The following is a 265,111-nucleotide window of genomic DNA, read 5'->3' as shown; positions in this document are numbered from 1 at the left end:
ACAGATGTCGGCTAATAATAACAACCTGCTGCGCCTTTAAGAGGATGACTGAGGAGGAAACCTAATATCTCTCCATATCCAGCTCAAGTCTTCGACAATTAACTGTTAGAGCGAGAACTGTACGATTTCTGAACAGACCCTCTGCTCGTTTATCAAACTCCACCTGCTTTTTGTTGTTGTTTTTTACTTTGTCACACATAACCCGGATTAAATTACGCATTGCACCTTTAAGAAGCTGTCACCGGGATTAGAGTTACGCGCAGTGAGCCAGGTCGCCCTCCGGAGGGGTTTTACGCACAAGTGAAGGGTCTCCTTCATCGACATTTCTCCCTCTGTCCCTCCTCTTCTTCTTCGCTGGTCCTGACACCGCCGGGGAGCCTCCACGCCGCGCGACATGGCCGAGCCAGGGAAAGGGGTCACCGCCGGGAAACTGGCCATAAACGTCCAGAAGAGGCTGACCAGAGCGCAGGAGAAGGTAAACTTTTCCCTCAGCTGATCAGAGGCTCGCATGGCAGCAGGACACTGTGTCCTACTGTCTCTGTGAAACGAGATCCCTTTAAATTATACTGTCAAACTGCACTTTTTACGTGATAAAACGCGTGTTTACATGATATTTTGATGAATGAATCAATAGATTGTACAATGATAAGGGTAGTTATAGGGGTTTTGAGGGCTTACAGGAACCCTTACTTGAACTTCAAATGTGGGGTCAACCCTGTGACATTTAACAGAGCACAGCTGAATTCACATTTAATACTCTAATATATGGATTATACGGCCAAGGTTAATATTACTGAGTTCTCTTTATAATAAAACGGCTTTCAAGTGTTAAAATTTGAAAATGTTTTCATGCAAAAATGATAATCTGCAGGTTTTAGAGGTAAAGTCCCTTTAGAGTAATAAGTAATCTTAATATAAAAACTGGGATCAACCTGTAACATTGGACAAAAAATGAATTTTGCTCCTAAAATAAGAGAAAGCAAAACTCTTAGATTTACCCTTTCATACCAAATGAGTTAATTATATTCAATAATTTGTGGATTGTAATATACTGAGGTACTTTTAAAGGGGTGTCCTGCATAGTTCAAGCTTTATTAAAGAGGTAAAATCCCCTTAAAATATACCAAGTAACATGAAATCATTCCATTCACTTAAGTTTAAATTTAGGAGAAACCCTTCAAACCCATTTCATCCGCACATACAACACATTAAAACCCTCTGTTTATCCTTTCTTTACATAAGAACATTTTAAGGGTTAATTTTATCTCTTGAAATAACACCTCAAACTAATATTTAGGGTATTTGTAAATTCTACTTGACTCACTTTTTTTAGTTAGGTGAATATCCGTTTGTGTTTCAAGTTGCAATTGTATGAAACATAGCAAATTAATTTAAGGTGTGATGTGTTTTAAAGGGGAGGATTAAGGATTACAAAGAAGTATTTTAAGGGATTCTTGTTTCTTAGTGTGTGCAACTTTAATCAGCACGCTGCTGAAGTTTCCTGGAGCAAGAAACTGAACCCACCACAAGCTGCAGGGCTGCCGTTCTGCAGTAGAGCAAATAGTTTGTGTGATCATATACTTTGATTGAAATGTTATTGGATCAAAGTGAGTTAGGATGATGCATCCACAGTCACATTCTTCTACTTTAACAGAAGAAAAAGTCTTAAAATGTATTAAAATAATCAGGTATAAGTAAATAAGAAGAGGCAGTACATTAGATTTCCAAAGTAAAAGTGCAGACAGATAGTTTAGCTCATCTGTCTTTTAAACATCGTCTGTTTCCTGTTTGGATGATTTGGAAGTTTTCAAATTAACTGGAGAAGCAAAGGAAGAAAAAACTGGAAGTTACAATATGGCTTCTTTTACTAGTTTAATTACCACTGCAACCATAAAAGAAGAAAAATCTCTCAATAACTTAGAAAGACAACAATTCTGTGACTTATTCTTGCATTTAAATTACTCGTAAATAAGTACTCCTGTAGCTCAAAAAATAGGCGGTTGAGTTCAATATTTTTATGCTTTCACATCAGCTCTAATCATAAAGAAAAGTAAATATGTATAGAAATAAGAAAATTCTGTACAAGTCCAGAGCTGAAGTACAACAGCAGCAGTCACTATCCTGTCTTTTTTAAAGCAACATGTTTATTTCCAAACTTATCAGGATCTGCACAGTGAAAACTACAACATGTATTGAATATTAGAAAATAGGAGGAGGTTGTAACAGTGACAGAATGAAACCTGATCGACAGTCTGTGTTCAGCTCTCTCCGAGTTATTATTGTCTGTCCTAATCACTCTTGTTGCTTAAGCCTGCTGAGGTTTTACCCTCTAATCACCTCAGTGCAGTCAGTCAGTCAGTCAGTCCCACACTTTTCACCTTTAAACTACTTATTGTTCTCACTTTGTTTGACTTTATGTGTTTTATAGTTGCTGCTGTTCGTGTTGCCAGTTTAAACCTCTGTAAAAAGCTGTGTGGCTATTGGTGGACGTTATAACTGTGACCCCTCCTTCCTCTCCTTCGAGGAGACCCATTCCTCATGGCAGCTGCACGTTTTTAACTATTTTAAAGACATGTTTGTGTGTAATTTAATTCTTAAAGATATACTTCCTATAAATCTTAGAAATCCCAAGGTTTAGTTAAAGGAATAGTTCTGTGTCAAGGGGAATTATGCTTATTTGCTGTTTTTGATATTTGTTTAATATTACGCTTATGTTTATCTAGAGTATGGGTCAGGAGGTCATTAGCTTAGCTTAGCATAAAGACTGGAAGCACTCTGTTACAAGTAAAAGTACTCATGCAGAATAGCCAATTTTATATTGATTTTATTGAAGTAAAAGATCCGAATTCCTCTAAAATACCAAGCCAGGAAGTGATTAGCCCACGTTAGCATAGTTAGCATTGATAGACTTGCTTTCCTGAAAATTGAAAATTAAAAACAACTTTTACATTTTCAGTTTGTGCACAGATTAAACACACCAGATGCATCATCTTAGTGGGCTTTAGAGATGTTGCACTTTGAACTATGGGCTGCGTCAGGTGAGCCATTTCCCCCTTCTTCCATGCTTTGTGCTAAGCTAAGCTAACTAGGCCCTGACTCCGGCTCTACTGAACACACAGACATTGTCCACCTAGTTTGAGTTTCCTCCTGCTGCCCCCTCAGAGACGATCGATCATTTCAGCAGCTCCTGAATGAACTTTAAATAGCAGCTGCTGAATGAAACAGCATCCGCGCCCCACGTTCCTCCAGTCCTAATGTGAGAGCGTGTTTTAACAGAAGGTTTCTCTCAAATATAGAGTTCAAATAGCAAACTGTATGTATGTTTATGTACAGCTACAAGCCTGAGGTTTATTCTGATAAAAGGCTGCTTTGTTACATATGTGATTAGCAGTCTAGGTCTTTGTAAGTCATCCTTATTTACAGAAGATCTGTTTTTAACATACTAAACTAAGTCATGTGCAGTTCCTAAAGTCAGGACAGTTAATAATGCAGAGTAAATAAGATTTATACTGAAATAAGTGACAGGTGTTCTGCAGATGTGAGAATCAGGGAGTTTGATCTTCCTGTCTGTAGCAAAGATCCGTACATTATATTCATAAATATACCAGAATGAGTTTTTTAGCCAAACAGAAACAATTCAGATTTGGACTCTTAACATTGCAGGCTCTAAATCAGCTCCTTACACACACACTCCGGAGGCCTCCCGTTGGTGCTGCGATGATGTGTGTTGTCATTTAAATGCATTAAATTCAGGGCTGTAGGTTAAGCTCTTAGATACATAAAAATTAAAGTGCAGAGAATTTAGTATTCTCTGTCATCCAGAGTAACTTCTGGGTTCTGTCAGAGGAATTTGGACTTGTGACCTAAATCTCCCTAAAAGCAGAAGAAAAATCAGCGTGCAGGAATTACAAACATACAAATTAACCTTCAATGCAACATAAAAGCAGCTTTTAAACGCAGTCTGTCAGGCTCTGAGGTGAGACTGAGCTCTGAGTTAGAGCTCTGTGAGTAAAGAGGAAGGTCAGAGTATCATCTTCCCTCTGAGGGCCGGCTGGTGGAGGAGGGGAGCGTCGGCTTCAGCTGTCCATCTGCTGGCACGCCGCCTCCCTCCGCCGTCCACCCTCCGCCTCGTCCAGCCCACTTTACTCTCCTGTGTTTCTCCTGTCCTGAGAGGATTCAGGAAGTGGTTGGAAATGTAGTGAATATATCATTACTTATGAACTTTATTCTCATTGCCTGATGGCTTTCTCTTGACTGCTGAAACCTTGTATTAACCTCAGATGAAGTGCGGACTGTCCAGCCTACTCTGGTCATTCCTGAACCCTATAAAATTGAGATTTTTGAAAAGGCTTCTGACCCTGTTTTAGTTTTAAAACACCAGGATTGCATTGTGGTGTATTCAGGCAGAGTAGGTCTGCTTCCTGTTTAAACCAGCATGCACATGCTCAGTGTACATCAACTGCCATGTGATGTGCGTTTTCAGGTGTGTTCGTATGGAGGGAGGTTATTTCTGAAATGTTGCTCATTTGTATGGAGATAATTTTACATTTTAGTGTGGAGATTGCCTAAAACCCCGCCTGCTGCCACACCTCCACACACCTGAGCAATCACTCTGAAGTGGGCTTGAAATCTTCGGAAAAAGCCCGTTCTCCACATCACACCTGTAAGACAATCTGACAAGTTTGGAAGCACTTACACCAAAAAACATTTTTGTGTAGCGAGATTGAGAAATAATTTGAATCAAACTATCTTGGGACCCTCTCATTTGACCATCGTGGTTGTCATATGATGTAATGTCACCCGCTCATGAACTGTTCAGCTGTGCCGCAGAGCATGCTGGGAAAATTCCCCTCAGTGGAATCCGGATGAGTGTGGTGACGGAGGAAGGAGGGAGAAAGGAGAGAGAAGGGAAGGAGGACGGGGGAAGAGGGGAGTGCCCTTTAGGGAGCAGCAGGAGACCCAGTGTGGTGCTGGGAGTCAAAGAGGCAGGACCCCATGACTCTGACCTCACCCCTCCCTGCACCCAAAGGTATTATTATCCAAGAAAGGTGCATTTTAAAAAGCATGAAATCAGCAACTGTTCAGCAAATGATCCAACAATAAGTATTATTATATGCAAAATATGGCAACACTAAAGAATAAACATGTACACATTTAATAAAAGTTGATAACACTGTATAATGTAGCTGTTCACATTTATTATGTGTAAGTAGTAAAACAGCGTCGTAATAAAAATGATCTTATTAGAAGTTATAACGGTCAACAAATACTGTGCATTAATAAACACTCAAATATCTGCTTACAATTACATTATAGTCTGTTTCACAACTGTTATTAAATGTACACTATAAAAACTAAAAAGAAGAATTAAAAGTAAACCCTTTTTCTTTATGCCATTCTTTTATTCTATACGATTGTAAATAAAGTATTATGAGAAGCTTTGTAAAAGTCAGCATGAACACTAGTAGAGGACATATCAGGGAACATTTTATTAACTCTCTATGAACAGTAATGTGAATCCAAAGTTAACAAACCTCGAAGTTGCCCTGCTTGGCCTGCACACCTGTCCCTCCCGTCCTTCCCAGGACTCCCAGCATGCCTCACTGCTGGGGGTGGGGTTCAGATGTGTGTGTGTGAGTGTGTGTGAGTGAGTGAGCGTAAATGTGTCGGGGTATGTATCTATCTATAGCCTGTGTGGGCCTTCTCCTCATCTCTCCTAATACCCCACAAACCTCCTGTGTGTGTGTGTGTGTGTGTGTGTGTGTGTGTGTGTAACCGGATTATTTTTGGGTGGTGAAATCGGACACCGACGGCTGGTGGATTACAGTGAATACACACACATACACAGACACACACACACAACACACAATTACCCACAAAGGTATGTCCTATTCTTCCAGAGTTTACAGCAAAAGTGACGCTTCCCTTCCCTATTTTAATTGACACTTTAATCCAGCATGGTAACATTATATTTCCAGTCTTTTCAAGATTCCCTTGAATGCACCGTGAGACATTTGAGTGCTGCACAATGAGCCGCAGACACTGAGGGCTGTAAAGGATACACCAGGTGTTTGGTCCAAATATAGATCTGGTTTTTAACAGAAACATCTATTAATGAAGAGAACAGGATGATCTGTGTTACAACGCAGTCATATAATTATAGTTTAAATACGTGACATTTTTTTTACTAAGGTAATTAAAAAGGTTGCATTCAGTTACTTGGATTATCTATAGGTTATCTTAAATGATATTGAAAGTGAATTATTTTCCACAGAGAGCAACCTGCAGCTTTGTGTTGATGATAATCCTTTGCGCTGACACTCCGACTCCAACATGAATGTGATGGATGTTCTAGTGAAGAGCTATAAACAGGCTCTGGTTTATAAAGCTATGTGTTAGTGCGCGTGAGCAGGTGTGCGTGTTGCAGCAGTGGGGAAGTCCCGTCTCTGTGTTGCTCGTGGTTTGTGTATCTGTCACAGGATTATGGCGGCAGGTGGTGCTGATGGTGTCGCAGCTCTCAGACAGATCAGATTAGCTGTGACCTTGTGCAGCAACAACAAAACACACGTTTTTCCTCCTGTCCTCCTCTTTCTCTTTATAAACAGTACCAACAGATGTAATGATTCATTCACCTAAGTATCGTATGAGTCTGTTAAACCAGTTTACTGTTTCCTTTTGCTTTTCATATTAAAGAAAGTAATTAAATAAGGGAGCTTTGATTTCAAGATTCAAACATAAATTTAAAAAGTATTAAATAAAATCTAAACAAATAAGACAAATAATCGAAGAAAATAATTCTTCCAAGAAAGAAATTAAAATTTAAAACATTAAAGTATGAAAAATGTATTATAATGATATTTAATAAACATAATGAAATAATCTAAACTACATACTGTAAATAATAAATACAGTAAAAAGATGCTGACAGGATTTACAAGCTTTCACACAGCTTTAAGTATAACATGCTGCTCTATGTGTTAGTGCCTAATACAGGATCACTTAACATGTGTCATCAGGTCACTGAGGCTTTGACCTTTGACCTCCACACTCAGGCTGCCATTAACAAAGACAGGAAGTGGAGGAGTTTAAATGTCAGGTTCTGCATGAAAATAGGATTTCTTACGATTGTGTGCTTTGTGCTTCAAGCTGGATCAAAAATCAGTGTTTGTTCAATCTGGATTGACCAACACACACACACACACACACACACACACACACACACACACACACACACAGCTGGTATGATCCACCGACACAGAGGAGACACATGGCTTTGACAGCCGCCTGTAAATAGACAGAAGCATGCCTCTGCTCAGAATGAAGCAGCAAACTGAAATGAGACACAGACAGGTTGATTGATTGATTAATTGATGGATTCATGTGATGACGGCGTCTCCCTTGCAGGTGTTGCAGAAGCTCGGGAAAGCCGATGAGACCCGGGACGCTGCCTTCGAGGAGATGGTGGCAAACTTCAACAAGCAGATGGTCAGAATAATTTTCACACCTTCATGCGGTTTCTTTTGATGATTGAATGATTCTTCTGATGATTTGAATCTTGAATTTTCCTTAAAGAAAGTTTGAAGGTCTACCAAAAGACTAACTCGATACAACTCCTGAGATATCAGCCTTATGAAGTGATGAACGATTAGAAGAAAACAAAGACATGTTTGTGATGTAGGCGATTCACGTTTAAATATTTTGTTCCTGTAATATCTCAAATACGTTAAAGAAACATTCCACAAAATTGCCATTTTTAATGCATCGAAATAAGTTATATTTTCCCACGTTGTAGACAAATTATCTTATCTCTTTTTTTATTTATCCTGTCAGTTTACTTTTTATTTTCTCCTCTTGTTTTACCTGCTGTGTTTCCTCTCTCAGACTGAAGGCACCAAACTGCAGAAAGACATGAAAGCTTACCTGGTAGCAGTAAAAAGTGAGTGTGTTTTTGAGTATTTGTATCGTGCATATTAAACATAAAGAACATCAGCATCTGCAGCAGATTAATGCAAGTGATCCTCAGTTTGAAGCAACTGTTAAACTCTTTAATGTAACACAAAGGAGGCTCCACAGAGAAGCATGGATTCATGTCATGTTCTCTTGTGTAATCTGTGTTTATGTGGTTTGTGTTGAAGCGATGCACGATGCGTCTCGGCGGCTGCAGGACTGTCTGGCCGAAATGTACGAGCCCGAGTGGTTCGGAAAAGAAGAGATGGATGCGCTGGCAGAGGTGAGAGCAGGGAACAGTTTACCGATAACTGACTGCACACTTTTCCTTTTTTTTTTCTAACCATGACTTCCTCATCCGCTTAACGAGAAATATAAAACATTATTCTTGCATCTGTTGGCACATGAACCCAAGGACATACATTGTGGTGTTTATTCTAGTCACATAATCCAAAAGGTTTCTTATTCTTGCAATAAATATGATTTTACTTGAAATATGGAACATTTGGATCATCAGTTTCTGCCCTGAATATAAGGGCATAAATAGCTGAATAATTATTCTTTTGCTTCAGCTCATACTTCCTGTCTTTCTCCAGTGTCTTCCCCTCTTTCTCTTCCTGCTAACACTCTTTCTTTTCCTAACTGCATGCGTCTCTCATTCTGTCCTCAAGGAGATGATAGAGAAGGAGATGGACAATAACTTGGAGGTAAAACGCAGACAGCATCCAGTGTTTCCCACAAGTTGATTTTACACCGACTGATTACTAAAAGCTATAAAATCTGAACCAAGAAATCAGCAACCAGAGGGACCAAAACTCCATGTGGGAAACACTGGTTCACCCCTGCAGTAGAGGAGGTATTAGTTGGCTTGAGAGCAGCAGGTGTTAAACTTACAGAAATGTGAAATCAGATTATCACACTGTTTTGCTTCCGACATGACCAGGATTTCTTCAAAGCACAGAGCTTCATTATAAGTTACATTTTGAGTATTTCCAGTGATACTAGTTTTAACTTGAACACCAGTTTACACTCAAATATTGTACTTTTTATTTCCCTACGTTAGTTTGACGCCTTAAGTTGCTTTGCAGTTAGGTAAGATTAATAATACAAAATAATATATATTAATAATATATATTATCAATATATGTTATAATAGGTTAAGCTACCAAGCTAGTAGTAAGTATAATTTGATGCAAATAGAGTTAAATGCAGCGCTTTACTGCTCTCAGTATAAATTGGTACATTTAATATATTGGCAGCCATTAAAGACAAAAACTGATGCAATTTAGAAAATAAAAGAGACTAAAAAGAAAATAATGTAGTAACAGAACAGAGTAACAGCTCTCACTTGTCGCCTCCAGAAGAGGACAGAAGTATTAAAAAGCCTGCAGGAGTAGAGAAAAGTTTTTAGAAGACATATTTAAGAGGGGATCTGAATGTTAATATGATGATCTATTTTGTGTTTCAGGACACAGACACTCTGTGGTTAGACTACCATCAGAGCATCACAGATAAATCTTTGGCCTCCATGGACACATACCTGGCTCAGTTTCCTGATATTAAGGTGTGTTTTTGTTGCTTTTTTGTGACCAAGTCCAGGACATCTGATTTGTACCAATACAACATTATTTTTCTGTTTGCTGCAGGCTCGTATAGCAAAGCGTGACAGGAAGATGGTGGACTTTGACAGCGCCCGGCATCACTTCTCCTCCTTACAGAAAGGGAAGAAGAAGGACGAGGCCAAGATTGCTAAGGTAGCCACCTGTGTGTGTGCGTGTGTGTGTGTGTGTGTGTGTGTGTGTGTGTGTGTGCGTGTGTGTGTGTGTGTTTTTGAGTGTGCGTGTGTGTGCTGATGAATTACTTTGGGCCTGTTCTAGTGCTAAATTTTAAAGGATTCGTTTTTAGCTTCAGGTGGTTGTAAGGAGTTGTTAATGTGTGCATGTACATGGACAACTGTGATTTTAATGTGTTGGCTGATTAACCCATGTTTTAATGATAAAACTGACTGATACCCAAATTAATTGAACGCTAATTAACATGTTTGCGTTTGTCTTGAATTGTTCTTGTTTGCTTTTCTTCTTCCCCTCTCTTGTGTTCTCTCTCCCCTCCTCCTCCTCCTTCTCCTCCTCCTCCTCTTCCCCTCTCTTGTTTTCTGTCTCTGCCTCTTTTCTGCTTCCTCTCTTGTGCATGCTGTGTGCGGTTAGCCAGCAGCCCTGTTGGAGATGGCGGCTCCCAGCTGGGCTCAGGGTTTGATATCAGCCCACCAGGTGGCTCAGACTAACCTCTCCTACAACCAGGTGACACTCTGGTTCATCACTGACTCCCCCCTCCTCACCCCAAACCTGTGAGCCTGGTCCTCCCCCTCAGGCTCTCCATACATGAGCAGCAAACTTTGGTGGCTACATGCAATGCCTTTCTGTAAAAAGACACTTCCTGAAGGCATTTTCCATTCAATCAGGCTGCTTTTTATTAGCCACGTTAGCGGCTTAGCTTTCGGCCGGTTACTTGGTCCACTTTGGTTCAGACAAAAAATCTATATGATAAATTTCCATATTTAATTTAAACTTATATTCGTAGTCTCCAGAGGATGAATTAAACTGACTTCAGTGACCCCCTGACCTTTCCTCTAGCGCCACCTGCAAGTTGAAATTTGTGTTTTTAAGTGAAATATCTGAAAAAATAAAACTAACTAACTGATGGAGGGATGGAAATTTGCTTCAGACATGTTCCCCTCAGGATAAAGTGTAATAATGTTGTAGAAGTCTGATTTTTCTTGTAGAACCATCATCCTCATTGTAACCTGTCCAACACTTTGGTTTATGGTCAGATACCTGCAGAAGTAATGACACTCCCAAGAGCTGCAGCTATACATTGTGTTAACCACACAATTTGTTCTGCAGCTACTTCCTGTTGGTACATTGAAGCAATTTATGGCAGTTTTGGGATTTTTTTTTAATTTACTAGTTATGAAATAAAAGATTCAAATTGTTCAAATTTGTTCAAATATGGGGTTTTCTTGTTGTTTTGAAGAATGCCCCTTATATGACTCAAATTTTATCACCTATTAACAAAATAAAGCTGGTAAAAGTCTTGCATAAATGAAGTAATGGTTTAAACAAAATAACACAAACAATGTAACCAATAGGAGCAGCCATAGACCAGAAGCTCCTGTGTTCTGAGAGGTTAAATTACTGTTTTTTTCAATGGAGTCTGGTGTAGAGAGCGATGTAACGGTTGTTTCTGGTAAAAAGAAAAATCTTTAACTTGACTCTGTTGCTGATCATGTGTAGAGAGCCTACTTTAATTTGATCCCTAAACCAAACTAGTGTTTATATTATTTTTGTGTCACAGCTACTGGTACATTTGACAGCCTTTATCATCAGTTGTCATCTGAATGCTCGCAGCATTCACATGTCTATCGTTATTAAACCCTGACTGTGTTTGTGTGCATGTGCGTGTGCTCATGAGAACTTTAATTTAAAAGGTTATATTACAGTGCCACAGATATATTATTATTATGTGTTTGTGTGTGTGTGTGTGTGTGTGTGTGTGTGTGTGTGTGTGTGTGTGTGTGTGTGTGTGTGTCTGCCTGCCCAGGCCGAGGAGGAGCTGGGCAGAGCTCAGAGGATTTTCGAGGAGCTGAACGTTGAGTTACAAGACGAGCTTCCATCACTGTGGGACAAGTGAGGCACTTTTTTCTTCTGCAAAATGCTTAATGATGACCTGTTGCATATGTTTAAAAAATGTGTGTTTGTGTCTGTGTGTGTCTGTGCAGTCGTGTTGGCGTCTATGTTAACACATTCCAGGGTCTGGCAGGTCATCAGGAGAAGTTCCACAGGGAGATGGGAAAGGTGAGGTGATTCGATCAATAGAGGTGATGGTAAACAGCTGATGTATTGATCAGTCAGAGATGTTTATCTGCTCCGCGTTTCTCTTCAGCTCAGCCAGAACCTGAACGACATCATGACCAAACTGGAAGAGCAGCGGCAACTCAAGTAAGTAATTTTCTATCACTTTCAATTGTAATATCAACATGAAGAACAAGTGAAAGTAATGTCTCTCACACCGCCCCTTACTGCAGAAAAGATGGTATTGATTCAGCAAAGACAGGAGACGGTGCCAAGAGGTAAAAATACAGACGGGCTGAGCATGAAACGCTTTGCTTTATTTTAATCTAACAAAGTGTGCTCAGTGTTTGTTTTTGGTTAAAAGTTAACTTAAACTACAGAAACAGAAGAAGATATAAATCACAGAACAGGAAGTGCCACATGTGAAAATACATTTGGGTATTTGAGTTTAAACTCAGAACTCTTACTTTAGTCTCACTTTTCTGACTTTCACTCTAACAATTAAAATCATACGTAAAAATTAAAACAATAAGAATAAAAATATCTGACATTCACTTCTAAACTTGTATTATTTTTTACATTAGGACCTGGTTCTTTTCCCTACTACATCTAATGGATAAGTTGTTATCGCAGGAGAAATAAAGTCATCTCAATAAAATCTTTGAGCAGCTCCTCATGTCAGGGATTTAAACCTTTAACCTGTTGTGCTTCACTAACTCTTCACTACCTGTGTTTTTTTTTATATCTCACAACAACATTTAGCATTTTAATCATGTGTAATCATTTGTAATCAATCTGGATGTCCCAAACCTGCCATGTTTGCTGCAGTTTAACCTGTTGAGCTACAGCTGATGTTTGTTTACAGCTTTTTGTCGCCCTCATGTGGATTGGGCTGAGAATAGCATGTTTGATGAATTTGAAACAGCAAATCCTTTCTTCTTTTCTCTGTTTTCTTTTAACCTGCTGTCTTACTTCCTCTTTGCGTCAAATAATCTCTTTATCTCTCTTTGTCCTTCTTTTTTATTGTCATATCCAACGCCCCTTTACCCTTTTCTTCTTTTCTTTTCCTTCTGTAAGTGAGGAAACCAACCACAGTGAATCAGCCAGCTCAGCACCGAAGGTAAAAACAATCACCACAAACACCGACCCGACCATGTCCACACAAGTGTATAAGCTGTATTATCACCATACCTTATTACCCTTTCACAACATGACAATAATAGGGGGATATATGAGATGAACAGGGGCTTTTTTTTAGCACAATAGCTTCATCATACAAAGTATCCCAGGAACACAGATAAAAGAAGAAGGGAGAAAAAAGGAGAACAAGAAGAAAACAACATCAATCAAGGCCTTTAAGTGTCCAAACATTAAGCCACATAACATGAAAAACCGAACAATGCATCATTGTGAGTGAACTAATCTCTACCGAACTGCTTCTGCATGCTTGCACGCATGTTTTTGTGGTCTTTATTTAACCCTGCTGGTGGTGCAGAGGCCGGGTCCTCCACCCAGCCGGCCCCCACCCAGGCTGACGCCGTCTCCGGACCAGAGGCAGCAGCAAGCTGGCCTGTTAGAGGAGGAGCCCTCGGTGCCTGAAGCTGACACAGACTGCACCGCCACAACGACACAGCAGGTCAGGGTGATTATTCTGCATCCAGGCTACTTTTTAATAGATCCTTCTGAGTGGCTGTATCAACCTGCAGAGGAAAAAAAGACAATGAAGATAGATAAAGTGTCTTAGCTGCATTTTCTCATTTAGTGCTTGGATGGCTGGTTTTATAATGTTAGTTAATTTCTCGCAGACTTTTTTCCGTGCTCTTTTCTAACAACAGAACAGATGTTTATGAATTTTAAAACTCCAGTTTGCTAAATGTCAACCGCATTATTTTCACCAGAAAGTAAAGCCCTGAGCGTATGAATGCGTGTATGTACATTTATTTGTGTATGTGTGAAGCAGTGTGAGCCCTGGTCTGGGGTAAACCTGCTGGATTGGGATGTGGAAGTATTACAGCCCATCACATGTCCAGCTCCCAAGGTGGGTGTGTCTTTGTTAAGGTCAAAGGTCAGCGGAGCTGAGAGACTGTGTTTACATGCATAAACCTGTGTATATTAAATTCAACCCAACTAAACTGAACTCCTCACAAAAAGACAAAGATGGTCGGTGGGAAACTCCACTAACGGGGGAAATTATGCTCATTAAAATTATTTTTCTTTATCATGTCTTTGTCATGGTGCAGAATTTCAAATTCATATTGCATGAATGAATGTGTAGACACATTCTCTGAGTGTGTGTGCGTTGTGTCAGGAATGGCCTTTTATTGTTTTGAACCTTAACTTGAACCAATCTGCTGCATGGCTTTCTTTGTGCATGGCCATTTAGCCTCACGATGCATGCATGTGTTGTTTGTTTTCTGTCTGATCAGGAACTATGGTAATAAGTGCCAGTCAGATGGTCTAATGTATAGCCTTTACATTTCATTGGTTCTGCTTATGATGCCATCAGAATTTATTCGGTTTTTTTTTCAGTTTCATATTACACAAAATAAATAAAAAATGGCAAAGAGAAGAAAAAAATCTACTACAAAATGAATAAGAGTTGAATACTCAATTATTGCATTGGCAGAATCTCATAAGTTGTCTTGTCTCTTGCTTACGGAAGGCGCCATCATGGGACTCATGGGTAAGCATGTGTTCCACAGAAATGTGCTCTTCTATTTATGTTTTCTATAATGGTCAGTAAAAATGTTCATTCAGTCATCAGGAAACTACAACCGTGACTCTTCTTTCTGTTTTTTTCAACAATTGAATAACTCTCCAACTACATCTTTTTTTTACTTTAAAACCTCTTTACTATCCTTTATGATAACCTGTGCAACCCGGGTGGTGACCTTTATCTACCTTTTCAATCCTTTCCAATAAAACTGCTCCTCTGGCTCCGACTTCCTCCATCCTCTTTGTGTCCTTCCACTGACCCTTGCTATTGCTTCCAAACCCGCCACAATGCCCACCCTCTGACCTTTCATAGCGAGAACAGACTCCTGCAGATCAGGAAGAAGACCAAAACAGAGAGGAGGCCCAGGGTGGCTGGGACTACGAAGAAGGAAACACGCAAAGCTACACGCAGCCAAGCTGGGATGATACAGAAGCAGCTCAGGGTCAGGAGAGCTGGAACGATGATGGAGGATATGCTGCTCAATCGTATACAGAACCAAACTGGGATGACGATGGCCCCCAAGTTGGACAGGGTGGCTGGGGCGATGATGGAGAGGTACGCGGAGGGTCGGCTGGTTAGGGAGGCAGGTGTGACCTCAGTGGGGTCTTGAAAAGACCAATGGTTAAAGCCTGGAATTCAAGGAGCCAACAAATTCCCTGGAAAGACACAACCCGCCTCCTCTTTCTAACCTTTTCCCTTCAAATGCTTAAGACTTTCTTCAATACATCTTTCCAATATCATCAACCATTTCTTTGACTTCTTATAAACACATCTGGACCTTTTGTGCTTATGTTTTGATACAGAGTGCAGTGACCAATGGCTCAGATGGAGACCTCCCTCCAGGATTCATCTACAAGGTTAGATAACTCAATGCCTCTATGAAAGGCAGTCATAATTACAGCAGACTGGCTATGTGTGCTTTTGGAAATATTCTGTTTAACTGGGTTTATATACACATTACATATCCAATCAAAACTTTTATTATGGCTTTTGTTTTCCCCCCAGGTAAAAGCGATACATGATTATGCTGCCACTGATGGTGATGAGCTGGAGCTGAAGATGGGAGATGTGGTGCTCGTTATGGCCTTTGACAACCCTGATGAACAGGTCACTGACATATATTTTATTTCACTATCACTACCTTTTTATTAGGTTGTTATTTACAAAAAGTCTGTATAATAACACAAACTTGCCAATCATGGTAGCTCTAGACCAGCAATTCCTGTGTTCTATAAGGTAAAATTACTGTTTTTCTCAGTGGAGTCTGGTAGCTTTGAAGAGAGCGATGTAACGGCTGTTTCTGGTTAAAGAAATCACCTTACTTTTAAACAAAAAGGTCGATCTGTGGAGGGATCCTCCACTTCAAATAACAATCTGAGGATTAGAATGCAGCCATTAAAGCCCATTTTGAAACTTAATTTGTATTCTGTCTTTTTGCAGGACGACGGCTGGCTTTTGGGTGTGAAGGAGTCACACTGGGTGCAGAGCAAAGATATTTCAGCCAAAGGTGTTTTCCCTGAAAACTTTACTCAGAAGGTTTGAGGTGCATGCCACAAAAGATTCTGCCCCCCTCCTGTGCCCCAAACTCCTCCAATATCTCTAACTGGAATCTTCACCAAGTGTCTATTTATACACATAAATGTGTAAGTGCATTATTAGAAATGTGCACTGAACATTTGTACTAGCAATGACACAAAAGGAGAAAATATGAACAAGTTTTACCCCGACCCACCTTCTTGTATTTGTATTTAAACTATACATCCAAAATTACATTATTATTTTTTTGTTTTGATTTCTTATTCCTGCATTATTATTATTATGCAGCATTGCTGCATTATGTTTTTGCTGAGATCAAATAAAATACAAAACATAGTGTTTGCAATATTTAAAAACAGGAGAAATAAGTCATGATGTACTGTATGAATGTCAAACTGTTTTATGTTGTGTATTGTCAACAGCTTTTGAACAATGTATGTTTTGTGAACTTTTCACAGTTCCTTGCATGAAGCATTTTATTGCCTCGTCATTTACTTTGTGACACAACAAACACTGACACCAGGTGGGATTGTTGAAATATACAGGTGTCCTAGAATAGAGCCCTGGGGAACTCCACTGATATAAACAGTATGTGTGCAGGGCTTTGCCTTGCATTATCAAAAACTATTACAGTTTCTTTTCTTGTAGGTTTATCAGAGGGAACAGTAGTTTTTCATGGAAATCATTGGCCATTTGAGGAAGTGTGGCTTCAATTTTCTAATGCCTATATGGTTTTATTTTGGTTTTTGAATGCAAGACCTTATCTTTCAACTCAGCTGCGGATTTTGTTTCCCCAGTTACCACTCTGTATGACTATTTACCACTAGTTTATTTTACTTTGCACCATGGGATGTATGTTCTTTTACTCTTTTTAAACATTGTTTTTATGAATCTGATTTTGGGTCTCTCTGGGAAGGGAATCTGACCGTACTTTCAATATTTTTCTGCATACCAGAAAACACCAGATCACTGCTGTAAATACACATTTTTTTACAGTAGAAAGCTAAATGGGAGGCTGAGGCATAAAACCTTTGTTTGGTTTGAAAGTAGCTCTGACCACATATCTGCAGTATCAAACAAAATCCATGCAAAATGTATTTTTACATTGTGTGAAATTAATCAATAAGTCCAAGTGATAACTAACGCACCATCTGCTGGATTAAATCAGTGTCATTAAAGATGAATGAAACAACAGGTGCTTTGTCATTGTGATATGTGCCTTGCCTTTTTACTCCTGGATCTTGTGATATTTTCCTTATAGAAGGATATCAAGCTCTACAATTCAATTATCAACATTCAGTCTTTTATGGATTCTTTTGTTCGTGGGTGTAAGACAGTTATTGTTAACTCTTGTTACAGTAACTTTTTAGTTTTGTGAAATCACATCCTTCAGGAGCATGTGTGATTTTTATCAGTATTCTATACTTTGTACTTGAGAGGAGTATTACACCTACAATATTATGTGTAAGCAATAATGTAAGTGCTAATTTATTTTATCATATCAGATGTAGCTTTTTTTCCTTTGTAGAGCACTATGTGGCATTTTCAGGATTCAGTTTCTCAGCTTTGCATGTCTGCTGTAAAAAATTATTATGTTTGGATTTTGCGCAGTCTATTCAAAAACTGCTAAATCTGCAACGACAAACTTTTAAGAAAACAATCCTTTTTGTGAAATTGAAGTAGCTGTATTTTTTATCAACTTTACATTGCCTTCATATCGTATAATGTATTTATCCTGAATGGGTTTGTGTATTATGTATTTTAGCAGTAATCAAACCAAGCAGTGCTGACAAACCACATATCAGCCTCGTGTCAGGCCTTGTTGTTATGTTAATCTATGTTACTGCTGACGTTTTGAGCTTCATACCATCGACAGCACTGTGACCTCCAGTGTTTCTATAACAACAGGACACCCAATCATGTGGAAAACACAACAGAGCAGCGCAGCCGGGCCTCATGGGGAGGGGAAGGAGGGTTGGGCTTCTTTTACTCCAACAACAGATCAAACAGCATTGAGGGAGCCGGCCTGGAGGTCTGATCATGAAGAAACACAGAGATTATTTGTTTACATACATGTCCAATTGTGCGTCTGCATCACAGGTTACCTATAAGGACCATACCTGTGTTTTAACATCAACAGTACACTTAATAAATTTGACGATGCATCTACCAGTCACAAACCAAACCAATAGCTCAAAAGCATGCACAACAACACTACGCTCTACAATTTGTAGATCATGAGCTAAATTAAGTTAATTGAACAAAGTTACACATCTTATGGGAAGGATTTATTCAGCATTTGCATTATTCTGCAAATTAATTTTCTGTGATGTCATTGAACCTCTTTGACTGAGTCTGGTAGATCGTCATAGGAACCTTTGCTCCCCTATGGACCCTGGAGTTCATTAATGTCAGTGTGCTCCAAAAATACTCAAACAATTCACTCTTTGCTTTGCAGCCTGTGACTTGAATGAGTTCTACGTGCCTGACATATGCGGGGGCCAGGGTTATTCATTATCTTGGAGCAGGAAGAAGGGTTATTGATGTGTGGTGGAGCATGTTTGCATAATGTGTTCCATAGCTAAATTATTTGCTTTTCCCCTCTACTTAACTCAGTTAACCCTGGTTTGTAGTAACAAAGAGTGTTACCATAGAGTCTGGAGGACCTATAAATACTGGAGACATGAGGACACACCGACAGTAGATTCCCCTAAGCATCAGCAGCAGGAATCTATAGTCATGGTAAGCTAAGTTTCATAGCTTTAAAGTGCATGTTCTTTGCCATCTTGCTTAAGAAAAAAAGCTTCATAAAACACATATTTATCACAATTTGTAATTTTAAGGATGTGAAGGATGTCATCTTATTCAGCACATTCGTATTTAACCCAAAATGGCAGTCCAAGACCTTACTAACTTGACCTCTTTTTTTGTGTTCTTCAAGCGTGAGTGCTTATCTATCCATGTTGGTCAGGCTGGCGTCCAAATGGGCAATGCATGCTGGGAGCTCTACTGCCTAGAGCACGGCATTCAGCCTGACGGTCAGATGCCCAGCGACAAGACCATCGGAGGAGGAGATGACTCCTTCAACACCTTCTTCAGCGAGACTGGAGCTGGCAAACATGTTCCACGAGCTGTCTTTGTGGACCTGGAGCCAACTGTCATCGGTAAGAGCTTTTTTATTTTCTGATACTGTAAGTTGAACAGGAACTATTGATTTTCTCTGTTGACAGATGAGGTCCGAACAGGAACCTACCGCCAGCTGTTCCACCCTGAGCAGCTGATCACAGGTAAGGAGGATGCAGCCAACAATTATGCTCGAGGTCACTACACCATCGGCAAGGAGCTAATTGACCTAGTTCTTGACAGGATTCGTAAACTGGTGAGTTTGCTTCCAAAAAGATTCATATTTAGCTCTGAATGTAAAAAAGTGTTCTGTTGTGGGAATTCTGTTGTTCTGTTTTCTTGCAGACTGACCAGTGCACAGGGCTCCAGGGTTTCCTCATCTTCCACTCCTTTGGAGGAGGAACCGGCTCTGGCTTCACCTCTCTGCTGATGGAACGTCTCTCTGTCGACTACGGCAAAAAGTCCAAGCTGGAGTTTGCTGTTTACCCTGCTCCTCAGGTGTCCACAGCTGTGGTGGAGCCCTACAACTCCATCCTGACCACCCACACCACCCTGGAGCACTCTGACTGCGCCTTCATGGTGGACAACGAGGCCATCTACGATATCTGCCGCAGGAACCTGGACATCGAGCGTCCCACTTACACTAACCTCAACAGGTTGATTGGACAAATTGTCTCCTCCATCACCGCCTCCCTGCGCTTTGACGGTGCCCTGAACGTGGACCTGACAGAGTTCCAGACCAACTTGGTGCCCTACCCTCGTATCCACTTCCCCCTGGCCACCTACGCCCCAGTTATCTCAGCAGAGAAGGCCTATCATGAGCAGTTATCAGTACCAGAGATCACCAACGCCTGTTTTGAGCCAGCCAATCAGATGGTCAAATGTGACCCTCGTCATGGAAAGTATATGGCCTGCTGCCTCCTGTACCGTGGAGATGTGGTGCCAAAGGAGGTGAATACTGCCATCGCCACCATCAAAACAAAACGCACCATCCAGTTTGTGGACTGGTGTCCCACAGGCTTCAAGGTGGGCATCAACTATCAGCCCCCCACTGTGGTTCCTGGAGGAGACCTGGCCAAGGTGCAGAGGGCCGTGTGCATGCTGAGCAACACCACCGCAATCGCTGAGGCCTGGGCTCGACTCGACCACAAGTTCGACCTGATGTACGCCAAGAGGGCTTTCGTCCACTGGTACGTGGGAGAAGGGATGGAGGAGGGGGAGTTTTCAGAGGCCAGAGAGGACATGGCTGCTCTGGAGAAGGATTATGAGGAGGTGGGCACTGATAGCATCGGGGATGAAGGAGAGGAAGAGGGAGGGGAAGAGTACTAACAGCTTAAAAGAAGATGTTTGATTCATCCTAATCCTATACACTACTAAGATGCTGATGTATTTCTATTAACACAATACTGCAATAATAGATGTATTCATTTTTCACTTCAAGGCAAGAATACTACATGGAAAATAAAGCAAAACTTCAGAGCATTTGTGTGTCTGATTTGAGAGAAAATCTGTTGAAAAGGTAAAGTTTCCCCCACTAGCTTGTGTGTACTCAAGCAATGAGAGTGTTGCCATTGATTGCTATGCACACACCTCTGCATCAGCAGTTAAGATCAGCAGCCACCCAAGGGCAAACAAGGCTTTAGAAAAGAGTAACCATGAAAACTATATTGAAGCGTGCTTTGGCAATTCTTACTTGGCAGTTTGTCATTATGTCTCTAAGGGTACCTACGGACGCACAGGTTAAACATATAACCGCCATTTGACCTCAAGCAATAGAGTACACTGATGTTAACACAATAGTTTTGTCACTATAAAGGATCAACTAAAGAGTTTCTCTCTTGTCTTGAAGGAAAGGCTCTGAAGCCTTACCAAGACCATCATTGAACAATAAATCTTGTCATTAAAACAATACTTAAGGAATTATTGAAGGTTAGCAGATCTCAAAAGCACTCTGATTAACACATACCCATTCAGCAAGTCGGTCAAAAACAATACTGGCCTAAATCTGTCTGGGGAAAATGCTTAATCAGAATTAGAAATAATAATTCTTTCTTAATCTCCAGCTTTAAGTATTGCATGCAGCCAGCAAACTCAATACGACCAGCAAACTCATTTTCTCTTTCTGGGGCTCAAAAAAACTTCCTGGAAATATTTAACAGGTCTGTAACCTGATGGAAAAGAAACATTGATCTCAAATGTCAGCTGTCTGTGAGAGAAGTGTGCTCTAATGTTAAGGCAGCTACCTTTGCATTGCAAATGAATCTCTACCAGAGTGGTGGTGCAATGGTGATCTGTAACAAAAGACTATTTAGGTCACTCTGGGGAGATATCTGCTTTCTTTTCTCTACGAGATAAGGACACAGAGGCTCTATAGTTGTCATGTTAACAGGGCCAAGTATTCATTTTATCAGTGCTACATTACAATTTTATGTTTTTATGTGCACCACCTCTTTCTGTCGAGTAACTGAAAGGTCAAAAGTTTGATCCACCAGCAAGCGACAAACTGCCTGTTTAAGCGCCCATGAGCAAGTTTGAACATGTACCTGTTCACTGCAGAGTAACAACAACTAACATGCCTCAAATCAATAACCTGACATTAGAGGAGAGGAGGAACAAATAAGGGTTATATTTCACAGTAGTCTGGTCTTTGTTGGTGGTTACTCATTTGTGTAAGAACAGCCCTTGCCCCTAAGATCTGTGCAGGGGAGCATTCCAGTTGATTTTCTTCCTTGTGCTCCATCCGCCTCATCTTTCATCAAAAGAGATGGTGTTTGCTTCTCCAGCTTCTCCAGTTACCACAACATGCCAGGCTGTTGCCTAGAGATGGAGCACTATAAAGCAGCATCCTGCGCTTGTACTTGACACAACATCCCCAGCCACTCATTTCAGGTGACAAGGGACTGATTCAAGCTACGAAAACATGGTGAGGAAACCTTTATTCTTTAAGTTTTACACATGAGTGACCTTCCATAAATGATCAAAAAACACCTTGATAAGAAATTCTGGAGACCTGTCAGATTTCAGAGCTGTTAACTGACTCTATCATGTCATTCTGGAGTACAATTAGATCCCTTCGAGGGCTAGGTGGCTGTTGGGGGATTTTTTATGTGTCCTTCATACCTTAAGTGAGACACAGTCTTTGGTGCTTTTTTAATATTTTCTGCAACCAATTTTAAGCATGTATGTTCAGTGACTATCACTAATCACTTTCTGTTACTAAGTGACAATAGAGTTAAGTAACACTTTACACCCACACCTTAAAGGTTTAATGAATGATCTTGATTTTCCTAATTGGTTGAAACTGGAGCTGCTGAATAGGATGTACCATTTGGACTTTTAAATTACATTTAAAAAAAACAACAACAAATGTCTGAACCACTTGTTCTTGCAGCGTGAATGTATTTCTGTCCATGTTGGTCAAGCTGGAGCTCAGATAGGCAATGCATGCTGGGAGCTGTACTGCCTGGAGCACGGCATCCAGCCGGACGGTCAGATGCCTAGTGATAAAACCATCGGAGGAGGAGACGACTCCTTCAACACCTTCTTCAGCGAGACAGGAGCTGGCAAACACGTTCCACGAGCTGTCTTTGTGGACCTGGAGCCAACTGTCATCGGTAAAATCATAAAATCATGTCTTGGCAGCAGACACATGAAGGATATATAACAAAGAACTTGATAGTATCTTACATTTTTTCCAATTACAGATGAGGTCCGTACAGGAACCTATCGCCAGCTCTTCCATCCTGAACAGCTGATCACTGGAAAGGAAGATGCAGCCAATAACTATGCCCGCGGTCACTACACCATCGGCAAGGAGAGCATTGACCTAGTTCTTGACAGGATTCGGAAACTGGTGAGTGTGCTTGAATTACTTCATATTTAATTTCAGCCGCATCAATCACAGAGTCATGATTAATAACTTTCCTGCAGGCTGACCAGTGCACAGGGCTCCAGGGTTTCCTCATCTTCCACTCCTTTGGAGGAGGAACCGGCTCTGGCTTCACCTCTCTGCTGATGGAGCGTCTCTCTGTCGACTACGGCAAAAAGTCCAAGCTGGAGTTTGCCATTTATCCGGCTCCCCAAGTGTCCACAGCTGTGGTGGAGCCCTACAACTCCATTCTGACAACCCACACCACCCTGGAGCACTCTGACTGCGCCTTCATGGTGGACAACGAGGCCATCTACGATATCTGCCGCAGGAACCTGGACATCGAGCGTCCCACTTACACTAACCTCAACAGGTTGATTGGACAAATTGTCTCCTCCATCACCGCCTCCCTGCGCTTTGACGGTGCCCTGAACGTGGACCTGACAGAGTTCCAGACCAACTTGGTGCCCTACCCTCGTATCCACTTCCCCCTGGCCACCTACGCCCCAGTTATCTCAGCAGAGAAGGCCTATCATGAGCAGTTATCAGTTGCTGAAATCACCAATGCCTGTTTTGAGCCAGCCAATCAGATGGTCAAATGTGACCCTCGTCATGGAAAATACATGGCCTGCTGCCTGTTATTCCGCGGAGATGTGGTGCCCAAAGATGTCAACTCCGCCATTGCCACCATCAAAACAAAGCGCACCATCCAATTTGTGGACTGGTGTCCCACAGGCTTCAAGGTGGGCATCAACTATCAGCCCCCCACTGTGGTTCCTGGAGGAGACCTGGCCAAGGTGCAGAGGGCCGTGTGCATGCTGAGCAACACCACTGCAATCGCTGAGGCCTGGGCTCGACTCGACCACAAGTTTGATCTGATGTACGCCAAGAGGGCCTTCGTCCACTGGTACGTGGGAGAAGGGATGGAGGAGGGGGAGTTCTCAGAGGCCAGAGAGGACATGGCGGCTCTGGAGAAGGATTATGAGGAGGTGGGCACTGATAGCATCGGGGATGAAGGAGAGGAAGAGGGGGAGGAATACTAAGTTTGAGATAACACTCCCAATTTACAATGATATTCTATATTTGACACATTTTTATGAATAGATTTGAAGCCCTGTATGATCTGCATTCTTGTTGTTTTCAAGATAGATTATGAGGAATTAAGTGTCAAGATATCATCTTTGCTATCTGTTTTTATCCTGAAACAATAAACTGAACATGCTTTAATTGGTGTGCTTTTATTTCAGTGTCTAAACACAGACCTAAATGAATGCATTGCTCAGGCTTTACTCACTTCACTTCTTTCATAACCACTGGACATTGAGCATTGAGAACTCTTTCTCACAGCATATATAATGCCCCTTACATAACACAAATACCTCAGGATTAAATCTGGAGTCATCTTGCAATAGGTTGTACAGTTCAGTCTTCCTTCCTAATGAATAAATGAGAATCAGTTACAGTGTTTTATTTTTTCATAATTATACGCCAAGTGTTTTAAATTATTAGCAAATCTCCCTGTATATTTTCAAGAAAGCATTTGTATTGATGGCTTTTGGCACAAACATTTCAGTTACATGCCTTTAATTAGGTTTATTTAACTAAGTCATAAATTATAATTGAATAAATGGATGTGTTGTTACTGTGTTGTTACTATAAGTGAGACTGAGAGCCTTCATATACAGCACATAGTAGAGTCGCTGTATTTTATGCTGCCTTCAGGGGCCTTTCCTAAATTCACCACCCCAAGCTGAGGGACCACAGATTGTAAGTGGTTTTGTTCACTTTTAGAGTTACACTTAAAATAACAATAAAACAGAGCCTGTGTTGTAAGTTGTTTCTCCAATATTGCATAATTCATTTTCAAATGGCATTATTTACTTTAGGAAAGAAGCATGCCATTTAGAAAAAGTTACCAGTTTTTTTACTGAGTACTTTGTAGCTATACAAATAATGAAACATTGCTTGACCATATCATTGAGAAAACAGAGAGTGTGGTACTGTGTGAAGTGTGTGTTTACTGATTTACCAATTACCAATTATAGCTAACAAATCTCCTTACTTAAACTCTTTTCCCTCTTTTCTTTCTGACCAGAAGGTATGGCTTTATTTTATGTTTGTATGTTTATGTTATGTCTGTATGTTTGCAACCATCTTTATACAGTTATCATTTGCAACCAATGGCGTCTTCTTTTTCACTTTAGAATCCCTTATACTAGTAATCTTAAGGCATCCTTGAATACCTGTCTTGTTCAATATATTTTATCTGAAAAGCATTACTCTTGACAATTGAATGGCATCAATAGTTCCAAAGTCAAAATGTGAAAGTGATTATTTTATATGAGGCACAAATTCAACTGCTTGGCCTCCAAAAAACAGATTATCTTTAAATTTTCTTTCAATGACGCAGCTAAACTGTAGGAATCAGAATATTTCGGACTGCAGTTGAATGCAGCAGCACTAACGTTCGCTACCGCCAGAAAGACATTCAAACCGCCGCTTAGGCTCCACCTCCTTGGAAAAGTATAAATAACCCAAGCGGCACTGACGCTCCTCAGTACTGCCTTCAGGAACCGATTCTTCAACGTCGGCGGGAAGGAAAAACTCAATCAGAAAAAATGGTGAGTATTGAGGCAAAAAATGTATTTCAGGTTTAAAATATGGCCTCTCGCTCTCGGCCGACAATGGTGTTTTTTAAATAGCAAATATTTTATATAAAATTCGTCTCCCATTAAGATATCTAACTTGTATGTTTTATAGGTAATGTTTAGGTATACTGATACATAGAAATCCACGTTCTTCAATCAACTCAACTTGAAATTTGCTGTTCCTCGGTTTTAATCCTCTTTGTATATTGGAGTTACATCACGGGGAGCGTGGTCAAAGTACTGGCGCAGTTAAGATCACAATGGATGGAAAATTAACCGTTAAACCGTCGAACTTTTCCGGCTTTAAATCCTTAACGTACATCTACGCAATAAATTTGTAGTTGCAAGAGTTTGATGGAAACCGTGTACCCTTTAGATTCTTTGTCTCGCATACATGCACGGAGTGAATGTTTAGAGGGACATTATCCCAGTCTGAGAGCTAGAAGACGCCATCAGTTAACGCCCTGTCCGTGAACGTTACACAAAGGTAGGAATTTGCAGTGGCGTGGGGGGCAGGGAGCAGAACCTTTACAGTTCGTCAGGATTTTTTTTACTCTCCTCCCTGTTTGGCGGTTTTTTCTCTTTTTTTCCCCCCTCCCGCTGATCTGATGTGCTACTGCGCAGCCTCCGTTAGGGAGGGGTGGGAGGGCAGATTTAACCCCCTACGGGCCTGCAGTAAGCCACCACGTGACTCCGCAGACATGACTCATCAGAGCGACACAATTTTGTCCCCTAAGGCTAAAGACTGTTAAAAGCTTCCGCTAAAAGAACTCGCTGATGGTAGATGATGACGCTAGGTTGACTAAAACATTAAGATGTTAGTTTATATTTGGTTAACGTTTTTGTCAGCCATTTTCTTTTAAACAAATGAGAATTTTGCTAAGATCCCTTGAGGCTATGATTCTTTCCAAAGTCAATTAATAATTAATCAATAATTTTTTTGTCAGAAAATGGCTGTTGTGCTGTAGCTATCACAATTAAAGAGCCCAGTCCATTTTCAACACCAAATAGGAAAACATTAAAATTTCGATTTTTCACATTTAAAGATTAGTCAGTTAAGATGCCATTAATGTTTGTTTCCATTTTGACAAATCGGAAGGTTTTTCCTGTAGTAGTAGTAGTAGTAGGTGTTTTACATTCTTTTGAGGTATTAGACCAAATTCATTATTGAATTAGAATGCTACATTAGTTTGTTTAGTTTATGTAAACAACCCTTTAATGACTCATTAAGTCATGGAAACCATATATCACTATTTGTTGGCAGTTGAGCACCACACCCCTTCAAAATTATATAGTGATGGTGTTTCTTTTTATAAAAACTAAACCAGGCCATATCATGAGACAAAGCCTCTAGAGAATAGTTGATGTGTGATCTGGGTCAGTCAATGTGCTGCTTAATTGTGCATAGTCATAAACATGATATCAGTTGTTGAAACGATGAAATGTTATTTAAAGACTTAAGAAAATGTTATCTTTTTTCCCCCACAGCGTGAGTGTATTTCTATGCATGTCGGCCAGGCCGGAGCCCAGATGGGCAATGCATGCTGGGAGCTGTATTGCCTGGAGCATGGCATTCAGCCGGATGGTCAGATGCCCAGCGACAAGACCATTGGAGGAGGAGACGACTCCTTCAACACTTTTTTCAGTGAGACAGGAGCTGGCAAACATGTTCCCAGAGCCATCTTTGTGGACCTGGAGCCAACTGTCATTGGTAAACAGATTTTACTAAACAAAGGGAAACTGAATATAACCAACCCAATAATAAGAAATAGAAAAATGTGAAAGCTCTGATTGCAATGGTACAGCGCTGTAAGACGTTATTCTTGTTGCTCCTCAGATGAGGTCCGTACAGGAACTTATCGCCAGCTGTTCCACCCCGAGCAGCTGATCACTGGCAAGGAGGACGCAGCCAACAACTACGCCCGTGGTCACTACACGGTCGGAAAGGAGATCATTGACCTGGTTCTTGACAGGACCCGCAAACTGGTGAGCTCAAATTCTCAAATAATTCTGGATGTGTTGCATAGTGACCATGTTGGGCCATGTGACTTGACAAAAAAATCAAGCCTGCACAATAACTTAATTGCAAAATTTTCAAATCCATGTGACTTGACCACATTTTAAACCCATTTTTGTTTCCCAGGCTGACCAGTGCACAGGGCTCCAGGGTTTCCTCATCTTCCACTCCTTTGGAGGAGGAACTGGCTCTGGCTTCACCTCTCTGCTGATGGAACGTCTCTCTGTCGACTACGGCAAAAAGTCCAAGCTGGAGTTTGCTGTTTACCCTGCTCCTCAGGTGTCCACAGCTGTGGTGGAGCCCTACAACTCCATTCTGACAACACACACCACCCTGGAGCACTCTGACTGCGCCTTCATGGTGGACAACGAGGCCATCTACGATATCTGCCGCAGGAACCTGGACATCGAGCGTCCCACTTACACTAACCTCAACAGGTTGATTGGACAAATTGTCTCCTCCATCACCGCCTCCCTGCGCTTTGACGGTGCCCTGAACGTGGACCTGACAGAGTTCCAGACCAACTTGGTGCCCTACCCTCGTATCCACTTCCCCCTGGCCACCTACGCCCCAGTTATCTCAGCAGAGAAGGCCTATCATGAGCAGCTCTCTGTGGCTGACATCACAAACGCCTGTTTTGAGCCAGCCAATCAGATGGTTAAATGTGACCCTCGTCATGGAAAATACATGGCCTGCTGCCTCCTGTACCGTGGAGATGTGGTGCCCAAAGATGTCAACTCCGCCATTGCCACCATTAAGACCAGGCGCACCATCCAGTTTGTGGACTGGTGTCCCACAGGCTTCAAGGTGGGCATCAACTATCAGCCCCCCACTGTGGTTCCTGGAGGAGACCTGGCCAAGGTGCAGAGGGCCGTGTGCATGCTGAGCAACACCACCGCAATCGCTGAGGCCTGGGCTCGACTCGACCACAAGTTCGATCTGATGTACGCCAAGAGGGCCTTCGTCCACTGGTACGTGGGAGAAGGGATGGAGGAGGGGGAGTTCTCAGAGGCCAGAGAGGACATGGCTGCTCTGGAGAAGGATTATGAGGAGGTTGGCACCGACAGCGTGGGGGAGGAAGATGAAGGAGAAGAGTACTGAGCTCCTAAACGTCTGTAGCTCGCTGTGTTTCCATAGCAGTCCACCTGTTCCATAAAGTTTTCTGTCAATGCTTTGCAGTCCACCTGTTCCAGAAAGTTCCTGTGGTTGTTCAGCAATACTGGACTCATTCCTTTAAGCGTGCACATTCCAGCGAGCTACATGAGTGTCCTGTCTTGTTTTTAATTGTGCAAACTAATAAAAGAACAAAATAAAAGAACAAAGTCAGTCTTTGTCCTGTTTTTTTTTTAAAACAGTTTTTAGGCTTGTTGCTTTTCTAGCACTAAACGAATACCTCCCCATTTTTTTAAATAAAGATTTCATGTCATTTGCTTGATCGGTCAAAAAGTTGGTTCAGTCATGAAAAGAAAAAGACAATTAGAATTTTAGTTTGCATAACTGGTACTAGAATTTTTCCATTGATCAGTTAAACTTTCAATATTTTTATTACTAAGGAATAAAAGTGTTCAATCACCTTTAGCAATAGAAGTGAGGTTTTTGTTCTTTATTTTTAAGATTAAAAATGTATTCAGTGTTGTCCAGTAGAAAAGCTAGTCACAGATCACTCTTTGTAATCCCTGTTCAGTTTGCACTAAAAAGATGCAACACTGTTTCAGAGAATAAATGGTCTTCAGCTGATAAAGGATGGTCTTACACCTGTGACTAAACGTATTAAAACTTGGGCCCACCTGAAACATAAACTGAAGCTTAGAACTTTTCAGATTAAACATCCATTATGGATTTGAGGTTTCTGTGATCTGTACAGTAATCTCTGAGTGGGTTAAATAACATCTGCTGTGGTTAATGTGTCTATTTAGGACCAGGCTAAATCCTGGTGCAGCAGCAGGTTGAATAGTGGGATGTTTAAGTATTTTATTTCTGGATTAGAAGTGGAGGGTCAAACAGACTGAAAAGGGACAAGAATTAATTATGATCTCATGTAATCATCTGTATTGAACCTACAACATTAATTCCCTATTGAAATTAAACCCTTTGAGATTTGCTTAATATACCTGATAACTCCTAGCGTATTGCATATATCCTCAACGTCATTAGGTACATCTAAACAGGACAGTTGGAGTTCACATACTGAGCTCTTATTTTGAAAGTATACTAAAATGGCTGCTGAAAGACAGCAGTAAAATGTTGGAGTACAGAAAGTCACAGAAGTCACAAGTGATTGCAGCACTTAAACACGAAAAGATTTATTTAAGATCTCACAGATACAAAATAGCTTTTCTTCTGTCATAGAATAGCATTTCTTTATTTTTTTGTATTTTTTTTATTCATTTTCTGATTGCATGAGGTATACAACAATATATATTAATCCAGGGACATAAAATGATCTGAATGGCACACAAAGAGGTCGTACGTATGTTTGTGTTTTCTGCAGGAGTTGGCCGTGATGAGAGGACAGGAAGCTACAGGCTGAGCAGGAAGTGGAAACAATCAATGCTCACCACCTTCAAAAACATCTCTTGTGACAAGTGACTTTGCCTTTTAATAAATTGAATTTTCTGGCTTTTTGGAATCTTTTAATTACTTTAAACTCTACTTTTTATAATTTTGCTTCCTCACTGAGACAAACCGATCACGCTGTCCCAACAGCAGCACTATTTCAACAAACTTCAACCACATATAAGAGGAAAAATTAAGTTTCTGCTTTAATCCGAGTTAAATTGGAGAATAGCTACTAAAATATCAGACAGGATTTCTGTACAATCTGATGTCTTAATAGCTTGTGGCGTGTTCACATTCAGTCAGATGGGTCAGAAAATGCACTCAGATTAGGAAAGCACAGATGGATCTGCTGTTTTTAATTTACGATGCTTGACAGTGGTTTTAATGTATTTTATCTATAGACTCATCTTTATTTATATAGAGACAAGCTGAGAAAACCAATTAAAAGAGCTGGACAGTATTTTATTTATGAGTTTAGACCAAATCTTGATTAATATTTCAGTGCTATGCAATAGCTTACATAGACTTTAAATGAAAAAGACAAAATTATTTCCATGTAATCAAAGTGTAATTTTGCTTTATTTCTTACACGTTCATGCTTAATTTGTGTGTTAAAATTGTGAAAATATATTTAAACAGTGTCATAATATTATTCTGATAGGTCCCATGCATGTACTAAACAAAGGGTTAGGGTTAAAAAGAAAAAGAAACAAAATTGACTGGTAAAATGTCTGAGGGGTAAATGGTTAAGGTTTTTAAATCTTTAATTTAAACATATTATATTTTTATATTCCTAGTTTAACTTACCTTCAAATTCGCTTAAAATGCAGCTATTTATTTCCATCTAAATGTCCCTGAACGCATTATATCTTTGCCACAAACCCTTAAAACACCAGATATAGGATACAGGATTCTTCCAGACCTTAAATCATCTGATAGTAAGTTTGATATTTTTTACATTTAACATTATTTATTCTTCAACCTGATAGTCATCATTGTCACCACAGCGAGAGAAGGCAGGTAAGACAGGAGTCAGAGTGGGAGAGTCAAAGCAGACAGGAGGCCGGTCTGGGTCGTACTGGTTTAACTGGGGCAGACAGGAGGCTGGTCTGGGTTGTACTGATTTCACTGGGGCAGAGCTTTGAGGATGGCGTTGACCTCCTCTGCTACGGCGGTCAGAGCAAACTCAAACTGGTCCTGGAAACAATAAGAAAGACAGATTTACAAATGCAGAAATAATTTAATCAATCACCTGCAGCTACTTTTAAGATTTTTTAGTATTTATGTATAAATTGGTTAATTGTTATTGGTTAATTGTTATAATTAATTATTTCATAAAGGGCTGCCCCAGAGTCCACAATTAGTGATCTCGATACGTTTCGGTGAAGGGAAAGACTGAAAAGCTTGGAAACTTGCTGCTCAGGTGTCTGGCCGAGTAGCTCGGTGGCATAGAGGGATGCCCCAGAGCCTGAAGGTCATCAGTTCAATCCTTATCGGTGCCTGGGGGATTTTGAAGCCAGTGTCCAAAGGAAAGACTGAAAAGCTTGGAAACTTGCTGTTCAGGTGTCTGGCGGAGTAGCTCGGTGGCATAGAGGGATGCCTCTGAGCCTGAAGGTCGTGAGTTCAATCCTTATCGGTGCCCAGGGAATTTTGAAGGCCAGTGTCCAAAGGAACGACTGAAAAGCTTGGAAACTTGCTGTTCAGGTGTCTGGCCGAGTAGCTCGGTGGCATAGAGGGATGCCCCAGAACCTGAAGGTTGTCAGTTCAATCCTTATCGGTGCCTGGGGGATTTTGAAGCCAGTGTCCAAAGGAAAGACTGAAAAGCTTGGAAACTTGCTGTTCAGGTGTCGTGCCGAGTAGCTCGGTGGCATAGAGGGATGCCTCTGAGCCTGAAGGTCATGAGTTCAATCCTTATCGGTGCCTGGGGGATTTTGAAGCCAGTGTCCAAAGGAAAGACTGAAAAGCTTGGAAGCTTGCTATTCAGGTGTCTGGCCGAGTAGCTCGGTGGCATAGAGGGATGCCCCAGAGCCTGAAGGTCGTCAGTTCAATCCTTATCGGTGCCTGGGGGATTTTGAAGCCAGTGTCCAAAGGAAAGACTGAAAAGCTTGGAACCTCTGTTCAAGTGTCTGGCCGAGTAGCTCGGTGGCATAGAGGGATGCCCCAGAGACTGAGGATCGTGAGTTCGATCTTATCGGTGCCCAGGGAATTTTGAAGGCCAGTGTCCAAAGGAACGACTGAAAAGCTTGGAAACTTGCTGTTCAGGTGTCTGGCCAAGTAGCTCGGTGGCATAGAGGGATGCCCCAGAGCCTGAAGGTCGTGAGTTCAATCCTTATCGGTGCCTGGGGGATTTTGAAGCCAGTGTCCAAAGGAAAGAGTTAAAGGCGCTAGGAGAAGATGTTCAAGTGTGAAGGGTATCGGTGGCGTGGTGGACTAATTCGTGACCATAAGAGGCACCTGTGGGCAAGTGCCAGGTTCGAATCCCACCCGTGGCTGGCACCTGGAGCGCAAGTGCAAGTCCTGCAGTAGCAGGGTCAGGAGGGGGCCGTGTCTCCTCCCGGAGTTTCGTAGAAGTACAAAGGGGGGGTTATGCAACAAAAACCCAGCAATGGCTGAAATATTGGGGGAGGAGCAGTCGGGGGGGAGGAGCAGTCGGGGGGGAGGAGCAGTGGGAGGAGCAAAAGGATGGGGGGAAAAAAATGTTTAATTTGTAATGAAACAATCACTTGCACTTGTTGTGGTAAGGCCGCATGCAACCGCCATGGGTGCTGGGTCTTGGGGTGCCGTTATATACTCAGTGCTTGTTATATACTTACCTTGGTGCGAACCATTCCGGGCCGCTGGTCTCGAACATGCTCCAGGGTAGCAGCGATGTCAATCTCTTTCACACCTGCAGGAGAACAGAATCACACATGTATTTTGTGATCAATCAGAAAACAACATGATCTGGCCCAAACCAGATTTCTTTCTTCATGATTGAATATGAATAACATAAAAAACTTTACCTTTAGCCATGCGGTTCAGGACCATGTCAATCAGGATGTAAGTCCCAGTGCGGCCTGTGCCATCACTATGGAAAGAACACAAAGCAAACTTGTATTTAGTTATGATATTAAACTGGAGAAATTACAAACACATTTACAGGGTTACAAGACAATACAGTATTTTATTTTTGTCTTTTTCAGAGCCAATATTAGATTTTGTGCTGCCACCAAGTGGATACCTGTGGTACTACAATGAAATGCATGTAATTCTTTGTGTGTAGCTCTGCATGAGAGGAATATTTGATTCTTTTTTTAAGGTGTTGTTATGTGATCCTATTAAAATACCTGCAGTGCACGATGATGGGGCAAGAACGTCCTCGGTAGCACTTATTCACCTTCCTGAAGAGAGATAATGAGAAAAAGAATGTTGTGTTAAAGTAAAACATAACACAGCAGTAAGGGGAAGATATAGGGCATACAAGCAACATTTTTTAGTAAATTTTAAGTAAGTGAAAATAAAACAACATGCACTGAACACATGTGCTAATTTGCATAGAAAGATAGATAGATAGATAGATAGATTGATAGGTTAGGGTGAGGGGTTAAAAAGGGGGTTTCGGCGATGGACCTCCTGCTGCAGCCACATCAGTCCATGATCATTTTTGTGACTATGCAACTGGACCCAGACTACTAGCTGCAAACCACAAGAATGACACAGACAGATATGTTCAAAATAAAGCCGACCTCCATCGCACAGGGGGGAGGAGGGAAGAAAGGGAGGAAGGGAGAGATGGAGGAGAATAATGGTGAACAGACAGGTTCACAGTAATCGCCCTAAACTTAAAAAAAGAACTCAACTGAAATATTTATGAGGACATGCAGAGCCAGAGTAGCAGTACCTGCGGAAGTCCAGCAGGGGGCGTGTGGAGGTGGGGATGCCCTGAGCCGGCCAGCTGAGGAAGTGGAACTGAGTGAGTGTGCGGGTCTCCTGCGTCTGGACGTTTTTCAGGTAGAAGCTCCGCACCAGGAAGTCATTACACCAGATGTGTTCAGACACCAGGTTCACCTGGAAAAATACAGCTGCTGAATGACTCTGCTCCCTCAGACATTTTAACACACACACACACACACACACACACACACACACACACCTCTTACCTCATAGATGTGGTAGAGGGATGAGCCCTCATCAGGCCAGTAGCGGTCACACTGTTTCTCTCCGTCCTCCACCAGAGCTGACATCATCACGATAACAGTGCAGCCGTTCTCCCAAACCATCTATGACATGAGAAAGAAGGTCATTAAACCTCAGTCTGAAACATACACCAGCTGATCCACAAGTACTTGGTGCACAGGAAAAACATTTTTTTTCAATTTTGGGATTTTCCTCGCTGACAGTCTCTTTCACAAACATAAAATATGAATCAACATTTTATTTGACGTCTCACTGACCTGCCAGAAGTCAGAGATGGTGTGCGACAAGGGGCCCTGGGTGGCGATGTAGGCCGGCATCCGGGGGTCGTGCTCAATCTGAAAGGAGGTGAGGGAGGGGGATGAGAGGTTATTCAGGGTCAAGATCAAAGGTCACCTCAGGGGCTTAACACTGATGCTGTGCCAAAATTACCTGGATGGAAATCTCCAATATGCATAGAAACTTTTAAAATGCGAATCTGTTAAACAGCGAGTCAAACATGAGATTAGAGGAGCAGTGTGGAATCCATGGTGACTACCAAACACTTACTATGGTGCTGGCGTTGATGTAGTCAGAGCGTGAAGGGTTGATCTCTGGCTTCAGCTTCACCCTCGAGTGGTCGTCTATAAGGACAACAGTGACATGTAACCCCTCAGAATCCACATCCCCCACCTTTCCCCCTTGAGAAGCTTTAATGTTGTTCATCTTCGTAACATCATATAAAGGTCATTTTGTTTTATATTAATATTCTTGATAATCTACGTATTTCTGCATTATTTCAGTCACAGTTTCCCCCCTTGCTTTGCCTTAAGGTTCACATACAACTTTCTGACTCTTTCTATTGTTAGTGAAGCAGCCGCAGGCACTCACAGGGCACAGAGTCAGGGCAGCGGTTCTTCTTAGCGTTGGCGTCGCTCTGGGCCACAGAGACGGTGCTGGGCTCGGCCTGGTAGGAGCACAGAGCCTCCCACTCCTTCATTAAACGGTCCTTGTTCCTCAGGTGGTCCTCCATGTAGGCCTGAGACAAATATTTGGTATAAAAAAGTTTGAAGTAATGTAAGAGTTTCTTTCAAAAAGTCACAGATGGATGGTAAAGCATGCAGACACATACAGAAATAAAAGAAAGACACTACGAGGAATAGGTGAACTGGCCAGAATTATAATTTAACCTCAGGTAACACCTGAGTGATCACATGATCCACACTGACCAGTATCATGTGACCAGTGGAGATGTCCATGTTGGCCTGCGCCGGCTCCTCGCACCACGACGGTGTGCTGCTGTGCGAGCTCGGACTGGGCTGGGCTCCATCGCTGAACTGGGACGACACGCTGCTGACCCTCGAGTCTGCACTTCCACCTCCTGCTGCTCCTGCTCCTCCTCCGACCACGGCAGCACCTCCTCCGACCGCGGCTGCACCTCCTCCTCCACTTGCTCCTCCCACAGCGCCGAGGGCAGCAGCTTCCAGGCGTCCGAAGGCTCCTTTGGAGGCCATGTGCTGGCGACACAGGTCCTGGTGAGCCAGGTGTGCATGCATTGTGTTGTTATTGACTCTCATTAACACATATTTTATCTGCTTTTATTGTATTCAACTTAAAGTTTCGTATTATATTAATTTTTGATTTGTATAATGACCTTTAAACCTATTATGACGCATTTTAAGCTATTTGGAGGCTCCGTTTTGTCCTCTGCCAACTTCTGAGGAAAGTACCTGGCTCTTTAGCTGCTAAATGTTAGCTTATTGTGTCTATTTTATGTTTGAACACAGTGAGAAACTGGTGCATTCACTTGAGTACAGTACATTTTTGTGAGATATGCATTCTTATCTGTAGACCCCCTCACCTGGTACTCCTGGTGGCTGAAGCTGCCCCCCTCTGGTCCCAGCCCCAGCTTCTTGGCAGCCAGCCGGTGGGCGTGGTGACGCAGGCAGGCGATGGTCATGGCCGCCACCAGGATGCTGCCGAAGCAGGCCATGGCCATCAGTGTGGCGAACACCCAGCGAGAGCCTGGCTGGACTCTGGTCGCCAGGGGCAACGCCTTCCCATCATTCCTCTGAAGAAGCAAAGGTCAAAGAAATATAATCAAATCATCCCTTCACATTAGTTTTACAAACTCACACACGTCTGAGCACAAAGTTAATTCATGAGGTGGCACTAAGAAGCTACAGCTGAATAAAAGGAAGTGTAAAGAAGAGGAGAAGGAGGAGGAGGTATCTCTTTATTTCTTTCTTACTTTTGAACACATTATATTTAATTGTATTTATATTTGCATGTGTATTTTTGTTTGATTAATCAGTTTATCATGTTAAGCAATTTACTGCTAGATCTCTCTTCCTCTTGACACACTACCTCACTTAATTTCTCCTCTTTCCTTCCTCCTTTTCTCTTTGAAAGGTTTCTCTCCCCTCTGACTTTCTCTCCCCGTCCTTTTGAATCTTCCGCTCTCCTCCTCCTCCTGTCCCTGGATGAATTGTCTCTCTTGACCTTTCAGACCTCCTCCTTCCTCTATGTGGGCTCAGGAATGTGAGGCTGTGTGTGTGTGTAGTATATGAAAGACATTACAGTTGAGCTGGGGGGGTGTACAAAGGGTATTTCACCTGCTAGTATAAAGGGGCCCAGAGGGGTTCAGAGTGAAACAGGAGAAAAAAAGACAATGGATGACCGCGCTGCATGTGGTTAAAGGACAAAAGTGGATGTAAGGAGGTTCGCTGCTTTATAATCTCATCACAGCTCAAGTATTCTTCTTCTGTCTTTAATTTATGGCGAAACAAGATGACACAAAGAAACAGCTCATTTATCACTGCTCATAACACAAGATTAATCATTCAAAAAGGGATTTCATATTTTTTCACTAATAAAAGCTAGATACATTAAAAGCCAACCTATATTGGAGCAGGTAAAGATATGCTTATAAAAAACAACATAAAGAAGGAATATGTCACACTCTAAATTATATAAAGAATATCACAGAAATGTCATCTTAAACTGAAAATTCAGAGTACAGGTCACAGTATCATACGGGCATTCAAAGATGATATAGATAATATAATATAATATAAAACGATAAACGTAATTGCTATGAATCAGTTTAAGCTAAAACATGTCACATGAAAACTGACTGACTACTGAGCACAAACACAAGGTCTTTATATTATAAAGAATATTCAAGGAATGTGATCCAAACACTATAACAAAGCACATAAAGGCCAAAACAGGTTCTATTTAGTGTTTAGATACAAGAAGCGTATACAGTAGGAATATTAAACAGAAAACATCAATCTTTAAGGACAAAAGGACACTAAAAACTCATTATTAAATCATCTTTGTAAGAATATCGCACTTGTTCCCACGGGAGACAAGTGATCAACGAGCGAAAGTGTCGTTAATATTTCCTTATAACTTCCGCTTTAACAGTTTAAATATTAAACTCTTGGTGATTAATAATTAAGTATTAATTAGCGGCGGTAGCTGGAGCAGTTAATTCGTGTTTCCACTCACCAAACGCACGATGCAGAGCAACTTTTCCTGACCTCCTGCAACTCTCACATGGATCCAGACCCGAGATAAACAAAGTGTCAAGTTAGACTGAATTCAAACAAACTGGACTTCCTGGGCTGACTTTCAAAATAAAAGTGTATGACTAATAGTAGAATTTCTTATGAAAGATCCTTTTCCAGATCGCGATCTCTTACATTTAGGAATTTATTATGGAAACTAAGTACATTTTATAGAGAAATTCAGTAAATTTTAAGGTCCTTGTATTTCCCTTTAGTATTGGCATTCATAGCACAAACCCAACTGTAATAATTTAGATTAACAATAACAATAACTTTATTGATCCCCAAAGGGAAATTCACTTGTCTGGCATCTCATCTACCATTTACTGAAATGAAACATGGTTGTACTAATTTACTGAATGTGCACAACCTAAACATCTACAGCAATAACATACAACGTGTAAATTAAACAGGAGTAATTTAAATATGAACAACATCAAATGTAATAGTTAAAAGCTGAAAGGGGACAATTTTATGTGCCCTATTTGTCATACTTTAAGTAGGCCTACATATTGGTAATATGGTTTCAATGCGGAGTTTTTTCAAAGTGTGGTATTAGTACCTTTACTTCAGTAAAGGCTTCTGAATACTCCCTCCACCACCCACCTCTCCAACACCGCTCTGCAGCACCTTCAGGCCCGTCTCAGACTCCAGGAAGTTCTTCTCTGCAACTGCACAAACAAAACATCAAAATAATGACGACAATATTTCTGTAAATCTTAAATCTATTACTGATTTATTTAATCTAAGTATTCTAAGTACTACAATCCAGGTGTAGCTGTGTTTACCTGCTTTGTCGGCCACTTCTCCAGCTGTCAGGTTGTTGGAGTTGGGTCTGATCCTGAAGGTGATCGCTGGTCCGACCACGCTGCAGAGCGAGAACACAGGAGCAGATACAAACTTATACACAGTGCAGGAACACAACTTCTGACTTCTTCTCAACACTGTACTTAAATACAAATATAAGGTACTTTACTTCAGTCCTTTCTTTTTAAGCCACTTTGTACACCTACTCCACTTTTTATTCTGTCTGTTATTACTGATCCTTTCTTATTTTAGATGTCTTATTCATCCATTTTATCCTCACATTAATATATCATGTATTTCTGAATACACTTGTGCAGATAATTTGTGTGTTTTAGTGTAATGCAAACCATCCAAGTGGGATGAATAGAGTTTTTGAATCAAAAGTAAAATTGAGACATAATTTAGTTGGGCTTTAAGAAGACTTTTCATCACTTTAAAGTTTCTACAAGGTCTGTTTTCTGCTTTTGGAACTCAGTTTTCACTTTAGGTCGAAGGTCAGGGGTCAATGCCGGGTTGAAAGAGTAGACCCAGCAGGAACAGGGATGATCAGAATAAAAGCAGTGAAGCTCTCAGCTCCAGCAGGTGTTACATCTCATGTGGTGTTCAGGCTCCACAATCAGCTCAGGAAAGATTGAGGTTAATCCCATGAAATAAAAGTCAGCGATCCAGTAAATGAGCTCAGAAAAGGCGGGTCAGGAGGCAGCGGGTCATCAGAGCGGGGATCGAACATGTTTGTGAGCGTTCAGGACCGTCCTCGCTCCTACCTGATGGTGATGAAGGAGGCGGGGGAGAGGCCGCTCCTCTCAGACAGACGCTCCAACAGTCGCACCCCGTCGTTCAGACTGAGGGGGCTGCGGTGACAAAACGCACACATTCACAGACACAGACAAACACAAATAAACAAACACATAATTTCTAATTTTCCTTCTAATTTCATCTTCATATTTTTTCTTCTGTTCTTCTCTCCTTACTTCCTCTATTTCTTCTCTTTCTATCTCTTTGTTATTGTCTTCAGTCTTCCTGGTTTGTTTCCTTACACTGTGTCTCATTTTCCTCTCTATTTACCTCCTTTACTTTTCCTCTTTTACTTCCTTTCCTTCCTTTCTGACATATACTGATTTTTCTTTTCTTTCCACGTGTCTCCTCCTTCTTCTTTGCTATTTGGCAGTAGGTATAGATTTCACAGGACCCTGAATGTTAAGCCCACATGTCCAGCGGCAGAGGACTATTATTTTGATAAACCACAGGCAAATGAGTAATAGGTGCAACAAAGCCTCTGGTAAAGTAGGTGGTGCATTCCTGTGGAGGACACAGAGATCCCCACTTCTCATCCTTTCCTTCCTAACCCTAAAGCATGGAAACTGATTGGGTAAGTCTTAAAGTTGTGCTGCTTTTGTTTCCTTAAGAAATGTAAGTTCTGCTCAGTTACTCACACGCAGTATTAATCTGCCTCACTGTTAGATAATAAAGAAGTCGCCTCCAGGTTTTGTGCGTCAGAGCTGATTCATTGAATTCATCAGCTTCAGTCAAAATTACATTTTGTGTAAAACAATTACATTCATCATTTTGCCACCTTCTTTCTTTTCCTAATGGATTTAAATTTGCTCCTAACTGAACTTTTTTTATTTCCTATTTTTCCACTTTCACTCTCCTTCTTTCCTACTCATCTTTTTTTCACTTCCTCCTCTTCTTACTGTCCTTCCTTTGACTTTCTCTGTTCCTGCTATCCTTCCCTTTGCTCATATCCTGTCCTTCTTTCAGCTGATCTCAGTGCATGAGAATCTTTCTCTCTTAACTTTTTGTAACTGCTGCGGATCAAAACTAAGACTGCAGCACTTGTAACTAATACTGCAGGTTCTACTTCAGGTACTTTCAGGTAAGACTTTTGAGAGCTTCATCTGATCTGTTCCTGTCCACACACATATAAGAACTCAAAGACAACACAAGAACATACAGAACTGGACACCACATTCACTCACACACAGGAAGTCGCTCTGATTGGTTGACACACACAGGGAGGAAATGAAGATATTTACCTCTGATTGGTGACGATGTAGCCGAACTCCTCTGCTTTGGCTGCTGGTTTTTCCTGTTGGGCAGCTGCAGCGGGATGAGGAGAATCTTTCTGGGCTTCCTCTGGTTTGGGGGGCTTGGTGTTGGAGGGTGGAGCCTCAGGGGCAGCCATCTTGTACGCCATCGAACCCTCTGTCATCTGATGGTTGACATTTATTCAAAGGAGTATGTTTATACTTTTAGTTAGTTTTAAAAATCTCTTTAAGGAATCTGTTTTTAACAACAAAGGAATCATAACACAATTAGGAAAAGAGAAATATTAACTGCATTTTGTGACTCTTTCAGGCACAGATGATGTATTTTGTCAGGATTATATAGTTTGATTACCATATATATCTTGCTCTTTGTCATAATGGTGAATTTCTCCTCTTAGCTGACAGAAACGTTCAGATGTTTGTGGTTTAATAAGACCAAAACAGATGTGAGATGCTCACCTTCCTCCCTTTGTCAGCGTTGTTTCCGTATTTATCTGAATAGTGAACACAAACATGATACACTCAGAAATACAGCAGGGCAAAGGGTATTTATATTTGGAGTGTCATTGTGACGACGGCTGCAGATTTTACATCAGGAATGCAATCACATCAGAAACATGCTGAACCTCAGAGCTGACTCACCTTTGGTCTGTTTGTGTCCGTAGGAGCTGTCGAGCTGCAGCTGCTTCATAGCAGCTGGCAGGTTGCCTCTCTGCTCGGGGGACAAATCCTTCATGTCCAGGCCGTAGTGATCGAGCAGCAGAGCCAGCCTCTGCAGAGAGCGCTCTGAAAAACAGATTGATGAGCTCGGAAATACTGATGGTGATCTTTACTGCCACTTTACATTTTGTGAACGGCTTTTTACTCCACAGTTGAAGTTACTGGTTTTATATGATTTAGATTTTACACTTGGAAGAAGACATTTTATTTGAGTAAAAATAGCCAAACCAAAGAAAAGAAAAACTCCTCCTTCACAAGAGAGATTAGAGATTTGAATCAAAATGCACAAAACTTTTCTCTTTCTGCATATCTTTACTTCCTCTCTCACCATCCAGTCCTGACAGGGCATCGTACTCTTCCTGCGCCTTCTTCTCTGCCTGCTCCTGTTGCTTGCTGAGCTGAGAAACCTGGGAAACGTAGTCCTCACCGTAGTCCAGAGGGAAGTCCAGCTCCGGAAAGAAAGAGGAGGAGGATGATGAGGAGGACAGCGGAGAAGGAAATCCTGCCGCAGCGGCTGCTGCTGCTAAAGCCCCTCTTTGGCGAGAGAGGGGCTGCACAGGGGAGGAAGAGGAAGAAGAAGAGGAAGATGAGGAAGAGGAGGAGGAAGGGGAGGTGAGGTAAAAGGACACCAGGTCCTGGAGGAGCTGCCGGTCTCTGTCCAGAGGGTCTCCTCGGGATCTGGAGCGAGAGGGGGAGGCGAGGAGCGGGAAGGCCGGGTTATCGTCCAGAGAATTGAGGGAGCGCTCCTCCTCGTCCTGGTAGCCGTACTGCTGCTGCAAAGACAACAGAGATGTGGTTTTACTGGCCACTCGGGGGCAGAATTACTCCTCAACAGGCTGAAAAACACACACCTGTGATGTATTTTCTCTTTATAGAACAGTTCAGCCTCAAACAGCTGCGTTCTTCATTATTCAACAAATTCAACATTTTGAGACAATAGTCCATATTTGTGCCTGAACACTCTCTCCACCTGGCGGTAGGTGTATGGGTCCAGTAGGGGCGTCTGCATGTGGACGGAGGATCGTGAGGGGTCAAGGATCATGTAGTCCATGTACTGCTGCATCATCTCGGGGTCAGCTGGATCCTCGGGCACCTGAACCCTCCTCTGACTGGGGACCGACAGCCTGGACAACCTGGAAAAGACGTTTTTTTTGTTCATTTCAAAAGCCTCAAAGGCCCTAAACTGTTTGTTCCTGTCTTCTCGCTTGTGTTTTATTAATGATTTATCAAAATGACACAATGTATTGTATGTTTCCTACTGTTTGGGCGATTTCTCATGAAGTCTGGAGGAAGAGCCGACGATAGGAATGTGACTCAGCTCTCGGTTGATGATCGCCTGAGTGATGTCGTCCCTCCAGGTCAGACCTGCAACAGAAATACCAGCCATTACTCCTGTCCTGTCCGACTCTTCCCTCAGACTCCTTACTTGTTACAATAGTGAGCAAAAGTTAAAGCCTAATTCTGCTGAAGACTCAAATGTGACTGTAAAAGAGACTCACCTTGCACCATCAGGTCTTTGAGGACTTCTTGCAGCTTGTGCAGGACGGGCACGGACACCTGGTACTGGACCGGTTCTTGGTGGGGGGCCTGGCACTGACCGAATAAACCGTCTGCACAAGAAGACACAAACAAGGTTTCTTTCTGTCACTTCTGAGAACGGTTTACCAGCATGCATTCATCATCTCATCTGAATGTAAGAAAAGCACCACCAAACAGAGATTTCAAATTGTCACTTCCAGGACTTTACGATTTCGGGAATTTTTCACAGCAACGATAACTTCCTTCTTCGTCTCTGCACTCGCACAGTAAAACAGTAGAATCTGTATAATGTTACACGAACATGCATAAAGATGTTTCATTATTGGGATGGCGTCTGTCTGACTGCATAGCAGCAAAAGTTGAGTTGGTTTCAACTCTTTTTTTCGGCTTATTGATTTGCAATGGCAGAGTTATCTATGCATGCTGCTAGTTCAGGTTTTATCTGCACAGGTTCTGAGATATCTGTTTGTGAAAATTCAACAGAAAAGTACACAAACAAAACCACAGCTACCCACATTGATTGATACCACTAACAGTTGTGCCACATTTAGGAGCTTCAGGAACACGCAATGGCATACATGTTTTCCATATCGGAAAAACGCTTGTTCCCAAGCTAAAAGGTGAGTATGAATTCCTTATCCTTTGGGAGAACTGATCCTTTAAATCCTATGAAAACCCAAAGCAGCTTAACATCCAGTAGAGGCAGGTGGACACAAACAAGCTGTCCTCAGTGCACTGCTCTCCAGAGCACAGACAGAGCAGACAGAGCAGAGGTAAAACAATCAAACATTTACATGTCACTACAACAGAACACACTTCACTCTGTTTTCATATAACCGGGATAATATTTGGAGATGTGATTCTTCTTTCAACCAAAACAGCAGCTCAGTTACTTTCACATTTTAACTGAAGGAAAGAGACTTGCAAATAAACGCACATTTACACAACCACATACACAAGCATACAAGCACACATACACAACACACAGTACAATGAACACATCTACATATCTACAAACACACACTCAACTACACACATGTACACACAAATCACACACACATTGAAGGACTGTGTGTGTGTGTGTGTGTGTGTGTGTGTGTGGGCCGTGGTGAGTCATCACCTCTGTCTCCCTCCATCTCTAATCAAACACACGCACACACACACACACACACACACTCATGAGGGAGACACACGGTCGTCAGGCAAGTGATGTCACTGTTGTCATAGAGACGGCCAGGACAGGCTGCGATTGGCTGAGAGCGGTGACGAGGGAGACCTTGTTTACGTTGCACTCTCGCTCTTCTTCTCGCTCTTGTCTCTCTGTTTCTTTCACTCCGCATCACTTACCTCGCTCTCTCCACCTTTGATGCCCATGTGACGAATCTCATAGAGAAACCAGTCGTTTCTCACACACTCACATTTCAGTACCATCACACACACACACACACACACACACACACACACACACGCAGTTACTCTCGAATGACGACAGAGTAATCACATCACACAATGAGATGTAGTAGTTCAGTCTGCTGGTGTCAAACACTTCAGGTTACAGAATGTTAAATAAACCAAATGGGATGTTTGTTCATTGAAGTCTGGAATGTATTTTTCTTATTAAATCAGACAGATTAGCGATGTGTTATTTCACAAACTAGATGTTTTATCATGTAGTCTTACAAAAAGACTATGAGATGTTTTACGGCACAACATAGGTGGTTTTGTCTGCAGTCAAAATTACAGCGTTTAACACGGATTACAGACATTTGGATTGTTTTAGAGGCAGTCTGGAATTCAGTTTGTTTTACTGAAGCACACCGGAGGTTGAATGTAGATTACATATGTTTAAAGACACAAAATGAGTCCTTTCTTTGCTGACGTCTGGAATTAAATGTAGTTTTTGGCAAATATTACAAATGTTACATCGAACACATGGCAGGTCTTTCTGAAACACAATTTGGAATTTAATAGATTTCACTCAAATATGACGACAGATGTTTAATGATGCAAAATGGCCTGAGGTTTTTTTTATGCAGTCATTGAAATGAATAAATATTCCAGATGAGTAAGGGAATAAAAGTAGTTGTTGAGGTTAACAGATTATAACTCAACCTTTTCCATTCTAACATATTAGATCCTAATCCTAAAGGTTACAGATGTTTTGAGTTATAATGCTTAGGTGTTTGTATTGCAGTCTAAAATGTCACCTGTTATTCTCTCTGCCTTTTTTTACACACATTCTCACCACAAGCACTTCCTCAAAGCATCATCAGACACAAGTGTTAGACCTCAATAAAAACACTGCCCATGGTTCCTAAATGTTCCCGTTTCTGGAAGCAGGGAACATATCGTCCTCGGGCACAGAAACGTATCACCATCAATAATGCAGCTGTCCCTGAAGGCTGAGACATGCAGGTGCACGCTCGCACTCGTGCATGCTCCTGTAATGACACCCTAACCATGTTTGAACAGGAAGCAGGAAACACACTGAGGGATTACAGAGAGGCCGTTTAAAGGCAGGCTGAGTCGTGACGAATAACCAGCTCTGACTGTTTGATGGACAGAAAACACGTCACAGCTTCCTGAAGCATGCCGCTGCAGCTGGAGCCTGCTGGGATTTCACTATCGCTCCATTTACTATTCTCAACTCGCTGCATTCAGGGCACCGTAAATGCCGGCTTCCAACAGGGGAAGAAAGTGAACACGTCACCCTGACAAACCAGGATATCTGAGAAGTTTAACTGAGCTTTATGAATGAAATAGATTACAATAGACGTCACAGTTGTGTTTAAAGGGTCAGTTCAGAAAATAACGTCTCCTACCTTCTTAGTTTGTACTTGTTGAACACAGTTTTCAGGTTGTGTCACATTTCCTGATAGAAAACTAAATCCATTGAGGTCTGCAGATTATGCGGACAACTGGGACATTGACATTGTAAAGGTGATTGTAATGGGGTAGCAACAGAAGTCAAAACTTTGTCCCTGTTTTCTCACAGATCTGAGCATTTTCTTATTCTTGTATATCGTGTCTGTCATTGATTTTGTCCCTGTGCTCTTTCTGTAGCACTGGAATGTGCTGGAGAGGAATAAAGAGGCTGCAATGATATCATAAGTCATTTTCATAGTTTTTAATTTGTTTCATTTTTTTTCCATTTTTACTTTTGTCTGATGATGTGGGGTAGAGATGGTAGAGATGTTAGAGATGTTAGAGATGGTAGAGATGTTAGAGATGGTAGAGATGTTAGAGATGGTAGAGATGGTAGAGATGTTAGAGATGGTAGAGATGGTAGAGATGTTAGAGATGTTAGAGATGGTAGAGATGTGAGAGATGTTAGAGATGTTAGAGATGGTAGAGATGTTAGAGATGTTAGAGATGGTAGAGATGTTAGAGATGGTAGAGATGTTAGAGATGGTAGAGATGGTAGAGATGTTAGAGATGGTAGAGATGGTAGAGATGTTAGAGATGTTAGAGATGTTAGAGATGGTAGAGATGTTAGAGATGGTAGAGATGTTAGAGATGGTAGAGATGTTAGAGATGGTAGAGATGGTAGAGATGTTAGAGATGGTAGAGATGGTAGAGATGTTAGAGATGTTAGAGATGGTAGAGATGTGAGAGATGTTAGAGATGTTAGAGATGGTAGAGATGTTAGAGATGTTAGAGATGGTAGAGATGTTAGAGATGGTAGAGATGTTAGAGATGGTAGAGATGTTAGAGATGGTAGAGATGGTAGAGATGTTAGAGATGTTAGAGATGTTAGAGATGGTAGAGATGGTAGAGATGGTAGAGATGTTAGAGATGGTAGAGATGGTAGAGATGGTAGAGATGTTAGAGATGGTAGAGATGGTAGAGATGTTAGAGATGGTAGAGATGGTAGAGATGTTAGAGATGGTAGAGATGTTAGAGTTGGTAGAGATGGTAGAGATGTTAGAGATGGTAGAGATGGTAGAGATGGTAGAGATGGTAGAGATGGTAGAGGTGTTAGAGATGGTAGAGATGGTAGAGATGTTAGAGATGGTAGAGATGGTAGAGATGTTAGAGTTGGTAGAGATGGTAGAGATGTTAGAGATGGTAGAGATGGTAGAGATGGTAGAGATGGTAGAGATGTTAGAGATGTTAGAGATGGTAGAGATGTTAGAGATGGTAGAGATGGTAGAGATGGTAGAGATGGTAGAGATGTTAGAGTTGGTAGAGATGGTAGAGATGTTAGAGATGGTAGAGATGGTAGAGATGGTAGAGATGTTAGAGATGTTAGAGATGGTAGAGATGTTAGAGATGGTAGAGATGTTAGAGATGGTAGAGATGGTAGAGATGGTAGAGATGTTAGAGATGGTAGAGATGTTAGAGATGTTAGAGATGGTAGAGATGTTAGAGATGGTAGAGATGTTAGAGATGTTAGAGATGGTAGAGATGGTAGAGATGTTAGAGATGGTAGAGATGTTAGAGATGGTAGAGATGTTAGAGATGTTAGAGATGTTAGAGATGGTAGAGATGTTAGAGATGTTAGAGATGGTAGAGATGGTAGAGATGGTAGAGATGTTAGAGATGGTAGAGATGGTAGAGATGGTAGAGATGTTAGAGATGTTAGAGATGGTAGAGATGTTAGAGATGTTAGAGATGGTAGAGATGTTAGAGATGGTAGAGATGGTAGAGATGTTAGAGATGTTAGAGATGGTAGAGATGTTAGAGATGTTAGAGATGGTAGAGATGGTAGAGATGGTAGAGATGTTAGAGTTGGTAGAGATGGTAGAGATGTTAGAGATGGTAGAGATGTTAGAGATGTTAGAGATGGTAGAGATGGTAGAGATGGTAGAGATGTTAGAGTTGGTAGAGATGTTAGAGATGTTAGAGATGGTAGAGATGTTAGAGATGTTAGAGATGGTAGAGATGTTAGAGATGGTAGAGATGGTAGAGATGTTAGAGATGGTAGAGATGGTAGAGATGTTAGAGATGTTAGAGATGGTAGAGATGGTAGAGATGTTAGAGATGGTAGAGATGGTAGAGATGGTAGAGATGTTAGAGATGTTAGAGATGGTAGAGATGGTAGAGATGGTAGAGATGGTAGAGGTGTTAGAGGTGTTAGAGATGGTAGAGATGTTAGAGATGTTAGAGATGGTAGAGATGGTAGAGATGGTAGAGATGTTAGAGTTGGTAGAGATGGTAGAGATGTTAGAGATGGTAGAGATGGTAGAGATGGTAGAGATGTTAGAGTTGGTAGAGATGGTAGAGATGGTAGAGATGTTAGAGATGGTAGAGATGTTAGAGATGGTAGAGATGGTAGAGATGGTAGAGATGTTAGAGATGTTAGAGATGGTAGAGATGGTAGAGATGTTAGAGATGTTAGAGATGGTAGAGATGTTAGAGATGGTAGAGATGGTAGAGATGGTAGAGATGTTAGAGATGGTAGAGATGTTAGAGATGGTAGAGATGGTAGAGATGTTAGAGATGGTAGAGATGGTAGAGATGTTAGAGATGGTAGAGATGGTAGAGATGGTAGAGATGTTAGAGATGGTAGAGATGGTAGAGATGTTAGAGATGTTAGAGATGGTAGAGATGGTAGAGATGTTAGAGATGGTAGAGATGTTAGAGATGTTAGAGATGGTAGAGATGGTAGAGATGTTAGAGATGGTAGAGATGTTAGAGATGTTAGAGATGGTAGAGATGGTAGAGATGGTAGAGATGGTAGAGATGTTAGAGATGGTAGAGATGTTAGAGATGTTAGAGATGGTAGAGATGGTAGAGATGTTAGAGATGGTAGAGATGTTAGAGATGGTAGAGATGGTAGAGATGTTAGAGATGGTAGAGATGGTAGAGATGTTAGAGATGGTAGAGATGTTAGAGATGTTAGAGATGGTAGAGATGGTAGAGATGTTAGAGATGGTAGAGATGGTAGAGATGTTAGAGATGTGAGACGCTGTTTGCTTGCTTTGTGATGGACACTTAAAACTCACCATCGTTGCATAGCTGATCTCTCGGACAGAGCTTCTTTTCAAACAAACAACCTGCAGACACAAAAACAACAAATACACAGAAATGAGTCCATACTCAGAAACATTCAAAAGCAGTGTTCCTAGAAATGTATTGTCATCTCCATCTTTCAACCTTTGATGCCCACATAATGAATCCCACAGACAAAGCAACCACTTTTCACACACGTCACATCCACTCACACACTCCAGCGCTCTGTTAGATATCCAGCACACCAACCAGATATACCTTCCTGTCAGATTAAACTCAGAAACAAATCCCTATATAAGAACTAAATGTCAACCTTACACTGAAACATCAGTCTTTGAAATAACACCTAAATAAAGTTTATATAGGACATTAATACAGACCAGAATATAGCTACAATGGCATTCAATCGTGTGTTGCTAAGTGATGGGAATATATGAGTGTGTGTGTGTGTGTGTGTGTGTGTGTGGGTGTGTGTTACAGTTGACCTTTCCCGGGTCCTAATCTGTAGCGAGGCAGTAGACAGCAGCAGATGTGAAGCGGCTTGCTCTGTTCTGTTTATTTATGCCTGTTTGCGTTGGGTTTTCATTAAGGTTTTATATAATGCTGATGTGTGTTATTCATACATCCTGTGATAGCTAAAGAAAATACACTTTGTCCTGCAGTACAAGATACAACCTGCACAAACACACCACGCACACACCTCCAATCACTTCGACTCCTTCACTGCATGGGTTTAAACAGACTTCACTTCCTTTTTAATCATTGTTTCCAGCCTTGTCTTTATTCTAGAGCATCGCTGCCAGAGTGATAAAAGTCCTCGATACGTGATACTGTGACATCACTAATATGGGCGGGGACAAAAAGTGCTCCAGAGCAAAACATACTTCAGTGAGTATTAAACCGATGTCTTACCAATCTTGATTCCAGTGCAGAAACACGCCTTCTTGTTAATTTAAAGAAAAAAGATACAATATTCTTGTTTGGTTTTTTTTACATGTTTTAAGAATATAAATATTTCTAGGACTCAAATATAGATTACCTGTCTTGTAGGCAATATAAAATGTAAAGATTGCATTTCAGTTACACATTAACACTGTACTTTTACGTTTGAACCACTTCAACAAATAGATTGTGTTTAACTGGATATTACACTTTCTCATGAGCTGCAGGTGATGTATTTATAATCAGAAGTGAGAAAGTAGTTCTGGTTAGCTTTGACACATCCGACATAATGTTGCTAGAGGGCAAACAAACAGGCTGCAGGTTTAACTATTTACATACATGATTTACTGTATAATTCTAGCCACGCCCCTTAAGTGACGACACAGTCTACTGTCTGACATCTGATCTGTCTCCTGCATAAAGATGAGACCGGAAAAAATAACTAAAATGTAATTCTTTGTGAGAAAGCCAGAAGACCCTGCAGATATATCTCTGGGTTTTCTCCTCTTCTACAATCCCGTCTGACGCCTCAGGCCCAACTCAATCTGTCTTTTTCCTTTCACCTGAAATCTATAAGAAGTCAGATGGAGTATCGACTACATGACGACACAAACAAAGTGCCGGCGCTGCAGCTATCAGAAAGGGAATCTCCGTTAAACGAGGGAGCCGAGGTGCTGCTAAACATAGACCCATGGAGAGATTCTCCATCCGCCCGTCGCCTCCTCCGTCCAAACTCCACATGATGACTAATCTGTCCTCTCTCCTCCGCCCACACAGCCCTCCCTCCTTCCCTCCTGTGTTATCTCTCTGTCGCTGTCCTCCTCCCTCCTCCTCTGTGTGTTTCTAGAAGATGATCAGCTTATTTAACTCGTCCTGCAGCCTGTCCATCACTGTCATCAGTCAGATCACAATCAATCACCTCTTTAATCACAATATTACCAACTAATTACAAGAAATGTTGATGTAATTGAGCATCTAATGAGCAGACTGATAGACGCACTGTAAAAAATGATCATCCTGATCAGTAAGTTTAGCCCAGTGGTGCATGATTCAGATCCTGCAAATCCTGGATTCTGATCCTTAGTTTAGTTAAGATAATCTTTGAGAATTCCTTGAAATAAGTTGATTTGCATGTGGAATAATCAGATTGATCAGAATATCCTTTCACTTGTTCTGAGAAGACTTTAAAGCCTCTTTTGTGACTCAGTCAGAGGGAGGTTTTTACAGTGAAGTTGAATCAGCAGCAGTTTGTTACCCAGGGAGTCATAGAAACAGACTCGGCAATAAGCTCTCCTGCTCGATCCAATTTCACCTGAAAAAACAGGAAAATGACTCAACTCAGAGACTGTCCAGCTAGCAGCAGGTCTTTATGTTTCTCAGGGGAAACTCCTCCATCTTTTCTCTCACAACCTCCTTTCTTCAGCTTAAACCAATTAGAAAAAGAGAGCATAGGATCCCTCCATCACATACCAGGTTTCCTCTGTGGTTACAGCTCCATTTTGTTTTCAGTGAAGGTGTGGTTCAGTCTGAGCACGATCGCCGCCAAAACAAATGAAAGCTTAAATATGTTTAACTCCCCTACATCATCACCAAAGAGAGACATTAGGTGCCATTTTGAAGGGTTGCTTCATCACAGGTAATTCCATCACGCATACAGATCATTTTCTAGCACGCTTTGATGTTTTTAAACCTGATTTCAAAACGTGGCCTTTCATAAATTCTTCTGGTCTCCGTTAAACTCTTCTGACCTGGGGAAATAAATCCAACCTAAAGTGGCTTTTTGTTTCTTTCATAATGTATTTGCTGTTGGGGATGAAAGCAGGGAACAGATTTGGCTTTCCGACACTGAACAGCTGAGATAGTTTGGAAAGAATGCAATTTAATGCAGCCCGCAAGCATTAAAAAACAGATCTGTTTGTCTAACAAGTGTTTTACATGGAAAAGTTATAAAGATGTAAAGAAAATCAGGCTGACTCATGTTCAGCTCAATACTGAACTCCATCCTCCCTGCATCATCCTCATCAGTTTCTCTGTGTGTCGCTTTTATCGTCCATTAGCTTCCTGCCAGATTGGATCCAGTGTCACTTTCATAATGGTGCTGCTGGCATTTGTGGCCGTGTGAGCTGGTCCTCTGGTCTGCAGGCTGACAGAGGATATTTAAGGTGGAATGAGTCAGACAGGACGGAGGAGCAGAATAAAACCTGTGTGGTGCGGCTGATTGGCAGCAGAGGCAGTGAGGTTACAACCCTCCTCAGCTCAGCTAACCTTTAAACTTCTAACTTTATGCCATCTCACTCTCGCTCTGTGCCCTGCAGGCAGTATTTTAAAGGAGAAGACTTGTGATTCAATATATTCAATATTTTTTTTCTTGTCCACAAATGACATTAAACAAATAAGACAGTGTGTGTCTTCACTAACAGGTATTGTACGCCTGTTATATCTTCTTCCTCTGTGCCATTGGGCTCCATTATTGTCCAAAATGATTAAAAGTGGGGATGCATCTACCGTGGAAAATAGTCCCCAACAAACACACTGTTTCCTCCTTTTTGTTTCTTAAAAAAGTACAACTGTTTAGGTTATTATTGAGCATTTTTAAATGTGTTTTAAAAGATTTACATCTTTAAAAGGAACCAATGGGCTGAGAGCCACCAACAGGAAGTCAGAAAGTGTTGAGAGACAGTGCTGAATTTGGAACGGACAGGAGAAAAATATAGAACAATGATTTATGGTTGTAAAAAACAATTCCCTGTTTGTGTAAGGCTCTTATTACTCCGCTATATATTTTCCTTATCTTCTACACCAGGACTGTAGTGCTCTAGTATAGTCTCTGTCTCAAGATGCCTTCTCTATCATCCTGTATTTATAAGAGTCCCTGCTGCTGGCCTCCTCTGTTTCAGCCTTTGTCTTCCACACACAGATGCAAAACACTTTGATCTAAATATAAAGCTCCAAGGTAGCTTCTAACAAACAAGCATGCTCATTTCACACCTTATTTTATGCAGAAATGTGTCCAAACATCTCATTACTCTGTGGTTAACCTGCGATTGAGTGCATGAATGTTCTTTTCTTGGTTTTGCAAAGAGATTTAATAATAATGATGCAAAATAAAGGTCAGATTTATTGTGTTTTCTGCTCCTTTTACAATTATTAAAGATTGTAAAAACATCTTACTCGTACTTTGAAACGAAGAATATTAAATTGGTAGTATTTTGGGCCTTTTTTTTGCTTTGGTCTCAAGCTTGACCTCAACCTTCCATTTGGACCCCCATCTATCTCATAAAGGATTCTGATTTGGTTTCGACTTTAGTGGCTTTTTTAAATGTATTTACAGATTAATCAGCTGAGACACTGTGATAAAACATTATGATAAAAAAGGGTTCTGCTGTTCGCTCTCCGTGGTGCTGAAACACTCTGGATGGTCTCTGTCCGTGGTGCTGAAACATTGTACTGTGTTAGGGCAGACAGGAAGCCACTGTAGTAACTGTGAGCAGACGGAGCTGAGGGGTCAGTTATGAGTCATAACCGTAAATACGTCTTCCTATAATGTTGCTATAATACTGCTGCAAGGGTTTATAGTCTGCCTGCAGCACGACATGACCAGAAGTTAATGCACAGTCAAAACATTACATTTGTCCTCTTCGTCTTTTAAATTATATTTATAATATCCGACTGGCTATTGAACACAAAGGCATTTAAATACTGCAACAACAGTTAAAACAGACACTTCAAAGATGCTTTTGGCATGTGTATCTATACCTTAGGGGATAGCTTACATGCAGAAACTGAAACTGTAAATTCTTTAACTGAAGCTATGCCCCTGAAAACAGTGGATTCATGAGGTCCCTGAACTATAGTTTAACACAATGTTCGTCTCAGGGTATTAAGAATTTGTAGTTACCTTTAAAGTCAATTACTGTCTTAATGGCATCGTAATACTCTATAATATCTCTGTAATCCGCCTTATTGGGCTTTAGTCTCTCTGTGGTACCTGACAGTGAAATTATATTGACGTCAATGCCATGGATGAATAAGTGAATTTGTCCCAAGGGTCAAAAGTTCTGTTTGAAGTCACTTTTAGCAGCTGCAGAGTCGCAGATCTCAGTGGAAAGTAGAAACCTAAGATGTGTAAAATTCTATTTATCTCTTTTTAGCACAATTTTACATATTTTAACCACAGTGTGCATTAAAAGTGGCAGAGCACTTTAACTATGTTTTATAGCTTTAAATGAATAAAAACTTGCATCACTGGTTTCTTTTGATGCGGCAGTATTGTGTGTGATATCTCTGGAGTGCAGTTTCACTCTGCTTCACTTCCAGCGTGAAGGAATACTGACTATTACTATTATACATTAGTGAATTATTAAGCCATGTTATAGTTTAGATTTTTACCGTGACACCTTTTACCTGGGACCACATCCAGCATCACTCATGGGTGGGTACCTGAACATCAGGTGGGAAGGTGAAATGCTGGCAAAAACAAGATTTTCAGCTGTTATTAAGTTGCTTTTTAATCTAATTGTTATCTGAAACTTTCATTTATCTCCAGACTTATCTTCTGTCGTTTGTTATCTGCAATATGAATCTGGTAATATTCTTCTGAATTATACACAGATTAATTTAAGTGCATCAGGGAAAGTGAATAATGAATGTATAGTGAGGAGTACTATACCCCAAATGATCACCATAATATATTAATGGAGGGACACAGGGTGTTAGCAGCGAACTAAATTGACTTAATGATCTTTTATTGGCCTGTATAATGTATCTATTAGGATTCATCACAGGTGAGTTATTTAAATGATATTACAAAGCCTAATTGAGTCTGTTATCTCTGTCCTTTCTCACAATACTGCTGCAAAAATATTCTTATAATCTACGTACATGCCTACCTATGTATGTAGAAATTATAACACTTTATGGATTCCTTTCAGTGTCCTGCAGGAGAAATAGAATGACTATTGTGAGTTTTTATTGAGCTTCATGGTACATTTACTTCCTCTGTGAAATTCTTACACCTTTTAAAACATGCTTTTGCTGTGATATTTGTATTGTGGCCAATCAGGGCTGCTGTGGGTTATAAATACATGAATGAAAGATACATGAATTAAATTACTTTCTAATAAGGAATTACATTGGCTCCTTACACTTAACCACAATAAACCTTAGCCTCTCTCGCTCCCTCTCTCTCTCTCTCTCTCTCTCTCTCTCTCTCTCTCTCTCTGTGTGTGTCTGTGTGTGTGTGTTGTTGTCTTTGCAGACTGAACTACAAAATGATTCATTTGGGCAGACAGACATATTCGAGCTGACCCGTGGTCACAGCATCAGTGACGTAATTTATCGCCGGTGTAAACAGACCCGTGACGAGCAGAATATGAATTTCGCCAGGTTAAATTATTCCTACTTTGCTGCACATAAAAGGCTGAATTTACTGCGATGTCTCGCCGAAATAAAAGTAACTACAGGATGATTATAGAATAACATAATCATATGAATTTACCTTATTGTAAGATACAGAACATATTGGAACAACATAAATCCTGCTTTTTTCACAAATCCTGCATTGTGTTTTAGAGAAATCCAACCAAACATCACAGAGGAAACTGTAGATTTTATATTATTCTTAAGAAATGCCACAAGGAAGATAAAAAAGTGTTATAAGGTCACTCCAAACTCGCAGCTAAGTAAAACAGTTACTATTAGAACACGGCAACAGGGACTTGTCATCGGGTAGATCGTGATTTACGCGCCGCCCTGCGCGCCGCCTGGATGCAGTCAGTTCATTAACGGGGAAGTGCATCGGTCTCCGCCAGTGTTGGATCAGATCTGGTGCTTCTTACCGTATCGGGCGGCCGCGCCGAGCCGGCAGGAGGCGGTGAGGAGGAGGCACAGAGCTGCCCAGAGCCGCGGAGACTTCATGGTACATCCAACATCCACCGGAGCGAGGAGGAGGGAGAGCGGCCGCTGCTGCTGCACTTCTACCAGCTCTCCATCTCTGAGGAGAGGCTGCTGCTGCTGCTAGAGCACAGGACTGATGGAGAGGAAGTGTGCGAGTGTGTGTGTGTGAGAGAGAGAGAGAGAGAGAGAGAGAGGAATTGGTTGGAAAGCCAGAGCAAGAGGAGGCACCATGCACACTGTAAGAAATATTGAGGACCAAAGCTAAAAAATCTGAACTTCTTACTACTTCAACAACAAAATGGTCAGAGGTGGAAGAACACAGACTCTTCATGAGAACTAGTTCTGTATATTTTACTGGCATTATTGATCACTTATTGAAACTACCTTATAAACAGTCCTAAGGATGGGGGCCCTCCAAAGGGTCACCAGACATTTCTGAGGGGGTCTCTCTTACACAAATCTAACTTAAATTTTTTCTAATGTTTTCCAAAAGATATATTGAATAATTTGTCCTCTTTGGGCCTTAAACAGTCATGAAAGGGGAAATAAGTAATACAAGCCAACACCATACACAGGTTAATTGTAGGCGTTAACATGTGAACAAGGCTGCGAGACACGGGTTTAATCTTTAAAAAAGTACTCAAATAATTTGTTCATGCACTTACATGTTATTAAATCCTTTTAGAGTTTATTTCATCAACACTCCTGACAGTCTCAACATGAATCCTTTGTTTGTGGTTTAGAATATGTATGAACTGAAGGGTTGTTGAATTTCCAGGATATTTTGTTTTGTCTTTTTAATTCTGCTTGCTTCGTTACATCACTTCTGAAATATACATTTCCCCCCGATAGAAATACGGTGATAAGGTGATAAAACTCAGCCTATGAGATGACTGTGTTAAAACATTCATTTCTTGAAGCGTGGAGCAGGTCCCCCTCTCTCTGCATAATGAAATGGTTCCTGTGGATCAGAAGTTCTCCTCCTTCTGCCAACAAACTGTCCAGACGGTTGGCAGAGATGCACATTTGGCTCCTAACAGGGTTTTATTAAAATAAGTGATGAGATTTAATTCTCACATCAGCTTCTCCTGCAGGATGAAACCTTTCCACGTTCACTATCATTTGTATATCAAACAAACAAAGACAAAACATTTTCATATTTTATTATTTTCTAAAGAATTTTAGTGCATAAGAAAGATCAAGTGCTTGTGTACTGTGATGCGTTTCTTCATTTGTTGTGTAATTACAGCATAGTTGGGTTTTAAATGAAGGAGCACAACAGATAAACCTGTTTTTAAGGAAAGGATTTGTCAGTTTTAGCATGAACATGAGATGTTTCTGCTGTTTGCATCAGTGTTGGATCCTGGATGTGTAAAAGCAACCTGGATGCTGAAAATTACATCCTTCGTTTCCGTCAGTTCTCGTCGACGACCAGCGTGCTCCTCACTGCGGGAAACAACTCGAAGAAACCCTGCAGACAGGAAGTGGGAGCTTGGTTTAAAACACTTAGTAGACATAAAGAGAACCTGGAAAATATCTGTAGGAGATTAAAAAACACAAATCTAAATAAAATTAGGAGTACTTTTTTAGAAGGAAGAGCAGATGACATTTCAACTCTTCTAGTCCTGAAACAATTTAAAAAAAAACATCTCTTTGCTGTTCTGCTGAGAGAGAAGGTACGTTCGTTTCATAGACAAGGTTACCTTGAAGAGGGTGGTGCTCTGCAGGACGCTGGAGGTGCAGCACATCTCTCTGATGGAGTGCATGGAGAGCTGCGGAGCTCCGATGTCCATAACAGGGATTCCCAGGCGAGCGGCCAGGATGGGTCCGATGGTGGTTCCACATGGACTGTCGTTACGGACCATCACATCCTGCAGGAGGAAGGGTCAAAGGTCAAAAAGGTGGAAATTAATTTTTAATTCTAAAAAGATGTTTTCAGAAATGCCTCAGTCTGTCTCCGCATACGCACTAAAAAGTGGCATTTATGTATTTAAGGAAAGGTACATTTGAATTTGATAATTCACAACACGTATCAAATACATTGATTCTATGATTCTATGATACATTTAAATATTTCTTGAGCCCTGTAAGTATAAATATGGTTCTAGTGTTTCCATTCACATTCCTTGTTTTTGTCGTTTCTGTTTTAGTCTTAATTCACATATGAATTATTTTCTTTTCCTCTCAGTGTCGTCCTGGAGCAGCCCGCCATGTTGCCAAGAGATCTGTGTTAGCTACTAAGTAACACAAGACAAACCAATTAGTGAGAAGCTGCTGAGCCTCAGTCTGCAAACAATTAAGATCACATACACACACTAACACACACTAACACACACTAACACACACTAACACACACTAACACACACTAACACACTGTACCTGCAGAGGAACGCCGACCTGGCTGGCGACCTCCCTGACGATGGAGGCGGTGACGGCCGTGGTGGCGTAGCGCTGGTTGCTGTTGAACTTGATCACAGGGCCCTGCAAGGAAAATTATGTGAATGTTAATAAAACATTACTTTATGAAATTAATCTAAAAGTGCTTTACATCACAGAGCTAAGTCAGTTAATGTTCTCAAACCCTTTTAAATCTCATAAATGAGACTCAACCAAGAAACTATTTATGTGTTGATTTCGACTCTATGCTGATTAGGAAACAGTCAAATTTATTGATTATGCTCAAAACAAAAGCCACAACTAAGGTCTTAGAACTATTAATCTAGAGTCACTTGAAACCTAATACCCGAAAAAACTCCATCACATAGTAACAACATTTAAATGTTAAAAAAATTGGTTCCTGTTTTGTGAATAAATAAACGAATACTTTCACCTTGTGGAAAGCTGGTCGATGATTCTCCTCGTGCTTCTCCCTGAGAAGAAGATTAAGAGACAATCAACTCTGTGCTGAAGTTGAAAAGAAATGAGATAATGAACAAATGTTTCCTGGAGAAACTTTCTAGCTGATCATGAAGCCGATTCTAAAGTCTGCTTCCTAAACTGTCATTTTGGATTAAGAGGATGTCCAAGCTGTTCTTGATTATATTTGGATTAAGGTGACTAACCAGTAAGAACCAGTAAGAAGAAAAAGAAATGTCGTTTTTAAAACAAATTTTAATTGTCTAAATGTTTAAAGTCACAATAATAGAGCAATAATCTGTTTTTATCTGCAGCAGCTGTTGTGTGTGTTTGTGTGGACACTGACGAGTAGTTGGGGTGCACAGCGTGAGCCATGTCGGCGCTGATCATGAAGGAGAGCGGTGCTGCCTGTTGAAAGGCGGTCAGGTTGTCGCAAGAGGCAGCGAGGCGAGTGAGGATGAGCTCGGTCAGGTTAGACTGAGCTCCCTGAGCGCTTTCTGATCCCACCTGTAAAACACACACACACATATTCACACACACCCAACACACAGTGAGATGCAGACAGATGTTTAAGTATTTCTACTACATGATTCTTGTCATTGATGAGTAATGTACTGACTGTTTGTCTTACAGAGCGTGAGCCAAGTACCTTTATTATCTATTATTTAGAGTTTTGGCTTTAATACTCATTCACTGTAAGGGAAACGTTGAGCTTCTTACAATGCCTATTCAATTTACTTTAAAGTCTTTTAATGTGAAGCATTTAAAAAATGCACATTAATAATTAATGTAAGTTGATTTAACAGGCTATATGAATGTTTTACAAGTTGTTTTCATCCCAATGATGCCATCACTGGGAGCTCTGCGTTGAATCAGTCGTGTGTGAAACACAGAAAATAACATCTGTTTGGGAGACACTAGACACAGCACACCGAGCATAAACTGTTCCTCTTCAGACAACTCAAACCGGTTCAGTTTCTATCGCACACACCTCTTCGTTGTCGTACAGAGTGATCATGCGGACGTTGGGATCTCTGGCCAGAGAGTCTCCGGAGCAGGACTCCATCAGCCCCTGAGGGACAACAAAAAAAGGGTGAAAGAAGTGAGGTCTTTTGTCTCAAATTTTAATGAAACAGAGGATGAGGTGAAAACAGAAGCAGTAAAGTAAAGTCTGTTTTTCCTTTATGGTGTCTGACCTGCAGGGCACAGTAGCAGCTGTGAAGGTTGTCCAGACGAGGAGAGTAAATGAACTCTTCATACACGCCTCCCAACGCCTGCAGAGAGAAGAGAAGAAGAACGCACAGAAACACAGAAAGTTAACATCTAACAGGGGAAATATGATCACAGAAGATGGTAGAAAGTATTAGGCAGTGATAAGATGGAGCACTTACACCAACCTACAACACCGCGGTGAAAACTTTGAGTAACGTTTGGTTTCATCTTTATTCTGTTTCTGCTGAGAGTCTTATTTTCTTTCTGATCTGATCGATAAAGTCTCAACTTTATCTTAAATAATCATTGTGCACAATTACAAAACATGCTCTGATATACTGATTTCTGTGCTCATTATAATATTATAATGGACTTCTTTTTGCATTTAAAAGACAACAAATGACCTTAACTGTTGAGCAAAACAGAGCCAAAAGATGTTGGTGTAAACATGTTTCAATATTGACCTTCTAATAACTAAAAAGCAGTATTAAAGTCTGCATCTGTTTGTCAGCCATGTTTATACATTACATAAACAGATACTGTGCCATCTTTGCAAGCTCTGCATTATTCATAAAGAGATGGAAATCTGTGGTGTGTCTGAGATCAATCCTGTCTAAGGTGGTTGAGCTGGATGATAACAATTGACAGGAAGTCAATAGTTGACTTGCAGACTCACCGCAGGCTGAGTGTCGGCCAGACACAGCTCAAAGTCCAGCAGAGCTTCAGGCTCGACGCCAAGCTCCGAACACAGCACCTTCACCAGCGCCGTGTGGTGTTTCTCTGCCTGAGGAGGGAGATGCAACATTCTTGTTTCATCCTAAAAACTTGATTTTAAAATATTTGTTGTTGTTTTTAAATGCAAACTGAAACTTTTTAGAGATTAGGACATTTCAGGCTTTTAATGTATAGCAACAAAAAAGCCCAAATGTGATTTCTCTCCCTCTCTAATGTCAAAAAAGCAAAATAGTGGGTGAATCATTCTGGGATCTATGAGGCCATGTGGTGTGTGGGAGGAAGAAGCAGCAAAAACTAAAATGAGTAAAGAAAAGAGGACAAGAAAAACAGCCATTACAGCTCCAGAGACTAGATTCTTGCTGTGCATCACAACTTAAGTGTCCCTAAATGTCACATTGTTAATTAAATTGCAAATACCAGATAAGTGTCACAGTTTGTTTTACCGTGTTGGTGGCACAGGAGGCATCTCCGCAGGGCGCAGAGCCCGTCTCCAGCTCCTCCTGGACGGCGGTGGCGATGATGGGCACACTGAGAAACAAACACAGATCACAACACTGTTCTGGCACTGTTTTCACTTGACTTGATTATTATCATCTCCCATTTTTCTAAAGTATACTATTCTTTAACAAATCCATAAACTGCTGTGTTGTGTCACTGACAGGTGATTCTCCTTGTTGGGGCCGAAGGAGTCGTTGATGTCTCTCTGCAGGTGGATGGCCAGGTGAGGGATCCTGAGCAGAGGCCTGGACACATGAACCAGCCTTTGGAGCAGCCTCCCATCACTCTGTAGGAGGACAAAACATATTGACAAACATAATGAGGATGAGAGGGTGGGAAACATCTGCTTTTACCTCTAAATAATGCTGACGCATACTGCCTGAATAACATCGTGACTGAGAACTGAATGTGCCATTTTTATTTTCGTGTGTAAATGTAGCTTAAGCATTTCCTGTGGCCATTGGAAAAAGAAACAATAGCAACTAAAACAAGATGCTCGAACTGAAAAGGGATTTCTAAAGCCTGTCTTCATCCAATAATAACCAAAGATGCAAAATGCTGCAGCTGCAGAAAAAGCCATGAAAATAATACTCGCTCTACCTTGACCATTACGCGGCCTGCAATGGTGAGGTCACGGTCGAACCAGGTGTTCCAGATGCCGCCGCCGTAGCACTCCACCCCGACCTGCAAAATGCCCTGCTTCGTCCTCTTAGACCTCGGCTTCACCTGAAACACACAATTTACTCATTACTTTTATTACAGTTTTTAATCATTTTGTGTTGTCGTTACAGTGTAAGTGTCACAAACAAATATGTGAAAAACACAGCACAAAATGCTGCGTCAGGAGGATAAACACAAACCCGTAAGCACATCTCTGAAACTGCTTCACTGCTCAGTTTTATGGCAGTTTGGCTGCAGAGGATTTCACATATACTACAAGTACTAGACTGCTTTCTAGGGATGTGAGAAAGGTCAAGAGGCAGACTGTGATCGACAGGAGGAAGTTGGCGGGCTCTCACCCTGAGGCAGGGGCTGTCTGTATGGGCTCCGATCATGGAGAAGCCGTTTCCTGGAAGGTACTGTCCGCCCACAGCGAAGGCTATGAGGCTGGAAAAGTTCCTGGTCACAAAGTACTGAGGAGAGCAGAGGATGGACTTTATATAGGATTTTTTATTGAACAATGTGCAAATATTCACCAATTAAATTATTACACTAGTTGAACATATTTTGTGTCTTGATAAATTCTAGGCAGTTTTTTTATTTCCGTTTTAGCTGGCTGGAAAAAAAACTGTCAAAATGAGAGAGCTAAATCTGAAGAGAGCTCTTTGCCCCCATGAACTCTTTCAGAAGACCATTAACCCTGACTGACCTTCCTGGACGGCTCGATGTTCCACTTCTCTGTCTCCTTCAGCTCGATGAAGCCCGCCGCCAACAGACGCCGCTTGCATTCTTCAACCACTGCAGGGGCAAGAAGAAGAGGGTAAAATGTATGCTGTTTTTTTCTGTCAGCTCCAGTACCTGATTCTAATTTACTGCAAGTTAATTTGTTTACATAATGGACATAAAAGAAAGCTTTTTTTTTTTAATAAAATGCAGCAGTTTAAATATGCTCAAGTTGTAAAATTATGAAACAAAATTAATGTGCTGTCAGGTGCAGGTTCATTCAATTATACAAGATAAAATTCTGAAAATGTTTTCTGTAATATTTCTAATCATGCCTTTCAAGAAATTCATTTATATTCCAGTTTAACATAAATTTAAATTTTGTTGCTTTTGTGCTCATATGCTGCACAATCTGCAGGGTTGCCAGAGGTCAGGGTGCAAAGTTTCATCTGCAGAGAATCTCTCTTATCTCAAGCTCAAAGTCGTCTAACCTGAACCGTGTCTCGACTTGACACCCTCTAAATGCTGACACTTGCGATCTCGATTATATTAGACTTCAGACAGCTGGCAGGTTATTAGTATCTTCCTTATCAAACACAACCTCCTACCTTGTCTGAACTGTTAATGTTATCTTATATAAATAACCAAAAAAAGAGTCTTTAAATGTAAACTTTAAGACAAAGTAAAAAGTGAGCTTTTATGATAAGTGTTCATGGATCTTGTGGGGGGAAAATGACACTACTATATTTACCACTTAGTTTTAAAGGTTTAGGTAAGAGAAGAAGTAATCAAATTCCTGAAATTTAGTGCCCTGTATTTTCGATTCCATCCATTTTTGACATTGGTGTCACCTTTTCTGTTGCGTTTGCATCCAAAATAAAATGCTGTGCATGAATTTACTTTCAAAAGCTAATGATGAAAAAACTACAGCACCCATATAATTGTTTTTTCTGGATGCTGCTTTGTGTGTATAACTGGCACCTATTTGCTGAACTGTCTTAATTTATATCTAAATAAACTTGATGTAACATGTACTTGACACTCAAATACATCTTATGACTCTTGCAAAAAGTGAATTTCGCCCTTTTATACATGTGTACATATAATCTTCTGGTGGTCAGTGTATGTAATCACTGTACATATAAGGAAGTTTTGTTGTTCGGTCTCTACCGTGAAATGGTGACACTCCTCTGTTGACGAACTGCAGAAACTCTTTGGCTGCAGACTGCACGGCCTCTTTGGAGCTCTTCATGATCAAAGACTGACAGAAAAAGAGCAAAAATGTCACAATAAAGCAATTGCACAATGGTTAATTGCACGAGTTCGTTAACATAAGTGAGACAGCAAAGCTAGAAGCTATTAGCTACCAGCGACTACTTTCAACTTCGGACACTTGATGCGATTCTTTCTTTTCCTACTTTTTCACCTGGTAGATATAAATACTATTAAGCCAATGCCATGAATGATCTAAGTAGTGATCTGACAAATTGCTTGCTGATAAACGGTACCATAACACTGAAAATACAGTGTAAAGGGCAGACTTGTCCGATAAAGGACGCAGGTAGTTAGCTAACCTTTGCTAGCTAATCTGGACTGGACAACACGAGCTTTCTGCCTCTTCTTCTTTGGTGCTCTTCCTCCGGTGACCAAAGTCAAAGCAGCTCTCAGTGAGGGAGCAACACCTTCACATACGGCAGCAACAGTAATAAAATTTAAGGCGCTTACCCGCATTAATTGGACTTTCAAACTCTGAACTCCGGAGACAGTAGAAATGAAAGCCAGATAAATAACTGCTGACAGCAATGTATGAAGAAGTAGCTGTAGTGTTCAGACACTGCGCCACAGTGACACCCAGCGGCCAGGCGGTGCAATTACACATTTTACATTGTTCTAATCATTCACATTGTTAATCCAAATAATCCGTCAAAAAATAGCGTTATTGCTCGGAAAATCTCGTATGTGTTTCCCACCAAGTCATAGCCATGATTATAATCTGTTATTTAAATAGAGTCAATACATAAATCTGTAATTTTGTACTCTCTACATTGATCCCTTCTCCACCCATTTCTCTCTAGGGCCTAGGGGTCAACAATATACAACATATACAACACAATATTTGGCAGTTGATTCTTACTTCTTTGTACCTTCCCAGATAACATCTGGGAAGGGTCAAAGGTCAGGAATTCTCTCTGAATCCTCTGAGGTGTGTCATGTCAAATGCTGCAGCGAGATGCAGACCTCTTTTGTACATGCCACTGGTGTATCCAAAAAACAAAAGTGTGATGTTGACATTTTCTTAATATTCTTCTTTCTTTATCTTGAATCCATCTTTCTCTCTGAGTCACTCATATTAGTTCACTCTCCACCCAATGCAGCTATTAATCACTGTATCATCCCCACAGGAACCAACCTTATAAAGTCCTGACCAATGAGGAGGGGGGTTGGGGGGGGGGGTCTGAGAGGACAGGGGAGAAAGTAGAGAGTCTAAAAATGATGAAGAGATGTTTACTTCTGATGTCAGCTCACAGAGTCTCTCCTGCACTTGAGGAAGCCCAGGGTGACACAAGCACGCACACACGCACACACACACACACCTTAACAGACATTAACATTCTGGCTCTATTATTAGGCATGAGAGCAACATGCTGCATTAGAGAAGCAGCAGTGGGAATGTGAACAAAGTGATGTTGGTCTGTAATTAGGCTTTTAATGATGGTACTACAGTACCAACACTGTGGTGCGCTTACATGGGAACCATGACCTTTTATATTTCCTCATAGTACCTGCCAATACAGCCTGCCGAGACCAACATGTACTGCTATATGAATTTAGTTGTGAGGTTTAAACTAAGGTTTCATCATGCACACAGAGAACTCGCTTTCATATGATGGAAAATAAATGATTTATTGGTGCACCTATGCTTCAAAATGGAAAACCCCTGTGCTAAAAATCAGCGGCAGTTGTGACCATGTAAGATTATATTTCTAACTCAATTTGCACTTATATAGAGTGTTTATGACATCTCACCACAAACAGCAACAGCGCTCTTGTAACAAGTCCCAATATATTTACTTTAAATGATTCCTTATATGCATGCGTATATCTTCTTGTGTTAAAATGTATTTTCCCTTTAAACACCTTTTTAAGCCAACTTGATTTTAAGTAAATCATCGTCTGTGTCTGCTGGCCGAGAGAAACCTCACTTTAAATTCACCTTATTGTCACACACTGCGATGATATCGTCATTTATGGCACAAATTGTTTGGGAATGTAGCTTTCTCCTGCTGTGGAAGTGCCTGCAGGGACATGTTGTGCCTCTCTGTCTGCAGGATGGGATAGTTTTCCTTTTTAAGGCAGGTTAGTCAAAGCTCTCCCCCACAGATGCTGTCATTAACAACCTGCACAGCTTCACCATGTGAGGACGACACAGCTCTGACAGACACCAGCCATCCCTGCATCCTTACATCGTTATGTAGTGAGATCACAGGAGCTGGGGGGGAGGACTTTCTCATGACACTGTGTCATACAACAGGTCCTCCAAACTAAACAGGTCTTTTGTCATCACCTTGGTGTTAGTGTTCAATGAATTATGCATGTTTGGGGACAAAAACGTCTTGGCTAAAGTTAAGGAATGGTTATGGTCACGCTTTAAAGTAAATGACTGCTGGAAGGAAGACTTAGTAACATTAAACAGTCCTCTTGGAATGCACTTTAGAATTTGAGGATTCAACAGCATGGCAAGACCAAATCAGGGCCTACTCATTTATTTAAATGGAACCAAAGAGTTGGGATCAGACTCAGAGGGCCGCATCACAGATCATTAAAATTACTTTTCGGCTCTAAATCCAGGTGTTATGATGCTAAACAAGTTTCAAGGAAAACATGAGAAAGTGTTGAGAGACAGAGGGAAGAGGGAGAGATTGAAATTAAATGAAGATAGGCAGAAGGCGAGGGGAGGGGATGGGAGGCAGAGAAGGAAATGGAGAGAGGGGATTAAAGAGAAAATGAGTGATGGAGAGAGGAAGAAGGTAGAGATAGAAAGTTAAAGACTGAAAGAGTGGATGAAGAAGGAGAGGTGGTTAGAAAAGGGAAAAGGGTGATGACTGAAATATGTCAGATAAATCAAAGAAGAGAGAGAAAGAAGAAAAATGATAGCCAAACAGCGTAACAAAGAGAGAGAGGCGCCTTCAGAGACTCAGGGAGGGCAGCTTTCATGGAGGAGGGGGTAAAAAATGAGGGTGGGGATAACTACAAATAGCCAGGGCCAGTAAGTTCTTCTTCAGTGCTCTCCTCTGCTGTTGCCCTCATCTGGCTCTCTGAGTCCTCCAACATGGCCTCTTACAGCTCCTCGGCCCAAACCGCCTCCTCCTACCGCCGACACTTTGGCCATGGCGGCTACGCCTCGCCCTCCCTCAACCGCTCCTCGCTGGGCCACAGTGGGGGTGGTGGAGGCCATGTCTCCTCCAGGGTCTATGAGGTGACCCGGACCAGCTCAACCCCGGCCTACAGGGTCTCCTCCAGCTACTACGGGAAGCCTCCGGCGGCCTCCCGGGTCTCAGTCGGGCGCTCGTACGCCGGTATGGGCGAGACGCTGGACTTCAGCCTGGCGGACGCCCTCAACCAGGAGTTCCTGACCACAAGGACCAACGAGAAGGCGGAGCTGCAGCACCTGAACGACCGCTTCGCCAGCTACATCGAGAAGGTCCGCTTCTTGGAGCAGCAGAACCAGGCAATGGCGGTGGAGGTGGAGCGGCTGCGGGGCCGCGAGCCTACACGCATCTCCGACCTGTACGAGGAGGAGATGAGCGAGCTGAGGAGGCAGGTGGAGATCCTGACCAATCAGAGGTCCCGCATTGAGGTGGAGCGCGACAACCTAGTGGACGACCTGGACAAGCTGAAACTCAGGTGGGAGGGGCAAGCAGCGTGTGTGTCTCTTTAAGAAGGAATCTGTGTGCATGAATGTGTGTGTGTGTGTGTGTGTGTGTGTGTGTGTGTGTGTGTGTGATTTTGATGGAAAGGAAAGAAAAAAAAAATCTGCCTCTGAGGGAGGAAGAATAAATTGATAGAATGCTGATTGAAGCATTTGAGATGCTGACTTATGGGTTGCTTGACATTCAAAGTCCAGTAAATGGAGAGAGTGAGACAGTGCTGACAGAGTGTGAATAAGTCAAGTCATACCTCCATGACGCTCTGCTGATTCACACCGATCACATGAAGGTGGATGAATGGAGGGATGTGATGATACACAGACGTGTGTGATGATATGTGTCTAACATCATGTGTGCTCGATTTAAGCAGCCGCGGGAGATAAATGAGTCTCGGCTGGCAGCATTATCTGCTGTTTGTTGTGGTTACAGGAAATATCTTTATTTCCTTCTTTAGCGTTAGATATTAAAGGTCAAATAAACACGGATATTTGGGATGATAGGTAGACTTTCAGAGGGATTAATCATGACCAGATGTGCATCACACTGTGTTTCAGTCGTAGACGTCATAAAACTTTCATGCATACTGGTCCAGGTTCTTATTCTGAGCTTGAATTCAGTTGTTATGAAGCTACTGAGTGTGCTTTCTACATCAGAGAAAGAGTCACACCTCCCGGCATGTTTGAGTTTCCCTAATGTTCCAGCAAATACAAGAAATATTATAATTACTCTAGAGGTGGAAAATAATGGACGAGACGCAAATAATGGATGGATGACTATTGTGTGTGTTGCTGCCTATGAAAAGAATCTGACATCTGAGTTCATCACTCACACCCTGACACACACACACACACACACACACACACACACACACACACACACACCATGTTTACACCGTGCTCTTCTATAAAAGGAGAGGAAAGCGCTCCCACATATCTGAAGGACCTCTAATGATCTGTCCTTTCTCTTCCTCGGAGGTTTACATCTTGCGTGCCAGTTTTACAATGATTCACAGAGAAGACGGGGCTACTGCAAAAATAAGCCCTGCAAGGTCCTTTATGGGGATTTTACTAAGAGTAAAATCAAATTGGGGCTTTTATCTGAGCTTTTATCTTTTTATCACTACGAGGATTTTGTCTCTTTCTTCTTCATTTCAGTGCATTTAGATCCAAAGATGCTTTCATGGCTAAATGAATCAAACTAGCTTCTGTTCTGTTCTGCAAAAGAGGATTACAATACAATCTGTTTTTTTCGAGAGAGCTTTTGTTACAGCCATAAATGAGTTGTTGACTTTCTCTCTGGCATTTCAGTTCAGATGTTTTCAGCAAACTTTAAATGAACTTTAAACGGAAAGATACTGACAAAACATGTCTTTTGTGTCTTTTTGTGCGGAAGTCTGTTACATTGAAGATGTTACAATTAAGATCCCAGGGTTTTTTGTCTCAGCATGTCAGCAGGTGACCTAAAAACACCCCTTCAAAATAACAACAACATTTCACAGAAAGTTTCCTGGAAACAACTTTGCATTTTGTCAGTAATTAGAGAAGATCGACAATGTTTAGTTTCAAGCTTTGAGATAATTTCCAGATGAATTTCTTTGAAGGAGCAGCTCAATTTAAATAAGAGTTAATAAAATAAATTTAAGCTGCTAACTTATAAGATGAAATATGGACTTTCTTTAAGGTGTCACTGTCTTTCACCTGCTCCAGACTCCAGGAAGAGATTCTCCAGAAAGAAGAAGCAGAAAACAACCTGGCTGCTTTCAGGGCGGTGAGTCACTTACGCATATCTCATGGTACTTTATAGTACGACAGAAGTACTGCAGTATTTACTCCAGTCATACAGAAACAGAAACAAACTACTTGCTTTCCTTACATGAACAGTTTTTAAATCGGCGCTTATTCTCCAACTGTTGCAGGATGTGGATGCTGCCACTCTGGCTCGTCTGGACCTGGAGAGACGCATCGAGACGCTGCAGGAGGAGATCGCCTTCCTGAAGAGGATCCATGAAGAGGTTCTCTCTTTCTTCTTCTTATATTTCCTTCTCTTCTGTCCTTGGGTCCTGCTCTGTTATCAGGATCAAACTTCCACTGCCATTTACTTTACAAAAACTTAGCCTTAAGGTTATTTAGCACACCATGATGGCAGATGGACACAGAATCAGTGCAGATATTGTCAGTTGAGGGAACAAAACAAGTTCAATTCCAGGAAAGGAGCCAAAAATAACTACAAACCGTGTGTTTATTTACTGGTGATACTTTAATAATCCTGAACAGAGCATAATTCCTTCCTGTCTTTGTTTTGATTCTGTGTGTTTGTCTGTCTGTCTCTCTGTTAGCATCTGTTGTAACATCCCTGTGTGTGTGCGTGTGTGTGTGTGTGCGTGTGATGACAAACGAGAGAATAGGTGTTGTTCACTTTCTCACACAAACACACACAGAGCTCGTGCGTTGGCAGTCGGCCTGAACAGAGTCACAGCAGAGCGGGGAAATCTCACGCAGCATGTACGGTTAAAATTACTCTGTGTACCAACACTGCACATCCTCGTCTCTGACAGCAGGGGCTCGTAGGCTTAGATGTGTGTGTGTGTGTGTGTGTGTGTGTGTGTGTGTGCCCCTGTGTGTTGCAGACTTAGCCTACTTTTGGGGACACATTTCAGACTACAGACCAGTTAATTTGGGACAGATGTGGTGTGGTGGGAGAAAGCTGGTTTTTGGCTCGGTGGTTAAGGTTATGGCTAAGGTAAGCCTCCAGGATATTAATGTAAGTCTATTCCATGTCCTCAATTTTGACCTAACTAAACATGTGTGTGTGCTTTCAGCTTGTAGACAGCCAGAAGATACATGAGCCCAAGTGGTTGCTTCAGCATTAGTAGTGTGTTTACAAGTTCTGTCAGGGCTGCTATCAGGTGTTCACCGGGTGATAACACAGCAGAAACCTCCACTGCTGAGTGCTGAATGTTGAAGTGCCCTGAAGCAGCAAGAGGCTGCGTCAAAAATACTTCAGCTGTATGAAAAGTTCAAGTCTGGCTTCATGAAAATCAGAGTTCATGAGCAAAATGTTAAAACCAGGAAAACGTGATTGTGGAGGAAAATGAAATGAATGAATTTGAAGACGATTATTAATTAATTACTTTCACTTTCAACCCCCAGAACATTTTAATACAGAATAAAAGCATTTTAAAGAAATAATAAAGCCCTCCCAGAAGCTAGCAACATAACAAGCTTTCTAGCAGGCTTGTGACCTCATGAATTAAAGACACTTCCTACCAGAACGTCCAGAGCTGAAGGGAGCTTCCTACATTTTGAACCCCTCACCTTTGGCACTACTGGACGAACACACCCATTTGATGTCGTTCTACTTCTCTGTCATTTCCTCTTGAATAATTGTACTGAGCTATTACACATGCTTATGCTGTGACCAGCTGGTTCGTCGGGTGTTATTATTGGTTCAATGATTGTTACTGGTTGCTTGTGACTCCCATGCTGTACACACAACTAATCCCTTTAATCTCGTCTGCGCTCTGGAGACAAATGTCCACACACATAAATCCCTACAAAATCATCCACCGCACGGCCATCACTCCCCATCTAACCTGACCTCCCTCCTCCTCCTCCTCCTTCTCCTCCTCTTCCTCCTCCTGCAGGAGATCCGCGAGCTGCAGACTCAGATGCAGGAGACTCAGGTGCAGATCCAGATGGACATGTCCAAGCCGGATCTGACGGCGGCACTGAGAGACATCAGAGCTCAGTATGAAGGCATCGCCGCCAAGAATATCGCAGAGGCCGAGGACTGGTACAAGTCAAAGGTGAGAGGAGAAGAGATGGTTTATTACAACATGCCAACGATCTTAATCATTTTATCTTTGAGTGTATAACTGTGAATAATATTTCCTTAAGCTTCTGTAACCACAGTGGTGCAAGTAGTAGCGTTGGTAGTAAAATAAAAGCAATGGTGTAGTTCAAGGAATACATGACCTTTGACCTTTGTCTGTCCAGGTGTCTGACCTGAACCAGGCAGTGAGTAAGAACAACGAGGCTCTGAAGCAGGCCCGGCAGGAGACCATGGAGTTCAGACACCAGATCCAGGCTTACACCTGCGAGATCGACTCGCTGAAAGGCACCGTGCGTCTCACACACACACAGAGGTGATGTACAGACCGGCTGTGTGAGAAGTATTTCATTTCATCTATTTCTCTCTGACAAATCCAGAATGAGTCCCTGATGAGGCAGATGAGGGACATGGAGGACCGTCACGGACGTGAGGCCGGTGGCTTCCAGGACAACATCACCCGGCTGGAGGCGGAGATCGCCAACATGAAGGACGAGATGGCGCGCCATCTCCGCGAGTACCAGGACCTGCTCAACATCAAGATGGCACTGGACGTGGAGATCGCCACCTACAGGAAGCTGCTGGAAGGGGAGGAGAGCAGGTGATGCTGGAGTCAGACTGTTAATGTGTCCAATAAAGATAGGAAATAAGATGGTAGATGATCGCTGGGAATTTGTTTTTGATATTAAACAGCTTGTACTTTAAGATTTAACCTGAACAAAAGTTTTTTACCAGCCTTTTATGGTGACTTCATAATTTGTAAAGCCAGTTAAAAATGTTCTGTATCTTTGGATAAAGTGGGATTAACTAAAACTAAACAGAGAGACTAACCTGAAAGCTGCTGACTAGACCAGAATTCATGTAAGAACATAATTCTGTTAATTAATGCCAGAATTATGATTTAGGAATAAATGTTTAATGACTCGTGTTCATCACTTTTCTGTTTGTGCAGGATTACCTTGCCTGTACAGAGCTACTCCACTTTGAGCTTCAGAGGTACGAATACACCTGCTGTTCCCTAAACACACCACTAGAGGACACACTTCTCTCTAAGCAGCACAGGCCCTGCGGTCTGTACTAACCCACAATGCAGTTCATCTACAGATGGACTTATTACACATGATGATCCGTCGTCATTCCAATTGAAGTTGTGACATCCTGAGTACATTATGATTCCTTCAGAAGCAGAACTTCATATGAAAAGAAAGACAAAGTTCGGAAAGGCAGAATGATTGTATGCTGTGAGGTTTCCTTATTTTCTAATTAATCCAAACAGAAGTTCTTTTAAGGTCCCTTACCAAACTATAGTTCATCTTAGATGGAGTTTTGAAATGTTTAAAGTATAAAGACATGTAATATATTCTTGCTATTTTTACACAGAGACCAGCCCCGAGCACCAGCAGCGCTCTTCTGAGATGCATTCAAAGAAAACTGTCCTCATCAAGACCATCGAAACCCGCGATGGAGAGGTAAAGCACGCCCAAATAAACGTTGTTCCTCCCTTTCCATTTTCTCTTCTGTTATCTATGAAGTCAAGGAAATAATCCCCAAAATGACCTCATTACAAACAAATGGACGATTCAATATGGAATGACAGGTCACATGTCAAACGGCTCTATTTTCCTTGATGAGTTTAATCTCCCTAATTTGACCCTAAACTAATGGGCTTACATTCATACTTCTGCCCTAAAAAATATGAATGAAAACCTCACCTCTATACCTCCTCATACAAGTGAATGTGGATGATTCCTTCATGTTTCGCACATAAATGTACAACCTCTGGTGATTTTACAAAGACCTTACATGACCTTTGACCTCAGACAAACAGCTTTTGGAGTCCGATTTCAGTTTTAAAACATATGATACGAACATACACACTGATTATCTTATCATCCAGAAAGCATTCGTGATGTTTCCAAGTAAACACACCTACACATGCAGCGACTAGTTCACACACTGCCAGCCTCCAACCAAACATCCCGTCCCACCCGAGTAGAAACACGCTACACCCCCAGTTTCCTGGGAAAACATGCTTCCCAGACGAGTTGAGACAAGTTTTATTTTCAATAAAAGCTCATTTGCATCGCTGTGTTTTTGGACCTCCAACCTGCCGGGTTCCTCCTGTGAACCCGGCACGTCGCTGCACCACAATCAAGAAAAATTAACCTTTAAAAATTAATTTAAGAAACATTTTGACGTTTATGAAACTTGTTCAGCGTGAACTCACCACAGACCCAAAGATAGAGCATGGAGCTCTCTCACTGTAAAAAAAAGGCATGTATTTAGATGTAGTGTGCTGACTCTCACACAGTGTATTTTCATATCTTTGAACATCTCATGACCACTGTTTTTCTACCCTGCAGGTCGTCAGCGAGTCGACACAGCACCAGCAAGATATCATGTAACCGAGAAGAAGAAACAGAACACACGCCTGTCCTTCCTTAAGTAGGACAGAAAGAACACAAATAAAACTAGTAAAAGTTAAATAACTGTTCCAAATCATTAATATGGACTGTTCTGCTTTTTATGGTTCTTTGATGTGTGAATTTAAAGCAGGGTGGTAAGTTAATTCACCTTATCAGGGTTCATATATCTCTGCTTAGTGGCGCCTTTTAGCTGGATACTAAAAACAACTGTAGCTGCACAAGCTGCAAAACATTTTCCATTTAACACAAACATTTTGTTTTTGATTTACAGATAAAAACTGAAGAAAAGCATACAGAGAAAAATATAAAAGGGACTTTTTACAGATTAAAAATGACTTGATTACTTGGAGATTTTTCTGGGTGTATTTTTAAAATCTTTAAAAAACCAAAGGTTGGAATCTGAGAACGACTACGAAAGGCTGAAAGCATTTCAGACGGCCTCCGAAACAACTGCTAACACTTATGAAGTGTATGTCCTGTTCGTCCAGGTCAGAGTCACCGCTTTCTATATATGGTGATCTGTGTGTGTGTTTGTGCTTATCGATAAAAGGGTCGCAGAGAGGACAGACAAACAGGAGAAGATGGAGGAGAAGACAAAAAGGTGTCTGGAGATGAAGCGAGAGATTAGAGAAGGAGGTTGTGCGAGGTAGAGAGAGAGAGAGAGAGAGAGAGAGAGTGGAGGAGGAAGGGTTTCGGGAGAGGTAATCCCTTGTGACTTTTAAATATTATCTGCTAATAAAAGTGATTTCTTGTTGCAGCGTGTGATGTTTGAATGTCCTTGAGCTAAAAGACGAGTCTGACGCATTGATCATATACAGGCCCATAGGAACACATGCTTTAATAATCATAGTCATAATTCAATCTTAAAGAAAGCATGGAGTTACTGGCCTACAGTGATGACATTGCACTCTCCTTTACAGAACGGCTCGAGAAATAAATAAATAAGCAAATAAATACATCCCACTGGAAAAGAACATGTCTCAATTAAATTAGATGTCTAAGAAATGAAAAAGAGATGAATAAAAATAACAAAATGAGTAAGTGCTGTGTTTTATGTACAAATTTCACATCGATGCACATGAAGGGGTGGAGGGTGCTCGGTGGGGGCCAGAACGAAGCCACGCAGGGCGGATCGGGGCGGGGCGGAGGGGTGAGATCATGCATTTCTGTTTCCCAGAGATGAATTTAAAAAATGTACCATACACCCCCCCTCTCCCTCCCTCCCCCACATTTGATGCTTTTCCTTTAAAAAGGTAAAAGATAACAATGTATTCACATTTTCACTGGTGACAAAAATGTTATACTGTCCCAAATCAAGAAAATCAATGCACATGTTGAAAGGAGTTGTCGGTCTAAGTACAAGTCGGTATGGCCACTATTTTTCTGTCATATTTACGCTGGCACCCGGCATGGTCTCTCGTGTGGAAAGTGCTTTCTGGGACTTTAATATCAGTGAATCCTTTTCCTTGTAATAATGACATTTTGGTTTGCACAAAACTGACCGTCCAATAGAAGACGAAGCAGATTGTTTGACTTGCTGCACAAAAGAGGAAAATATGGAAACAGCTAAACATGTCTTGTGGAGTAAAAATCTGCTTAGCCATGTAAATAATCTTGGTAAGCGTGAACATCTTGCACCGCAGGGATGAAATTCAGGTTGTAAAAATAATTTTCGTTTCCCCCTGAAAATCCTGAAAATCTTTTTCCACCTGTGTTGTGTGAAATCTTAGCTGAGTGCCAGCATAGATATGGCTTTCTTGTTGTCAGCTAAACATAAATCCTCCTCATATATCCAGGCATCTGTGAAGACAACTAGCCAACCTAACTCCAGATTTTTTACCCTGCTTATTGTAGCTTCTTGGCTACCCACTTGAGAAATCCTTCTGTATCACATTTAATGCAAAAACAAGCCATCGATGGGAGATCTGCCAGTAACCCCCCTCCTTTTGCTGAATGGCACAGTCCACGGAGGGGCAAGGCACCCGTTAAAAACAGATTCCCTGGCCAACGGAGAGCAGTTTCATGCTTCAAGAAGTGTATCGTCCAGCACCAAGGATGACAAGGATTTCCCAGCTTTAAAAAGGACATTAAAGACGTCTCTCTCCATTTCAAGGAGGATGTTTGTCGTCCAGATGGCACAGAGAGCACATAAAAAGATCCCGCTTTGCATTTAAGGGCCCTTACTTCCATTTATACATGATATTCATTGGATTCTTAAGATCCCCACAAGCTGATGAACAAGTTGCTTCAGCATCAGTTGAAAAAGGACCACAGCGGTGGAGACACCACGCTGGACGTGGGCGAAGTTGTATTTTTCCAACAATGCCTGTGTTTGAACCTGAGGCGGGTTTGCACTGAAACTGCGATCCCTGATCGGTTTGACTTTACATGGTGACACACAGGTCGGGTACAGCAGGCTGCTCTGGGTTTCCATGTCGACCCTTCAGATTGTAGCTGCTGTTTGTGTTTGTGTTAGTGCATGCATGCATTTGTGCATTTGGTTCTACTCAAAGACCGTGTCACCCAAACCTCTGCACCACACTAATGGCTCCAGCAGGAAGCCACTAGGAGAATAAAATTATATGATCGAAAATATAATTAATAAAGAGTTAAACATATCTTGCATTTTGGGTAAATCCAGCCATAAATACATTTTCATCTTCTGAAGGGCGTGGCTCAACCCAGGAAATGTTTAAACCCAGAATCTTTGCATTGAAACCTAGTGGTGGTTTGTTCTAACACAGGTGAGATTGCACCCTTGCGGGGTCGTGATTGTAGTCATGTGTCTCCCTGTTTAAGGGTGTGTTCAGGCCTCTGGGAGGTGAAGGAGTGGTCAGACCCGTAGTGAAGGTCCCGCAGCTCCAGTGAGAGGGGCTGTAGAGCCGCAGTCATAGCCAACATCCACCACAGTGTGGGGTCCACCCACCAGCCGGCTTGGGAAGGGCTGCCCCTGCACCTGCCGGTCTCTGAAGCTCTGAATGTAGCTCTGGATGGGGCAGAGAACGCGTGTAAAGAGGAGGACAAATTATAATAGAAAAATGTAGAAACAATAAACTAAAAAATAGATACACCATGTATTAAAAGTATAAGGGAAACAGAGGGAGTTGCATTACTATATTTCTAGCAAGAGAAACATGTGTCTGCGTTGGATGAAAAATGTATTTGCTTTGTTTGTATAGTTTCCCTTTTGTTTTGTTCTTATTAGAAAGTAATACATGTATATCCCACACTATGGCTTGGTGAAAAACTTGGTGTAGGTCGAAAACAAAAAGATCAAAGAAAAAACATCAGAATTTCTCCCACAACGAAAGAAAAGAAATGACTGAAACACACTTCAGGAGGCATGACAAAGATGACCGACACAACTTAGAGACAACACAGAAAATGAGACCAAGGGTCCTCACCGGTGAGAGGACGTCTGTGTCGTAGCGTCGGATTGGGTTAGGTTTGCGTCGGTAGGCGGGCTCAGCGTGCAGCTGCTTGGCCTGGTTGTGGGAGGAGGAGGAGGAGCCGTGCTGCTGCTGCTTCTTCTTCTTTTTACGATAGCGGTCATCTCGTTGACGAATCCGCATCACCTGCATCCTCCTCTGCTGCCGGCTGATGATCACTACAGAGGACAGAGGAAGGGCAATGAGGAGGAGCTGATGGCCTTTGCCGTGTTTTGTTCACCTGTAGTATTCCAAGTTAAGGGCTGAAGTTAGCTATGCTACTATGAGATATGTCAATCAAATTTAGCCCAGTTTTAACGAAAGGCGTCGGACAGATTTAACATTCCTCAACCTGAAACAAGAGTGTTCATAGCATTTCAGTTATAATCTTTTGTATTACATCATAAATGTTAGCAGACTTCTTTCCACAAGCTGATTTGTACACATTGTTTAATTTCTCCATCACTGGAGCATACCAGAGCAAAATAACTTTTTCATTGCACGATGAATTAACTCTTATCTCTTATAGAGTAAATGAAGGCAAACCAGGGACACTTATAGTTTATAGTTTAAGGGAGAAGCACATTTTCCTCACCTTTGGTATGGGAGTATCCCTCAGCGGTCACCTTCCACTGGACTATGACACCCAGCAGGGTGAGCGCAGGCCACACCCCGAGCACCACCCATGTTAGCCAGCACACAGGCTTTCCAGGTGCTGCTTTCAGTCGCTCGTACATGTACAGCACAAGGGCAAAGAGCTCCACAAAGTAGTCCACGGCCACAGTGATGACTGCTGCACCAAACACTGATGTGGACAGCGTTGTAAAGAGTCGCTGCCACTGCAGGGTGAGCACAGCAAACAGCATGCCCAGGCCAAGCAGCACGCCCAGGGGCACCCAGACGGAGCGCGGCGGGCTGTCGGACAGCTCCTCCATGCCGACCAGGGTGGCTACGGCCACCAGCAGGCCCAGCAGCAGGCCCACCATAAAGAGGCCCACGCTTCGAACCAGCATGGTGACCAGGCCGCAGAGCGTGCCGATGCCAAGGCCAATGCCCACTGAGGCCTCCACGCTCAGCTGGGTGTCCAGAACGCGCTCCTTGTAGCAGAGCATGAAGATGACGACGGAGCCAAACATCAGGCCCGTCAGGAACATCACCGCTTTGAAGCAGCGATAGCCTGAAGTAAGAAGAACAAACATCATTAACTTAAATGAGTAAATCCACTGCAGCATCCCTGTCTGGTTACACTTTGAGAATAGATTTAAAAGTGCAAACAACCTTCAGACTCACCAAAGAAGCAGTAAATGATGCCGAAGAGACAGCACATGGAGCAGACCACAGAGGGAACCACCTTGTAGCGGTCGCTGGAGTCCCCACAGCCATCCAGTCGCTCCGGGCTCAGCTCCTGGTCGGGATGGGCCAGCAGTGTATCCAGGGTGGTCGTCATGGCGACCAGGATGCGAGAAAAGGAGGGAGAGAGGAGGTAGAGAGGAGAGATGGAAGAGGAGAGGTGATCAGGTGGGAGAGAAGGGACAGTGGAGGCTATGGAGCACCACCCAGCCGCATGGCTTCACCTGTGGAGAGAGGGACGGAGAGAAGAAGAAGAAAGGGTTAGACAAAGCAAAAAGATTATGAGGAGCTAATGAACATCTACTGAATCAAAGACTCAGACCTTCATGATGTTACACAGAAATATAACTGACATCACTTTTGTGACAAAAATATTAATTTCTTATTAGAAAAACGATGACTGTCTGTGCAAACCAACGTACAAAGGAACTAAACCCAGAGGTTGTCCGAGTGGTTTAAAATCAGTCATAAAACTGGTGGTATCATTTGAAACATACTTCTTGCCAGGTCGAGTGATTTAAATCAGATCCGCTTAACCATGATCCAAGGATCAACAGCCCTGCCAGCAACAAAAAATCCCTGTTACCCTGTTAATAATGTGGCTTTCAAATCTGCAGTAGTGTAAAATGATTTTGTTTTAGGTCCACACATACACACAGTTTGGCGTCCCCGACGGTGCAAACGGCGGATAATAATAGCTCAGATAACAGCGGGTGTTGGAGCGGGGCGGACGAGGGCGATCAAAGCCGCTCGCTCTCTCTCTGTTTGATCGAGAGGCATTTAAGGGAACAAGAACTAAAGTCCTTCAGGCCGTCGAACACAAAGCGCAAAGCTTTTTTTTTTTCACCGTTTCATAAATCATTCTGTCATAAGTCCCTAGTCCCTACGTGAGGTTTATCTTATCTAAAATAAAAGATACACGTCTAATAGATGACCTTAAGTGTGGTTCTTTAAAGTCAGAATACTTTCAGACAGCTTTTTCCTTCCCAGGACCTTAAGTTTCCTTACTTCAGCTCTCAGTATAATTTTGTTTGTTTAATTCCCGGCAAGCCAACCTTTCTACAGTTCATACTTCATTTCTATCCATCTAGCCAGCTATCCATACATATATCTGTACCATATTTTCTTTCGGATTTGCTGTCCCTTCTTCCACCACTGTCATAGTAATGTATTTTTTCGTCTGTGCAGCCTTTTTCACCTGAGGTGTCCCTAAACCTTCAGTGTTTGTGTAAATCTTCAATGTAAGACGGCAGTCAAAGCACTCTGTCTCCTTCCTTTCAATATTTCCTAAAGTTGCCTCAGCTCTCACACATCAGCCCTTCATCCTTTTGTTTACTTTCCTGCAACCTCATCTGTATTCCAGTTATGTCCTTAGTTCACACGTGGTACATTTTCTCCTTTCTTTGTGTCTCCCCTCTTTGTTTGTGTAGTTTTTTTCCAACGTCTGCTGCACCTACATTTGTCAGGGCCCTGCAGCAGCACAGCGTCTCCTGACGTGACTGCTCACCTTGTTTCACCTCGTCTCCTTCTGCCTTCATCCTTCAGATCTCTTCGTTACCTCCCTGTCCTCCTTTACATCCTCTCTAACTTTCCGTCTGTTCACTCAGTTCTCCCTTCATACCAAGAACAAAAGGCTTTATGTTTAAATCAAGCGCACTGTATTATATATAGCAATGTAGGCGAACTGCTACTCTAAGAACACCCACATGTGCTGTATACGAAGAGGCAACTTCTACTTCTCCCAAAGACACTGATGTCTGCATGCATAAAGCTGTTGAGAATGATGAATTTCTGTTTACTTTACAGAACAAAACAGGTTATCATTTTGTACATTACACAACATTGTTCAGAAAACATGTGATGTGTTCATGTTTGAAAATATCCAAAAACCCTCAAAGAACCTAAATTTGCTTTTCTTAAATCACAAGTTGTCAAATTACACAAAATGCTAAAAGAGATGCATTTTCATATTTTTCTGTAAAATAATAATATTGTGTTAAAAAGTGCATAAAAAAGAACAATTGCAACAAAGGAGGGGATGCTGATTTTCCACTTTCACCTCCTCCCTTCGGCTGTTTTTGTTCTCTCCATCTCGGGATGACTTCAGTTCAGCCCTACTGTTTGGGGTTTCTGGGTCAAAGTTGCTTATGCAACTCTCGTCTGGGGAACTTTGCTCTGATATTCGCGAGCTCTCCCATCCCTCTCTCCACCTTATCCTCTATTACCTCGCTCCTCTTTTGTTTCCTTCTGTCACACATCCTACTTACTCTTCCAACAGTACCTTGCCTCCTTTGCTCTACTTTTTTCCTTCCTACCTCATGCACTCTCGTCACTCGCTTTCCTCCCTCTGCCTCTTTTTAATTTTCTCCCTGAGGGTTGACTCATAAATGTATGGATAATAATCTGTTTCATGTGTGGAGGCTGAAACTGGTCTGGCATGTTTGACAATTTACGAGGAAAGCAGACAAAGAGCTTGAGTGCCAAATCCTTCCTATTTCTGTGTATGTATGTGACCTTTGACCTCTGAATTTGTGCAAAATAATCTCGAAAAGCTTTGCAACTTTTGTAAACAGACTTTGGTGGATAAATTGCTTCTTCCTAAAGACCGATATTAATCTCCAAATGTGTGTTAACTTCTGAGTAAGGGCTTGTTTAGCTTAGCAAAACAGCTAACCTGGCTCTGTCAAAAAATATGCGTACCAACAACAGTGAAATGTCCTGATTAACATGTTCCATCTTGTTTGTTTAATGACTACACAAGCAGAAATGTAAAGAGGGGAATTTATGAGGGAGACAGAAGGTGTAACTATTGGTTGGCAAAGTCAGCCCGGAGCAGTTATTTCAGGAGTGTCATCCTCGAATGACAACAACATGAAAACTGAAGACGATTTCTTCCCCCATCAGCACTTTCCTTATGTTCCTGGAGCACTGACGCTCTCCCATATCTATTCACATAAGACAAGACATTGTTTTTGCATGCAAGGATATAATTGTTTGGAGCTGCACAGACAATAGAAAGTAAAATGAGCCTATTGGACTTTACTGAAGACAAACGTCTGTGTGTACGGAGCACTAAGGAAACTGCACAGTGTGAGTGAAGCCTTGCATTTGAATAGAGCCATAATGGAAACAGTCAGAAGGACGAAGCTGATAAAAAACTTCAATAAAGCTGAAAAATGTCTTTACACACACACACACACACACACACACACACACACACACACACACACACACACACACACACACACACACACACACACACACACACACACACACACACACACACACTGAACACAAATTCTTTCCACATTTTTATCCCCATTTTCATCCAAACATGTCGTATTAATAATCATCTTTTAGAGCAGGATTAACAGGTCGTGGCCGAGTGATCCCGTGTGTCTGTGTGTGTGTGTGTGTGTTTGTGTGTTTGTGTGTGTGTGTGTGTGTGTGTGTGTGTGTGTGTGTGTAGAGGCATTAAGCCATTTTGTACGGCACATCAAAACGTGCAGTTTCCATGTTTGCAGACAGCTCGTCCTCTGAAAAAAAAAACACAAAGAGAAAATGAAACGACGGAGGAGCTTCTTCTTCTGCTTTCCTAATCAGCTGCAGCAGCAACAACAACAACAACGACTACGAGTCTCTCCTCCTCTCGACCTGCTTCCTGTCTGTTGCCATGACGACAAAGAGATGCTGACAGACAGCCGGCAGTTGGCCCTGGTCCAAAGCCTGACCAATGAAGGAGGAGCTTTAACTCCCATAGCAACAGCATGCGAGCCAATCAGTGGCCTCGTCTGTTTCCTCTGAATGTGTTCATATACAGCAGTCTGTGTGTGTGTGTGTGTGTGTGTGTGTGTGTGTGTGTGTGTGTGTGTGTGTGTGTGTGTGTGTGTGTGTTATAAAGCAGGTCCTTCTCCTATAGAAAGCATCCATTCAATTAGAAATGACATTTAAATGCTGAGACCTTTGTTGCATGTTGTTCCTCCTCTCTCTCCCTTCATTTCTTCTCATCTCTCCATCATTGGCTATCAAATAAAATGATCCGTCTGATAATCAAAACCTGAGGCTATACATTGAAACAACAAAACAAAAGAGTGTGAGTTTTAATGATTAGTTTTAACCTTTATAAAAGCGTGGTGGGTTTGTGGTCAGGTGTTCGCCTGGTTGTAAAAATGACTGAGCTCATATGTAGGTGAGAAAAAAGGTGAAAAGCACGCTGAGAATTTAACAGCTGACAGGTGGCTGTAAACTTTCACAAACATTTAATTAACTGCCCCTGAGAACCAACGCCTCAGCGTCTGTGTCAAGTGAAGATGGCATCCCTGAGAAGAATCCACCAGTTGATGTTAATTTACCATCTGCCAAACAAATGAACACATTGTTGGAGTAAATAAAAAAAATCAAACTACATGAAAATTCAGTCCAGATTGTAAAATGTGCCGAGCTCTCCTCCTCTGCAGTGTCTGTCTGTCAGCCTAAAATCAAAGTCAGATTTAGTCTCAAGGCTTCTGATGATCTGAATCTTGTTGTCTCCATAAAAACATGTTTTTCTTTAACCTTCAGGTGTGAGCGAGCAGACAGATGGATCAGCTGTGCTCAGAGACAATGAAGTGAAAAAAAACCCCCATCTAAAATCTCTTCTACACATTGTCTCACAAACAATAAAGTCCCACAAACACAGCCATCGATGTGGTTGAAAGTTACATTTGACCATGGTTCAAACTGTTGTGGATCAGTCAGACAAGGACACACTGACACAGACGTGCAGCCGTTTCCACTGATGACATCATCAGTCTGAACTCAGCGATGGAGGCGGCTGAAAACAAGACGAAGCCTTTTCATGAATAAAGAAACGACGTCTATTAATACCCAGACTGAAGGAGAACCACATGCTGCATCAGGTCTGACCTACATGTAAAGTCCACAACACAGCTCTGCTCTTTTGTTTATAGAATCATGCCTCTGCATGAATCAAGCAAACCATGTTATTAATGCACGTTGCATAACAACCGAGCGGTTCTAAAAGCTCAGAAATATCTTAAATATAAAGATTTACTGTGCAGAACTTCATCGCCTTCGTCTTGTGTCTTTGTAAAGATGTGGACTGCAGGGAGGTGCTGAAATATAAACGAGGGCGATGTGTTCAAGTGCTTGCATGAAGTTATGAAATTGGAGATTTATGAGCCGGGTGCAGTGATGCATTCATGATCTATGCTGTGTTACAATCACATCAGTTAAAATCAAGTTACGTCACTGTCCTGCAGCTCAGAGCTGATGCCGGCTGCGAAGTAGCAGAACTGTCCGGACAAAAGTGGTCAGACGGCTAACTGACCGACCAACACCGTCATCTTTTGAGGCAAGGGTTTGTCATCTGTATGATTGGATGTCGTAAACTCAGCTTGTCAGGCTCAAATCTTTATCATAAGACTTCATCAGTCTAACCTGGACTTGCTTTGAGCAGAATGCTAACATGCTAACATGCTAACAGGACTAACTAATTTCTGCTTCTGTGTTCAGGTCTCACAAGATTCTAAAAGACTTTTGTTTCTCTACACAAGCAGAGGAGGGAGGCGGCTTCATCCATACATCTGAATGAGCTGTGTCCCAGACAGGGAAGGTCTGCAGGGGTTAAACTTTGATCAGTAACACAGTCAGTACTTCATTTGACCTGACCCTGTTCTTTTAAAAGCACTGAGTTTGTTTGACGACATTTTCTGTGTATTTTGTCACCTCGATGACTTTCGTGCATCACATTTTCATTCTGCCTCTTGATGATTTCACCGACTCACTCAGCGTTTCTGTTCAGAAAAGGTACTAATTTCAGCTTCTGCTCCGTGCACATAGGGCTGTGTAGGCTTCATAACCCTGTGACTCATGCAATCTGTTCATGATGCATTTATTTAAAACATATTTTTATTCCAAATTCTCCTCCTCTCCTCTGTTTGCTGAAAGAGGCGTTCTACGGTGCCAGAGAAAGACCAAAAATACAACAGGGAAATCATATTCATCAAAAAGACGACGGCTTTTTCTTCATTACTTAAAGAGTCAAAGTCACAAAAGTCCTCTAGTTTCATTTATTCATTCACAAACATGCCCCATCTGTTTACAGAGCTGTGGTTATATGCGCAATAATGTTTAAAGCTTCTTCTGACTTTAAGCTACAAGTTCATTCAGATTAAAAATGCTTCTGTGTTTTAAGAAAGATTTTAAGACTACACAACTATTAAGATGTGTGTGTGTGTGTGTGTGTGTGTGTGTGTGTGTGTGTGTGTGTGTGTGTGTGTGTAATGACAGACACCCAGCTGTGTTAATCCGGTCAGGCGAGGGTTGGACAGTTTGATGGGTGAGGCTCCCTGAATGAACGTGTCAGTCAGTCAGCTCCAGCCAATAAGAAGGCAGACACTCTGGTGACATCATCAACCGGCGTCTGGCCAGCCATATGTTTACTATGTTCAGCAATGTTTGTCACTTTACATTAATCTGGTGTATCAAAGCACTGGCCTGTTGGACTTGGATGCTTTAGCTGAATGTGTCCTGTAGTCTTATTTGTTAGAAGGGTTGCAGAAAGGTTTAAGCCCAGAAGGTTCAGTTCAGGTGCAGCTAACAGTTATAACTGTGAGTGAGCTGCCATTACTCAGAGACACGTCTCACCGTGAATATGGAGGAGGACTTAAGAGATAAAGATAAACTTCACACCAGACCATCTGCATAGTGCAACAAGTGTCTCAACTGTTGAAGTGCCAAGCAAGAGATTTCTCCATCATGAAAACGACACCACACAACGTGACTACGTGTGTCACAGCCGCGACTGACGCTAAAGCCTGAGTAACAGCAGAGCGAGGAGTGAGGTGACGCATGCGAGCGCAAGCATGACTGATCCTGGACCTGCTGCTGAGTGGGGATACAGGTGGGCCACACAGAACACTGACAGAGGTGTGGACACAGCATTCCTCTAAATCTGAACAAATACCAATGAAAGCAGCCACATGAATGATGCCTGTGCCAGGGTAAAAAAATAAAGATCAGTAGAGTTCAGTTTGTCCATCACGTCAAAGCATTCATTGTGTTTGGTTGATTTGTCTATTTTTCACACCAGCTAAAGAAAGAAGGGAATAAGGAAAGAAGGAGGCAGAGACGGATGGAAATAGGAAGAGGGCAGCAGGAAGGAAAGTTAAAAGTAAAACTCTGACTCGGCGAAGTTACTCGAGCCATCACATAAATGCAATGGAGTGAAAAAGACAATATTTCCTTTTGAACTGGAATCGTAGAAAAGCAGAAAGTCTCCTCAAATTAAAGCACTCGAGCAAAGCACAAAGAGTCACCTTTAACGGCCTCTGAGAGGCATTAATGAATATCAAGAAATCAGATGTATGGCTGGTTTATTCAAGGAAATTAAGAGCTACGCTCTTACTCCTAAACCCCCACAGACAGATGTTACGATATGCATGTGAGACTGCAGACGAGCATGACAGACAAATGTGTCGTTCCTCCTAAAGCAGCGTTTTAAGTGATTGAGTTTGAAGCATGCGGGCTAACACTGGAAAGGGAAGGGGGAAAAACCCAAACAGAGCCAGTGGCTTTCCCACCATGTTGTGTTACATAACGGCCTCATGATGCATTACTCACTGCACTTCAACTCCTTTCCAAACCTTTTGGCAACAATTCCCATGATTCAAAACCAGGATTAAATACGAACCTCCTTTGTGCAGGTGCTACATGAAAGAAATTGACAAAAACACAAAGACTGGTCCTTTAGAGACACTAAAACTATTTCCATTATCGATTAAACTCAATTATTTTTTATATCGGCTAGTTTTGCTGACCAAACAATTCATCCTAAAGCTGTTTCCCTGGGAAACGCATGAAACACCTGATTAACTTCAGAGAATGAGGAAGGAAGTTGGCACACTGTTCACGTTCGCTTACGTTACCTGCAGCTAGTTCATTGCAATGATGAAGGCCCTCCTTTAAATTAAATACATGACCTCGTCCATGAACATGATTTTCTGCAATTGTGGCTATTTAAGAATGAACACAACAACTCCCATGATCCCTTTCTTCTTCCTAGTGTTCTGATTGTGAGACCCCGGCAGCAGAAAGTACACACTGTGCTTTCAAAATAAAAAATAAACAGGAATAAAAATTAGGTTCACAGCAATCACTGATGCTTTGCTGATTCGGACTACAGAGTTTAAACATACACAAGAGCATGATGAAGGAACGAGCATGAAACTACGTCCAGAGTAAGTAACAGCCTTTACATACACAGCGTCAGAAGGACTGACCTCAATCCATAGAGTCAAACAGACCGAGTGAAATCTGCTCCTCTCCATCACTGACCTGAGAAATGTGCCGGTCTGACCCGATCTGCAACATGTCCTCATCCAAACCTCTCTTCCCTCATAACAGTGTCTGAATGCCGGCAGCCTAATGAGAGAATGAGCAGGAGCACATGATGCAGACAGACCTCTCTCTGTCTCTCAGTGTTGTTCATGAGCCCTCCAAGGTAACAGGCTGGTGGGAGAGCTGCCAGAAACAGGCCTGCTCATGACGAGCTCAGAGTGAGCTGCCAGCGTCCCGCCGCTCGCAGCGGAAGGCCGAGTGTGTCACAGACTACATGTCAGCTTCCGGGAAAGGGACAGAGAGAGAGAGAGAGAGAGAGAGAGAGAGAGAGAGAGAGAGAGAGAGAGAGAGAGGTTGTTGTCGTCAATCGCCCTGCCGATAACCTGGCACGACAACCTCCATCCCTCTGCACATGTCAATCAATACTGGCTGGGGATGCAGTGGGAACGTGACCGTGTGCAGGGGAGGATGTGGTCGATGGGAGCAGGATGGTGTGTGTGTGTGTGTGTGTGTGTGTGTGTGTGTGTGTGTGTGTGTGTGTGTGTGTGTGTGTGTGTGTGTGTGTGTGTGTGCGCGTGTGTGATTACTCAAAACAAAAAGACACCCACAAGAGGGAGATCAGACAGGTCAGGACATGGCATGACGCGACAGCTCCAAGACAATGCTGGAGACATGAGATCAAAATTGTGCTTTCCAGGGATGATGGGAAATACGAATCTAAACGTATTCTGAAAGCAAAGAAAAAGATACATGCACTAAATTAATAATCTGCTGGTTTATTGATAACAAAAGTAATAAACTGGTGCAGTCCCGACCTCTGTCAGGCTCAAAATGAAACAAAAGTCATCAAAAGAGAAATTATTGGAGGTTCTAAACTTCACTGGAAAGAGGTGACTCACAGGTGACTCACTTTTCTTTACAGAACAAGAACATTATGTGATTTGTGCAGATGAATATTATTTACAGCGATCGACGGCTCTCACCCACAAACACCCGCATGACTCCGGGAGAATCGTGGCCCGACTGGCGGCGCCAAGAGGCCGAGGCGTTCTCACACCTCCTCAGACACTCACTGAGCAGGTTACATAAGGCTCAGAGTGAATGGACTGCTCCGGTTATAAAACCACGTGTAGCAGATGTCATTTCCTCTGATTTGACAGAATGTGGAGGATCTGTTGCAAAAAGGAATCAGAGAGATGCGGAGGAGGAGGAGGAGGAGGAGGAGGAGGAGGAGGAGGAGGAGGACACTGAGGTCTTTGTCCATGTCAGGCTCTGTTTTTATCCGCACAGACTGCTGATCAAACACGATCCATTAAACGTGTCTCTCAAAGCACGATATGATAAAAATCATTTTCCTCTCTTTCTTTGTTTGAGCTGCAGGAAGAAGGATCGAGAGCTCTGACAACCTAATCGCCTTCATGCTGATCACTTGACATCAGTCCCTGTTCTGTCCGAGCAGCATTGATAATCCTCGTCTCTGTTTGGTCTGCTCACCGCTGATACAGAGATAATGAGATTCGACTGAATGTTGGCGGCTGGAGGCGAGGTCAGGCGAGCTGTGGATTAACAGCAGGACTGTCACTACGGGCACGTTCTGTCTGCACTGAAGTCTTGCAGGTTCCTCTCAGGTGACATCAGACCTGCAGCAGCATGTTTGAGGACGTCCACAAACTAAAAACATTGTTACATAACTGCCTTCCTCCTACAAGAAGGCTTCTCTTCTTCACTCTGTCTTAATCCTGCTGCTCAGTATGACTGAACGGCTCCCCACCAGTCACTGTTTCCCCGTCCGCTGTCACCCTGCAGGAGCCGCTCAGAATATCAATGATGTTCGTTCCCCTGGAGGACAAACTCAGGCAGGGTTAGAGCTCAGTCGAGCACTACACTGGGCTTTTATTCGTCTTAAACTATAGTGATAGTCACATAGCAGGTAAGACATCCCAGTTATATCAGGTGATCATGTGATTTCTATTTGTTAGCTTAGCAAGAGAAAAGTTCTAGAAGTAGTTCTAGACTGAACTTTCCTGCAGCACAAACATTTGCTGTCATGGAGATCAGAGTTCTTCCCTGTCGGTGAGCAGACTCAATTTAGAGCTCAGTGATGTGGAGGATATAAATGTCTCTCCTTCCATCTGTCATTGCGTCACTCTGTGTGTGGTGGACAGAACTGCAACAGCAGCTTTCAGATACAATAAATCAGAGTTCTGTTGGTCTTGGCAAAAGTGCAAACATGTTTCCTGATCTGTTGCTCAGAAGGAATTTAATGACGCTGATCAATGTCGGACACGTGCAGGAATAACCCATGATGCTCTCTGCTCGCCCTTACGTGACACCTCCAATAGCAGTGCAGTGTGTGATCACACAGCGGGAGGGTCGATGCCTCTCACCGGGTTTCCATAGTGAGAAACTGCGATCATCAACCCAATTATTTCTAGCTTCAATGCTTCAGCCAGAGAGGATAATGAAGCAGCAGGAACAGAGCAGCAGCCCAACTTTTGCTCTTTTGTTTCCACTTTCCTCTTGACAGAGTCAGGTTTGACCCTGCTGAGGTCGTAGACGCTGCTTTTATTGTTTAAACTCAACTGGTGCTTTTATTTTGACCTGACGAAAAACCTCTTGTCACCATCTCCAGGAGCAGAGACTTTATGAGGGGATGTTGGAACCGCAGCAGAGATTACAAACCTGTCACTTACATTGAGCTGTCCCACACACGTACACTAAGAAAATGTGTCAAACTGTTCCTTTGCAAATGAACGAGAGACGGGCAGAGGAATGAAACATTGATGCCTGAGTGGAAGGACGGGCCAGAGATGATTTGATCGAATGTGATCTGCAACATTTAACGATAAGTGGACAAATGAATCTCTCAGTCATTAACATACCAAACAAACATTCCCAGATTTTAGGTCCCCAGAGAGGATTCAGCTGTGTGAGCAGGGAGTCTGGACAAACTAATGCAGAATCAAAAAAGACTTTTAAACTGCTGCTTGTTTCCAAGGATCCTGCAGCAGGACAAAGCAACAGTCCAGAGTCTCCTCGGGTTTGCAGCGTCTGCCTCTCTGCACCTGTCAGCTCCGACAACAAGCTCTGATCCTCTGCACTAACATCTGGCCTCAGCGCCTGCAGGTCTCTGCTCACTGTGTGAGACTGTACACTCATTAGCTCACGTCTGTCCTCGCATCTCTTCTCGACCCTGAACGCCTTGTAGCAAAGTCTGACATAAACTCCATGCTGGCTGCAGATTCTCACACCGCTGCTGATGCTTTTGGAAAGTACAGCTACAACCAGTAAAAAAACTGACTTTAGCTGGTCCTGCTGAGATTAAACAGGAAACAGAAAAGTAAGCAATAAAAGGACGTCGAAAATGGATGAACAACGGCAAAAACAGTTATTATTGCTACATTTATCTTTATCAAAGAGGGTGAATGATCACTTATAGATCTCAAATATCAAAACAAAGTTGCACAGACTGGAGCTTGAACTGCGACTGGATGTTTATCAGATCACAGTGAAGCTGCAGCAGCTGGAGAATAAAGCGCCTTCCCATCACCAGACTCAGACAGACAGGAGAGAAGAGGAGGGGGTGAGGCGGAGGAGGGGAGGTGGGGAGAGGGAGGATGCGAGCAGCCCCATGCCGGAGATGTTGACCCACTGGCGGATCTGAAGCGACGTGTTGTGGCATTTTCATTCCCCCAGCAGAGCTGGAGCTGTGCCGCCTGACTGCTCTGATAAGACGGCGTCCTGACACTCGGTGAATACACAAAGACCTCGCAGGGCCGGTTCAAAGTCTGCAGGGTGTTTATCAGACAGCTGCTCTCACTGTTTCAGAACTTCTGTCTGTAAAACTCCGACACGTCAGGAGATGCTTCTGAGATGAAACATTGTTCACTTTTCTTCAACCTGACTTGTCAGATTCTGCTTCAGTTAGGTACAACAGTAAGAGTGGAACTTCTATCATAACCCAACCTGGCTTGTAGCTGCAATGCATTCTGGTCTATTCTCCGCGTCCATGGGTGTGGAAACCGCTGGACTCTTCCTGTCTGACAGATTTGTCTCTGTGTGATAGTTTGTGTCAAAAGGCAGCTTCAAAAGAATCTGTGGTGTTTAAAGACGGAGAGGCTAAAAACACTGAAATCAGCTGCATTGTGGGAAATGTAGGATCAAGTGTTTTATGAGTTTGTTCTTCTTAAAGTGAGGATTTTTTTGTGTAACTGATGCTTAAACTTATATCGTTCTTTTAGTAATTTGTCTCAAGAGGTCATCCATACTCATGTAGGCACTTTGTACTTGTTTCCTTTTGTCCCACGTTAAAAAACAAACTCTGGTGACTTCTGACATTTTAACATCAGCTTTTGTACTCTGAGCTTCCAGGAAATTTCACTGATGAAGCTGTTTACATTTTCAAACATCAAACTCCACTGGAGCTTTAAGGACTACATGTGACCTTACATGTTCAACTTTCACCAGGTAAACTAAATCCAGAACGGCTGCATCAACAGTTGGTTTTGTTTAAAGACAGAGATCTTATGTGTGCATCTTTTCTTTTACTCTGCAGAGACCAAATTCAAGGCTGATTTCTAAATCATTTTCTCGCTGACTTCACTTCAAAGTAATGAAATAATAAAGGTGATATCAAACTCATCATGCAGAGAGGACCCCTGGGTGTCTCCAACCTCCAAAGCTTGTCACACAGATCCATTAACCAGAAATAGAATCACATTAAAAGCCTCACACTCTGAGTTCATGCCAGGCCTTTTACAGTTACAGGTCTCTTTTATAACAGTCTCTGGGTATAACGATTATATCTTTACCAGTAAATCCAGTAGAAGCCAAGACATTTCTGTATTTGTTCTGTAACACTAAATCCAGTGTATAAAGCAGAGAAAAAAGGGAAATTCTCACACTTGAGCAGCTTAAATAGAGAATGTTAATTCCAGATTTGGGAGGGTTTAATCAGCCCAGTTATCCTGTATTAAAGGGATATTAAACCTACACTGAGTTTAAAACTGGTGCTCAGTTTGCGTGAGACCCCTTCAGGGACCTCTGTGAGAGCTCACACTCCACACAAAGCTAAACACAAGTCTCTCTGTCCTGTAAACACATGATCTATTCATCTATCCATCTGCTGTAATGAGAAGCAATTGACTCTGAGTGATGATCGACCGTGATGCGGCCATTCGGGTCAGACATCACCGACCTCCATCACACGCAGCCAGCTGACCTCAATTACTGCCACATATTCTAGATCCAACACACCAGTGATGTCTTCAGGAACCCTGGCCTCCTCCTCTGTTGATCTGACACCAGATTTCCCCGTTTTATCCTGTCTGACAGCAGGTGTGTGTGTGTGCGTGTGCGTGTGTGTGTCTGAGACAAAAGAGACGCACCGTGCGCGTCAAAGGGCCACTCACCATCATCCCCGGCAGGTTGACGCGCCTCGTCCGCGTTCACATGATGGCAAAAACAGCCTCCTGCGCCCGAAGCACCGACCATTTTCAACGTTTTCTTCCCCCACCTGGGTGTACTCCCGTCGGTGTGGAGCTCCGTCTCTCCCCGGCACACTGCAGGGCGGTGGATCCCCGACCTGGCTAGTCCTCCATGAGGAGAAAAAAACCAAAAAAACCCGGGTTACATGCCGGATTACAAGCAGAGCTATGTGTGCCAAATGAAAATGACGTGCTGAACCATCCAGGCTCTGGTCTGATGGATGGATGGAGGATATTGAGTCTCACGGTGCGTCGGGAGAAGAAGGTGGCCTCCACTGCAAAAAATGACGAGTCCAGACTTGTGAACGGCTGCATCAAATTTAGTTACTATGCTGAGAAAAGTATGAGTGAGGAAATAACGCAGCGGCTCCTACAGGCTGGGATTAAAAATACACCCCAAACAACACACTCGTAGCTTATTCTTCATGATATTGGAGTTGATTTCCACACTTTTTACATTTTATTATTACTCTTAAAAATAGCACACGTGAGCACGTGTGATACATTTTCCCAGATACAAGTCAATGTTATTTTTAACATGTATAATAAAGGCCTTTTAATGGTGGAATGTAAGAAAAGTACTGCACTTTGAGTTCTGTATTTAAGTACAATTTGGAGGTACTTTAATGGAGTGAAAACCTTTAATGGTCGCTTACGATTAGATGATATATTATAACATATAACAGATGTATTAACAGTGCATTTATATTCCTTATAGGGTTGTGCTACAACTATACTAAAAGTGATTCAGCCTTTAAATCAATTATTGCATTATAGGAAATTAAAGATAGTTTCCATATTAAGAGTTATTTGTAAATCTTACACTACTCGTTTTTTCTTCTTCTCTTGTGGGTTTTTCTTTTCCTCTATTCGGACGTTAACATGAGAGCGCTGCACAAGACCTCCGCTCTCTTTCTGCTCTTTCAATGTAAAAAAGTAAAAATAAAAGTCTCTTGATCTTGACATCTTTTGCAGTGCACGTGGCACACGCACGACGTCCTCACGCAGAGGGAAAGGAACGGTGTCAAGCTGTTCCAAACTAGAACCACCGGAAGTGGAGTTAGTTCACCTTCAAAATAATAGATACAAATCTGGTGATGCAGGTTTCGTGCGCGCATTGTAAGGGCTGTAGTATGTGTTGTACTCATGTCTAGTTAGAATTAGGTGATCACACATCAATTTTCTGGTTCCCCAGGGTTCCTGTGCAGAATAACAGGAGATACAGGGGTCACCTCTTTCCTTTACACACCTACTACAGCTGCATTTTCTCTCCAACATATAACATAACATATATGAATCCATACAAACATCCACTGAAAATATATCTTTATTTGTGCAATAGGCTTTGGTAGGTTTTAATAACATTAGGAATTCTGTCACATATTAAAACACACCTAAGGGAAATCTTATTTACATTGTTAGCAAAACTTCATACAAAGTAATATTGATCTGATTTTTTTAGTACAAATACAAAGGTAACTGATCACTGATACTCATCACACATACATATAAAAATGTGCAAAGAAAAGCAAAACATCTCGTCTTAGCCGTTAATGAAACAGGTGGATGAGAGAGAACACAGCTGCCCAGCACGCTTCGCTTTCTGATTCCATTAGTTTTCCTTTTCCCTGTCCTTCTCCTCTTTCTTTATCCTTTCTCCTTGTTCCTCCCTGCGTTCCCTTTCCCCCCCTTAAAACAGAGTTCATATGAAAAGTAAAAAACATTTTAAACTCAGGACAGAACCCCGCACACTTTAATTTCAAACTCATTATGTAACATCGGCCTCTGACTCACTGGCTTCCTTGCAATTAAATTGGAAAATGAAGTTATAAAATGAACCTGTTTGAGCCAGTACAAAGAGTCAGTTAGTTTTGCTGCACATGTGCAATGACCTAAAGCTGCACACAGGAACACACACACACACACACACTGACAGACACACACACATTCTAACATGCAGGTTTTGAGTCTGTTACGGTGCAGCTGGTAGAGTCTAAGGGGTGAACTCTTTATCGGGTGTTGAGGAATGTGTGTCACATGGGGAGGATGCAGCGATACAGTGATTTCTTTCTTCACGGCCCTGTAGCATCAAAAACAGACGGTGTGATTGTTCAGACAGAGCCCTGCAGGTTTCATTCAAATCTGTGATTGTCATGCTGTGCTGATACACTTCAGGGAGACTCCAGCATTTGTAAACATTTGATTTAGAGATTGAAAAATAATTTAGGTCAGGGGAAGAGACAGGAGCCTCCTAAACCCAGAATGTTCCTTAAATGTACTGCAACTTTCAGTGCAGACATTTGTAGATTAAATGCTTCGCAAACCACAACTCAAAGCATTTACACGTCAGTGCCTTTCAGAGAGATGAGCATCAGGTGAGTCTCGAAGTGGTCGGTTATAAAGTCAAACTGTGACACAAAAAGGAGCATGGTGGAAGAGAGCTCTTTGAACATCTGGCTTAAGTGAAGAAAACTTTGACTTGTTACAGCCCCAGTACACCAGGCCTCATTCACTTTTTAGTTTCATTTTGTCTGGCTTGTCTGGCTTAAGTCCAGTAAACTGTGAGCCTTAGCCTATGAAATCCTGACCAAGTCTTTGACCCTCAGCGGCGCCCTCTTTAGGCTCTGGCCAGGAAGCGCAGGTTGATGGGCTTTGCAGGGATGAGCAGGGTTCGAGTTTTAGGCTCCACAACTGGCGCTCCATCTTCAGGCAGGACCTCATAGTGCTGCATGAGCTGCAAGTTGACACACACACAATATAAATATAACAAATGGTGGCTTAAAGGAACAAAACAGGCCATGAGATCACACTTCCTGTGTGTGCTCTGATGATGCTGTTCTTTCTCTCCGTCACTCACCCTGGACAGAGCAAAGTACATCTCCATCTCTGCCACCCTCTTCCCCACACAGGCTCGCACCCCGACTCCAAAGGGGATGAAGCTGTAGGGGTGATGCTGGTAAAAGCCGGCCTTCGCCCCCCTGCCACAGAGCCTGCCAGGGGTCTCAGCACGGAGCCAGCGCTCAGGGATGAAGAGCTCTGCATCTACAAACTCCATCTTGTCATGACTGGTTGCGTAGTGACACAGATGGAACTGAGTCTGGAAAGAAAGTATTTATAAATATCACATCAGTTTATTTTAAACCCTCAATAAGTCAAAGTAGATAAGATAAGGACTCGGGAATGACTAGGGGAACAAACTAGAAGCAGCTTGTATCACAGCAAGTTCTTCAAATCCTTCTCATACTTGCAGGCTTTCAGCGTACTTTGGGATTGTTGGTACTCACAGGAAATACATCAACACAAGCAGGCATGAGTATTTGCAGATCACAGCCTACCTTCTTTGGGAACCAGTAGTTGTCCACAACCACCTCGTTCTCTGAAATAAAGCGTCCGTTTCCAGGAACCACAGGATAAAGGCTGGCGGAGACGGACACAGACGACAATCAAACTCCGAATCAGAGAGCTACGTAACCTGCAGCACGTGCACACGGTGTTCATCTGAAGAATGTTTTATTTGGCCTGGTGTTTTATGCTCTGCGTCATGACAGTTGTATCTGATGACAAAGATAATAACTCATGCCAGGGCAGAGTTATAATCAGGGCAGAGGTAGAAATGTGGCGGCACATCAAAAGAAATGTCGACTTGCATAGAAGCACGAACATGTCAGCAAAAGGAGTCACGGTCTCAATGCTGGCAAACTAAAACGCTGTTCTACAGTGAAATGATTTTAGAGATGCCAGAAAAGAAAAGTAATCACATAATGTGTTCATTTGCAGCACAATGACAAATACTGCAGCTACAATCAGGGCAGAAGCAGCATTCATCATTTACTCTAATGCTTTGCATTATTTCTCGTGTGCAGCTGGAGGACTGGATGTGTTCCAGGCCTTTTGGGGTTACCAGCGCACGTTTTTAGTTTAAATGGTCCACAAGCTTTAAAGACAAACCCTCACAGCTTCAGCTCACCGTAACGTCTCCTTTATGACGGCTTTCAGGTAGGGCATCCTGCTCAGGTCGTCTGTGGTCGGCTCCCGTCTATCCGGACACACGGAGTTCACCTCGCTGTACAGCCGATCCTGAGCCGCACGGTCCCTCGCTAAACAGTACAGCGCCCACGACAGGGTGTTGGAGGTCTGAGATCAGACGGGACAAAAGAGAGCAGGTTTCTTTTGGTGCATTAAGTTAGTTAAAAGAGGTGATGCACGGCATGTGTGTACAGGAAGTGGACAGGAAGCATATTCAGATGGCTGTATTTCCTACTTGGACTTACTTAGTTAAAATGAATCCATCCATTTTCACTGCTACAAACATGAATAAATCAGTAATGATCAGCTTCTCTCCTCCACATGAAAATACCTAATAACAAGCTGTGCTTCTGTTCATGTACAGAGAAGTTAATTATAAAGAAAAGTCTGCAAAGAAGGTGTTTGACCAAAAGTTAGAATTCTGGCTTCTTTGTAACCCTAATGCATGTCATGTTTCTCACATTGTCTCCACAGGATGTGAGTTATAAATCAAACCATCTGGTCTTCAGCCTCGTGTCATATTACAGCAGATTTCACAAACCTCCAGCTCGCGGCGAAAACAACAAGACTCAACCTCTCGTGGGAATGCAGCCAGACGAGCTCTGCATACAAGCTGCAATAAAAACCGTCGTGCTGTCTCCCTCACACCAGCATGAACTGACTTCACTGTGCGGCGCACGGCCATTCAGGGATGTTACCCCAAAAAGTATCAGTCTGCTGTCAATCAAGCTGTCTGTTTGAGGAAGTCAAATCATTGACTTATTCTGTGTTTTGTGCAGATGTGATTCACGCCTCTGACCGGGGGGGGTAAAATAAATTATAGGGAAGTGAATGTGATTCTTTTTTCTCCATCAGCACTACAGAATGTCTTCTTTGTTTTAAGTCCTCAGAAAGGAAGAATGTGGATTTATGATAATGCCAATACTAAAAGTAACGAGCCTAGAGCCACTAAATCCTCAGGTTTCAGGACTGTGTCAATCATCTGCTTCCAAACATGCTGCTTGTTGCAAGAAGATACACAAGCAGAGTGCGAGCAGAGACAGAGACACAATGTCAGACTGCACATGCTTCTTTTGTGAGGCTGGATCTCACATTTGGCAGCAGAACTCAGCTTGGCCTGGAAAGAAGGAATCTGGAAGAAAATCGTTTTCTATGTTGCAACAGTTTCTCCAGAAAGACTTAACAACACGAAATGTGAACTGAAGCTTTATGAAATATGGATCCAAACCATTTCAAGGCCTGTTGTTTGCTGCACGGCGTTACCTGAGGGAACGCCAGCGACCGCGTTCACTGTGTGCATGTATAAAGTGTACCATCAACACCCTCCTCACCGTGTCGACCCCTCCCAGCAGCAGCTCAGTGATGCTGATGTAGACCTCGGCTCTGGACAGCTTGTCGGAGGACAGCAGGTAGGTCAGGTACATTCCCTCTGTCTGCTCGCCCCTGCACACCTGAGCTTGAATTTCAGCAACTCTCCTGTGGATGAGGGTCTGAGCTGCCGTACAAAAACACAAAAATCAAACTATTTACTCACTTAAATAAGAGAGAGATCAAAGAGACTGGGGCCCTAAATTGCATGAATTTTCCCTTTTGTTGTCTCTGTTGCTGCGTACCCACGTCAAACAGGTCGTCCCAGGCCTGTACGAAGCGTCTCCAGAAGGGGAGGACGCCGCGGCTCCAACGGGGGAAGAGGACCACAGTCTCAGACAGAGTCAGCATGTCATTGGCGGCATTGATGAAGCGCAGGGTGTCCTCTGGAATCTCCTCCTGCAGGCAGCCTAGCCTAGTCTCAAACAGAATGGAGGAGATACCTGCGGGGGGGGAAACAAAACAGTCTAAAACTGCCCCCCTGACCTCAATCACCTCAGGCATTACAGACGTAGCTCCCACCTTCAAAGCCGAACTTGTAGAGCTCAGCAGCTATATCTGAGACAGTGGCCTGGTCCTCACTGCGACTCCGGAGGAGCTCAACACGTCGCAGCAGATCTCCGACCACCTGATGGATGATGGGGGCGTAGGCGGACACCTCTCGCAGCTTCAGCATCTTGGGATTTAGGGCGCTGCGGATTCTGTACCACTCCAGTCCTGTGCTGGAAAATAAAAGAATGTTAGCGGTTCTTACAAACTGAAGGGGCATCAAGAGAGAGCCCTGAGGCTTATCACAAACGGTTCACCAGAACTCAAACACGTACACCTAAAGCCTTTTTAGAGGACCATTATTATCCAGTGCTTGTTCATGAACACTTCAGGAAGGAGGAAACTTGCCTCGGGAGCTAAAACCCAGCGGCTGTGAAAAAGTCTGTCAGATCTAAACTTAACGTTTCAAAACCACAACACTGTTTGCCTCCACTCACTCCACATGCAGACCATAGGCCTGTCCTCTCAGGTCCCGATACTCCTTCCAGTGAGGCAGCTCAGCTCGGACCGGGTGCCGGCCCTCCTGTCTGATGACCTGAGCTATGAGCTCTGGAGTCGCCACATTAACTATGTCGAATGGGCCGAACCTGGAGCGCCAGATGGGGCCGTAAAGACTCTTCTGTACATCCTACAAAACAATGTCAGTGTGTAAAATTAGAAGTGCAAACTCAAGTCAAAAGTAAAGTACATTTAAACAGAGGTTAAAAAGAGTTATTGGACCCGAAAAAAGTTCTGTTGTTAAAACATTTCTTTATATCTTTGCCATAACAATAATTGAGGAAATACTGCACAACATTAGAACATACTATGATACTATTACCATGAACACCGCAACTAAATTATAATCTTCAAGTAATTATGATACCTTATATATTTTCTTGTCACTTTAATGGAGTCAAAAAACGTAATATCAATATTGAATACATTTTCAGTGAAACATCAGTTCAGAGGGAAACTAAGGCTGCTTTTGTTCTTACTGGCAAAAGAAGTCACACTTGACTGTTTCAGCGTAGTAAAGAAAAATAATGGACCCATATTAAAGACGTTGTTATGAGCACTGTACCTGCAGTAAGTGGCTCTTATCCGCATATCCTTTAACAAATAACCAGTAGAGGGTCGTGGGTAAGCTGGGCCCCGGCAGGTCATCGATGCTCTTCAGCTTCCCTTCCTCAGTCGCCGCCTGGACGCTCAGATTTCTTCCATCACAGAGATCCGGACCGACTCGGACTGCTGGCAGTGTCCGGACAAAGAGTGCTGAAAGCCGGAGTGGCCGAGATGCAGCTTCCCGGGAAAACATGACGGAATCTGTGCGGCAGAGAGAAAAACTGTTGTTGTTTTGTGAATTGTTTTAATGTGTACGTGCTTCATCCCAAAACTTACTGAAGACTTTTAGTATGTAAGCCCGTCCCTGCAGGGCGTTTCCGGTGTTACAGAAAATGTCGTCAATCAATGTATCCACTGAAGGTGAAAGCTTAAGAGAGGGTTTCATTTCCATAGATGATGAGAAATATTCTTTGATATTCCTGCATCTTACAAAAGAATCCTTGTGTATTAATCTAAAATATGTTGTTCTCGTGAATTTACGTCTGGTAGGGATGACTGCTTTTATAATTGTGGTCTACACTGCCCTCTGGTGATAATATTGTGTAACTACATCTCAATGAGTTTCATGTTAATGCCCTCTGGTGGTGACAATGTGTAATTATAACTTTTACATTTCTTAATTTGACCCCAGTGTGCTTTGAAATCTTTGTGTGGGAGAGACCTTGCTGATGCAGTATAACTACCTTATGTCTTGTTGCTGTGCTCAGTCTTGCCATGGTGTCTGACCTGTGACATGAAACTGTCTTCCACAACCTCACCTTGGTAGCAGAGTTTGGCTGTTCATCACCCAGTTTTAAGCCTCCCACACAGATCATTGAAATTGATGATCATTAGCACCTGTTTGGTATAATTGGTTGATCATACACCTGACTATAATCCTACAAAATCCCTGACTGTGTGCAGGTGTACCTGTAAGAACTGATTGGTTTGGAAGCAAAGGGTAGTAACACCAAATATTGATTTGATTTAGATTTTTCTTTTGTTCACTCACTGATCATTTTGTAAATTGCTAAAAATAAACAATTATTTTTCATATTTTTGAAAGCATTCTTAGTTTACAGCATTTTGTTCACATTTGCACAGCACTGTATGTAATGAAAACCAGATTAAATTAAAAAACTGCTTTTCAGATAACACATTTTTTGATAGCTTTTCCGTCCTCAGTAGCATTGAGAAAGATAAAGATTTCAATATCACTGTTAAAAAAAATCTGAGGATTCGCACTTGTTAAAGTAAAACAAAATAAGGATGAAAGAATGATAATGATTTGTTCCTTATCATTGCTGCTTCGGCCAAAAAACAGCATCAGCAAAGAGATCCCTCTTTAAAATAAAGTGACACAATACATTTTCAACCTTAGAGGATAAAAATTATCTATACTCTGAACATATTTCAAAAAGTAGTGGCTACAGTAGTCTAGTCTATAATTGTATTTATATTCAGTTTGAACTATTCATTATTAAATGATCATATTAACTGTGTGCAGGGTGTTTTTGTTTTTTACTATCACACTTCAAAATATTCTCACCAGCGTCAAAATCACATTGCTGCGCTCTAGTGGTCACGGTGTATTACTACAATTCTTGCTAACGCTTTTATTTTGGATTATTTAATCGGAAGTACTATTTATCTGTAGTATGTCTAACTTTATACTTCTGCAGTTGCACTTCCGGATTATGGCCACCAGAGTGCGGAAAACAGCCGTATTTACCCACGGATCTATACATCCATTTACATCCGAAGTGTAAAGATATGGCATACTCATACTTCCGTTGATGACATTTAAAATACAAGTCTCGAAAAAGACTAAATATTAATATTTTCCTGGTTTAAAACACAAAAAAATTCACTTTTTAAATTTGTTATGTCCATTTTCATTTATAGATGTACACTACACAGCATTTAAGATATTAAAGAAAACGCACATACATGTTTTTATGTAGTTAAACGGTTTTAATATAGTAGTTACTTTTTACTGCTCCCAATAAATTTAACAAAAAAAGTTTTTTCCTTGTAATGCTTAAAAGTTTTTGTCTGTTTTGTAATTTCAAATTCATGTCTGCGCAGACATTTCTGCATGTAACAAAAATGCACATTAAAAAAATGCAAATGACACCTACATGTGAAATAAATATCTTTTATTATTTTCATTGTCATAATTGTAGTAATTATGAACACAGAGCTGTTGCAATACTCCAGAATTATGCCAAAAACAGCAACCATTCAACGGCACCGCTGCGTCTCTCAGGACCCAACCATGCATAAATCTCCCATTAAAAAAAAAGGAAAATAAAAAATATATATTAAAAAATTATGCGTACCACTGATATACAGATCTGATATAAACAGGCGTATTGGTCACAAACCAATTAGAATTATAAACATGGCTTCTTTTACAATACACAGAGACCAAACATGTGGGATATAAGTGGACTTTTCTTTTTGTTTTAAAAAAAAGGGTACATTTTCATTTTATACATTTGTACATCATATTTTTTATTCAATTTTTTAAACTCTTAGCTTTTTAATGTTTTCACCCCCCTACAGTCAGAATGCTCAAGGCATTTAGGGCGCAGTGTCCAAAGAGCACAAATTGCAGTAAATGCACTTACAAACTCAAACACACACACACACACACACATACACACAAACATTCACAACCAGGAGTGGCAGCAGTGGCTTTAGACACTAAAGAGAGAACTACAGGTGTTTCTTGGCGTCTGCAGGTGAGAAATACTGGTACCGAAGAGTTAATCTACGGTGGTGAACGAGGCCATCTGGCGGTAAAAAACTGAGACATTACATTCATGTATTGAGTCAATAATAAACATACACAAACACACGGACAATCACACTTGTGTAAAAATAAAAAAGTCTTTAAAATGTGCAAAGAAAAGGTCGCTGAACCAAGCTGCATGAGCGACAGTCGACGAGGGGTCGTGACAAAGCATCAGTGAATCATAGATAGTGCATAATGGTAGTGCGTATCAAGGGTTACCAGTGCTGGCAGCGTTTATAACAATCTCTACAGTTTACTGTTCGCCGCCTTAAACTCAATACAACCACTAATGATTTCATGACACGTCTGATTTGCAAATAAAAATTATCTTTCTCTTTGTAAGCTTTATTTGGACATACGTACCACTTTGAAAATGCATAAACTGAATGAAGAAGGAGTTTCAGTTACCCGGACAAATACGAGAAGCTTCCATCACCTGTGTGGATCCATCGACTGATCACAGACTCACGGCTGCAGCTGGAAATGTACCACAGAGCAGCAACAGTCAAATAAGTGCTTTTATAGAAAACCATTAAATGTGATGGAGGTTCAGTGTGGGCCGACTCCAGGCAAGAATAGTTCTCAGAGCGAGCATCAAGAACCAGTGAAAGCCCCATGAGACAAAGAATCACTGAAAAGCTCGTTTCCTTCTGCTTTTGGAAAAAGGGGCGATTACTAACATGTAGCTCTTTAGGAACACCAAGTGGCCACTGCAGGGAACTACAACAACAGCAATGACATTTTCATGAAATAGGACTTTGCTTGTAAGAAGTGCTCTAATTTACTCAAAGCTCATTATTTAAACTCATTGGAAGTTTTGACGCCCAAGACTGAGAACTGTCTCCGTTATCCTGGAATAACACGGTACCTAAATAAAAAATGTCCTGGAAGTGTTACTGAGGACCAGAACCCTGACCGCATGATATATATTGTACCTCACGAGACTCAAATCTATCCACAATCACAAATTCCATTTTAGCATGAATCAGTGGCCCATCCAGTAGCACACAAACCAGCAGTTAAAGCAGTTAAATTCATTGGAATAAGTGCAACCAAAGTGCACCGTGGGTAGCTACTTGGTTCTAAGATATCTACCCAATATCCCCAGACATGACGACAAATTAAGTACCTGAAGTGACTGAAATATCCAGCAACATTTTCTCTGCCTGTGAATTTGTGCCTGTAAGAGATTCCTCCATGTTTATCTGCAGCAACAATCTGCAGCTGCAGCTCTGCTGATTATTCTGTCAGATTACCTTTGTACCATTTCACAGGCTTCAAGTGGAGACATTTTCTACGTGAATGATTCATGATTTGTCTCTAAGTTCTGGTGGATTTGTAAATGTATTATTTGTGGTTTTGCAGCTGCAGCTAACTCTGAACTAATATTCAAGTTTTTATTTAGACGAGGGCTGAGAATAAGGTGTTTTTGGAGGTGTCATAGGTCAACATCAGCAGAGGTGTCACTGGTTGTAGAAACTTCATCTTGTGTGTGCAGTGAGTTTGCAGCTTACTGGTGCATAGTTATGGAGTCGGTGCTATGAGAAACTTCTATGTATCAGTCATATTCGCCCAAAAGATGGTCCGGAAGCTCGGCCCAGAAAGAAGCCACAACGGGAGCCGAGCAGGACACAACACATGTTGAACGGAGCGTTTGTGGTTTGGCTAAAGTGACAAGTAGACTTTTGAGTTGGCAACAACGGCGCTGAGTGCAGCGCTGATTGTTGTAAAAGAATAAAGCTGTGAGATACTGTAAATGTCTTCAAGTGTGAGAGTCTGTAGGAGTGCACAGGAGGCTATAAAAACAGCAAAACAGAACAGGAGTGCTCCAGTGCGGCACAGAGATGCCTTAGCTGGAGAGAAAAAGGTACTGATGCAGCAACAAAGCAAAGAACTGTTGGCTGAACGATGAGCAGCCAGAAACATCCACACTCAAAGCTCAGAGTCCTTCACTTGTTCAGTTTGAGAGAAAACAGCAGGACAGCGTCATACAGCCAGACCGCTGACCAATCAGCTGCGAGCTTCTTGCCTCGTAGCAGACAAACGTTTCTCTCCTGCTTCACTGCTTCAAATAATCAACAGGTCCGTCGTGGCACAAAAACTCCAGCATCGTCCAAGTAACAACTGAACAGTCACTGCCGCGTCTACACTGAAGAGTTTTGTTTCCTTCGGGGCTGCAACTACCAACACCTCTCCTCAATGTATTCTTGAATCATTGTTCGATCTATGAAATGTAAAAAACGTTACTTCTTCCAGTAAACAATCACAACTGAAAGCAGGAACTTGAGATTTTTGGGAGAAATTTTACATTAAAAATAACTTGAATGAGTAAATATCCATCAAAGCTGGGATCTGCTTCCTCAATGCTTTTATGTTTTAAGTCAATGCTGTGATGAACTTCAACGTCAAACATTTAACTAAGTTTTCAACCAGTCACTGACATTAAATCTTCTGCTCCGCCGCCGACCATCAATCTGTCAAACATTTCCAGAATGTAAGCTGCGTAAACATCAGCATCAGTACCAGTAATGTACCAATCAGTGCCAACAACAAACTGACTTCCACACAGACACTCGTTCTCTCATGTTCCATGACAAGACTTCGACCAGATCAGTGAACACTTTGAGGGTGCTTTAGAAGAGAAATCACCAGGACACTGTTGCTGACTGAAACAGGAGTGCTGATCCCTGTCTGAGTACCAGTTAGCTTACTGGTTCACCATTCAACCAGTGCGACCAGTCTAAAGATATGGCTGGTTACCAGCCGGAGTGAGCAGGTAGAGCAGGCAAACAACCACATGAGCAGAGGTGGGACCAGGATGCTTCCAGGAGTTCTCTCACAGAAAAGGCAGAAGCGGATGTTTCGGCTGTATTTGGGTCAAACGGTCAAAGGCAGTTTAGCCAAGAGGCCAAACAACGCAGAGAAACAACGGATTTTATCCATGAACTCAGACTCACTCCAACATTGCGATTAAAAAAACTGAAAAGGCACAAGGCGAAGAGCGCAGATGAGGGAGGAAGAGGAGGGGAGGTTGTTTACAGACAGTGAAGCAGAGAGACAAACATTTCAGAACGGGACAGGACGAGGATGAGAGCAGAAGAGTGGAAACGCTTTTCAGGGAGTCTGCAACTGGGATTTTCGTTTCGTCTAGCAGCAGGCCCAGGTCATCACCGTCACCATCGCTCTGGGTTTTGGCAGGAGACTACATTCTGGGGTCAGGTCAGCGAGAGGGGGGGCGGGGGGGGGCGCACGCGAGAGTCAGGAATCACTTCCTGTAGGTCCACAACACCGACAGTATCCCACTCCAAAACGTTTCAAGAGAGAATCCGTACAAACATAAAAAAGGAGACGGTTTCAAAGAGTCCTTTTCAGGAGGAAGTGCTCCACTCCTCCATGTTTGACAAATTAAGGTGCAACTTGCGGAGAAAAATAAAATTAAAATTCATGTCCTTTATGGCAGTCTCATACAAACAGAGACACGTCCCACCTTCTGCCAGCCAGTTCCTACAGGTCCAATATGGTTTCAGCTTGGAGGTGGAGGGGGCGGGGTCAGAGGCAGGGGCGCCCCATCAGGTAAGGCCGTATCTGGCTGTTCGAGAGGCAGGCAGAAGAGGGGGTGTTAATGTACAAAGATGTGCCTCAGTAGCTCATCAGCAGACGGCCGCTGCTTGGTCTCTACAAAGATCCGTTTGAGGAAATCTCGGCAGTGGTCCGACACGTGGGCAGGCAGCACAGGGTTGGTGGGCTGGGTGGCAATCTTAAAGATGGCTGCCATGGCCTCAAACTCTGCCCAGGGGGGTCGCTGAGTCAGCATCTCCACAACGGTGCAGCCGACACTCCTGAGGGCAAAACAACAATCAGGATCTGATAGGGAAGTTTAAGAAGTCATAAATTATAACAACACATTTGTGACAGAAAAATGTGCACAGGAAATAATTGACAAAGCAAAAAGCTATCTCACTAACAGTGACTGTTTCCTGTCAGTCATCTTCCAGCTGAACTGATAAGGGCAGATTGGGTTACACCCAGAAATCAATGCGAGGTGAAAAATCAAAGTCCAGGACTCACCAGATGTCAGCCTTCCTACCGTAGCCCTCTCCACTGATCACTTCTGGGCTCATCCAGTAGGGGGTGCCGGTCACAGACATGATCCCTGTTCCTGACAGACAGATGGTCTGCAGCCGCCGACTGGCCCCGAAGTCTCCCAGCTTCACGTTACCCACCGAGTCACGAAGGATGTTGGCCCCTGAGCAGGGAAGAGAAACAGTCACCCAGCTGCACCCGTTTTCTGTATGCAGGTTTCACCCTCACAATTCTGTTTCTTCCTGACTATTACTTTTGATTTGTCCTTTACTCTCAAAAAATAAGGGTCATCTAACAAACAGCTGTTAGCGAAAAGCTACATAAAAACATACTCCATCTCACCTTTGATATCTCTGTGGACAATCATGTTGCTGTGCAGGTATGACACCCCCTCCAAGATCTGCCGCGTGTAGCGGCGGGTCACGTTTTCCGTCAGTGCGCCGTATGACTTCAGCTGATCCTTGATGGAGCCCTGAGGAACCAGAAATCAGAAACCTAAACTGAACAATTGTTGCTTTGAGTTTTTGCAGAATCCCTGTCTGAGATTTAGTTTTTAATCTCAAGCACTAAAATCATTTTAAAGGAAACTGGCAGTCTGGCTTTCATACACAATAAAGAGCCACGTGAGCCCTTCAGTCAGTGTGACACAATGTGCATGTGATACAAATTACTTGAAGCATTTATTGCTATATAAATCTTGAGCATGTACGAGTCAGTGATCACTCACGCCGGGCATGTACTCCATGAAGATGGAGAGCGTTCGCTCCATTGTGTCCCGCAGACATCCGTAGTACTGAACAATCCGCTCGTTGCACAAATTCTTCAGGAGCTGGATCTCACACTCTAACGCACTCACCTCCTGGTGACATAATGAAAACATAATAAACTTTGATCATTGCCTGCTGTTGTTGTTTCACCTAATCATTAACTTAAAGCACCTCGTCTGATAACAAACAGTTCAAAGACACTTCTGCGCACACTCTCACCTTGCTGGTCTCTGGACTCTCTGGGTCAAACTGGACCTGTTTGACTGCCAGTTCCCGTCCAGTATCAGCATCATAGCAGAGAAAAACGCGTCCAAAGGCCCCCTGACCCAGGAGCTTACCGAGCCGCCAGTTGGTTGGGGCGCGTGGAGCTGGAAAACATCAGTTGATCAAACCACTGGACAATAAACAGCAGAGATGCTTTGTGAACTTATTGGGCTTATAAAATGAACTCACAGCGGCTGGGGGGGCTGATGTCCATCACAGACAGGGTCGGAGCAGCTGTTGGAGTGGGATTGGGTTCAATGTCACTGCCCCTCCGTGGCCTCCTAGCGGGCCCCGGGGCCTCCTCCAGGTCGGGGGTGAAGACACTGCTGCCGCTGCTGGTGCTGGGCGACTGCTCGGTTGGACTGAAGCTGACCGGGGAGCGAAAGCCGTGAACTTGCGTTCGCCGGGCCCGAGGAAAGGTTTTCCTCCCTGTCGAGCAGAGGAAGAGGAGAGGAAATGTTCAGGAACAGGGATACAGTCTAAAACATCGAGCTGTAGTGCAAAGAGAGTCATGTTGTTAGTTATATTAGGAAAACATTTCCCACCGTCACTGTAATCCTGAAGGCCGAAAGGAATGCCATATCGTCGAGGGTATGTTCCTCCCTTTCCTGACTTCTCAAACACCGGGATGTCATACTCTAGAGGAAGAGGAGGAGGATGAAAGAAATAACATGGCAGCATCATTGAGGCAGTGTTTTGGGTTCTTACTTGAAGGTTACTGTAAGACGGAAACCTAACGTATCAGAGGACCTGTATTTCAGTTCTATTTCTTAAACGTCCAGATTCAGGGGATACGGACCAGCACAACCTGACAAAATGTACCTGGAAAGTCCTGGTGGTTGTCTGGGTAGCTCTGCGCTCGGGGCATCCTGGACTTTGGATAGTCACTGCACAACACAAAACCAAAAACAAGATGAATTCTCTTCTGAAGAATGAAACCGTGTCTCAATGAAATTACTTGCAGACATTTAATATCAAACTAACCCCCTTTATCTACAGCAATCATAAACAGCAGCTCTAGTAACTCATGTTCCCTTAATAATGCTGTAGTACGAGTAACATATTGAGGTCCTGACCTGTCCAGCGGGCTGTCTAAAGAGGGACAACTTCCAGACGCCGAGTTCTCTGGACTGCTCATGGACAGCGGGTCCAGCATCTGACAGGAAGAAAGAAAACTCACATCATCATCGTGAGAGCATCCAATAAATCACGGCTCTTCCCTCTCTAACTAATACTGAAACTGTACCTGGTCCATGCTCTCAGGAATGAACTCTCCCTCGCTGTTGATGCTGGTAAAGGAGCCATTCCTCGCCACCTGCTGGAGCGCATCTGGAATGTACCCTGGAGGGGGGGAGCTGCGGTCCGTGGAATGGGAGCCTGAGGATGGTTGCAGAAAAATGTTTTGATGGATGATTAATGTCCAGTTTATGAACTTGTATGAATAAGAATGTTTCATCGATATGTTGTGGACCAAATAATAAAATGAATAGTTCCTTTGATATCAATATTTCATGTTGCGTTACTTTCTTGCATCTCTATCTCATGAGACATTAGTCACCTATCAAACCCAGCATACTCTTTTTGTCAGCGACCCTGAATCCCGTGTTGTCCAGCTCCTCGTGGGACGGCAAGAGGTCCATATTGGAGGAAGAGTTCTGAAGAATTAAAGGAAAAGAACATTCTGAAGTTAAGATGTAAAAGTCAAAACCCACTTACAGCACAGCAAGCAAAGTCAGGAAGCAACTTAACTGTGTCGTACTCGTGTGGTTTATAATTTACCTTCTCACACCAACATAGTCTGATAAAATATTACAATACAAATAAGTTCTATTCTTTGTTAAAGCTCCCTGTCTTCATTTTCTTTAGTTGTACTATCGTGTGACACACAGAAAAACAAAGCTGCTGAGATGTTGTTAAAGGTTACTTATAAAGACTTGTAAAGGTACTAAACTCTGTCGATGTTTATTGTGTAGAGTTAGTATAAAATCAGTGTCGAGGGTTTTGTACACGTGTCTGACGGGGAGCTTCTGACCTGAGAAGAGATCTGGAGCACCAGGAGGATCTTAAGGCTCTTCATGTGAACACTGCGATCCAGCAGCTCCACGGCCTTGTCAAGGTCGTCCTGAGTGGTCAGTGGAATCACCAACTGCAAGATGGAAAAGAAGACTTCAGTTTAATTCAACATCTGTAATAAAACAATGTGCAGGACTGCAAGTCTTTGAGCCTCATACTGTACCTCATTGTTGGTGTAATGAAGGTCCATCATTTGACCGAAAGCCACCTTAGCTTTCGCCCTCAGGTCATCTAGCTTGACAGGTCGAGGGAACTGCAAAATCCTATAGAGAAGACGAGAGGTCAAAGGTCGGCAAGACAGGTCTGAGCTGACACCATTAAAGTGACTAATGTGTTCAAAGCCTCACCTCTTTTCCCCTTTGAACTCGAACTTCACTCTGACATCGTTCTATTGGAGAGACGACCCCGTTAAATTCAGAGAACAGACTTTCTACGACTTACCCAAAAAATAACTAAGTTCAAAAACTTTAAAATATTTGATTAATGAGTCGGAACCGTAACTTTGTTCAGGCTAAATGCTTAACTGGCGCTTCATGTTCTTTTACCAGCACCATGTTCATTTCTAACAGAGTGCTTACCTGGTTCTTGGGCGAGGAGGCTTTGGGTTTGCCCAGGTCCGACAGGAACATTGCAGGACGGCTTGAGCGGTGCAGTTCGGCCAAGTCCTGCATGATCGAGTTCAGCGCCTCCTGCTCATCTGAGCAACAAGAAGATTTCCCTTTATTTTACAGAATAATAATAACTTCTGCTAAACTTCGTCACAAAAACATCTCACTACAACACATGAATATGAAATGGCTCTGCCATGTTTTAGTCCGACAATACATGATTTTTCTTGCAGCTTTCATGCAAATTTAAGGCATGTTATGACCTTAAAAGTATCAAATATAATTTGTCATCTTTTGACATCTGCAGTAACATGTTATGATGCCAATTACACTGAAGTACAAAGAAACATTGTTCGAGGAGAAAAAAACATTCCTTGGGTTTAAGGTATGACAAAAGAGGAAGCTGGCTTTCTGCCAAACAGTAACACTATCTTAAAAACACACACACACACACACATACCCATCATCATGGCACAGCGATTGACCCAGGAGGCCAGGAAAGAGGATTCTCCCATCAAAGGGATTCCTTTCTCCTGCAACACCACAAAGACAACATAAATCCTGATGTACAGTTGATTTGGACACAAGTTAGAGCCTAAAGCTACTGGCCGCTCAGCAGATCTGTAAACAGAGGCTCATTTTTACACAGGGCTGGGTAATGTGCATAATACATCACAACAACTTGTAATACTCTATCAATCACAGAATCTCTTAAGGTGGAAATGTTTTTTACACTACACTGTAGTTCAACATCTGACTGTAACTTCCAGGCTGGCATCCTCTGATGGTCCAGAACTAAATCACAACAACTAATCCTAATGTGTAACAATTTGTCAAGCATTTAATTTGCCATCAAAGCCAGAAACACGAATGCCTTTTTTAGTTACAATTTAAATCAGCGGTCTTTTGGTTGAGTTGTGGTCATTTTAGAGGCTGATGTTCATGGTGCTGTTGCCTAACCCACTGAAATAAATGAGGCTATACTATTAGCTTCGGCTCGGTGAGCCAAGTAAATTAGCAAGCTAAGTGTGTTTACCAATAATGTGACATTGAATTACATATCCTGTGATACTGAATTTTTTTTCATAGCACTAGTGAAAAAAATGTTCTTAATCACGGCTGCTGTATTATAATATACTGATAAATATTAGTGATCAGCTATTTGCAAGCAGCACAATGTTGAGCTGGTGGAGGTTGGAGAAAATGTAAACTAGTTTATAAACTAATGTTCTGTTACATTTACAAAATTGTATTATTATTAATAAAGTGATTGTGTTTTGCATATAAAATATATATATATAAATATAAGCATTTATTGCTAATAAAAATTAACCTTAGCAATGGGAAACTTAACAACATTGTCTGGGAAATGCCAACAGTTTTAAATAAATATATGTTTCTCAGCGTCTCCTAGCACAATCATGACTGGTAGTCATTATATTATATAGTATTTGTTATTAGTGTGAAATCTTGATGTTTCCATACAACACACATATGATTTGTAACAGTCTGAAGACACTGAATACAGTGAATTAAAGTCTGGACAGTCAAGATGGCCTCTGCTGATGAGGAGGTAATTGAATATTGCTGATGTGAGTCTATGATTATTACAGATTAATCACTGTCTGAAAAAGACCAATCTGATATTTCCATCACGTTGATGAGAGTGGGCTGTTACGTTAACATTAGTTGAGCACTTGAGATAATCCTAACAAATAACCTCCTTTCAAACCACTGCAGCGAGTTGCAAGCTAGCGATCCAATGTCAGTGGTCACAGCAAAGTTGATAAAAACAACACTGTCACTATTATGGCCTCCTTTAGTATATAATTAGCTTTGAATTAACTGGCTAGCGTTAGCTCAATAGCAACGTAAGCTAAAATTGAATATCAACTGTTGCTAGCTAATGTGTCATTACGAGCAACGCAAAAATGTGCTTCATGATTGATTTGGTATCATGAATTGTGATCAAAAAACATAGTTAGCGGCACACATCTTCCTGATAAGATGAGCTAAGTGCTAGCTGAGAGTTCCGTGCACAGCTAGCTGTCAGGCCAGGGAAGTTGTCCAGCTAAGCTAATGCTAAAGTTAGGTAGCCTCATAGCTGTTCAAAGCCTTACCACACAGCACGGCCGTAAAAAGCAACCACGAAAGGAAAACATTGTAGGTTTGAACCAAACGAGTCCATCTTCATTGTCTTACCTGGTAGTCGGTTCGATTTTTATTCACTTCCTCATCCACAGGGCCGGTGACAGGAGCCCCGGGCCCTGCGGAGGACGCTGGAGGAAGCAGAAGTTTGGTAGTCAGCTCCCAACTTCACTCGAGTCCTGCTGGGCCACGACGACGAGGCCCGATGGCTGTCAGTTTGGCCGAGTGGATCTTCACAGATAGAACAGTGACAATATAGCGGGTTTATCCAACAACGTATCTTCGTGTCAGTGCGGTATTTAAAAAGCTAAGTAGGTCGACAGCTTTCATATTGTGGCACTTTACAGACTGGTCGACGGTAGCTTCTCTCGCTGTTTCCCCCAGTTGTGTTAAGCTAAAGGGAATAACCAGGTAGCTATCGGAAGTGAAGGGATTTTTCCTACAAAATAAAATCGCAACATTTCTCTCGAAGGGAAACTTCTGAAGTACATATTATGTGTTTTATGTCGGCAGTTAGCAACCGGAAATCCACTTCTACTTACAATGTACTTGACAGGTCTTAACCCCCAAACCTCGTTGGAGAAGTCTAACAAAAACACAACCTGTGATGTCAGAGAAGTGTATTGGTTTCATCTACCACAACGGCACTTGTCAATTTAATACACTTGATTGTTTTTTTAGTCCTTGCTATTACAGATCAAATGGCCGACTCCTGCTTCCACCATTCCAAACTTTGGCCCTGAAACTGTCTTGTAAGGAGAAATCATTTATGCAATGATAATTATTGCTGTGTTTGATTATATTGAATAAAGAATGTTCGTCTTGGATTGATCTTTCTTTGTTTATGCAAATAATTTCGGATATGCTTATCAGTTCATTTTGAATCAGTGATATCTAGACAATGGTTTTAATAATATGCATCTTCATACCTTTCATAGCATTTAAAATTAAACCGACTACCATATTACAAACATTTCAAAAATAATTGTAGGCGATAAGTAAGTTATGAATCACCTTTAATTCATAAAAACTGTAAATGTGTGCCTTAACATTCAAGATCGAACTCATCGTACACAAAATTGATACCACTCATGTGCCATATTCGAAATAGAATATATTTAGACATACTTTTTAGGAGAGTTAAGCTCTGTACAAAACATTCTTAAATGTCAATTAACTCAGTCCAGAAAGATTTTTATTTTGAAAGAAACCACTCGTTGCGTCACTGCCGGTTGATGGCGATTTCTCACAACATCAAGCCTGAGCTGCGGTTAAAAGCTAACGTTAGCTACTTCTATTGTCACTGTATTTTCAACATCATACACTGAGGGGAACATGTCAGATACGGTAAGACATTAACTTTAAACAGTCCGTATTGTTTTAAGTTAGCAGGAAATTAAAAAATAGACAGAGTAATGTTTTTGTTTCTGCTAGCTCATATCTGTTTTTAAAAGATGCTAACTATTAGCTCATGTAGCGTCAGGCCCAGGACTCACTGCTTATTTAGCTGTTTAGCTTTGCAGCTAACTGTTTTTTTAGTTCATTTTGTGCACAAAGTGCTGCTTTCAATTAAGAGGTAACACCATCACTTTGAAACCGAAATGTACATACTTGTGTTAGTGTTTGCTAAATCAGCTATATGAGCCTTTGGGCCTATTTGAAATATATGTGGCGTTTTATGCTTTCTGCTGCTGAAGTTTTTGTGTATTTTTTGCACATTAGGAGACAAAACCGTCCAGCCAAGACGGGGGGGATAAGAAGGATGGAGAGTACATCAAATTAAAAGTGATTGGTCAGGTATGTTTGAAAACAGGGGTAATGGATGGTTCTCGCTGAGTTTACCATGGGATACGCCGCATCGAACATTGGATAATGTATGTTTTGTCTATCAATAATAAGTAAACTAATGTGAGGTATGCTTTCCCACTCAATTTAAATTTTCGGTTGAACGATGAAGATAATGTACTTTTGTGCTACATGTAGTACTTATGCTTTGTTTACTTCTGTATAATTGCTACAGTACGGGATGTGCAATAATCGAGATAATACAAAATACCAAACGAATTTATATGCGTCATTGTAACTTAAATATAGGATGGTAGGTGACTTGCAGAATATATAGATGTTCATGTTCCCTGAACAAATTTGGAAAAACAATATTTGTTTTGTAAGTGTATTTATCTGATGTCACTAAATCAAATTTAATTTTGACTTTCTGATTTTAGTATTGAAATTAATTTGGATGTCAGTGACGCCCAGCCTTACCCACAACATAATATTTGACATTGCACCGGATGGTTATTTGACAACATACTTTATTGTTTCGTTGTTTGCTACATGATTTGGTTTGGGGACGTGCACCTATAGCACCTGTAGCACGTGTAGGGAAAGATGTTTGCTCTATATCAATCTTTTAAAGAACATCCAAGCTTCCAGTATGCAAAGTTATATTCTCTAAACTGTAAAATTCCTTGTAAATGATTTGGATCAATCAGATTTTTTAAATGTTCTTTATTAATGATGTTGTTAATGTCATGTGGCCTCATCAGTTTGTCCTTCTGCCTACAGGACAGCAGTGAAATCCACTTTAAGGTGAAAATGACGACACATCTGAAGAAGCTGAAGGAGTCTTACAGCCAGAGACAGGTAAGAGAGAATTTCATCACTGATTGACATACGTTTCATTCCCGGCCATCAAGGAAGCACTGAGAAATGCCTCCTTTGTTAGATTGTGGGGATTTACGTTTGCTTTTGTTGCAGTTGTTCAGCTCCAACAGCACTAGAGGACATGTTTGCTGATTGGCATGTGTGTGTTTTTCTTACAGGGTGTCCCAGCCAGCACGCTAAGGTTTCTGTTTGAGGGACAGAGAATCTCAGACAACCAAACTCCAAAAGAGGTAAACATGTCTCTCTTGATGTTAGCATCCTTTTTTCCTTTGTGTAAAGAGTGGTATTGTTGTTCTATTTGAATCAAACAAGGGTTATGCACATACAGGGGGAAAACCCAGAAACTGATTTGTCTTAGTTTGGAATCAAATACAATACTCTTAAAACAGAACAAGAGTATAGTTTGGTTATGCCTCTGTAACTGACACATGTCTCTCTGCTGCTTGTTTATGTCAGCTGGGGATGGAGGACGAGGACGTCATCGAGGTTTATCAAGAACAGACCGGCGGACTTTGGAATGATTAAACCTCCTGCGTTTCTAAATCTTTTTTTCTTATTTTATATTTTATTTTGTATGTATGTACGTATTTTTGTTCAGTTTCAAACCATCTGGATCAAAACTGACTCTAACAGGGCTTCCATGTAAGAGGGCAGGAAGGCGAACAGACCGAGGTAAGGACAATGGAGAAGACAGCAGGGATGCTCATGTTGTTGATTTAGAGCAATAGCGTTGTGTTACACCTAAATCTCCTTAGAAAAACATGTTGCTTTTGTTTTTTATCTTGTCTTTCTGGGTGTCAGCAGAAGGAAGTAAGGCTATCAGGGAACAATCTTTATGAAAGGAATAGTGCACCCAAAAATGAAAGTGTTGTCATCAACTCATCACGCAAGACAAGCAAGTTATCACGATAAGATATCTGTTTAGTGTCAGATTTCTCCAAAGAATTGAAAAGGATGTGAACAACTTTTTTTAAATATTGTAATAGCCAATTAAATTCAACTCTGTCGTGATATTGTCATCTTCAAGTTGTGATTTCTTATGTCAGCTCTGTGGCACTTGGTTTCACAGTGGAATGACTATGGACCTTAGAAGCAAAACTTCAGGTGCATTTTTGGATTTTTGACCTCAGAGTATTTAAATTGCTACAGCTTTAAAACCAGATTACCATGAAGCAAATCTTGAGTATTGGAGCCACTTGAACACATGGATTCTGCAACAAAGAACACACGACGCCTAATGGCCTCTTAGTTTGGGGAGGCTGAAGCAAAGCTGTATCAGCTGTGCAGATAATGTCAGAATTAGATTTTTTGATGCACTATTCCTTTAAAGTAGTCATTAAAAAGGCATCCTCTTCTTTTCCCCTTGTACAGGACGTCGAAAAAAACAAGTTCGCTTGCTGTTAATTTAGTCAACAGAGGAGTATGACTCACCAAGTCAGATGTTGAGGACAGTTATTCACACACAAGGAAGTTCACATATGTTCTGTGTAACATTCAGGGCAGACGGTCTGAACAATGAGAGGGTTCACTTTGACACAGTATGTGCTCATAAACGGCTGGATTACTGGGCTGTCTGCTTTTCTTAATATATCATGAAAAGGAGTTTGTCAACATTTCTTCTGGTAGATTTGAATAATTTGCATTTACAGCCTCTGTGTGGCATGTTTGAACAACTGCACCCTCATGAAATTGTAAAATTAGGATACAAGTTGACCTGATATGGTGATATATTACATTTTAAACACATTTTAAATGATAATTGTGCTTTACTTGTATATGTTGTATTCAGTATTAGAGTGTGTTTGAATGATATGCCATATGTGTCTACAGTGTCGTCTTTTATTTATATTTGAGGGATTCATTCTGTAATGATATATCTAGATATATATACCCATTATGCAAATACTTTGCTCACTGACAGTCACAGTATTTTTAACTGGGATGAATCTGTCCTCCTGCAGTTTGTTCAAGGGAAAATATTTCATAGTCCTTTATGAACAGTGATGTGATACGCTTTGGTGTCTGCGCTTGTTTTTAAAGATTTTCTTTTTGTTTTTGGACTCTCAATCTGTGTACTGTACGGATTTCCTCAAACGTTAAGAGCAGCGACAGCCCCAAACGGTGTCATCTTAGTTATTAGTAGGAGAATGTGAAACATGGATGTGGCTTGATCAGATGCTGAACTCCTGAAGGATGAAATAACCAACAACAAAGAGAAACGTGGATTTCATTTGACACTTTGGTTATTTCATTTTTCACAAACACTCAAACTGTCGGGATCAAGCTGCAGTGGATGATGTGCTGAACTGCACCTCTGGGACTCTTTGGCTTCTGTCACAAAATACAGATTCAGAAGCCTGTTTGCTGTCTCTACTGCCAACCATGATGACTTTGACTCATCCATTAGAAAGAGAGCTACAGAAGCAACTTTAAATGGCACAATCCTTTAGGTAATAAAGTGAAGCAGCAATCCAGTGATCACAGATCATGTATTAAACGTTTGTCATTTCCCAGAGGAACATTCAATGAAAATGTGAAAATTGCTTGAAATAAACATTTGCTAATTCAACTTTGTCAAGCTAATCAACCTGACTGTTATCACCTTTCCTTCGTGCATCAGTGAACGGCTCAGGTGAACTCCACCCAAACCCCCGAGGCAGGAAGGGCTGTGATTTGAGCCATAACACTGATCTCAGTGAGGGGAAAGGACTGTTTATTACCAGAGGAACATTGATACAGATGGTTTGAATTTCTGGAGATGAGCTTTTTGCTTTTTTTGAATAAAATATTTAAGAAAAATGTGCAGTACCTTGATTATTTTAGTAATTCTTAAGTTGCCAGCTAGAGAAAAAGACATCTAACAAAGGTATTTACATACACGTCAACAAATCATCATTTTATAGAGGGAAGAAAAGGCCTCTTTCTTACAGATATTGTCTGTGCAGTTTTAAAATCACACTCGACCCAAAAGAAGAAAAATGCAAGTTAGATACAAACTACTCGATCAATAATTCCCACACAATATGATCTATAAATACAACATGTCATGTTCTCCGGTGAGGAGGGTGGCTGTCTTTGTGCTGTGCCACAAATTAAATGTCACATTATTTCAAGCACATATTTCGAAGCACTATATTTGCATGAATGTAAACATGCCCGCGCATGTTCAGCCGACACTATTTGCATACTTCGACTATTTAATTAGCCATATAAATACACTCTTGAATGTATTCACGAGTGTCTCAATGTCAACAGACAGTACAACAGCACTTCACTTGGTATATAAGCTGAGGGAGGGACAAAAGGATTATTGTTAAATAGTGGTTGTATTTATTGTTCGCTGGATCGACATTAACACTATGGCTTCCTTTACTGGATGCAGGTTTAAATCAGAACATGTATATCAGCTCTGTGTGTGTCTTCACACTTTAAAGACATCCGTCTGATTAGTTTCTTCTTTTACGTTGGAGTTCAGAGTCAGTCCCAAATAGACTGATCACAAGTGTTCATGAGACTGAAACGCTGGGTTATCTTCACCTCTGATGCTTGTTAAGGCACCCCAGCTCTCAGTCACAGATTTTGCAGGTAATGAGCAGTCCAGGTGACCCTCTTCTCTCAGGGTCGGATCAATCCTAGGCTGTGACCTCACAGGTAACCTGTAAGTACAGAAGACAATCCCAGAGACGATCATTAGGACTGTCCCCACTATCCCGATCCCGATGCCCCACCCCAACTGTTGAGAATCAGGAGCAGGGGGCATTTCAAAGTCAGGGGGGAACTTTATGGTCTGATTGGTCACCACTGAGCTCATGTTCCACAAGAGAGGTATCAGTGACATTACAGCAGCCAGCAGACACAGTGCACCGGTGATGAAGAACGCCAAACGGATTGGTGGGTTCTTCTCCATCCCAAAGTAGATGTTCCTGAGCGCATAAACTCCGCCAGCATTCCCACAAAGCCCCACGAGAAGAGACAGGAGCATGAGGATCTGACCTGCCACGATCTCAGGAGGAGTAAAGGCCTCTGTCAGGCTGATGTACTTACAGTGCATGACCTTATAACCAGGGGACACTAGGATGTGGCTGTTGAAGCAGGCCCGCCATATGCCCACCCAGGCCACCCCAGAGCTGATGACTTCTCTGTCAGACACATGCCAAACCCTCCACTGGATGAGTCCTAGGGCCACGGCTGTGAGTGTCCAGCCCACGAAGCCCAGCCAGAGGGCAACGAGCTGGGCATTGGCGGTGTGAGCCAGGTAGGTCATATCAGGGGAGCCACAAGAATGCTTCGCGTTACCAAGGAAGTCCCGATCCCACCCAAACTGGGCATCGCTAGGAGATCAGAGCCAGGTAGAAGACGTCACGTTATAACTTCAGAATCACACCTCGTATCCAGCTGCAGAGACAATCTCTCCTTTTTCTCTCTCGCAGGTTGGCTCCTGTCCCTGATGCTCTCCTGTCACCTGGTTACCTGGCAAACAAGCACCTGCACCTCCTCCCTCTGAGAGGACACAGACACAGACACAGGTGTTGGAAAGCAACAACAGAACATCTCAAAGGGATCGAAGGGGACGAGGTTTCTGATATTACCTGTACCAAAAGCTGAATCAAAAGATGTGTATGTATTAAAATGTATTGTAAGTATCTTATGTTATTTATTACCATATTTATGATGACAATGTCTATCGCTATCCAACGAACGCTCCAAAAGCAGCATAAGAGGCTCAACTTCAATCCAGAAACACGCATTCGACAATAAGAAACACAAGAGATCTAAGGCGGCACGAACTGTACGGGAAAACCCTAAAATACTTGCTATTATTCAGTTTCATCACGTCAAATGTAAACGTTTATTTCATAATTAAAATAACAGAATCTTCCTGCTGTTCAAAACAAAGATATTGCAAATACTGCTCCTGAAAGTCAAACATTGTCACGTACCTGTTGTTCTCTTGGGATCCCTCTGATTCGACTGACAACGGACTGAAACCTTGAACAGGAAGGAACGTTCTTTTATCCACAGACGCAGGACACTTCCTCATGTGGCCACCGATTACCTAGACACGGTTTACTGTCATGTTCTGAAACTGTAAATGATTCACAGTGTATATGGCTCTGATGGAGAGGCACAGAGTGATTGTTACAGTAATTTAGTTTTACATGTGTTCATAATTCCCACTTTAAGACGTCACAGTTTAATGACCAATACAGGAATAACTCATGTTCCAGTGACAGAAACACCAACGTTACAGAATAACGTTGAACTGTTGAATTAAATAGCTTTGCTCCTTTTAGATTTCAGTGGCTTTACTTTTATTCAGTCATTTTACCTAAATCAAATGTGAACACAGCGTTTCAGAAAGATATTTTATTAGCTTCTTTACTTTTACTGAAGGACAGAACAAAACATCCGGATCCTTTATCTGTCGGTGCTGGAAAGCTCCAGCATGGGGCTGTAAAATACAGCTTGTATCTTTACTATTTGTTTCGCTGAGTTGAGCAATAGATGAGAACACTGACAGTAAACTACAGGTAACTTCTTTTACACCTGCTGGCCGGGAAGAGTATCTACAAACTAATACATCCTGGGAGAACGGGAGTTTATTTTGATAATCAGAAGTAAAAGTGGAATAAATTTACTGTAGCCAAAAGTCAAACAAATCTACCTCGGCTGTATTGTTTTGTGAGAAAAGAAAGACTCCCTCCTGAAGTGCAATCATTCTCCCGCCCGTCTCGTTACTCACCAGCCCCACCCATCCAAAGCAAACAGTATAAACAGTGACTACTTTGGCTCTTTCAAATAAGGATCAGTCTGGTGCTTAGAGTGCAGACAGATGGCACTGATTGATAATTCAATCCTTAAGTTAATAAGATCCTTTACATAAGATAATTCTTTATTGATCCCCACAGGGGAAATTACACCTCAGTTATTACAAGCAGCAAATTCAAACCAAACCAAAGAGAACAGAAGGTCCAGTCCGACATCGAGAACATCTTGCTTTCTGAGCGTGAAATCTTCTTTTAAAAAGATGTCTGCTTAATGTTTCATCTCATGTTTAGTGAAAAGAAAGTTTGTGCCGCGATTAAAACGTCCACTTTAAATCAAAACGACATAAAGTTGCACACGCTACTAAATGTACAAACAACAAGACATCATCAGCACATCTCTCAGCTTGATCATTTTATTGCTTTGAAAGTTGGTGAAAGTTTGCGCTGCATGCATGAGTTGCGTGGGCTGTACACAGTACCCAGGGGCACGCCCACACCAGTCCATGAAGCTCACAGTGGTGGGAGGCTACAGTAGGCACGTCTGCAAATAAATATATATGTCTAGAGTCCCCTGAGGGGTCAAAACCAGAGAGTAAAGTGCAAACTTTATATAGACCTCCACAGACACACCAGCTGGGCCTCAGTCCTTTTAGTCCTGCAGTTTGTGGATGGGAGTTTCAGCTAAAAGCACCAAGTGATATTTAAATCTGTGAGGTCAGAGGTTACAAAGCCATCCAGGAAATATGAGCTGTGTTTCATCATACAGCAAACAACGTTTGTACTGCTGGAACAAGTCAGCATCGTCTTTAAGAGAAGTCCGGTGATCTCATTCACCTCTGACCCTATCACAAAGAGTGTCACTTCAAAATGAGATGTTCATGATGTGTGAACGTGACTCTTATAGAATAACACTTCACAGAGGAAGAGAAGGCCTGTTGTCAAAGTAGGAAAGATAAAGACTGGATCGCAACCGGAAACAGATCAAGAGCATCTTGAAATCAAACTCTTCATTTCATAAGAAAACAAAGTGATCATAAATTACCAGGGAAAGATTTCCCCTCTCTCAATAGAACTTCTTCAAAAGAGGCTACAATAAATTACTAGAATAGTTCACTGAAACTTAAACACATGAAAAAAATGAATAACAAACCCAACCACATTCAGCGAGGCAGCAAGCTCATCATGTGACTGAAATATAAGAATGGTAAGCGAGACAGGAGACACTGTTACACTAACAAAGTTATGCTTTTACATACATTTGGTTTATACTGTATAACTCGGCTTTACTTTCACATCCTCAACTTGAGAGGGCGCAGAGGTGCACATGTAACAGGGCTCAGTACAACATGGTTCTGATGCAAGTCCGACGCTGTCTAGAATCCGCGTTTCAGTATCAAACACTGCACTTGAAAGGAGCTGATAGAAAGTTTTCATCTAGAAGTCTTGGGTGTTAAAAAGGCGTCCAGCAGTGTCAAACATGCTGGGCACACAAAGCATTGTCCTTGTTTCATACTCCAAACAGAAACAATAACACAACAAGCCTTGAGTCGTGTCTGTAAGATCAGTCAATCTTAAATACTCGGATTTGACTAAAAATGTAAAAAAGAAATAAGTTAGAAAACGATTGAGATGACTGTTGACCAACTGGTATGATGTAGAGGGTTAATCATATCAATCATGACACATTTCAGCAGTGACATGAATGTTAAAGTGCTCCACGTAGCACTCTTAAATATAGAAAGGTTTCACTAACTTCCTGGTGCCTCACTCTTGATCCAGCATTTCTCCTGCAGAACCTTAAGCTCTTTGAGTTTCAGAACAGCGGCCTCTGCTCCAGCGGCAGACTGTCCACCAGGCACTTCAGCTGCTCCTCGCCCAGCTTGATCTTGTCCTCTAGTTTACGCTGCTCGATGATGAGGGCTGACTTCATCTTAACAAAGTGGCGGTAGTCGTCCAGACTCTCTGCGTCCAGGTGGTCCTCCATTATGCCGGAAACCAGCCGCTCCCGACGGTCCAGGTTCTCTTTAAGCTCCTTGGCATCCTCATGCTGCCGCATCAGCAGCTTGCGCTTCTCTGTGAGGGTTCGCTGAAGAAGGATTGATATCAGTAATTATCAAGTACAAAAGAAAAGAGAAATGCTTTTTTACCCCCTGGTAGTCTTATAAGATCAGGACTGTTACCTTCTCCTCTGGTGGAGCTTCATCCTCCAGGCTGTTCAGAGCATTCTCCACCCGGGCGAGACGCCCCGACAGCGACAGCAGCAGGCTCACCACCTTGTCCAGGTCACCCACAAACATGCGGAACTTGTCGAGCTGGTTGGGCTGACACAGGCGCTGCACGGTGGCCTCCACCTCCCGGCCCAGAGCCTCGTTGTCCTCCACATCCTCCTGCAGGCTGTGGCGTGCCTCCCGCAGCACCTCCAGCTTCCCCGCTAGGCTGGAGATCAGCTCGTGCTACAGAGCATGAAGAAGACAAATAGGATAAAAGACTTTCAAAGCACTACAACAAGAGGGGAGCGTTTCGTACCACTGACAGACCTAGAGTATTATTACATGCCGGCTGGCTGTAAGTTTTACCTTTTTACTGGCGAGGTCGACATCCAGCTCGTCCTCAGAGTCCTGCTCCTCCAGCTGCTCCTGCATGTCCTTCATCTTGATGAGGAGCTCAGCTTTGGGAGCCGATGTGTTGTAGTAAGAGGAGCTGGGGACCAGGGAGGCTGCAGCTGATACAGACAGGTCCTCCTCCTCCCTCCTGACACACACACACACACACATGTAGACATCAACAGCTGAGCAGAGGCCCTCAGAGTACAGAGTGATGCTGCATCTTTACACTCATCTCTTGAAACATGATGTCATTTCTGCTATAATGGAAAGCAGTCTGGGTACCAGAGATAAACGTAATAAGATATGTGTCCACCAGGGGGCAGGCTGAGTGAAGGTAGAACATGGCTCAAACATTCACCTGATCCTTTCTGGGCTGGGTCCAAAGATTTTAGCACATTCAGCGACTTTGTCGGACAGATTGACACAACGATGAGGTCTTATTTTTAGAAGTGTGTAATGGACGGTAAATGCCAGGACAACAAGAAACAAGAGTTTAGCTCCTTACTTGTATTAATTATATTTCCCACCTGTCTATGCTCCTGGGGGATGAGGTGGGCAGCCTGGAGCTGGCAGAGGCCCTCCTGCGCTGGTGGGCCCCCTCCAGGATTTGCTCCTCTGTGGGGAAGAGTCCTTCCATCAGGTCCATGGTTGTCATCCTGCCGCTTTGGTCCAAGATGTCCACCAGGGACTTGTCTTTTCCCATGATGTCCCTGGCCAGCTCCTCTCTCTTGGTGTCCTCCTCTGAGGGAAGAGACCCCGCAGAGTTGGACTCAGGGACTGACTCCTGGACGAGAGAATGAGCCAGGTCCTGAGCGGCCTGCCGGTTGTAGGCACTAAACAGGGAGGAGGCGGGGCGCTCTGTGATGCTGAGGGAAGGGATGTGGGGCAGCAGCTCTAAAACGCTGCAGGTGTCAAAGCTCTGAGGCAGGTAGGCTCTGCCCTCTCGCTCCGAGCTGCTCTCGGTGTGGATGATCCGAACGGGGACTTTTCTGACCGGGCTGGTCACATCCATCTCAGCTGGAAGCTTCAAATCATTTTCTGACCTGGAAACAGATTCCAACATTAAAGCCTCAAATTATTCATCATTCAGTATTCTGATTAATTAGAGATATTATGCATTTTTTTCTAGCATCTCATTTCTTAAGTTTAACAGTGTTAACAAAATAAAAAGTTTGACGTGCATTCCTTTGACATGTTTTGTTATTGGAAGTAGATCCCATCAAATGTCTATTTGAAGTCTGATGTGTTCACGTCTCATCTTGCCTTTCTAAACTTCCTTCCATTTTGAACTTGTTTACCTTAAGTACTATTCAAAGCCGTCTCCATAGAACAGAAGGGAAAAGCTTACGTAACGAGGGTCTGTGCGGAGACCTGAAGCACTTTGTCTAAGCTGCTTACCTGAGCGGTGAGTCCTCCTGCACGAACACGGCCGGCGGTTTGTCCGTCAGTCTCAGCGGTGCAAACTGTGGCGAGGGAGACCGCGCTCCATCCACTGGAAGAGAAAGAGCCGGCGTCCAGGAGGATGACTGCTCCTTCTCCTCCTCCTTGTTTTTTACACCTCCTCTGCTCATGTCGGCTCCGGGTGTTCTGATGGGTTGAGGAGAACAGGCTGGGGCAGGGCAGATGGAGGAGTTCTGGGCAGTAGCATGATGCTGGGTGTCAGAGCTGGTGCTGGACAGTGGCTGGAGCGCTGCCGGGTCTGCCTGGGCGCCAGCGAGGAATTCCTGGGAGGAGGATGTGGTTTCTGGGCCTAAATGGGGCCTGGGCGGCGGCAGGAGGCTCTTGGTTTGTGGAAGCTGGGATGGATTCTGGGAGCCAGGGTTGGGGCTGAGGCTGCGAGGGCCTGTAGAGTGTGTTGTGTGGGAGGGTTTGGCAGTGTCTGGTTTGGTTCTGTGGTCAGTGAGGCCTGGGACTGGGCCCTCGTTTCTGGGGACTGGCAGGGCACACTGTGGGCTGTGGTCGGGCTGGTATCGCAGCCTGCTCTCTGTTGTTCCTCTGCAGGTCAAAATAAAGACAAACTTCATCAGTACCTGAGGAGAAAGTCTACTTTTACAGAGGAGGTCAAACAATACACTGGTTCTGCTGTTAAAACAGTATTTCTGTTTAAACTGTTGTTTCTTACCTTTGTGTGAAACTGTTTCCTGTGTTAGGTTTTTGTAAAGCTGTGTTTATGGTGCCAGAGACAGTGCTGTTCATTTCCCCGAGATATTATATCCGTTTAGCATAACTTCCAAAGATCACTATATGCTAACATATATTTTCCAAGGAGAAAAGTAAAGGAAAGTGTGTTTGCACGCTGGTACTCGTGGAAACCGAGTAGAAATTGGGCATCGACTCAAACTCCATCAAGGCAGCATGAGTCAGAAGTTGTTCTGTGGCTAGCTGAACCACAGCTCTGTGTAGAAAAACAAGTCTGCATCTCTGGTAGCTTTAGTACATCTTGAGACTTGATTTGTAAGAGTAAGAGACAGTCCAATTAAATAAACCTTTAAACTATATAATCAGGAATGTACTAGAAACATACGCCATTCTTAGGCACTTCATTTGAATGTTTTCAGAGTGAAATGTACTCGTTTTATCCCTTAAACATTTAACATTCAGACTTTAAGGGCTTTTTACTATTTAAATTAGAGGTTTTATCTTCAACACCTCCAACTAAAAAGGTGTAGAACACCAGAAAGATGAAGTTTGAGCAGAGAGATGCAGAGATAAGTGTTTATGCCCTACCTCGCACACAATACACCATGTCAACAAACAGGCAAATGTGGATTAATGTCACCATTCAGCCAAGAAAGTGATCACGAACACAACAAATCGGTTTCACTTTTCACCAGTAGCTTAAGGATAAATAGATACACTCTCCACCTGCTGTAAATCACCTGTACTTGCATGGACACTTTAGTAAATCTGGGTGTTGTTTACTTCAGGAGTCAAGGACATACTGTTCACACCAACATGAGCTCCAGCAAACAGAGATAAGGTTGGGATTCTAGTTTTACAGAAGATGATATTTTCCTTTCAGCTCAGGAAACCTGAAAAGAGAAACTGAGACATGTTCTCCCTCTGCCCGGAAATCTCACCTCTCAAACACATTCCGCGTTTACATGACACCTTAGGAGCATTTCTTGTTTGTAGGATTTGACAAAGAAACTGACAGAGTGAGCGATTAATCGTTCTGATGGACACTTTGGGAAGAACTGTTTGACCTTTCTTTGACTTGGCTAACACTGTTCCATCCTGCTCCACTGCAGGGCTGTTAGATATCTAAACATTCATTATCTTCTCTATTGTCCAGAACAAAAGTCTTACCTGGTGGTGTAGGTGCTCTGCTGGCTGTGAGGGTCTCTCCATGGGAAAGGATTGTTCTGCAAAAAGAGGGTAAATGCCTTCTTCACTTAACTGAACTGAATTTCATGGCATCAATCATAAATGTGTAACACAAAATGGAATATATCTGGACACTTGTGTCACGGTACCGCCCACACAGTGATTTGTCCGTTACGCTATGCAGGGTGATGGACTATGATTGGTTGGGGGAGTTGAGATGAATGGCTGTCGGGGGCGGGACTGGGTGATGGGATGACAGTGACTGGCGTTTGTTATTGTGTTTGTTATTTGTCTTCGTCGCACAATTAATGAACTGAAACCAGTGGAACGCCATGAGAAAGCAGGAGCTGGCCAAGCGCCAGGAGACGAGGCTGGGAAACGCGGAAGAAGCTACCGCTCTGTGAACCCCTAGACCGATGACCGAACCAGGTTTTACGAATTGAGGCGGAATTCGCGGAGCTGGCCGGTGACCGTGACACTTGATAGGTGATGCTCCAGTAGACCTACCTGAATAATTCAGTTTAAGCACCCTGTACTTCTCACCTGTGTATAGAAGTCTGCAGAGGGAGAAGATCGGGATCTCTCGTGGATGCACACCGCCTTCTCCTCGGCATCTGTATCCAAGATGTTCTCCGCTGAGTGGTACCTCCCTTGCGTCTTGGCCTCTGATGACTTCTTCTGTTTGTTCCACGTTGCCTGGTACTCAGCAAAGGTCCCAAGCCTGTGCTGATCTAGTAACACCTGTGTCTGTCCAGGGCTGAGGCGGTTGGGGTCTGTAGATGGCTGGGCCTTCTCAGGTTCTAGAGAGGAAGTTCTCTCTTTTTGTTTGCCCGTCTCTCGAAGGTCAGTGCTCAAGTTTGTACCCTGACTGGACTTCAGCACGGGCCTTGAAAATGCCGGTCTGGCATCAAAGAACTTCCTTCTCTCTCCGAAAGACCCAGTTTGAGGTTCTCCCTCCACCCCCACTTTGTCTATCTTGTCAGGCTCTGAGAAGGAGTGTGTCCTCTTGGCCAGAGGAAAGCGCTTACGTCCTCGTATGCGTCCATTGGAGCTTTTAACTACTGACACCTCTGTCCCAAGAGGCTCAAGGTCTCGTCTCTTGAAGGAGGTAGCCTGGAGGACCCTGGCCTGCGCCTCTTTCAGGTGGTCCTTGTAGGTGTTGGAAAAGGAGACACCAGAGGACGTAGAAGTCTCTAGGGATCTCCACTCCTCTGTCTCCTCATCCTCTACATCACATGTCAAGGTTGCAGCGCTGCGGCTCTTTTGCAGTTGGGCGCGCTTCTGCTGGATCTCATTGCGCAGAGTGGTAGCATACCGGTCACTGCGCCGGTTTGATTTTCCATTGCTGGTGACCATGGTGTCACTGGCTTCCTGAGTAGGCATGACAACTGGGGTCATGGCTGCTGGCTGCCTTTCACTCAGAATCCTACTCTCCTGGGCCAAGGAGTGGAGAAGTGGGGTTTTCAGGGGGGATATTCTGTGATCTTCTTGAGGCACCCACGGGTCTTGGTGCCTTGAAAGACCGACCTTATGATCATTACTTTGATGTATTGGGAAGTTTCTAGTAATGTCAGTGGACTGTGCTCCACCTGTTTTTGCAGCGTCCTCTGTGCTGCGGCTTTGAACTGATAATTCAGAGGTTTGGCGATCGAAATGAAGACCATTTCCTGTTTGGGAATGGCTATTTCGCTCCTTATTTTCGCTGTAAGGCATCTGGGACTGAGGTAGAAAGTACTTTGCCTTGTTATTAGTCTTTAAGGAACTAGGGAAGCCTGATTCATTGCTTTTTAACAAGTGGGGTTTCTCTGCCTCCCCTGTCCTGCCCTCTGCTTTCCCCTGCCTGGCCTGGAGCTCAGCGGTCTGAACCAAATGCTTGCTTGTCATACCGTAGTGTCTGTTGTGCCCCCAATTCTCCAGGTTTTGGTTGAGGACAGAACTCGCCATTGATGCTGTGGAATGCCGGACGTGTTTGCGACTGAAAGCGTTTGTAGGCAAATCCTGGAGGCTGCGATAGTAGCTTCCTACACTCTGAATCTTGGTTGGAGGAGCTGACCGGGTCTGCAGGTACAGGGGGCTTTCATCACTGTACTGCCTCTGGTGGGCAGGTAATTTATTGTAACTGGACTGTCTGATGTCATTGCTGGACAGGGAGAATAGTTTGTTGGGGTGCAGCTGGTTGTGGTTGTGGTCAGCTGCTGTGTTAGGATGGAGGAAGTCTTTGGTGGGCAGGGGGTTGAAGCTACGTCTTGCCTCTGAAGTTTTCTCCTGGTGAGATCTGAGGCTACCCTGGGTGTAAGTTTCTGTCAGTTTTTCAGTTGACCTGCCGTGGGCCTTTGTTGGACCACTAGGCCCTTCAGAGTAAGGGAACACCTTTGTTGCAGCAAAACTGTCACTGCGCAGGGGAGGAGGTGGAGGAGGAGGAGACTGGGACATCTTCTTCTCTGGTACCTGCCACACTGGGCCGATGCTGGGTCTCCCTGAAATGGACACCCGAGAAGCAGGCTGCTCCTCCACCCGTGACCCCTCCCAGCCTCCGTTACCCAGCGACGGCTGCAGATACCTCGGCCGCTCAGCTTGCTGAGGCCCTTCAATCTGAAAGCCCTTGAAAAAGATGTTTTCAGTGCTGGTGCCCTTCCTACTGAACGTGCCAGGGTCATGGAAAGGAGGGCTGGAGCCACTCGAGAAACAGCTCAGCCCGGAGTCTCTTTTGCCTCCCGGCTCAGCACTGCTGTTGTATTTATTTGGTGAAAGACGACCTGGTGGGTAGGGCTGAGAGGGAGGCTCCAGTTTCTCCATCTGGATCTCTGAGGTGAACTGGCTGGTTAGCTGATGCTGGGTGTCCTGGTCTCCGTGAGTGGACGACTCTTTGGGCCTGAAGTGGAATTACAAAAGAAAATGAATGCTCCAATTGATTTCCATGCTAACTCAAAATACTACCTGTGTTGATTTATGCTTGATAAGTGATTTACCTCACTTAGTTAGAAGTGAGGAATATAATGCACGTACACCAACAACACCACCGGATAAGGCTTTTGGCAAATGATGAATGCAGTATATTTTCTGCCACGTATAACTCAGAGAGAACGCTAGAACGCTCACCTTGCTTCATGTTTTGGCTGCCAGACTGGTGCTGGGGTGGCCTCTCTCCTGGCCAGCTCTGACTCCTCTTCTGTCAGCTTGGAGGAGTGCCAAGAATGGGGCCGTGAGCCTGGATCATTCTTCCTGCGATGGAGCGACACAACAAAGGACTTTACACAATCACAAGGGAGCGTTTGACTCGTCAGCTTCTTCTGCGTTTTTCAAACTCTTTCATGAACATGAACGCGTGCAACAAACCAAACACTGTGACTTGGACTTTATTTGTATGTAGTTTAGTACAAACCGTATACTTTTAGAAAGACAAACTAATAACTATACTGTACGACCCACCAAACTTGCACATACCCTTTAAAGCGATTTTTCCTGGAGAGCATGTTGAAGAAGAAAAAACATCAGGCACCTTGATTTAAGGTATTATCATGTGTCAACTACATGACATGTAATCACACATACATCTACTCATAACACAGGAGGAGGCTGACCATCACTTTAGGACAAACGGAAACACATACATGCAAATCTGCTGGGGGTAACACACCGTGTAAAACACTACAAGGAACACAGAGCACAATGCACAAACACGATAACCAAAGCTCACTTAGGTTCACTAGCAGCGAACACGCCGGGACGTGGCCGGCTGATTGTACCTCATAGAGCTTCGTAAAATCTTGGTGAGAAAACTCCTCGCCACGTGAACCTCGGTTTCTGACGGCATTGTGCTTGGTGATACAACATCAACCATTTTAGCCCTGATGGACGGCGAGTGAAGGAAGGAGACAAGGAAAGTGAGGAAGAGGACTGTCAGCATCGTATGAACAAAAAAGAGATGAAAAGACAGTTTATCTGATCATCAAATGTTTCGTCTGTCTGAAGCAGAAATACAAGCAAAAGTAAGCTGCTCCATCAGGACAATCGCTGCTTTTAAATAATGAAATGTTATGTTATTTTTGACCAAATCATGAAGCGGACTTCCTTCCTGATGACTGAAGTTCTACCAAACAGCAGTTCAGAGTCTAGCATAGAGAACCTTCATATCAGCTGGAACGTGTGAGCCCCCTCTTATCGTGAAGGGCTTTCACAACAGGAGACGGAGACAGATCTGTCACAGCCATATGGCCCAGATGGAGCTTAGCTGCTGAGCTTTTAGAAAAATTAGACGTAGGTGAGACGGATCCACAGGTTTGCCCCGAGACCACCACAACCTTCCCCTCTCCAAGTTTTAATATGCAGCTTAAAGTTATGAAGTTAAAGCAATTAATGATACTTTACTGTGATAATTAAATGTTTGACGACCTTTTGGTCAAAGTGCTGATATTTAGGGAGATTGTTTTCACTGTTCCACAAGTTCATATGTCCGACTGAAGCGAAATATCTCGGCTAAACGAGACTTCAGTTGCCCCGGTTGAAACTTCAACCCTGCCAGGCCATGATGGAGAGGCTGCATTCTTTCAGCAAAGGAATGCAGGGAGGGATACTCTCGCTTCGAGTGGGACATCCATGTTTGCCATCTTCAAGGAGTGTGAGCGTCGCTGAGCTGTTGCAGTGAAATAAAAGAGCGTGAAGCCTTCTTTCTAACAAAGCGTCACCTGGCTCCAATTTCGCTCAATGATCGTCCCTTCTTGGAAGCCTGAACTCACCTTGTTTGGGTCGAACGATCTCCGACTTTTCTCTCTTGCTAAAGCTTTCCTTCATTTAGATATTCCAAACAATAAAAAAGTGGTTCAGTAAAAATCACAAACTGTTACTTTCACTTAAAACTCTTCCCTCCTCTGCTCACTGCTACACACACAGTGAGAGTTGTGTTGCCTCCAAACAAACTCCTGCACAATAAAAATGCAAATGTCACTGTTTCTAAAGCGCTGAAGGTCTTTTGTCAGGGGATCCAGCTGGTCTGTCACAGATATTCCAAAGGGGAGGGGACCGCTCTCTCCCAGGACATACGAGCCGAACTAAGGCCGGGTTCATTCAAGATCTGAGCCAAGCACGAAACCAAAACAACGCTGACCCAGTTGGCAACCAGTTCACCTGTCGTCCAGAAGATTTCATCGAGACGAGTTTATATAAAAGAAGTGTGGACGATAAAGAAGAGCGTAACAGAAGACTTTCACTGGCGGTGAAAATACAGACATACTTGCAGCGAATGAGAATTTGACTTAAAAAAGAAATAAAAAGTTAATTATAATAATTTCTCTCTAATGACGTAAGCTAACTATAACTCTAGCTCTATAGCTCTGAATACCTGAAACAAGTTGAATTGGCTTCTTTTCAGGAAATGAAGCAACAACATGACAACAAGACTAACTTACCGACTATCTCAAACACTTTGTCTGCGTTTAGGTTGTCTTTGTGCCCTGCACCCGCTCCGGTCCTAAAAGGACTCTTCACTTCTCCACAGAGGCCTCCTTCATAAAAACATCAGAGCAGGAGAAAAGGCGCACTTTGACATCACAACTCCGCACGGTCTGACAGAGACGAGCGCTGTTAGGAATGTGGGAACTCCATGACTGACCTGCTGCCCCGTCCTCCTCCTCCTCCCAGTATGAACACACACACACAGACACACTCCACCTTGTGCTGTGGAGGAGATTTCCTTGGGGATTATAAAGGGGGATTTGAGACTAGAGGGAGGAGTTATTGTCCTGCCCGGCGTCCTTGCTGTAATCTTGTGTTTGGGCTGTAAGTAGCTGGCCCTGCAGAGCCGCCGGGGCTGCTGGGAAAGTACAATCAACGAGAACAGCTCACAGTTTATTACAAGGAAGAGAGAAAAAAACGATTTAGGTGGAAAGCGTCTTTACAAAGTCACGTTTGTCTGTTTGTCATCTTATTTTCTTTTTCATCTGCTGTGGTTCACGTCTTTGTTGAGCCTGCTAGCGTGCCAGAGGGACAGAGGATAACGAAAGCCAATTGGATTCATTGTCCTGGCACCATGAATATCTGTGCTTAATTTCATGGTAATCAATCCGATACCTGCTGAGATATTTCAGGCTTCTGCAAAGCGGTGGACTGATTGATAGCGTGGTTAAAAACAAGATATATCACAGTGCATGATGAAGCATTCAACAGAACATGCAGCCCGTAAAGGTTTTATAGCACATACAAATGCAGGTGCAGCTGGAAGGTTAATGTGTGTTCATGCTAGTGCAGAAACAGGCCTGATTCTTTCCTGTGTAAAGACGCACACGCTTGTGTTAAGGTTATCCCAAATACAAGAAGATGTTCAGATTTTATCACTTGTTTAAAGAACGTAAAAAACTTTCTTACTGACTTAAGACAGGAGAAAGTTAGAGTTAGTTAGAGAGTTAGAAGTTGAATTAAGTTCCAACTTTCCTTTTTTTACTGCTGCCCAACAATTTCAGTCCGGTTCGAACCTGTTTTTGTGCGGTAAAGTTGTGCTGCCATGTTGGCAGGGACTACACCGAGAAGACCTTGGTTGGAAGAGTTCACCCAGGTAAACTAAAAAGGTAAAATAACTGTGACTCGCAGTGGAAGATTTAGGGGTTGAACTTCATCTAAAGAGAAGCAACTTTTCAACCCAAATCCAAACCAGATATCTTACTAGCTTACAGAAACGTGTTATATTCCACATGAATATTATCATAAACTTGGCCACGACTCCGGTTTGATACTGGTGAAACTCTGATACCACAGTCACACATTCCATCACAACTCTTTTTTTCACAACTGTGTCTTTCTGTTGAAGATCTACTTCAGTGTCCTTGTCAGGAAACATAGCACAGACAGGAATGTTTGGCTCGAGTCCACGTCTGTTTTGAGAGATACCAGCCAATGTCAGGCTGAGGGGGAGGAGGGAGGCAGAAACTGCTCCATGATAAAACTCCTCCACTGGGGAGGAGAAGCTGCAACCGCTTAACAGTTTAAAATACAAATTACGCGTGTTTGAAAGGAGTTAATGTTCATGTTATCCACTCCATCATCCTGCACAGAGCCTGTGAGTGAAGGTGTGAACATCCCCCAGATCTAATTTGGTTCAGCCACTTACATAACAACGTTTATATTAATATTAAGCAATTCTAACTTAGCATCCTCCAGGTAGACTGGTCCCTCTAAAAGTAATGGTTCACCACTCCGTCCATCACTCCACCACTCTTTCTTTACATCCCCAGCTGCTGTCAGATAACTCAGTGTTGACACATCTTACCGATTGACCAGCAGCCGCCGCCTGTGGGGCCGCTCTCGCCCCGCTGAGCTCTAAACATGGCGACACAATAGAAAGTGCCAGCGTCATCGCAGCTGGGCTTATCGGTGTGTCACTGCCTGACCAGCAACTAAACAATAAAGTGAGGGGGGAACAAAATGTCCCGGAGAGAGGTAAAAAACTTTGACACACAGGAAACCTGAAGGTGACTAACAGCTGGAACATCTGGCACTGTGACCTTTCAATGACCTCAGATTTAAGGATATCAAATGTATAGATGTCATATTCGCTGTTAAAAGCCGTTTAGGCCAAAGGCTGGAAATCATTCATGTAAGCAGCAGCTGACTGATTTTCAAGAAGCTCTGAAAACACTTCATATCTGAAGTTAAAGGTCAGCTGCGTTTAGCCTGTGTGCAAGAGAGACAACAGCGCTGTAACAATGATTAATCACTTATTATTTGCCTTACAAATCCACATGAACATGTCTGCTGAAGCTGAGGAATCAGTTAGACACATTCAAAGGTTCAGTTTCACTCGTATCATCTTTTACCTGCACACATATTGTCATCCATCCTTCCACCTTCAGATAAATCCTCAGGATGTTAAAGAACTAAAAACATCTGAAGTTCTTTCTAAAACGATCCTGTGAGGAAACGGCCTCTAAACCTTTTATGAGTCATGTAAAAACGTAAACCTGCCGTTATCTCAAACCCATTGACCGCTTTCTGATCTAATCCCATCTCTCAGGAAACTGGATGATTGAATCAGAGGAGATGAAATAAAAAGGAACGAACCAAAACAGAGACAAAGGTTGAGGCGGAGGGAAACAGGAAGTACCTGGGAGTGAAAATCTTCCTTATCTTCTAAAATCCAAACATGTCCAGAGCGAGGAGAGAAAAGCAGACAGGAGTGCCCACCCTGTGCTTGTTGGAGTAGCCAAAGCCCCTGAAAACAATGAGCTCTGCTGATATGGCCTATCCCAGTAAGCAGTGTCAACTCACCTAGGCAACATGGACCGTACCACTCCTCCTGCAAACAGGGGAGGACAACTGGGCCGAGGCAGCTCTGAGGGCGACTGAACGATCTCTCACAGCGAGTCTTTACATTTCTCCGCTCAATACGAGCGGGGCGTTCGCCCTCTAAACCCTCTCAGATCAAAAGTGTCCTTAGCAGGAGCAGGCAGTCGAAGCAAACCAAAGGTCCACCTTTCCCTCCTGTTGACTCGACCCACTCCGCAAAGCTGAGCACACGCCTGTGGCTTTGCAACCAGTAATTGGATTCAGGCTTTAAGACTCTGTTGCCATTTGCTGGTGAGCATATAATTCTGACAGGACAGGACATCAGCTGCACATGTAGTAAAAAGGGCTTAAGGAGCAACTACAGAGGTTATTCTTGGCGAGAGGCCCGAAATAAATCAAGAATAAACTTTCTGCACAGTTTGAATAACAGGAGATTCATACAGCTCATGTTTTGACCCAGTAATGAGTAATTGTGCAAATGATACATCATTTAAAATTGTCCCTTTTTAAGTTAAAGGGGTAAATACATATGAATGTTCAGTGGGGGGTATTAAAATAAGGATATTGAGGCAACAAAACATTTGGACCTCATGGTTGTTAAAGAGGAGGATTTGTGTCCCTGTCGGTTACTGTATGCATTTCACTCCTCGTTAACACAGTGAAATGATTCGGTCCACAAAGATAGAAAATGTGTCCCACAGTCGACACACATACACCACAGGGTGGAGCTAAAGCCACCAGGGCATCATTCAAACTGATGCTAACGTTTATGCTGGGGGAATCTGCAGAGCGTCTGGAGCACACGACCCTTCTCTGTCAGTATCCATCAGTTCCTAGCCGTTTTGATCTACACACATGACCTGAAGGTTGAACTGGGCTGAAGGTCGTCCCTTCCTGTCCGACCAAAAGTAAAGTGGTGCTGGTTCGAGGCTGGAGCTGTTTGACAGATGGGACTCCTTTCTGTCTCATTTAGGAGTCATTATCTTCGCTCTGAACGAACAGTGTTGGCTGAAGCTCCACTGCCGCGACAATGCCCTCTTTTGTTTTACCCTCAGGGGCAAACAAGCGGCGAGAGGCCCATGTGTAAGGCCATCAGGCCAGGCCTGCCTCAGAGGACCCTTCGTAACAAGGAAATGAATCACTGATGAATCGTAATCAGATTTTTGTATTTTAAGGTTAATGAGCAACATTACACTTGTTTCTATATTTTCTGTTCTGTTTCTGTCCGCTGAGTTGCTCTCTGTTAGACAGTCTTCAGATGCAGGTCACTAAAATGTGTTTTTAAGTTCATCTTTTATCACGGGACTGTAGCTTTGACCTCTGACCTCCTACTGAGTGCTTGTTAATTCAGGACAGTTACTTCAACTCAAGCAAACCCAAGCAACGAACTATAATAAATAGGGGTTTGAAACCTCAATACTTTTTTATCTCCAGTTGAAAAGGTTGCATCAAATGTCTGTCCAGATTTATAATCGTGTCCATTTATTCTTGGATCAAAAAGTTCCCTTTTTAAAAGATAATTCGACCAATTTCAGACCATTCTATTTAGATGTTTTTCTACTCAAATTAAAGCATCAAACAAAAGAGTTTTTGCATGTCTGAGATCTGTTGTTTTGGTACCTTCGGACCACCAGGGTCAGGGTCTTATGAGAGCTCTTCACCAGACAGATGGCCTCCTGTCGGGATCCGCTGAGGGGAACGGCGTTCACTCTCACCATCTCATCACCGGCCTGGAGACGGACTGACGCAGCCACGCTGCCCTCTTCCACCTGAACACACACACGTGTACATCACAGCCAAATAAACACATACACAGATGAAGGTTTGATGGTGTATAAACGTGTCTGTATTGACCTACTAACTTACTGTATATATTAGGACAGAACACAAAGCTTAATGAAATGGTTGCGAACAGAATTATAAAAAAAGTTCGCCCTCCTTTAAATGTTATGACTCCTAAATGTAAGGGAGAAGTTTGAGAAGCACCTTTCAAAGCATGCAGGAGGTTTCACCTGGGATACTCTTGCAGTGGCCGGCAACCTGAGTGCTCTGATTAAAAATTAAATCCTGCACCACCTGTAACCTGAGGTAGCGGGCAGGTGAACCGCTCCGTAAGCTGCAGTTCAATGCAGCATTAAAAAAGATGGAATGGTTTCCTGGTGTCTGCTGAATTGTGTTTTTCCTACAGCATTTTCGTAGCATCCTCAAGCATAACAACAGAGAGATCAACTGTGTCTGTTATCAGGGTTTATCTCACACATATTCAACAAGTACACACCTGGATTTGAATAAAGCTGGAGTTTATATTCTTGAATTTATCTCCTGCTGTTCCAGTTGACAGACCGAACTCGAGGGCTATAATTAGGAGGTCACAATTTTACCCTGCAGTGTAATATCTCACACATCGGTGGTGTTTAAAAGGAGAAGACATTTCTGTGTTTTTCCATGATGCAGTTAAAGGTCAATGTTTCAGACTCTGGTGAAAGGCATTGCATTCTGCACCATAAGTGTAATTGATATGAAACGTACAGCACAAATCCCACTGAATCTTACATCACACTTGCATTATGGGTAACTTAAAAGTATACGTGTCATTATTTCTTTGTTGTATTATGAAATAATAGCACAAGCACTCTGCTTGTGCAACAGCATGTGTTTGCATATTTCCTGTCACATCAGTGCACAAACACAGGACCTCACCTTTGTGATGACCAGAGGCTCCCTGTGTTCAGTGCCACCCCTCAGGGTGAAGCCCCAGGGCGCTTTGCCTTGGAGCAGCACCTCCACCAGCTCTTCATCGTCCTCTTTCCCCTGCTGCACATTGCCTCTCCACATGTCCACCTCCCTCCACCACTTCATCCTTCCTGCTGAAACTCTCAGGTGGTCTCTGTAGTCCACAGCGTCCATGATGCCTCTGGTTCAGTGGGCTCCATCAACATCAGCTCACTCTGAAAGAACATTCATTCATACTATTTTGATACTTGCTTTATGCTAAACATTTCTTTGTGCCAGCTTATGAATATGAATATTTGTTTTCTATTGTGCTTAATATTTATATTTTGAAGATTCATTTGACTTATTACAGACTCATGTATTGAGTCATGTAAAAAGAGGCTCCTGCCTGAGGTATTTAGACAACTTACTGTAAGAAACTTGCAGTATTTCTTAATAAAGATACTTAATATACCACTGTCAGGGAAACGTCAGGAACATCAGCTCATTTTCGCTTGATTACAAAAACCTAAGAAGATAAAGATAAGTCTAATATCTGTTGACTTTTGTTAATTTAAGACGTTTCACTTACTTGAAAACGACGATATCAGACAGACAGTTCAACAAGACAGAGGAACAGCAGACGTCGCTAGCTCCAACAGGTGATGGCGCGCGCTCGACCTTACTTGTTTTTTTACTTGAACCGTTCCTTGTCCTGAGAGGTGTTTCAGACCTTCAATAAGAGCAGCTTCTTCTACCGTCCCACACGACAACAGCCCCCTGACATCACCATCTGTTGTCCACCGTCCCATGATTAGACCAACAGTTTCCCTTGGCTACGTCTGTTATTGATGATGTCACTACGACCCCTAGCGGCGACGTGCTGCGTCATCGGGCAGTGTGTTGCCTTCAGGTGCCCCACTATTAACGTATTTGGGATTTAGGTGGATATAGCCTCTGCTTTCTCATCACTCTTCTGTTTTCTTGCGACAGTTTGAGCTCTGTGTGTGTGGTGAATCTTTCCAGCCATCGATGCTCTCGTCTTTTTTAAGTTTGTCTGAGAGAAATGTGTCGCACGCTGCATCTTTTCCTTCAACAACCTTTGTCTCTACAATCTCCTGAACCTGTCAGAGGAGAAAGGTCAAATGCTCCTGGCAGTTTGTTACTGTCGTTATCAGAACCAAAACATAAATGTACCTTTGTCCACACAGTAAAGAGTTATCCCCCTGCTCTGATTGGAAACTGTTTAAAAATGTGTTCAACATTTTGGAACAAATACTATAGCCTACTTCTAGTCCACTACAGCTAAAAGGGGAGACGTACACTTTCCTCTGCTACATTAGGGTTTGTTTTCTAGTGGCAGGGACCATTGCACAACACTAGCAACCGTACGAAAGTTTAATTCTGTCTCTGTAAGTATTTGAGGAGTCACATCTGATTTATCATTAATTAAAGGTTTACAACAAACATAAGAAACCATAGATCACTTTATTTAGAGGCTCAGTCAGATACAAACATTTCAGCACGTATACAGTTTATACAAGGACACAAGTTCTGTGCTCCAACTTATAATCACTTTAATGACCCCCCTGATTAAGCATATTATTAAAGTACTTACAAATGCAAAACTCTGTTCAGTCCCAGAATCACTAACATCGTGATGATTTAATTAACCATACCTTTGCATTTACATTTCATATTTACAAAAAACAGATCAATATATTATTGATTACATGTGTAGTCAAAAGGTACTTGAAAAGGATGGATTGTACATTATTTAGCTCTAATAGTTATAGAGCATTGATTACCATTTTCAGTGATCAAAATACAGTAGGTGTTCTCGTCAGAATCAAAGCTCCCTCTTGAACTTTCACTTGTTCTTAAGTTTTGATCGTCCCTGTGTGTATGTGTGATCCTGGTCGGACTGGATCAGTGTTTAAGTAGTGTGTTTCATCAGACAGGAGTTGATCTGCTCACCTACAGCTGACAAAGAGTCACCGATGGGCCAAAGCAGCCATACTTTGACTGAGACCTGAACCCAAATGCAGGGTAGAGAGGCTCAGTGAATGTGGTGTGGAAGGTGTGGAGGTGGATCTGTGTGTCTGGGTTAACTTTGTAGAAGGACAGAGTGCCAGCAGGACAGTCCAGGTACACTCCTACTTTGTCAGACTTCATTGCCTTAGAGGCGGAGCTTTGACGTACAGGTGTTACTGTTTTGTGAAACACAGTGTAACCATCATCAGAACATTTTAGACTCCAGGACTTATCATTCCCTCCAAGCACACAGTGATCGCTGTTTCCTTTGCGGCCGATGCCTCTGTAAGTCACTGCTATATGAACCTCTCCTTTTCTCTCGACCTCCCAGTAACAACGCCCACTCAGCCTGGTTTTACACAGAAGCTGAATCCAGTGGTCAAACCTCTCTGGGTGTTTAGGATGTGGCTGCTCCTCTCTCACTGATATCACCTTTCTGTTGTTGTCACATATGAAGAGGTTTTTGTGAGCTGTGTTTGGGTCCAGTGCAAGTTCACGGGCGTCTGAAACCATGAAACAATTCAACACAGTTTTAATCCAATAGAAACATCACTATTTTACTGTTGAGGGCAATTTTGTAACATAATAATCCTGGCACAACATCCTTGAATGATGACCAAGTTCTTCAAAACTTCTCAGGTAACACAAACCCTGATGTCTTTATACAGTGGCTTCCAATCAAGCTCAGAACCCAGTTCTAATCATGTGAACAGCCTTGCATGTTCAGGACCTACATCGTGCCTACATTAAAGAGCTACTGCAGCCATGTCATGCCAGGAGGAGCCTGAGGTCCTCTCCTCTAAAGGAAGCTTTGCTTCTGAGGTTGTAGCTCCTAAAGTTTCAGACTCTCTCCGATTGGACTTGAAGGAAAACAAAGCACTCTCCTCTGTCACGGTCCATTCTGCTTTGTTTCATGATTCAAACTTATACAAAAACATACTTACACTTCCTCAGCCCTGGTTTCAGCCTGGACGCTCCCCCATGGTCCTCTCTGGAAAAGTACATACTTATCAGACCAGCGTATTTCTTGGGTAATGACTACAGTGTTCATATTTATTATAATGCTGCCACCTTCTGGTGCATTGGTGTCATAGGTGGCATGCCGATCCATCCACAGACCAATGGACAACATTGCCATTCTTAGAGCAATGAAAAAACCCCGATGTTTGATCTTCAACTTAACTGGCTTTCCTGAGACACAGGTCGGTCATGTACTACTTTCAGTTTTTTGAATAGCAGTTCTCCAGCTGAGGTTAACACGCGTCTCTTTACCTGAGAGTTTCCAGTTTCCAGTTTGGATCCTCCACTCCGGCAGCCAGCTGCATCGCTCCTGACCGGCCTGGATGATTGTAGCTCAGGTCCAGCTCTCTCAAATAGGATGGGTTGGTCTTCAAAGCAGAGGCCAGAGAAGCACAGCCTTCTTCTGTCACCATACAGCCTGACAAGCTACAGAGACAGCAGCAAAATCATTACATGAGGAAGAAACTAAAATACCTTTATGAAAGCTAAATATACAATAAGGTCTGTCAGTACTGTCAACAGAACTCTGACCTGAGACGTTCCAGTTTACAGTGTGGACTCTGCAGCCCTGCAGAGAGCAGCATCACTCCTGAGTCCTGCAGGTTGTTATTACTCAGGTCCAGCTCTCTCAGATTGGAGTACTTGGAACTGAGAATTGATGTCAGAGCTTCACAGCTTCTCTCTGACAGATTGCAGCCGCTCAGCCTGGAGGAAATAAGCAAAGCCACAATATTTTATCTTCTTTCCATTTTAAAGGTGAATCTTTGTAAACATATAACTTCCATTCGTTCACTTACAGAGCTTTGCTTGAAGCTTTGACCACTGGCAGCAGCTTCAGAAGAGCAGCCTCTGAAGCAGAGTACTTCTTCAGGTCAAACACGTCTAGACCTTCTTCTGATGACAGTAAAATGAAGACCAGAGCTGACCACTGACCAGGAGACAGTTTATTCGTGAAGAGGCCTTCTGATTTCAGATAATACTGAATATCCCATACCAATGAGCGGTCACCGAGCTCATTCAGACAGTGAAACAGGTTAATGCTTCTCTCTGCAGATGATTCCTTCTTAATCTTCTTCTTGATGTACTGGATTGTGTCCTGATTGTACTCTGTGGTACTTGTCTTTGTCGAAATGCCATGAAGAAGAATCTGATTGGTCTTCAGTGACAGACCCAGAAGGAAGCGGAGGAACAAGTCCAGGTGTCCGTTTGGACTCTCCAAGGCCTTGTCCACAGCTATCTGGTAGAAATTCTTTGCCAAGTGCAGGTCCCTGAATAATGTAGCCCAGCTAGACCTTTGATGTTCTGACAGTAGATTTACACCAGAGTCAATGAGAGCCAGGTGGACATGGAGAGCAGCCAGAAACTCCTGAACGCTCAGATGGACGAAGCAGAACACCGTGTCCTGGTACAGTCCTCTCTCCTCTTTAAAGACCTGAGTGAACACTCCTGAGTACACTGAGGCTGCTCTGATGTCGATGCCACACTCTGTCAGGTCTGACTCATAGAAGATCAGGTTTCCTTTCAGCAGCTGCTCGAAAGCCAGTTTTCCCAGAGACAGAATCATCTTCCTGCTCTCCGGGGTCCAGTGTGAATCCGTCCCAGCTCCTCCATCATATTTGATGTTCTTCACTTTGGATTGGACCACCAGGAAGTGGATGTACATCTCAGTCAGGGTCTTGGGCAGATCTCTCTCTCTGGTTCCGATCATATCTTCCAGAACCGTAGCAGTGATCCAGCAGAAGACTGGGATGTGGCACATGATGTGGAGGCTTCGGGATGTCTTGATGTGGGAGATGACTTTGCTGGCCAACTCTTCATCTGTGAAACTCTTCCTGAAGTACTCTTCCCTGTTTGATTCAGTGAACCCTCTGACCTCTGTCACCACGTCAACACACTCAGGAGGGATCTGATTGGCTGCTGCAGGTCGTGTGGTTATCCAGAGGCGAGCAGAGGGAAGCAGTTTCCCCCTGATGAGGTTTGTCAGCAGCACATCCACTGAGGTGGACTCTGTGACATCAGTCAGGATCTCATTGTTGTGGAAGTCCAGAGGAAGTCGACACTCATCCAGACCGTCGAAGATGAACAAAACCTGGAACTCTTCAAACCTGCAGATTCCTGCTTCTTTGGTTTCAGTGAAGAAGTGATGAACAAGTCCCAGCAAGCTGAACTCTTTCTCTCTCAGCACATTCAGTTGTCTGAAGGTGAAGGGAAACGTGAACTGTATGTCCTGGTTGGCTTTGTCTTCAGCCCAGTCCAGAGTGAACTTCTGTGTTAGGACTGTTTTCCCGATGCCAGCCACTCCCTTTGTCATCACTGTTCTGATTGGTTCATCTCCTCCAGGTGCAGTTTTGAAGATGTCTTCACAGCTGATGGCTGTTTCTTGTCTGTCTGGTTTCCTGGATGCTGATTCGATCTGTCTGACCTCATGTTCATCGTTGACCTCTCCAGTCCCTCCCTCTGTGATGTAGAGCTCTGTGTAGATCTCATTCAGAAGCTTTTTGTGTTCTGATTCTCCAAACTCTTGAAATAAACACTGGAACTTCTGCTTCAGAGTTGATTTGAGTTTACGTTGACACATGGTGACTTGGGGCTCTGAAAACAGGACCAAAAAACTAGATCAACGTGTGGCTGTAACAGTAAGTATGATGCTTTGTTTTCTCTCTCTTTACATCTGTTTATAAAGGGATTGACAGAACTACATTGACAGATTGACAGAAGCCAAAACCTTTCGGGCGCCCCCTGCTGACTGGCTGCAGTATAGCTCATAAAGCCCGCCTCCTCCATGTTAACAGGTGGGACATGAGTCAAACTATAAAATCAAAATACACGCCCGATACATTTTTCTCAAACATGGTTTCTGTCATTATAGCTAGTTATTATCCTGCTGATTTACGTCCAAGTGTTCATTTTTCTGACAAGTTTATTTTTAATTAGTTATTTGATGCTGTCAAATGATGATTGACAGCTCTGTTGACCAATTAGGCTCCTGCAGACAATCAGTTCCGGGTGAGCAGAGCGGAGGACGATCCGCGAGTGGAAACGTAACAAAAATAATCACTACAGTCACTGAAGTTTCCATACCTGTGAACGTTAACCTCAGACCAACACAAGAAGCTGTTCTGCTGTTAAACACGCCGGCGTGCGGGATCCTTGCTGTTTTTTCAGTAAGTTAAGTGTGTGTTTGGGTTAGCGGAAGTGGCTACGGCCGCTTCACTCGCCGATTTCTACTGCGCAGTCTCTGGCTCCATATGACGTCACCATCGCAAGACGGCAGCGCCTATCACAGGGGCTGTTTTGATATAAATTTCGTACAATGGGAGCAGATGGAGACGCGTTGTCCATCTATATATACAGTCTTTGGTTCACACACACACACACACACACACACTTTACACACTGATGTTGGAGGCTGCCATACAAGGTGCCAACCTGCCCAGTTAGATCTCATTCATTCACAAACACACTGGCTTGTTCTGTGTCTTGCCTAATGACTCAGTGACATGTGGACTGCAGACTGTGGGGATGCAACTGTCAATCTTTTAATTAGTGGATGACCCGTTTCACTGCTAAGCCACAGCTCTTACACAACAAGTTATTTCTTTGAATTTCAATCACTAATTTCACACAATGTTTTTCTCTTTTTAGCATTTTATATAAAATAGTCTTACTGCCCCGCAGAAGGTCAGCCAGCTCCTCGTACTTGGATTTTCTCAGGAAGTTCTGAGTAATCTTCAGAAAAGCTTCTCTGCTGCTCCTTGTCAGAGCGTCATCATCAGTCTCCACATCTCCACCCTGCCGATCTAAGCTTTCAGGGTTGGTTTGATTCAGAACCTTAAGAAGCCTCTTTATCTCGTTCTTCACAAACATGGCAATGTTCTCCTCAATCATCTGGAACATAAAACATGGGGATCAAACAGTAACACTTAACTGTGGAACGTCGTCAAATCTGTAATCCAGAAAATGAAGCACCAGAGTTTTGTTCTCATTTTGTCTGTTTGTCTGTAGTATTCTCCTCTGGGGTACAAACCTTGAAGATGGATTCGAGGTCTGTTTGATGCTGCTGAGCACACAGACTGCCGGGACCCTCCATCATTTCCTGGTCAACTCTGTAAAGAGGAGAGATGAACCGCTGCAGACTGGTTTCTAAAGTGATTCTTCTATCAAAGTGTTAAAAGGCCTTTACAATGCTTTTTTCCCCTAAAATGTACCAAAACTAAGAATTCAGTGTCCTACTGCTTGCTGCTTTATTAATACATTAGCGTTTTGATTCTAAATTAAATGTAACTGGTCCGACTGGAAAATAAAATCTGTCCATGTTATATTTTTGTCAACAGAGAAAAAACAGATTGTTTGTGATAGCCACAGCAGACATGTGATGCCCTGTTAATTACAAATCTGATTCTGTCCAAACCGGCCAGGATAAAAGGTAAGCTGTCTGATGGCCTCATCATGTCGGGAGAGGACGGAGATGTCCATGGGGACAGTTGGATTGTAAGGTGTCTTATGTGCAGCACCTGACTCCAGCTAGAGGAAGACTGGTTTCAGGTGGAACATGCATGCTCCAATTCCATGTCTGAATCTTTGCCAGTGACTACGTAATAAAATGTATTAGTTAATGTAACAGCTTACATCTCCTCAGAGGAATGATGGCCGCCTTTAAAATCAATTAGGCGCTGCTTTGACCGATCGCTCTTCATGGACAAACAGCTTGGTTCAGGATGACCTGGTCTCTGCTGATGGACACTGGTGGGCAGACAATCACATAAGAAAACACACACACACACACACACACACACACTCTGCACATCACATTAAGTAGTGCAAACAGCTACAACAGCTCTTGTGACCTCTGCATGTGACAAGCAGCAGGAATATATGCCTAAAACATCAAACCTGTCTCCTTGATATTACAATGATATACTTCCAAATGACAATGGAGAATATGCCGTTTTGTTAAAGAGCAATGGGTTTTTCAGGTTAGCCAGCAGCTTACATGTGTCCTTTCAAATCAATTAGGCGTTGCTTTGACCGATCACTCCTCATGGACAAACAGCTTGGTTCAGGGTGGCCTAGTCTCTTTTGATGGACACTGGTCGGCAGACATTTACACAGACACACACACACACACACACACACACACACACACACACACACACACACACACACACACACACAGTGTTAAAACAGCTACAACAGCACAGCTTTTGTTACCATGACCCGGATGACTGAGAACATTCACAGACACGTCAAACCTTTCACTTAGAAATTACAATTATATAGTATCTAGAACGGCAAAGGCCAAGGCAAATTTATTTATAGAGCACCATTCATACATAAAGCATTTCAAAGAGCTTTACACGGTTAAACAGAGCATTAACAACATTAAAAGAAATGTGACAAAAAGCAAAATATATTAAAATATAAATTCCGTTCCAGTCAGAACACTACAACAGTATACATTTAGTTCCCCAAGGACCCTTTCTAACACATAAAGCATATTTTGTTTTGTTGAAGAGCAAATGGGTCTTTCAGGTTCTTTGATATTTAACATATGCATTGAATTAATTGAAAAAAACAAATAGCTCACCTGTCTCCAGAGGAATGATGGGCTCCTTTAAAATCAGTTAGGCGTTGCTTTGACCGATCACTCCTCATGGACACACAGCTTGGTTCAGGGCGACCTAGTCTCTCTTGATGGACACTGGTAGGCAAACATTTACACAGACAGACAATACATACAATACACATACACACACACAGGAGTCAGGAGTTGTAGTTTCCGTCCTCGACTCTTTTATATGCTTAGTTATAGCATCCCCAATAAGAACTGCAGGCCTATCTGGCCTCTCTGTTCTGGAGTTAACAGGCTGTGCCCTGGGCTTCGATCTGGCACTGATGTGGGGGCTGTTTCTATAATTCGGTTTCATATTCTCCCCTTTGGCCCTTGGTTTAGCAGTGATTTTGGAACTATGTCTTCTGTTCTCATTAGCAGTGCTAATATTGCGATGTACTTCCCTTGGTGCTACATAGTTAAAAGTGTCACACTCATTCAGAGTCAATGGATTGTACCTGTTTTGTACTGGGAGTTCAGGTAGAGGACAGAGTGTCGGTGCTTTCTTTGTGGGTTCCTTACTGGATCTGCCTCCCCTGCGGACGATGTCAGCCCAGGACCCGGCCGGAGTTGATGTTTTTGGTTCAGCGCTGATGCCAGTGTGGGACATCATTCGGGAAAGTGTTGTTTTTTTTAAAAGAAGAAACAAAGGATTTATTGAAGAACAAATAGATATCATCTAAAAAAGAATACACATTGTTGAGGCATATTCAGCTGCATCTGCAACATACATTGGTTGGTTTTAAAGATAGCATGAGGCTGCTGTGGGACAGAGGAACTTATGATGACTGTGGAGCAGTGACAATAACTGACTATGAGGGAGCTTACTTTCTTATTTGAAAAACAACAATGAGTTCATCTTACTATACACTAATTTAGATAGGGAAATCACAAAGATTGAATAGCCTATATGGATTAATTTCAGTCGTATCAAAGTACAACTGAAGTAAAGTATTCAACTATTACATCCAGTTTCCTCCGTTTTATTGCAGTTTTATTACGGCTCTGTCCAAAGTCTGTTAGAAACAGAAACAATAAAATCCACTACGGCAAACTGCTTTCTCTTAACCAGGTCAACGGAAAATACAAACAACAAACAAGATAAGTTTAACATCAAAACTTAAAATCTGAAGTAATGAAAGTACCCGTCCATGTTGGGGTGAACCTGCAGCCACACTGAAGAGACACAATGATAGACTGTAGAGAGAGAGAGAGAGAGAGAGAGAGAGAGAGAGAGAGAGAGAGAGAGAGAGAGAGAGAGAGGTACAATCATCAGCTTCACAAAAATCTTCGTCTGCTTTATCAAAATTTCAAATCAAATGTTTTTAATTAGAAATAATGTGAATAAATGTGAGTATCAGGAACAAAATCCAAAGGTCAGTCGAAGCGTGTGTGTGTGTGTGTGTGTGTGTGTGTGGGCTCTGTTTGAAATTATACATGTCATATTAATACATACGTTTATAATGACACATTTAAAACAGCTTTTAAAATCAAATGTTAAGAGAAACATGCGATGCAGGAGGCTATAATTGAGACGGTTGTTTTGATCGAGAGGAAACATCACAGCATGAAACAAAGACGATTCTGTAAAGAAAGAAGAGTTTCACTTACTCAGGTTATTCCCATGAAGCCGCCTGTGCAGCAGCACCGTCCTTTAAAGGTCTGTTGTGAGAGTGTGAGAAGTTCTTAAAGACGTGACCGAGGTTGCTTATTCCTCTGGGTGAATGTCTCAAGTTTCAGTGTTTTATCATTGAAAGCTATGATCAAATAAAACAATAAACAAGACTCGACCAGTCGGGCTCAAAGGTCAGCTGGTGGTGTTCTTTTATGGCTGAGCAACTGTGTCTGCTACGAGATTAAATCTGTCCAAACCTCTCAAAGTCCATCATTTATTTTAGATCCATCATTTATTTTAGATCCATCATGTTTGACCTCCTCCTTGACTTTCCCTGCTCCACCCCCTCACCCTGCAGCTGCCTGCACACCTTTCCCTTGTCCAGTGTTACAGTGTCTCTTTAGTTTAGCTTGTGTTATCAGTCTGTGTATTATGTTCTGTTTGTTTGTTAGCAGCTCTCTGTTTGGCTTCTTGACCTTTAACTGTCACAAATAAGAGTGCAGAGAAAAGTCTCTTACATGTTCTAAACAAGCAAACTACTAACAGGAGTAAGTACACGTGTGTGATCGTTTAATACAGAAGGTAGACTTCTGCATCTTTTCAACCAAGGCACATAGACATGCCTCCAAGGTGTACTGCACTGAACAGGTGAGCATCCTGCAGGTGACAGTGATTTTGTTTGGCTGAGGATCAAATCAACAAACATCGTGCCCTGACAGAGAGGTTTGGGAGGATTTCAGGTGACAACACCTCTCACCTCACCCACCCCGCAGGCATCACACTGTGCCTATAAACTGTGCTGCATCTGCTGCGCACTCACAGAGGTGCAGGCTACCATCCAGCTCATGTAAGTAAATATGTTGTTTATCTGTTGTTATCTGTCTTTAGAAACGCGCTCTGCATGGGCAGTGAGGCTTTCAGATAAAATCACTCATGGTGATTAGCATGTGTCCTGTGGAGGCGGTGGCATGTTTGGTATTTAGTTCAATACTTTTTATTTAATTTTGTTGAAGTTATGAGCAAAAAATCAAAGTTTAAAGTGTTTCTCTGAGGATTACATTTACACACAATGAGAAAGGAAGCAAACTATTAGACGGCAGCCGTGTGGCAGCGCTAACAGACAGTAAAAATGACGTTTGCTCGTGGTCTGGTTGGTTTCGTAGGTCATAGAGAGGCAACAGTAATCATTTTAACCTGTTTCTCAAGCAGCTAAAAACTCCTTACAGGAGCTTTAAATGGTTTTAACAGCTGATATTTTGGCATCTAAGAAGGTGACGTTTTTCAGATTTGAGGTTTTTACACGTCAAAACTACCTGCTTTTATTTCTCTCAAGGTAACGTCAGTGTCTGTAATGTTCCAGTCCAACAGGTTTAACTGAAATGTAATGAGGTACCTCCCTGTTTTTCTTTTATTAAGTGAATCATCGAAGAGTCGTCTGCGAAGAAAACAACAAAAATGTTCCCAATTTCCAATTCAGGTAAGAGACAAAGTTTATCAGTCAGGTCCCTGCTTTCCCCTTTTCTAGTGAAAGTTTCCTACACTGAATATTCCAACAATCTTTATGTCATTTTTTTCTGGAAGCTGGAGCTCTTTGCTTAAAACAATTCTTGTTTTCTTTTCTTCTGATTGATTCTCCAGACTGCCACCCCTCTGGTTACAACGTCTACCCCCAGCCAGGCGACCAGGACTCTCATGGGGGTCACGACAAGGATAAGGGGCCTGAGGGTGGGAAAGATAGAGGCCATGGAGGAGATCATCGCAAAGACGATGATCACCATGGTCACGATAAGGAAGGTGGATCCAGCCCTGACCATGATCATGACAGGGACAGAGACAGTCCCAGGCACCATGGAGGGGATCACGAAGGCGGCCATCGGAGATCCAGCCCTGACCGTGATCGTGGCAGGGACAGAGACAGTCCCAGGCGCCATGGAGGGGATCACGAAGGCAGACACAGGGGATCCAGCCGTGACCGTGATCATGGCAGGGACAGAGACAGTCCCAGGCGCCATGGAGGGGATCACGAAGGCAGACACAGGGGATCCAGCCCTGACCGTGATCATGGCAGGGACAGAGACAGTCCCAGGCGCCATGGAGGGGATCACGAAGGCAGACACAGGGGATCCAGCCGTGACCGTGATCATGACAGGGACAGAGACAGTCCCAGACGCCATGGAGACTGTGACAAAGACCGCGACCATCGTCGCCGTAGAAGCCCCGGAGGAAGCCCTGGTCGTGGAGACAGTGGTGGGAGCTGCAGTGGCAGCGGCTCTGGCAGCGAGGGGGAAGACGGATCAGGCGGCCATCGTAAGAAGCATGGGCGCAGACACAAACATGGCCGTAAGCACGGCGGTCATGGTCATGATCACGATCACGATCACGGGCATGGACGTGGGCACGGTCGTGGGCATGGGCGTGGGTGGGGAGGAGGACAAGGATGCAGGTAGAAAGGTAAACACAGATTCTTCACAATCAGCTGAGTGACATTTTAGATTTGTTTTCACAGTCAGGTTCACGCAGCACTTGGATCTGATGGTGGTGTTGATGATGTTTTGTTTTTTTACTGTCAATTAAACATCCACAAAGGCCAGGTGAAGCCTTTTTCAGTCTAAACAGTGTCAAAGAAAGATGTACTATACTTTTATTGTGACATTATGTATTCGTGTCTGAGTCGGCAGCAAAGATCAGATGATTTGAGTTTGCAGAGACGTCTGAGCTGCTCCCTCAGATCTAATCTAACACTTTTGATTTTATTTGTGGTCCTTGATTTTTGTCTTCTTGTCTTCTAGGCAGCAGACACACTGACCACCAGCTGTCCTGTGACCCTTGACCTGTCATCATACTCTTCTTTTAAAGACACATTAAAGCATTTAGAATTGGATTGCATATTGCTGTGTACTCATACTGGATCCATTGTGTCCTGAATTTTGTTTCTCATTGAAGCAGCTTGTATTTCTGCAACTATATTAAATAAAATATTCTGAGGACAGAAACAGAAAATGCTTTTCTGAGTTTTTGCCCTGAGTGAAGCCTCCCAGGCAGACTGACCTCTAACAACAGACACAATCATCTCTTTCAAATAACATTTGTTCTAACTGTCAGAGCATCATTGTTGTAGAGCCAAAAACAAGTCCTGAGCAGTCAACACCTCAGGGTGGAGCTGCAGTGTTGGTTAAGGTGACAGGTGTGGCAGGTGGAGCTCCAGGCAAGACTCACCGGAACTTTCACTGTTGTGATAACAGAAGCAAAACAAAAGGAGATGTAGGGCGAAATATTTTAATAGACTCAATAGTTTTTATTAGTTTTATATAAGTGGATTAACTTCATTTCAGAGAATTACTTTCTCATTAATAAAAAACATGTGAAGTTTTTAATGTGACATTTTTATTACTAACAATAAGACAAATCTTCCGGTACGATTCTCTTTGAGTGACTTAAGTCTCTTCCTCCTCTGCTGCCAAAACAGATGAAAGCCTGAGCGGGGAAACTCTGACTCAACCCACACTAACCTGTGTTTACATGTACACACGCACTGTGAAACAGCAAACATGTCGAAGGACAAGGTCGCCCTGTTGCACAGGTGTCTGGCACATGTTATTTTCTCACTGACAGAGGTCATTATTTATGTCGCCACTTGCAGCTGAGGCTCTGTGTGCTTTGATCACCTGTGTGATCAAAGCACACAGAGCACATTCTGATGAAGAAATGTTCATGATTGAAAATCAATAAATCAGTAGGTTTTAACACTTAGAAGCTTTCACTCATTAAACCTGATTTTGAATCGATGCATTTACGTACACATTTAGTGTGAGCCAGATTGATCTCCCTGCTCTGTGCCATGGAGCTCCACAGTCCTACACACTGTCTGCTGCCCCAGAACTCACTCGAGCACCAACTGCTGATTCTTCCGCAGCTGAAAATAGTCCCCAACAAATACAAACTCACTGTAATTTGCAAATGTGGTTATGATGCAAATATTCACTTGTATGCAAACTAAAAAAAGTCTCCCAAATGCCGCCCCTCATGGCTTCAGAACACAAACTCCAAGTTGGGAACCTCTGACCTATCAGCAGACATTTCTGATCCGTGTTATCCTTGGCCTTGAGGCACATTGGCTGCCCTGACAAGGACGGAGAATTAGAATATCTTCAGTTAAAAAGATGACAAACTAACATGAAGAACATGGTAAACATTATACCTGCCAAAGTCAATACTTCACTGTGCCTCACACGGCTTAGACTCTCGTTTAACTTGAGATGAAACTGAACAGTAGTACAAAGAGCTTGTGGTTTTCTTCAGCTCATATCACATATTCACAGTCAATGTCGATGAAAGGCAAGTCTTTGTAATGAATCTGCACCTCCCAGCAGAGCTGCAGAGCCTGAGCGACGATGTCCTCCGACATCTTCTGGGCAAAGTCCAGGACGGGTTTGCTGATCGGAGAAGGGTCCGTTAAACACTCAGTACCTGGTGTCTCCTCTGAACTGACTGACGTTGTCTCCTCAAGGTCTTTTAAAAATGCCTTTGTTTCTTCTGCTCCCTGTTTGTTGATGACAGTCTTCTCCTGTTTATCCGAACAGACTGAAAGCCAGCATCTGGACTCATTACCTCCCATTCCAACGAGACACTGGAGGAACAGATGACTTCTCAACAGGACCAGCATCTGATGATGACTTCCATGGCTGCAGAAAACCATAAAAATTAGGAAGCCATTTTCCCGCAAGGAAGGATGTGTTTCATTAGCGGCAAAAGCTTTTGTTTAACCCAAAACAGTAAAATCAAGAGGCGCTTAAACCAGCCTTAACCAAGGTCACAAACAAGAAGGCTTTTCTTCTCTGTTAACGTCATTAAACGAATATTTTCAGGCTTTTATAAGATTCTTGTCAAAGTTTTAAAAAGTCAAAAAGCATCAAAAGCTCCTCCTCAAATCAAAACTATTTAACTTACAGGCAAAGAAACCAAAGCAACGACCGTCCAGAGATAAAGTTTGGAAACACAATAATGCAGTGTTTTAAATCTTTTACCCTCGGCTCTGTGTTGCAGCTCCTCTCTGGACCTCCAGCAGGTTAATTTCAGGTTTCTACAACCTTCAGAGCTGCTGATAAACGAGCAGCTGAACCAGTTTCCTCTGGATGCTGGTCGGTGGGAGGAGCAGACCACTCCAACCACCCAAAACATATCAGTGTTTATCTTTCAATCCTTCATTTCTCTGTTAAATCAAAATACATTATTTATTCGAATAAAAATCTGATTTACATTTTTTGTGTTCATGTTTTTTGGCTCATACTTTTTCTTTAAAGTTCAGGGATAAAGTAATGTTGGAGTCTGAGTGCATTCACAGTCCCTCCAGAGGGTGGGAGTTTTCACCGCTCAGCAGGGAGCCTCGGTCTACAGGTACAGTTATGCAATCGATCAATAAGTTTCATTTAACTGGGCTAACTAACTCCTTAGTTCTTTATATGCAGGTAGTGTTATTATTTCAAATGCACAATGTGATATGATTTTTAGGCATGTGCTGCACAGCGTCCGCCACCAGGTGGTGACTTTGAGCAGGTCTATCAAATTTGGTGCCAAAAGTAGTGAAGAACATTTTCTCATACACACAGAAAATAACAGTCTGTATATGAAGATAGCTTTAAAATATAAAATAATGACAGCTTATAAAGATTTATATACGGTCTATGAGATATAAAAATAAAATGACCAACTGCACATGAAACCGTCCGTTTAGCATTCACCGTTTACCTGGTTCAACAGTTAACCAGGTGGATTAACCATCCCGCTGACGTGTGCAGGAGCACTTTAAATATTATTACTGAAAGCCTTCACAATAAAACTCGTCAATAACAAAGTCGTCTTTAATCGGGTTTTACGTCATGAATAAAGTGATCATCAAATCTCGCTACCTCTTTAAATCTCCCATCTGATTAAAAAAAAGATCCTCCTAGCAGCCAATCATAAAGTCCCGAGGCTCTGGGATAGATTCATATCAGCCAGCGTCACTGCACTGGTCTCTTCTTCTCTCCAGGATGCTCCTCTTCCTCGGCCTGACCGTCTTCTTCTCTGCGGGCTTTTCCATGGAGATGAACCAGACCTCCAGGCTGCTGGCGGAGAACGGAGAGCAGTGCTCGGCCTGCGACTTCCGGGAGCACAGCAAGCAGATGAGACTCCACAGCATCAAGTCCCAGATCCTCAGCATCCTGCGGCTCGAACAGGCTCCCAACATCAGCCGCGATATGATCCGCCAGCTGCTTCCCAAAGCGCCTCCTCTGACGCAGCTCCTGGACCAGTACGACCCGCGGGTGGAGGACGAGGACCACGCCACGACAGAGACCATCATCACCATGGCCACGAACCGTAACAATACCAAACCAAAAATCCTTCACGTGTTCTTTCTCCTGTTTTTGATCTGCGCCTTTTATAAATGTTGTGCGTAAAAAGATTGTCCGCGCGTAAATCCCATGCGTAAAGTTTGTTTCGATCAACAGTTCAGGCGCAAACGACCAATAACATGTTTATTATTATATTGTATGTATCATATCCAGCAGAACAAATAATATAATCGCTTACACTTCAATGTGTATGTTTGGCTTAAATAAAAAATGACTATATTTAGATTTTGGAGAGATGTTCACTTCAGGGAAAGTAATACCAAGTACTGAACTTTCATGCTAGTTGTGACAGAAGAATGATGGATTCTTATTATCCAGCATCATTTTGTGCACCATGTCTAAGTAACCATGTCCAGTTATTATAACTAACTAAAAGGCTACTGAGGTACAACCAGTAAACGAACAAACCCAAGCAGGGTGGTTCTTATACCTATTATCATGGTGGTGAAAAATACAACAGTTTCTCAGTAGATTTTCATGCAATCTGCCCGTCAGATTATGATGTCATTGTTTATAATCTTTTGGTTTTTATGGTCTGGTGGGGACACAAGAGGAAAGGTCATGGGGGTCACTAAGAACATTAGGAAACAAATACCCAAATCAAATTTGCAGGAAGTAAGATTTTCACTTGTAAAAAAAGGTATAATTAAAAACTGGTCTTAAAGGAAAGGTCAGAGGTCACCAAAATAAACAGGCTTCGTCCTCTGGAGATCAAAAAACTTTGGTAGTTTTGCGATATTCAGGTCCAAACTTGAGTGTTGGCAAACACACTAGTTGATTACACAAAGGCAAACTATTCATTCTGTTTGTAGGAAACAAGATAATTTACCTGTTTAATATTTTCTCTCCAGATAATCCGATAGCCCAGGACGAGTTGAACTCCTGCTGTCTGTTCAGCCTCAGTCCAAAGATCCAACCCAAAAACATCCTGCGCGCTCAGCTGTGGGTTCACCTGCGGCCGGCCGACGTGGTCACCACCGTCTTCCTGCAGATCTCACGCCTCAAACCTGGAAAGGAAGGGAACAACACCCGGGTCAGAGTCCGCTCCCTGAAGATAGACACCGACGCCGGAGCAGGTTCCTGGCAGAGCATCGATATCAAGTCTCTGCTGCAGGCTTGGCTGCGTCAACCAGAAACCAACTACGGCATCGAGATCAACGCCTACGACTCTAAAGGAGAAGATCTGGCTGTCACCTCAGTAGAGCCTGGAGAGGAGGGACTGGTGAGTTAAAGCAAAACATCATATTGTAGCTTTAGTCTGCAAGTTTATTTAAGTTAGTTATTAAGTTATTTAAAGTTGCAATCATAATCTTGCACTCTGGCGACCCCTAGTGGTAGGAAGAATTGTGCGTTTTCATGTAAGTACACTGGTATTGAGTAAAGTCCTTTTCGGCTGCAGGTGGATTGTCTGTTGCATTTTCAAAACCCTCTAAATTTCTTTCCAGCAACCGTTCATCGAAGTAAAGATCCTCGACAGCCCGAAGAGATCCCGCCGCGACTCGGGCCTAAACTGTGACGAGGAGTCTGCAGAGACACGCTGCTGCCGCTATCCGCTCACCGTTGACTTCGAGGAGTTCGGCTGGGACTGGATCATTGCGCCCAAACGCTACCGGGCTAACTATTGCTCGGGGGAGTGCGAGTTCATGCACCTGCAGCAGTACCCGCATGCTCACCTGGTGAACAAGGCCAACCCCCGGGGCACTGCAGGGCCCTGCTGCACACCCACCAAGATGTCGCCCATCAACATGCTGTACTTCAACCGCAAAGAGCAGATCATCTACGGAAAGATCCCGTCCATGGTGGTCGACCACTGCGGCTGCTCCTGAAGAACCCCAGGCGCCTGCAGGACATGGGCTGAATCATAAAAGCTTTGTTTTCTGCAGAGGAAGCATCCCAACTAAGAGGAGATGCAAGGAGTGTTTGCAAGGACAGGACTCCTTAAGTTGTTTCTCGTTACATACTTTTTGCTTATATCCGAATGTTAAACACCCAATATGACGGAAAAAATCTAGATATGAAAATACTAGATCGACCATGATAGAAACAACAAATAACGATGCGTTTAAGTGCACATGACAGCTACCCCATGTGCCATGCCTTCTTCAGTGCAATAAAGTTATGGGTGAGGAAATGAATTAATACTTCAGTAACCTGATCTGATCCCTCAAGTGACACCGCATTACCGTGTTGACTTGTATTGATGTTGTCCAAACCTGAAGGACTCACTGACTGCCCCCTAGAGGGTAACTTTGGAGTGCAGGCAGTATGTGAATGGTGCAACGCCTGTGAATGAAAGCATACAGTATGTGCTGGTAAAGAGATCATATATCATGGGTGCATTACAAATCTACATAGATAGATGGACTCCTGCTGCTTCCTGTCCTCCTGCCTTATGAAATTGTGTCCTGACTTGAGCCTTGACCAGAACAAACCCTGCAGGGTGTCTTCCATGTGTGCCTTTATTTTGAAAAACATGAACCTGATGACTCTGAGCTGACAGATCGCCCTTCCTTTCTCCCAAAGCTTGTTTGCAAACTCCTCGCTGTGATCTGTGCTCAAGAGCATCACAGTGATGTGACTGTTTTTTAAAGAGATGAGCATTAAACATGTGGAGGGTTATAATTTGACTCTGTGATGGCCGCTCTGTCTTCTCTTGTAGCATCATGACTTAACATATCCAGTTGTTTATGCTTAGAGTTAATGGATGAAGTTGACAAGCACATGGAGGTTTTCTGTTTCTTGATCTTCTTCAATCTTTAGAGAACATTTTGGGGAATTTCTGTCAGGAAAAAGAAGACAGGAAAGGTGGGGGAGGGAGGGAGAGAGAGGGGGTGGCATGCAGCAAAGGGTCTGGTGAAGAATCAAAACCAGGCTGGGGTGCTAATGAGCCTTAGCCTATATAGCGTTCATTAAAAGGTACCAGTGCATCCCCTAGATAGCTTTTCCAAAGCCCTTAACAGCCACAGAGAATCTTTATATCCTCATATGGACAAAACAATATTCCTGGTTTTCCTGTAATTGTCAGCATGGAGCAACATCTAGTGGACATTAGAAGGACTGCAGCGGAAGGATCTTAAAAACTTTCTCAAGCTTTAAGTTGAGGTGTTTTGAAAATGATGGTGGTGGTAAAAAAGGTTTTGGAGCAATATCACACTGATGTGCGAACCACGACCCAAACCTGCTTCCATTAAGAAAATCTGATCCTTCTTTCAGACCTAAAAGATCTCTGACTTTTAAAACAGTGCATAAACTGCCCGCACAGTTTTGTATCCATCAGCTGATCACGATGTGAGGGCAGGAACTGTGATCTCAGAGGGAGGTTTGATCTCAATTTGAAGCCGAGTGCAGATGTCCTCACTGTTGATGTGCTTCACGGGGGTTTCTGACCCAAAAGTCTTTGTTCTGCTGTTGGAACAGAACGTCCACAAGCGACAGTTTCATGTTTGTGATTCTGCACAGTGAACAAAATGTCCATGCATGTTATATGGCGCACATCGTGTCGCTTTTCTGCAGAAAAAGGGTCAGATCTTTAAGCACTTTTATTGTTTCAACAGTTTTATTCAAAGATTTGCTTTGCAGAAAAGCAGAATTATTCCACTTTGTGAGATTTTAGATGTTAATAAAACAAATAAATAACATGTCACTGTAGATATTATCTGGATTATGAAATGTTACTTTAAGAAAATTGATGATAGATTCATATTGATGTTGAGAATGAAGCAGAAAGCTTGTTTGTTGCAGTTTATTTCCAGATAACCAAACAATAATATTAATAATAATAAAACACGTAGGTGGTCCTATAAAGCCGGTGTTTTTATTACTGTTTATCTGCTATGGGTGCTGTGTGAGATCAGCTTCACACAGGAGTAGGCTGAAAAAGAAGTCCTTTAAATATCTAATAAATTGCTATCTATTTCCGCCACATGGTGGCGCCAATGTGCATTATTTTCAAATTAAATATAGACATGGCCTTTGAAAGACCTTTAATTATGCCACCTGTCCCTTTGTTGTTACTCCTGTTGTTTTGTGCACTCTGTCTGTAGTTGGATTCTCATGAGTGCTTTAAATGTCTGAATTTTGAAGAATTCTCTGACATGTTCCCACAACATATAGCTTGTGACAGTTAAAGAATTATTACTCACTTATATCAATGAATAACAGTATTATGATGCATTTTTATCAAACTAACAGTTTTGGATACATTTGTAAATATTACATTTTTATGCGTTGTTTGTACTCTGTATTAGAAGCTATTTTCTTGTCCAACAACCAAATTAAGTAAAAAGAAGTACTGTAGTCCCTTACGAACCTTTTGGAAAATAAAGCTATGTCCACCTGTGTCCCACATAGAAGTTTCTGGTTCTCATATGGTTTTAGTTACTTAATTATTCAGCACAAATGGGAAACAGAAGGGGATGTGTCACACATAAAAATAACGTAAAAAACATTTAAAAATCAAACTTTAAGAGAAATGTTTCTTTGTTATGCTCTTCTTTTTAATCTTGTCACCCATGCAGCTGATTGAACCAAAGATTGGAAATGTAGTCACAGTTGTTATTGGGGTCATATCTGACACATAAACACATATCTTCATCATGTAAAGATAAAATCTTATTTTTCAATCATATGATTTGGAAGAATTGATCATTGTTTAAAGTTAAAGTTTTCTAATGATAAGTTTCAGTTTCAGAGTTGTAGGTGTCTGAGTTACTTTCTGTTTCTCTGAAAACACGTGGTCACTGTAGGCTCTTCTGCTTATTGGCTTTCCTCCCTTAAACATTGGCTTTATGTTTGTTCTTATTCTTTGAATACATTTTACTCATAGTTCACATCCCTTAGAGTCAACGAAGAATAAATACAGCAACAGTGTTTTCCTTTATCTCGCGCTCAGCCTCATAACTGTACATGAAAAACACACTGTGTACAGTAGTTATTATGGGTGAGCTTGCTAACTGACAGAACAGCCAATTTCCATCGTTTTCATTGGCTGTAAAAAAGAAGGGGCGGGCACATGTAACAAAGCTTGAGCGATGATTGGCTGTCGCCGTTTCCGCACAGTAATACACTTCACTACACTACATTAGCAGAAGAAGACCGAGAAGCAGACCGACACAATAGCTGCAGGATTTCCTTTAAGGAATAAAACTACATTTCTGTACACGTTTCCTCTTAAACTTAAGGTAAGTTTATTCACCTGCTTTCTCCTGCTCTGACAATATGTCGCTCAAATCCGCTATTTGTTCTCGTAATAGGATGCACTGACGCCACACTGACCTAGAATTTGAGTTGTTGATCTTTGTGTTGCTAGATGATAATTTTTAATGAAAAACGACTCTTAGATAAGCACTGAAGATTGGTTCTTGTCGTTAGCTTTCACTATATGTCAACCAAAATTATTTAAACTCAAATGTAACTTTATGGTGCTTTAAGCTATTCGTCACCGCCCACAACTTGAAGTCAGGAACGTTATTACCTGCCTACCTGCCTACCTGTCCCAAATGTCCAGATAGGTGAATCACACGTAAGCCGAATTCATCACTTAATAATAATTAAAGTTAAATAGTTGAGTTTTGTTGTGGCGCCGGTATTTATGGCGATATAGAGGAAATCCTTTAAATGTCACATTTCTGGAAGTGATTTGGTTTCCAACAATTTGGATGGCTGAAGGTGTGGAGGGAGGATTTCTGATGTAGGCTGTGGGGAAAATGAAACCTATGACTTCCCTCCTGTAGTCACCTTGGCCAGCTTATAATAAAATACTAATAATATTGTTAACTTTGAACAAATATTAAAATATGGTTTGATGCAAAAACAACCTTAAAAAAATCTCTTTTAGCTGAAGAAGTATGTTTATTTAACCGATTGTAATTCAACTGCAACTATGTGCAGCTTTTAAATACACTGACTCAAATTCACATCTCTCTTCATGTCTTGTTTTATATTGATCTTTCTAATTGAACCTTTTTTCCCTCCATATTATGGATTTTCTATCAAATAAGCATTTTTATTGCAATTCAAAAACCTGAGGTGCAGGACACTTCTGGTGACAGGGAACGCATTTTCACCCTTTCTGACGTCTATCTTTTTATCTAAAGGTGAATTAACCCCTACTTTGACAGATTTAACTTCTTAGTTTTACATTTATATTTTTCTCAGCACCGAGTCGAGGAGGAGGAGGAGGAGGAGGAGGAGGAGGAGGGACTTGGCCCAGAATAATTATCTAGTCAGCACTTATCATTTCCGATTTCTTGATCTGTAAACGAGCAGCTGCACTGATGGAGTAAAGGAAACAGGCTTCAAACCTCTCACTCTGTTGAGGTTCCCTTGTGCAAAACATTGAGTCTATTATTGTATTATTCTTTCATCCTGTGTGTCTACGGTGACTTTAGGGATTAGATGAAACTTAGCTGATTAGAGCGGAGACGAGGAGGGAGCAGACACACAAAGCAAAAGTAAAATAGAGAAGGAAGAAGGCAGTTGCAACATCAGAAATGTGAAATACTATCATGTTGAGACATGTGTCAAACCACAGCAATAACAGATCATTGCATTCAATCATAAATACTTTCACATTTCTCTTCCAAGTTCTACTTTAAATGCATCATCGATGGTCAGGCTGTAACTTTTTACCTGAATAAACCTCAAAGTTGGAACCTTGAACCCCCATGAAGTGCCTCTGCTTCACCAGGAGATGGCGCAGTGGCTCCAGCTCCAGATGCTAGACTGCAAGTACCTGGAGCAGGTGGACCAGCTGTATGATGACTCGTTCCCCATGGACATCAGACAGTACCTGAGCAAGTGGATCGAGAGCATCGACTGGTGAGGACACGAACACTGAGTGACTGGTTGCCCTTTAAATAGTTTTTGACTTTACAAAACTCAGATCAAAGCCTCATTTGAAAAGGTTTTTTATGAATGACAGAAGAAGACATTCGACCTTTTTCTCTCTTGAAAATGTTGCATCTGTAGTATCCTGTGTTCTGTGCCTCCTCAGGGACACGGTGGCGATGCAGGACTCTCTGGCCACGGTTCGGTTCCACGACCTCCTGGCTCAGCTGGACGACCAACACAGCCGCTTCGCCTTGGAGAACAACTTCCTGCTGCAGCATAACATCCGCAAGATCAAGAGGAACCTGCAGGTCAGACCCCAGACTTTATGTAGTCGTTATTATATAAACGTTGATGATAAACTCTAAATGTTGAGCGATTGTCTCTGCAGGATCGGTTCCAGGAAGATCCGGTCCACATGGCCATGATCATCTCCAGAAACCTGAGGGAGGAGCAGAAGATCCTGGCTGGAGCAAAGAGCGCCGAGGTAAAACCTGCAGCTCAGTGCATCTTTTTAATAAATGAACTGATCGATTTTAATTTAATAAAGTAAAATATTCAAAGTACATTATGTATTGCTTTAAATCTATTCATCATGAGAGATTTTCCTGTAATTCATGCATGAATGGATCAATATGCTCTTTACAGGCGTTTCAATCCCCTATAATTAAATTGCTCTTTAACTTGACAATTAATAAATCAATTTGTACACTTCTGTTCATTTTAATTAAACTTCTAATCAGTGCACAGCAGGCCAGCAGACAAACATCAGTAAGAGACAATAATACAGTTAATAAATGCTTGTAAAAGTGAATACTCGACACATCTAACTGCTCCAAAGAGACAGTTTAACTAACATGTTATTTTCCTGTCTGCAGCCGGAGGGAGAGGGGACGGTGTCGGCCATGGTGGTGGAGAAACAGAAGCTGGACAACAAAGTGAAGGAGATGAAAGACAGAGTCCAGGTATGATGCACCTGAGGATCAGATCTTACTACAGTCACAGATTTATGTTCCGGCCTGACATCACTGCATAAATGTCTTTCATTGATCCATTTGTTCTGGAATCTTCCTCTTCAAGGTTGCAGATCAAAACATTAAAAACCTGGAGGATCTGCAGGACGACTACGACTTTCAAATCAACACACTGAAGAACAGAGGTGTGACAAATGTCTTTAAACACGGCCTCATTTTCGGATCCACTCCTGTTGGCTCTTTGATGTAAAGCTGGTTTGATAAACTGTGATTTTGAATTTTTATCTCAAATTTTGCAGAAAATGAAATGAACGGCATGACACAAAAAGAGCTGGAGAAAGAGAAGATGAATGTTGGGAGGATGTGTTTTGAACTGAAAGCCAAACGACAGGTGAGCAGAGAGAGACTCTGGAAAAATAAACTTCATAATAGCCTGAAACAATAGAAAATCTGGTCTTTTAATTTCTCCTTACTCTCCTTCTCTTCCTCCTCACCTTGTGTCCTCCAGGACGTGGTGACCCAGCTGTCGGACCTCCTGAACGTCACTATGGCGTTGCTGTCGGACCTGATCTCTGAGGAGCTGCCGGAGTGGAAGCTGCGGCAGCAGATCGCCTGTATCGGCGGGCCGCCCAACGCCTGCGTGGACCAGCTGCAGAACTGGTGAGACTTCAGCCCCTTTCACACATCCGCTGCACTCCTGGAAATGTCAGGACAATACCCTGAGGGGCTGCGTGTTGAGCTGGACATTAAACAAACAGTGACCCACCAAACTTCAAGTCTGAAGTCCATTTAATGACTCTGAGTGAGGCATTACCACCCTAACTCTACACCCTCCTCCTCCCTCCTCCTGCAGGTTCACAGCAGTGGCAGAGAGTCTGCAGCAGGTCCGTCAGCACCTGAAGAAGCTGCAGGAGTTGGAGCAGAAGTTCACCTATGACAACGACCCCATCACACAGAAAAAAGCTCACCTGGAGGCCCGAGCTCTGGATCTCCTCAAGAACCTCCTCTCCAAGTAAGGAACCTCTCATAATTTATTATCAATTAGAAAAGGTATCTTAGCCTGTTGTCAAGCTTTTTCTTCTTGTTAATGTTTTGTCTTCTCTCTTCTCCTCTTTCACCTGTGTGTGTGTGTGCGTGTAGCTCCCTGGTTGTAGAGAGGCAGCCCTGTATGCCCACCCACCCACAGAGACCCCTGGTGCTGAAAACAGGCGTCCAGTTCACTGTGAAACTCCGGTAAGAAAGAATATATTATAGCAGAAGTAAAATATTAGTCCTGTTGTTAAGGCTTGCTCTGCAGATGTGTATCAACTGTCTCATTATCCTCCTTTTGTCTGTCTTTCTGTTCAGGTTCCTGGTGAAGCTGCAGGAGTTTAACTACCAGCTCAAAGTCAAAGCTATGTTTGATAAGTAAGCTGTGGTCACAGTTTGATTCACCTGCTGGATACTGTTGATAACTGCATGCTTTTGAACGTGTTGTTAAATCTACAAATAATGATTTTTCTCCCCTCAGAGATGTCACAGAGAAGAAAGGGTACGTCTCAAAACCAACATTTGAAAACATGAATGTTCTTTTTAAATACCATTATTGAGAAATGTCAAGTATTCTTCATCTTCTGGAGAATGTCCATAAATGTTGACCTTTAACGCTCCTAATTATCAGTTCATTGATGTCGTGTCTGATGTCAGGTTTCGGAAGTTCAACATTTTGGGAACAAACACCAAAGTGATGAACATGGAGGAGTCGAACGGCAGCCTGGCAGCAGAGTTCAGACATCTGGTGAGGCTGCTTTAACAAATGATGTTCTTAAGGAGGTTTGCTTTTCTTTTACGCATCAGAATGAAGAGGATAATCGTGCTTCATGTAATAGTTTGACAGTTTAAAGCCAGCTCAGTTGACAGCCTTTGTATTATGAGGATTCGAATTGAAACTTTCATAAACTTTATTTCTCTGTCTTCTTGTTTTTTCACGCAGCAACTGAAGGAGCAGAAAGTTGCAGGCAACCGGACGAACGAGGTAAGAGCCTCAGCGATGATCTCGTCAAGAGAAATATGTTGGCATGAATAAATAAGAAAGTTATCCTGTTATCTCAAGCGACAAAGATTTACCCATGATCGTGATGACAGGGAGGGGCTGTCAGAGGCTGCACAACGGTTTCAGTCGATTCAGTTTGATGAGTTTTTTGGGGCAATTTTAGGCCTAAAAGAGGCAAAATAACTGCATGAAAGCACTTAAATATAAACTACGTATGATTTATCTTTTACAGAATCCTCTTAATTTTAATTATCTCCTTGTGTTTCCGAGTGTTTGTCTAGTTTCATTGTGTGTGTTCAAGTTATATGTAAGCCCATTGGTGTGTGTGTGTGTGTGTGTGTGTGTGTGTGTGTGTGTGTGTGTGTGTGTGTGTGTGTGTGTGTGTGTGTGTGTGTGTGTGTGTGTGTGTGTGTGTGTGTGTGTGTGTGATCACTCAGGGTCCTCTGATCGTCACCGAGGAGCTTCACTCGCTCAGCTTCGAGTCCGAGCTGCAGCTCAACCAGTCGGGACTGGACATCAAACTGGAGGTGACAGTCACACAATCACAAAGATTACACAGACGCAAAAAGATGAATGACTCGTTTGTTCACGATTATTTCATGTTTCCAGGTGTTCACATGTTGTTGTTGTTGTTGTAGGCCATGTCCCTGCCTGTTGTCGTCATCTCTAACGTCTGTCAGCTGCCCAGCGGCTGGGCCTCCATCCTCTGGTACAACATGCTGACCACCGAGCCCAAGGTGAGCGCGCACACACACACACACACACACACACACACAGGATATATAGGTACATGCATAAAATACAGCATCAGATATGATTAACGTCCTATATTCTGTCAATTAAATTCCTACTTGTGTCTTTTCTCGTCTCCTCTTCATTCCTCTCCTCGTCCTCAGAATCTGAAGTTCTTCCTCAGCCCTCCGCCGGCCAAGTGGTCTCAGCTGTCGGAGGTCCTCAGCTGGCAGTTCTCCTCCGTCACCAAGCGAGGCCTGAACCAGGAGCAGCTCAACATGCTGGCTGACAAGCTGCTCGGTAGGAAAAGCAACACAAAAACGCTAAACTGTTAAAGATGAAACACCTGGTTGACCCTTTAAGTTAAATCTGAATGTTTTACCTGCAGGAGCCAAAGCCCAGAGGAACCCAGATGGACAAATACCCTGGACCAAGTTCTGCAAGGTGAGCCCGTCAGCCTGTGATTCACGTGTCTGCTTTTAAATGTCTTCCTTCTGGTTTGTCTGTGCAGTAATTACACCTTATCTTTTTAAACCTAACATCTGTTTCTGTCAGCAGAGCGCCAACGAGAAAGCGTTTCCCTTCTGGTTGTGGATCGAAGGAATCCTGGATGTGATTAAGAGACACCTGCTGTCCCTCTGGAACGACGGGTCAGTGTTTCCACAACGTCCACGGCTTGAGGAGTTAACTTTTCTGAGACATGCAGATGAGATTAGTGAATGTTTCTTTTTCCGTGTCTAGCTGCATCATGGGCTTCATCAGTAAGGAGCGGGAGCGGGCTCTGCTGAGCGATAAGTGTCCCGGGACCTTCCTGCTCCGGTTCAGTGAGAGCAGCAGAGAGGGAGCCATCACCTTCACCTGGATCGAGTACGACGTCCACAGTGAGTGACGGGAGAGTAGACTTCATACTGTGATATAGAAAAATCATGTGAGGGGAAGAGAGTTGAACAATTATCTACCATCTGTCTGAACACAGACAAGCCACTCTTCCACTCGGTGGAGCCGTACACAAAGAAGGAGCTGTCCGCCGTCTCTCTGCCCGACATCATCCGCACCTACAAAGTGATGGCCGCCGAGAACATCCCCGAGAACCCGCTCCGCTTCCTCTACCCCAACATCGCCAAAGACAAGGCCTTCGGGAAGTACTACCCCAAACCCACAGAAAGTAAGTCACACAGCTCCAGTGGTGAGAGATACATTTATTCATCTTCATTCAACTTTTATGAACTTTGTTTATTTGACTACAGCTTCAGAGCCAATGGACGTGGAGAACAATCCAGAGCGGAGCGGCTACATGAAGACGGAGCTCATTTCTGTCTCTGAAGTGTGAGTACAGAACGTCACTGAACAGCATATTGAGCTTCATGTAAGTGATATATTTAGTTAGTAACGGTTAATGTGGTTCATCTGTTGGTCCAGACATCCGTCCAGGCTGCAGGACAACATGCTGCCGATGTCTCCTGACGACTACAGGGCTTTGTCGCAGTACGTCAGTCCCAGAGACATCGACGCTGTGGTGAGTACTGCGATGTACTGCTGCACGAGTAAACAGACTGCTGCTGTGCGAGCTGCTTTAAATACTGCTGTCCAGAACCTGCAGTTTTTTTTACAGAATTAAAAAGAATTACACTTAAACCAGAGATGTAGATGAGAAGTAGAAAGTAGCCTAAAAATGTAAAGCTAGCTCTGTTCTGCCTGATGTCTGTCTGTTTTTCTTCCTGCTCCGCTCAGACCAACAATCTGATTTCTGGATTCGGAGAGTTTGACGATCAGGTAGACGCAGCTTTAATCTGTTGCTGTACCCTGAATAGTGCATAACATCTGCTCACCATCACTTTCCTTTAGCCCTGACACCATGGTCCCTTATTAAAGTGTTGTTGTTCTGCAGGTCTGACCGGGAACTTTAAATGCTCTGCTCTCTTTTGAGATTAAATCGGTACCCTGCAGAGAGCGAGTGCAATGCTCCGTATCACCTTTAAAGCATGACATTTAACCGTGAATGTAAAAGTGACATTAATTTTCTCTCTTTTTAATAGTAAACTTGATATATTTGTGTTTTGGACTCATCTTTCTTTTTCTGACATTTTGTAGACTAAATGAGTGAATGAATCAGTTGCAGCCCTGATATAAATATTTAATCCTGCATTTTATTTGTCGTTGACATTCAGTTCATTGTTTTGTGATGCAGCTGCATGCAAAGGCTCATTTAGCCACTTGTACTGCTATGAAAGCTCTTCCTGTCCCTCCTTGTAAACGCTTCCTTATTTCCTCCTGAAGAAAACACTTACTGAACAAAAACATTGAACTAACCTGCTGCCCTGTTCTTCTTCTCTTCCCAGATGAGTTCAGACTTGGAGTAAGACCAAAACTGAGGACTGAGGAGTTTCTTCACTTCATCCACGTCTTCATACTGTAATTTTTTTCCTCCAGAGGTCGTTAGATCCCCGTCGATCATCTTATCTGCTGTTTGCGGTGTAGTTAAGACCCTCAGTTTCTAAGTTTGGGTACAGGCAGTCACCTAGCAGGAACAATAAGGAGAGAGACTAAAGCCTTGTTTGGATGAGATTAATCACAGATGTGGTAGGGACTAAATCGCTCACTGTATATTTACTGAAACAGCAGCATGTCTGTAAAATCATATCATTGTCTCTGAAGGCTGCCGAGAAAAAAACATCCACAAATTAGCTCAGAAATCAAAGAATGAATACGCATCTTATACGTGAACTTGCCTGAGAATCAGCAGAGTTTTCTTCAGTATCAAAGTAATTCAGTGTTAGTCGTCTGTACTTCAATGGGTACACTGTAAATAAGAGCTGCTAACAGCTAATTGGACGTAAAGTGTAGAATAGTACAGGCTAAAAAAGACGGAGCTCGGTAGACCACACCTGAAGCTGACGTATAATCCATTTAAGGTGACGTACTGGGTCTCATTACTTCAGGGAGAATAATATGATAAATCCAGTCTGAATGGGGCTCAAATCAAGTTCCTGCTGTGTTTCTGTTTGTAAGTACTTTTCCTTTTATTAAATGTGAAATGTTCATCTAAAGTGTCGAACAGAGATATTTTAGAATGTGATTCTGCATGCCGTCCTTGTAGCCGAAATACTATGAAAACACGCCGAGTCATGGGACACTCTTTATGAAAAGGATGAATTATTATTTCTGGGAAAAAACCATCTTTGTGTTACACAATAAACGTGGAGGTTTCCTGAAGCGCTCAGTCTGAACTTTGTATCGTTAGCTTCACTTTTCAGGAGGGATGTCACAGTGGAAAGCAATTAAACCTCTTTATTTCTGTCTTTATTCTAAAAGCACCTGTGACGTCGTCGATACGCGTGTGCTGCTGATTTTAAAGCGAGAGAGGAGAATCCTTGCAATGATGACACTTTGTAACAGCAGCAGGTATTTTACAGCAGGGGACTCAAACCCTGCTCCTGGAGAGCTGCCTTCCTCCCTACACACCTGATTCCAATGTTTTGCTCGTTATCGATCCCCTGAGACGCTTCAGTTGGTTGATAACGAGCAGATCATTGGAATCAGGTGTGTTCGAGTACAGAGAAACCTAGAACATGCAGGAGGGTAGCTCTCCAGGAGCAGGGTTGGAGACCCCTGTTTTACAGCATGCATGATAACATGAAATCTAACACACAGGAAGTTCATCTGATTTGTCCTTAAATGCAGTCCAAGTCACCACTGAGAGACGCTTGTTACGGACATGTATATTACCATAAACTCAAATACATTTAAAGAGGGATTGGGATTGAAGCCCTGATTGATGTTTTCCACCTGGTTATCACTAGGAGGTGATTTCTGCAAAGTTTCTTTAGCATTTCATTCACATGAGCATTGGAATTACGTATTTTAATGTCTATATTCTTTTGTCCTGCTATCGCCCCAAAAATGATTCTAATAAATCAAACAAAAGAAACTACAAAAACAGACATTCGTGGTATTTTTATAACTTTTATTAAATGTTTGATCTGTGAATAAATATCTGAGCTGCCCGCGACACTCCGCAGCAGAAATATACATGAAGAAGAAACGGAACGACACCAAACACGTTACATTCAGAAAACTTCAGTCGCAGCTGCACACAGAGAAAACTTCATATCACAGACAACAGCAGAGAGAGCGGAGCCGCAGGTCGGGTCGGGTTTTAGTCTCATATTGCTGATTTTAAGGTACAATCATTACACTTCTATTGCTAATTGTCTCTTTAAATATTGCAGCTTTTGGATCAAGTTTTGTGCTTTTTTTAAATCATTTTAGCTGTTAAATCATTTGAACTGAACTGATCCCAACCTGAGGGATGAAATGTTTCTGCACTGAATCACTGGAGATTGTTTTCATCAGACATGTCGATTGCCTGATTCAGTTTGTCTGCAGAGAAACATCCAAGCTTCCAACGCGCTACAAGAAACTTCTGGAAAGTAAGACATAAGACAAACTCCTCTGCACATTAAAACAATCCGTCTGCGTAATAAAGCTCCTTCACTTCAGGTTTTAGTGTTTAAAATCTGTCGTACATCAAACTGGACCGTCCTGAGTGCTCAGCAGGAACACGTGTTTACATACAAACCATCAGAATTCATGTGATACACGACAGAATCAACACGTTTCTGCTCTCACAGCCTTGATTTTCAGAAAACATGGTAAACCTTTCGTGTTATTTCAAGTGTTAATGAAAGAACGAGCCGCACTCAACAGAGAAAAACATGTCGGTGTCTTTAAAGTGGAAATATTCCAGAGAGATGTTTAGAGTATTTTGCGGTACAAATAGCAACAAATGTAGGAGCCAACTACGTGTCCCAGGAAGCATTGCTGCTGGAAATAACCAATCCGAGCGCTGGGGTTGATCTTTGAAGAGTTTGTTGGATTTTGGATTAATTTTGGGCCAATTCAGCAGCTGTAGTTTTGTCTCTAATTCCTGTAATGTAGCCTTTGAAGCTAAATATATTGGGTCTCTTTAACGAGCAGTTTTAATACGTTTTCTGTCTCAAATTCAGTATCGTTGGAAATGTTGTGACCTCCAGTAGAAGTGACAAAGAGTTTGAATTACAGCCGCACAGTCTGGATGTATACAGCTGATTAATCCTATTTTTCTGTTGTTGAGTGCAGCTCTGGTGTCTTACACCTCCATCTAAATAAAGAATAAAATAAACTTTGCTGTGATCCGAGCTGCTTTCAGCACTGGCAGTGTCACACCCGATACCTCTGACCTCTTTCAATCTGTCACGACAACAAACAAGCTGAACTTTGGCTGACTTGCTTACATTTTTTCCAAAGATAAAACTAAATAATAAAAAGAAAATAATCAAATATTTCTGTGTAACAGTGCAAAATAAAATCCAGTTTTTGGGGTAAAAAAAAAACAAAGCTTTTAACTCATATTCACCTTTAAAGACTGAATATTGAACAGTTCAATAAACAAAAACGTTCATATTAATTTAAATTTAAAAAAGAAAATATTGACAGTCTCCAGAGTTTCATAAAATCCACCTCACACACCTCGTGATCACCAGACTACAGAACTAAAACTATACACCTGTACGTATTTACACTAATATGTCCTCTCCTCGGGAACACACACACACACACACACACACACACACACACACACACACACACATACACATACACACACACACACTCATGAATGTACAGTTTATCTTACATAGATAAATAAATACCACACACACACTTACAAACACACCGAAGTGTTTGGGGAAGATACATTCCACCATGTAGTGATGATGAAGCGAGGAAGGTCTTTAACACCATCTAGACTCAGTATTACACCTGCTACTTCCTCTTCAGCTTTTCAAAATAAAATGGACTATTTAAAAGTCAATGACGGGGTCACTTAACTCACCAGCCTCAGCAGAATTTACCCAGCATTCAACTGGCGGCTGGTTACTTCCTATAAGCTACAAAGCCAATGTTGAAATACAGAAGGAGAAATTAAACAGAACAGTTCCTCCACTCAGAGAACAGTAACATAGTACAAAAACCAACAACATCTAACGACATGAGGAGGAGCTTTTACACTGGAGGGGTGTGTGTTGAAGGGACTGATTTCTAAGTCGTTTCTAAAGGATAATTCCTCTGTACAGTTTGTTTTAATGTTCCTAACTGTTTCCTACATGTGGTGTTTTCTAGATCTTCTTTCTGACCTGATTTAAGACGTTTCTCTCTCCACTCAGAACAAACCGTCCAGCTCGATTAAAGTTCTTCTCTCCCTCAGAGCATCCCGTCCAGGTTCTTCTCTGCGCTCTGCTTGTCGGTGGTCGTTTCCTGCGGGCTGTACTGGGTGTGATAATCACGGAGGATGGTCACGACGTCGTGGTGGCCGAAGTGGACCGCTTCGTCCATCGGTGTGTTTCCCCACCTGTAGCACAGGGAGCAGTCAGAGCGGATTATTATTATAAATACTGTACATCTGTAAATTAGGATTTGTTGGTTTAAATTAGACTTCAGAAAATAAGCTCCACATAAACAATGCAACAACTTAATATGCACAACGTTTCCTGCTCTTTGATGGTTACCTGTCTTTGGGAACTGCGTTGACTTTACAGGCCTCCAGCAGGAAGCGAACAACCTCTGCGTGTCCTGAAACACACAAACACACGCATCCGAAGTTCCACAAACAGAAATCACAATGAATCATCAACACATTAGTGAGGATCTCTTGAATGTGAACCTTCAGCAGCTGCCACATGCAGAGCCGTCCTCGAGTCGTAGTCCCTCTGCTCCATGTCCATCGAGGACAACGCAAACCTGGAACACAAATGAAAACACAAGAACAAGAAACTTCATATTTGTGAGATGCAAGATGAGAAAAAACGCTGATGTTGAAGGATTTAATAATTTGCGTTACCTCCTCAGGGCTGAGACATCTCCGGTGTAAGCAGCAAACAGCAGGTTGATCACGGACTTCACCTGAAACACAACAAGCACATTGAAGCTGACCTTAAAGCTCAGCCTATTTTTTAATGAGGAGGAAAAGGAGGAGGAGGAGGATGGCTAGAAGCCGATGAAGGAGCATGTTGCTGGGACTCACCCTCTGGTCTCCTCCCTCCCTGCGAGGATCCAGCTTCTTAGCAAAGTGTCGCAGGTTATCATAGTTGTGAAAGTTACAGAGAGAGACCAGATCCTGAAGGAAGAGAACAACCTCAGTTTAACTGCTTGTTCAACATTTGTGACCGACTGGGTTTTATGCACTCATTCCAGTCATCAGCATCCGTCAACAACAAATAATGGGTAACATGAATCTGTTTTATTAAGGATGAGATGGCGTCCATGAGAGTAGTTGAGTAGATTCAAATTAATTGCGGAGAATCAAAATCACCGTGCAGAACTGGATTCCTCTGACGCTGTTTCCCAGTTTGTCGAGCGGAGGAGACCAACACATGATGCCCATCACGTTTGGAACGACCAGCAGAATCCCACCGGCGACCCCGGATTTAGCCGGCAGACCGACCTGAAACAGGAAGAGGAGGACGTGTTGACAGGAAGTCCACAATGCTTCGTAATAAAGAGCAGCTGTGTAGACGTTTGATGACGAGATACTGACGTGGAAAGCGAACTGTCCCGAGAAGTCGTACATGCCGCAGGAGTGCATCAGACTCAGAGTGTTTCGCACGGCCTCTGGGCTCAGCACGCGCTCGCCTGTGATTGGACAGAAGCCGCCGTTGGCCAGAGTGGCCGCCATGACGCTGGCGCTCTCACAGGTCACCTCGATGGAGCACAGCTGATCAGGAGGAACATGAAACAAACGGGTTTGTGATTCACACAAACACAAAATAAGACCTTATGTTTTATCTGTATTTATAAGAGCCACAATCTGAGTTTCTTTTTATGAATACCAAATAATACAACTGATTAAAAGAACTCATAATGTGTTTTTTACAGTGCAGTTTTCACAGTTGTCCTGAGGTCAATCTACCTGAAAGTAGAAGTCGAGGATGGAGGTCATGTCTGTCCCCTCTGGAAAACACTGAAACAACAACAACAACAACACTGTGAATCTGACGCCTTCTCTGGAACACTCTGAAATAAGAAGATCATTGCTTTTAAGTACAAAGTAAAAGAAGAATAACTTCGAGCTAAAAATCGAGCTAATGGGATGAACCTTCCGATGGAGCTCCAGTGAAATACAAAAGGGAGAGTTAATAAAACATGTAAAACTCCTCTCCTCCTCTGGGCTGTAGATGACCTTTGACCTTACCTTCTTCTCCTTCAGGTAGTAGCCGATGGCAAAGTTTCTGTCTCCGGACTCTCGCTCTGACTGGAAACTGGGACACACAGAGAGGTTTGTTCTTTACACATCGTGACTTATCTCAGGTTATAAAACTCAAACTGTCCTGACTGAACGGAGCGACCTTGGATTCCTCTGCACACCTTATCGACTTCATGTGTTTAAATATTGATAGTATACAATAAATCAATAAAACATCGGTAGTGTTTCAGTGTATTTCTGCAGCGGTTTGTTCTGTACTCACGTGGCGTTGCTGAAGCCAACGTACTCGTTTCCTGCCAGTTTGTTCATGAAGTTCATGACCTGAAACCACATTAAGATTGTTCATGAACCGATCAACACCATCTAAATTTACAGTTTTATTTACAGCACAAATTATAAGAAAATAATTGACTGTTTTAATATCAACATGGAGAAGAGAAGAGCTTTGGCTGTTCCCTTTTAAACATGCAGAGAATGATCGTTCCAGCCACTTGGGGGCAGCAGAAACAAGTGATGCATGCAACACTGACGTCTCGTCATCATCATCATCATCTTTGTGTTTTAGACAGTTATTAATGCGATCATGAACTTTGGGAAAGTCTGAACTATATTTCCCATTTTTTCTGACATTTTATTCACCAACGATGGAATATTACTTTAAAGTTAATGAATCGTCTCAGACTCGTGTCCATTTGATTCTACACTTCAGCTTGTTAAACTAAAGCACATCTCTAAACACAGCATCAGGAAAACGCAGTGATACTCACATAATCGAACTTCTCAGCGTTGCTTGCCCCTTGCTGAAACACAAGCAGAACATTGACAGTATCACATTTTGATCTTATATTTCCAGCTGTACATTACACTAACAGCTACCTGTTTCATGACATTAGCACTACTTTGTATCATCCATATCTCTATATTAAACTAGACAGGAAATCAGTGTAAGTTTACATCACTACTGTTTAAATCAAAGGTTGAGCTCATCAGTCATGTGACTAATCAAACCAATCAATGAATTAAGATTAGAGGCGGGAGACTAGCTGGAGATGGAGGAGGTGAAATAAAAACAGTTAATCCACTCAGCTTCTGGTTTTTTAAAAGAACAGAAAAAACTTGTAATGAAAGTATCGAAGAAAAATTATCAGCTGATCTGATGTTCATCAAACTAACTACAGAGTGAAGTTAGCTGTGGAACTATTGATCGACATAGTGCGAGTCTACAGGTGTGTTTATGTGGAGTGTGTTTATTAAGTTTGAAGCTGCAGCAGGTGAGTTAGTTTACTTTAGGCTGCAGTCACACTGCCAGTCACATGGTCAACAAATCAGGCGCCTTGAAGGGGCGCTGCACCTAATTTCAAATGTCATTTTTTTTACTCAGGTGTTTTCTGTAGTTCTTTTAAAGTCAGACAAAATAACCCTGACGATGTTTTGTGATGTCGTCAGGCTTCCTCAGCTTGTGTTTGGAGACATGTATAAGCTGGGGGCTGTAGAGTACAAAAGAAGTGGGATTTTGAAAGGTCGTGGCCGTCTGACAAAAAGATGCTGTTTGATGCATTATGGGAAATGCAGTTTTTTGAGCTTCACACATATTAATTGCTCTATTTCTTCTATTTTTACTTTAATCAGCTCTTTTTTTCAATAGTTGAAATACAACATTTAGTCTCTATTCAATGATCAGGTTACGTTAGTGTACATTGACACTTTCATTTGTTTGTGCATTGGATAAAAAGTCTCTCTCATGTAAAACATTAAGGCTAATTAATATTATAAACAGCATGGCTAACAATAATACAAAGACAGAGGAGACTCTACTGAGGCCCTGCTAACATGCAACTATTATTTTGACGTTTATATTTTCACAATAAAAGTCAATAAAAGGGCTAAACTGGGTTCTGGCCACTCATCAGTCAGAGTATGAACAGTAGCTTGCAGTGTGAATGCACAGTTTGGGTTTTATCTACTACTGAGGAAAAGATGTTGTAGCCAAAGTTTAAAAGAACAAAGGCTGGAGTTAAGAGGAGTAACTCAGATGGATGCATCTGCACTGACTGACTGAGACAAACCAAATGATCAACTTAAAATCTACAGAAGAATGGAGCATGATTTAAAACCAGTGTTTGAGTTGAGTCATAGCTGTACTGTTTATAATCCGGACGTATAAACAGAGTTGGAAAATGCAGGTGAAAAGTATAAAAGCTGAAACACTGAAACATTCATAAACAGCCATGTGAAGGCTAAAGCTTCTCACAAATCCAGACAAAAGAGGGGAAAATAATTAAAAAGGAAAAATTACCAACGTCATTGACCTGTTGCAGTGGTCATAATTTCCCAAAGATCCTAATGCTGTAAAATATGCAACAACACATAAAACCACACAACGAGCCTTGAAAAGGTACATTGCAATGAGGGTATTGAAGTGTAGATCTAGATCATAAAGAGAGGAGGGGAGGCGCATGCACAGTCCCTGATTTATCATCCCCACGATAGATTCAACCTTCATCTACACAAATCTCAACAAGGATTCAAAGGGAGAAAGGGATTGGCTGACAGCTGTCACATCATACAGGAATGATCCACAGAATCAATGCACACCTTACTTTGTTGTAGCTGATAAAACTTCAATCTTTAGAGTTATCTTTAGAGCCCAGAATCTGTTCATACCATCATTCCCACATGATGTGAACAAGAAATGACACAGGATGATTCCTCTGCTCATCCATACACTTTATGCACAGCTGGTGTTGTGTGAGAATAAATAAAACAGCTAGTTTAACCTTTAACTCCTTTAGAGCATGATTGACATATTTATGGACGATACATGTTCGCTGGGTTCTGTGCCAACCAAATACGTTTTCTTACATCTATTTTGATAATACTTTGTTAAAGAGTGCAGGCTGGTTGTATACAGATACAGTTTGTGTCCTGACACACTGAAGGGCGGTGAGTAGTATCTGATGTTCCTCTCAAATAAAACTCGTTCAACAGCTGCTTACACTTAATTAACAGCACAGGGGAGAGTTAAAAATGTCCTGTGGATCATGTCAGTGTAATTAAACTGCTCTTCATCCTACAGGGAGACCCTAACGATCCTCACCGGCTGCTCGCGGACAGACAGAGTCAGAGTCACGGAGAGTTTTCAGGTTTAATTTGAGACTAAAATCAGCAGGTGGTGCTCCTGTGTTCCTAACAGAGACGTCCCTGTGTGTGTGTGTGTGTGTGTGAAGCTCAGAGGAGGAAATTAAACATTCAGGTGGGAGAGCTGCTCTCCATCTCTCCCCGCTCTGTAAACTGGGTTTGTGTATTTGTGTGTGTGTGTGTGTGTGAGTGTGTGTGCACAGTGTATCAGAGTGATGGCTGCTTTCAACCAAATCCCCTTTCAGCCTGATTATCTGTAACCTTAATCTGCCCCGGATACAGTAATCTGCCGGAAACATGACGATTATAATTCTGTTTCATACTCTCTCTCTTTGGACGCAACTTGGTTGGACTCTCTACACCTCAGATATTCAGAATATACGTCTTTGAGACAAAAACATCTCTCACAATCTGAAAACAACTTTTTAAAGTCTTAAATGTTTCATGGTTTTAGGGTTTTAATAATAATAACATTTTAAATAGTTTCTAAATAACTAAACGTAGTATTATGATGGTGTGTGGAAACGCAGCTTACCTTGATCAGGGAGGTACAGACGATAGCACCAGCATTAACCATGGGGTTGTGGGGTTTATCTGCAGGAGAGAAGACACAAGATGTTTGAGAGTGCGACAGACTGTACAGGACCGGAGAATCCGAAGTCACAAAAATGTGTTACAAAAAATAAAATGGTCATTTAGCATCATTTTTATGCTGCATGTTAAAATACTTCAGCATGAACCTATGCATGAGTCATGACTATAAATAGGCGGGTAACTACATCATATAATAACACATGGTAACACAGTGTGCTTCCCCTCTGGGTTTTAATCTGCTTATGCAACCGGACAGCCAGGACATTGTTAAAAAAATAAATAAATGAAAATAAACAGCTGGAAAAGGTCGTCTGACAGCTCTGTTAGGTAACAACAAAGAGAGGAAACTTCCCCACACTCCATTACAATCATTTTCACACATAGAGAGAACTGACTAACAGGCTGATGGGTAATAATGAAGACTTTTACAACAATGCATAATATCTACCAGGATTCAGATGTAGCTTGCAGACCTGCTGTCTAGATGTCTCTGGTAACTATAAGAGCCTCATTGTCTCTGCTGCCCGGGGCTGGCTGGTTTTGACCGAGCCACGTGCCAGCAGCTTGTCGTATTTCAAGGTTATATTCACTCTCTGTTACACACTGGCCGTTCTGTTTTATTCTGCTGCGAGGCTGCAACCTTTCATTAACAATTCATCACAGTTCCATAGCAACCGGGCCTGGAGATGGATCCTCTTACAGTGAAAGTGTGAACCCAGAGAGAAAACTCAACCACAGCTGGCTGACTCATGATGCAAACACAGAGGAGCAGGTGTGTGTGTGTGTGTGTGTGTGTGTGTGTGTGTGTGTTTCCTCTTACCATCCTCGTTCAGAAAGAGCTTGTTGAACCGCAGACCGCTCGGCTCTTTGCCGATGAAGCGGTGCACATATTCGGTGCCGTGATCGTGAACGGCGATGGCGTATTTCAGCGGCTTCACGCACGACTGCAGGCAGAAAGGGACCTTTGTGTCGCCGACGGTGTGCCTGAGACAGACAAAGATTTACAGTTCTGGTGTTTACAAATGGTTTGGGGTAAAAATTGAGTTAAACTGCTTGAGGTGTATTTTAATTCCTGCTGCAAATGTCAAAGGTTGTCCTCAAGCTGATGTCAGACACTGAAAGTAGTCTGCATGAAATATTCTTTTAGTTGTACCTCTGTCCATCGACGGTGCACAGGGCGACGGCCCACAGGTCTGGGCTGAAACGGGCCAGCTGGGGAATGTAGTCCGCCACCTACAGCAGGACAAAACACACAAATTGATATAACAGTCAGGTGTATGGCCTTTTTATGTAGTAAAGTATTCTTTTTAATGGCTCCATCATCTTCGTAGCCCTCGCTCACCTGCCCTCCAGACATGGTTTTAGCCGTGTCATAGAGTTCGTCGATGTGGGCGCTGAAGGACTGGAAGTCTGGGATGACAAACTTCTTCCTGAAGGCCTGAGTGAGCAGCACGATGTTGCTCTGGACACATCTAAGACAGGAGACAATTCAGCAGTTTAACCTTTACCCGTCACTCAGTGGAGACGTCTTTCCTGGACAAGTTTGCACGTAACAATCAGAGGAAAGGTTCCCATCACACAAAAATTATATTCAGGTTTTTAAACAAATTGTAATGCACAAAATGAACCATTAAACATGTTCATTTTCATCTTGTGTTCACTGATAAATACTGGGACACCGAGTGTCTGTCTGTTAGCACAAAGAGGGAGGAAGCGGCTGTAAAGCAGATTCTAATACAGAAAGATGAGTCTGACGAGCCAAAATACAACAAACACAAAAACATGCCTGAGAAAGCTTAAAGCTACAGGCTTCAGACTCTGCAGTGCCGTGAATCTAGCTAGCTGAACTGGTCCATTTCTTCACACACCAGCTGCCACTGTGAGACATCTGCTGCAGGACTTAAATATCATGTATTTAGTTGTCTTAAGGGAACCAGTTTGCTTTTCTGGTTCAGTGCCTTTACTTCAGGGCTAAAATCTGAGTGTGACTTTAATAAACGAGCGTTTGTTGGGAGGATTTCTGCACTTCTGTTTAACCAAACTGTATGCTTTCACTGCAGCCGCTGCACTGCTTGGAAATGATTTTTCCTGGATCGCAAATGGCAGGGGGCAAGAATAAACACTGAGACTCTAAAACACATTTTAAATATGCAAACATTTTATTCTGCGCCATGTCTGGTCCAAGTCAGTGTAAAAGTAAACCAATCTTTCTCCTAAATGTTGTCTTGGCTTCCAGATTTAGTCCTGATCCTTTTAATCGCAGAGATTTAGGAGCACAGATAGTAAACACATGACTCCACATAATAAATCTTGAGGTGGAAGCTGTGTCGCTCTGCTGACAGAGAGATTTGTGGCTCAGCTATCTCGCTGCATCAAACTGTCTAATCCCTGTAGCATGGGAACCCTGCAGAGCAAACACACGCCACACTCTAGCTCCCGCTCACGTGCCTCCCTCTGAGGCCAGGCTCTATAAATAAGCCTGGGGAGGTGATGTGATGGATCCCCGCCAGGAGCTGCAGTGCTGGGGTCTGCTCGCTGAGGAATCAGCTCCCTGGTGAGCATCATATGCCCCGACTCACCACGCCGCTGCTCCCCAAGCTGTCACACAGTTCTGCCTCAGCACCGTTTCCTCAGGAGGGGTCAAACAGCAGCCGTGATACTGTACAGGGGAGTGAGGAGGGGCTAATAATACTTTCATTCCACACTGCTTCTTTGTTTCTAACTTTGGTTTCACAGCAGCTTGTGGAGCTAAAAAACACTCGAGCTTCTCGTCTCAGTGTTTTAAAAACATTTTATTTAATTAAAGCGACTTTTTAACTTCCTGGCTTCTGTCTGTGAAAAACATAAACTATTTTTGTACTCTTTGGATAATCGTCCTCAAGTGATGTCACTCAGGTCAGCAGCAGTGATGTGTCTGGTCCCGCTGCATTGATTGTTTGCTGTTTTTAAATTATCCATAAAGTGAGTAAAGTTCTGTTTAAACTATGAAAAATGAAGTATTTTAACACACAATCCAGATGTAAATGATTTGACCTTTGTGAAAGGTCATTCTGTCAGCAGCTTAGAATGTCACTCAGCCACATGTGTGTAATTAAGCAGACGTTCTTTGACCTCTTTCATTAGTTGCACCACACACACCACTCATCTGTCATTAGACATCATCTTCAGCAAATGTTTGAATCAGAACCGGATGTTGAGATGATGCAGGAAGTGTTTTGGAGCCTTGTTATCTGTAATTAACGTAATTGATATTTTTCTGTTATGTTGTGTATTCATTTTAAAGGTTCTTGGAGTTTCATTAAAGATAACCTGATCACATTTTTCCCGTGTCCTGTTTTCCTGCACTCACCGTGCTCTTTAAAGAATCCAGCTGGAAACCTGAAAACATGACGTTGACGTACGATGACGCACAAACTGAGGAGTGGTGAATAATTAATGACGTGCAGTGACCCTGTTCCGCTGCAGGGCAGAGTAGAGGACTCTGACCAGCATTAATAATTCTTGTGATCGACTCTGATGAATGATTGATGCTGATGATAAAGGTGGAACAGGAAGCAGGAAGTTATTTAGAGAGACCACCAGCTACGACTGACAAACATTTGTTGTACTTGTGCTTATATTCAGATTTGTGGGACATCTTCTAAGAGGCTTTATAGCTTTGCTAAAGAGCTTCCAGGCCTCTGAGCAATGTCGTATTTCCACTCATTTTACATTCTGAAAGAAGTGCACGAATAAACTACTTCTTCCTCTCCTATAGCATCAGATCAGGCTGCACATTTTATTACAGTAAGGCATTAAAATGCTAAACTATATCTCTCTGGTCATAAGATAAATCCTTTATAAAAACCTACTTTTTGAAGAGGTGTCTGTCCAGTGCTCCGTCAGAGGTCGTCTTTAAGGTCACCTTCAGCATCTCCATACATTCCTTCAGCCGTGGGTCTCCTGTGCGAAGCCCCGTGGCTTTAAGAGCCTGAACAGAGAGGAAGGAGACATTTTGATTAAGGCAGCCTGAAAGCAAATCAATAAAGCTACAAGCCGTGAACTGAGGCTCCTGAAGAGGCTTACGAGAGGAGTCATCCTGCTCATAATTCAACCAGGGAGACATCTACAAGGAGGAGCGCTGATTCACTGCCTACCTGTGGTTCTACAGTGTAGCTGCTCGTTATTTGTTTTATATTTGTCAATCCTACAAAAAGTAATGCGCACTGAAACAGAAATCCTCGCTGATGTTCTGTTCTGAGGACTCACTGTGGTGAATTTGTGTGCAGGGATTTTTTCCTGGCCCTCTGCGATGGTGTAGAAGAGCAGGTCCTCCAGACTGGGCAGGATGCCTGCCTTCCTTCTCCTGCAGGAGAGGAAAATAAAAAGACACACAGACAGAAAAGTGAGAAAATAACTGGACAGTGGGGCCCGCTGTGGCGAAAACATGGAGGGGAAACTGCAGCGGAGGAAGGAGAAAGAAGCTTTTGGACTGCAAGGAGAAGCTGTGAATAATACCTGCAGTACTGCTCTGGAAATCATTACCTTAGGTCAGCGTGTTAACCTGTGGAAAAGACTGTATGTGTTCTTTTCCATGGGACAACATGCTGACATAAGGCCACTGTAATGTAAACTCTACTTTGCTAGAATACCAGCCATGTGTTTAAAAAGCTGATTAGCATGTAAGCTAACCAAAGAACTCACTGCATATTTTTTTAGCCCAGGAGTGTAAATCCAAACCCTGTGACCCAGAATGAAACGAAAACCAAAGGAATTTATGATTATGAATATGACCTAAATTTATCCTGCTTTAGTTTGAGTAAATCCTGGGGACGGCAGCAGCACAGAGAGCAAACATTTCAAGACAAATAAATCAACCTGAGAGAGAGGTTTACGCTGCCTTACAGGCGTCTTGGTCCACACTGAGAGGATGACATGTCAGAGCAATTCATCCGAATAAATCCACGATCTGTGAATTGTGCTGACTGGGTCTTAACTGCTGCAGCTGTGACGGGGAAGCTTGCCAAACCTCCTGGCACATTAGTGCCGTGTTTTTTGGTGGCTGAGAAACGACCACCAGTCTCCAACTCAATGACTGTACAGTCTGCATGGTGGCTGTTAAAAAGCCTGAAATCTGTCTCTTAACGAGATCACAGTGTTACCAAAGGTCTACGTATTTCAATTCTTCTTTTCACTGAACACTACTCTGTCAAATGTTTAAGCTCTGTTAAAGCATGTTTGATTCAGTTTTCTCTCTTCTGAAGGCAACTGTGTTAAATAACTAAGAAAATGCTGGACACTTTTCAATACTTGACACAAACACACGTGTTGTTGTGTCCTCTGCTAACATGCTAACAAGCTTCCTATTGTGTATTATAAACACTTTGCACGAGATTTTCATAATGTATTCTGGTTGCTATCCCACAGTGCTGCAGCTCAGACTCATATTTAAACTATGTTTTCCAACATGTGTTTTCCCCATTCTCTGTGCTGCTGTGATCCTCTAATTTGCAGCAATAATAACTTTGGAGGTCATTATATAATCTTTGCAGTGTTTGATGATGTTGTAATCTACCATCAGCCTGGCTGGTATTCTAAGCAGCGCTCCACACCAAGTCATCTCTGGGAGGAAAGTTAGTAGCGTGTCAGGAGGCAGACGGGGCGACCACTCACAGCAGGCTCTCTGCTATGATTCATATCAACACCAAATTGAATCTATGCAACGCTCTGGGTGCCCAGGTGCACTCTGTCCTGCAATGCTTCATGGGGCATGGGCCTGTGTGCAAGGAGAGGATGTCTGAAGGTAAGCTTTGGTTGCTCCTCGCAGCAGCCAACCAGATAAAAAGCTGCGTTTGCACCTTTGGAGACACAAGAGCAGAAATCTACCAGTTTGTAACGTCGGACTCGGCGTTGACAGGGTTTCCTCTGGATGTTTTCAGCAGCAGGTAACAGAAGCCCAAATTTGTGTGTGCTTTTTTTGTGACTCAACAACTTGCACTACAACCATGATTGGCCTCCCCCCCCCCAGACCCCCCTGCTGCAGAATAATACAAAGGAAACACTGGGACCAAGTCTCCTGTAATTTAGACGTCATTATCTACACTGACAGTTCCACTCAGGGTCAGAAGGCAGAAAATTAAGATTTCCCCAGGCGCCAAAAAGAGATTCTTGTCAGGCTTTATTTAACTTGAATTAATTACACTATGATATCTATGACCTTTGAACCTTTGGTTGGAATTTCAGACTTTAACAGACAAGAGAAGAAGTTTCTCCAAGCAGGAAATCTACATTTCTGACTTTCCAACTTGTAAGTGGAACGCAGCATTTTGTTAAGAATTATTTTCATCAGAACCAGAAACTTTTTTCTGCTTGTTAGCTCTGCCCTTACAAACAAAGGTTGATGCCTGCTGGTGAGGAAGAATACACATCAGAGAGTGTGTGTGAGGAGGGAGGGAGACGGGTGAGGTAGAGGGGAGGGGATTCAAGCGCAGCCGCTGGGAGGAAGTGAAGTCATTTCAAGGTAAAAGCGGTTTGTTCGGCTTACTGCAGAAAACCTCTACTTCTACTGGAAACAGGTTCAAAAAAGGAAAACTAAAACTAAAATAAAAATAGAAACATACTTACAAATGCAAAGCAAGCAGATCAACAAGAGGGAGAGAGTGTGCAGAGGGAATAATACTGAATTAGTAACAGTAGTACAGTATGAACACATCAGCAGAGCAATGCAACGGTAAGCAGTCATGTGAAACTGCAAACATACTGATACTACTGTGACAAATAAACAAAATGTACACAAATATTCAGATTATTCAGTTTAAACATACGTATGAATACAGCAACAACACATTAACAAGAGAAACAGAAATAAATGGTGAGAAGTATTAAAGAGCTGCGAATGTAACATAAACCTGAGAAAAACATTTGTTAAATGAAAGAATCAGAAAATGCACTTTTTCACACTGAACCCTGGAGGAGAAAAACGACATGTTAAGTAGGTCTGTTACTAAAAATAAACCTCAACCTTGGTTATAATTATATTTCTGAGTTGCTGCAGTAACATTAAAATAACATAAAAAGGGATCTCATCATCTCTACACAGGAAAGTCATTTAAAGCTCACAGTGACAGAAAGTAAATACAACAGCTTTTCAGTATGAAACAGTGTTAAAGACACGATGAGTAACCTTCTTGTTTAGCTAACGAGGCCTGTGAGAGAATGATGAGCGCCGGGTTAGAGGTGTTCACTGCAACATCTGGACCAGCCTCTGTATCACCTCATTAATCCACCTCAGCTGCGTTCATTAGCGCTCCAGCTTCCCTCCCTGAGCGCTATAAAAAGGTCAGCTGTAATTCAACACGCACACACTTTGTCCACAAAGGTAAGAAACTCTAAAACACGATCTGCATTCTGTTAAAACATCTCGGCTGACAGAGAGCTAGCTGCAGAAGCTAGCTGTGGCTTGTTTGTAGGTCATACATGTCACGTTCTCAGGTTTGTTTTCTTTGCCCCAGTCTCTGCTTCTACTGTGTCAGTGAACACATCACATGCACGCAATGAACTGTGTTGCGTTCATAGCTAACTAGAGCTTAACCACAATAAGCAGGCACATTGCTCTCCATGCTACACCTGACCTCGGACAGTCATTTGCCCTCCTAACTGCCCCCCGCTACTCTGCTGGATTTAAAAATATGCTGCAAGGAGTGTTTTTGACACGTGTCCGACTAAGCACACCAGGCAGCTGTTCAAAAAAAGCAAATCTGTGTTGTTTAAATGTGTTTATCTTATTGATTTCATCTCTAACAATCAGGTATTTAAGAGATCACTAACAGCTGCTTTCTTCCTTCAATATTCAACATGAAATCCGTTTTTTCTCCTTCAAACACATCAATAGTTTGGATGTTATTTCACCGGTGTGGTCGGAGCTCAACCCAGCATAGCTGCTGCTAAGCAGACAGCTGCTCCTGAGGGCTCTGACAGCTGATCTGAGGTCAGAGTTCAGACTGAGTGAACTTTTCCTGTCTGGAGTGAATTTTGGATGAACAGCTTTATAAACTGCAGACAATCAACTATGATTTGTTTGGAGCTGTTCGTATTGACAGGCCGATGTCTGATTGAGTCGTCCGTGTTGTCGGCTGTGTCATCTGACCCGATCGATGGCGCTGGTTTCACTGCCTCACAGATGTCCTGACAAACGGGCGGTGAGGGTGGAGGCAGACATTAGAGCGGCAGCGTTCAGAGGCGGAGCTGCACAAATCAATCTGAGCGAAGTGACTCATCTGCTCCTGGAGGCCCTGACAACTGCCGGGCAGCACGCCAGCATCCCGGCTTTGGTGCAAAAAACGAGGAAAAGTGATGTGGGCGGGATAAGCTCCCCTGCATTACAAACAGTTTTAACCCCTTATTAGCCGGAGCACTGCCTCAGGACCCTCGCAGACAGACTGGAGTCGAGCTGAGCGCTGTCAGGACCCCGGGGACTCCAAACAGCCCGCTGTGGATTTTACATTTAACACGTATTCATGTTATTCTGGCCTGATTTAGTGACTTTTAACCCTGATGCTATTTATGAGTTCAGTTCACATGATCAGATGACTCAGAGCCTTTTAAACTGAATGAATCGTCAATGTGTTCCTCAACAGCAGAGTGTCTCTCTGCTTCTCGCTGGGCTTCATCCTGCATGTCGCCTGTTTAAGGTTTCACACACAATAATCTGCACAGTGGTTATTTAACAAAACGAGCCGAGGCTTCCCTCAAACAGAGATTAGCCTCCAGGGGAAACAAGACGTTGCTGACAACCAGTCAGCTGGGCAAAGTGACTGCTAAACATGGCCGACAGCTTTAGCAAATTGTCCGTGAATGGAAACAAATGGGACGACGTCGGCCTGCAGGGGCGATGAGGCATTTTACTGCTGTGGAAACACTGAGAGGAGAGGATACAGGCTGGTGGTATCACAGCTGCTCTGCACGTTTAAACCTGTTGTGAAGAAAAACTGTTATGTGCAAGAAACTGACATCTTTATGTATTCTTCCTAAAATAAATACCTGTCTGCAAACCAAACGCTTATATGAAGGCTAAATATTGTAGGTTATCAGCCCAGATTCATTCAGTCCGGCTTGTTAAATATGTGTGTTGAAGAAGGTGAAGCAGGACTTCATCAGCTTGCAGAAGCTTGAGTCAATACTTCAGTGTTTGCAGAGAAAAAGAGGAAACACGGCATCACGTTCCTCTCAGATTTACATCTCATACAAATAACATCACACCAGAGGCTGCTAGCATACAAATGCTACTACAGACCAGCCAGGGCTCTTTACATAATCAATAATCTTTAGTATCTGTCAGTGAAGTATTGGCAATTTGGCAGCAACTGGCTTGTAAATATTGAGATTTTTACAACCAGACATCTCGCTGTCAAAAAGGATTTTATCTAAGTAAGAGGCCAGAATGAAATGAAGGTATTTCTGTGCCATTTTTTTAAATTATTGATAATCAATAACAGAAAATAATCAGAAACTAGTTTCAGAATTTTTTCTGGCAACACTGCCGAATATTCTTTGGATTCAGCCTCTTCAATGTGACACTTTGCTGCTTTTCTTTGTCTTATTTGATAGCTCCGTGGATATTTTGGGTTCTGGTCTGTTGGATGGAAAAACACGTAACCTATAGCTGCATTTTGGATTCTGATCAAATAAATATTTAGTGTTTACTGTTCTCTAATACTAAACTGTGACCCTACACGCTACAATACCGTGATGATCAGTGCTCTGCTACGTCAGAGAGTCTCTTTCTTTCCTCTCCCTTCTGGGCAGGAATTGTTTAAGGGGCGCACATCTTTCTGGGAAATGTGTAACAAGCATTTGATGCAGCGTTTTGCTGTACAAAGATTACCTCTGCCAAAATCAAGTGGATCATTATCTTAATTGATGTCACTGGGTTTGAAGTGGAACCAGCGTGGCCTTAGTGACCCTGAGTCGTGATGTTCTGGCGTTTTCGGTCATTAAATCCTTTAACTAATCCGATCGATCACCAGGAGGACTCTCATCCTCACTCCTCTATCAGCACTCTCTCATTTAGCTTGTTGAACAATCACCTCTGTCACGGACTCAATTACATCCTTATCTGCTCAACTTGCAACACTGTGAATAACCACTGATAATGTGCATGTAATAATCTCCCAATAGGCTCGTCTCATTCATTCATTCTTCTTATTTGTGTGGTCTTGTTCATCAGGCAGACCCAAAAACAGACGCTATTAGTGCTGAAATTTGTAGCTAATTGGTCTGTTATATTAAATATTAATTGAAAGTATATTTTAATCAATATTATCTAAATTATCTCTTAGATTTAAAAAGCATTTGTGGTTTTGCTGAACTTTTCTTTATGTCATTCTGAAGGGAGCTTTAGATAGATAGATTGTCATATAATTGACTAAATAATTATCAATCCATGATTAAAGAAAATAAGGTTGCAGGTTGCATTCCTACACTCAATGATTGACCTTCATTAGACATTGGGTTTACACTCTGTTCATCTGCATGGTTGATTAGGTTACACAGACAGAGATTGTATTTGTTGCACCTGTAATGTCATCGTCAAAGGCAATAGGAGCTGGTAGCAGCTTAATGCCTCAGTGAGTTTAACAGGATGAAAGCTGAGGCTGCATGATGCTGCTGGTCACGATATCTTTCTGCCTGCACACTACATGCTTCCATTTCCGGACACATCCTAATTTTAGCTGATTTTTACATTTTCCCTGTAGAAAAGTATGATTACATGCCATACTTTAAATGTTTTTGAATAGCACATGCCCCATAGTGCATACATCTAGAACAACTGCCTTAGCTTGCTATCACGCCCTCGTTGGCAGCTGTTTACCGGTCTTACTGTACTGAACCCAGGGGTGAACGGAATGTCACCGGTTGCTTCTGGCTGGCTGTCCCCTCCAACACAGACCTGACCAACCAAATTAGCTTAAACCCTAACTATAGCCTCCTTACCCATTAGCTTACTTACTAATTCGTCATTCAAACAGGAGCAGCATTTGAGCTAGCTAGGTAACAGCTAGCCCCTTTGCGTGATGCGTTTGTAGACCCTCAATGCAGAACTCCGTTGTAAATATCTACTGCTTAAAATAGGCCTGATTGTAGATGGAAGACATGAACACAAAAGATAAAATTTTAGTTGCCAAAAATACTAAGAGCCAGTCATTGATTCGGCATCATTTTTTGGAGGAATTGTAAACATATTTCCATAAAAAATAAACTTAAAGGAATGGTTGGCAGGTTTCATCACAATCGGCCATCCTCTATAGTCGCTGCAGTAAATTGCTATTTTTTCCTATTAAGTTCGGCCTACCGTTAAGCTAGCGGCTAACATCCCCCTACAGACCAGGGATAACGTTACTCACTTCTCCGCTGCAGAATCCTTGCCGGCTTCATTTTGTCCATCACCCTTGGAGCAGAATCCTCTCACTCCATGCCTCCTGGTGAAGTGTTGCGGCGGGGCTCTCCCCCCGGCAAATGCCCTCCCTCTGCCCGGCGACCTCCCATCCAAACTAACGGTGCTGAAGCAGGCGGCAGTCGCAGGTGCCGCTTTAACACCAACTCTACCTGCCAACGGACGCTTCAGCTGGGTTTGAAATAACTCCTTGAGCGCTACCGTTGACCGAAAATGTAACATTTCAACCCCGTCGAGAAGAGTATCCGATGTTGTAACAACAGTGAGGCCGTGTGAAGAAATCTGGAGAAGCAAAGAGCGGTTGTCCCGGTGAGTGTGTCGGCTTTCTCGGTCGAGTAACGGTTTTCCTGGTGACTCAACAACAGAAAATTTTCCTCGCTGGGATACAACCTACCTTACACGCCGCGAGGATTTTGATTGGACTATGATAACGCATAACAACCCCTGATTGGTCAAGAGCTCTGTCAATCATCAGAACTGTCTCGCCTACTGTTTGACCCGTGGAGGTCATGTTTATGATCATTTATCTCCATCACTTTTGATAGTTGGCGAACAATTTACAGCGATAATAAACACTTTCTTACTTTTATAGTGTTTTAAACTACAGTTTTCCTCTTTATAACAGTTTGTGTTTGACATACCTGAATCAAAACAATCCTATATTATAGTGTAAAGAGGAAACACCAAAGAAAAGTAGGCTGTAAGACAGATACGCTCCAGTTTAGTAGTCTACTACATAATGTTATAGTGATACAATCCGTAAAGTTGCATAATATACTTTTTTGCCTGAACATGTCATGTACATGATAGTGTAAGTTTCTTAATACATGATACAGGGTGTGCCTAAGTGGTGTCAAATACTGGAAATAAGTTTAAATCACAACTTCTTTCTTAGTCACAGTCTTTATCTGTGTTTTAAATATTTTCTACTGTGTGTCTATTTTAGATTCCAATATTCATGTTCTATTATTGGGAATAGTTTATCTCTTGCAATTGTTGGTTTTCTTTTTATCCTTTTGTAGCAATTGTACATGGAACTCTGTTGTCAAGGCCTCTTTGTGTACTCTATGTGTTGTGTTAAATCTAATTTAAAAAGGGGTTAAAAATAAACATACAGCTGTCCACATGCTCGCTCAGTTTGAATAAGTTCAGATGGTATATATATAAAGACACAGATAAGAGGGGGGAGGTCGAAACCTTTGACATTTCAAGTCCAACTTCCACCCTCAAACTTTCCTGCTGTCACTTTATCAACCTGTATAATGATTTCATCATGATGCTGCAGGCACAGAACAGGGACATGTATGTTTTTGTGCACAGCAGTAAGAAATAAAGTGCTTTAAAGGCAATAAAAATCAGCTCATAGAGATGCATATTGTAATGTCTTGTCTTTGTGTGACACCGTTTGATTTATTTTGGTACTGCACATGTTCAGACTGTGGTTTCTCAGCAGATGGCGGCCTCTGTCCTTCACAGAACAGTAACAGCGCCCTCTCGTGGCTGGAAATGATTCCTAATTAGTCTACAGGCAACAGGCCAACAATAGATCACAAAGAAATGTCTGCCACTAAAAAACAGGCAGTGATCAATTATAATTCAGCATTTTTAAGATATGAAGGTGGAATTGGGCTATTTTTGTTTTATTGCATGATTGGAGCTTTGTTTTTGTCTCTGGGGAAGCCGTGTACACAATTACATTTTTATGACTTATTTTAAGAACCATTTTTCATACAATTTAAGTAATGTGTCAAAAGCAAATTCCTTCTATGCTGGCAAAAACAAATTCTTACTTGGAGGCTTTAATGTGTTATTTAATGTGTTACTGTATAAGACCTGAGTCAGACAGCATGGTAATGTTTGTTCTGACCTCTTTCACGGCCTGGGTGGGTGGAGTTTGACACCCAGCATAAAATACTGACCTACAAAAGAGATTACTCACTGGAAAGTATTTTGTAAGTTTATTTTTCTGTGGCTCCCAACTTTTATCTGACTTTATCTGAGTCTCTGTAAACTCCACCCACCAGGAGCTCCAAGGAGGATAAAACAAACAAATTCATGCTGACTAATAAAGCTTCGCTGGGAACATGAAACATTCATGAATTTGGACTGAATCGGTGGAAGAAACCCAAAGTCTGTGGCTCACATTTCCAAGCAATCACGTCTACAGTTAAAGGGAAATTCCAACAAAAAATATTCTTGTAGGTTATTTTACAGGAATCCACATTTCCATTCATAAAATCCCTTTTTTGCAGTAGATGAATGACTGCTTTCCTCACATAGCACCTAACCTTTAGCCTGGTTTTTGTTTCCTGCATGGCCAAAAGTGTTTGGACAAAGCATGTTATCCAATAACTGAACAGATTAGATTCTTTAGTTTGCAGTGGAAGATAAAAACTCGCCTGCACAACAGTGAGCGAGAGGCGTCTGATCTGGACTTCACTAACGCTCCTGTGGCTGAATGGAAGCAAACTTTGGGAATAAACTTTTTGTTTAAACGGAGGCGTATTTTTTCAGGCCCTAAGTTTGGTGAATATTATCAACTTTGTCGAATTTTCTTTTGCATATATTGTTTCACACATGTCCAACATGTCATACATCCATACACTCAACGTTCCAATCATCAAACATTCCATACATCCGACATGACACGGGAGCCTTTCCAAAGGTTGTTCCTCATCATTTTTGCCTCCATGTGTACCTGTGCTGTTTAGATTCATATTCTAGCTTTCTCTTTTCCAGCTTCATGGATGTGGTTGACAGTCCACTTGTAGTCGACTGCATGCAAATGTTCATTTCCAGAGACACAGAAGCATGGACAATGGTATCTATATCTCTCTTATACTGTTTATATATCTACCTTAAACTTTGTGTTTTTCAATCAAAGTAACCCTTTGCTATTCGACTACTTTATCCCTGAACTTGCCTAACCTTTAGTTTCTTCAGAGACCTTTGGTACAACGTAAATCTAAAAAAAATCAAATCTAAAAAAAAGTCATTTAAAGAACAGTTGAAGTGTAAAACACTTTTTCAAACTATAGCAGCTCTCAAAGTTTAATTCTGTGCAGAAATCCCCCTGAGCAGCTGCATTTTCCCTGCATGCAGCAGTGAAGCAGAAAACAAAGGAAGGAAGGAGACAAACAAGGCGATCCCTAACGAAGCTGCAGGGAGGAGAGGCGATAATTCACCGACACCCACACCTTCTCAAAAGCAGTCAGCTTCCTGCTCCTTTCAAACGAGGGTGATGGGTGCGCTCGGCAGATCCCTCCCACGCTGCTTAGCGGCTGGCTTCCGCCCACCGCCCGTGGAGCCGCCCACCTCCAGCCGTTGCCACAGCAACACATCATCATCAGTGACTTGCACTGGAGGAGGAGGAGGACAGGGAGGGGAGGGGCGGACGTTAGTGTGCCGAGCAGGACTCCAGCATGGGTGTTCATGAGCTGAGCTATTCTCCAGAGAAAATGTGTGTGTGTTTGTGTGTGTGTGTGTGTGTGTGTGTGCGAGAGAGAAGAGGGCGAGAGAGGGATGGAAGGAGTGGAGAGAGAGAGAGAGAGGGAGGATGATGGGAGGTATGTGAAAAGGACCTGCGTCAGAGTGAGTCATCAGCCAGTTTCACAATGTGTTGAAGTGACGCTGATGCAAATGTCCTGCGCAGGGATTCATCTGAGTAAAAAAGAGAAGAAAGAAAACAGAGACGCTCCTTTAAAGGAAGCCGGACTCTTCTTCCACTGTTTCACTTTCATCCTTTGCTGCCTGCTTCTCTTCTTACCTGCCTCACTTTGATTACCGAGCACTTTTACAGCTGCTTCCTTTGCATTCACACACACACACACACACACATTTCCTCTGGGATCAGATGGAGCTTCCCTGCCTTGCTCAAAGGCACCGTCAGCGTTGCTGCTGGAGGAGCCGCATGTCTTTTCTCAGCTGGATTCATTTTCTGAGCAGGACACTGAAACTCCTCCCTGTAGTGGGAACTGATATATAATTTACCAAAACATGATTATCACTCCATTACAGTGTTACAAAGACTACAACCTGTTATCACAGCACTACAGGGACCTCTCTGCCCCATTAGTCACTCTGCTTTATTTCATGGCTGCAAATCTCTCTTTTTTGTTATTACATTGTTTAAGCTAGCTGTGGGTCAGCGCTGGCACCCCCAAGAAAACAGAAATACCTTTGGGGTTTTTAGTTGTTTATACACCTGTCATTTATTCCAATTAACACACGTCATTTAGGTCTTACAAGAAGCTGCAGTTAGCAGCCTCAACTAGCTACGGGCCAGCGTTAGCAACCGCAGTTTGTTTAAATTATGCACGAGCCCAGCTACCAGGCATGCTATGAGCTAACTTTTAGGTTTCTTGCTAGCCCCTAGCTTTCGCCAACAAATCCTTATTTTAACATGAAATACATATTAAAATTACAAAACAGAAGCTCAGCGTGTTAGCTCGTTTAAAGGACTGCAGAGAGAACACAATCCTGCCTTTGCATTTATACTAGTAATAGTAACTAGAGCTGAACTGATAGATTAGCATGGCCAGTATTAAGAGCTGATAAGTTAGCTTAGCACAGCCTTAAAGTCCAGTATCTATTAGGTTATAAAACTCTTATTACAATGCAAACACCCATAAGTAATGAAACCACTGGTTTACTCTGGAGTTAGACGACATTGATCACAAAACGCACTTCACAATAGAGTTCAAAAAAATAAAGTTTAATGTTTATGTGCTGTATAACAAATAAAATATATTAGTGTTTAAAAAACAGGTGCATAACTAGGTGAAGCCTAATCTATCACTTTACAATAAACAGTGAGAGAACAGTGATCAGTGAGACGGCAGGTCAGACATGCGCTTCTTCTTGGAGACATCGTACAACAGCCTCGCTAACCGGCCCGCGTGTGAGCCGATCAGGCCGACCATGCTGACTACATCTCCCAGAATTCACTAGCAAGTTTAGATTCAACACACCAGATCTTTACGACTCTAGTTGTTTGCCTGTTTAAAACCAAACCACCTGATGGACTTCTGTGAAAAGAGCTCATTGTAATTAAATAAACGTACACCGGCCTGCGCATTCAAAGTGAGACAACACGAATATTTCCAAAGGTGTAGGTGAATTCCCGCCCTGAATTCCTGACAGACACACAGTTACTGAGCACATAACGAAATGATGGATCCATATAGAATGCAAATAGACTTATTACTTACATAAATATTGCATTGGTCTGTCATTACGCTGAGTGAGACTAAACTATCTGAGGGGGAGAGGGGGAGAGGACATTATTATCATCATCATCTGGACCAAACAGACGTATTTACACAGTGTGGTGAACACGTAAAAACACAGTGAACACTTATTTATGTATTTACCTCTAAACAGCAAAAACACATCTTTGAAATATGCACTGATGGCCATCACAGGTGGATTAAACACTGTTAAGAGCTAAGGCTAATCAACATTTTCATCATGTAAAGCATGTTTTATACACCAGACACTTTCACACGGTTGTATTTTTTCCTCAGTGACACTTAAGTTTTCTTTTTTCTTTTTGCTCTACATACATAAACACTGTTTCGACACCGAAAATCTACAGCAAAGTTACACTTGACAAAGGAGAACCCTGGTTGAGAGATTAGGCTAGCACTATTTGTTATCACGGTACTATTTACAGACCCCGGGCTGCTGCTCCGCCAAGAACAGCAGGAAACAGGAATTTTACTTTTGCTGCTGTTGTTGAGAAACCACATGCCTGCAATCTTTAATATTTAATCCTGTCTTCGGTTAAACGTACGACCTGTGGGGTCTGCTGAGGGCTTAGCTGGATCACTCGTTACAAATACAGACGCTTTATTCCTGAAATACTCCCCGTTTGCAGATGCGTGGTTTCAGTTCAACAGCAGTGTTTTGCTAAATTACAAAGTGAAATGAACCAATTAGCTCGGCCTCCGGCATGCCAGCCCAGCCATCCTGCCAAGACGAATGACAGAGGTCCCCTGCTGTTACTCCACAACAGCTCCTATACATCCTCTTTTTATTTTACCCCATAAATATACACAAGACAAGAGCGAGGGAGGAGGGATTCATCCCACCTCTTCTGTTTTCCCATTTGAAGTGAACAACAAAAAAAAGAAGTTGCATCAGGGGCTGAATCCTAACTCCGTCTCCCTACAGTACGTTTACACCTCTGTTTGAGTTACAGTACAAATGCAGACACCTCAGTTCCTTTTGGGAGAGTAACAGGGGCTCAGAAGACCTGATGACGGCCAAGAGAAGAACTTATTGTTGCTAAGAGTTCTTGTTGTCCTGGAAAATCACGAAAATGTTGTGCGAAGTTTTAATTACCAGAATTTTGCAGCCGACAGAATATTAGGTTCCCAAACATAAACCACAAAGTAAGGTCATAAATCATTGATCACAAACTTTCATTTGTAATTAAATGTATGCATTAATTATATTAACATTGGGGTTATATTGATTAGGTGACCTACAAGAGTCTGGCCATGCTCGCAGCTCTGTGTGCTGCGCTGGCTTTAAAGCTAAATGCTAATAAATAGCAAGTTCATGTAGCCATGGCCGCTAGTTAGCATGCTAGCAATTGAGAAACTGTTTTGGACGGTTATGTTTTGTCTTCATGATGGCGCTGTAAGTGTTATGAGATGTTGAATTCATGTTGTGAGTTTTTGTGCCGATGTTTTCAAAGGTTTTTTCAGATATTTCACACTCTGCAAATCATGTCAACCTCAAGGTGGCGCTGTACGGAAAGCAAAGTCTGGGAACCATGAATGTCTGTCGTAAATGAGATGCCAATCCATTCAGTATATGTTGAGACATTTCATTTGTAAGTTATAAATGTTGACCTGCAGGTGGCGTTAAATCAAAAGTCAGAGGATCACGAGAGTTTCATTTTTTAAGGTGCATCAAAGTCTTACATTTCAGTCTGGTCCAAAGTGGGGGCCATCCCTCGAGCACCGCTGGATGTTTGAAATACTGTACGACACTGTGGACGTGCAGAAACCAGCTCGTGGTCTCGTCTCTGAACCTACGTTTGAGTTAAGACTCAGCCCCGACGTCACAGCCCGCAGCCGGCTGCCCAAAGGAAGCAACAGAAACACCACCCAGGCAGAGGTAAAGAGTTTACAAACGTCTGCAACATATCACTCTTAAATTACATGTATATCTTAACGTGTACAATTAATCAACAGACAAAGACCTGTAGAGCACTGAGGGGCTTCTCGACATGCTCTCTAGGTGCTTTGGCAAATCACTTTTTCAAACAAGAAGACAAAATCAAAGAAAAATAAATGCTATTCATGAGGCAACATTGGTTGTTAAGGCTCTACTGTGGCTGTGCTTGCTTAGTATCTATTGATGGATAACTGCATACTGTCAAGTGTGAGTAGAATGAAGTGAGGGTTGGGTACGAGAAGGGTGGGGGTGGTGGGGCGAGGCGGAAGGCACTATGTGGAGTCTTCCGGCTCTGATTTGATGGTCTTCTTCTCTGTGTTGCTGGACGTTCGCTGCGACGTCCCGTTTTCTAAACGTAAAGATAACAGACGGTATCATCAGCATAGAGGTTCATCATGTGGCAGAAAGACTTCATCGTACCTGTACAAAATCTGTCATGCATTATTTCAGGCATTCATTCCTCAACCTCCGTAACTCCAGCGAGACGTGTGACATCACAAACCTGTTGCTGGTGTTTTGGTCTCCTCTGCGTTGTTGTTATTGTTGCTGTGGTTGTGATGGCGCTTCAGTTCATTGGCTAGCTGCTTGCCCAACGGGAGGTCGCCTTCCTGCATGTTCTGACTGACAACCCGCAGGTTGATTGGTCGCTCATCTGGAGGACAGACACAGGCGGTTACTCTCATTTTGCTCAGTGATTAAAAATCAAACTGTATCCGTCATCAAGAAGAATCTGAATGAAGTGAATCCTGCTGGATGAATGCAAACATCCTCCCAGATGTTGTTCTAACTCGGGCTGTGTTTAACATGCTCCATATTCCCAGAGGTAACTAAGCCAGTGTTTGTGTGAGCTAATCTGCTGATCCCTTGTGTTTGCCTTTTATTCCCTTTGAGAGAGCAGTCAGAGAGGAACTGAGCGAGAGGGAGGGAACATTACAAAGTACCACTGGGCTTAATATAGGCGAAGACACTTTCATATTTTACAGAGATTTTTATTTTAGTGTTTCTTCCTGTTTCTGCATCAGCTGTGACCTCAGCGAGGAGGAAGAGCCCACTGGTTTCACTTTTTTCACCCTCAAAGGAACAACAAGTGAAGGTTTATCACTTTTTCACTGCATCGTGTTGATTAAACTGTCTATCATTACGCTTTGTGTTTTCTAAACTTACTACTATTTTAGTTGACGACACGCCTGTGTACATGGCAGACAGTCATCACAAACTCGAGCTGTTCTCGTGAAACATGAAATAATGAGCAGGAGAGGAAGAGAGAATCTGAAGAAGAGAACATGCAGCGGTTAAATGAAGAGAAAGACGAGAGAAAACGTGGGCAGAGAAGGACGTACGAGCAGGGAAAGATGTGATAAAAGTATAAAACTGTGTGATAAGAGGGAGTTAGGACAGTTAGAGGACGAGGAGGAGAAGAAAAGAAATGACAAATGACAGAGAGGAAAAAAAGAAAAAGGACAAGAAAACAGAGAAGAAGAGGGGGAGGACAGAGAGAGAGACAGAGAGAGAGAGAGACGCCCCCCTCCAGGCAACTGGCTGGAGGTAAACAGGCGTGGGCGTGATAATTACAGGTGCATTGTGGGATTTGTGGGAACAGCGATATAATGAGCTGTCGGGAGTGGGTGAGGGAGGAAAGGGATGAAAATGAGATGAGGCCCGGAGGAGAAGTCAGATCCTGAATAATGATGCGTCTCTTCCTCCCGTCTGTGTTTGAGAAGTCAGAGATAAAAAAAACTGACAGCTGCCACGGCCGGAAAAAATCTGCACCTATAGGTGTTGTTTCCATCCTGTGGCATTTGTGACATGATATTAATCCTCTGACGCACTCCAAAAAACACATCAACTCACATTAAGCTCTGATTCAGTCTGTTTGTTTCCATTCAAAACAACAATGGGCAGCGATTTGGCAGACGAGCGAAGAACCACAGCTGGATGTTTCCTCATGAAGGGAAGCTATCGGCATCAATGAGCCAATTAAAGTCTGGCACAGCAGCAAGAAAAGTCTCAAACGAAACGTAGACAAGCCAAACAACGAGAGATTTATGCTTTAACGGGAGAACTTTCAGGTATTTAAGGATTTCTGTGTTGCCGCTTCCAAAGTTCCTTAAATGTTCTTACTTGGACAAGAATCATGAAAAAGGCTCGAGAGAAGGACAGACGAAGCGCCTTTCCTTCCAGGTGTCTTAGGTTTGCACTGCGTTATCAGGAAGTCTTCCTGGGCATATTTCTAAACAGCTCTTTGGAACTGAAAATCAATCATAAATATGTTTGCTCTGATAAACGATTTCATTTAGAAATGTGGAAGCGGAGCTGTAAACTTCATGTCTTACAAATAACAATCGATTTCTAGTTAAGTCTGTTAAATATCAGCTTTAAATCGTTGGACCAACATTTTAAAGAAACTTAACGTCTGCACTGAAGTGAAGAAGCAGTCAGTATTTTTCTTTTAACTCCTCTCCACCCTCTGCTCGCGCCTTACCTTGGCTGTCTCTGCTGGCGTCGGCGGCGGCTCCGTTGGTGTTCTGGGCGTCGTTGAGGTACTTTAAGGCGGCGGGGGGGATCCTCCAGTCCAGAGCCTGGAGCCGTTCCTGGACGGCGGCGTCCTGCAGGATCTCCATCTGCCGGGCCAGCAGACGCTCCAGCTGCATCTGTCGGACACGATGGGAGCGAGAACTTCAGACTCAAGACTGGACAACGATTTGACTCCAAACACAGGTGGGATTTCAGCTGCCTTTATGTGTGATGTGTCTCATGTCACATGCAAAGTGATTATCTGGTTACTACGTCCTCTGAGGTCACCAAGAAGCGTCTAACTGGAGTAAAACGTGAGCACTGCTGCAGAAGAAGTAAACTGCACTGCACTTTCACTTCCTGTCAGAGGGACACAACAAACTGTGGTCCACTCGTGTGCGTTCGCTCAGCCTGGAGAAACAGTTTAAAGGATGTCAGTGAGCGTTCACACGGAGGACGGATGACTGACAGTCGACACCTCACGTTCATAGAAATGTGCAGCAGTCAGAACAGTGGTGATATCTGCGTATTGTCAGTCTGCACATCACTGTCAGCTCGGATTATTATGGGATGAGCTTTAAATCCTCACACACCGAAACGTATGATTTGAGCAGCGGTTCAGAGACCCTGCGGTGTGAAAGACACCGTGAAATCTCTTCTTCTCCTGAATGAGATTTCTTAAAAATCACATCAGGATGACAAGTGTATCTGCAGCCACGCACACACACTGATAAACCAGCAAACACACACACACACACGAGAGCCGACACATGCTGACACTTGTGGAGGTGAAGGAGCATGTGTTTTCCACAAACACGCACACACTTCACATGCACATGTTTCCTGGGTAATGAGTTATCATAAAGCTCTCCTCCTACACGCCGGCTCTAATTAGGAACAAGCCGCAGCCGAATCATTGGAAACCAATAAAGAACATTACTGGGATCAGACTGGATCCTGCTGCCACAAACATCTGCTCACATGGAAACCTGTCACCATGGCTGATAGTGGGAATCCTCTCAATCCCATCAGCATTGTTATATCTCCTCAGTTTCGTACACTGTCGCTTTCAATCATACTCTGTGACAGGACTTGTAACAGGTGTCCACAAACAGCAGTATTTATCTTATTCTTCTGCCCACCTGCAGATTTCGTCCGACCGTTTCTTCTCCTTTCGACTTGGCGCAGGCCAGCTGCTCCCTCAGCATCTCCTGCCTCATGTGGATCGCCTGCAGCGCCTCCTGGATGTCGAAGAAGTTCTCCTGAACGACATGAAAAGTCCCAATAAGTTCACTGACAGACTTTATCTGCATATTGCTGCAAACATTTTCAGGGAAATGTTATATTTTCCCCCTGAAAACGAGAAGCGGCAGGGTAGCGGACATCAGGTTTAGTTGTTCCATTGTTGACGCTTCATGTCCGTTCTAAGGATTTGTTGGGTTTAAACAGCATCAGGAGGAGTTTGTTCCAACAACTACAAACAAATCTGATATTTTCAGAAAACATGAGTTGACTTTCTTACAAAATAATCCTTGTGTTGTATAGAAGGAAAACAAAAGGAGTTAATTCAGCAGGAATCCCCCTCTTTGCTCGCTCAGAGAAGTTTTGCCGAGCAGGTGTCGGCTCATCTGCAGCTTCTCTTCTTGCTTTAAGTCCCTGCAGAGCCGCCACATGTTCTCCATCACAAACTGAGAGGATCCATTCAGAGCTCAAACTCTCTCAGCCGGTGTGTCCGGAGAGGAGCGCTGAGAGATCGCTTTGTACTCTGATCAAGGCTGTTTCTGACCCGTCCGTTCTGTTTATGATAACGGCACACCGAGGAGCTCTAAGGCTCGTCTTTACATCCAAAGTGTTTTAAATAATGAATCAATCTTTCACTACAAGCACACAAAATCAGAGAGTTGCATGTTGCACTGCAGAGATGTGTTCCATCGTATTTTTTATTAAACGGATCAGAAGTCACTCTGGTGCAGAACATCTTTCCCGTCGTATCAAACACTAACCGTCTCTCTGACACAGGAAGTGATGGGTTTTACTTTCTCTGGTATTTTTGGAAAAAGCAGAAGAAGAAGTGTGTTGGCAGTGTGAGCCGTTATGACTGAAGCTAAAAGAACAAAGATTTTATAAACAGAAAATCAGAAAGTAGACACCACAGTCCCGCCCACACGGTTTGATTGACAGGTACACGGCTGCAGCTAACGCCTGTTCCCATCATGGATTTATCGGGTTTGTTCTGCTTTGTCTAAAAAGAATACATCAGCTTGTTTTGAGTAATGAATCATCGAATCACCTTTAAAACACACTTTTCTGATGATGCATAATATTTGCGGCGTTTGTGATCTCACCTCCGTTTTAATCCTCTTAGGTGACGGCTCGTCTCGGTCTCCACAGCGAGACCTGCAGACAAACATCAGGACTTTAGACATCAACAGTGTTTTAAGAGCACTTCCTGTCAGCTGGGCGGTCAGCTCCAGGGGTGTAAATAAAGGATGGATAGAGTCATTCTCATCGTATACGATTACAGACATGATTACTACTTTAGAAATGTTCACAAAGACAAGATAATAAATACAGTGAAGCTTCTTTCTCAGCGAAAGTAAACATGACAAACGGATGGCACATCGAAGAGGCCATGAACGATGTGTCTTTCTAATAGTCAGGTTTGATTTAAATATGCAGAGAGCAGAAGTTTGGCCCACAGTCAAAGCACTTCATAAAGAAGATGATCATCCATGATTCTGCAATCGACCCTTCCTACAGCTGGACACACTTCTTGCATTAACTAGGACCTTTGTTCACCCTGCAGGAATCTGTTGTGCTCAAGTGTTTCAGTCTGCACAGTGGGATACAATCGAAGATAAAGCAAAGACAGACTCGGATGAAGCTCTTACTTGCTGGTGCGGTAGGTGTATTTGTAGGTCACTTCTCTGGAAATCTGACGGGCGAGTCCGAACAGCTCGTCTCGACGTGTCAGCAGAGCCATGTCTCTCATACAGAGCTGAGCCGCCGCCTCGTTCACCGTCAGCTGCACATCACACACAGAGAGTCAGTTAAACTCACGAAAGACACAGAAACATGAACGTCAAAGTTCCCTGAGGACAAATTCGTTTATCAAGTGTGGGATTTCAAACAACCTCGTGCAGCGTCAGGTGTTTGCCGTCCCTCCTCTTGGAGTCAAAGCGTCCGTAGATGGCGCTGTATTTACGAATCTCCTCCTCCCTCCGCGGGTCATCGTCGCTCATTTCAAAGATGTGTCCGATCATCTTTGCCAGTTTCTTGTTGCTCTTCAGCTGCTCTTTGACCTCAGCCAGGTCTGTCTTTGGAAGTCCTGGTGCCATCCGGTCCACACACTCCAGGACCGACTGTACAGCGGCGGCGTCCAGAGCCTCTAATGCATCTCTGGGCGAGGACGGGGAGCCGAGGTCTGAAGGCGACAGGCTGTGCTCGCTGTCGTTGCTGTGGCCTGACCAGAAGCGAGCCTCGCTGCTGCCCTGCAGGGGCGACCCCGCCGACACTTTGTCCCGCGCTACATCCAGCTTCCCTGGGTCGGAGCAGGCGGCAGCGACAGCTTTGGGAATCTTGACACTGGCGGTGTTGGCTCGGTCCTGTCCGCTGAGCAGCGTGGGTGAGCCCTCTGGGAGCTTGTAGACGGGGATGCTGCAGACGGGCAGCGACGTGAGCGGCTGGTTGAAGATGGCCGGGTTGGTGACCCAGTCCCGCAGCGCCTTCTGCAGGCGGCGCACGTGCAGCGGCTTGCTGGCCATGCCGACGAGGGCCATGATCTCCAGGAACTCCTCCTCGCCGGCCTCGCACAGCTGCTGCACATCGTCGCCGCCCTGCTGGATGAAGGCCTCGTAGTAGTACAGCAGGTTCGCTCGCTGCAGGATCCGGTAGAGCTGCAGCTCACCCAGGGTTCTCGGCAACACTGCCGCCATACCTGAGGGAGGAGCACAACAGGTGAATAAGACCTGAAAGTTACATGAGCTATGCACATGAACGGACAGAGCCAGGCTAGCTGTTTCCACCTATTGCCAGTCTTTATGCTAAGCTAAGCTAATCTTTCAGACATGAAAGTGGCGCCTCTTCTGCAGACCACAAATGAGCACATTTGAAATATGTCAGACTGCTCTTTTAAAACGTTTCATGTCAAGTCCTTCAAACATTTCAGATGTACAAATGTCAGAGGAGTCATGCGCTGACTGCAGGGCCTGAAATCTTCCTGCTGAGCACCAAATGGCGAGAAAACCGAGTCGTCCTTCATGGAAAAGTCAGACAGACAGAGATCTAAACATGCGGCTGACTCTGAGAGGATCATTCTTTTCTTGGGCGTCACAACGCGCTGAATAAAGACGTCGCATTAAATACAAGTACTAATAAAGTATGTCAGTAAACTCTGCTGACTGAGGTTCAGGTTTCAAGCTAAAAAAATGCTAGAAAAACCTTTGAGTCAAAAATATTCATGCTTCACCTGATTCTGCACAAAAATTGCCGCTGACATTTTTCTATGAGAATAAACAGAACTTTTATTTGGATGGCTCACATCACTCCAGGCAGGTGCATGGTTTCTGTTTATCAGGCCTCAGCAGGTGCGTGCAAAGGTTAAATTTGGCGGCTGGATGGACTACTTTTCCATCAACTGTGCCTCCCATTTATAGAATGAATGGTACAGGTGGGATTTAACCCTGTTTAGTAATCAGCATGTTTTCAGGTGATGGAGCTTGAAAGTGTTCATGCTTCATGTGTGGGATAAAGACACAAAACAGGACTCTGCAGGTACAAAGCTGCATTCACAGAGCTATATTTGTATTTTTGTGTATGCAGAGCATTAATGCAGTTATTGCAGGAGTTTAATGCCACATTCTGCTTGAATGCACATAGTAGTAAAACGCTGCAAACATGGTGTTTTACTCTTTAAGCTCGACGTGCATCAGAGCAGATTCCACATGTGAATAAACCTTCTCTGAACGTTTGGCTGTTTGCTGCCCCGTCAGCCCGTCAGATTAGTATTTCTCTTCCAAAGCGATGCTGTCATTCACTCTGCTTCCAATCTCAGCCCTCACAACGCAAAGACACGCTCGCGTCTGTGCCAAATACGTGTCACTTGCCACCTTAAACTTGACAAAAAGCAACACTGGAGGTCTGAAAGAGGCTTGTCTTCCACTCTTCCTATGTGCATGTGAGGCCCTGCGGAGGCCCAGCTAACAGAGGAGTGGCAGTCAGCAGGCCCGGGTTGCTGGGAGGACCACATGCCTCTCTCCACCCCTGCAGGATGTGTAGGTGGTGGGCTCGCCTCGCCCAGAATAGGCCCTGAGAGCCTCAGCCCGGGGAGCCAGGCAGGCCTTGACTAACCCTGACTGAGCCGGGAAAAGGACAAAGACGTGAGCTGCCTGCGAGAAGACGTGACAGGAAAGATACTGAACTACGACGGCTGTTAGAGATGATGCTTCTTCACCGACCCACAAGCACCCGACAACAGAAACACATCCATATATCTGTCTGTATGTCATAGACGGATATATTCAGTGATGGAGGAAGTACAAAAGGAAATTCTACAAAGTAAAAATCTGTGATTAAAAACATTACTCAAGCAAAGTGCGCCTAAAGTATGAAAAGTACTCCTTGTGCTAAATAATGACCCCTGTGAGTGTTATTATATTATGTGTAGTCTTATTATCACTGATGCATTCACTTGTAATTAGATTTTACAGCTTCTGTTGGAGGAGGAGCTGATTTCAACTAGTTTGTTGGGGTCGTTTGTACGACAATATCTCAGAAACGTTGTGAAGTTAAAGGACAAAGTACGTACATTTACATCTCAGAAGTCCCCAAACAAACTGGTTTGTGCAAAGTGAAGTCTGATCGTGCTCAAGCAACGTTTGTGTCCTACGCCTATTACAAACAGGGATGATCTTTCCTGAAACATGTTCAAGGTTTGCACAGCAGGTTGAAGAAGCAGGTGAGTTTGTGTAACATAAGGAAGAACAGCTCCTGCCTACTGTCACCCCGTCACACAAGAGGGCGTCCGCTTCGGGTTGGTTCAAAGTTTTTACAAAATGTTTTCTTCATGTGGAAAAAGGAGATTTCAGAACTTCTTGATGTTCAAACGGGCACTTTGACTCGAGCTGAAGGTCAAAGATTTAACTGGATATTGTATAGATTTCAACAGAGACGTTATTACACCCGTTTCACACGACGTGAACCGGCAGTACCTCTGTGATCGCACAGGTCATACACTGTTTTTAAATGCACCAGGAAACAAAAGTATTTTGATCACTGATTCATTGTTTTTTCGAGCAAGATGCTGAATATTCTTTGATTCTGGCGCCTAAACAAAGACGATGTGACGCTTTCTTTGACATATATGAAGGTAAATTGAACTTCTTTGGGCTTTGGACCACCTGTTGGATAACATAAGTGATGTGCATAAGTTACTATGAGCTCTGTCAGTAATATCTAATATATTCGTAAGCAGTAACACAACTGTCACGCTGCCAGTTTTGTCAAAGAAGGTGTTTTCTGCTGGTTTTTCACAATAATGTGTGAACTGATGAACTGTACTCAGCTGCAGCCCGTCTCCTGTGGATGTACCGGTAAGCAGGTAAATTGTCAAACAGCTGCCAAGACAAACGAGAGTCTGGAGCACACAATACTGGTGGAAGCTGCAGCTCCAAACGCAGCACGCCGTGTTTCCACAAATAGACACTGAACTCGTTTAGTTCACCGAGAAAATAGCTTCAATAATGCTTATTGTCGGTTCAACAGCCGGCTGCACAAACACTCGGATATCTAACAGCCTGCCATCTTACTCCAGTTTATCACAGCAGACGTGTGTGCGTGTGTTTGTGTGCGTGTGTGTGCGTGTGTGTGATAGGCGTCTGTGAATGGCAGCCTCTAATTGAAGTCCTGCTCCACAAAAGCGAGTTTAGCGAGTTCGCCTTTTCACCTGGAGAAGCGAGGCGTGCGCTGGCACAATGGCACACACACACACACACACACACACACAGGATACAGATGTGTAGTTTTCCAGGTGAAGTGCCACGCAGCAGACCAACCCCTCCGATAAGTGAGCAGTACTTAGATTTCACTGTGATTCAGGAGGAATTTCCTAATGTGAACACTAATGTTGTAATCATCACTATGACTTTGGACCCATGTGTTCATATATGTGTGAGTGTGAGGTGCCCTCAGTCCTTGAACGCATCATATTTGGAACAATTATTAAGTGAATAATGTTTAAAATAACTGCATTAAGCCCAGCAGCATATCTGACAACAAAATAAAATCCTGTATGAAAATAAACACGATTCTCTTTACGTTCATTTAGGAACTTGTCTGTTGTGCCGTGACAGTGACAATGTCACCTTTCATGTCACTTTAAATCGCATGAAATGCTCATAATGTCCAGTTTCATGCACAGGACTGGATATAATTCTGCTGTAAGGTATTTCATCTTTATTGCTGAAATTCTTGATGGTGCTTTGTGGTGAGTTTATGATCACATTTAGCAGTTTTTTGCACTATAATATTCCTTTAAGGCACTTTTATCTTCCTACAGAGACACGTTATATTGCACATAATGGGATCCAGTCATATTTAAAAGCATTTTCTGTAATATTCCTGTAACACCTGGCGGTTTTGTGGAGCTACCGGTGTGCTATCTGCAAAATACGGCTTGATTTGAGGATAAAAGCAGCAGCAGGTAAGCAGCAGGATTTAATCCATGTCTAATTAATTGTGCCTACCTGGTGAGTTTTTGGCCCCCTTTGGTCCGCTCTGGTCCAGTTTTTCTTCTTCTTCTTTCTCCTTATTCTTTATGAACACAACGCCTGGGTGACAGTCTGTGCAAAAGGAGAGAAAGCCCGCACAGAAGGGATCCCCCACGAGAAGCAACGCGCGTAAAAATAAATAATAATAAAAAAATCAAGTGCAGAAATTGGACAATTATCTCCAAGACGAAAAGAAACCAAAGAGCGTTTGTCAGCCTTTGACTGCTCAGACCGAGCGACACTCCGCTGTTCTTCCTCTCTTTCTGGAAACTTTTTCTTTCTTCAGCCGTTGAGAGAAAAAAAAGCGCAGATTATGAGTAAAACGCGCTGACCTTCGTGCGTCTTCTTCCTCCGAGTGTGTGTGAGTGTGTGCGAGTATGATGAGTGTGTGTGAGTGTGTGTGTGTGAATGTGTGTGAGTGTTTGAGTCCTCTCCCAGCGTCTCTCCACTCCCCTGCACTATTCACCACTGCCAAAGCTCACGCAGCCAACCACACACGCGCTTCCGGCTGACGTGACAAAATAAAAGCTCCGATGATGGGCTTGATTATAGCTGTGTGACGACTGTAAAACATATCTCTATCTCATGTTAACGCTGTGAAAATTCAATAGTCATCTCTGAATCATTGCAGCTGTATGAAATATAATAATAGTATGAAAGAAAGCTTAAACAGTATTTAGGTGCTTTAGGTTAATACAACAATACTACATTTAATGCATTCAAAGTAAAATGTGCAATAGTGAAAAAAATATTTTATTTATATTGTATATTTTTAAACGTGTTTTAAGATGTGAGAAGCATTTTAAAGCTGCAGCCTTTCCTAGTTTATCTTTCACCTATTCTTTTTTCATTTGTAATTCTTCCCTTTTGCAGTTTTATTTTTCTTATTTAATCATATTTATTATGATTGTTCTGCATGAAAACATATAGTTCATAACCTTTAATGTGAAAACAACGTTTTCCTGATTCTTTTGCCAAATCATCGTTTTAAAAATGCTTTTATTTTGACAGCGCTTCCTGTCTCGTCAGGTTCTAACTCCGCACAGCTTCACGCGGGCAGCAGAATAAAGTGGGATATTCCGCGCGGTTGCCACAGAGCCTCTCTCTCTCTCTCCTCTCTCTCTCTCTCGCCCACGCTGCTCCCTGCGTGACGCAAATCCGCGCGTGGGCGGACACACGGGGCGTGGGAGGCTTTCTGCACGGAATACCAAACACAGGCAGGTTCAACACCCACAGAGACACAGAGAGACACAGCAGTTTGCGCACTTCATGTTCCAAACTAGATTATTACGGTGGAGATTATTTCATTATTTGATCCTGAACTGTAAATATTGTCAAAAACAAGAATGAGTCTGTGTGCAGTTTAACATCTTGCATCCGGTTTGAATCTGTAGTTTTAAGGTAACAATGAAATCTATTTGCACGAGTGGCCTATATATTCTATATGACACGCACGTGTGTATTTTCTAAATGAATGTTTTTTTATTATCGATCTATGTTCTTCTAATGTTTATGTTTTCTTTAAAGTATATTTTTCATGTTCCATGTGCATTTTATTGACGTTAAAATGAGAGCATGAGCACGTTTTACACATATAACCTCCCGTACGCCTTTAAAACATAAAGTTATCTATATATTGGGTGTTATATCTATCAGTCTATATATTTAGTATTTGTACATAAATACTGCATGCCAGTAAAATGACCATTATGGGACATTTTCTCTTTTAATGAAGTTTATGAGTATATATCTTTATTATAAATTTAGTGCCTGTTTTTCCATGTATGTTTCCAATATCTGCATTAGTGTTTGTTCTATCAATAAAATGAACTGTGATGTACTTTCAAAATAAAATGTAAACACACATAAGTTTGTTAGTGAATTTAAGGGACACGTCCACAATAAGAGTCTCATGGCCTTCTTCAGCTCATAGATACACGAGAGGGACCACTCAGTGAGATCCCCGCGTCCCATCGTGAACACAGCAGCAGTGTGTCATCTAATCACTGACTGATATTGATACGGGCAGGTTTGGTCACGTGTGTGAAGGAGTGCGTCAGTGAAACTGTATGCAAATGATCGATTCAGATTTCACATTTTAACAATCAGCAGTGATGTGACAGGGCATGCAAATCGTTTCCTACACAGGGAAGTGTGTAGCAGGAAGCCCTCTGTGTGTGTGTGCGTGTGTGTGTGTGTGTGTGTATGGTTCTGATTTGCTGATCTGCTGCTAATAATAAAAAAATTATGTTACACAATAAAAGTATAACAGCGTACAATACTTTGAACTTAAGCTGCTTATTATAATACCAGTGCTGCTCCACCTGAAGGTACCAACAGCTTATTATTAGTGTTTCTGCTAGAGACGTATTTAAACCGGCCCCACAGCTGATATTACATCTGCTGCAACTACAGTAATACTAATACTGCAAGTAGTAGTCCCCAAAGACAACAACCTTTAATGCCACCTTTTATTTTATGTGTTATTGGTGCAACTGTCACTAATGGTAAAGCTATGAACAACTAATACTATTACTCCTGCTATTAGCACTCACCCTGTTTCTAGCACCCAGCATACTAGTGCTATTAAACTCTTACTGCTGTAGATGCTACTACAGGTGTCATTACTACGACTGCGTTTGGTTAGCTATACTCGTGTGCGTCTACAATTACGCCCAAGTGTACCACTGCAGCACCTTTCAAAGTAAACCGACAAGAAGAAGGGGAAAGGTCAGAGGTCACGGTCAGCGTCCTACATATTGCGCAGTAACAGGAGAGCTATGCGTGAAACTTTAATATTTGCGTTTAAGATGAAAGAAAAGTGAGCGGAACGCTTGTGAACGTCTTCCTCCTGACGCCCGCAGCGCTCGAATCCAATCTCCACCCGATCGCTTCCACTCCGTCTGATTCCCCATCAATGAGCTATTTCGGGGAATTAGGCCAGCCGCCACCAGTTTAACACCCTGGGGACCAAACCAGAACGGCTTTTGACAAACCCACCCCACCTCCTGGAACCCCCCCCCCCCCCCCCCCCCGCCCTCCCACCTCCACCGCCATCACACCCTGAACGCAGCAGCCGAAAGACATCAGAAGTACAATTTACACTCGACGCTGCCGCTCGTTGTAAGTGTCTTCAAAAGACCCAAATGAAGAGAAAACTAGTATTTGTAGAGTGTGTGTTTGCGTGTGTGTCAGTGTGGGGGCGGATGGGGTGGGACTGCTTGCTTTTCAGATCCTCTAATTAATTTCAGAAGGAAACTAAAACAAATATCAAAGCAGAACTGCAGATTATGCTGGAATACAAAATCCTGCAGGGATATTAGGCTGAAACTAAAAGGCTCAAATAAACTCAGATAAAAATGTGTGTTCTACTGTAACGGACCTCACAAGTAAAGAAATATTGTACGATAAATATATGTAACAGAAAGTACAGTGAGGGTTGTCTATGAAGTAAAAAAAACCTTATTGGGAATTGGGAAGGAAATACGCTTATTTGCCAAATAGCTTAACCTAGCTTAGCTTAGCTTAGCTAGACTGAAAACTGGGGTTAGCAGGGGACTGATCCGAATCTCTATACCTCAAATATAAAAGCAGTTAGCTTAGTACAAGCACTGTAAACAAGCCTTTATAGCCTGAGACTGTTCCTTGTGTATGTATGTTTAATATGAAGCTAGTTAGCTTAGCACAAAGGTTGGAAACTCAGGGAAACAGCTAGCCGGACTCTGTCTTGTTTACAGAAGATAAAGAGGCGAGTTTCATGCTTAAAAAGCAACTTTTACGATGAATGATTTTTACTTTACAAGCCATGACAGCAAAGATCAAGAGAAAAGGAGCCGTTAAAAACAGATTTATAACGGCGGATGTGCATAAATTTACATGTTTCAACCTTACAAGTATGAAAATACTAATATTAATCATCATGTTCAGTTTGTCTGCTTTGAGGTGGACTGTCTTCAGTTCTCTGCTGTTGGAGGAGTCCATGTCATAAAGGTTGAACCTTCCTGATCTGAGGACGTTCTGTCTCGTCAAGAATAAACTTTCATGCAAATACTAATGATGTGTTTTCCACACATGGAGCAGGTAGGCAGGTAGGATTCCTGACCGCCCACCTTCAGCCTCTAAATCCATGTCTGGCTGCTGTGTGTGTGTGTGTGTGTGTGTGTGTGCGCGCGTGTGTGTTATTATGCAGATATGACCTTCTTATGGCGCTCCCATGGATCAGCCTCCGAGCAGACGGGGATCAAATCAAAATCTGAAAAACAACAGAGAAGAAGAAATATCAGTTCGGTATCTCTCTTTGACCTCCATCCTCACCCACTCCAGTCCTCCCTCTCTTCCCCTCACCTACACACACACACACACACACACTGCACTCAATATCTAACAAGAACCAAACTAGAACAAATTAAAACGAGCGCGCCGGCAGGAAATAGGATGTCCACCCACACTGTGAGGTAGGTCGACACCCAGGCTGCCTGTTCCCACAAGTCCCAGTTCCCCAGTTTAGAGAATTCTGCACCACAGCCTTGTTTTTTAAAAGCTCCAGACGCGTCTCTTTGTGTGCTCAGTTTATTTACATGATTGTTTTCACAGAAGACAAAAGTCACCTCAAGTTTAGAAGCCAAAGAAAGTCCCTAAGATTTACATAAAGCTGCTTTTCCTCTCTTAAAGGAGTAGCTCGACATTTTGGGAAACGCATTAGTGGGCTTTATTGCTGTAAGAACCTCTGTCATATCTGTCATGGAAATATGAGACCACAGCGTGAAATATCTCAACAACTATTGGCTAAGTTTCCATCAGGATGAAGCGTAACAAATGTCAGACACACTGACTTTCTTTTAGCGCCACCATCAGGTCACAACGTGTCCATTACTTTGGGTTATGAGCTTATACCTGCAGGACAAATGAAAGTCTCATCAGGCGCTGCTGCACTTTATGTTCAGTGCTAGTTAGCAAATGCTAGCATGCTAAGATGCTTATTTAAGAAGGTGAACAAATGAATCATCAGCATGTTAGCTCTGCCGTCATGAGCTCATGCAAATGATCATGAAGTGTTTGTTGTCCTGAAACATCTGGAGAGATGATGCACATGTTCGCTAGCTTCACTCTCTTTTGTCTCTCATGATTTGCAGACCAGTAAAGGACGGACGCTTTCCTCTGCTAAATTTGGATGTTGACCTCGGTGATGAAAGAAAAAGCAGCTCCAACTTTTAAAGAAGAAACTTCCTGACAGCTTTTCTGACAACATCTCCACATAAATGTATTAATACGTTCGCTGTTTCTCTGCAGGAGCACAAATACAGTTTGAGTCTTATTTTGTATTCAACTGATCAGGTCCCCCCCCACCCCCCAAAGCCCAACCCCCCCACCCCCCACTCATCCTTCAATTTAGTCCTAAAAATATTAAAAAGTGCCGAGAGCAAGAGTTACAAGGTTTTCACACGACAGCAGCAATCTGCTTTCATGTCGTCCTGTCAATCACTCCCAACGAGTAGGCGTCACTTTTTATTTTTTGTGTGTGTGTGTCCTCCCCTCCCCGCCGAAACCTCCAAACAGTGGATGTATCTCATTTGGCAAGGAGCCTCTTCATATTTCACTTTTCAGGAGACGCCTGTTCGTTTAATTTCTGCAGCGGCGTGCCTCTCTCTCTTTCTCTTCTTCTTCTCCTTTTCTTTTTCCCTGCAACTTCTTCTTCTTCCCCCCCGGAGTAGAAACACATTTCAATGACACGCCCACGCCTGGGCCTGTCAGCCCCTCGCCCTGTCAGAACGCCCACGCTGCTCTGCTCCCCTTCTCCCTCCCCTCTGTCTCCTCCCTCCCCTCTCCTCCCCTCTCCTCCCCTTCCCACCAACCCACATCCTCAACACTTTGCGCTCTAAAAAAGCAGCTCTTTTCATCCAAGTTCCTCTTTTGCAAGGAGAGAAAAAAGAAAAAGAGGAGGAACAACAGAGCGGCATGATTCAGTCTCCAGGCGGTGGTAGTGCTTGTCATGGAGTGTCCCTTTTCATTTGGAGGGAATATGGGTTACAGGATGACTGTGATGCCGAAAAGCAGCAGCTAAAAATGAGAAAAAAGAGAAGGGAGTTTGGTGCCTCCTATTGTCGTCTCCACCCAGCGTTGTGATGCCATTTTTGGGTGGCAGACACTTTTTAGACGGGCGTGGATGTGACTTCACAGCGAGGAAAAATGTTGTGAAATCTAAAAAATCTGTCCAGAAAGCAGCCGAAGCAGCCGAGCGGGTTTTCTTTCTATTAAAGCACATTTTGTTTCATGATGCCGTCTGAGGCCACGGCTTGTGCGAGAGAATCTGTGTGTGTGCGAATACGCAGGCTGAAGCCGGTGTGTTTGCACAGGCTCCCCTGTTAGCAGAGTCTTACTTTGTGTCTGTTGAGAAAGTGTGGGATGGTATGAGCGGCTTATGTCTGACTGAACACGTGTGTGCCTGCGTGGGCGGGGAGTGTGTATAGGGGCGATGTGTGTGTGTGTGTGTGTGTGTGTCTCTGCACACAGATTACACTCGTGTGGGCGTTTTGGGCAAGGATGTGTGTGGGCGTAGTGAGCGTAGGCGGAGGTTATGTGACATACAGATAGAGACTGCAGTGTTCCTGCAGTGTGTTTATGTGTGTGAAACTTTACTGCAGAGTGTGGACGGCACAAACTGCTATAGGGGCCCTGCTGCCTGCAAATGTGCCAGCGTGGAAATCTGCTGCCTTCACACTCGTCTACTACGACTTAAAGTCGAAATCCCCTCTGTGAAGCTTCAGTCTGGAAATGTGTCACGTCCAAGTGCTGAAAAGGACTCATCACGTATGTGTCCAAGGAAGTTTGTTGTGCTCCTGATGACAGTTAGCAGTGGTGGAAGATTATTAATATCAATCTGCAAAAGAACTCATCTTTTATATACGTGTAGGGGCGTAAAAGTTGCTTCCAAAGTGTGAAAGAGTCGAGGAGTAGAACGATAAAGTAAATGATCCAGTAAAGTTGTAAAATTCCAACTCTGGTTATGTTTGTGTCCAGCGGTCGATTCCTCGTACAATCACCGCCGTGACTGACGTGAAGCGGCATCAGGCTCAGCTTGTGACAGAGCGGCCTCTGAAAAAGACTGAAATGCAAGTGACATTAAAATGGTTCAAAAGAACGACCACGCTTTGTGTTCACGAGTCTGAATGACGACAAGAAAATACACTGTAGAAAATCAGGCCGTTAGCATGCAGCGCGTTTTTATCTGATGCTAAACTTTGTGTTCGCAGGAGTTAACAACACATTTTTCACATTTTAGGAGGACCGAAGAGAGGTCGTTAGGTCGTTTTGAATCGTTACAATTTCTTCAACCAGTTTGCTAACGCTACGGCTAATGTAACAATGGCTAAAATTTGCAGAGCTAGAGCAAGTTGAAGGTTGAAAAGTATAAGCAGATCAATCATCGTTATGTGCACAAGCTGATGTCATTTGGGACTTTAGTGTAACGGTATATTTCTGTGAAGTTAAAAAAAACAGTATAATTTACTGAATACTGATGATGAGGTTTATCTAACTGTCAAATCCAGAAACCTGCAGTGACAAACAAAGTGAAAATATTCAGATGTTTGAAAAATGAATCTAATTTGGTGCAAAGAGTTTTCTGATCTTTGCAGATAAAGAGGTCACTTCGAGTACAGATCGCTGAGCTGCATAATGAAAGCAGTGGGTTCAGAAAAAAGGGCCAGGCGTCATTAATGTGTTGGAGTTTTTACTGGTCTTTAGACGCTTCAGATGCACCTTTAAAGCTTCAGTGGGAAGCCCTGTGCGTCCCTGCTGACAGGCCGTGGGCTGACGTGGAGGGGATTTGCCCATTTTGGCCACGTATGGGCCTCAGCGACCCTCGCCGCCCACGGCATCCTCACACTGAGAGTGCTGCTGACGTCTGACATGTCTGCTATCTGCAGGCGGAGGCTGATGCTCCCTCGCCACGACCACACACTGCAGTCAGAGAGAAACCAACGGCCTTCGATGTGGCGTGTGTGAGACAGAAACACCTCAACACTGAGCTGATGTGAAGGTGTGATTAATCTGTTAAGTGTATTAATTTTAGGCTGCTTCACAAAGGTCACGACTGCCTATCAGATCGCCTTCAAACCCGGCGGACTGACACGCTGAGATGTGACAAAAGATGAAGACTAAAGGGGGAAAAATCCCTCGCAGGAGCGGCAGGAGAGGAGAAGAAAAACGGGTAGAAATGATGAAACAATGCGAGCTAAGGGTGTGAGCAAAGTTGAGGCAGGCTTTGAAGTGAAGCCACACATTTTGCATGATTATTGCTGTTAAGTTTTTGATCTTGAGCCAGCAGGCACGAAAAACAACAGCAGCTTGGGATTAGTCTCCCCCCCACTCACACGCCTACCTTGCCAGCATAAGTCCCTGACTCAATTAGAAAAAAACCTCTGCAACTTAGGGCTCCTCACGCACAAGTACCCACATCGCCCTGCCCACGTCCCTGCAGCACATCACAACCAGCATCACTTTAATCACACGGCACAATGAATGCACAGGGATTTGTCTTGGTGACATTAATGCAGAGACGTGCCGACAACTAATGTACACACTGATATGACAGCGCCGAGACAACAGGGCCGAACACACAGAGGAAATAAAGACTTATCTGTCATTAATTAAATATCAGATATCGTCCGCGGAGGATTCGGCTGCACGGAGCTTCATAAAAAGTGACTCGGATACGTGTCGATTAATTGTATTTGCACGGATGTTTTATTCATAAATCTTGTCGGTAGTGTTTCACTGTCTCATGACGGTCTTAATGTTGTTTCAAAGATGCAAACTACTGAATGTTAATACGATGATGTGTATATACCGCTTATCATCAACACAAGGACGTGGAGTGTGGATGATCCTGCAGAACTATGGCTTACTCTCAATGCCAAGTCCCTGCATCATTTGCGCATGACAACTACGGTATTGTGTTGGAGAACGCCTTTTGTTGTGGCAAAAAATAAGTGGTTAAAGGACGGTCTACACACCTTTACTCCATGCTGTGTATAAACCACTTCCTGCTTTAACGCGACTGTCAGGTGCAGAATGGTGCATTATTGCCCAAGGATACTGGGCGAGAACAGTCTTGCATTATTACATTTTTCAGGGCCCTAATAGCTGCATGGATTGTGCTCACTGAGTGAGTGAGGTGCTACGTTCATGGATGGTGTCATGTCCGGTTTCGAGTCACAGCTGACTCTTTCAATAAGTGTATTGTGATCTGCCAAAACTGCCCTTGAGCAGCATCGAGCTCTTATCATTCATGCAGATAACCCTGGTTTACATTCTGAACCAAACTAAGGATTGACCCGTTAACTCTTAACTCACGTCAGTAATGGAGCTGAAGTTGCTACCTGAACGTCCCTCCAGGTGGTAAAACTGCAGCTAAATTCAGATGTAAATGAGAGTGTCCTGACTGTGGGCGATCAGTGAGTTTAATCTGATCTCTGCTCCAGAAAACCATCGTCAGATAAATGTTATAAATGTAAATGTGCTGAGTGTTTGTTTGCAGTGGGTGAGACAGGTACTCAAGCTCACTGTGAGCTTGTTTTAGTTGAAGTCACTCTGGTTAAGAGAGTCAGCTACAAGCAAGTAACATATTTAAAGAGCTTTTTGTTGTTAAACTTTAATGTTGATGATCCATTAACTCAAGCTCTTTAATCTATCAGGGACACGCTTCTTGTCTTATAAATAAAACGTTAAGTTCAGCTCGTTTTCTGACACAGATTTAAAACACATTAAGTCTCAATCTGGCTGCTGAATGGATTTCAAACACACCTGTAAAGCAACGTTTAAGAACGGTGTGTATAAGTGTACTTCCTCCAGCGCGGGGACAGGTGCAGTCTGATCAACTGTTAACTCATCAGTTAGTGAGCTGGCTCTTACCTGTGATGTTTCCACAGCAGAGGATGCAGACAGGTCGCGACCCTGCAGATAACAGAGTGGACATCAAACCTGATGATAACAGATGACACCGGCTGCAGTGTGAGCACACTCTGCAGTCTGTTTACTGATGTTTACCTGTTACCTGGAGGAGAGCCTCCGCTGCAGGAAATCATCCAAACAGCCGTCGTCCTTCACTTCCCCTCCTTCATCTGATTTTTGCTCTTTTTCTGTCTGCGTAGACGAATCGTCTCTTTTATCCGGCCCTGCGTGCTCATTTGTTTGTTTCCCATCTGAGGAAAAGAAGGTTGAATTGATTAATTTCAAGGTATACGTCTGTTTGTTTTTCTACCTGCCACATTCAGAGTTTAATTTCCCTCTAAAGTTTTTGTCTGAGTGGTTAATGAGTCATGTGTAGATAAATAAGGAGGATTGAATTCACACAGTTCTTCTTCTCTTTTTTTAAATCAGCATTTTTTCCCTCTCGTCCAATCAAATTCTCTTTCTGTCATCCCATTGGCTGACCAGGAAGTACATCACACTAAGACAGCTCTGCTCTGTCCTATGTTGACCTGAAAGACTCGGCTGAAAGCTTTCACATGTAAAGCGCAGCTCTCCTGCCCTGCTGGCCCTGCTTGCTGCGGGGGCCGGAGGAGGCCCTGAGCCGGGCCGTTCAGGGGCCGGCCTGCTGGGCTGCTGGGCTCCCAGCCGCCCACAGAGAGGCCTGGCTGGGTGGGCGTCATCTATGGAGCGATTGATCCCAGCCGGGACAAAAAGTCTCCCTGTTGTCCTGCTCGACCAGCAGCAGCAGAGAAAAGAGCTCAGAGTCACTGCAACAAATACTGTTGTCCTCCACCACATTAACACTGCTGTAATAAAACACACAATCTCTGCTGCTACAGGTCGGCTGCTGAGTCTTACCAGTCAGCTTAGATACTGCTCGTTATACTTCCTATAATAATGACAACTTATAATATATGTAAAAGTAACGACTGATAGGTCAGAGGTCACAGTCAGAGTCTTCCTGTGACTATGGAACAGTCTTGGATGATGGAAAACGGATGTAAATAAATCTACGAGCATAAACAGTTTCCAAGAAGTTTCCATTAATAAGCTCGGCTGTGCGAGACAACAGCGGAAAATGTGAAGTGAAAAACAACGAGGCACAGAAGTTAAAGTTTGTGTAGAGCGCTGTAGTACGACTCTGGTATCACGCCAGTCTTTCTCCTTTGAAGTCCAGGCAGCCGTGCTGGGGAGGCTGCTGCTGCTGTGGGCTCGGTGTGGAGGTGTTTGCCTGGAGAGGGGGAAAGGTCACAGATAGAGAGCACACATCTTTTACACTTCATAATACGCATCACGTCAGGGCTGAGATGTTCAGCTCAGCTGCTGAGGGGGGAGAAGAGCACCTGTAGTTTTCGCTGGCGTAGGTTTTTATGCATTGAGGGACTTTTGGAAACTTTTGGGCCTGAAAACTGTGAAAGTACCACTGAGAAAATAAATGTGTTAGCACCAGCATCCACAGGTTATAGTGCACAATAAATATGAGAACAACGCAAAGAAGACGAGAAGTTTTAGATTAAACGTACATCCCTCTCTTTCACAGAGGCAGCCCGTCCTTTCCGTCCGACAGCAGCGTCTGTCGGAGGCTCCAGATGTCGCTGCATCTGGGAAACAGAGATTTCGCTGTAATGAGTCCGGTTAGTGACACTTATCCACTGCTTTCTCATCTCATGGTAATCATCATCATAATCCATCATTAACCACATCATAGACCTACACGGCAGCTTGGAGCCAGGCTGCTCTCATTGATTTTTAATGATTAATAATGCATGTCCATTACGAGCACACTATCTGCGTCTCTAATCTACATTATGAGGGTGTTTGTACAGGACATGATACAAGCTCTGCTCCGGTAAATGAATAAAACATTGATGTCAGGAGAAGGATGATGTTGTGTTTGTTCTGTTATTGATTCTATGTAATCCTCAGCCGCCTTATATAAACTTATCTCTAATCCCTCTTCCAGATCAGTCGACGGTAATCGATAAAAGTGAAACTGCACCGTCTGGATTCACTAATCTGTGGCGGAGAGGAACAGCAGCAGCCTGCAGCTAAACACTGGTAACCTCCCTTTCTGCTCAGACTCCTTTTGCATTTTCCAAAATCACATTTGGCTGCCGAGACACTGAAAACGCTGGCAAATATTTGGAAGGCACCAACCATTGTGGCCGGTGGATGAAAATGTTAATTTCCTCCCTTGATAATGATGCATGTCGTTTCCAAATGTGATTATACAAACAGAATGGTGTGTAACACGCCTGTAATGTGCTTAAGATGTTTTAAAGCACATTTTCATGTCTGCACACTGTGAAATGTGAAAGACCCCAAAGAAAACCTTTGAGGTTTGTATTTAAGAAACACAGGGGGACGCGGACGGTTCCCTGAGGAACCCCGGGGTGAAGGATTCACAGGAACATGAAGGTAACATGTAAGAATGTAAGAGCTTCTGTGGGACTCATGTCCTGTGGGGAAGTAATCTTTATTTTACAGAGCTGTACTTGAACACAACAGCCAATTTAAAGCCCTTAAATATACTACATGTATAGATATGTATGATCTCATTAGGACGTAGACATAACTGTTTCATATACTGGCTCTAATGTGAGGCACGTCCATGCCGTAGGTGTCAGTAAGCTCACAGATGTTGACTCTTTGTGTTTGTGAGCGACTCTAAGGTCAGAATAACCTTCAGAGGCTCTAATCTCTGAATCACCTGAAACATATGATGCAATCTGCCTCATGAAACCTTCACCTGTTTAAAATCAGCCTCGCAGCGTGCGTTGTGTCCACACACTTACCCTTCATGTGCTCCAGTGGAAACACTCTGAAGCATCGCCGTCGTCTCCCTACATAGATATAAATATCAGTTAATCAATTAGAAACAAACCACAGGTCACTGTCCGGTGAAACATGAACAGGAGTGTGTTAACATTGACAGGTAACATTACAGCTTCCTCACTTGACTGTGTAAACAGAGGCGAGGCCGTATGAAGGCAGCCAGTGAGGTGACGGCAGACCGGCCATGACAGCTGTCGGCTCCGATCTGTCTCAGTCTGCTGCACCCGCTTCACACTGCAGGCCTCTGCTCCGCGCGCTGATACTGTTAACGGTACTGTACGGGCAAAGAGAGGGACAGTTATTCCCAAGCTGTGTCTTTATCAGGGACTTGTTGTGGTGTAGCTGCGTATACATATTTTAATTATAACAGGTAATAAGATGAAAAGATTGTATATACAATGTTTGCCCCTCCACAAACAGGAACAAGCTAATACTTCTAAGATGTTTTTACAGCAGAGGTAGAACACCTATAACTTCACACAGAATATGCACGTTTATAAAATATGACCTTCAGGCATCTTTACATAACAAACCGTATTAATTAAAGAGTGTGTTTTATGTTTGGGCCACCTTTAACGAGGAAGCACATCACGCTTGAACTAAACATCTCTTTGCTGAAAGCCTGAAAGTGACAGATGTAGGATCAGTTATCTGGAGAGTCTTGCACAAACACATCCAGTGTCATCGTGTTTAATAATTAATAAATCTGCTGCTCTGAGCTAACAAAGGGCACAGGCGCTAACAAGCAGCCAGTGCACGATTCTTTAATCGGCATATGTGATTCAAAGCATGCTCAAAACTCTCTATCTGAAAAGAGAGTAAGAGGCATGCAGCCATTCGTGTTCCTGCCAATAACATGACTCTCTGTGGTCTTCAGTCTGACTCAGACTTGACTCAGGTGGTCCCGATGGCGGCGGTGCAGGAGGTCCAACCGAAGGTGTCTGGGGGGGGGGGGTTTCTGAAACAGAGTCGGGCTCCTCTTTAACGCGTGACCCGCTCTGTTGTCTGCTCGGTTACACTTTGCAGTTTAGTCAGCGAGCTCGGCGGCCTGCAGCAGCTCCCCTCGCAGGGCGAAGAGTCTGCAGGTTTCTGTTTCAAGGAAACAAAACAAGACACGGTGCTAGTCTGGGGCTCAGGCTCAGGCTCAGGCTCAGCTAGTCTGTCTGAAGAGTTTACGGTGTTTTCATGAAATGACATGGAATTTATTTTCCATGTATTTCCACATGACGATTCTGATACCTACTTAACATCTGACAGGTTTCAGTCAAATAAATCATGAAGCATAAAGTTTTTTTTATGCCAGAAAAACGTTTACGCACCACTAATTTGGAAATAAAAATTGGACCACTTTCTGCCGCGGCCTCTCAGGGTTCTGGTTCTGTCAGGGGGAAAGTTCACTGTTGGTATTTGAACTGACGACATCTGACATCCTCTTACTCACAGTTCTGCTGAGCAACAAAGAGAACAACTTTATTGTTCTGATGTTCTGATTCTGAAGAAGAAGCCTTTGAGGAAACAGGTCGCCTTCAGATATTCTAAACAATCTTTGTAATCAAAGATCTTTTAAAATCCTGCGTGGCGCTGCTCTCCACCACAGAATCAATCAGGGAGATCATCAGTGTAAATAATAATGTTTAGGAAAGGGAGGTTTTCTTCCTGTGATGGAAACCCTCAAACATAACGTGCTGCTGTTAATGTGAACACCTTGTTTTGGCTCACTGAAGTCCCTGATCTCTCCAGAGAGACCAGGAGGACACGAGGAGCCGTCATCACCTTGACTCAACAGATCCTGCCAAGTCGCCTCCTCAGGGCGTCTGGCTCGCCTCTCCATCACGGCACAGTGAGGAAGGAAGGAAGGAGCTAAAAATAGCTTCAGGTTGTATCTGGGCAGCGGTTGGCCGGGAGCGATCACATTTGAGCTTTTTAATATCGATGACAATGAGGCAGTGGATGAGGCTGTTTGGATGATGTGATTATGCTAATTATGGGACATGAGACTTTAATCCTCGTGATGCTCAGGTGTTTGTAGACTCTGTCCACAGGAAACAACAAAATAAGAGACGTAAACAGGAAGGGGGTTAAAACGACCTGAAAGGCCTTTTTCAGTTCTAAGATGTGAAGTGTTTTTAAAGCCTGGTGTGTTTGTCTTACTGTTTAAAAAGAAATATCTGACATTTTCCACCAGGAACAGACTGTTCAATGGAAGAAAAGTCACCTCTGAAGTGTCTACAATCAACCAAATCCTCACCTGACTGTGCGTATCTCCTGCCAAAGTGCCCACAAGCAGCACACAGAAATAATTAACAGGCACAACTCTATTTACTCCAGTAACCGGAAGCATCTGCAGGTCACACGCTGCAGTAATTCACGGCAATTTTCCGAGACGTGTGAGAGAATAAGGAGCTCCGTCTCGCCTCGACCCTCGGTGTCACTTGAATTAAAATGTGTAGCATTGTTGTGCAGCGCGCGGTCATGACACCATCGCACAGAACATTATTATACTGTTCATTATTAAGGACCACGCAAGACACAACAACAACAGCATCAGCAGCAGAGGGGCTGGAGAATTTTCTCCACGCATATCAGACAGGCTGAGTGTGCCAAGACGCTTTTGATTTTATTATTTTTATTATTATTTTTTTTTACGACAGCACATAGTCTAGTTTTGAGGAAGCCTATTACTGTCCTCCCACACACACCCATCAGTAGCAGGCGCACCACGACCTCAATAACCCTCCACACACACGCACACGCACACAGACTGGTGAAGTCCATTTAAGACTCTCTAAATCCGGTGTCACGCTCAGAGCACTACTGCCACCAAGTGGCTGGTTTCACGCACAACACCTGCCTGCAGGACACACGCTGCTCGTGTCACCCCCCTACATTTATCATGTAGCAGCAGAAGAAACAAACATACACACACACACACACACACACACACACCGCCATAACGCTGAGTCTGCTGTATTATTCATGAGACATTTAATCACATTAGTCAGATTAAATACACTGATACCGTATTAAAGGGCTGTCTTCATCACAGAGATGGAAAAACTCTTTTTGTTTACACTTTAAAAAAAAGCCTTTTAATGATTTAATTTCCTGTAAACAGAATTTCTTCATCTAATTCCAGTTCGGAGGGTTTTTCCACCCAGACGACACAAACAAACACTGAATACTGGGGATAGTTTGGCATGAAGAGAGGAAGTAAATATAGCGCGCAGATTATTGGCAGCTTCAGTACAAAAATATTGGACTGTAAAAAGAGCCTCGGTTTGCTGCGTGGAAGATATTAATGTGGGAGGATATTAAAGGGACCTTTGCATTATAATAAGTTAGAATAACAGTTTGATTAAAAGAGGCACTTCTTCATCGCCGCTCGCTCAGCGTGCTCTTCGGGTCATGTTCAGAAACTTTTGAAAGAAGGGACGAAATCGGAAACTAAAAGGAGAGAGGAGCGACGAACCGTCAGTTAAAGCTGCAGCGGGCGGCATCATTTCTTAATAACACATTCTGATCACTCAACATTAAATTTAAATTATGTTGACTTTGTTCGTTAAAGATGTGTCCGGTCTGAATCAAACAACCAATCAGGGTTAGCGTTCCACGTAACGAGCCAATCACAGCGACTCTGTAGGAACATCCCGGCTTCTGCGTGACACTGGAATGTTCATGCCGCTCACTCGCCAGTTTAATACTAAACATCTGAAATGACAGTTTGACAACATCTCAACTCAAAGTGTGTTTTCTCACTTCTCCTGGAGCTTTCGACCACGACCGCCACTGAGCGACTCTCGCTTTCTGAGCGGTTAGAACCTAACGCTTTAAGGTCTCACCCCAGAACTAAAAATAAACTTAGCTTGGAGGATTCAATTCTGCTCGGAAAATAATAAACCAATATTGTTTTTTTAAACCTCATCAGTGATTACATTTTATTCTCATTTAAACCTGTGTCCACGCTGCTTAGAGCTACTGCTAATGCTAACCCAACACGTTCTGCTACTTCACATTAAAAGCCTTTGTCGTTAAAAAAAGAGTCCCCTCAATCAAAGTGCTAAATAAAATCAACAAGTTTCAGTTTTCATTACTTTGAGAAATTAAGTTAATAACTTATGAAGAGGCACATTGTTTTTATACATTTGAAGGGTTTTCCTTCACACTTCACCGGTAAAGGGCAGTAAATATAGTGCACAGTGCTTCAACACAAGACTCGACCACCTCTGAGGGGCGCCGCGCCGCCACACGCACCTCCAGGTTCATCCCGACGCTCAACACAAACTCCCCTTTCGCAAAAACAATCCAGTAACACAAGCGATGGGTCTTAAAGACGTTTAAAAAATGAGTGACAGCATTTCCAACTCGCTTCTTTTCCGCAGACTGTAACTCAGATTTTAAGACTTTGAGACTAAACCACCTGTGATGATGGATATTCTTACAGTTACATATAATAAAAGAGTCCATAAGTTCAAGGGTCAGTGTGTATTTTCCGGTGTGAACACCGGGTTCTCCAGAGGCCCTCCTCCGTCTGAGGACGGCTTTGTTTGGTCGTTCTGGTCTTTGATGTCTCCGTCAGAGTCTGAGGGTGCTGGCTGGGTGGTGTTTGGTTGTGTGGGTGTTTCTGAGGCGGCTGGTGGATGGGTGCCGTCATCGCTCGAGCTTCTGTGTGCCACCGCCTTGTACTCCGCCCGCTCTTTAGGTACCTGGCAACGAAAACAAACAAACAATAATAGAGGTTGTTGACGGACCAAGAAGGAGGAGCCTTTTATAAGCAGAATATAATTAAGAGTAATTAACCACAAACTGGGCTAAAGAAACAGCTAGCTGGAGCTGCTCTTTGGCTAGCTACTAGCCAAAACAAACATCACTAACAATGCTAACATGTTAGCTTCCACTAGCTAGGTTATCCTGAGTGCTAACTCCTTAAACAAAAAGAAACTTCCCTTCATGTCTGCACTAATCTGTCTACATCTGAACCATCTTCATCCTCAGCACTCTACCAACATGGCCGCCAGAGGGTGGGGGGGTGGGGGCGGGGTGATGACATCAGCAGGGAAGCATTTCATTCAGGCATGCCATGCAGCTCACATGACGTCATACAAATGGGCGTGGGAGACTCGCAAAACACACAGACACATATGCATGCATGTACACGCCCACATACCGCACACACATTCACGCAGGTATAGATGAGTCACCACATGCATCAACACAGACACACACACAGAGGAAACCCTGAACACCCCCACGCACACACACGGTAGTTTTCCATTGACCTTTGTACGCACAAATGTCTCACCTTTCTTTAGCGTGTGTGTGGGCAGCCGGTTAGAGGAGGATGTGACGGAAAGATGAGGTTAGTGAGAGTTAGAGAAACATTTCGACACAATCAGTAGTTGATTATTAATGTTAGACAATACAGTGACGTCAGCTGGTACCACGCATGTACAGAGCATCACCAGGCACCACACCGCAGAGAATTTCATTATGGTGTCGACTTTGCTTCTTTTTTATGTCTGAAATGTCCTTAAAGGACACCGTACAGAGCATAGAACCTGATGATTTTAACATGAACTTCCTCTCTGTCACTTTCTACAGACCTGGCCTTGTTTTTTATTGTTGTTCACCTGCAGAGGTTGAGTGTCCGGAGGAGGCCCGCTGCCCTTCGTCAGGCTCATTATCTCTCTGATCTGGAAGATGGCGAAGGCGATGGTGACCCAGGGCGCGCCGGAGAGCACCCAGGCCGGCCTGCTCACGTCCTCCTGCTCCTCCTGGTGTTTGGTCTTCATGACGGGCACCACGGGGGCTTGGCGGGTAGGGGCGGGGCTACCCACACCGTTCTGGCTCTGCACCAGGTCGATGGTGGCGATGGGAACCGGGCTGGAGGGGACCGGGATGTTCTCGGCCAGCATTTTGTCCTCTGAGGGAGGAGGGGAGAGAAAGTTCTATTAAAGAAGCCATATGAGAGTCGAGCAGTACTTCTACCTGTAAGCATGGATCAAGGTTTGTTGTTTTTCTTTTACTGTGCACGTTTCAGCTTTTTAATCAGTTCTCCGATAACTAAACAAAAGGGGAAACTGTGCGTTCAGATGGAGGAAGTATTCCCACCTTTCCCCTCCGTCTCTCCGGTTAGACACTGGATGAAGGAGAAGATGAGGAGGATGACGAGGGACGCCATGCCGATTCCTCTGAACGTCGCTGCAGCACCTGCAAAGACAGCAGACGTCAGCGGGAGCGGAAACTCAAAGAGTGTTTGGTAGTAAGATCAGCCTCTCCTGCCCCAAAGTGACCAAAATAAAACCCCATTTTTCAGCCGTACCAAAGAAGTTGACGAAGACTCCTCCCATCATGGCGCCGCAGCCTCGGCCCAGTCCGAGGTGAAGGCCCTGCAGGATCCCCTGTGCCGACGTCCTCAGGGCCGGAGGGACCGCCGCGCTCAGGTAGGAGATGCAGGCCGCCCAAACTGAGGCGTGGGTCACACCTGGAGGACACACAGGGAGAGACAGAGGGTCAGCATTATACATCCATAAACAGACAATGGTATCAGTGTAAAGATGTGTTGCTCTGAAAGCTGACAGAGGCAGCCTTTATCTGTAGTTTAACACATGTTGATAGTTTAGGGACGACTTCGCTTTGAGATCGTTTATACACAGAAATAATCACAGTCTCAGTCAGTGTGTGGAAATGACCAAACTAATACAGTCGAGGCTTCACAGGTGATTTAACCCAGCTGGGACAGTAAGCTCAGCCCAGGTAAACGTAAAGGCTTTTAAATGTTCAGGTTGTGTTTATGTCAGTCTGTGAGTTTCCTGCATTATTTGATGTTTTCAGCAGAGAAACTACAGAAGAGAATAATACAAGTTTGTCCACCAGAGAGCGCTGAGAGGCTGAGTGTTGAATTGCTCTGCTGTCTCTGTCTAAATAAAACCTGCACTCACGCTTTTATTTTGGCAACACTTCCACTTCCTGTCTGAAACAGCAGTCACATGACCACCACGCCTTCTCAGAGCAGCTCATATCACATAGAAATGAATCCTGCTTTTCTCTGTCATCGGCTCAGACTGCAGGAAAGTTGAACACACTCACTTTAAACATTTTAAATGTTCATGGGTCGACTTCAGAGTCCAACCGGCGCTGAACTCCGAGCCGAGCGCTGAACTTGTTTTCACTTGTTTATTCTGTGAGGCGTCAGTGTTTCCTCAGGGCGGACGCCTCAAACAAACCGAGCAGACTCTCACAGCTCACACTCTCTGACTGTTTATGACCCACAGCTTCTTCTTCTGCCGTATCGTTCTTATTTTCAGCACCTCAGTTTGCTACTTTAGTGCAGGACTTATCTGAACTTATCTTAAATCTGAACTACTTCAGATATTGTGCTTTTAAACGCTGTCATAGACTTTTGCTGCTGAAACATTTTCTATCCAACTGAAAGTCATTTCAGTGTAATCGTTTTTCGTCTTTCAACTTGCAGGACGATGAGCATGCTGTAATATAGCTCCCATAATGCATTGGGAGATGTAAACAGGAAGTAAAATGTTGGTTTTTAAGCATATATTTGTTTACGTTTGTGCATCAGCACAATTTAAAGCAAGCTGAACTCAATATGAGCACTTCCTGTTTGCAGGGTACCCGTACACATACAGAGTAATATCACTGGGTTACTGTGACATGTAAAAGAAGTTCAGCAGTTAGAAGCAGAATCTCTTTTCTTCCATGTCTGTTTTTTAAGAGTTGCAGCTGCTGGGCTTAATTAACACGCGTCCTGCAGAGGCACAAAGTTCATCCGAGCATTCCCAAAGCTTCATCCCTCTGCAGGCTATCAGGAGGAAAACGGCCGCCTGATAAGCGTCCTGTTAGACAAACACATCGAGGTTCCTGTCCCGTCTCCAGGGTCCTAGTTTCCTAAACCCTCCCTGCAGACGGAGGCGTGTTACCTTGAAGGACCTCCATGGGCAGCACGATCCAGGCGTTCTCCAGGTAGGAGATGTACAGGTAGCGAGCCGTGTTGCAGGCCAGACCGATGTACAGCACCCTGAGGGGGAACACAGAGGAGGACAGCGTCAGTGTGAATGTATAACACTTTGGACTTTCATCAGAATCTGACAGTATAGTTAGTTTCGCTCAGCGTGTTTTAGGAGCTGTGATGTCTTTCACTTTCCAGAGCCCAAAGTGACACATGGAGTTTGTTACATCAGAAACAACACTTACTTCACGTTCACAGATCATGAGACAAACCTTCTTTATTTACTTTAAAAAGTAAGAGAAAAGATGCAAATAAAAAAGACCAAACTGAAAGCAGAAACCAAACAGACTCTCGTGTTGTTCAGTATGTGTCGCTCTGCTGCGAACACACTTCCTGTTTGACTGGAAAGTCTGAGCCACCTGACGTCTCTTTATATACAGTCGCTGACTCGATGTGAATGCGTCTCGATCAGCTCAGGCTGCAGGTGTCCTCTGTTGACCCTGCTCGCTGCGGAAGCATCATCGGCTGCCACTTCACTGCTGCCGAGAATATCCCCCAACAAGTGCACCATTTCCTCCTGTTTGTTTAATAAAGCTACAGAGACCAGATGTCTGATGGTGTTTTCAGAGATTAAAAGGAGACAGGAAGTCAGACGGTAATTAGAGACGCGAGTTAGTCTCCATCTTTTCATGATAGTTGGTGTTTTAAAATCTTAATTAATACGAGCTTACTGTTACCAAGACGTTTTTATAACGTGGTGCTGTTGTTTATACAGTGAGGCACTCTTATATTTAAGCTAACCTAAAACAAAAGGAATAATCTCAATGAATGAAGGAGGCAGGCGGCCAGCGTCACCAGGTGAGTGCTAGCATTGTGAGCGATCCCTGCTGGAACTTATAGCCACGAGCTAACAGCCTGATCTCCTGGTTAACTCTCAGCCAAGAGTTATCCTGTGGTTAGTGCGCGTTACCAAACCTGTCAGGGCAGTTAGAAGGAGCTGAGTCACTTAATAATCCCTCACCTAAAAATAAGCTTCTGTGTTTTTAAAATATTCCTGTTTTCGCGGAGGGATCCTCGGCTGTCATGTGTCTGAACTCCGTGTGTGCTGAGTAAACGTTCTCTGGATGAACAAACACTGAAGTCTGGTGATGAACTACTGATCGCTGTGAGGGTGTGTCACGCTCCGATCCGTTTGTTTGTCCTGGAGGGAGCAAAGAGGCTCTCCAAACAACACGACAGGGACGTCAGGAAAAAGCAGGATGATTTAGTTCTTTAGGACCAAGATCATGTTCAAAACAACTTCTAAAAACAAAGGATTATGGGTAAAGGGAGGCAGATTGGTGTTTGGTAATCTGAGCAGAAGCTCTGCTTCATTTTAACACCACAGAAGAAGAAGAGCATTGATTAATTGATTTTTGATCACTCTCTGTGGTTAGTGTTTCATGTGAAGATTTGATGCTTTTTTTGTCCTAAATCTTAGTTTGGTTCTAGAATTTGACCCCTGACCCCTACAAGATACATTTGTATGTATGGATATTTTTGAGCAGCTTCCCGTTAGTGATTAATATGTGCCTCTTTAATATCCCCAAACACAGCAGGTGTATTTACTTAGGAATAAACTTTCCTATCACCTCCTGCTGACCAGAAGTTTGTCAGAGTTTCCTGTGCAGGTAAAGAGCTGCAGCCTGGAGGCCTCGCTGCTGAAATCTAACACCACGATCTCAAATGTCCCCGCTGCCTGCGAGGTCCGACAGCCCGGCCCCCGAGTCTCCACCACCGACTGAAACCCTGAGCATCAATGACAGCATTGTCTCGGACAGTCACTCCTCACTGCTGCTGCAGAGTGCAGGCTCGATTCAGCAGCTCAGCTTGAAGCTAACAGACGCTTTAAGAAGTTAATTATCAGGCTGGAAAATCCAGGGCAGTTTTGTAATGTTCGTGCATGTTTGAACATCGTTTCTTCATAACCTGAAGCACTTAAATGTGATTTAATTGTAGACTTATCTTTAACCCTAGATGACCGTGCAGCTGTGCTGGAGGTTTAAGATCCTAATGCTGTCCTTCTTTTTAATGTGTAAAACCAGTCTGTATGCACAGTTTGAACTGGGAGGACATTTATAAATCACTTTGGACTCTGGGAACTTCACAGTTAATAATTATAAATAATGATTGATGATTGCAGCCCAAATGCACTGATAATACAATGGCCTTTAATCTGCATGTTAAACAACAAACCCTCTGAGGTGTGTGTCTCACCTGACGTGTCCGACCAGCTCGATGAACTTGTGGCTGGTGAAGTAGGCAGCGAGCTCCGAGATGTGGCTCAGGACGGAGCACACCCCGAACAGGGTGGTGGTCCCCTTCAGGTCCTCTAAGTGCCAGTACAGGAAGGTGAAGACGAAGCCGTAGCCGAAGCCCATGAACCAGGCGACGAAGAGGACGGAGCTGTAGCGCACGCTGCACAGCAGCCTCAGGAGGTCGCTGTAGTGGAACTCCTGAGGGGCGTCGGGGCTGATGGGAGTCTGGTCTGAGGAGCCAGGCTCTGGTAACGCTCGCGGGGTGTCCGCCTCCGCCACCACCCCCTCAGGGATCTCATGCCGGTAGTCTGCTCCTTTTTCAAAGTAAAACTGAGTGGCCACAATGAGCGCCACGCCCATCAGCACGCCAAACACAATGAAGGCAATCTGGTAGTTGTGGAGGCGGAAGTCGGGCACGACGCAGCCCACGCCGTCGATCTTGACCGTGAGGTGTGTGTGGTCGATCCAGATCCCCACCAGCAGCATGGCCAGACCCCAGCCCAGCGAGCCCCACATCCTCTGCAGGCCGTAACGGTCCCGGGCTTTGCCGAGGTAGTGGAGGGTGACCGTGTCCACGATGGTGACGGCGGGGGCGCTGAAGAACTCGCCTACGATGATGACGAGCAGGATGAGCAGGAAGATGGTCTCCACCTGGTCCTTGTTGTAGATGATCTGGTACTCCTTGGCTTTGGTTGGAGCAGGGGAGGTGGTGGTGGTCTTGGTGTGGATGGTGGTGTTGTTTGGAGTGTTATGGGTTGGGTTAGCGAGTGTGATGGGAGTGTTGGTGGCGTTGGGGTCTACGCTTCGCTTATGTCTGTGGAATGCACTGAAATAAGTGTCCAGGACTTCATTAAGTCCGGGGAGGTCCAGTAAGCTCCGGCGGCCTCGCGGGTGGCGGGTGGAGTTGCTCGCCTGCGTGATGTTCTCCTGCGGGAGAGTCGTCGCCACGGGGGCCACCGTTGTTGTCAGAGCAGCACCCTTCTCCTCACACTTCATCTCCGCTGGTTTGACGAAGCCGATGCCGCAGTTGAACACCAACCAGCACAGGACAGAAAACAGCAGCACCGCCTTCCCTTTCTTGAAGCGGTCCGCCACCACTCCCCAGAAGGGGGCGCTGCAGAACTCTATGAAGTATCGGATGCCCACTAGCAGCCCGCTGCGGCTGGGCGACATGCCGAGCTGCTTGTAGTAGACGGCCAGCAGAGGGTGCAGCGAGCCGTAGGCGGCATAGAAGAAGAAGTAGAAGACTTTGGAGACGAGGAGGTGGCTGTTGATGCGGAGGCACATCCTCTCGCAGCAGTCTATGGAGCCTGGATTTGAGGAAGGCGGCTGTTCAGGTGGCGTGTCCGCAGTGGGCACTGGTGCCACAGCATCACCTGCGTGCGGCTGCAACGACAGGGTGTTGAACGGCTCTGCCAGCACATACTTCCTCTTATGATCCTCCTCGTCGTCGGTCAGGATGGCAACCTTGTCGTCAGCTGCCATATCTGGAAGATAAGGAAATGAGGGCATTCAACAAGCAAATGCAGAATTCACTCTCCAGCTGGAAGCGTCGTCTGCTCAGGAAACCAACCATGAGCAGAAGATCTGTGTTTAAAAACAGGTTCAATAGCCCAAATATCTTCCTCCATACACTGCATGAATCTATAGCGATATAGACACATCTCTCTTACATAGTATTAAAGACGACTTTCAGATTAGCAAACTGAGGGTGATTTCACTGCTCTTGTGCTACAGAGAACACAGACAGAAGTCCTGTTTGAGACAGATAATCAGTGAAATCACAAATATTTCTGATACAACTCAATAAACTAAAGGACACACTGTGCTTTTAACAGAGTCCGGAGTCTATCTGTTAATCTAGTCCAGGTTAAATACGTCTCATAACGGTGTTTTTTAATCTAGAAAAACAAATGAAACCAGCTTTCTGTCTGTGGAGGTCCCTGAACCCCAGTTTGAGTCCCAGTATTGTGTCATGAGGACTTATAGCAGATCCTCAGTGCAGAAGAGATCATGAGCTGCTCTTACATGACCAACAGTCAAAGACATTTCCAGCTAACTGAGCCTCAGACGACCGCTCAATGCACTCGCGCCCCAGTTTGGCAACCGCCTGTCCGTCACTGACTGTCACTGACGGTCCTATGCGGAAGTAATTGGCATCATGAACAAAGCTACTGTTTATTTTACACGCAAACACGCATGATTAAGTTCATTTAAAGCGGAAAATGTCAGTAAATTAGCTACAATAACATGGCTAATTTAAAGAACAAGGTAAACCGGTTTAACAGGCAGGATATTACTCTAACGTTGTGGCTCTAACGTTGTAACCTCAAATTAACTATTTCAAACACCTATAAAAATAAAACTCAACGTTAAAAAAACAGACAAAAGACAAATTAAATGTCTTACCTGCTCAGGTCACCGCTCCCATTAAATTATGACTGCGCAGTTTCTGTTGAATTTCTCTCTCCTCGGTCGGACATGTTTCACTCAAAGCCCGTCATAATTACTTCTTTTAATTTGCGGTTAATGTTTAAATTGATCGAAACGTTTCCATGTTTTAATTTGATTCCGAATTTACAGTGTTCCTCCGGCTCTGCTCTCTTTGTATTGAGAACAACAGCAGCTCGTCAAACCGGAGCTCCCACCTGTCCCCACACTACCATCAAGTCCGCCATGATGGACGTTACAACTTCCGGTAGACGCCTACAAAATAAAAGTCATCGTTTTTAACACTTTTTTTTTCTTGCTGTACTGTTGTACTTCTTTATGCACTAAAATTAAGTTTTCAACATTGCAGTTTTTGTCCTGTATGCACCCTTCACTCTTGACTGTAAGTCTTTAAAATGTCGTTAATCCTGTAAATATCAATATAAAATAGTTCTTTAAATAGAGTAACTACATAATATTACAGTTAAAAAATATGTTTATATGTAGTCAAATAAAGGTTTCATAAGTATGAAACTATGTTTAACAGTCTGGAGTTAAGCTGTTCTCATCTGTTAATCCTGTCGAGGTTTTAAGAGTCAGCGATTAGTTTATCAAAAGATCAGTTTCAACAGTTTTGACTTCATTTCACTTTAAAGCAGAAATACAAACGTGCTTGTCGCAGCCAGTCAAATGTAATTTATGCTGCATGTCTTTGTGATTAAGGTTGAATAAAACAGTTAATATGATTGTTTCATTGTGCAGTGGAAAACTGGTACTTTTCAGTATTCTCAGACTTTTTAAGGACCAAATAAAGAATCGTAATTAATAAAGTATTTATATAAATATATGACTATGAAGTAGCTACTTAGTAATGTTTTGTTTTTAAGTTGAGTGTAAAGAAATGTCATGCTTTTATTTTGTCCCTCTCTGGTACCCGTCAGTCCTGAATTGATGCATCTTAACGCAGCAGAGCGCCGCCGCCTGAAAGTCTCCAGAGTCTGAATTAAAGGGGAACCTCCATTAATCACACATGAATTAATCACACATGAAACATTCGCGTAATGCATTTTACAGTGACACTGCACAGACTGCAGCCTCTGGTAGGAGTCCCTGTGGGAACAGCGGAGTATAAAACAGGAACATGGAAATAAATAACAACATTAAATCGACGTAATGAACATTAAACTCAACACCGAGCAGCGCAGACGCAGCAGATGTATCTGCAGTGATATTACGGGGATATAAAAGCTACTTTATTGATAAAGATGTTTATTTTTATGATATTTATAGATCATTCAGAGCAATATAAATCCATCCCTTTTTACAGAGGATTTTAATAAGCTGGTGTTCACTTGTTTTTTTTTATTGTGCTTTTACTTTCTTAACTTTCAGGAAGAAAACGTTTGTCTCCATTATATATTCTGTAGCAGATCTGTACCCTGAATATAATGCTTATATTATTTAAAAGAGGCCAAACTAACATTTTTTTTAACTAATATTGTTGCTCTTTGGAGACTTTGGAGAGTTTAAAAGAAGGTTAATCTCCCCATATTCAGAACAAAAGAAAACCCGTGGATGAACGTAATTAAAACAGATTTTCTGAAACGGTTGTAGTGCCAGGAAATAACAAACCCCACCCATCTGGCGCTGCAAGAACATCAAATCAAATATAATAAACGCTTTCCACTGCAATGCAGCAGAATGACCTGCAGGGGGCACTGTAGACACAGCTTACACTAGAATAGTTGGTGTCGAATAAAAAGCTCCAGACAGTTTAAAGTCAGAACATCCGGTTTAATGTTCCCCAAACGAGAATGTTAACAACACACCACTCCTGCAGCTGCGTCACATACGTTCACATACAAAAGTAAATTCAACATTTAAGATGAGAAATTCAATCTTTTTTAAACCAACATACCAGTTACGTCTTACACACTGCGTTTCAGGAAGTGCTTTGATGCTTCAGATAAACTGATGCTTCTTTCTGTGCAGCAGAACGGAAATCCAACAAAATGAGCTGCTGAGTCCAACAATCTCTTCTAATGAGTGCAGATGTTCCTGAGGGATTTCAGGCGACTGAAAATTCAGTGTTTTAATCCTGCGTGTCAGAAAATAGAAAGTAAACTGTGATATATTTGAAAGAGAGAAGATGTGTTCAGTAGTCCGACTCATCTGAAAGCTCTCCCTGCTGTGTCCAGTGCTTCCCCTTCTTCTTCTTCTTCCTCTTCCTCTCGCCCATCAGCATGGCGGCCAGCACGGTTATCACCACGGTGACGGTGATGATGAGCACAGTGACCGTCTCGGCGAGGCAGAGCTCCGTGTCCACGTCCATCAGCCGGTAGTCTTTGAGGACGGGCGGCTCCTGGCAGGTCAGGTTGTAGTAGTCGTCCAGGAAGAGCCGCTGGATGCTGCGCAGCTTCCGGAAAACTCTCTGCAGGTCGCAGTCGCAGTTCCAGGGGTTCCCCTCCAGCAGGATGTGGGTGCTGTATGTGTGGATGTTCAGGAACGACTTGAAGTACACCGTGGACATCAGGTTGTCGGCCAGGTTGAGTAACGTCATGCTGGTGAGCGGCTTGAAGACGCCCATCTCCGTCTCACTGATCTGGTTCCCGGCCACGTTGAGGACCTCCAGGGAGCGCAGCATGGAGAAGATCCCGCTCCTCAGAGACGTGAGCTGGTTGTCCTGCAGGTGGAGCTGCCGCAGGGTGCTCATGGAGGAGAACGACCTCACCTGGATGGTGTGGATGCTGTTGCAGGTGAGGTTTAACCTCTGCAGGCCGTCCAGGTGCAGGAAGCTGCGGCTGTCCAGGCTGCTCAGGCGGTTGTGGGCGAGCTGCAGCTCCCGCAGGAAGGCCAGGCCGAGGGAGAAACCCTCAGTCAGGCTGGAGATCCGGTTCCAGCTCAGGTCCAGCTTCTGCAGGAACTCCAGCTGGGAGAAGCAGCCGTCCTCCACCACGCTGATGTTGTTGTTCTGCAGCAGGAGGATTCGCAGCTTGCGGTTTTTGCTGAAGGAGCGTTCGGGGATGACGGAGATGTTGTTGTCGGACAGGTCGAGCAGCTCGGTGGTGGGGGGGACTCTGCTGGGCAGGTGGGTGAAGCGCGCTCTGGAGCAGATGGTGAACTTCAGATCTCCTCGACAGTCACAGCCCGGCCTGCACCAGCTGCTGTTCGACCTGGAGGACGCCTCCGTCACCAGCAGGAGGAGGAGCAGCAGCTCCTTCATGGTTACAAAGCCCTCTGTAAAGAACAAGCACAGAGACGAGCTGAAACCAGCTGCTGCCTGAATGTAAAACAGCAACATGTGGTTCTCTGTGATGAAAGGTAAATATGGTTTGTGACAAAGAGGATCAGAGCACTCATAAAGGCCCCGTAAAACTGCATCTGTACTGACGCATTAAAGTACACTGATATAACCGATAAAAACGTTTTATTTAAGCACATTCATGATTTAAACTAAAATAATAAAGGCGTCACATGTACCTCCTCCTTCACCTGTCCGTTCACTACACAGTTAAAACAAAGAGGAGGATAAACAGCTGCTTGATTTAAAGATAAAGTAGAAAAACTCCAGCCAGCCTCGTTTGTCGTCCTGTTTGAGGTTTGGTCTTACCTGCAGCTGCTCCTGTGTTTCCGTCTGTTTCCCCTCCTGACGGGCGTCAACATGCAGCTGGCGGCAGGTGGAAACTGGACATGACGGAGGCAAGGGAGGAGGCGCGGGTTGTCACAGCTCGGACAAGAAGCTGACGAGCGACACCACGGAGACAGAGAGATGGAAAGAGACACAGAGAGGGGGGAAGGGGGGAGGGCGAGCTCGTCAATTATTCACCAGGCAGCGCGGCGGCCGTGGGAGGGGGTTATCAGCGCTGACGAGGGCAGCTTTAAGAGATTGAAGCCGAAGTGGGCCACAGAGCGAGCATTAGAAGGTCTGGACAGATTTGATTGATGGCAGGCGGACAGACGGACGGGTGTTTATCTGCAGGTTTATTCATAGATTTGTTTGTAATCACAAGTCAAGAGGTGGTTCTTCAGCGGGACTTTGATCTGGATGAGCGTCTGTCGAGACATGTTCTAGAGACATGTTTTTAAAGGCTTCAAATGTGCTTTAAAACTATGCAGCAGAGTCACCATTTAAAAACACACCTGCTGCACGAATAATGTGACATACTTCTGTTGTGTATCTGTCGCTCAGTTTATTATCCGAGGCCATACATTCATCTCCAGCATACTGTCCATTTTATAAACGTTGTTATCAATCTGCTTCATGTCAGTTTGAGATTACAGAAAGGCTTTGGATGAAACTTTCCTCCAGCTTTGTCTCGTCTAAAGCGGAACAAAAAGATTAAATCAAACATTGGTGAGACTTCTTTGTGCGCGAAGACAATAAAAAGAAGAAAATACATCCCATCTGGTTCGACAGCTCTGAACGCAAACTGTGCAAACACTTATTTTGTAATAATAAGATGAAATTCTCTTTTTCAGGAACGTTTTTGAAGTTTATTTCTACACAGAATGTTTCTCTTTCTACCTTTTATTTGTTATAAAATAAAGTTAATATCAGGATTTTCTTCTCTACTTATCAAGATATAAAACTGAAGTGTTTCGGTCCTCCTGCTGACACCTGCAGCGCAGCGGGACTATTTAAACCTTCAGCTCCTTGACTTCACATCAAGACAAGCATCCAAAAAGACAGAGGTCAAAGGTCGGGGCCTGCTCTTTTGAAAGCAAAAGCTATGGAAGTAAACTAAAATGATTTTAAAAAAGGAGAAAAAGGTTTTAAGAAAAAGTCGTTGCAGGAAAACCTTCGAACTAAAATGTTAGCGTATAAACCATGTTAGCAGCTGCAGCTCCCCGCAGCTGCAGGAGACCAGATGCGACATCATTTACTCTCGTCTGTCGGATGTAACGGGGATGTATGGAATAGATGATGAGCGGACCTGTTGGTCCCTGAGAGAAAGATTACACTAATACGTACAAATCCCCGGCCCAGATACAACACTCACTGCCGCCGTCCGCCTCCGCTGCCCGAGGAGTCAGAGCTTCTTTTTTTAACTTGTAGCTTTGAGCTGAGTCGGTCGGCTCATTCATAGATCACATTTTAGCTCAATAAACTACTAAGAAACGTATGTGAAAGCTACTTTAAATGTGGAGGAAGTATTCATAAACTTTACTACAGTAGAAGCACCAACACTCCACTGCAAGTAAAAAGATCACTTCCTCTAACTTTAAGGTCAAGTTTATTAGCAGCAGCTGTTAGCCACAAAAATACAACATCATTTTTATAATATTGTGCAGCTAAATATTAAATATTTAAATATCTTTCAAATGATCTCTATTCGCTGTCCTGAAAAGATATTAACGCACAGCCAGCAGACGTTTAGCTTAGCTTAGCACAAAGGCTAAAGAAGGGGCAAACAGCTAGCTTTGCTCTGTTAAATATTGGATGATTATTGGTGTCTATTTTGATCTGCTTGTCGCTCATTAACGTGTGTTTATGCTGACGTTCATCTCAGAGATCACCTGTCAGCGTGGGCAGGAACAATGACGCCTCTTCTTCTTCTGTTGAGCTCTGTCGGCGCCATCACTGCTCATGCTCCGTTCTTTGTCTTCTGTTCATACGACAGGAAACACAAACACATTTTAATGCAGGCGGCGGGAACAGAAAGTAGTTTTTAGTGTTCATTTAGAGCTTGTTGTGTTTTCAGACGGTGTCAGTGATGGTACAGTAGCGCTTCCTCTCACAGATATCTGGTGTCTGCGGGGATCCAGTTTCAGCTCGGCCTTTGACTCGACCTGGATAATTGTGCGACACAAAGACAGCGACTTCAGTTTCCTGCCTCCTGGACACTTAACGTGATTATCGCAGAACACTCCTGCCAACATTTAAACTGTCTGTGGGTATAGTGATCTGGCATTTGTATATTTCCATTGCTAATGTGATGAAATTCTGCTTTGTATCACCTACATTATTGGTGATATTCCTCCAGCAGATGGTACGTGTGTTTGATAAACAGAAGTGCTGTATACGTGCACAGAGAGCACCATGCAGGGTGTGTGTTTCCTGCAGAGCCTCACAGGGCGGCAGGATTACAGTGAGACAGAAACTCTCTGTGAGTGAAGCTCGTGAAAGCTGCTTCAGTCTCAGTGAAGACGCTAATCGTTAATCCCCGTGGACGAGGATTATTCTCCGTGTTCTGCCGCTGGAACATTAAAGTCTTCATCCAGCTCGCTTTCACTCAAGGATTTAGATTCCCTGTACATGTTGTGCATTGTTGTGTGTTATATTAACGGCCTCTCCCCCTGTCTTTGTGTAGATTCGTGTGTAGTTGTGTTTTAACACAGAATAAGATCATCTCGGTGAAGTTCATGTGACAGCTGAAGTAGCGCGCTGTAATATATGCTGACATGCTTTACCCATTGTGCATGTAATAATTTAGATTTTTCTTTGTTTTAAAGGAAAGATTGAAGTTAAATCGCGCCAAATATTATTAATCTATAAGTTGAAATAGATAATAAAGGTACCCAGGTGCTCACACAGCGACAAACGCATAAATCAGAAGTTTTTCTTACATTTTTATTTAAGTAAAAGTAGAAACAACGCTTGGTTTTAATTTTACATAAAAAAGTATAAAAGCAAAATCAGTGAATTGTATTTTAAGTATCAATAAAAGTGAAGAATAGTCCCTTTATATGTACTGGAATATAATTAATGATCCTCACGTGTTACAGTATTTATAAACAAATAAAGTTATATAAAGTTACCTGCTTCCTTTTAATTGACTCAATTTCCTTTTCAATCATGGATCAATTAATAACATATAGTTTTTCTCACCTTCATTTGAAGCTGAGGGCAGGTGGAGTTATGTCTGCAGCCGGTCCTGTGTGCAGTATTCAAAGCAACCAGCAGGGGGCGACATCGGTCTGTTGAAATGAGAAGTGGAAACACTTTTTCTGACACACAAGAGACGTACAAAATACAGCTTTATTAATAACATCTAAAAGAATTCACACGCAGAATGGAAACATGTGGATACCTGTCACACCTGAGCAGCAGAGCGTGTGATTGAGAGTTAAATTGAAAATTCAAATATGCTTAAAATCCGACAGGGTTTGGTTTGTGAAGCGTTTCTTAAATCCTGTCTCTTTCCGTGTTGATACCTCCAACTGTTTTACAGTTAAAGTTTCACACATCCACCAGCTGCCAATCATCCCTGTGTGTGTCTCTCACACCTCTGACTAATAAAGTTAATTCAGATGTGTTCACAGAACCGCCCCGCAGATGAAATCAGTGTTGACGCGGAGCTTCTTCTCAGACCAGCACAGCGATCAGTGACTCTGTAGGTGTGTGTGTAAACTTGTGCGGTAGGTGTGAACGTGTGTGACGGGCGGAGGTGTTAATGAAGGCAGCAGTGACGGCCCGTTCACGCCGCTGCTCAGATCCAACATGGCAGCGGTGACTCGTCACGGAGGTCAGATGGAGCAAGGAGCGGGTCGGCGGGAGCAGATTGTCCCTGCCCGCTGTCAAGTCCTCAATCAGGTCCTCAGAACGAGTATTACATGTGATGCTTAATTAGAGCTGCTGCTAACGAGCGGACACTTCCAGGCCTTACCAGTACAGAGTGTCTCCATCATGACATGCTCACAGTGCAGATACTTCTGTTACCACGACTACCACAACTACTAATGTGAGGGCTGCCTGTACTTCTACTACACTCGCTACATCACCTGGTGAGGTCACGACCTCTAATACTACCACAGCTGCTGTGCTGCTGCTGTAACTGACAGGACTACTTCTGTGACCTTTCACGCCCCCAAACCTGCCACCAGTACTGGAGAAGCACTTCCTGTGTGACCTCTGACCTTTGTGTGCGTGTGTGTGTGTATTTCCAGACAAAACCGCAGTCGATAAAGAAAACACCTCCAGGGACACTGAGTGTGTGTGTGTGTGTGTGTGTGTGTGTGTGTGAGACACACACACACACACACACACACACACACACACACACACACACACACACTCTCAGTCAGTGTCTCCAGTGGTTTCTGGTTGTCAGTGTGGATCCATCACACCAACAGGAGGGAGACCCTGACCTCCAAACCAACACTCCTCACTTCTTCTTGTCGTCCTCTCTGTCCTCCTTTCCTTTCCTTGTCCTTCCTCCTTTCTCTCATCATCTTCACACCTTTTTACCACATTTTTACTTCCTGTTACATCTTTCTCTCCTTTGAGTAGCTCTCTTTTTCCTCCCTTCCTTCTCCTTTCTTTTTTATCTTTGTTTCTTTTTCTCCTCTTCCATTTCCCTCATCTCCTTTGTTACCTCCTCCGTCTCTCCGTTTTGCTGCTTTTTGTCTCTCCTTCTTCCTCCTCCCCTCCTCACTCATGTCTTCTGTTTGTTCCTCTTGCTCTCCCGTCTTCTTCTTCTTGTGTCTCCTTTTCCCATCTTTTATTCTGCTTCCTGTTTTCTCCTCTTATCCTTTTTGCTTTACTCTCTTCCTGTTCCGTCTGCTCTTGTCTTTTTTACCTCTTCTTCCTCTAATATTTATGCACTTCCTCCTCTCCATCCATGTTTCCTCTGGTTCTTATTTGTAAGTCGTTTCCTTCCTCTCGTCTCTTCTCCTTTACTCGCCCTCTTCGTCTCCTTGAATCCTCCTGTTCTTGTTTTTTCAGTATCTAGGTCGAGGTGGTGTTTCTGCTCTCTAGTACACACAAACACACGCAGTAACACACACACACACACGTAGTATTTTTGGCGGCTCAGTGTGTGATCGCCCCTTGAGATGTCAGAGCTTTTAGGTCAGGCGGATCTGTGAGCTTCAGCAGCTTCCTGGAAAAGCTGAAAAAAGAGAGCAGCAGGACGCTGAAAATACTCTGAATTATTCAACGTCATCATATCAAAGTCGACACAACAAACTACGAGGGCTCCAGAAGTCTGAACACAAACTGCATTAAAGGATCATGTCTGATCAGCGTGCTCACCTGTTGGGCCTATGAAGGCTGCAGGTGTCCTGTGCTTTAATCTCCTGATGTTTAAATGAGAGTCACACGTTAAAGGAACTTCACTCGAATGAGGTAACGAACCAAAACTTAAGCTCGCAGACGTCAGTGAAGTTTCCCTCGGAGGGGAGCCCTTCTGTCTTTCACCTTCTGGCAACAACATTTGACGACCTCTCCACCCGCCTCATCTGCTGGGCTCCACAAAGCGAGCGCGCTGATCCAACCTGTTCTGGCGTTTTGACACGGACGACGAGGTAACGGCAAGCCCGCACGCGCGCACACACACTGCGGGGCGGTGTGTGTTGGAAGCCGGAGGGGTTAAAGGTCAAACTGAAGGCGCTCAGTGAAGCGTCGCAGAGGGAGAAAACACAGAGAAACGTTTTCCTGTCAAACAGAATCACAACAGAAACGAAGCCGAGTGCCTTCAGCCGTCATCCGTGTGTTTACATGCGTGTGACATGTTTACCTTCAACAGTCAGGCTCCCTTTTTCCTTCAGGTCAGACATGCGGGTCGTCCCTAAACTTACATCATGAGTTTGTGATATTATTTATTATTACTCCTGTTGTTTCATGTCTTTGTAAATAATATATACTGTAGATTTAACTTTATTTAAGCACTAACGAATAGTCTGATGATTCTTTTCTTACGTTCAGTTTGAGGTACTTCTTATTGAGGATTTGGTAAAAAGCTGAATTTAAATCACACCTTTATTGGTCTTTGTGCGCCTGTCTTGTTGAACGTAGTGTGTAATTATCAACCTTTCCAGCCTCACCTTTAACCTTTGAAATGATGACACTTCTTGCATGAAGAATAATGCCTTTAATAAGAGCTAAGTGATGACTTACGTGTGACGTCTCAGCTTCAGTTCGTTGTGTGCTGCAGAGAGCCGTCAGTTAAACCTCAGATCCACAGAGACTCTGCGGTGGTTTGACCCGAGTGTCACACTGAGGTCGGAGCCTGCAGGCTCAACGCTGACACTCGGTAAAGGTCGGGACATTCAGCTGCAGCATTGTGCACACACACACACACACACACACACACACACCCTTCCTCTGGAGTTTCGGTGACCTTTTAGCTCGCTACACGTTGAAAAGGACCACCTGCAATTACTGCAGGACTTCAGGAGAGAGACCGAAGCTGGGGAACGTCGTTGACATCGTTCTGTCCACAAGTTGGTCTTAAAGTTTTAGTCTTTAAACTGTTTGTTTATTTTATATTCTAGAAACATTGACATGACTTCTTTCTTTCTAAATGAAGCTGATTTGGTGCTTTCATTATTTTTTATCTCTACAGGAGCCAAAACAGGAAGTGTGGACAATATAGTCTACCTGTAATAACATACAAATCTCTGTTAGAGCTAGAAACACAACAGGTTCCTTTATAAACACCTGAAACACCTTATTGCTGCTAGGTATGAGGACGTGAAGTGAAATGCTCCCTGTGTATTTATATCTGCATCACTGAGTTATTAATCCAAGCTGTGTGTGTGAGCAGCCCGCAGGGAGTCAAAGCTCAGATGTGGGTTACAGTGATGGAAGGTGGAGGTGGTGGGGGAGGTGTCTCCTCCCTAAAAGCCTCCCTGCCTGTTAACACTGGCCATTAGCTCACTGTTTAAACCTTCATGACAGCGTACGCGGCGCTCTGCTCGGCCGTCCGGACCTCTCTGTGGCGCTCAGGAGAGCCAAGGTGAGCACAACACGACGTAAAGCAGCGCCCGATTTCCTTTGTTTGGACTTTATTTATTGATGTGTTATTGTCTGTGAAACTGTTGCTGTGAGGTGCGACCGCAAATAAAGTCCCTGTTCATTATTGATTGTGTTTTATATCAGTGAGGAGGAGGAGTGCTTTACCTTCATGCAGGAAGCAGAGAGGAGGAAGTGCACGAGTCTGGAGGTAATGCACACTGACAGACCGACGGGTGGAGACGGGGGTGTGTGCACACAGAGAGAGAGAGAGAGAGAGAGAGGGAGAGAGAGAGAGAGAGAGAGCTCTGCATATGGACTAAATAAATAGAGACTTGGAGAAGAAAATCCATGAGTGAGAAATCAATCAGAGCTTCAGCGGTTTCAGGCCGAGCTGCAAAGTGTTCAGAACAACAATAATCATTGTGATAAAAACGTGTTCTTTATGACCGAAAAGAAAAAGTAACCTTGATGCATCAAACGTCAGCGCGCTGCAGAAGAAACGATCACAATCATCAGATGTAAGACGGCGTGGAGCGTCGTCCTGAGCGTCGTCCTGAGCCGCGTGAAAGCAGGTCAGCAGCTCTGCGCACGCCCGCAGCCTCCATGCTCTCCATCAGGGAGACGGCCTGAGTGGTTATAGATGGTTATTAAATATTTCACATCTTTTCTGCGCGGTGGGAGCGACAGGACGGCCGCAGAGACGCCCCGTCAAGGTGTTAAAGACCTGCCCACATTAACTGAGGATACACAGTGCGGTGGTCTCCTGCTTTGATGCACCATCAGGATGGTCCTGAAAACACATTTAATAATCCGTATCTACCTGACAGGTGACCTCTTTTGGTTGTGCCTGTCAGGAGCAAAGCAGGAAGTAGTTTGACGTTGTTGCAGAACCTCTTGGTTTCTTTTAATCATGACTAACACTAAGTTAACTTCCTGAGCCGTGAGGGGAGCAGGCAGAAAACACTGATAAAAAGTGTTTCCGTATGCGTTTGTTGCTCGACAGCACAGTAATCGAAGGATAATTAAAAAGGAAACAGGTGTATTTCTTGTGGTTTCTCGTAGCAGGGCGTAACGCGGTGAATGATCTCAATATCCTCCACAATAACAACATTTCTCAGCAGTTCTCAGCTGCCGCCGCCTCGCCGGCCTCCAGGAGGCCTGAGCTCTCCCAGCGGGCCTCGCCGGCGGCCTGCGGCGGCAGGCTGTGTGACGCAGCGGCCCAAGGAAGCTAAAGTGGGACACACAACATCTTGCTTGGATGATTGATCACGTCACAAGCGGGTAAAGTTAACTGGCTGAAGACTGCGGGAGAAGAAAAACTCTCATAAATGATTCGGGGCGGGTCATTAAAGATGCAGAGTCAGCCGCAGACAGCGTTCTGCACTCGGGAGGGGAAGCTTTTCTGTGCGGCTCTCTGGCTGCTGAAACGTGTCGCTCAGACGCCCTCGCAGTCTGGCTTTTACTTTTAAATGATCTCCTGAATTAAACTTGATCTCGAGGATGCAGACATCTGATCCAGAGATCATGAAGTGATGAAGCTGAAGGAAGAACAAAGGAAGCGGAAGTGGATTCTTTTGACCTCTTATCTTTCAGCCGACAGGTACGAGGGAGGTTTGAGTCCCTCCAGCCGGGAGGTGACAGCTGAATTGTTGAGTGGAATATTCTAAAGAAGCTAAACCTCAAAATGTGGTCAAAGAGCTGTTTTATATATCTGATGCTTCAGCGCCGAGTCGCTGAGGAACAGTCGCTCTCGTCTCCAGCGGATCGCCTCCGGTATCAGTGTTTGTTTGCTTTCGTCGGCGCGACTTCACACATCTGCTGGTGCAAAAAGCGTAAGAACAGAGGTGTGGATATGGACACACTGCTGTGTGTGTGTGTGTGTGTGTGTGTGTGTGTGTGTGTGTGTGTGTGATGGACGGTTCAGTGACAGCAGCTAAAAGCATCCTCAGGTTGTTGGTGGCGTGCGTCACTTCAGTTCTTCAAACCTCTGGGGTCTCGTGATGCTCGATCGTACCTCAGACTTTATTCTTCTGGACACGTCAACTGAAACTTTTACATGTGTGCTTTTTAAATCTCTCTCTCTATATATATGTTGATCATCGTATGACGCTGGGCTCTGAGTCTCTGGCTGTCCTCTCTGCGCTGCCTGGAGGCTTACTGGGTGATTGGGGAGCAGCAGGGAGGACAGGTGAGCAGGTGATGGTCGAGGTGGGGCAGATGTCAGGCTCTGAGAAGACAGCAGGCGTCAGCGCTGCAGCAGGCACAGAGAGAAGAGGAGGCGCTTCGGTGTGATTGCACAGAAATCCTTTATTTCCAGGAGCACATTGAAACACGCGGCTCGGAGACAAACTGCATTTTTTAAAAACCTTAGTTTACATACAGCTCAAACCTTCAGTGAGAAACGTAGCAAAATAATGTCTGTGTGCTTTAAAAAAAAACGACCACGACGAAACAGCTTCTGGAAAGTTTGGTACCAAAGTTTGACCGCATGGCTGAAAGTATAAAACACTTGTTAAACGTTTCCCGGTGAACAAAGTGGATTTAAAATATCAGGAAAGGACTTCATGTAAAAGTGTTCAGAGCGATGAGCTGGCCCGGCGTACCGGCATGGCACCGTATCTTTTTGAGCTAAAGTGTCTTCAACACGACGTAAAGATAAAACACACGATATTCAAACAACAAGGAGTCAGAAAATGCTTTTCTTCTACAAGACGACTTTCAGTGCTGGAGAAAGAGTTTGTAAGAGCAGTGGCTTTAAAGAAGTGCTCGCAACGACACGTTAAAAAACACGTATATACACACAACCAGTACGTTTGTTCTGTCTTTAAAGCGCCTTGTAAAACGATTGATGTGTTTCTTTTATAATCCAACGAGCGGTTTAAATAATCTGTTTAAAAAGTCGGCGTACAAAGAGAAACAAAGTAACCTGTAAATGCATCGTTTCACCCGTGAAATCACTTTGAAGCACCTTTTTGTCGCGAAATAAAAGCTTCTCGTTTCAGACGGCGTTACAGTTTTACACATTCAACAACGGAACTGCAGACACACGTGTGTTCACATGTTTCACATTTGGTTTTAGAGACGGTGCTAAATGCTAAATGCTGTCCAGTCTGTCGTCCAGCTTTGCTTCCTGTCGTTCCTTCAAAGAGAGTGATGCTGCGTTCAAGTCACACTCGAAAGGCAGCTAACAACAGGCTGTGTATCTCTCGACAGATCGTCTGCGTTTACTAAAATCTCTCTCTTAAAAACCACCAGCAAGAAGCCGCATCTGTAATTTACAGTTAATTTGACATGCCATGAACGCAGCATCTCCTTCAGGAGAAATCAGGTGTTTTGTGTTTCCAGGCTTTCCAAGCTGAGACGACGTCTGGTGAGTTCAACGGTGTGACATTCAAACAGAAACACAACAGAGAGACAAAACTGAAAGACGGCCGCGCTCACGTTTCATCTCTCAACATGTCGTCGCTTTGATGGAAACACCTTTAGTCACAGTCCTGCGACGCTGCGAAGGGAAGGACTCGGGTGTTTGGACGTTAGAGCTCTGCGAGGCCGGGCGGGGCGGCCATGTTTTGGTTCGACTCCCCACACGTGAACAGAACGATATGTGAGTAAAAAAAACGGATCTTCTGTTCCCTACATTTCATATTCTGTCAATCCTGGAATCAGCGATCACAGGAAAACAAAACTTGAGAAATACTTACATGCACTTCCTCTCCGGCCTCCTGTTGTAATCTATTATTTACAATTAGGTCCTTAATGGATGAGTGTGTGCATGTAAGTGCACTCAGTGTTTCCCAAACGACACGACTGCAGGAGAAAGCGAGCGGGAGTCTCGTCCGGCCCGAGGCCGCGAGACAAGGCATTAACGGGAGATTGTCACACTGTCTCCGGTCAGGAAACCAAAATGCTTTGTTATGTTTGTTTAAGTGCCACTGACGGACGAATCAGATCCTCTCTGATTCAGTATATACATGTAAGTGCACAACATCATTGTAAACCTCGAACAGGTTAAAATGCAGCATCAGGAACAACAAGGTGACGCCGCGTCTGTGGCAGCGGCAATAAATAAAAACTGTTTTAAATCTCATCTGAACAATATTAAGAATGAAATGCTGTTTGTTGACATGTAAAGCACCAGGACGAACGACACCTACCGACCCTACAGGTCCTCTACAGCTACGTGACGGACGGACACGGAGGTTTAAATAATCTGTTGGTTCGTTCAGGCTGAATCTCGCGGCTCTCTGTGCGTCGCATACCGAGCAGGACTAAATGCAAGAAGGGAACGAGCAGCCACGATGAGGGGACAGTGCACCGATGGAAGCAGCTTGTTACCTTGGAAGTTAACCTCCTGTGCACACCTTTCTGAATACAGCGCTGCAACCTTCACATCAGACACACACACTGTCAGGGCTGTAATTACAAAGTGAGTTATGAGAGGATTAGCGCGGGACTCTCCAGGCGACGAGAGAGCTTTGGTGTGAAGGAGCCCGCTCAGCTGACGGTCGCAGCGTCCGCTCCTCTCTGGTGTATGTACAGATCGGATCGTGATGCGTTTTGGCTCGAGAGATGAATCAACTGTCAACTTTCAGTGTGCGCACAACTAGAAACATCACAACACTCAGTGTGACTTTAAGAACGCCGTTTCTTTCCCTCCTCGCCGCGCCTGCTCTGATCTCAGAGTCAGCACGAGTGAGACGTCCAGCAGGAGGCTGAGGGATCCTGATATCAAGTCTGTCTGGAAATAGAGAGGTGTGTTCATGTCTACTTCCTGTTATCTTCTCCTTCTCCGGTCAACCTTCTCTAAAAACGCAGCCGTCGTCCTTTCAGAGGAAAAATCCAGATTTCTGGGGGTCCTGCAGAGCGGGGAGGCCGTCTGGGCGGGAGACGGGGATGTCGCTGGGCGCCACTCCATTCCCATTGGGCATCAGACACGTCCGGATGTATGCTGCGTTGGTGGCACTGAGGAGGCAACCGTTCTCCAACTGAAACACAAAAACACACAGGCGTAAAGTTTACGTCTATCTTGTGTTACAAACGTTTAATTCAAAAAGATCCAAACTTCTCGACAGGAAATATTAACCGGTAGATTCCCAGAGAATCATGGTGGAGAGTAGTAACGCAACAGATGCAACAACAGTCACAGACACTCTGTGTACAGTCGTGATGCAGTCACTGTTGACCTACATCACATGAAGCAGGTCAGGTCAGCAGGATGCAGCGATGTGAGGAGGACGAGTGATGGAGGACGGGATGGACAGAAGAGGAAGAGACACCGGAGAGAAGAGGAGAGGAATGTACAGCATGTGGCTGTTGTGACGACTTACATCACACAGAGTGTAATCCCCTTCAGTGGGTCGAAACAGATTAGGTCGACGAGCTCGCACTGTGAGGGCGGAGAAGAGAAGAAGCAGCAAACAAGGTCTGTTTGAGGTTTGCGAGATTAGCATAGCATGCTAAATACGTCACCCTTTCCTGCCCTGCCCTCCTGTTTCATGGCAGCATCACAAAGATGTTTACTTTGTTCGCAGGCCCTACGAGCTGAGAATAGTCTCTCTCTGTGCCTCCCCCTCCGCCCCGCGTTCACAGCATTAGGTAATGATGACAGTCAAATTGTAGGTCAGCAGCGCTCATGCTCGGCTGAGCAGCCTGCCAGTATTTTTCTTTCAGCGACAGTCACTGACCCTGAAGAATAACAGTGGAAGCTGAATGGGGCGGGGATGAATGGATGCCTGCCGGGGTCGGCCATCTCTGAGCCCGTCCCGACCTTGTTCTATTCATTACTGTGCTCTTTCTCACCGCTGCCTCTTTGCTCGTTCCTCTCAGATTTCACTACATTTCCTTTGTTGGTTTGTTTTTCACTCTGAACGCCGGCGATGCAGCGAGGCCGAGATACGTGGAGGAGAATCAGGGGTTATTCTTTTTAACAGCTGCTTGTTTGTAAGAATGCAGACTTAAATCCTGCCTCTAACTTCACCTCGGCCTCGTTACCTCGTTATGTTTTACGATGGGAATTTCTGCTCCCGCTACGAGCCTCTTTGTGCTCTACGTGATTAGCGTTTTTAGGGGGACATTCCCCAGCCCTCTGTGCGCTGTCATTACTGGAAACGTTCTTTGTTGGACTTTAAAGACGGATTGCTGCTCCCCCTCTCATTAAGCAACCTGAGTCATGTTGATTGAAAATGATGAACTCATCATCAGAATAGTTGCAGATTAATTTTCTGTGGATCATAAAACTGCTCACAGACTTCACCACACTCGAGTGGACTCTATTCTCGGGCCGCGCCGCTCTGACCCATCTCCCCTCGTCTTATTTACATGGCATGTCCGCTCGCATCATCACAGTTTACACTGAGCTCCGTGCCAGCCCGCGGCCTCTGTGTGCTGACTCGGAAGAAATCCATTTTCCTGACAGCGAAAGAGAACAGCGGAGCAGTTGAAGGGTTGTAGATTCTGCGGCGCTCGGTTTGTTGGTGTTCGCCGATATTTGAGGGGCAACACAGACTTCGGGCCTCGATAGTCGGCCCGAGTCTGACACCCAGACCAAACACGACTGAGGAGAGCTGGCAGCTTCACTCGAGTGAAGATGGAGAGGGAAGAAGACGGAAGGTGTGAGTGGGATTTGTTTTCAGGATGAGGGAAGGGAAAGCATCCCTCACCTCCTCGTGCACAGGCAGAGCATCATGTAAACAGTTCATCACCTCATGTTGAGTTTTAACCGTACGTCCCCTCCCCCTCCTGCGTCTCTTACCTTGCTGTGGGCGGAGTCTTGAGCGGCGTTGTTGAACATGCCGTAGGCCTCTAATGACGGCAGGCCGTGCTGCGGCTGGGACAGACCCAGTAGCTGCTCTAACTCCAGTGCAGAGCTCTGACTGGGACACTGGGGCAAACAGGACGTCTGCTGCAACATCTGCTGCTGCTTCTGGTGAGCCTGCAGCTGCAGCTGCGTGGGGGCCGCCTGGTAGTGGCCAAAGTCTGGTGTGGTGACACCGTTCAGCACGGCGCCGCCTGAACGGTGTGTGTGGGACATGTTGTAACCGGTGTGGCTGACCTCCACGTTGGCTGCAAAGGCTGAGTGTCCGTTTGGGATGTAGGATCCGTTCGGTCCGAGATGATTCTGGTAACCGGTCAGCGAAGCGCTCTGACTGCTTCCCTGCTGGTGGGACGGGAGCTGGACCGAGTGCCGGTGCTGCTGAAGCTGCCACGGATGACTCGAGTCGGGAAGGTGTTTGTGTTCCCCGTTCAGCTGTGAGGCTTTGAGCGCAGGATGTGAGTGATGATGGGTGTGTTTGTTTGGGTGGTTTTCTGTCGTTGCCACCCAGTGACCATTAGGTATCCCAGTCAGTATCCCGGAGTCCACTGGTTCTGGCTGGGGGGCAGACTGAAGCTGCTCTCCTGCACTGATGTGCTGCTGCATCTGCTGCGACAGCTGCGTGATGGGAGGAGCAGGAGGGGCGGCAGGTGTGAGGCCGGCCTGCGGTTGCTGGGTGGCGCTGTGGGCTGAGTCCGGGGTTGTGTCTCCTTGTAGCTCCGCCTCTGCTCCATTTTCCAGGGAGTCATGGATGTAGGAGAGGATCTCTTTGTTGGTGAGGAGGTCATTAAGTGTTGGGATGTGGTTGGGGTCCAGCTCCACCTGGATCATCCTTTCATCCAGCAGCAGGAGCTCCAGGTCTTCAGCGTTCAGGCCCAGGTTCTCCAGGGCGCTGAAGAGCTCACTGTTGGAGCATGTCTCCTCGCCTTCCAGGGACAGAGAGTCCAACGTGGCCAGCAGAGGGTCAAAACTCGAGGGTTTGTTCTGACATCTCTCCCCGTTCGAAACAACGCCCCAGCCGTCTCCGTTTAACAAACCAGCGAGACCGTTGCCGTCCTCTTGCTGCTCGCTGAAAAGGCTGCTGTGGAAGGACATCTTAGGCTGCGTGTCCGGCTGGCAGACGTACACGGACTCATCCTGGCTCATTAACGCCCCCAACAAGGACTTTGGGTCCAGGTCGTCCGAGGAGCTCTTGTCCAGTTTGCCCTTCTTGGACTTGCTGCCTTTAGTTTTGCCCTGGGAGGAGTCAGGGAAGCCGTGCAGCGGATAACCGGTTTGATAGAGCATTGCCTCTCCGGTGGCGAAGGTGAAGGGAAGGTGCATCGATCGCTTCCTCAGGTGTTCCCCTCCCTCCTCATCCCTGTGAAAGTAAAAGGGAATTAATTAACACATACATCAGCTCAAACTGAAAACTGGAGTCGTCATGCACTTACACCAAAGGCCTCTGGGTGGCGATGATGTAGTCCGGCTTGCCGTTCTTGTAGACCAGCCTGGCGTTGGCCTGGACCCACTTCCATCTGTTGTCCTTGGTGAGCAGCCTGAAGACGGTGAGGCCGCTCTCGCCCGTCTTTATCACTGGAATCACATCAGACAAGACGTTGGAGGCTCCGTGTCACTGCTGTTTACGCTCTGCACGCCCCGCAGTGTGCACACACTCACACTGCATTTGCTCAGCCGGGCATGCTGCCCGCTGTGATGGAGGCTGCATGCTGATGTTCACTTTGGCTACATGTTACGAGTCCTGTTTGCACACACTCGTACACGCACGCACACCTCCACCTATCCCTCATCTCTGCGGCTCGGCGTCGTGCCTGTCAGCGTGAGTAACAGTGGCGCAGGTCGTGTTTCTGCGCCGTCTGGTTTTTAAACAATCATCACAGTCTCGGGTGCAAAGCGATGGGAAAGGGGGATGGATAAATGTTTATGTGTCGGGTGAAACGTAGCAGCCGTACAACCAGGAAGAAGACGGGATTCACCTGAAAGAGCTGCAGCCCTCCCGAGTACCTCTTTATGTCTGCTTTTTTTGGTCGGGGGTACATTATTGAAAAGAGTTTCTGCTGCAGAGACTTTCACAGTCATGGCTGCGTATTTTTAGCAGTAAAAGCCACAAGATGCTGACCTTTAAAAGAAACTGCAATATTTATGTCTGTGGACAAACTCTGCCGCCCGTCCAAACAGAGACGCTCAGAGATGCTCTGACCTGTGACTTTGCTTCACAGCCCCCGAAACTGAAACGGCGCCATGAGCAGAGAAGCCGGCGACGAGCAGAGAAGCCGACGACGAGCAGAGAGCTGACGACGAGCAGAGAAGCCGACGACGAGCAGAGAGCTGACGACGAGCAGAGAAGCCGACAACGAGCAGAGAAGCCGACGACGAGCAGAGAGCTGTGGCCTCTGAGCGATCACAGGAGTAAACGTCTCTTTTGTTCGAGGGTCACACCTTCACATGACCTCCCTGTTTAGAACACATCGTGTGTTTATCACACAGATTCTGTTGCTGTATGTAAACCTGCCCTCCCATCTGTGCGTGCATCAAAGCGTGCTGAACATGTACGTGTGTGTGTGTGTGTTTCCAAATACATATGCATGTATTTTCGCTTCTGTATGCATGACTACATACATACAGTATGTGTCTGTGTGTGTTAGTGTGTGTGTGTGGTAGCAGTGCGTTGTGGGCGCCATGGTTACGACTAACCGGGTCATCCGGTACACGAGCTAAGTAGGACACTTGACTCTCGCGCGGAGATTTCCTCCATCACAGAGCGATTGTTTGCTCGTTCGATGCATCCGAATGTAACGACGAGCCGCTCGACACGAGGGACGGTTTATATTCACTCTGAGGACACGCTGCAGCTGCCTAAGTTTGTGTGCGGTGTGATGGTCTCCCTCTGAGGCCAACATTATGCAAAAAGTGCAGGTTGGATCTTGTAGTTTTGTGAAGATGATCGCCAGTTACGACCCTGCCTTCCTCCTCGTGGCAAAACGCAACAACTTACCGTATAAGCTCATAAACTCTGAAGAGCGGTGTCATTTCTGGAGCGTCTTTAAATGCGCCACATCCCGAGAACCTGAAGCTGAAGGGCCTGTCAGTCAATCAGCCACATCATGTGACAAAGAATTTAAACTGTTGTGAATTCATTAAGAAATCTGACTTGTGAATTCATCAATAAACCCAATAAAAACGGACACAGAGCGCGATGGGGACTTTGAAAAGCCGCAGTAGAGCCGTCACAGCCTTGCAGCTTTTCCCATCAGCCCCTTGGTGCTTATTCAAACCCTCCCTATCAATGTTTTCCTTCCAGCCGTCCAGTCTCAGTTGTGCTCCACTAGCTGTGATGTCCTGACTGCGAGCAGCTGCGACTTACTTCTGACGTGGTTTTCGGCGCAGTACAGCATGTCAGCGGCGTGGATGAACTGGTAACCGGACCCCCGCACTCTCAGCTCCGCCTCCGTGTAGCCCAGAACGATTTTACCCCTGAAAACAAGGTGAACACAAACACAATGAGCCGCACACGAAACAACACGAAGGAATAAAACGTCCTGATGCCGGTGTGAGGCTTTAGCGTGTACTTTGCGTCGCAGGCCATGGGCGTGAAGTCCAGCTTGTGTTTGGTCCTGAAGATCATGTTCCTGGTCCTGATCTCCAGGATGGCCGGAGGCTGCAGGGGCGTGGCGATGGCGAACAGGGCGAGCTGAGGCGGGGTGCTCCCCTCGCTGTCGCATTGCTGGCGGCTCTGACCGTGGAGGAACTTGAGTCGGCCCTGGATGTTCAGCGCCTGAGAGGACAGCACATGAAGATCACATGAACAGAGAGGAAGCTTTGTGTCCTCCGCAGCAGCTGTGTCTTCGCTCCCTGTCGAACACCATCAGTCTTATTTACCCTGCTGAGTCAGTAATCACACTTCAGCCGGCTGCACACACTCGGGTCCACTGGTGTCTCTTACTGGAAACCCTCCAGCTTCTCTCCCTCTGGTCACATGACTCAAACAGTGTTTAAGCGACTGAGGAGTCGAGCTCACTAATCAGTCTTTAATGCTGCAGCAGCTCGTGTGCTTGAATCCTTCAGCCTCTGTGATTTTGTGCTTGTAACTAATAACAAAAGACTTGATGGATTCAGGCAGACTGAGGCGATTGATTTCCTCGTGCGTCACCAGCAAGACAAACTTTCCCGAAACGGGAAAACGTCTGGATGGGCAAGAAATCGTCTCCCGTCGAGACGAGGCCACGACTTTCCTTTCAGACAGAGTGAGCAGTCAGCAGCCTCCAACAGGGAGGTTTTTACAACCTTGTAAAAGCCCGAAAACACTTTCTCCTGTCTGCCGTCCTCCTCTCACCCCCTCTCCCGCCTCGTGTGAGGACCCCCACCTCCTCCGTTAGCTCTGGTTAATTGACCTTGGTGGGTTTAAGAGCCTGCAGCCGTGATGTCAGGAATCTAGCCCTGAATAGCAGGAGGGATTACTAAAACAAAGCCATAGCGACCAGTAGACAGAAGCGGAGACCTGGCTTACTGCGCACGCAAACACACTGGGAGGGAGGATGGGTTCGAAGCCCACCACCAGCCCTTCTGGAGGGTCTTAAAACCCCCCAAAATAAGAGGCTGAAACCTAAAAGAGCTGGCACGTTCCCTTCAGTAGGAATAGCCCCTGAGGTGCTTTGCTCATGGGAGACTCTTCCCGTTTTCCCAGCAGGTATTAGGGATTTGCGCCGCTACTGAACCTCAGCGTGTTTTCCCTCCTTATGCAGCTAATTGTCTTAGTGGGAGTAGCAGCGGCCGCTCGGGAGCTACCAACCCTGACTAAGCAAGTTCTCCCTCAGCTCTCGCCTCCTCTGGGTGCTGGGAGGATTAAGGCCCTTTTCCCCACGACCCCGAGGCTCTCTTAAGGCGGATTACAGGAGTAACTGGTGGCTTCTGATCCCTGAGGGACTCTGAGGTGGCACGCCATACTGCCAGCAGCACCGACGGACCCGAGTTTGACCAGTTTGTCTGACTGGGAGAGAGTATTTTTCTTTCCTCTTTGAGAGCTGCCCTTCCTGGATGAGTTAAGTCGGACTGAACAGTCTCACCAGGAAGCCGGAGGAGTTGTCCAACAGACAGCGGAAGCGGCAGACGAAGCCTCTCTCCAGGAAGGAGGAGTTCTCAGGAGGGAGCTGGTCGGGGTTGTAGCTCACCAGGCGGGAGGAGGTCGACACCGACTCGCCATCTGAGGACGTGAAACATAATCACAGTTAGATTTTATTCTGACGGTTAACACAAATAAATATGAGCGAGATACGAGTTCACCTTGACCTTGATCTGTTTGTGCGTCTCATCACCCGCTGACCCTTCCCTAATGCAACATGACAAGAGTGTGTGTGTTTGTATGTACAGCCGGAGTGTGTGTGTGCTGATGAAAGCAACTGTGTGTGTTTGTTTTCGTTGCTGCTGTGTCCTCCGTGGTGCAGTGTGTGTGTGTGTGTGTGTGTGCTGTAACATTTAGAGCAGATCTCAGGAGGCTTCCGTTAAAGGTCACCTCCTCTCGCCTCCTACCTGACCTCGGGTCAGATCCAGGAGGGCAAACACAACTGTCAACAAGGCTTTTAATCTGAACCACGGATTTATCAGTGCAGTGTCCACCTACAGGGATCGAACGCCTTCATCATGTGTTTCTTTTTTCAGTTCAGCAACACAACGAACTCCCTCCACTGACCTGCTGAGGGATCTGCGGGGCGCTCCAGGCTGGCCGGGGGGTTGAGGGCCCAGTGCAGGTTGCTCCTGAACTCCTGCTGGTCTTCAGTGTGGATCAGCTCAAACACACTCTGGTGCGTCACATCGGTCTGACAGGAAAACACACAATCATCCTCCGTAAACACACCGCTTGGTAAATCAACATGAATGAACTGTGAGCCTGAACATGAGACGACACCAGCTCAGGTAGACTTTCTGGGGTGCGTTTGATTCCGTTTGCCTTGAAGTGCAGCCAAAAGAAATCAAGTGTCGCTGATCATTTGCTCAAATAGTTGAAACTGAGCCAAAGACCTGCTGTGACCCTGATATCTGTGGGCCAGACCCAGCGTGACCTGGCTGAGGACCAGCGTGGAGCCAGCCCTCCTGTGAGGGTCAAACTCTGGTCACCAAAGAGGAATGTGGACAGGCAGAGGTGTTACGTGAAGTACTCATTAACAGCGCACTGAAGAGGCTGTTAACTTGAAGGTGAATGGTTGTGCTAAGCTAGGCTCAGGCAGCTACGCTAACAAACATTCCAGAGGGTACAGGAGTGGGGTTTACTTTAGCTTAGCACGAGAGTCAAACATTCAGCGTGGCCAAACAGATGACGTCCTTTCACTCCTCTGTGTCGTCCCGTCTCATTCCTCCGCCGTGTCCTACTATAAAGGTGCTACGACAGCTTTTTGACGCACGTTGGTTTGTTGTGTCCAAACACGTCTCGTGAGCGATGACAGCAGCTTCACCACCGAGTCGGACGTGTTTGGTAAATCAGCTGTGACGTGCCGCAGGTGGTCGGGGGGAGCGGGGTGGAGAGGTGATGTTTGCACCCTGACCAGGCTTGGACTGAGTGAGTGAAAGATGCATGCAGTGTGTCTGTCATGCAGATGTCTGTGTGGACATGTACTTTGGTTAATTTGATAATCACATTTACCAAACTGAGATTAGACCGGAGGCAGCGGCACTTTGGATTAAACCTCTCGCTCCATATGTGTGTTTGTTTCGATCCTCGGGGCGATCGGAGCGATGCGTTCACTTGCTGCTAAAGCTAAAAGATCATTCATCCTGATTCCTAACATGTTCAGCCTCACTCCTCTTGCAGTGAGACAATAAAATACTTGCACCCAAACATTTAAGAAATAATACGACGTTCTGCAAGTAAGATGAACGATAACAAAAGTGTTTTATTGTTGGAGAATTGCACTTAAAATCTATGGAGGTGTTACCTGATGGAAGCCGAGGTAATCCTGGATGGTGTGAGAGCAGAAGAAGATGACTCCCTCGGCTGTCACCACCAGGACGAAGCCGTTCAGGGCCTGCAGAGAGGAAACACATGACAGATTATTATTGTTGTTTTGTTGGGATGATGTGTCTTTGCTGCAGAAATTATCTTTAAAAGGAGGACGAAAGAGGAGGCTGGATTTCAGACAAAGAAAAACAGGGACGAGACCCTCGGGGTAGAAAGAGGGGAAGACGAGGGGACGTCTGCACAAAGAGGAGCCATGGTGAGGAGGTGGAGGAGGGAGGAGAAGGAGGTCACTACTGTATGACTAACACTTCCATCACCGCTCCTCCTGGAGCCTCGGGGCTCGGCGAGGAGGTGATGACACTTTGTTCCGACACTGCAAAGAGTCACATGGGCATCCTGCCAGCGCCCACCCTCACCTCCCTGATGAAGAGGATGAGGAGCTTCACAGGAGTACACTCCTCGTTCCTCAATCCCACATGTGGGCTCGGAGGGGTTTCTGAGAGTCGTATCGCTGCTGCTGGGTCAAAACTTTCCATGTCCTTTTGAAACCTCTTTCAACATTCATTACGTGATGTCAAAAATGCATAACCACCGGCCGGAGAACAAGCCGGCTCCTCTCAGCGGCTGAATAATTCACACTTTGGAGGACGGAGCTACGATAGCGGCAATATGGGAGTCCAAATACGCAAAACTCTTTAAATATAATCTTTATTGATTGTTCTGCAGCGTGCGGTTAATATTGGATTGATTGCTTCTGTCTGACACCAGAAACTTCACTGGAGAGAGAGCCATGTTTACCATGGTAACCATTATTTAAGAAGGAAACAGCAGCGAGCGTTACTCATCCGTGACCGGATCAGCTTTGAATTTAATATTAAAGCCTAAATCGCACCGAAAGCTGCAACCTGCACGATGTGACCACGCCCCAACGCTGTGTAACACACACACACGTGAACCTGACACACACACGAGCACACACACAGAGTGCAGAGTGGAGCGACATACGGGCACTGTGTATAAATATTTACTGTAGTGTTCATCTGTCTGCACAAAACACAGCCCTCCCTCCCTCCCTCCCTCGCTGTGTTCAGTCGACCTCTCTCTCTCCTGAGACAGAGTGTGTGTGTGTGTGTGTGTGTGTGTGTGTACAGTAATGTTTGTTGTCTCTGTCAGATGACAACCCAATGATAGCAAACACTGACGGGAAACACAGGAAACCTCTCTGTGTCTGAGAGAAGAAGCGTTTCCAACAAAGAAATATTTTGACTCTGATCAGCTGCTCGTGTTTGTTTCAGAAGAGCGGAGGTCGTCTTCTTCTTCTCGTCTCAGTCCGAGGATAAAATCAACAGCGTAAAAACACATTTATATTAACGCTCCTTTTTATCGCACACAGAAACTCGTCGCTTCATCGATTTGAGTGTTTCTGTGAGCGATGTAAAGACATGAAGAGCGATAAACTGTGAAAACATCGAAAATATTTCAAGTGCTTTCAGCCGATTTGCCCGAACACACACACACACACACACACACACACACACACACACACTTCATCCGAACCCCCCTCCCTTCAATAATAGATGCATTCACTGGCTCTGTATAATTCATGGGCCGATGTCTGTAATGGAAGAGAGCAGCTGAAGGCAGGAAGCTGCTGCCCTCCACACCGACACATCCTCGATTCGTCGCTGCTGCAGTGACCCATTTACTCCTCTGGGATCAATACACGTATCGACCAATCGATTAAGGCCAGAGAAACACCTGTGCCTCCTTCACAGCCCGCCCCCTCCTCCGCAATATGTGGACTTTTGATTACAAGTCTGCCGTCAGTCTGAGGAAACAAACCCCTTCTCCTCTGCTCCTGCTGTGCCTCTCCGCCTCTCCTCCATCACGAGGCTTCAGCTGATTGATGAAGGAGACTGATCAAACCCTCGTGTTTACAAAGTGTGAAATGATCTGCCTGGTCGAGCTGACTCTCATCTCTTCCCACGGTCACTTGTGCAGCGGCAGCCTCGTGATTGAGCAGCAAACACAACAGATCAGAAGAACTAAATAGACTCTGACAGCAACATGGTGCCTCGCTGCTCGCAAACCTGCAGCAGCAGTTCCCCCTCAGGTACGCGGCCGTCCGCAGGTCCTGACGTTCTGCTGTCATCGCTGTGATCGCTGCTCTTGTTGATGCCGTTGGACAGCTGGTTCTTCAGAGCCACTGTCGAGAAAGAGAGAGAGAGAGAGGGGACGAGTTTTTAGACTGTTGGTCAAACACAAAGAACAGTTAGCGGTTACAGCGCGAGCTTCATGTCATGTCATGTATCCGCTGTTACATATTCAGAGGGCTGATCGTCTGCTGAGCTAGCGTATTAAAATGATGTTGAAACCTGCTCCCTATAAGCATACTAAGCTTCTCCTTTAAAGGGCCAGTTCGCTGACTTTCACCCTCAGTCCGATCATGCTATCACGGGGAGCTGATGCCACTACGTTAGGAACAAAATGCTATATGGCTCTGTGCCTTTGGAGGACGCTATCCGCTTCTCCAACGGGCCCTGGAAAACCTCCGGCATCTTTCTTCTGTTCTCTGCAGATGCATTCTGCAGCAAAGACTGTGGCTTGACCTGAGACAGGGTTAAGCCTGAGGGAGTCACACCTTCACAGAGACGGACGGAGAGGGGACGTCAGGCCACAAGGCGGAGGGAGTAACACCTTAAAAGACGGCGAGAAAAGGGAGGGAGTGTTTTCTGTTTCACTTCATAAAAACAATCGTGATCAAAGTTTACCGACCGTTATTGTGACCGAAACATTTCCTGTACATTATGGCAGACAAAACACCCCAGAGAGGCGTCTCTGTGACCTCTGACCCCTGAGACAAAACAACTGTGCCTGTGACCCTGTGCATGAAGTCTGACTGAGGAAACAAAGAGCCTCTCTGAAGCAGCAGCAGAGAGACGTTAATGGAAGAGGAAGTGTGTGAGCGCTGCAGACAATACGGAGGCCGAGGGGTCGACGGACACAAACGGCTCCTTCTGATCGCGACCCACATTCCACCCAGGGATCAATAAAGCTCCGCGCTATCTCTTTATCATCATTAATGGAGTCTTTGTGTGGAGCAGCCTCAGAGTTAATGGCACGGGACAGGAACTAACCACAGTCTGTGACATGGATCCAGCACCAAGTCACAGTTCAAGTCATAATCTGGATCATTTATAAATAAATAGGTCGAGTTAACACAGCGGCGATTGACCTTATGACCCTCTGATGAACGCCTGCAGCAGCTGAAGTTACTGGGAATATGTAGATGTTACTTTTTCTCATGAATCATTTGGAGCAGAGGAAAGAAATAGACGCTGTGAGAGGAGCAAACTGTTGGTCAGAAGGTGTCAAACGATGTCTCATTTGTAGTAATCAGACACGAACATCGAGCCTTTAACACGACCGCGCTGTCGTTTGTGACCTGAACTCAAAACACGTCTCCTCACATAAAAATAAAGCGTCGCTAAGCAGCACTGTTGGTGACAGAGTTCAGTGTAGTGGAAGCTCACAAGGGCGAGAGAGCGAGCAGGAAAAGCATGTCGACGATCAATAATTAAGAGCTCCGAGGGGTGGAGCGGGTATTTTGCGCCCTGACGTCATGAACGGGAGCCTTTAGCAAGAAAAAACACCCCGAGGGCGACCGGGAGGAGGAGGAGGAGGAGGAGGAGGAGGAGGAGGAGGAGGAGGAGGAGGAGGAGACATCTGTTGGCACAACGGAGGGCGACGAGGACACCAACAGCCGATAAAAACATCACAACAGACGCTCTTCAGGCCTCTGAATCACTTGACGGACGCTGAAGCATAAACATGAAGGAAGCTTCAGGTTTGAGGACGGCAAGAAACAGAGCTGAATATTGATTTATCCCAATGTGGAAAATGTTTGCAAAATCAACAATAAACAGAGAGCAGCAGCAAATTGTCACATTTATGCAGCGGTGGAAGAAGCACGCAGACTTTGTCCTCAAGTTAAAGTTGCATAATATGAGTGTGATGTGCGTCTGAGACGACAGATGAGAAACAGAAGCTTCGTTTGCAGCAGAATCTTTCTGCAGACGTTCAAACGTCTAAAAACACGTCTGAACCAAACACAGAGACGAGCGAGTGAACCTGCAGCAGCCGCAGATTACAAAGTCTCGTGTGCAGTGCGGGGCGCTCTGCAGGGACGACGACACAAACAATGACCCGTCTAATCTAGGATCTCATCCCCCACCGCCACCACCACCACCACCACCACCAACCTACAAGGTTTGTGACCGAAATAAATCTTTCAAAGGTTCAACCGGGTGCAGCACTGGCCGGCTGGATGAGCATCTCCCAAATGACAACAACAACAACAGAGAGGACGAGCTGCAACGACGACGTGCCTGTGGGTGTTGGGCTTAAGGAGGTTTGCATTAAATATTCATGAAGGATTTAAACGATATATTTCAATATTTACTGCAAAGAAGCTCCCATCAAGGGACCTTAAAGTCTTGTTTTCATACCGGAGTTTTGTGAGCAAGCAGCCTGCGAGAGAGGTGGGAAATTATGTCAAACACAATGCTGTTGTGTTACATAAGGAAGCACTAATCTGCTCTGAGCACTTGGCAGATGGCTGGAGACAGATGTGGACACACACACTGGAAACACACCAGTATGACCACTGTGTCACTACACTGAAGAGAGGACCACCAGAGATCACACAAAATAACGTACGATTTAGAGCACATGTACTCAGTGAATACAGTTTAAAGTGTGTGTGGTGCAGCCGAGGCGCACACGTGGAAACAATCACCTGCACAGAAACGTATGAGGCGTTTTCTTCTCCTGCGTTTGCTGCTTCACGAGGGGGAAGAATGATTGACAGAGACAGAAAGTCATGTTGAAGTTAGAGAACTTTGAGTTGGTTAATCTGAGAGAGTTTTGAGAACAATCGGTACCCAAGCATCAGGGTGGTATCGAGGGCCCTACCAGATCCTCTCTGAGCTGTGCCTTTATATATCGAATTTAGTATTTTATTGTGTGTAAAATAAGTCTTGATATCGAGTAGGGCTTCAGCTCAGCAGCCCGTCGTCTGCATCAGACTTACGCAACAACAACACAGGAGTTTGTGTGTCTTTGTGTAACCGTACCTAAACATAATTCTTCCACATGCTTGAGACTTGAATAATGTCAAACTCCTGCAAAGAACAGACGCGTGTTAAAAGCATGTATAAAACTGAAAACAGGGTTTCTCTGAGGTTGCAGGAGTCAAAAGTTGAACAGTGGGCTCCCGTCTCCCCCCGTCCTTCTTCAAACGTTCTGTAAAGCGGCCGTGAGTGGATTATCCCGCCGTGTTTTTATTCTCCGAGGCTTTCATCTCCTCCTCCCACCTCCTCTCTCTCCTTCTCTCGCTGTAAAGCAGCGGTCTCTTCAGACCTACATTACTGTGTGGCTGAGGCTTTGGGACAGGGGTCGACTCATGGCCACGGGCGAGAGGAGCTGACCTACAATGCATTAAGATGTTAGGATGAGAGGGGGTCGAACACGGTTCGCGCACTTTGATGGAGATGCGTCTGCTGTGTCTGCGGGGTCAGCATGTGACGCAGAGGTCTGGAGCGGTTTTAATCAGAGGTTAAGTGTTGGACACTCTCACAGGGTTTAACTGGTGAACAGTGAGTTCAGTGAAAGGAGGAGATCATCTACAAAAACAGAAAGAAAACATTGAATCGAGCTGAGCTGAAGTTCTATTACGTGCAGGATATTAGTGAGCCACTGTGAGAATAGTGTGACTAATAGTTTCAGACGCAGCTTTGAGATGCATATTGTTTCATAGTTGTGTTGTAGCATGAATAACACGTGTCACACTGTTGATGAATCCTTTAAAATGTTGATGTAAGCCTCCTGCTTTCCACTGAACTGCACATGCTGGATTCAGAGATTCGACACGTTCGGTGAGTCTGTTTGTTGTTGTTGGACGGACTTACAGTCTGCCTTCTTTAACAGCTTGTCTGTGAACACATTAGAGTCTGCCAAACACAAACACACACACACACGGCCATCCCAAAATCCATCTGCTGCGCCTCTAAGCCTGCTTACTCCTTGACAAAGCCAATCCTCTGCACTTTGGCACTTCTTAAACAGAGCCTGAATCACAGACAGTCCAGACGCAACAGTCATGACCGCGAAACACCCCACACCTCACCTTCACCGCCACCCTCAGCCTCCGTGCTGCAGCCTCAGAGAGCATCAAGCTCTATTAGAGTTTATTTATAGCCATTAAAAAGCCATCTGTAGTCCTTTATATGAGGGAGACAAGACCAGCTGACACATCGCTGTCTACCTGTGTTAGCCTCCTCTTTACCGTCATCTTTACGGACCTGAATCTGGCTTTTCAAATCCATTCTCACACCTGATACATTTCACAGTCTCGCACTCTTTTGTGGCCTCCAGAAACTCCTCCTCTCTTTTCTACTTGAAACCTTCCACCCCTGCCTGTTTGTGCCTGTGACCGTGGGTTCTGTGTGAAGTGTGAAAAACCTATTTTCAGAATATTTCAGGAGGCTGAGTGGGGAAGAAGAAGAGGCGAGCAACTGTTTGGAGACGCCATTCAGACATTTAAACCATCGGTGATGCTGTTGTAAGTGTTTTACTAACAATAACATCGTCATAAGTCGTTATAGTGTTGTGTTTGGTACCTGAGAAGAAGCTCTTGGTGCGGAGGAAGCTGACGCTGAGCCTCAGGATGGACAGCTTGTCCAGGCTGGAGATGACATCTTCGGGGAACGGCAGCAGGCTGGCGAGTCGGTCCAGCTCAGAGTTCAAGCGGTCCCGGTGGCGTTTGGACGGGTTGGACTTGGCGCCTTCAGCTGGGGTCGGTTTGAGCCTGGGTGGAAAGTGTTTGGGAAGTGATGATTAATCTTAAATCTAAATCGGCAAATGCTTTTCAGGCGATGAACTCATCCTTAGATCCCAGGATGGAAAACCTGACTGGAAAAGTTATTGTATTTGAAAAAGATTACACAAGTGTTTCCACTGATATTTCATTGTTTTGTTTTTTGTTTGATTTGAGCCGGACCTAGATACCAGTATTAGCGTGCCAATATTATAATTATTATTATTAGCCTTAAAGCTGTAGAAGGTAACATTATTAAAACTAACTTTTTGTCACATTTGCTCAAACTGTGACTTTAAACATGCAGTAGTACATGAGAGAGATAATCATGTTCCTCTGGCTCCTCCCACTGCTCCTAAACCCTCCCGAAACACAACAACCAATCAGAGCCGAGCAGTCTCTCAGGCTGCTGTCAATCACACGCTTCGCAGCGCCTCTCCTCTGCGCATGCTCACACGGTCGAGCTCAATTTATTTAGTGTGCGCAGCCGGTTTGTGTTCACAAAGGCTTAAAAAACAACCACCGGGAATAAAAAACTGCCCATCCCTCCATTGCTAACTACGGCTTACACTACAGGACCGTAAAACCGAAGGAGAGAAATGAGGAGAAGCAAGCTTAAAAGAAAGAGTTGGACCGAGACTGAAATGAACCGAGAGTAAACATCGGAGCGGCATTTCCAGGGTGGAGAGAGCTACGGGACCTGAAAGGATTATAAAGTGATGCTGAGACAGTTCTGCTTGACAGGTAATTACCCCAGCTTCATTTCTGCTGTATTTGTTTTTAAAAAAGGCCTTGGTGTTGCAGTCGGGCTAACGTTAGCTTGTTTGTTAGCTTGTTCCCGCTGCTGCTGCTGTGTTGTTTCATGGCGGTGTGGCTGAAAATATCTCTGAAGTGCCCAGGCAGTGTTTCCGTTTCAGACTTTCTCCTGATAGTTCTGTGTGCCTGTGCTCTCACGGCTAAATGTTCACAACATCAGTGTGTCACTGCTTAGTCGGCTCTGTTGTTTTCCACAGTCTCTGTTAGCAAACTAAGAGCTGCTGGTTTTGCCAATTAGAATTAGCTGTAGATTACCGTTCACAGTAAAAACGGTACAGTGGTGGTGTAGTACCACAGCTGCGGTTGTTGTCATGTCACGGTTTTACCGGTGTGTCCGCCATTGTATATCTGGCTTCTTCAGTTGCAGTGGTTACTAGCCTGTGCGCGCATGACAGCCTCCTCTGCGGGGAGGGCTTTAAAGGCAGGACTGAGCACCAGAGAGACAGAGGGAGGGACCTGGAGGTTGTGATCTTTCAAATTTTGAAGCAAAGTCCGCTCTCTTCTCCGTCTTATCTACTGCAGATTTAACATTAAGTATCTGACAAGCTCTTACTTTAAAACTGAGCCATGTTTAATTTCTAATAGGGATGCACGATAGTATCTGCACGTTGTCGGTATCTACAGATTATGGCTTGAAAATGACTTCTGGGCACTGGCCATTTTTCTGCTGATATTTTCGATAAAACATCTCTTTAATTCTGCCCAAATGCTCCATGATTCCCTACAAAAGCTTTACGAATATTAGTTTTATTTGAAAGAAAATGTTACATACAAATAAATATGGCATTTTGTACATAACCTAAGTTTAAGTAGTTTTCTCATATTGTTATTTCTGCATCTGCCAGCGGGCCACTACAACAAGAGCAGGCATGATATCAACTACAGGGGAGACTGGATGTTCTCTGCAATTAGGTGGAAAAAAACATGCGCCTAATATATCGGTATGTTTTCAGCAAAAAATCCAATATCGTGCATCCCTAATTTCTAATGTACACCTTTTTGATTAAGCATTAAAATATATACACTCTCTACCTGAACGCTGGGCAGTGAGACTTGAAAAATAAAACATGATGTTTTTCAGTATCTCTGAATTGATTGACTAGATACAGTAACATATGTTGAAAGACCATCCTGTAATTGATAAAAACACTTAATAACGGATTAAATAATGTTATTAACCACAGTCTCCCATGACTTACCCCTTCTGCGCTGGTTTTCTTCTTTTCCGTCCAGCATACATGTTGTTATCATTGATTTATTCTCAGTGAATGTGGAGGAAATCCATAAACTTGTACCAGCTCCGGACAGCGGACTCCAGTAGAAGCTGTCCTGCAGAAACCAGCAGCACTTCTCCTCCCAGGATCAGCAGCATGTGATGTTATTAACGGACACACCGGACTCTGCTTTAACGTTACAACACCCTGAACCGTAACGTCTGGTTTAAACTGGTTAACAATAGTCATTCAGGGATATGAAATGAGATAAAACAGTCACCATCACTATATGTATATAATTTAACTGTATGAACTCGCACTAAAACAGACGCATTGAAGCTCCCTGTAGAAGTATTACCGGCACATCATGGGAGTAATGTTACGATCGCTCCGGTTATCCCGTCCATGGCACTCAAATAAAAACACCTGGTCAAAACGAACATCCTGAGGACAAAGTTCTCCCCCAAAACGTTAGATTTGTAATGTTGAAAAGTTTGATCTTCCTTCTCCTTCTCCGTCTTCTCCTCCTCCTCTCCTCCCGGACCTCTTCTCTGCTCTCCTCGGTCTCTGTCGCTCGACAACCGGCGCGCGCCTCCCGTGCACTGATTTGACGTCGGGGACGCGCAGGGGGTCAAAGGTGACGTAGAGGGAAAATAACGAGTTTTATTTAATA

General features: G+C 43.6%; 22 protein-coding genes across 29 annotated transcripts; 9 read left to right on the top strand and 13 right to left on the bottom strand.

The window, feature by feature from the left end:
• Positions 1-113: 113 nt before the first annotated feature.
• On the top strand, positions 114-17,227 carry bin1b (bridging integrator 1b). The gene is made up of 14 exons (XM_069675055.1): positions 114-475; positions 7,405-7,485; positions 7,882-7,936; positions 8,136-8,230; positions 9,416-9,511; positions 9,594-9,701; positions 11,545-11,630; positions 11,723-11,798; positions 11,887-11,942; positions 12,029-12,073; positions 12,873-12,915; positions 15,315-15,368; positions 15,517-15,618; positions 15,952-17,227. The coding sequence occupies exons 1-14, from the start codon at positions 395-397 to the stop codon at positions 16,051-16,053; spliced, it is 1,080 nt and encodes a 359-aa protein (XP_069531156.1). The 5' UTR covers positions 114-394; the 3' UTR covers positions 16,054-17,227.
• A 1,788-nt stretch (positions 17,228-19,015) lies between these two features.
• On the top strand, positions 19,016-20,499 carry LOC138603367 (tubulin alpha-1D chain-like). Its single transcript, XM_069675102.1, has 3 exons — positions 19,016-19,211; positions 19,278-19,426; positions 19,516-20,499. The coding sequence occupies exons 1-3, from the start codon at positions 19,031-19,033 to the stop codon at positions 20,497-20,499; spliced, it is 1,314 nt and encodes a 437-aa protein (XP_069531203.1). The 5' UTR covers positions 19,016-19,030.
• A 1,567-nt stretch (positions 20,500-22,066) lies between these two features.
• Positions 22,067-24,250, top strand: LOC138603369 (tubulin alpha-1A chain-like). The gene is made up of 4 exons (XM_069675115.1): positions 22,067-22,093; positions 22,562-22,784; positions 22,875-23,023; positions 23,101-24,250. Exons 1-4 carry the CDS (start codon positions 22,091-22,093, stop codon positions 24,079-24,081), a joined length of 1,356 nt encoding a protein of 451 aa, XP_069531216.1. The 5' UTR covers positions 22,067-22,090; the 3' UTR covers positions 24,082-24,250.
• Positions 24,251-25,610: 1,360 nt separating this feature from the next.
• On the top strand, positions 25,611-29,029 carry LOC138603316 (tubulin alpha chain-like). The gene is made up of 4 exons (XM_069675016.1): positions 25,611-25,659; positions 27,175-27,397; positions 27,524-27,672; positions 27,830-29,029. Exons 1-4 carry the CDS (start codon positions 25,657-25,659, stop codon positions 28,802-28,804), a joined length of 1,350 nt encoding a protein of 449 aa, XP_069531117.1. The 5' UTR covers positions 25,611-25,656; the 3' UTR covers positions 28,805-29,029.
• A 952-nt stretch (positions 29,030-29,981) lies between these two features.
• On the bottom strand, positions 29,982-55,956 carry ptprnb (protein tyrosine phosphatase receptor type Nb). Its single transcript, XM_069675275.1, has 22 exons — positions 55,838-55,956; positions 49,052-49,102; positions 43,064-43,174; positions 42,824-42,929; positions 42,535-42,697; positions 41,893-42,337; positions 41,487-41,630; positions 41,304-41,338; positions 40,833-41,008; positions 38,778-38,857; positions 38,596-38,660; positions 36,276-36,485; positions 35,644-35,946; positions 35,306-35,453; positions 34,985-35,058; positions 34,696-34,773; positions 34,402-34,521; positions 34,143-34,309; positions 33,589-33,642; positions 33,265-33,329; positions 33,076-33,149; positions 29,982-31,459 (listed from the first exon to the last, which is right to left on the bottom strand). The coding sequence occupies exons 1-22, from the start codon at positions 55,914-55,916 to the stop codon at positions 31,388-31,390; spliced, it is 2,820 nt and encodes a 939-aa protein (XP_069531376.1). The 5' UTR covers positions 55,917-55,956; the 3' UTR covers positions 29,982-31,387.
• Positions 55,957-56,614: 658 nt separating this feature from the next.
• On the bottom strand, positions 56,615-64,369 carry dnpep (aspartyl aminopeptidase). 2 transcript variants are annotated; one of them, XM_069675206.1, is made up of 15 exons: positions 64,305-64,369; positions 63,750-63,840; positions 62,566-62,654; positions 62,216-62,329; positions 61,797-61,922; positions 61,358-61,482; positions 61,142-61,226; positions 60,640-60,747; positions 59,948-60,025; positions 59,743-59,823; positions 59,098-59,258; positions 58,726-58,765; positions 58,275-58,376; positions 57,599-57,766; positions 56,615-57,366 (listed from the first exon to the last, which is right to left on the bottom strand). In XM_069675206.1, the coding sequence occupies exons 1-15, from the start codon at positions 64,308-64,310 to the stop codon at positions 57,310-57,312; spliced, it is 1,431 nt and encodes a 476-aa protein (XP_069531307.1). In that variant the 5' UTR covers positions 64,311-64,369; the 3' UTR covers positions 56,615-57,309. The 2 variants fall into 2 exon arrangements, with proteins under 2 accessions (XP_069531307.1, XP_069531308.1); XM_069675207.1 differs by lacking the exon at positions 64,305-64,369 and adding an exon at positions 63,947-64,119.
• Positions 64,370-66,909: 2,540 nt separating this feature from the next.
• LOC138603434 (desmin-like) lies at positions 66,910-73,740 on the top strand. Its single transcript, XM_069675210.1, has 7 exons — positions 66,910-67,484; positions 69,214-69,274; positions 69,423-69,518; positions 71,860-71,936; positions 72,288-72,331; positions 72,716-72,804; positions 73,699-73,740. Exons 1-7 carry the CDS (start codon positions 66,910-66,912, stop codon positions 73,738-73,740), a joined length of 984 nt encoding a protein of 327 aa, XP_069531311.1.
• Positions 73,741-74,572: 832 nt separating this feature from the next.
• On the bottom strand, positions 74,573-92,549 carry tmem198ab (transmembrane protein 198ab). The gene is made up of 5 exons (XM_069675208.1): positions 92,291-92,549; positions 78,480-78,763; positions 77,785-78,366; positions 77,166-77,368; positions 74,573-76,747 (listed from the first exon to the last, which is right to left on the bottom strand). Exons 2-5 carry the CDS (start codon positions 78,634-78,636, stop codon positions 76,595-76,597), a joined length of 1,095 nt encoding a protein of 364 aa, XP_069531309.1. The 5' UTR covers positions 78,637-78,763; positions 92,291-92,549; the 3' UTR covers positions 74,573-76,594.
• A 1,127-nt stretch (positions 92,550-93,676) lies between these two features.
• cyp27a2 (cytochrome P450 family 27 subfamily A member 2) lies at positions 93,677-99,704 on the bottom strand. 2 transcript variants are annotated; one of them, XM_069675167.1, is made up of 10 exons: positions 99,689-99,704; positions 99,372-99,613; positions 98,746-98,936; positions 98,282-98,481; positions 98,005-98,202; positions 97,723-97,886; positions 96,333-96,499; positions 95,701-95,782; positions 95,223-95,462; positions 93,677-95,099 (listed from the first exon to the last, which is right to left on the bottom strand). In XM_069675167.1, exons 2-10 carry the CDS (start codon positions 99,603-99,605, stop codon positions 94,983-94,985), a joined length of 1,593 nt encoding a protein of 530 aa, XP_069531268.1. In that variant the 5' UTR covers positions 99,606-99,613; positions 99,689-99,704; the 3' UTR covers positions 93,677-94,982. The 2 variants fall into 2 exon arrangements, with proteins under 2 accessions (XP_069531268.1, XP_069531269.1); XM_069675168.1 differs by lacking the exons at positions 99,372-99,613; positions 99,689-99,704 and having other exon boundaries at positions 98,282-98,476; positions 98,746-98,828.
• Positions 99,705-103,085: 3,381 nt separating this feature from the next.
• On the bottom strand, positions 103,086-112,511 carry map3k2 (mitogen-activated protein kinase kinase kinase 2). Its single transcript, XM_069675387.1, has 17 exons — positions 112,189-112,511; positions 110,447-110,519; positions 109,957-110,075; positions 109,726-109,766; positions 109,542-109,641; positions 109,338-109,451; positions 108,864-108,960; positions 108,552-108,682; positions 108,382-108,461; positions 108,128-108,192; positions 107,851-107,943; positions 107,495-107,734; positions 107,261-107,409; positions 107,002-107,133; positions 106,617-106,746; positions 106,260-106,437; positions 103,086-106,030 (listed from the first exon to the last, which is right to left on the bottom strand). The coding sequence occupies exons 2-17, from the start codon at positions 110,499-110,501 to the stop codon at positions 105,811-105,813; spliced, it is 1,944 nt and encodes a 647-aa protein (XP_069531488.1). The 5' UTR covers positions 110,502-110,519; positions 112,189-112,511; the 3' UTR covers positions 103,086-105,810.
• An 866-nt stretch (positions 112,512-113,377) lies between these two features.
• On the top strand, positions 113,378-117,592 carry sumo1 (small ubiquitin like modifier 1). Its single transcript, XM_069675649.1, has 5 exons — positions 113,378-113,481; positions 113,857-113,931; positions 114,703-114,780; positions 114,960-115,031; positions 115,258-117,592. The coding sequence occupies exons 1-5, from the start codon at positions 113,470-113,472 to the stop codon at positions 115,324-115,326; spliced, it is 306 nt and encodes a 101-aa protein (XP_069531750.1). The 5' UTR covers positions 113,378-113,469; the 3' UTR covers positions 115,327-117,592.
• A 705-nt stretch (positions 117,593-118,297) lies between these two features.
• Positions 118,298-119,065, bottom strand: LOC138603303 (claudin-34-like). The gene has a single exon (XM_069674997.1). It carries the CDS (start codon positions 119,063-119,065, stop codon positions 118,298-118,300), a length of 768 nt encoding a protein of 255 aa, XP_069531098.1.
• A 2,877-nt stretch (positions 119,066-121,942) lies between these two features.
• On the bottom strand, positions 121,943-136,509 carry LOC138603519 (protein Shroom2-like). Its single transcript, XM_069675341.1, has 11 exons — positions 136,397-136,509; positions 130,249-130,350; positions 129,947-129,964; positions 129,602-129,724; positions 127,046-129,374; positions 126,485-126,540; positions 124,574-125,170; positions 123,703-124,218; positions 123,146-123,320; positions 122,750-123,022; positions 121,943-122,655 (listed from the first exon to the last, which is right to left on the bottom strand). Exons 1-11 carry the CDS (start codon positions 136,492-136,494, stop codon positions 122,383-122,385), a joined length of 4,560 nt encoding a protein of 1,519 aa, XP_069531442.1. The 5' UTR covers positions 136,495-136,509; the 3' UTR covers positions 121,943-122,382.
• Positions 136,510-139,330: 2,821 nt separating this feature from the next.
• LOC138603371 (protein NLRC3-like) lies at positions 139,331-145,558 on the bottom strand. Its single transcript, XM_069675117.1, has 9 exons — positions 145,536-145,558; positions 145,172-145,285; positions 144,570-144,648; positions 144,211-144,430; positions 141,340-143,134; positions 141,074-141,247; positions 140,795-140,968; positions 140,467-140,513; positions 139,331-140,025 (listed from the first exon to the last, which is right to left on the bottom strand). The coding sequence occupies exons 2-9, from the start codon at positions 145,237-145,239 to the stop codon at positions 139,466-139,468; spliced, it is 3,117 nt and encodes a 1,038-aa protein (XP_069531218.1). The 5' UTR covers positions 145,240-145,285; positions 145,536-145,558; the 3' UTR covers positions 139,331-139,465.
• A 3,030-nt stretch (positions 145,559-148,588) lies between these two features.
• Positions 148,589-150,756, top strand: LOC138603669 (uncharacterized). Its single transcript, XM_069675545.1, has 4 exons — positions 148,589-148,615; positions 149,185-149,245; positions 149,407-150,219; positions 150,558-150,756. Exons 3-4 carry the CDS (start codon positions 149,461-149,463, stop codon positions 150,690-150,692), a joined length of 894 nt encoding a protein of 297 aa, XP_069531646.1. The 5' UTR covers positions 148,589-148,615; positions 149,185-149,245; positions 149,407-149,460; the 3' UTR covers positions 150,693-150,756.
• Positions 150,757-153,797: 3,041 nt separating this feature from the next.
• On the top strand, positions 153,798-155,986 carry LOC138603329 (growth/differentiation factor 8-like). 2 transcript variants are annotated; one of them, XM_069675037.1, is made up of 3 exons: positions 153,798-154,125; positions 155,024-155,382; positions 155,606-155,986. In XM_069675037.1, the coding sequence occupies exons 1-3, from the start codon at positions 153,798-153,800 to the stop codon at positions 155,984-155,986; spliced, it is 1,068 nt and encodes a 355-aa protein (XP_069531138.1). The 2 variants fall into 2 exon arrangements, with proteins under 2 accessions (XP_069531138.1, XP_069531137.1); XM_069675036.1 differs by having other exon boundaries at positions 155,012-155,382.
• Positions 155,987-159,240: 3,254 nt separating this feature from the next.
• Positions 159,241-168,645, top strand: stat1a (signal transducer and activator of transcription 1a). Of its 3 annotated transcripts, none has more exons than XM_069675390.1 (25): positions 159,241-159,340; positions 160,852-160,979; positions 161,155-161,299; positions 161,380-161,475; positions 161,867-161,953; positions 162,069-162,147; positions 162,262-162,353; positions 162,471-162,622; positions 162,816-162,974; positions 163,103-163,195; positions 163,310-163,369; positions 163,473-163,493; positions 163,649-163,739; positions 163,935-163,976; positions 164,432-164,521; positions 164,633-164,731; positions 164,891-165,026; positions 165,115-165,170; positions 165,285-165,376; positions 165,468-165,607; positions 165,703-165,891; positions 165,974-166,052; positions 166,146-166,242; positions 166,458-166,499; positions 167,066-168,645. In XM_069675390.1, exons 2-25 carry the CDS (start codon positions 160,852-160,854, stop codon positions 167,084-167,086), a joined length of 2,286 nt encoding a protein of 761 aa, XP_069531491.1. In that variant the 5' UTR covers positions 159,241-159,340; the 3' UTR covers positions 167,087-168,645. The 3 variants fall into 3 exon arrangements, with proteins under 3 accessions (XP_069531491.1, XP_069531490.1, XP_069531492.1); XM_069675389.1 differs by having other exon boundaries at positions 160,849-160,979; XM_069675391.1 differs by lacking the exon at positions 166,458-166,499 and having other exon boundaries at positions 160,849-160,979.
• Positions 168,646-168,675: 30 nt separating this feature from the next.
• LOC138603455 (glutaminase kidney isoform, mitochondrial-like) lies at positions 168,676-188,430 on the bottom strand. 3 transcript variants are annotated; one of them, XM_069675239.1, is made up of 18 exons: positions 188,079-188,430; positions 180,946-181,042; positions 180,549-180,667; positions 178,040-178,169; positions 177,851-177,930; positions 177,518-177,681; positions 176,639-176,697; positions 173,733-173,765; positions 173,228-173,286; positions 172,954-173,020; positions 172,672-172,722; positions 172,300-172,476; positions 172,075-172,206; positions 171,787-171,879; positions 171,604-171,665; positions 171,427-171,503; positions 171,272-171,335; positions 168,676-171,114 (listed from the first exon to the last, which is right to left on the bottom strand). In XM_069675239.1, the coding sequence occupies exons 1-18, from the start codon at positions 188,348-188,350 to the stop codon at positions 170,967-170,969; spliced, it is 1,884 nt and encodes a 627-aa protein (XP_069531340.1). In that variant the 5' UTR covers positions 188,351-188,430; the 3' UTR covers positions 168,676-170,966. The 3 variants fall into 3 exon arrangements, with proteins under 3 accessions (XP_069531340.1, XP_069531341.1, XP_069531344.1); XM_069675240.1 differs by having other exon boundaries at positions 180,946-181,039; XM_069675243.1 differs by having other exon boundaries at positions 180,946-181,036.
• A 4,396-nt stretch (positions 188,431-192,826) lies between these two features.
• On the bottom strand, positions 192,827-206,000 carry nab1b (NGFI-A binding protein 1b (EGR1 binding protein 1)). Its single transcript, XM_069675654.1, has 8 exons — positions 205,573-206,000; positions 200,965-201,767; positions 200,722-200,855; positions 200,176-200,227; positions 198,973-199,092; positions 197,799-197,967; positions 195,819-195,968; positions 192,827-195,665 (listed from the first exon to the last, which is right to left on the bottom strand). Exons 2-8 carry the CDS (start codon positions 201,763-201,765, stop codon positions 195,589-195,591), a joined length of 1,503 nt encoding a protein of 500 aa, XP_069531755.1. The 5' UTR covers positions 201,766-201,767; positions 205,573-206,000; the 3' UTR covers positions 192,827-195,588.
• Positions 206,001-221,371: 15,371 nt separating this feature from the next.
• On the bottom strand, positions 221,372-231,311 carry LOC138603729 (major facilitator superfamily domain-containing protein 6-A-like). Its single transcript, XM_069675625.1, has 7 exons — positions 231,073-231,311; positions 228,623-230,150; positions 226,338-226,435; positions 224,723-224,884; positions 224,512-224,610; positions 224,031-224,323; positions 221,372-223,106 (listed from the first exon to the last, which is right to left on the bottom strand). The coding sequence occupies exons 2-7, from the start codon at positions 230,146-230,148 to the stop codon at positions 222,879-222,881; spliced, it is 2,406 nt and encodes an 801-aa protein (XP_069531726.1). The 5' UTR covers positions 230,149-230,150; positions 231,073-231,311; the 3' UTR covers positions 221,372-222,878.
• A 1,937-nt stretch (positions 231,312-233,248) lies between these two features.
• LOC138603277 (leucine-rich repeat-containing protein 4C) lies at positions 233,249-234,316 on the bottom strand. The gene has a single exon (XM_069674958.1). It carries the CDS (start codon positions 234,314-234,316, stop codon positions 233,249-233,251), a length of 1,068 nt encoding a protein of 355 aa, XP_069531059.1.
• A 12,281-nt stretch (positions 234,317-246,597) lies between these two features.
• ahr1b (aryl hydrocarbon receptor 1b) lies at positions 246,598-264,474 on the bottom strand. The gene is made up of 12 exons (XM_069675116.1): positions 264,424-264,474; positions 262,212-262,399; positions 257,622-257,737; positions 255,509-255,598; positions 254,269-254,395; positions 253,646-253,782; positions 252,152-252,357; positions 251,947-252,056; positions 250,016-250,157; positions 249,624-249,942; positions 248,523-249,566; positions 246,598-246,756 (listed from the first exon to the last, which is right to left on the bottom strand). Exons 1-12 carry the CDS (start codon positions 264,462-264,464, stop codon positions 246,598-246,600), a joined length of 2,679 nt encoding a protein of 892 aa, XP_069531217.1. The 5' UTR covers positions 264,465-264,474.
• Between the last annotated feature and the right edge of the window lie 637 nt (positions 264,475-265,111).

The sequence above is a fragment of the Semicossyphus pulcher genome, unplaced genomic scaffold (assembly GCF_022749685.1).
Source record: "Semicossyphus pulcher isolate SPU_LCO1_2020_fin unplaced genomic scaffold, fSemPul1.0.p SCAF_24, whole genome shotgun sequence".
Classification (NCBI taxonomy): Eukaryota; Metazoa; Chordata; class Actinopteri; order Labriformes; family Labridae; genus Semicossyphus; species Semicossyphus pulcher.
This window is presented reverse-complemented; position numbering and strand designations above follow the sequence as displayed.

Coding starts and splice junctions, on each gene's coding strand:
- bin1b (XM_069675055.1), top strand. CDS start 395: ATGGCCGAGCCAGGGAAAGGGGTCACCGCCGGGAAACTGGCCATAAAC. Junction 12,916..15,314: donor CAGCCAGCTCAGCACCGAAG/GTAAAAACAATC, acceptor GTTTTGATACAG/AGTGCAGTGACCAATGGCTC. Junction 15,619..15,951: donor TTGACAACCCTGATGAACAG/GTCACTGACATA, acceptor GTCTTTTTGCAG/GACGACGGCTGGCTTTTGGG.
- LOC138603367 (XM_069675102.1), top strand. CDS start 19,031: ATGGGCAATGCATGCTGGGAGCTCTACTGCCTAGAGCACGGCATTCAG. Junction 19,212..19,277: donor CCTGGAGCCAACTGTCATCG/GTAAGAGCTTTT, acceptor CTCTGTTGACAG/ATGAGGTCCGAACAGGAACC. Junction 19,427..19,515: donor TTGACAGGATTCGTAAACTG/GTGAGTTTGCTT, acceptor GTTTTCTTGCAG/ACTGACCAGTGCACAGGGCT.
- LOC138603369 (XM_069675115.1), top strand. Junction 22,785..22,874: donor CCTGGAGCCAACTGTCATCG/GTAAAATCATAA, acceptor TTCCAATTACAG/ATGAGGTCCGTACAGGAACC. Junction 23,024..23,100: donor TTGACAGGATTCGGAAACTG/GTGAGTGTGCTT, acceptor ACTTTCCTGCAG/GCTGACCAGTGCACAGGGCT.
- LOC138603316 (XM_069675016.1), top strand. Junction 27,398..27,523: donor CCTGGAGCCAACTGTCATTG/GTAAACAGATTT, acceptor GTTGCTCCTCAG/ATGAGGTCCGTACAGGAACT. Junction 27,673..27,829: donor TTGACAGGACCCGCAAACTG/GTGAGCTCAAAT, acceptor TTTGTTTCCCAG/GCTGACCAGTGCACAGGGCT.
- ptprnb (XM_069675275.1), bottom strand. CDS start 55,916: ATGAAGTCTCCGCGGCTCTGGGCAGCTCTGTGCCTCCTCCTCACCGCC. Junction 35,454..35,643: donor CCACTGGTCACATGATACTG/GTCAGTGTGGAT, acceptor TATTTGTCTCAG/GCCTACATGGAGGACCACCT. Junction 33,150..33,264: donor CCTGAACCGCATGGCTAAAG/GTAAAGTTTTTT, acceptor GTTCTCCTGCAG/GTGTGAAAGAGATTGACATC.
- dnpep (XM_069675206.1), bottom strand. Junction 61,923..62,215: donor CAGACAGCCCCTGCCTCAGG/GTGAGAGCCCGC, acceptor TGTGTGTTTCAG/GTGAAGCCGAGGTCTAAGAG. Junction 57,767..58,274: donor AGGTCGGCGTTCCTCTGCAG/GTACAGTGTGTT, acceptor TTCCTCCTGCAG/GATGTGATGGTCCGTAACGA.
- LOC138603434 (XM_069675210.1), top strand. CDS start 66,910: ATGGCCTCTTACAGCTCCTCGGCCCAAACCGCCTCCTCCTACCGCCGA. Junction 69,275..69,422: donor ACCTGGCTGCTTTCAGGGCG/GTGAGTCACTTA, acceptor CAACTGTTGCAG/GATGTGGATGCTGCCACTCT. Junction 71,937..72,287: donor CTGGAAGGGGAGGAGAGCAG/GTGATGCTGGAG, acceptor CTGTTTGTGCAG/GATTACCTTGCCTGTACAGA.
- tmem198ab (XM_069675208.1), bottom strand. CDS start 78,636: ATGACGACCACCCTGGATACACTGCTGGCCCATCCCGACCAGGAGCTG. Junction 77,369..77,784: donor GGGATACTCCCATACCAAAG/GTGAGGAAAATG, acceptor TGTCCTCTGTAG/TGATCATCAGCCGGCAGCAG. Junction 76,748..77,165: donor ACACAGACGTCCTCTCACCG/GTGAGGACCCTT, acceptor TGCCCCATCCAG/AGCTACATTCAGAGCTTCAG.
- cyp27a2 (XM_069675167.1), bottom strand. CDS start 99,605: ATGTTTTCCCGGGAAGCTGCATCTCGGCCACTCCGGCTTTCAGCACTC. Junction 95,783..96,332: donor GTCATAAAGGAGACGTTACG/GTGAGCTGAAGC, acceptor CGTCTCCGCCAG/CCTTTATCCTGTGGTTCCTG. Junction 95,100..95,222: donor TGTACTTTGCTCTGTCCAGG/GTGAGTGACGGA, acceptor GTCAACTTGCAG/CTCATGCAGCACTATGAGGT.
- map3k2 (XM_069675387.1), bottom strand. CDS start 110,501: ATGGGAGAATCCTCTTTCCTGGCCTCCTGGGTCAATCGCTGTGCCATG. Junction 107,944..108,127: donor CAACCACCAGGACTTTCCAG/GTACATTTTGTC, acceptor CTCTTCCTCTAG/AGTATGACATCCCGGTGTTT. Junction 107,134..107,260: donor AGAGTCCAGAGACCAGCAAG/GTGAGAGTGTGC, acceptor TTATGTCACCAG/GAGGTGAGTGCGTTAGAGTG.
- sumo1 (XM_069675649.1), top strand. Junction 113,932..114,702: donor AATTAAAAGTGATTGGTCAG/GTATGTTTGAAA, acceptor TTCTGCCTACAG/GACAGCAGTGAAATCCACTT. Junction 115,032..115,257: donor ACAACCAAACTCCAAAAGAG/GTAAACATGTCT, acceptor TGTTTATGTCAG/CTGGGGATGGAGGACGAGGA.
- LOC138603303 (XM_069674997.1), bottom strand. CDS start 119,065: ATGACCTACCTGGCTCACACCGCCAATGCCCAGCTCGTTGCCCTCTGG.
- LOC138603519 (XM_069675341.1), bottom strand. CDS start 136,494: ATGGTGAGAGTGAACGCCGTTCCCCTCAGCGGATCCCGACAGGAGGCC. Junction 129,375..129,601: donor CAGCCAAAACATGAAGCAAG/GTGAGCGTTCTA, acceptor ATTCCACTTCAG/GCCCAAAGAGTCGTCCACTC. Junction 125,171..126,484: donor CAGAGCACCTACACCACCAG/GTAAGACTTTTG, acceptor TTTGACCTGCAG/AGGAACAACAGAGAGCAGGC.
- LOC138603371 (XM_069675117.1), bottom strand. CDS start 145,239: ATGAAGAGCGATCGGTCAAAGCAGCGCCTAATTGATTTTAAAGGCGGC. Junction 144,649..145,171: donor CATCATTCCTCTGAGGAGAT/GTAAGCTGTTAC, acceptor TCCTCTTTACAG/AGTTGACCAGGAAATGATGG. Junction 140,026..140,466: donor GAAACCAGGGCTGAGGAAGT/GTAAGTATGTTT, acceptor TCATGGTTTCAG/ACGCCCGTGAACTTGCACTG.
- LOC138603669 (XM_069675545.1), top strand. CDS start 149,461: ATGGGGGTCACGACAAGGATAAGGGGCCTGAGGGTGGGAAAGATAGAG. Junction 150,220..150,557: donor ACAAGGATGCAGGTAGAAAG/GTAAACACAGAT, acceptor CTTGTCTTCTAG/GCAGCAGACACACTGACCAC.
- LOC138603329 (XM_069675036.1), top strand. CDS start 153,798: ATGCTCCTCTTCCTCGGCCTGACCGTCTTCTTCTCTGCGGGCTTTTCC. Junction 154,126..155,011: donor CATCACCATGGCCACGAACC/GTAACAATACCA, acceptor TTTTCTCTCCAG/ATAATCCGATAGCCCAGGAC. Junction 155,383..155,605: donor AGCCTGGAGAGGAGGGACTG/GTGAGTTAAAGC, acceptor ATTTCTTTCCAG/CAACCGTTCATCGAAGTAAA.
- stat1a (XM_069675390.1), top strand. CDS start 160,852: ATGGCGCAGTGGCTCCAGCTCCAGATGCTAGACTGCAAGTACCTGGAG. Junction 161,954..162,068: donor AGATGAAAGACAGAGTCCAG/GTATGATGCACC, acceptor TTCCTCTTCAAG/GTTGCAGATCAAAACATTAA. Junction 165,892..165,973: donor CTACCCCAAACCCACAGAAA/GTAAGTCACACA, acceptor ATTTGACTACAG/CTTCAGAGCCAATGGACGTG.
- LOC138603455 (XM_069675239.1), bottom strand. CDS start 188,350: ATGTTACATTTTCGGTCAACGGTAGCGCTCAAGGAGTTATTTCAAACC. Junction 172,723..172,953: donor ACTACCTGAAGGAGAAGAAG/GTAAGGTCAAAG, acceptor TTGTTGTTTCAG/TGTTTTCCAGAGGGGACAGA. Junction 171,880..172,074: donor GAGGAATCCAGTTCTGCACG/GTGATTTTGATT, acceptor CTCTTCCTTCAG/GATCTGGTCTCTCTCTGTAA.
- nab1b (XM_069675654.1), bottom strand. CDS start 201,765: ATGGCGGCAGTGTTGCCGAGAACCCTGGGTGAGCTGCAGCTCTACCGG. Junction 199,093..200,175: donor CTAAGAGGATTAAAACGGAG/GTGAGATCACAA, acceptor CATGTCGTTCAG/GAGAACTTCTTCGACATCCA. Junction 197,968..198,972: donor CGGTCGGACGAAATCTGCAG/GTGGGCAGAAGA, acceptor CGTGTCCGACAG/ATGCAGCTGGAGCGTCTGCT.
- LOC138603729 (XM_069675625.1), bottom strand. CDS start 230,148: ATGGCAGCTGACGACAAGGTTGCCATCCTGACCGACGACGAGGAGGAT. Junction 226,436..228,622: donor GAGCTGGTCGGACACGTCAG/GTGAGACACACA, acceptor GTTCCCCCTCAG/GGTGCTGTACATCGGTCTGG. Junction 224,324..224,511: donor CGGAGAGACGGAGGGGAAAG/GTGGGAATACTT, acceptor CTCCTCCCTCAG/AGGACAAAATGCTGGCCGAG.
- LOC138603277 (XM_069674958.1), bottom strand. CDS start 234,316: ATGAAGGAGCTGCTGCTCCTCCTCCTGCTGGTGACGGAGGCGTCCTCC.
- ahr1b (XM_069675116.1), bottom strand. CDS start 264,464: ATGTATGCTGGACGGAAAAGAAGAAAACCAGCGCAGAAGGG. Junction 255,599..257,621: donor AGGGGGAACTGCTGCTGCAG/GTTTGCGAGCAG, acceptor TCCTCTCTGCAG/GCCCTGAACGGCTTCGTCCT. Junction 246,757..248,522: donor AAGACTCCGCCCACAGCAAG/GTAAGAGACGCA, acceptor TTTGTGTTTCAG/TTGGAGAACGGTTGCCTCCT.